Source organism: Cheilinus undulatus, linkage group 4, assembly GCF_018320785.1.
Source record: "Cheilinus undulatus linkage group 4, ASM1832078v1, whole genome shotgun sequence".
NCBI lineage: Eukaryota > Metazoa > Chordata > Actinopteri > Labriformes > Labridae > Cheilinus > Cheilinus undulatus.
Genome location: NC_054868.1, coordinates 39,247,239 through 39,535,596, shown reverse-complemented (window position 1 = coordinate 39,535,596; position 288,358 = coordinate 39,247,239). Strand labels below are relative to the sequence as shown.

At 39.6% G+C, this 288,358-nt stretch overlaps 4 protein-coding genes and 1 long non-coding RNA gene across 10 annotated transcripts; 2 read left to right on the top strand and 3 right to left on the bottom strand.

The window, feature by feature from the left end:
• Positions 1 to 21,723: 21,723 nt before the first annotated feature.
• Positions 21,724 to 25,920, bottom strand: lsm6 (LSM6 homolog, U6 small nuclear RNA and mRNA degradation associated). Its single transcript, XM_041784583.1, has 4 exons — positions 25,774 to 25,920; positions 25,232 to 25,337; positions 25,021 to 25,134; positions 21,724 to 21,908 (listed from the first exon to the last, which is right to left on the bottom strand). The coding sequence occupies exons 2-4, from the start codon at positions 25,323 to 25,325 to the stop codon at positions 21,874 to 21,876; spliced, it is 243 nt and encodes an 80-aa protein (XP_041640517.1). The 5' UTR covers positions 25,326 to 25,337; positions 25,774 to 25,920; the 3' UTR covers positions 21,724 to 21,873.
• A 23,119-nt stretch (positions 25,921 to 49,039) lies between these two features.
• znf827 (zinc finger protein 827) lies at positions 49,040 to 180,607 on the top strand. Its single transcript, XM_041784605.1, has 14 exons — positions 49,040 to 49,335; positions 89,745 to 91,022; positions 95,640 to 95,812; positions 96,107 to 96,590; positions 112,508 to 112,786; positions 133,366 to 133,608; positions 139,744 to 139,798; positions 140,038 to 140,138; positions 155,003 to 155,140; positions 156,278 to 156,449; positions 159,787 to 159,953; positions 168,419 to 168,628; positions 170,371 to 170,548; positions 176,525 to 180,607. Exons 1-14 carry the CDS (start codon positions 49,293 to 49,295, stop codon positions 177,534 to 177,536), a joined length of 4,533 nt encoding a protein of 1,510 aa, XP_041640539.1. The 5' UTR covers positions 49,040 to 49,292; the 3' UTR covers positions 177,537 to 180,607.
• Positions 180,608 to 200,805: 20,198 nt separating this feature from the next.
• On the bottom strand, positions 200,806 to 218,324 carry mmaa (metabolism of cobalamin associated A). Of its 2 annotated transcripts, none has more exons than XM_041786211.1 (7): positions 218,272 to 218,324; positions 217,534 to 217,963; positions 215,531 to 215,653; positions 212,796 to 212,966; positions 211,162 to 211,247; positions 209,303 to 209,452; positions 200,806 to 202,342 (listed from the first exon to the last, which is right to left on the bottom strand). In XM_041786211.1, exons 2-7 carry the CDS (start codon positions 217,961 to 217,963, stop codon positions 202,052 to 202,054), a joined length of 1,251 nt encoding a protein of 416 aa, XP_041642145.1. In that variant the 5' UTR covers positions 218,272 to 218,324; the 3' UTR covers positions 200,806 to 202,051. The 2 variants fall into 2 exon arrangements, with proteins under 2 accessions (XP_041642145.1, XP_041642146.1); XM_041786212.1 differs by having other exon boundaries at positions 218,279 to 218,324.
• A 2,395-nt stretch (positions 218,325 to 220,719) lies between these two features.
• On the bottom strand, positions 220,720 to 260,486 carry smad1 (SMAD family member 1). 5 transcript variants are annotated; one of them, XM_041785075.1, is made up of 8 exons: positions 260,307 to 260,486; positions 255,022 to 255,238; positions 230,408 to 230,984; positions 226,670 to 226,939; positions 226,452 to 226,568; positions 224,267 to 224,488; positions 223,806 to 224,062; positions 220,720 to 222,315 (listed from the first exon to the last, which is right to left on the bottom strand). In XM_041785075.1, the coding sequence occupies exons 3-8, from the start codon at positions 230,805 to 230,807 to the stop codon at positions 222,172 to 222,174; spliced, it is 1,410 nt and encodes a 469-aa protein (XP_041641009.1). In that variant the 5' UTR covers positions 230,808 to 230,984; positions 255,022 to 255,238; positions 260,307 to 260,486; the 3' UTR covers positions 220,720 to 222,171. The 5 variants fall into 5 exon arrangements, with proteins under 5 accessions (XP_041641009.1, XP_041641007.1, XP_041641011.1 ...); XM_041785073.1 differs by having other exon boundaries at positions 255,085 to 255,238; XM_041785077.1 differs by lacking the exons at positions 255,022 to 255,238; positions 260,307 to 260,486 and adding exons at positions 235,808 to 236,025; positions 242,183 to 242,235.
• LOC121508315 lies at positions 259,930 to 263,839 on the top strand. Its single transcript, XR_005991797.1, has 3 exons — positions 259,930 to 260,126; positions 260,838 to 260,971; positions 263,760 to 263,839. It is a non-coding gene; the product is annotated as an uncharacterized LOC121508315 (long non-coding RNA).
• Positions 263,840 to 288,358: the final 24,519 nt, after the last annotated feature.

Here is a 288,358-nt window from a genome sequence, read left to right as displayed (position 1 = left end):
CGCTGTTTAGGAGCACGGAAACCGAAATTTAGCACCAGCTTTTATTTGAGTTGCAGAATAAGTGGGAGCCTCAGCTGCTCGTGAAATCCCACTTCTCTCACCTTCTTTTCACTTAGTCGAGGAGTCGAGCCTCAGATGAGGCCTGATATCAAGCACCAGGCCCAGCAGTGGCAGGTGGGGAGTTTGACTGTTGACATGCTGCTGTCAGCGTGTGCTAGAGGCGGCAAATGAGGGGTCTCATAACACGATGTGACTGTCCAGCACCGGTAAGTTTTGGGCTTAGACTAATTTTGTGTACATTTTGCTTAAAGAATATTTTTCCATAAAGCATTACTTAAAGTTGCGATGAACAGCATTTTTACTCACAATTAATTGTTTACTTTTCTTTCTGTATTTGCTGTCTTTTTTTGCCTTTTTAAATGCTTTATCTGCACATTTATAGCACTGATCAGTGCATTTCAACATTACAACTCTCTTTAAGTTGAGACTGATCATTCATAAGTGTGATCAACGTTTGGCACATTTCCACTTCTACCTGCTGCTAGCAAATTTTCTTTGCATTTCAGTTGGACACTTTGGTATTTATAGACTTCAGTTTTGTAGATTTCAATTATAGTTTTTATTTTTACTTTAAGATTTTATCATTCAAGCTAAATGTTCTTATCTTATAGTTCTTTCTATTCATCAAAGTTTATTTATTTTATATGCATTTTGGTTTTGCTTTGTTTGTTCTAATAACCCTCTCCTGTAACACCACAGTATCCAAGACTGGGATGAGCAAAGTTCATCTATCCATGAGTATTTACCCATTCATTTTCTGCTACTTACGTCTGTGTGGTTGCAGTTCACATCTTCCACCACTAGAGTGCATGAGAGCTAGAAGCCACTGCTGCAGCTCTCGAGGAGCTGCGGCCCTGCCAACCCTCCTGGCCTTGACCGTGCACTTGTGAAGCCATCATTTATTTTTGGAGCCCTGTGCTGGATGGAGGCTGTGAGACTGACGGGGAGGAGGCGGGAGGAGGAGGGTGAGGAAAGGAGAGATGGGTAGCAGGGGCAACCTATGCCAACACTAGTGACACAAAAAGCATTGTCCTGATTTAATGGCTGTGAAGTCTTACCTCCCCCTGGTCCAAGAAGCTGCTGATGCTTAATTAGGAGCCACATTTATCCAAAAACACACAAGCACACAATAAATATAACACACACACCTCAACCAAAGTGCTGCCAAACCCGAGTAAAGATGATTCAATCTGTAAAAGATGAGTTATGGAGACAAAGTTTCCTGTTATAGCAGCTCTTTTTCTAATATGGCAGCTGTAAAATAGTCACTTTGCTTTAATGTGAAGAGTAAAACCTCTGATGAGTGCGGGTTAGTTTTACACCAGATGTCACAGTAAAGTTCAACTCTTGTCCCAGCAGTCCACATAATATTTTCCCAACTGTCTTGGGAATCATTGAGATGTTTTTTTTTTGGGGGGGGGGGTGTTTTCTTTTTTTCTTTTTTTTTCTTTTTTTGGCAAATATGAGATGAGTCTTTGTGTTCTTTTTAGTCAGCAGTAATTTTGGATGCCATTTTTGCCCAGTCTTTTTCTTATTGTTGAATCATGAACTCTGACCTTAACTGAGTCAAGTGAGACCTGCAGTTCTTTAGATGTTGTTCTGGGTTCTTTGTTACCTCCTGGCCAGCCACTCCTGGGAAGGTTCACCACTGTTAACGGTTTTCTCCATTTGTGGATAATGGCTCTCACCATGGTTCGCTTGAGTCCCAAAGCTCAGAAATGGCTTTGTAGCCCTTTCCAGACTGATAGGTCTCTGAGCCAATGTTTCTCATATATTCTTGAATTTATTTAGCTCTTGGCATGCTGCGTTGCTTTTTGAGATCTTTCAGCCTACTTCACTTTGTCAGACAGGTTCTATTTAAGGGATTTCTTCATTCACCAGGTCTGGCAGTAATCATGCCTGGGTATGACTAGTAAAATTAAACTCTTATTTTTAATGTGGTTAATCACAGTTACTTCACAATTTACCACTTTTTCACATAGACCCAGGTAGGTTTGGATGGCTTTTTTCCCTAAATAACTAAAAACATCATTAAAAAACTGCATTTTGTATTAACTGGGGTTATCTTTGTCTGATACTAAAAATTTGTCCCATGATCTAAAATATGTAAGTGTGATAAATATGCACAAAAGTAAGAAATCATTAAGGGGCATATACTTTTCACAGCACTATAGGCCTGTTGTCATCTTTTAGCATCCTCAGTGACATGCTGAATCTCTAGAAATGAAAATGTCATATTTTACAGAAAAAAATGGCCATAATTATGTGTGTGTGCATTTTGTGCTCTATAATGTTTGCTTTTTTAACATCTGTCTTCCTTTTACTTTGTTCAGCTACGTTTTGTTCTTACTTCATCATTTTTCATTGAATACATTTCTTGATTGAAATTTTTCAGAGATTTGGGTCACAGTTTTCTCATTCAGGCCATGGTGATGGTTCATGTGGCTGGATAGCACTGGACTAAACAGTGTAGATTCATGCTTTTTACATCAATGCTTTTTCTTCTTTTAATAAGCGCTTACAGAGAAAACTGTGACTTCACTGTAGTCAGATAGCAAGAATCCAGTCATTAAAAAGGAAGCTCCATTATCATTTTACTGCAGGGATAATAGTTTAATCACACAAATATGCAGAATTCTGTATATTTAAAGAGTCTTTTACAATTTTCTGAAAGGATTCTGTATCTATTAAGCCGCTTTATGATCTATTAATTACAAAGTTTAATTTGAATGTCTTTCTGAAACAAATTTAATCTCTTGTTAATGTTTAATCCAACATATTTTGATTCAGCGTCCTCGTTCATGATGTATAATATTGATCGACTTGTTATTAATAATATGAGAAGCCACAGCAGACAGCATTAATATGTAAAAGTATCAGACTTGCAGCACTGTCTCCCTTCATTTTCTTTTAGTGCAAGACCCCAAAGAGCACATGTCCCATTTGTGCAGGTTTCTGTTTTTTAAAAAGTGCTGCCGCTCATCCTCTGTGTTTATCCTAAAGAGAAACTCAGAGTGAAACAGCTGATGAATATTTCAGCGTCTCTTTACACAGAGAAATAAGGATACAAGATAAAGTCATGTACAAGTCCCACACAAATATGTGCCAAAGTGTTTCTTCTGTGAATTTACATCCACATGTATTAAAATTCCCCTCTCCATTATCTAGAATTGCATATTTCTTAATTATTCATTGCAAGGCATTGAAGCACCCAGGTCTTTTAAATTTTTTATTTCTGCTCAGCTTCAAACAGTGGATCTTGTAAAAGGGACCCAGTTTCGGGGTGTGGGAATTGCTGCAGGGCGAAGCTGACAGGATTTTCGGTCTCGAGGCACCTCACGCTTTTTCATTACAGCAAAGCAAAGGAACAAATCCAGGTCAATTAAAATAAGGAACAAGAGGGCTGAGAGTGGAAGCAGCTCTAGGATCATCCACAAGAGGGTGCAAGGGGCTAAGGTATTTGGCCGAGATATGTAGAGGGGGCAACGTCTGAATCCTCTAAAAACAACATTGAAAACCTCAGAAACACACTTTTTTAAAATACATTTGATGTTTTTTTTTACTTTGTAGTTTATAGATACTGCAAAATATAACAACCTTAGTGCACACAGATCCTAAAAACTCCTGAAATTGCTGTAGTATGCTGTAGTAGGCTGGTAGCTGTGGTGTAACTTTGTAATAAAACAACACATGCATGAACACCTGGGGCGGGCTCAGGATGTTTGAGGGACAGGGATGAAAATGCTAAAAAGGGCATCTGATGTACGTGGTGGGGCACGAGTAGAAAAAGAAGTTGGTTAATATTTAACATGAGATTGTTACAAAACATGGATAAGATTCAACATTTTTCACTACGACTACATCTTACTACTACAGTTGGCAGTATATCTCGATTTGCACATCACATTGCTCCTCCAATTGTCCTTGATACTTCTCAGAAAACTTCTTGGGTGCACTAGTTCAAAACTGGCGCCATTAAAAAAGACATAAATATTTACAGATTTTCCCTAAAATCCAAAATTGTTGCCCCTCTTGCTTCGGTTTGCCCCCCTCCCCATCCCTCAGTACATGTCAATATGCCACTTCCCCTACATAACACATACCCTCACTCCACCATAACGCAGAAAAGGAGACAGCCTTTGCTCTAAAAGATGGAAACTACTGCGGGATCATGACTCTTTCTTTGTAACCGAGAGAGAAAGTTACAGAGCTTGAAAACAAGTGGACTTTGTTGAGATACGTCCACAGGGAAACGTATTTGGCACGCCTGGGTGTGATGACTCTGCTCCATGATCCCTGGTTATAGTCAGCTCTCTTTAAAGCACTTCTCTGTGCTCTTATAAAACAAGATAACACAGGAGATGTGTCACACATCCATGTTAGAAATCAAGGTTTATTCAGTGTTGTTTAACAGTTGTAGCAGGAGGTGCTGCATAAACATGTGTCTGCCTCCGTGCAGCCAAACGGTGTGATGCTTTGTTAAAGCTCCACAATGTGTGTACGCTAAAACTTTGTAAAGAAGTCAACAGGCACAGCTTTAATTCTCTCATTATGTTGTAGATCAACCACTGCAAATGCGCACTAGCACGCAAAGATGCTGAGCCATTATGCAGTTATTTGAGGAAAAACACCGTTTTCCATGCAAATTGGTCTTACTGAAATAAGCACCTAATGGCGAGGAGGGTAACAGCACAGGGTTAATAAAATAAATATTACTGCCTGTGAGAGCTGATGAAAATGCACTACAGTTTTTATTATGCACAAACTTTCCAGAGATCAAGAAACAATTTCACCACTTTAAAATAAATGTGTAAATAAGGTCAGTAAATATGACTTTGACACTGCCATTACTAAACCATAACCATGGGTTAAATCAGTCTGACGCTCTCAGCTGTTTTTTTCTTTTATCCATGTGTGGCACATTTACATTTGCATGTTAGTGTTGTGGTTGTTCTCTTAGACTTTTCCTTCATTCAGGGAGGAAACTTCGTTTGCAACAGCTGCAGCAGTTGGGAAAAATGCAGCTAAAGTTCCCTCTACCCCTAGGATCTATAGTGCTCTTCCAGAGGACAAAACATGATTAAAAAGCCCTTTCCTACCCTGACCAAGCCCCTCAAAATACTGAATTTTCCACATTACCAGTGACAAATGCTTCAGAAGAGTGGCCATTATCTAAACTGAAGCTGAAAATGACCTCTCACTTGTGTATGTTTGCTCAATAGATGGCTAAATTGCCCAGAATTTCTCACCTGTTTTATTACAAAGTGTAGTGGATACACAGCAAACCTGGAGTGTTAAACATTTCTGAGTTGATTTTAACTCCCAAAGTGTAATTTTGACTCGAGTTAAATATTCTTTAGTGTTAGTTATTTGACAGTGTTGATCTATCTGTGTTAGGCCGACACCTTTAGTCAGTTGATCGAGGATCTGCCCACTGCAATTTCAAATCAAGGAGGGAATGTGGACAGGGTTTTTCCATCATGCCCTTGGGCAGAATGTTTAGATGTGTTTAGATGTTGCTTGTTGTTCAATATATTTTTAGTTTTAGAAAAAAAGTCAACTTTATTCATAAACAAGGTCTGGCAGTTACATTCATGAAATAACCACATTGCAAACATTACAGATGAAGCAACATTTCATAGATAAAACAGAGAAAAAGGTCAGAGGTCTAATCTCAGATTAAATTATGTGTAGACCCGTTTAAAAAGTAGAACATGATAATGTTACTAAATGAGCCAGTGAAGCTAAGTTAACTTTAGCAAATGTAGCTAAGCTAATGTAGGTTCAAAGATCATGTATCTGTTTTGTGACCTTAGCTTCAGCCCCATTAGCTGTGTAGCTATGCTATATAAGTTGCATAGCTTTCATAACTGTGTTGCTACATTGTCTATGCAGCTAATGGGGATATGTAAGGACATGGCTTTGTTAGCTATGTAGTCACATTGTCCATATAGCTTATACAGGATGATTTATCACCATTAGCTATGTAAGCTACATGATCTAGAGAAGCTGAATAGCTTTCTTAGCTATGTAGCTACATTGTTTATGCAACTAATGGAGCTACGTAAACTACATAGCTTTGCTAGCTATGTAGCTGCATTGTCTATGTAGCTTACGCTGCTGAGCTACATAAGCTATGCAGCTTTGTTAGCTATGTAGCTTCATTATCTATGTGAGCTACTCTTGCTGTATAGAATGTTTTCATGGAGGATTCTTTTTTTCCTGTAAGACTGTTTCCTAAGCTTTATTAAACATTTTGTAATCAGGTTTAGCAGGGCAGGTTTTTAACTTTTTGCTTTAGTATTCTATCTGTTGCCTTAACCCTTACGCTTCCCCAATGGAAGTTAAATTTGATTTTATTTCAAAGGTTTTAGTGTGTATTTTTGTTCTAAAATAGAGGGCATCTGAGGTAGACAGTCTGTGAGAGTGTCCATTGGTCTGCAGCCAGACGTCTCTCATTCTTTATGCACTAGTGCCCCACTGCATATAGCAGGTACCCTTTTATTAATTTGGCCCCTGCCACTGAAGTACCTGAGTCTGCCACTGGTCAGAAATGTGGCAAAGATTTATAAAAGTGAGTTTAACTTGTATTTCCAGTATGGAAACTGCCATCACATACTATATCTTCGTAACGCCTCTTCAGAAACCAGCAGCTGTCCTCCCTGAGAGTACATCTGTGTTTTACACAGTGTATGTTTTTTTAAATATGTGAAGCATATTGGACTGTGTGTTCATATGCAAGGTACATAAAAACTGAGTTAAACCTTAAAATTATAATGTAAAGCTACATTTTAATAGTTAAAAGCAGTGCCTCTTCATTTTGATACCTTATAAAACTACATTATAAATCTCCATTTTCTTTCTTTTACACGTATTTTCCCTTTAAAAGCTGCTCTTTCAGGCCTACTGACACTATCTGTGTGTAAGAGAGACAGAGAGCTGGTGAGTATCTCCCCTCTCCGCTCTCTGTGCAGGTCGTTAAAAACTCTCAAAGTGACACGCCCACGTAAAAAGCATCAGTGGCTAACCCGGGGAGTGTCACATTGAATTTAATGGCCTCTTGTTCCTCGCGCCGTGCTGTACGGGAAATCATATCGTGATGTGAAAGGTGCTCTCCCTCGTCTGCCTCATAATATGTTGTGACGCAAGCGTCCACATCCTCTCTCTCTCTCAAACAGAGGAGAGACCCAGCTCAGGCCTGAGACTAAAAGGCTGTAATTGTGTTTATGACAGTGACCTGACTCTGAATCTGGCCCCGCTCCAGAATCAAAGTGTGTGTTTGTGATAGATTAGGCAGCTTAGAGTGTGTTCCATGTGTGAGTGTGTGTGTGATTGTGACTGTAGCCTCCTTCTGACCTCCCTGATGGCCGGAGATGGGCTGAAGTCATAACTCTTCTGCCTGGCTTTACCCTTGAGCAATATCACGAGCACTCTGAGTGCAGCGAGTCAAACCGCTGGACTCCTCTCTGTGACTGTGGACACACAAAGTGAAACAAACACACACATGCAGCGGCTTTCCAGAGTGTCAATCCTCCTAACAACCTTCAAAGTAACTCAGAGCAAACATCACAACACTATGAGGAATAAAGTGGCCAATATTAAAAGTCCACTGATAAAGGTGTTGAAGAAATTGAATGACGCCTGGACGCCAGGATCAGGCAGATGACTTGAGCTGCATGCGTCACTATCCAGTCACCTGATAAACATCCTCCACATTGGCGGCCTATTTGAGGATTCCACTCTCTCCAGCTCTGCCCTGAATCCGTACTGCACTCTTGCTTTCAGCCCCGCCACCCCAGCATCCACCTGTAGGCTCTGACAGGGGGTTTAGGTGCCATCCTATCATACCATTCTGCTCTGCTGCTGCAGTTAACATTTGAACCATTACAGAGTTATCTGACTAAAGATTTCTTAAGGGATTATTTCCATTTATTGATTTATTTATCTATTAGACTGTTCAAAAAGGTACCGGACATGTAAGAGTAGTGAGTAGTAAGTAGTAAGTGTGTAGTTATCATAAAGGGTTCTTTTTTCCTTTATCAATTTCATTACATTCACAGCTTAAGTAGCCAAACTATAATATATAAAACAATCATAAAATTGACTGAGTACACCATAATTTAAAAACAATTTTTTTATTTCTACTTGTTTAAAGAAATAGAAAGCAAAAAAAATTCAATAAAATATATAGAGTTTCAAAGTGATTTGTTATGTTACTGCGTTACATATTTATAAAACTTGAAGTACTTTTGCATTACCAAATATTAAAACCCTTTAACCACTTGTTCCACTTATGGGTTGTATAAACTACATAAAACAACAGCCTAATTTAAGGCCCATGATCTGCATCTCTGCAGTAAAAACCTTTACAGCTCAGCAAACTGAGCAGAGGCGTACAGAACCACACAAACGCTGTTAGGTCAGGTGATTCCACGAAAACAAAACAGGAGCTTTTAAACGTACTTTTCCCCATGATGCTGCTCTTGTTCCTTTCATCCAAAAATCCAGTATAATAATGAGGATAATTCCACAGTATAATGCTGTCCTGGCTGCCATCTCACTAACTAAATAAGCTAGCTACGCACACATCAGGAAAGAGGGAAAGGACGAACAGAGCTGTTGCTTGGAGGGGCTTCTTTTGCTTGTTCTCTCTTTTTGTGACCAGGAGGGAAAGGAAATTAAGGATTTTCCTTTTAGAAACGGGTAACTTAATTTGGAAAAAGAATGTGTAATGTTACTAGTTTCGACAAAAAAGTATAGGATTACTTACTCTTAACAAATTACTTTGTAACACGATTTCCCCAACACTGGATAAAATATAACCCTTACAATCATACAGCAAACCTATAGCTAACAGTCGCTTAAACCCAGAGCAACATTAGCAACAAGATGGAGTTTGTCTCTGGCCTGATGAATATTTACAATATATTTACAAAGAAAACAAAACTTGATTAGGTATGCTTTACTTTTGACTGGCTACTTGGTTACCTGTTTTTTACCTGTTGAATGCAATGTTTACAAGCTAGCTGTTAGCACAGTCTGCTGTTTGGAACAAGCAGCTAGCATACACAGCTGCCTAATCATTGATTAGTTCTGACTGTGTTAAAGGCATATTTTGGTATTTTTTTAAAGTTGGGTTGTTTAAGGTAGTAGGGCCATTAGCCTCCAGAGATTTCAGCGAGCATTGTCCCTTCAAACAGGACAGACTTGGAGAAGCTAGGCTATGCAGCGTAGCAGATGGGTATAGTTTCTCTGCATAATTTAATTTAAACTGCATAAGTTTGAGGTAAAAATGGTCCAAATAAGAATACTGGCTAGATTGTACACTGTAGCAACACATTTTTAAGCATTTTATTTTTAACCCAGAAAGCCTCTGTGTTTGGCACTATTTTGCAATGCAAGGTTTGGCATATCTATACAGCTGTTTAGGTCTGTGGGGCCTTGTCAGAGAAAACAAGAGGCTAAGCTGGAACAATGAAACGCTACAAAAAATATATATATTGACAATTGAGTCAGTTTTGTTTTTTGGCTCATTTTACCTAAAACTTTCTAAATTACATGAAGAGGCTATACCTGTTTGCTACACTGTATATCCTAGTTTCTACAAGCATATCCTGTTACAGGGTAATCACTGGAGGCTAATAGTACTAATACCACTACGTACTTTATACAACCTATTTTCAAAAATGCTGAATATCCCTTTAAGAAGGTGATAGTTGACTAGAGTAGTCAAGTTAGGAGTAAAAAAAAAAGGAGAAGATTTTAAAGCGGCTCATATAATCATTTGATTTGACATGTTTTTTTTTTTTTACAATTATTTTTTACAGGGCAAGATGTAAGACCAGGAATGGGAAGTAGCTAACTTATTTTATTCCCATTTTGAATTTTAATAGATAAATCAGGGCCTTTGTTGACCTTCTACTATGCTGTATTTAATTTGATAACTTTATTCAGCACTCACTAATACTGAAAATAATGTTGGTGACAAAGATATTTATAATGATGGCATTGATGTCTTTGTTTATGTCTGATGTTAAAAGAAATACTTTAAAACTACAGACTTGAATAAAATCTTCTTTCACCCTGTGCATTGCCACACAGTGCCCTTGTGTCAGAAGCCCCTTTTTTGGCACTTCTTCAGATTGTTCCTTCCCATTTAGACCCTTGCTCATGTCAGATTACTCTCAGATGTTTGTCATTATGGATAAAAGGGTCCGCTAAATGAATCTGTAACACTGTAATTGTAACATTTAACTAGCCGATGTAGAAAAAATTGAGCTCAAAACCTGAGCAGCCACAGCCTAAAAGCCTGTGCTGTTTGAGGCCAAAGGTCGATGTCTCGACTCCTGACTGCCGTGCAAACATTTCCACTTCCTCAACATTTCATCCAGTGAGACACCAGCCGCCCGTGGCCGTTAGTCTGAGAGGAAACAACAACAAAGGACTCTTGCAATACCATTATTACCATTTTGGGTGCCTGCCAGAAACACTCTGGATTACCTTGCATGGCAGACAAATTGGCAATTGGAACGGCGGTGTAATGGAGGCTAATTGCCTGAGTGCAGGGTTAGTTTGTATTTCATGCAAATCTCATGTGCATAGTAGAGAGACTTGGCTGACAAACAGGACAAGTAATAGCCATTCTGAAGCAAAAAGGCGATTGAAAGTGGCTCTTTGACACGGGCTGTTTACCTCATATGCACTAATTATTGCTCACAAGCACTGATGACCTCATTCTTAAATACCCTATTTTGTGGGAGAAAGTCCCAAGACGACAACTTAATAAGCCTCTACAACCTTACATTTAATGCTTCAATACAAAGTATTTTAATGATGATTTTCTTTAGCTTAAATGGTATATGATTAGTTAGGAGAAAGCTGCAGACATTTATTGATACTATTAAAGAATTTTAGAGGGATTTGACAAAATGATTGAATGTGATTCTTAATGTACATCTGAATCACGGGTATTAATGATTATTTTATATATAAAAAAGGACTAAATCTCTAAAATCTCAACTTGCTACATGCTGCAGAAATGTCCTAAGTTAGTCTGAACTCTAAAAGGCTAAATATTCTAAAGCGCCGGATAGAATAGCTTAGTATTTTCTTTAAATGAGTTGCTGCAGTTACAGTTACTTTAATTATATCATTAGATATACAGACAGTGGTTTTTGCCCATATAAATCAAAGCAGTTCAACAATGTTAGCATCCTGAGCACAAAACCATCTGCTGTGTCAGCTGTTTTTTGTCCCCCATAGCACTCAGATGAAAGTAATTCCATTTTTTTTTTTTTTTTTTTTGGTACACCATTGTGCTCGTCAGTGCCACTTCTCCTTCACCATACAATCAAAACCAAGAATGGACAGGACATATGTGTCATCTGATCTGACTCATCTTTTTCAGGGAGCAATTCTCATGTCTAGAGGTGCTTATACCAGGATACGATTCGTCTGTATTAATCTTGTGATTTCTTGATTATATTTCCTTTAATAAAGGATCCACCAGAGTTATTTAGAACAGACTATATAGGTCACTACTGAGGGAAGCAGAAGTGGACTTTTGTTATCTAGCACCATTAGTAAGAATCATCCTGATATTGACGTTGTCAGTGAGAAAAATGGCAGCATAGATGCTGGCTTTTGGTCAATAATAAAATCTTCTCTTAGTGTGACATATTGTAGATTAATGTGGACAAGGTGTCTCTGTCTCCTTTAACTATATAAAGTGAAGCCAAAATACCCTCATGACATGCACTGGCATTGCACTGGTGAGACAATTTGGACTCCGGGACATGTTCAGGTGTCAATTTTACCAATTTTACTCTATCTTTCTTTGCAAAACTGCTCAAGCTCTATCAGGTTGCATGAGGAGCAGGCGTGAACAGCCCTTTTCAAGTCCATCCATGAAATTCTCTATTTGATTGAGGTCTGGGCTTTGATTCAGCCACTCCAGAACATTCACCTTGTTGTCTTTAAACTATTTCTGTGTCATTTTCTCTGTATGTCTTGCAGAGATTTTCCTCCTGGGTTTTAAAATATTTTGCCATTTTCATTTTATCCTCTACCTTTACAAGCCTTCTAGGACCAGCTGCTGAGAAGCACCCCCACTATATGATGCTGCCACCACCTTGCTTCACAGTGGTGCATTTGCAGGAATGTGCAGTGTTTGCCGTCTTGTCTGATGGCCAAAAAGCACAATTTTGGTCTCAACAGACCAAATTACTTTCTTCCACTTGACCATGGAGCCTCCCACATGCCTTTTGGTGAACTCTAGCAGAGATTTAATCTGAGTTTTCTTCAACAGTGGCTTTCTCTTTACCACTCCCCCATAAAGCTTTGACTGGTGAAGAACCTGGGCAGCAGTTGTTGTTTTCAGAGGCTCTCCCATCTCAGCTGATGAGGCCTCTAACTCCATCAGAGTAGTTGTAGGTGTCTTGGTGGCCTTGGTCTCCTTTTTGAAAGGTCATTCAGTTTGCGAGGACGGCCTGATCTGGGCAGATTTGCACACAAGCCATATTCCTTCCATTTCTTGATGATTGGATTTGACTGAACAGTGGGGGAAGTTCAGTGCCTTGAACTTTTTTTTGTGTCCACCCCCCTGAGTTACCCTTTTAATAAGCTTTCTCTGAATTACTTGGAGTATTCTTTTGTCTTTATGGTGTAATGGTTGCCAGGAATACTGATTAACCATTGACTGGACCTTCCAGACACAGGTGTCTTTACACTACAATCAGTTCAGACACATTCACTGCACTCAAATGATCCTTATTTTACTAATAGTGAGACACCTAGCACCAGTGCTCTGATCTATGTTGAATTAAGTCAGTCACTTTAAAGGGGGTGAATTTTTATGCAGTCACCTATTTTACATTTCATATTTTTATTTAATTTACATTACTTTGCAGAAATCTGTTTTCATTTTGACATTAAAGAGCTTTTTTGTAATGTTTTTCTGTAAAACAGTCAAATTACATTGACCATGATTGATTTATAAAATCAATAAAAGGACAATACATCCTAGGGGTTGAATACTTTTTATAGGCACTGTACAATAGACAAAATAACTTCAGCCACCTGAGGAGAACAGTGATGATGTATTTAGTATTCACATCCGTCCAGCTCATTGTGAGAGGGTCAGGTCATGGTCAATAATAATACAATACGATCATCATCTAGTTTGAAATGTCAAGCAAGTGTGTTTCCAAAATAGACCCTGCTGCTGCTGTGGGACAGCTGGAGAGCCTTTTTGGAGTCGAGGTTCAAGGACTCACATGGACGACGTCACTGTACCCTGCTAGACGTTTCCTGCCTGTTTGTTGTCTGAGAATCTGTAGCGTGTAACACAGAAAAGCAACAGCACTGCTCTCTGGCTTCCTAAAGGGTACCTAGTTACGCTCCCTTTAACCTCACCATCTGCATCACGCTGCTATTTGGAGCCAAGATAAATCACAGAAGCCCCTGTCCACGCTGGGAATAGCTTCTTCCAGATAAGAAGGGCAAGGGTCGCATTTCTGGCCAAGGTTGACTGTCCTCGGGGCTAAAAAAAGAGCCTAGGGGTTGCAGAGCAGCTCAGGCCCTCACACTCAATTAGGATCAAAAGAAGCATCAAACTTGAACTTGGATTTAGGTTACTGAGAGACATGAAGTGGAGCGAGGAGCAGGCTGATCAAAATACAAGAAATAGAGAGACCATTCATGCTGGTGTATTTTTAAAGAAATATCTGCAACTGATCACTGTGCTATTAGACAAAGGAGTTTATTAGAAGCATCTGTTTTCAGCATCAGTCACCATTGTTGTGCTGTTTCTATGGTGTTTGTTTATACTGCTCTAACCTCGAGGCACCTCTGACCCAGCCGGAGGAATGTGAGAGCAGAGACACAGTGTGGGAGGTCACCGCCATCATTTACATCCTAAACACATGACAGGCTGTCACCGCCAGGTTAAGGCTGGTCAAGTTCACACAGGACGCCACAGATCTCGATACACGGACAGGAAGGAGAACTAAACTCATGTAAAAGTGGTCTATTTAATGATATGCAAGACAGATGATCTTTATTTCTATCTTGAGTTATGGAAGTCCAAGTCTTTACTATTGATACTGAAACTTCTTCTGTACTTTTACAACATTATATTATCCATGCACACACAACACAGCACAATAGTTTAACAATGACGAGTTTCAGTGTGCAGTAGACTTAAAAAGCATCATCGTAACCTTTTTTGCCTCAAAAACCTGAGCAAGAGTGGTGGTTATTTTCCTAAATGGGCATATTTTAGGTTATTTTGGGTTTCACTGGAGGCAATCATGTATATACGCCTCACATAGTATGGACACGTATATTATATACTTCTTTTTCTTGGATGAGTTTCACCTTGACTAAGCTGAATATGTCAAAGAAAAGTAGAAAAAAGTAGGGAATGTAACCAATGTGAGGCAGACTCAAGAGGCATGCTCTTTGTTTGACCTTTGGGTGATTCTATTCAACCGGTGGTGGCCATGCACAAGACAGTTTTCAAATCTTAACCGATCATTAAAAGCATCAGAGACTACAAACATAAGGACAAAAAAACCCTTGAACACTCACAGGATGACTCACACCTGCAGATTGTAAGAGCTACTTCACAGTGATGATTTCACGGACATCAGATCTCACAGAAACTCGTGATCAAATGTGGCATTAGATAGAAGAAAAACAAATATGGAGGATGATGGAGTCCTCGGCTGGATGTGCTTGCTTGTGCACTGTTTTACAGCAAAAAAGAAGCATTACTTTGAAAACTATGTTTCGTTCCACATTACTGTGCTGCATACTGAGAAGAGTAATGCATTAGAATACTGTTGCATTATCAAATATGAAAACCACTAAAGAACTCGTTCCACTTGTTGGTTATGAAAACGGAATCCCGATGCCTGGTCATCTCCCTTTGAATGTGTGAACTATACAGCTGAGTTAATGGCTCATAATCCATCACTCTGCAACCATCACTAAAAACATATAATCCTTTAAAGCTTCTAAGATGCTTCTCCCAGTAGGACGTGCCTGGAAGACCTTCACAGGAAGGCACCCTGGAGACATCCTGATCAGATGCCCGAACCACCTCAGCTAGCTCCTTTCAATGTGAATGAGCAGCGGCTCTACTTTGAGATCCCTCCTGATGTCTGAGCTCCTCACCCTATCCCTAAGGCCGAGCCCAGCCACCCTCTAAGGAATCTCATGTCAATTGCTTGTACCCACGATCTCATTCTTTCGGTCATTACCCAGAGTTTATGACCATAGCTGAGGGTTGGGACATAGATCGACTGGTAAATTGAAAGCTTAGCCTTTCAGCTCAGCTCCCTCTTCTTCACAATGGTACAGTGTAGTGCCTGCAAATTGCTGACACTGCACCAGTCTGCCTGTCATTCTCATGGTCCATTCTACCCTCACTTGTGAACAAGACCCTGAGATACTTAAACTTCTTTACTTGGGGCAAAGACTCACTTCCCACCCAGAGGGGGCAACCCACCGTTTTCCAGCAGAGGACCATGGCCTTGGAGGTGCTTATTCTCATACCAGTTGCTTCACACGCCGCCACAAACCGCTCCAGAGCCTGTGGGAGGTCCCCAGCTGAGGAAGCCAGCAGAACAACATCATCTGCAAACAGCAGTGATAAAACTCTGAGCTCCCCAAACTGGAAGCCCTCCTCCCACTGACTGTGCCTTGAGATCCTGCTCATGAAAATCCTATATGTGTCCGACTTTATGTTAAGGATGCAGACACAACTCTCCCTTTGGTTATACAGGGACCTGATGGCTCCCCGCAGCAGCCCTGGCACTCCATATTCCCACAGTACCTCCCACATGACCCCCTAAGGAACATAGTCTTAAGCTTTCCCCATAGTCCACAAAACACATGAAGACTGGATGATCAAACTCCTTTGCACTCTGAGAAAGTCCTGCGAGGGTAAAGAGCTGGTCCACTGTCCCATGGCCAGGATGGAATCTGTATTGTTCCTCCTGAATCTGAGGTTCCACAATCAGATGGAACCTCCTTTCCAGCGCCCTCGAGTAAACTTTTCCAGGGAGACTGAGGATTGTGATACCCCAACAATTTGAGCACACTCTCTGGTCCCCCTTTTTAAAAATGGGGACCACCACCCCGGTCAGCCACTCCACAGGCACTGTCTCAGACCTCCACGTGGCATTGAAAGGCGTGCCAGCCATGACAGCCCAACAACGTTCAAAGCCTCCAGCATAAAAAACAGCAATTAAAATCACAGTGTTTTTCTGTCACTTATCACTCTGATGATTTAAACATGTTTACCTGTGTCCGTGGCTGGTAGGTAGGTTAAGTAAATTCACCCACCACTGCACAAAAATACGGGCATTTGGCTGCTGGTGAGTGCAGTAAAATGTTTGTATTGACACACTTGGGAATAATTTGAAGTATATTCAGTTGCAAGAAGCCTATAATTGGATCACTTCCTCCAATCAATGAGGGGACAAATGGGCCTAAAACAAGTTTAAAAATGTCTGCCGTGATCTCAAAAGTGAAGCCCAGTGGATGGCCCGAAGCTATGGCATAGAGGCCTGACAGGAATAAACAAAAATAATGCATGCCATTTTGAGTTGCCAGCTAAGTATGACAAATTTTGTGAGAGGACCTCTAGGTTGTCATGACTGAGCCACCATGTCAGACACAACTTGTTAGTCGTTGCAATGGAAATGTTGGATGTTACATGAAAGACTACTAGGTAATGCAGTGGTAACTGCTGCTGGAAGCTGCCTTTCTGTTGTTGCATCCCAATCTTGTTCAGTGCTGCTTACTTGCGATGGACTGTGGTTATTGTCTGTCATCTGTTGTGAGTTCAAATTCCAACGCTAACCCTGATAAAACAGCCTTTACAGGCTTCACCTGTACAGCGGTGGGCATCAAAGAGGGAGCCACACTCCTTCCTTTTGCCACATCCTACCTGTGTAAGACAGGTTACATGTTAATGTCTTGATGTGTACAGCAATGGGTCAGGGCCTTGAAAATATTTCAGGGGCAGAAAAAGTTTGGGAACAACCTGTCTGGAGGGTCGCCAGCCTTAGAGAGATTGAAAATCAAGCAAAAGAGAAAGTCATCATCCGAGTTGCTTCTAAGGCCTTTCAGATTTCTCTTTTGATCTGCAAATGATACACTTGTTTTTCTCAGAGGAGATTCACCTTGTAGTGCTGAATACATGCAAGAATGATAACAAGAAAAAGGCAAAGAAAGAACCAATGTGCTTCAAGCTCAAGAGGCATGAACTTTGTTTCCCTTTTTGAGCCTTTTCGACCTGAGCTGAAAATTGTGTAATTGTGTGCATTTAAGAGTTCTTAATTATTGTTTTCTCTTTGTCCTTACATTTGCCACTTATTTTACCCCGTTCAGACAAAAAAAAGGCTTGCTTATTGTGTGGAGTTACAATTTGGTACTGGGTAATTTGTGCAAGAACAAGAACAAGTTAAAGGACTGCAACTGGTGAGCAGTAGACTCAAGCATGACCTCTGTGACTTTTTTGTGGTTCAAGTCTAGAGAAAAGATCTTTGTTTTACATTCTCTGTGGGCCAGTCAGATAAAGTAATATGTTGAGTTTGCAGTCTGCAGTTTGTGGAGATGTTTATGTTGGATTTAAGAGCTTTCTGTTATTTCCTCTTCTTAAACTCATTAAATACATGCATCCCTCATGTGCATGCATGATGGTGCACTTATTTGCTGTAGAGATTCACCTTGATCCAACTGAATATGTGCAACCAAAAAAGGTGAAAAATTAATTGAATGCAGCCAGTTTGTAGCAATCTCAAGAGATATATCAGTCACTTTCTGTGCACTTATTTGAGAGGTTAAATGTCAACTGGGTGTTATTTAAGTCAAGTGCATTTAAAGGCCTGCCTGATTGTTGGTCCCTCTTTATCTCAACATTTCCCTTGATGGGAATTCTGGGTGTGACTTCCGGTAGCTTCTGCCATATCGGTGTTTTCTATGGGAACTGATGCTAATCCCATTTTTTTCTCGTTTTATTTTTGTTCCTTTTTTTTGTAGCTATTTAGAGTTTTTAGATATATTTAGCTAACTATACTAACTGTGTCAGTATTAACAATGCATATCAGAGCAAAAACCAAACCATGAGGTCAAAAGAACTGCCTGCAGAGCTCAGACACAGGAGTGTTGAAAGCACAGATCTGGGGAAGGCTACAAAAAGATCTGCTGCATTGAAGGTTCCCAAGAGCACAGCTGCCTCCATAATTATCAAATGGATAAAAGTTTAGCACAACCAGGACTCTTCTAAGAGCTGGTCACCCAGCCAAACTGAAGTAGGGGGAGAAGGGCCTTAGTAAGAGAGGTGACCAAGAACCCGATGGTCACTCTAGAGATCCTGTGTGGAGATGAGAGAGAGTTCCAGAAAGACAAACATCACTGCAGCGAGGGCTTTATAGCAGAGTGGCTAAATGGAAGCCTCTCAGAGCAAAACACATGAAAACTTGCTTGGAGTTTGCAAAAACTTTAAATGAAAGCCAAGTGGGCTTTCATGCATTCTGCACTGAGCAGAGGCTTCCATCTCTTTTTGTAGCCTTCCTCACATCTGTGCCTTCAACAATCCTGTCTCTGAGCTCAGCTGGTAGTTTCTTTGACCTCATACAGTAGCTTGGTTCTAATTCTGAAATGCATTGTCAGCTGTGAGGCCTTCTATAGAAAGATGTGTGCTTTCCCAAATTACTCTAATCACTTTAATTTCCCACAGGTGGACTCCAACAAGCTAAATTTTAAGTGTGGTTGCAGGTCTGAATACTTATGTTAATGTGATATTTCAGCTTTTTCTTTTTCACAAATTTGCATAGAATTCATTCATTCTGTTTTCACTTTGTCATGACAATGTAGATTAATGAGATAAAAATGTTTTTTTTTCTCTAATGAATGTAAACTATGTGCAGCACAGTAAAGATAATCTCCATGTTAGTTTTAATCTGTTTTAATACTTTTGCAGCCTTGTAGAGAGTTGGAGGTCAAGAAAATGGAATAAAACCCTAAGTTTTTAAACTTAGAGATGCTTTTGTGTTGCATATAAGTCCTTTCTGTATTTCCTTTCCTTCTGCTCTTTCCACCACATTATTCTGTCCATGCACAGACGTACACGATACACTTGTTTATCATGGAGATTCACCTTGGCATAACTGAATACGTGCAGCACGAAGAGGAAAAAAGAAGAAGAAAAAATGGCATGAATGTTCACGACGTGCAGTAGACTCTTTGTCAACCCTGGCAAACCATTCACGTGAAAAAAAAAGATTCACAGTGAATAGATTTGCATAGAGGAAGACAGAATTTTGTCCTTGTCCAAATGAGAACATGGTACAGGCAAACAGGAAAAAAAACTGATTTTCAGGTTGTCCTTGTCATCTTTTGATCCCTTGTGAAAAGGCTAGACAGTCATGCTGCAGTGATCAGTCAGGGTCAAAGTCATACTCCACTTTCCCTCCCTTCTTCTCCCTCCCTCCTCCTGGAACTCTACTGTAGTTTTGTAGCTCCGGCAGCTGGTGGTGCTGTAAGACTTGAGTCTCCCGTGTTGCATTTTTCCCTCCGACATAACAAGGCTGTCACCTATTCTATCCTCCTTTGTCCTCTCCCCTCCATCACTCGGGTCCATACGTCAATGCTGAGCCACTGCAGCATCCTCCACCAGTCCCTGAGCCAGTCTGTTTTAATGGGGAAAAGGGCCCTTGACTAAAAAAAAACATCTTTAAACAAACTATGTTAATAAGAAAGGAGTATTTTTGATTTTTAAATATAAACTAAATTGTGACAAATGAGGGTTTGTGGAGGGTTTTTGAGTCAGAAATCATTATCTTATGCTGACATGGCATGCTGAATAAAAAAGTGCCTGCATCTTTCCTGGTTTTTTTTTTTTTTTTAAGTGCATGTTTCAGAAGCTTGATATCTGCCATTGGGTCATTTGTGTGAAAGGTATTAATTGGGTTCCCTGCAAGGCCACACAGCCAGCGGCTCAGTTATGATTCCAGTAGGTAAATATTTGCCCGTGCTAACCCTCACTAGGTGCCATAATGATTCTTTGTGTGTTGCACTGTGTACAATGCGTTTCTGTGTACACATCACTCACTGCCTATGTCTGCCTCTATGTGTGTGTGCGTCTGTGTTGCAGCTCAATCCCCATCTCCCCCCCCCGCCCCCCCAACATTCCCTCTCCACAGCTGCAGCTCGGCAGAGTTTGATCAATAACGCGTCCTTCATTCTCAAGTCGGGCCTGACCTTGGCAGCCTTTTGTCTCCTTCCAGGGGCCAGAGTGCGCATGTACAGGTTGGAAAACAAGGCTCTCAAAAAAATCCACCCTTGGATGGAAAAAGAATTCCCCTCACTGCTTCCACACCACAGCATTCTCATTAAGAGCCTAATGAATCATATATTTATAGCCTTCTTATCTTAGCGTAATGAGGTGATGCCACTTTTGAACTCATTTGCTAAATCACCACAGGCCACACTGAAATGGAATAAACTTCTAATTCTTTGCATATGTTGCATTCATTTTCACCTGCAAACGTCAATAAACAGACGAGCCATGCCGGACTTATGAACAAAGGGCGTGTTTGCAGTCACACAAGACAGGAGGGAAGCGGTGCAGCCAGACATTTGACTAAAACATGGGAGTCTGCTGCAGAGGGCAGTGGGAGTCGATGTGACAGATCTGTTTACATGTTAATGCAGCCTGACGTAGCCTGCAGGTGGCACCATTTATAGATTAGTCCTGCAGTCACACTCTTTTTGTCTCATTCAGTAATGGATATTTAAATGGCCAGTAAGTGAAGGATTTTCCTGCTCTGAGACGTACTGTATCGTTAAATAATGCTGCATTAAAACAAGGGAAAGGTTAGTTTTGTAAGCAAAGATATTCCATCATGCACATAAAATCATGCCCTATGATTAACTCTCCAAGATACAGGCAAGATTCAAATGCAGGTGCATTACTGAGATGAAGCAAAAACAAGTTATCAAATTTAGTCATCGTTTAGAGCTGCAGGAATACTTTAAGAAGCATTACTCATGCTCAATTTAAGCAAAAAAGCTAAAAGATAAATAGGTGTTTGGAAAAAAAGTTGAAATCCAGCTTCATTTTTAACATGAAACTTTACTTAGACTTTTATTTGGAATTAAACAGCCACTCATTGTATTACTCCTACTTTAAAGTAAATGCAGGCAGATGAGTACTTTGTACACAGGCCATTCAGTAATGGGTTTCTGCAGGCGAGTTGTATCAAGATCAATTACAAAATTAGCATATTAGTGCTGACAAATTACAGACTTATGGTCTAATCCTTTTGAAGCCTTGTGGTAAAACAGTACTACATTTCTTTGCCTTTTGTTTGCTCCAGGGATCAACTTTAAGTGAATGATTTATCGCAAAAAAATGCCCATCTTTACTCTAACCCTACCGGCAGTGTGGTGGAAGCTTGATATATTCAAGAATTAGAGTGTAAGATATTAAAATATGAGCTACAGCTCCGCACAAGAATGACAATTAAGCCTGTTGAAATCCTACTGTTTCTCCAAAACCTATTTTACATAAACATAACCACCGAGAGCAGTTTCCCTAGTGATATTAACACCAAAATATGTAAAGTACAATAAAAAATATTCACCAAATTTAATAGAAACCAGAACTCAGGATTTATTCACAGATTCCACTTTTACAAAACACAAACACTTTGTTGAGGCTTTACAGAACTAAAAAAAGAGGCCGTTGTCCACTGACACATTAAACACTGAAACTTAAAATAAAAACAATATTGGTGATTACACTTTTCTCTTCTGGGTGCTGATGTACAGGACTGTGGAGAGAGAGAGGAGAAAAAACAACTTAGTGAGCAACACATGACTACTGGTAATACATTTTAATTTTGCAACACCGTTTCTTGCTTCTTGTTCCCTTGATAATCTTTTTAGGGATACTTTGAGGCCAATAATTTAATAAATAGCTCAGACTTTAAACACAATTAATTTTTCTATCAAGTGATCAGTATGAAAATAAGCCAGTCCACCTTGAACCAGACAGTTAAAATGAAACGCTCTCTAAATATAAAATGGTAACATTTGACCTCTGTGGTGCATTTAAACTGATAGTTGGTTTATGAATAGCAGGTTCTTTACTAGTCACACTATGATTAAGGCTAGGTATTTTTTGTTTTTTTTTTTTCTAAAACTTGTGCTAAATTGATACTTTTAATATGGTGCCTGTGCCTAAGCGGTGCCTGAATCAATACTTTGAGGGACAAAAGTGTGTTGAAAGTCAGCAGGAGAATAAAAGCTGTCTTTGTATCATAAATGATTTCACAGAAATATCCAGAAGAATCCAGTTGAACTTGGGGTTAAAATGGGGGCTAAATCTATAAACTGGCATTGTGCAGGGGTAAAAATAACTAATTACATCTATTCAAATCACTGTAATTGAGTAGTTTTTTGTGTACCTGTACTTTGAGTAAATTTTGAAATCAGTGCTTTTTCTTCTACTTACACACCACATCCCAAAACAGCCGTTGTTCACGTTAAAAACTGGTGTTGATATTTTAGGGTTAAACAATTCAGAGTTTATTTTAACTCCCAAAGTGTAGTTTTAACTCATTATGAGTGAAATGGTCTTCAGAGTTCCAGTTAAGTCAAAGTGCTGAGGTATTCAAATCTGTAAAGAGTAAACTGATGCTGACTGTTGTACAGTGATCCCTGCTGGGATTCTTCTGATTATGTGGAGTGTTGCTGTTTTTGATGCGAGACACATTTGCGCTATGAGTGAAGTTATTCACTGAGTAAGAGTTCCTGTCTGTGCATTAGTTGTGCCTAAAGGACTCACAGAGCATATTCTTCATCAGTATGAATTATCATGCTATCTGCTTTTGTTCTTGCCAAGGAGAGCCAACTTGCCACAGATTTTCGAGTTACAACTATACACATACAAGTGTTAATTTAACTCCATATGGGTTAATTTTACAGTCAATGCTGTTTATTTACCTCATTATAAAGGTGTGACTTTACCTGAACAGCTTGGTTAGAGATCTACTCTCTTGTTGATCTTGCCAAAAAGGAAATATCATTTTTACGATACAACTCTTCAGTAGCTACTCAGTACTTAAAGTAGACTTTAATTGAATACTTACTTATACTTGAGTATATTTATAGATCAGTTCTTCTACTGAAAGAGACAGTTACTAATTTAAATGTGTCAGTCAATGTGTTTGTTTCCTTGTTAGGAAAATGTAAGCAGATCAGAGACATTACCCAAGACAGCAAAACAATTTGACAACATTTATGCTTAGCTAAAATAAAATAAGTGCACAAAAGTCGCCCAAATTACGGCAGGGGGTTGCATTAGGTAGACGCAAAAGACTACAAACAGTACAGAAGTGGGCAATATGGAGAAAATAACTTTTCATCATTTTTTATGGCAGGATAACAATCAGCACACTATCGTGATTCTTCGGTTTTAAGACTGTTTTGTAAGCTACTGACCAGAACATCCAAACTTATTTCCCAATGTTATTTAATTATTGCACAAATACTTCGTCAATAAGTTCAACAGAGAAATGCTTTTTTTCTGTGTTCAGCCACAATCTGTAAATGACTGCATGAAATTTTTGAATTTTTGCCATTCAATGGTTAAAACCAACAGAGAGGGGGTTCTTGAGGTCTTGCCCAAGATATTTTTAGAACTGAAAATTTCTGCTACTGCATCCTGATCTATTTTATGCACTGCTTTTTGTTTTTCTGCACCTCTTGGTGGTTTAGTTGTTGGTCATATTTTGTGATTCTAAATGATTTCATTTATTCATCAGCACATTTTCACAGTGATTTGAAGACATGTAGACTCTCAAAGTTTTTGTTTCTGCACTCTCTCAGCCCTGCAGCTTTCCTACAGCTGTTGTAGTTTTTCATTAGTCTATCTTAAGATGTTACTTTGTGTAACAGTGCTGGATTTTCTTTAGTTTTTTTTTACAAGCTGGTAAAAATGGCAAAATAAGCTAATTTAAACATCTAAAATGTGATTGCTCTATGACACATGGTCACAAAATGAAGAAGTGCCCTTATTTTGGTTTTACAGTCATTGACAATTTCACATAAAGAGGAGTTAGGACTTTTTGGTATCACACTTACATCTTTCTTTACACACACTGATTGAGGAGAGACTGAGACTGTGATCACTTTGAGCAGTACACACTGAAATCAATGATCGTACTGTTAAAAAAAAAACAAAAAAAAACATTTTTTATTAACAACCAAGGCCAGCTCCACTGACTTCACAGCCTCTCTCCACTGCAAAACAACATAACTACAGTTTTAGAAAGTTTCATTCATGTTATCATACTAGATGGGTCGTATGTAAAGAGACTTCTTCATTTGCAACAATGAGTTCTACCTCTGCTAACTGCAGTTTGTCTGATCTTCTCGCTCTCTGACTCTCAGCACACTGTTTAGGATACACCTCATCCTACAGATTTTTGATCGCTCCAAAGATTTTGTTGAGTTAAATGACTACTTGACAGAGGTGTAAATCAAAATTTGATGTTCAAGTCTCTACTCACAAGAAGCAAACTTCATGATCAATTTGTTTTTAAAGGAACAAGTTTAAAGGTGCACACAGTATTGATTTTATTCATGATGTTGATAAATAATGAGATACTTAGCCAATGCAATACAACAATTTAAAAATAAATGTCAGGAAGGATTTTTGGGTATGGAAATTACAGAATAATGTTTTCAGTATGGGCAATTTCTCTCACTGAAAAGAAAAAAAAATACAAATTTAAAAAACTGCTTTTGGGTATTTGTCTACAAAGTGGTCAAATGGTTTCAAACAAGTCCTTTCTGTTGGTTTATAGAAGACGTCTTTCTGATAATACAAAGTGGAAGTTGAAAGTTGATGGTACCAGGAGGTATCTCTGGGAATCTTACCATTGTTTCCTCTCAGAAACGCGTCCCCGTACTTGTTCTTCAGCTGTCCATTGACATACTCTTCTGTCTGCTCAATAGCAATGTTCATGTAACCATCCAGGCAGGCCAGGACACCTAAAGACAAACACATAAGAAGTTTTGGGGGCTGCAGAAAAAAAAATACATCTCTGTTCAATCAGTCTGTATCAGACTAGCAAGCTAACTGTATTACCTCTGTAATCAACACCTGAGTTCAGTTTGACGACCACGGGTCTCCCGATGATCTGCTTCAGGAAGTCACTGGGGGTTTGCTTTCTCAGACTCATTTTGACTGTGGACTGAAGAAAAACAGATGATGTTGAGGTGCACAGCTTACTTCATAGCTGGTATAACAGCTGCACCAGAGAAGCTAAAGCTAAGCTAACATGTTAATGACGTAAATTGTAACAATTCCACGGTATGGTTTCGTTTACACTAAGTACGGCTCTGTAGCGTGTACATTTATATTTTATTTTAGCGTGGTTCACAAAAACGCTGAATAAATGTTATATTGACAAGTCGCGTAAGTAGCTAGCTTATTAGCATAGCATACGAGCTCACTGTAAACTCTTTGAAGACTTTTCTTGCACTAAATGATGTTAAAGCGACGGTATCCTACTAGCTGCTCGCTACACATCAACAGGTATCGAAACGGACTGTACTGAACATAAATACTTAGATATACATGTTACTTATTATCAGCAATACACAGGCGTTTGATGGTATTTCACTTACCAGATGCACGTCTTCCAAACGACTGGATACGGCATGAACTGCGGATAGACGAATCAGAGGCCAGTACTATACGGCGTCAGAGTGGGGACAAAAATGTCAATAGCGCGTTGTGTATGAATTGTGTTTAACAGGTAATAAGACAGACGACAGATACACTGACGGACACTTTGTTAATCGCGAGGGAAATTCAAGCATCCAGCGGCAGCGTACAGTCACATGACATGAGACATTTAACTCCTTTAACCTCAGCAAACCAGTCGTTGAATTTTTAAACACAAATGTACACAAACTTCTATAAAAGGTGAAACTCTTACCAAATTAAAATTATACTTAAATCTGAAATTTAGTTATAATTATAATGTAACCAACTTGTAATGTAATCAAAAGTTAAATGGAAAAATTAAAAACAGAAAAATTAAAAGCATTTACAACAAAACAAATATATGGAAAAAAAATTAAGTGTACAATCATATTATATAATTTGATTCAAATATGCCAAGTAAGTTTTCACCCAATTAAGTATTGAATTAAATATTAAACTATTGTTACTAAGACCCATTTGCAGAAGGAGTTTAATCCACAGTCAGTCTCTAGGAAGACAGACTTCTTTGATATCTCTTTGTTTACTTCGGACCCTCTACTGACCTGCACCTGACAACCTGGGCTGGGATCTCCGTTTAAAACTTCTTTGATAGTTTGGAAATGTACATTTGATATTTCATAACCAAACATTAAATTTTGACAGCTGTATAGTATTTTGAGTTACAGGTCTGTTGAAGTAATTCTAAGAAAGAAAAATATGTTTCTGTAGATATTTTTCTTTGCAGGTATACCAGAAAATGCAAAGGGCTTGTAAGGAAAACTCAGTTAAAAAAAACACTAAAGCTGAAATAAATTTTAAATATCAATAAAGACAGTTTTTTTAACTGTTACATTTACTATCAAAACTCCATTAGCCATTTACTAGTGCTATCATTTGCTAAAAAATAAAATAAATAAATAATAATAATGATAGGTTTTGCAATCAATTAATTGTATATGTTGATCATTTGAGAAAGATTGCATTACCAGTAGATTTAAAACCTGTAATAAAACAATCAGAAAGGACATGCTTCTGAATGGCTTTAAAACTTTATATTATTTTTTGAAACAGGAGAAGTTGAGACCAAGGGCAGACTGTCCACAGACTAGTCAATTGAGGATGGAGTTAATCTGAAAAATGGATTTTATTCACAAAATTATTTTAAGAATTAAGAATTCTTAAAAAAGTTATGGATGGATTTTGATGAAATTTTCAGGACATGTCAGAAATAGCGCAAGGAAGAACTGATTAGATTTTGGGAGTGATTCGGATCACTGTCTGGATCCAGGAATTTTTAAAAGAATTCTATTGGGAATACTATTGGGAGATAGGGCTAATGGTAGAGGTCTGTGCTCTCTGAGTGCTTTTCTAGTTAGTAAAAATGTAGCCTATTTTCAAGTGTGAACCCACTTTTTCTTAAATAAGTGCACCTTTATTTTTAAAAATAAAAACATTGTGGCCTAGATCATTTACCTTCACTGTTAGGCTGATAAGTTTTGGACTTTGCCAGGATTTTAATGGAGAAGCCAAAAAGGAAAGAAGTAAGGAAGGGCACATTTGACCACAATGGCTCATAACAACCTTGTTTCAGTAAGCTCTAAATTCTACAAAAAGCAAGGCCAAAAAGTCACATTAGCTGAAAGGCTGGCACTAACACTGAAGATATGATGCACATGAGTTAATATAATAAGTCACATGTCGCTAGGGAACCATTAAAAGGACCTTTTGGGGGCCTAGCTATTTCTTTGGACTGACCTGTATGCTACAGTATCTGTACAAGTGTTAACATGTTCTTCCACCATGCATAGTGTCTTATAGAAATTCATCTGCTGACCTGAGCAAACTTTAACATTCTTAATGAAAACTGGCTGCTTTTGGACAGTTGGTTGCCAGGTATACAGCACTGACTGTATGTTTGATTTGCAAACATGAAGGACTGCAATTCTGAGTGTCTCTATGAAGACTAAGTACAATAAAATTTCAGTAATAAGTCTAATAAGTTGGATGATTTATCAGTTCACTAATCTGATTACTGATAAATCAATTTAACAATTCTCAAGGAATTCCATATATTTTGGTATTAGCCTCTTGGATTAGGACTCAGACTGGGAGCCTGAGGTAGCCAGTAGTGTTGTACTCAAGACCACGCTATCCGAGACTTGCCCGTGACCAGAGTGTACTGAGGCCAAGACAAAACCAAGACTTTTGAGGGTGGGGACCAAGTCAAGACCGAAATCGAGACAAGGCGAGAATGAGACAAGACCAAGACCATAAACCCATGACAAGGTTGAACAGTTAAAGAGCATTCTCCCTTTATTTTTAGGTTTCTTTTTAAATAAATTTGACAGATAAAAACAAGATGTCTGCAACTCTGCAACTAATGAAGTTGAAGAATAGCAGATCGGTGCTGGTCTCGAACGGTCTTGGTGGAGAATCCTGAGTCCAGCCAGTCCGAGACCGAGACGAGATGTGTAAAAATGCTCTTGAGTCCAAAACAAGAACAGGACATTCAAAAAGACCAAGACCATTCTTGAGTACTACAATACTAGTAGCCAGTTCAAGTCTCAGAGAGAACAAGTCCAGAAATTGGTCTGGTAGCTGTAGAGGTGCTAGCTCACTTCCTGAGTACTGCAGGGGGTTCCCTGAGCAAGGCACTGAGCCACCAGCTGCTCAAGCAGCTTTCTTTTGTTGGCAGCAACACTCTTAGTTTATGTCCATAGCACGTGTTCGCATATGTGCGTGTAATTCTGCCTATACTGTATGTGTGCAGCATGTTCAGCAATAGCAGCTATCTAGACTTAGATTTCTTCTTGGGGGTTTAATAAAGGATATCCTGGAGCCTGGGAGGGGGGGGTACCTTGGAATAGATGATCCTAATCTAGAAATTTAAGATTGTTTGAAAAACATAAAGCCATTTAATTCACAGGGCTAGAAACATTAAGAGTACACAATTGCATATCAGCTTCTGCTTTCTTCAGGGTATAGTGATACACGCTCTAGTAAAAACCAAGCCAGGCCTTAACATTTACATTATTTGGATGGATATAATTTTTAATGTGTAAACAATACCCAAAAAATCAATTAAGGTGACCTTATTATGCTGTTTAATTTATTTTCTTCTCAGGAATTCCACCAGCTGTTATTTTCTTAACAGGAACCCCTCTTTTTAAACCGATATCATCGTTTTTCAAACACATTATATGGTTTCTATTTCTCTGGGTGTAATTGAAATTAAGCTTCTAGAGGTTTCAGACCTTTTCATCACTTTATTGCACCACGGCCGGGCAAGGTTGTGACGGATAAGAGAAAGTCTACCATCTGATAAAACTCTGGTTGCTGAGAGCATGACCCAAACACCGCACAGCTTGGGAGGTACATGAAAAATGGTGTAGGGGGGAAATAGGGATGAAATGGAGAGGTGAGAGATAGAAGAGGAGAGAGGGGAGGGAGGATGTGCCAGTACGTGTTAACAGAGACAGAGAGGTGGAGAGAAAGAGAGAGCGAGGTAGGGACAGAGGGAGAGAGAGGAGGATTGTGAGGTGGAATCATAAAGTACTTCTTGTGTGTCTAGACAGGTTGCTTGTTAGCAGGGCATGGCTAGCCCTGTGGAGGCTAGAGGTTAATTTGGTATCTGCTGCTGTGTTAAACTAAGGTCAGTACTACAAGTCCTTAAGTCATAAACAAGAGTGGTTAAGAGCCATGTATACACCTAGGCACCGGTTAATGAATATTCAATGAAGATACATTTTTTTCCCCCGTCCCCTGTTCCCTTTGTCGATGCTTCCTTTGAAGGAAATTTTTGGAAAGAAAAAAACCCCACAGTTGATTTCTGTCACCTTCAAAAGTGACCTTTGTGCACTTACATTTACTTGTCCTTTGTTATCATAATGCATGGCCTTCGTCGTAATAGAAAGTGGCTTTTTGCTTTTTGAAATGTGTTGCACTCATTATGCAGATCTGTCCCTGACTGCACCAAATGTGACTATCCATAATTTCATTGCTTCATACAATAGAGGCAATAATGTAATGATAATGTGACCACTTTTTTCCAGGCTGTAAAGTTTTTATATTAAATAAACCATAAAGTTGTAACCAAGGCTATGTCCTTAATGGCATTTAATGCAGATGTTTAATTTGCATGTCAGGCATTGAGAGTGTAAACTGAGCAATCATGAGCAGATCCAAGGTTCCAGGGTCCTTGAGATAAGTGTGTTTGTGCTTGTAACCTGCACAAAATTCACCTGTGATAGCTTAGAAGTGAAATGGGAGTTAATGGGTCTCAAATCATTGTCAACACCACATTACATTTTAGCATGCATTACATGTTAATGGGGGTCCTACATTCTGTAGCCTTTACATGACTGAGAATAGAGGTGCACAGGTGATCACATGCCACATCTCTTGTTTGCATTGCATCACTGCTATTGCTGTAAATCATGAGCAGCTGTGATATGTGGCACATTATGTAATAATTGAAATGGCTGCATAAGATTACTAGTTATACATATATTACTTTTATTTTATTGAATACCAATTAAATTCCTGTTAAAGTCAGTTTACAACATGATAAAAACATCCTTAACCTCAGAGACAGATCACTGTTTTTGATATTGAGAATTTCCCTTTCCAGATGCTTCAGCCATTTTTGCCTAAATTATATTTATATACCATGTCTTTCATTTGTTGTTTTTATTAGTTATTTGCCATGTGTTCTTATCAAGACAGTCTGGCTGCAGACCGTACATCTGTGACGGCCACTCTCACAGACCGTTTCTCTGTGGAATGGTACAACGTATATCCACTTTTAGATTAAAAAAAAACATCAGCTTTATTCATTAACAAAGTCTGGTAGTTAGATTCATGAAATAACCACAAAGCAGACTAAGCAACCTTTCATAAATAAAACAGAATAAAGGTCGGAGGTCTAATCAGGGATTACATTTTGAATCAATCCATTTTAGAGGTAGTTACAAGAAACAGTGACTCAGTTTAGAGTCATTAGCTTTAGCAAAAGCTAACACAGCTACACTAGCTACATAATGTTATCACATAAGCCAGCGTAACCAAGTAAGCTTTAGCAAAGTGAGCTTAGCAAATGTAGCTAAAGTGAATATAGCTACATAGCTACATTATCTATGCAGCTTATGCAATAAACTTAGCTATGTGAGCTATGTTTACTGCGTTACAGTGTTTTCATGGAGGATGAGCTTTTTACTCGGTGTCATTAAAGATTTTTTAATTAGATTTTGCAGGATGGGTTTTTAACTTCTGGTATCCTAACTGTTACCTTGACCCCTACCCTTAACCTTCAGAGAAGTTTAATCTGTTTTTATTTTAGCAATGTGGGCTTTAGCAAACTAAAGCTAACATGATAGCTTACATAGCTAACTTCAGCTTTGTTGGTATAGATATCCATGAGCTTTGTGAGCTTTGTATGGAAGCCCTAAAAAGCCATATATTCGTATATATTATTTACTCAGTTTTCCTGTGATAATGAATAATTTCTGTCCATTTTCTCGTGATCTTGACTTATTTTGTTGTTGTCTCAATATAACACTGGTTTTCTTGTTATAATGACTTAATTTCTGCATTATCATAGGATATTATGGGGAAAAAAAAACGTTTGTTTTCCAGTGATCATGAGTTTATTTATCCTGTTATCATGGGAAAAAAAGAGTAAATAATATATGTGAATACATGGCCCTTTAGAGCTTCTGTACTTTAGCTTTAGCTTATATTTGTTAAAGAATTTTAGAATGAAATCCTGTATTTTCCTTTGGATCAAGAATCCTGGATCATAAATGAATGTCTGACATTTCTGACAAAACAAATGGCTTGTAAATCAGTTCATTTGTCAGTGTGCTACAAGCATATTAATCAAAACCTCTTGCTGTCATTGACTTGCATTTATCCTCAGCCGCAGCTTCACCCCTTGCATGTGGCGCCTGCGTGAAGGAATAACTCTAGTGACCCCTCAAGTGCTTACACTCAAATTTAGCAACAGAGATTTGGGTAAATTACCCCTAGGGGTTGGTAGGAACCAAAACAGAGGTAAAACAGTGAAGTACTAAACTTAATTACATTCAATTAGATCTGCACATACTTATCAAAATCATGATATAGTACTTTTTCCATGTGGGTCAAAGGGTGGATCAGTGTCTCTGGCCTGTTGTGTTTCCCAGGCTTTGCCATAAATGCCTCAGTGTAAAACAAGCACTGTATAACATAACATTTTAACCAAAACACTACTAAACACAAATTTTATTATCAACAATTGTATGAAAAGTTTCTGTTGAGTTTTTTAAACTGAACTTTGAACATACAAAATCAGCAAAATGAACATACAGACCACAAACAGATGGAGAGTTTGAAACTAAATCAAAATATCACACAAAATTAAAAGCATAACTCCAAAATGTGCCTAACTCTTGGTGTTTTCTTTTAGAATCACAATCCGGTTTTTATGATTTTATTTTGAAAGGATAGTAAAAAGAGTTAAGAAGTGCAAAGAGTGTAGAAAGATGTAAGAAGGGGGGGCACTGAAGACCGTCCTCTTCAAGGACTACAGACCCTGTGTGAGGCTTGTAGCAGAGTTAATTTTGGCAGCTACAGTATTTTAAATTTAGTTTTTCTAATATAACCTTTAAAGTAAATACTAATGATCTATCTTATTCATTCATGTAAACCAATGCAACAATTTCAAAATACATTTTCTTAAATATTTCCAAACATGTAGTTTTAATCATCAGTTGTCTCTGCCTTAAGACAAATAAGTACAAATCAGTATAAAAAATGTATCATTATCCAAATATGACTATGCATACAGTGCATCACATACACTATAATAATTTAAGGGCAAATTTAAAGTTGCAAAGGTGCTAATGATATGAGTTATATGCCATTTATTTTATTATTTTTAATTGACTTGATTTAATTTCATATTTTGCTACATTTCTATCAATCTGAACTAGTCCTAGATGTCCACATATTCTATAGTTTGTAAGCAATAAATAATTACTATCATCATTAGGAAACATTTATAACTTCTGGCTTAAGTCTGTCCTTTTAACAACAACAACAAAAAAAAAGATAGACCATATGAAGTCAAAATTTGTTAAACTTAAAACAAATCGACATTGAAAACCATGACATCTTGCATGAGTAACATTTCTTCCTCCGACCATTCAGTGTTGAGGTGGTCAGCCAGAAAGAACAACAGCAGCGTTGTCAATTGAGAGACAAATCCCTCTCCATCTCTAGACCCTTTAACCCCGAGGGGCGGTCCAGCGAAATAGAAAGATTATGGTGACGGGAGATGCTATTGTAGGTGGGAAATAGGGGACTGTACCAACGAGAGGCACAGGCTGGAGGTGAGTGGGAATAAGGAGGTGGTGGTAAGGGGGAGGGGGCACACATCCCTCTTGTGTCCTAAAGCAATATGCAGGATGGAGGGTGGAGGTGGGGGTCAGCCGTAGATGACGAGGAAAAAAGTCTAGACTGCATTGACCCCTGTGAAGCCGGGTTTTTTCTCCAGGTCAAGCTTGATATGGAGAAGATAATGGAAAAGCTTGGGGAGTTTTCAAATAAAAACCAGATTGGTGACAGAGAGTCCCTCTTCTTCTATGTAATCCCTAACTGTATGGAAGTGATAGCTTAGAAATAAAAGGAAAGCTTTCTTCCATCAAAACGAGGCCTGATCTCTACAGTTTGATATTTGGATCAGGGTCACCCATAAGAGGGGTAAAAGGGGGAAGTGATCTGGGGTCCAGCCAAACTCGGGGACCCATGGAGGTCAGGAGACTCATGGTCCATTATAAAGTTAATCTGTGATAACTATATTTTATATTTAACCTGAATAATTATTACTTCTATCAAAACAACAAAAAATGACTTATAATTTATTTATTTATGCTGTTGAAAAATTCAAATTTCCAACCCATTTTCTTGAAACAAAATTACCTTTAAACTGTTGATGCTAACAGTGTGAATGAGCTCACAGACCAAACCATATGGAAAGTAAAGTCAGACTTTAGAACTAAGCCATGATGTGCACAAACATCAGGATACCGGCGAACAAAGTAAAAGGGATTGAAAATACTTTATAAGGAAAAATTAATTACATTTTTGCAACATAAAGGCAAAAATTAGCAAAATGGGTTAAAAAATTTTAAAGATGGAAGAAATATGGGGTGAAAAGTGGTGAAAAAGAAAAAAATAGATAAAAAGTGATAAAGTTGGTGGTAAAACTGGTGAAAAGTAGTTAAAATGGCAAAAATGGGTTATAAGTGACAAAAATTTGCTAAAGTGGCAAAAACAAGCTTAAAGGGACAAAAGGGATAAAGCTGGGCCAAGAAATATGGAAAATATGGGAAAAGAAAGGAAAAAAGTGACAAGAAAGGAAAAATATGGGCAATGATAAAGTGAATAAATAGGGTAAACGTGGAAAAAAATTAGAGAAATATGGGCTGAGAGTGATGACAGAGTGACAAAATGGATTAAAAGTGACCAGAAATTGGGCAAAAGTGGGTTTTAAAAGAAAAAATGAGTTAAAGTGGCCAAAATTTGCAGATAAAAAGAGTGAAAGAGTAAGAGGGTGGTTCAAAATAGCAAAAATAGAGTAAAAGAGACAAAAGGGGATAATGCAGCTAAGAAAGAACAAAGGGACAGCAATGGGTTTTGAAAATGGTGAAAAGAAGCTAAAAAGTGTCAAAAGGGGGGAAATGGGGAAACAATTGGCTACAGGTGGCAAAATGGACAGTAAAACTTGAGAAAAGCAGTTATAACGTGGAAAAAGTGAGTTGAAAGTGCAAATTATTGGGTGAAAATGGTGAAAGAGTGGCAAAAAGTGGCAAAATCGGTTAAAAGTGGGTGTTAAAAGTGGTGAAAAGCAGCTAGTGTCAAAAGGTTTTAAGGGACAAAAATAGGTTAAATTGGCAGAAATAAGTGGTGAAAGGCATAAAAGGATAAGGCAACTAATATGGGTAAAGAAAAGAAGAAGGTGGCAAAAATGGGTGGTGAAAAGCAGTAAAAAAGTGACAAAAATAGGTTAAAATGGCCAAAAAGTTGCTACCATTGGCAAAAATGGACAATAGAATTTGTGAAAAGCAGTTATAAAGTGGAAAAAATGGCTTAAAAGGGGCAAAAATGGACAGCTAAACCAGAAAAATTTGTTTAAAGTAGCAAAAACTGGCTAAAAGTGGCAATCATGTGAAAGCAACTATGGCACAGTGGGGAAAAGATTAAAAAGTGGCACAAATTATTTATTTGAATCAGAAAACGGAAATAGCTTGACACGCTTTTCAGCTTTTAGCCAGCATGCTAGCACCAACACTACTACTTCAACACACATGCATCGATATCAACAAATCAAAACTGGGGAGGGCCAATTTACTGGGTTTTAAAGGGCTCAGCCAAATGTGGACAGGCCTGCTTGGATCTGTTGCCTTTGTAGCAATGTGGGTTGTTTTAAATGGCTGACTTGTTGGAAATCCCTTGTGCCCTCCTCATGCCTGCAGGAATGCTCACTCAAAACAGCTGGTCAAACCTTCACATCCATACAAAATGCATCCCCTATTAGAGTTCTGAATCCCTTGTCATGGTGTGTAACTGCACTGTAAAGAATGAAAAGGTATAAGCAGTCATAAATTAGCCACAAGGTGCAACGAGTGTCTCTGCTCTTTGGGTTTTGCCCCTTATTATTTCTGTGGCAATGACACATCGCTCAACTTCCACTTAATGACTCAGCTGTGAGCGCTGACAGTTGACAGCGGTTGGCTGCCTGGGGGCCCCACGCTGAGAGAAGGGGGTGGCGCGAGGCATTCGAGGTGGGATGTAATCACTCCCTGTAATTTGGAGGAAATCCACTGAGCTGCTCACAGTCAAGATGAAAGCCTTTCCTCTTGTTCAGCCTCTCTCCACAGCCAGTAAGCTCCACTGCTCGCAAAAGCCGAAAAGAGAGAGCTTCAGAGAACCAATTCTCCCTGGTTGGCGTCCCCCAGGGTATAGTCCTGGGCCCGTCTCAAATCAGCTGCAGCCCTGGAGCCATGTTCTTTCCCCAAGAGGCAACACAGCAGACAGACAGTCAGACTGCCCATCCTGTGCTATATGGCCCAGGCGCAGCTCACAACTCTCCTGAGATCCTCCTTAGGGGGAGAGGGAGCTCAGTGGAGCTTATGCTGAGGGCTCTGCTTGTATCTGGCTGGCTGTCTGTCTTTCTGTTTGACACCCTCCCATGTCACCTTATCCTTTCTCACTTCCCTTCAATATCTCAATCTGGGGGAGGGAGGGGGTTGCATTTTAAGTCTAACATCCAGTTCTTTTTTTTTTGATGCATAAAAGGAGGGAAAAAAAGAGCATTCTAGAGACTTTAAAATACACTTTTTTCAACAATGTGTGGAAAAACTTTAGCTGTCATAAAATAATTGTGCCCACACTAACTAATAACTACACTTTTGTTAAACTCAGCATGGCCTATTGTCTTGACTGTCGAAATGACAGTCAATTTCACAAGAAAAATTTGGCTCGAGCCATGAGCAGATCGCCCAGTTTGATCACTTTGTCACACAACACTATCTGAGCAAGTTGTCAGAGAGACACTGTAGTGGTTTGGCTTGATAGATGGTGAATGGTGCTTATACAAGGAGCCACTCCAGTGCGCCCATAAATATGCATCGTGACATTTGGAACAAAGCCGCTCGTCCTCTCTTTCCTGATGAGCTCTGCCTGCATACTATAACATATTGCCATACTGTCACACCTTGTGTTTCATAGCCAATCTCTCTGTTCATCAACTTGGCAGATAACCTCTAGATGCTGACAGATGATATGGGGGATGGCATTAGGCCGCTATTGTATGCAAAACCAGGAAGAGCATTTTCCAACAGCTTATACCAGTAATTAATAATTAATCCTTATTATTTCATGATGTCTATAATGTACAGTGGTATGAATATTTAAAAAGAAGGCTATATGGGGTGTTTGTGTGATCTTTTCCTTTAGATATTTCAAAACCAGACCAGACAAGAGAAGTCAATCAAATTTGTTCACTGATCAACAGGTCAGAGGTGAAGACGTGTCCTCAGATATACAGTGCGATGAAAGCTTCCTGTCCTAACCGTAGCATTAAGAACATAACTGGCTTCTCTCTCCAAACACCTCATTGCTTTAGAAAGGCATAAATATCCAAGACAGCCAGGAGCAGTTCCTTTCAAATCCCACACACACGCATATCTCTCTCTCTCTCCCATGTCTCTCTCCCTTTCTCTCTCTCTGTCATTTGACCAGCAGTGCTTCCTGCCACTGAGGACCTGTGACTCAACAGCCAGAATACAGCACCGCTCTCTTGCCCACCCTCGTGAATATTCATAGAAATGAGAAGCTCAGACCCATCCATCTTGTGTTGGTCCACGTTTATATAAAATAAGGAAGCGTGTGTGATATCTAAACGGGTGCTGTGGGAGAAGGGTGGGGGGGGGGGCGTGGAGGGGGGCTGTTTTACACTAATTTCTTTATCCCTTTCACAGGAGTGCCATGTTACAAGAGAATTCCTGAGGCGAGCCAATGGCCCGATAAATCTGCCGGAGCCTCTCTCTCAATTTGTCTCCGTGGAATGTCAGCTGGCAAGCGCCCAGACACTGAGAACCTCTTTTCACAATGCGCCAATCTAACAGACGAGATCCCATGTTGGAGCTACAGTACAGTACAAGGACTGGCATGGACAAATTGCCACGTGCCTTATCTAGGTCTCTTTATGTCTAACTGTCTGAGGTCTTGCTCCTCACACAGCCTCCGAAGGCCAACTCCCCCCCCCCAGTACTGGTGCTTAACCTGACCGGCTGAGTGGGTGACATTGACAAAATGCAGGTGTCGTGGAAGAGGAACCTGTGATATGACACAGATGCTGTGTCAAGCCGTCTTGCTCCACATGACCCTCGATGTGAACAGAAATCATCCTGTTTGGTGTCGTTCATCACTGTGGCGCAGTCTCCCACATAGCTCGGTCCAGGTGGTGGAATGGCAGAGTGGGAGAACAGACCATGTTTGTGTGAAGATGCAACAACTATCTCTCTCTTTTTCTCTTTTTCCTCCCTCCCCTCCCTCCCTTCCTCTTTCTCTCCCCCTCCCTCTCCTCTTCAGACAGACTGCTGTAGCACTCTTTGTACTCTATTTAAAGGTTGTAGGTTAGAAAACAACAAGATGCCTCCCCACCTGCAACCCAAAACGAGTCATGAGTCATCAATGAATCCATCCATTTGTGTATATACAGTACCTATAGGAAGAATATTTATATCTACAGATGGATTTAACTACGGAGATGTTTTTTCTTCTGAAAAAAAAACAAATCCGTAGCCATGACATATTAAGACATTTCCTTAAAGATTAGTTATATAAATGTATATTTATTGCATTTTTGGCACACATTATAACAAAAATACCTTGCGTTTGTGTAGTCTTGAAAGTAAGAAATACATGCATATAGATCTAAAGATGACTTTAAGTACAAAGGTGATTTTTTTTTTCACTTTGAATATATCTAAAAAAAAAATTATTTATTTATGCAGCAGTACAATATGGACTTTTTTATAGCCTAGACTTCATAGCAAGGCCATAATCTACACAAATGTCAGGATTCCAGGGAAAAAAGCAGAGAAAGCTTTTACAACTTAAATGGAAAACAATTACATGATTGTGAAAATACTCAAAAACAGGTTTAAACTCTCAAAAAGAAGTGGCATGGGCAAAAAGTGGCAAGAATTGACAAAAAGCAGCAAAAATAGGTAAAATTGACAGAATGTGGCAAAAAGCAACAAAATAAGGGAAAATTTGCAAAAAATGGGATAAACGTGCCAAAGTGTAGCGGCAAAAATAGACAAAAAAGTGACAAAAAGCAGCAACAGTGGAAAAAATTGACAGACTTTTTTTTTTTTAAAAAAAGGAAGTGGCAAAAATGGTGAAAATGAGATAATAGTGCCTAAAAAACTGGCAAAAATAGTCAGAGTTGGACAGAAAACGGCAAAAATGGGTAAAAGGTGGCAATAATTGGATTAAAGGGCCAAAAAAGTAGCAAAAAGGGCATACAAAATTGGCAAAATGGGGTTAAAAGTACTCAAAGCTGTGGCAAAAATAGGTGCTGAATGGCAAAGGACAAGTAAGCAGTGTAAATGAGTAAAGAGTGGTAAAAATTGGATAAAAGCGTCAATTTAAAGTGTCAAAAATGGACAAAAAGAACCAAAAACAAAGCAAAAATGGTAGTAAAGTGGCAGAAGAAAAGGGGTCATAAAAAAAGGACAACAGACAGATAAGTGTGTTAAAAGTGGCAGAAAAGTGGTAAAAAGGGGTTTAAAAAGCAGCATGAATAAATGATTCCATCATCAGAACCCAGTTATAGTTTGCATACATTGTTTCAGTCCTCTATTGATGTCTTGTTTGAAAAGACGGTTTGATTTTTTTTTTATCACAAGATATTGTTTTTCATTTGGCTACATTATGTTGTTGAAGGCAGTTTTGAAAGGTTTTTAATGTATTATGGGAGAGACTCTGCATCCAACAACTGTTGCTTAGGTTCTTCACCAGTCAAAGCTTTATGGGAGAGTAGCAATGAGAAAGCCACTGTTGAAGAAAATTCAGATTAAATCTGGACTGGAGTTTACTAAAAGGCGTGTGGGAGCCAGGCAAGTGGAAGAAAGTTCTTTGGTCTGAGCAGACCAAGATTTTGTTTTTTGGCCATCAGACAAGACACTATGTTTGGCAGACATCAAACACTGCACAACACCACAAACTCCATCCCCACTGTGGTGGCAGTATAATGCTGTTGGGATGCTTCTCAGCAGCCCGCTCTGGAAGGCTTTTAAAGGTAGAGGGTAAAATGAATGCAGCAAAATATAGGAAAGATCTTGGAGGACAATCTTATTCAGTCTGCCAGAGAACTAAAGGTTGGGAGGAGATTTATTTTCCAGCAAGACAATGACCTGAAGCATACAGCAAAAGCTGCACAGGAATGGTTTAAAGACAACAAGGTGAATGTTTTGGAGTGGCCAAGTCAAAGCCCAGACCTCAATTCAACAGAGAATTTGTGGCAGTTCAAGCCTGATCTTTGTGCAACTTGACAGAGCTTGAGCAGGTTTACAAAGAACAGAGTAAAACTGCAGTGTTCAGATGTGCAAGCCAGATTAAGACCTATCCACACAGAGTCAGCGCTGTGATTGCAGCCAAAGGTCCATCTACTGGATCTGAAAGGGGGTGAATATGTATGTAGTCACATATTTTACATTACATATTTTTATTTACCTGACGTTACGTTGTAGGAATCTGCTTTCACTTTGACATTTAGGAGGGTCTTTTTTGCATTTTTTTTGGTCAGAAAAGCCAAATTATATTGACCAGGATTGATTTACAAAACCAATAAAATGTTAAAACAACCAAAGGGGTGAATGCTTTTTGTAGGACCTGCATGATTATGTGCTTCATTCTTTCCCTTTTAACACCAATAGACTGACAACAGTACGTACTAGCTTGAATATCAATAAATTGAATTATATCAGTTGAAAAGTAGTTATTAGATATTTTATCTCAGTGAATTTGCCTTAAAAAAACTGTGAATATGTTTGTATTGCATAAAATAATAAAGGATACTTTGATCAATGGCCTTATTCGATGGAGCCACAGTGTAGGAATCTCCTACTAGTAACCAATATTTATTAAATAAAACATGGAATTTATAAAGTCAAATACAAAAAACTAAATGAATATATCCTCTTCAGCTCTGAAATTACAACACAGCCAACCACACAAGCGTATTTAAGGGGCTCATGTTACTGCATGACAGTTGGCATGACTGTAAAAAAACGGCCTGTGCCAAGAGGAGCTGCCAATGCTCAGCATGGCCGGTTTTAATATTTTAATGTGTTTCATTACAACAGTATGGGCCAGATAGCCTTTCTGACGTCCGGACAATTGTCTGCAAATGAACAAGATTACATGACAAGCCCTGAATGACAGAGCTACCCACTGCTGCACACCCCAGCCACTTATCTGATGGTAGCCTAGCAACAGATCCCTGACCTGGCTTTGACCTCCACCCGATAAGGTCAATACCTGAAGGCTCTCCCATTGGACGGCTTGCAGAGGGAGAGGTGGAGCTTGGGGATGAAGGGAGACAAAGGACTCACAGAGCAAGGCCAGCCTTCTCTGCATAGAGTTCCCTGCTCCCTGCTGACAACAAAATGCTGGTACAAAAGCGTGCCAGACCTCGCTTTTTAATACCTGGATGCGTGTGTGTGCGTTTGTGTGTGAGTGTAAGAGGCAAGCCAATCATGAAAGGAAGCATTCGCTGGTTCTCTCCTGAAGCAAATTCAGCGGATTTTTTTTTAACACAGGGTCAAAGATGTTTCCTTCCAAAACACAGCATCAATAAAGGGAAAAACAGCAGCTGTAAGTGTTCATAATGAAAACTATTGTGGTGACAAACATTATGAAGGAGGTGCTGAATGTGAAATTAATCGAGCAGAGCAGCCCACCCTGATAGACATCCTCTCTTCTCTATCAAATTGTGCACGCACACATACAAAACCTCACTTGGTTTAACAGCAGCGATATGGAAGTTAATCCAAATTGTGATCGTGGCAATATCCTATTAGAGCATGGCAATAAAATCAAGCTGAGTCTAGCGACACATTACAGATATCAGAACATGTTCAGCACGCTCCATTACAATATGAAGTGACATTAATCAGCAGGGGTCCTCTTACACACACATGAGGGCATAAAACAAACATGCAAATCATGCACACAGGCGTGCACAAGCCTGAGTACAACTCCAAAAAGAGGACACACGTTTGGATTTTCAAGTGCTCTTTCATTTGATATTATTTTAAACGGTGAAAAGGAGTTATCACAAGCCCTTTTGTGAGATAAATTCAGACATATTGTACAGAAAAAAGATAGTCAAGCAGCCAAGGGCAGAGAGGTGGACAAATGAATGGCTGTTCGTAGCACTTTTTGTAATTATTTTTGCTCACCCAGCCTCAGGAATAAAAAGGTGATTTAGAGGCAGGTGGCAGACATTGTTACTATCCTTTTTGCTTTATGACTCTCGGTGAAAAATGTAAGACAATAAAGACCGAAAACAGCTTGAAAAGATTAAAAACTACATTGTTTTCAAAATGTGTCTGCAAAATGTGTGTCACAAATCAGCCTACTTATTCCTCTCGCTTCTTGACATCTTTTACTTTTACTGGGCTGTGTGATATACCGTTTATCCCTCTTTATTTCTGATGTGCATTGTTTTCACTGCAGGGTTTGATCGTACAGCCCGTCATGTTAGGCACCGCTAAAATAACTCCCGTCCCTGAATTGAAGGACCTTCACTTCCCTCCAGGGCCTTTTTGCAAGACCTCTGCCCCAGTTCACCCAGGGCAACGTAGGCTCCTCCTCTATGTGTATGTATGTGTTGTTTGCACTGTCTCCTTACTGAGGGGAAACTACTGAAGGTCAAAGAGCAGGAAGTTGGCCACCTGCCTCTGTCACACCAGTAAGAGTTGTTAGGCAAAAGTGGTGGCAGCAGAAAAAGGCAGTAGAAAGAAAGTATTTGAGTGTGAGATGTGTTGTATGATGACAAATCTCCCTTTTGTTGTTTTTTTTGACAGTATCAGTCCCTGTTAATCTTTGCTTTGGAAAATGTAAACAAAGCCTGTTTCTGCAGTATGCTGGCACCTACCTGGCCACAGCTTTGACAGACAAACATTAAAATAAATACATAGAGATAATAATCAATCCTGTCTCCAATGGTCTGATGTGTCTTCACAGCTGGTGTAGTTGCATCTGTATTATTTTCAGTGTGTTTCAAAACAATTTCAAAACTTCTCAAAGCACTTGAAGACAGAATATGATGAATTTCCCTTCAGGATGCCCTTAAAGTAAACAAAACATGACAAAGTGGCATCAAAGTGTGCCCTCCAGTGGGCATATGTGATAAAGAGCCCTTTAGGGTACCCTACCAGTGCACACAAAGTGATGAAGTGGCATTTAAAGGTGTTCCTCTAGTGCAAATGATGTGGTAATGTGACCCCAGGGTGACCAACCCATGGACAAAACATGGTAAAGTGCCCTCTAAGCTTCCCTTCCAGTGGCCAAAATATGGAAAAATGCCCTATTGGAGGACCTTCCAGAGGACTTAATTTGAAAAAGTCGCCTTAAGGGGTGCTCTTCAAGAGGAAACAACATGGTTTAGTGCCTTTTCAAGTGAGCCCCAAGTGGCCAAATGTGGTAAAAATTCCCTAAAGGATTCCCTAACATTGGGCACATAGTTATAAAATGGCCTCTAGAGTGCCCTACCAGTGGACAAAAAGTAATCCTACCAGTGGACATAAAGTAATCCTACCAGTGGACATAAAGTAATCCTACCAGTGGACATAAAGTAATCCTACCAGTGGACATAAAGCGATAGAGTGCCTTCCAGGATGCCCCTCTTGTGAACATAACATGATAAAGTGGTGTCAAAGTGTGCCATTCAGGTGGATAAAATATGGTAAAGTGCCCCACTAGGCTTCCCTTGCAGTGGACAAATTTGAAAAAGTGCCCTCTAAGATGAAAAATGTGGTACAGTGCCCTCCAGAGTGCCATTCCATTGGGAATTTGGTGATTAAGTCACCCCTAGGGTTCCCTTAAAGAGTGCCTTTCTGGTGCAAATAATGTGGTAAAGTGCCCCCTAAGATAACTTACCTTTGGACAAAAACTAGAAAAGTGCCCCCAAGATGCCATCCTAAGGACATAAAATGATAAAATGGCATTTAAAGGTGCCTTTCTGGTGCAACAATGTGTTCAAATGTCCTGTTGGTGCCCTTCCAGTATGCAAAAAGTGATAAAGTGCCTTCTAGGATGCCTTACCTTTTGACAAAAGTGATAAAATCTCCTGTAGGGTACCCTTCCACTGTAAAAAAAAAAACAAAAAAAAACAAAAAAAAAAAACAATAGTGGCATTAAAGGGTGCCTTTCTGGTGCAAATAATCCAGTAAAGTGCCATGTGCCCTAACAGTGTACAAAAAGTGATAAAGTGGCTTTTAAAGGTGCCCTTTTGATGCAAATAATGTGGTTAAGTGCTCTCTAGGGCACTGTACCATAGGACAAAAAATGATAAAATGCTCCAGGGTGCCCTCACAGTGGGCACATATGGATAAAATGCCCTCCAGGGTGCCGTTCCAGTGTACAAATAGTTATAAATTTGTATTCAAAGGGGACCTTTTAGCACAAAAAATGCTGCAAAGTTGCCTCCAGAGTGTCCTACCAGTTGACAAAAAAGTGATAAAGTGTCCTTCAGGGTGGTTGGAATTAAGAAAAACATGGCCTCAAAGACTGCCCTTCAAGTGGTTATTATATGGTTAAGTGCCCTCTAGAACTGCCCTTTGCAATTGATGTGGTAAAGAGCCCTCCAGAGTGCCAGATCTAGGACTAAAAGTGATAAAATGCCCTCTGGGTCAACCTTCCAATGGGCATATAGTGATAAAGTGTTCTCTAGGGTGCCCTTCTAAAGGACAAATGTGACAAAGTAGCCTCAAAGTGTGCCCTTACAGTGGAAATTTGTTGATAAAATGCCCTCTACAGGGGCATTAACAGTGGACATAAGAAATGTTAAAGGGGCCTTTAAGGTGCCCTCTCAATGGGCATTTAGTTATAAGGTGCTCTGTATGGTTGCCCTTCCACTTGACAAAAAGTGATAAAGTTGAATTAGAGGCAACACTTGTACTGCAAATAACTTGGTTAAGTCCCCTCAAAGATGACCTGAAAATAGACAAAACAAGGTAGGTGCCCTCTAGGGTGCCTTAACATAGCATAAACAGTGATAAATCGTCCTACAGGTTGACCTTCCCGTTGGCAAAATTTGAAAATCAGCCTCAACAAGTGCCGTTCAAGTGCACATATATGGTGATGTGCCTTCTAGGGTGACCCTCCAGAATAACATGGTCAAGTGTCTTTGGGGTAACCCACCAGTGGAAATGTGGTAAAGTGCCCTCTAGGATGTCTTACCTTTTGACAAAAAGTGATAAAGTCTCCTCTAAATCTACCTCCAGTGCACAAAACTTGGTAAAGTGCACATAGGGTGCCTTATCTGTGGAAAAAAAAAATGATAAAGTGCCCTCTAGGGACCTCTTCCAGTGGGCATATAGTGATAAAGTGCCTAGGGTGCACTTACAATGCAAACAACTTGGTAAAGTGGCCCCAAGGAATTGACAAAATATGGTAAAGTGGCCTCTAGGGTGACCGTTCATGAGACAAAATTTGAAAAACAGCCTCATAGTGTGTTATTCCAATGGATGAAATAAGGTAAAGTGCTGTGAAGGTCACCCTTGCAGTGAATAAACTTTATAAAGTGTGCTTTAAGGTGTCTTATCAGTGGACGTAGAGTAATATAGTGCCCTCTACCATGCCCTCCCAGTACAAAATGTGATAAATTGTCCCTCCCTACCCTAAATTAGCTCCTCAATATTCTGTTTATTTCACATCGCCAGTAACGACCACTTCAGTTGAGCGGACACTCTCTAAACTGAAGCTGACATACTCAGTTATGTATCTTTGTGAAATTAAGGGCTAAATGGCTCATATTTTCTCACCTGTTACTAAACAGAGGTTTAGTATTTATAACCACATAATGAAAATCATTTCATCTTAACCAGGATTTCTCATTATTTTACCATGGTGCCTCACCACATACTGCAGGTGCCCTTTTGTTATTTTGGCCCCTGTGTCCTAAAAACCTCGAGTACGCCACTGCCTGACAAGAGCTTTAAGTCCTCTAAGATTTCTAGCACCTGCTGATGTTTTCTTCAAATCAGTTTGTTGACTTTGTGAAACTTATTTTATCTGCATACTTTATCTGAATACAGGAAATGACTGCTATAGGCTTGTAGTTTTTTAAGACTACCACTGAACCCCCAGAAACAGGGATCTCTCTCTCTGCTGGTATTTGCCAAGGGCGACAACCCTTCTCGCTCCCTACATAAATGTGCCAACCGAGGACGAGAGCATAGAAGGCCAGAGGGCAAAGAGGGAGTGAACCACCTGCTTCTGTCACACTGTCAGGATGAAGGCAGATGAGTGCAAATAGGGTGAAGTGTGTGTATGCGCGTGTGTGAAGGGGTTGGGTTGGGGATATTGTGTAGGAGGGGGGACAGGTGGCGCGCCGGACAGCGCTGGCACAAGCCACCCCAGGATTTATCACTCAGCGACAGTCACGGCTGGGCAGGGGACAGATGTTTCTGTTTACCCCAGGGCAACATCTGACTGGCTGAGCCTAACGTTCGCCCAACCAGCCTTGCCCGCACAGGACAACGCCTGAGAGGATAGAGGGGGAGAGACAGAAAAAAGGAGAAGAAAGTGGAGGATGTTTGGTTTTTGCCCCAAAGGCACATAAGCAAGTTAGCTCTCCAGTCTGCTCCATCCTCCACTGCAGCACCTGAAACTCATTTAGCCCCCTCTAACTGTTGTGCCACTACAGGGAACCGTTTTAATAAGTAGTAATAATGTCGACTGACAATATGAGCTGTTTTCAAAGCAGGGAACCTGCACCAGTTATTGGGGAGAGACACAAAACAATTCTAATTGACCTCCAGTATATTCCACATCTTTGCTTCACAGCAGTCACAAATGCACCGCTCTTATTGTGAAGGTATTTACAGGCTATTCACTGAGAACCTTATTGCATGAGGATGTGTTTACAGTGTAATAGTGTGTGTTCCAGCTGGGAAATCCGAGAGCCGTCGCCGGTAATATAACCAGAGCAATGAGGAACGACCTTTAGGTTCAACCCTGAGTGAGGTCATGTCAGTGTTGCCATGGATACTATCAGCAGACGGACTGTTGCCAGCATTACCTCAGCTGCGTGGCATTGTCGGGGTCAGAGAACAGGCTGTGACCTCCCCATGGTGAACAACCACTCAACTGGGAAGAAAAACACCAGCAAGATAAACATTATTAACCTGGTATTTTTCTGTGAATGGAAATGTTCAGTGATGGCACTGGATGGAGAAGATTTAAATTTCTGCACTGATTTATGTTGGTAATAAGTCAGCCATGGGGAGTTGAGTTTGATGAAACAGGGAGTTTGCTTTCATTAATTACAACTATAATGAGGAATAATAAGAAAAACAATGGATATACAGAGCAAGATCTAACTCTGACTGAGCTTAGCATAAATGATGCAAAAATTAAAGTGACTCAGAATTCTATAAAACCTCATAAGAGACACTTATTTGTAATTTCATAACACTCAATGTGCAGTGCATAGCATTTCACAGACAGAGAAACTCATCTGAACCAGACAGTGTCTACGCTTACAGCTACTTTGCTTTTGTTTACGGCTTATTTTAGAGCTAAAATGCATACAAATGTATGTGGAAATAATTAATTTATAACTCTTTGTCAAAGTTGAATGTTCCAGCAGAGCTACACTTGAGTGTTTAAATGGAGTACTTTTTCCCTGCGGTAGTTTCAGACATCATGTATAGAGGTCTTGGCATATGCATATTTTGTACTGTCCACTAAAATACACACAAAGTACAGAAACACAGAGACAAAACAAAGAATTTAACCTTTTCCTTTCAGCAGCGAATCCTCACTTGGGTCAAAGCAGTTGCAAACACGCTCTCCATCTACAGGTGCAGGTAAAAAACACATTTAAACAAGTCTATTAAAACTATTGTAATGCTTAGTATCACAACCAAACACTGTCCTCTCCACAAATTAAAAACCTAATGGGATGTCTTAATCATTTCATGCAGGATATGCAATAACATAAACTCTTTTCTATTTGTGGAACATGTTTGTCCACTCTCCTCCTGATAGGCCCCATTTAATCATGTTGTTCTGTTTCCTAATTAGCAGAAATGCAAAGTGTCTTTGTCACCTGTGGACAGCCAAGAGGGCTAATTTGGGCTTTTCACTAATTGCCACGGTAACGAGCCTCCTGCGCCTCCGCTGGGGGTGGGTGGAAGGCATGGCAGGAGGAGGACTGGAGGATGGAAGGATGGAGGGATGAAGACACAGCTCTCCTCACACGCGGCCGAGGTGTGAAAGAACGCGGCAGGCCAACAGAACGCAGCCTGGAGGAGTCCAACAGCAGGGAGTGGGGGACAGCCTGCGCTGTGAAAAAGCCCCAACACCCAGCTGAGAGGGAGGAGGATTCAGCTCTGGCCAGTTCTGCTCTCTCAACTTTGATGAGGAGATGAGGGTTGGATAGTTGTTGGACGTTTTTCTGACACTGACACCTGTTAAAGCCCCCACCTGATTTAATGCTAGTTCTCACACAATGTACCTTTTTTTCCCACTGTTCTTTAAATAGACAAATTCTAGGTATAACTCAGCAGGCAGTTTTTAAATTAGTGGCTTGACATGTATGAAGCCTGAGTGTGTGGGAAATAATTGTAGGAGGAAGTGATAACAGAAATAAACCAAATTAAAACATGTTTTAGTAGTTCTTTTTGTAAATGCAGCTTTAATAATGTAATTCATCATGGTGAAATATTCCTTTTTGAGTACTCTATTGTACCATTAAAACTATAATATCACAATTACTAGTGCTGCAATAACATACGTCCATTTTGACAAAATCTGTGATTAAAAAAGTCCTCCACTTATTATTTTATTATTTGTATTAATTTTCCTTATTTATTCAATTTTGAATGCTGAATGTTAACTTATTTTTTAAGTACTTAAAGATTTGGTCGTAGCATTAAGTTGTCAGTCGTGTTAAAGTGAGCTAAATTAATCCTAAACATGTCCTCTCTTTGCCTTTTTAATGGCGACTAAATTGACATGTCCATTCATGTTTGCATCATTCGCATAAACTATCTTTACTCACTCACTACGAGGTTATTTAGGATTTAAAAAATACATTTATTTAATAAACGTAATTTATATCTATCAATATAGTCCGTCTGCATATAGTGTACCCTTTTTCCTTTTCAAATGTATTCTCTTCTCGGCTCTACACCCTCAAAGCTTGGGGGCACCTTGTCCGTACGCTGCTCTCGGGGGCGAGCTCCTCGAATGTGTGCGTGCGCGTGAGAGAGAGCGTGTTTGATTGTGTGCGTGAGTGTGTGTGTGTGCGAGAGAGAGAGAGCGTGTGAATGTGTGCATGTGTGTGAGTGAGCGTGCGTGCGCGCGTGAGGCTGCTCTGCTGTTGCTGCCCTTTGATCCCTGCATTAGTGTTAGTTAGGGGCTCGGAGACACACTTGCACCGAGAGCAGCCATAGTCAAGACACGGCAACAACAACAGCGGCACCTCCTCCGCCTGTGTTCCCATTCCCCAACAATACACTTTAAACCGAGCGAAGCCAGGTGCACGACCAAGTCCCTGCCATCACAGGCGCCTCCAGTCTCAATGGGAAAAACCTTTTTTCTTCTTATCCCTAAACAAGGACGAGAATGTGATTAAAAACGGGGGAAAATGCCAAGGAGGAAGCAGGAGCAACCCAAGCGCCTGCCTTCACGTAAGTCGCTCTCTCGATTCTCTCATTTTTAACGGCTCTCCGTGTGTTTTGCGCAGTAGTTTAGGGTTAAAGAGGTGAAACAGACAAAAGACTCGGCGTAGGTTATTTCTCCCTTTTTAGGTCCGAGCGAGGCAGCCATGTTGTTGGCGATGGGTAACGTTAGCCCAGGCAGTGAGTGGATAAATGATACGTGGCTTTATTAAGAGTATAATCGATAGAGGTCCGATTCCGTTAAAGGTTGCGGTCAGTTGGCATATGTGTCGGTTGTGTGTGAGGAATAACGGCCGAGCGTTTTCCGTAGCGTGCTCGCCTCTCTGCTCGGTCGCTTTTCGGGTAGAAAGGGGAGGATCTGGGAGTCTGGCCGCAATAAAATGAAGGGTCAGTCGGATCAGACAAGCCAGACTCTGGCTCCCCGTACCCTAGTGTTCCTAGTTAGCAATAGCGCTATCTAGCAACGCTCGGTAAACTTCATTTCTTCGGCTTTAAACGTCTAACTTTCAGCCTCACAGTTTGGCTTCTATATCGCGGAACTGAATCTGTTCGCGCGTGTTTGTCGACGACTTTAAAAAGTGTGTTTTTTCGCCCCCCAAGCCTGTGTATTTTCTCTACCCCTCCCAGTCTGCATGCAGGCTGTGACAGAGCCATGGTCGGTCACCTGAAGTTCAGGGTTTTCCCCCCCTTCCCTTTGCAGCCATTCATTGCAGACAGACTACGATCAATAACGCGGTTATAGAAGGGAAACGACAGTTATGCTCCTCTGTGTTGCTTTAAAACAACGCTTTGCCACAGCTGAAAGCCACTGAAATAAGCGTGTAGTTGATTTAGGAAGGAGGCTGGTTTACTTTTGTACATTTGACCCACAGTGTCTTGGATGTTCGTATTGTGCCTTTATCAGTCCAGATAATGAAAAGCTGCGATAACACTCTCCGTCCACTAGAGGATTGCTTTAGATGGTAGTGGGCAGTGACAATAATTATTAGAGGAATGATCCTAAAGTGACATTTTTTCCTGCTCTTGATTATTTCTGCTCAATACACGCGTAAGCAAACAGCTCAATTAGTCATATTGATATGCAAATGCAGTGAATAATGTAGTGATTCATCTTTATATCAACCACAGGCTTGATACATTTATCTTATGACACTATTTTCTTCATTTCTCAAATGTCAGAGCATGCCAACTGTTCAGCAGAGCCAGACATGATCAAAAAGGCACTTTGTGTTGTCTCTTTTTGCTCAGTTTACTGACACACATTTTCATTTCAGAGGGTTTGAGGAATGAATGGACTCCTGCACCTGTCACACTCTCTGACACCTTAAATCAAATGTACAACACAGTCTAATTCCTGTAGCTAACACATCATACACTGTTTTGTATTTTGGTGATAATGTTTACTGATTTACAGCTCAATTTGACCTAAGGTTGAACCTGCTTAAATGCAGCAGTTTACTTGGAGGGTGACAGTAGTGGGTCTTTGTGTGAGTGTGACTGAATGACAGGGATGTTTGGACAGTGAGCCTTTACTGATATGCTGCATAAGGAGTATGTAAACCACATGGTTAGGAGTGCAAAGAACAGGGTCATGATAACTGCACGTAACCCACTGCAGCCTTCAGGCTAAGTTTGCTGTAGGACACATTTGCATTTAATTTGTTTGCTGAAATTGGTCTTATATGGTCTTAGTCTTATCTAATATGAAATATTTAGTATACAGCGTAGTAAGATGCAGTAGTTTGTTTTCAGTTCTGGACACAGGCTGCCTTTTCTCACCTTTTCCTTTATAAGTGAAATTTATGTACTTTATTTGAAAAACTCCAAAAATGTATACAGGAAGTTTGTACAGTTACAGTTATAGTTAAGTAAATAATAAGTAATGGAGTAAAGTACCGCTCATTGATACTTTTAGTATTACTTGTGAGGTCTTTTTTAATCCGAGTGACTAATTATATGAAATGTTATGATGATTTCCCCCTTTAACAGTGCATTTATAGGTCTTGAAATAGTTTGTGATGGGAGTTTGTTGCCCTTGTTGTAGGTATAGAATCGTGGGAAAGCAGTGTTATTTTTTTACATTGATTGCCAACTATTTGATAACCATTTATAACTCTGATATTCTTCTTATATATGTTACAAGTCATCCTTAGTGATAAAGAACCAAATGAGCTTTTTTAAAATTGAGCTTTTTAGAAAAGAAAAGTATATAATTTACACCAGGGCTGTCAAAAGATAGAAATTTTTAATCGCAATTAAGAGCAGAATTTCTGTAGTTAATCACAATAAGTTGCATCATTTTGTTGCAATTTAAGATTCCACTACTTTGTGTTTTAAATTGTTCTTTTGGGGGGGTGTTTTCCTGTCTTAATCTAAGGGTAATTGGCTGTCTGTCTGGATACAGACCTGCTTTAAAAGGTAGATCAGAGATTTTACTTAACCACAGAAAAAGGAACTTGTAATGGATTGAAAATGAAATAAGAGATCATTTGAAAGGAGCAGATGACTTCTAAATTTACAACTCAGCTGTCAGGGAATTTTTAAAAACTGAAATGAGACATCAAGGAGCAGTGGTGGACTTACTTTACATCACTGTGGCTGCAGGGAGATGCTGATGTGGATTAACTAAAGTGTGCTGAAAGGGACAGTAAAGCATGAGAATAAAAAAAAAAAAAAGCGGACACTTATTAATCGTGATTAACTTGTTCAATCTTGTCCGTCCTGATTTACACATTTTCAGATGCAATATAGACTAGTGGTTCCCTAAATGGAGGCACACTGGCGTTGAGGCAAGTCCACATTAGGTTAGTTGGAATTTGTACAACCATTCTTCATTATTTCAATTATATACAGCAATGTACACAAACTGTAATGTGTTAGAGAGGCAATTTTTGCATGGATATGAATATGGTGTGCCTTGAGATCTTTGCTTGATCCTAGGTTAGCCTTGGGCAAAAAGAGTTTGAAAAATACCGATATAGACTGACTAACTTATGCATTATGATAATATAACAAACATTTGTTGCTGCCCTAAAATTGAACATTTCAAACATCCAGGTTTCTTTCTTCAGGAAGGTTTAAAAGTAGCCCTGTTAATATTTTCTAATAATCCAGAATGACATTCTTTTTAAATTTTCATGTAATATAATTTCTAGGATAAACTAGTTTTATTTTGATTTCTCTTTAGAAATCTGCAGTATATTGGAAAATGTACTTGTAATTTTAACATCTGACATCTGAACCCACAAGGCTTCTCTCTCTAAGCCTCCTGATGCCTCAGATGGTAATCACTTAAAGTATAAAAGCTGTTTATCACACAGCATCAGTAAGAGATAGTCTGGAAGTCCATTTCCTCCCTTTTGGGCTGAGAAGAACAAAGTAAGCCCATGTCAACCTTTCAATTAAGCTGCTTTGTAATTGGTCTGCAACAAAAATACTCATCTCCCACGTTTCTGAAACCATGTCCTTCTGTGTAGGCACTGTACTGGAGCACTGCTGTGCCTGAGCTGCCGGGGTTTAAATGAAAGCCTTCTCTGATTTAGGAGTTGTTTCCCTCCTCAGTCAACAAACTGTCACAGAAAAGTATGAATTTGTCAGAAGCTTTTTTGCGCTTTGTTTTGGATCTTCCCACTCTAGGATGGAAGTGTCACCTCATGCCATTCGCTGTCAGTCTGTGTGTTTTCATTATTCAGCCAACAACACCCCGGTGGTGTGCCAGCCAACAAGCACAATATCGAGCTTCAAATCTCTTCATCTGTGGTGAAAAAGGGCAAGCTAATACACTGGCTTTAATGCTGGAGGTGCTTTATCTTAGCGCAGACCCAGATATATGGGCTGTGTAGCCTGGTGTGCACTGTCCTATTGTCTGTGGCACAGCTTGCCAGAGGAGACTATTCTTTAAGTGTGTGCACGGCAATCACATGTGAAAGTGATCACGCAACCTTTGTGTGTGTGTGTCTGTGTGCGTCTGTGGGTACATAAGCCGGCCATGGAGGTCACAGTACAGTATGGCGCCTTCACTCTGACAAGTAAACATGACCTTTGGTGCCACAATGAAAACTGCCATTCTTTATGACCTTGCAGTGTGTTATTGTTGGTGTAATTTTGCAGCCTTAATATTCAAACTTAAAGCCATGCTCAAAATTATCTGAAATATGTAGATTTTGTGCTAAAATTCTTGTTACAGACAATGGTGTCAATAAATCACATCCTGTCAACATGTCTCCACCAGCTGCATCCAAAGCAGATGTGGATGAGTATGTTAAAAATACAGTCAAAGTGAGAGCCTTTATCTTAAAGAGTATTCAAAGGAATACTTGTATTGTGCCCACTTCCTCCCCAGTTTTCTGCATTTGAAAACCAGACAATTTTAACATTTTCAGGCAGATTTCTGCTCCTCTTCGTCAGCCAATTGCAAACTGACTGGGTGGCTCTCTCTACCTTACTGTAATGGCGGGTCACTGGCTCCCTTCCACTTGCTATGATTATAATGACCTTGGTGGGGCTGGGGCCTGAAAACATTGGTTTAAGGGGAAAGGAAAATGAGAGGAGGTTTCCATTTCGCTCTCTTGGCATAAAATTTGTGGGGTATTTCTGCCAATAACCCCCCCCCCCCCCCCCCCCACCACTGCCCCCACCTCTACTGACCATCACCACCATGCCTACCCCTACGTTGATAGGGCTTGGGTGCTCTGATAGTGTCGGGTGTGTGGAGCTCAAGCGAATAATGATACACAGGCTTTAACTTGGAAGTGAATTAAAGGGCAGGGGAAAGGTGCTGGATGCTTCTCTCTCAGCACACTTTCATATAGAGAACAGAAGGCTGCCTTAAGTGAAGATTCACATTTACGGACTGTCTTTTATGTTTTATGTGATAGTAAATGAAAATGCTGACAATAAGTCAGATATGGCATGATTGGCCTGTTTAATGGTGGGACTGAACTTTAAGGTAGAAACAAATCTTGCTCATATAGTTGCAAGTGTAATGACCAGTATGTTTACATGCCATTGGAAGTCTGTGAATGGTGCTAGCACGACTAAAACTGGACTTTTATAGTACATTTGTTTTCGTCTAATTGAAATCATACTAAGGGCCCTAAACTGGTCTAGGCATTGTATGCATGACCCACAGTTTCCACTGTTAGAAACGGCCTGGAAGTCTGCTCGCAAAATTTGAAGCATAACAGAAGTTGCAGCTTCGGCAGAGTGCTGTCAGCATGAGTCTGGTTGGCCCAACATTTCTGCCCTAAAAGCAGTCTAGACCTGCCTTCTTTGTAAAGTGTCTTGAGATAACCTTGGTTATAAGTTGGTGCCATACAAACAAAGAGTTATTGATTGATTAACACCTGCCTTTGAATATAACTGTAAGCTGGAGGGATAACACTTGTCTTATTTGTACCAAAAGTAAGACATAGAGCTTGTACAAAATGTATACAGCTGTAAAGTTTGTCCATGTTTTCACCGCTTGACACACAACCAGTTTATTAACTTGTTAAAGCAAGGTCAATAGGAATAAGATCTAATCATCCAAACGAGCTTAAAGAGGGCATTTGGCCACTTGCTGTAGTGGAGTCAGACATACTTCTTTCTCTTAATGAATTCTCCCCCATTGCTTGCAAAGATCATTGTTTTGTGGGAGGTACCATCTTGCTTTAACTGCAGTAATTAACTGCTGACTGTGACAGCCGCAGAGATAGTTTGATTAAAAGTGTGTCAGCAATACAAAGGTATGATAATCAGCTGATCTTAACTTCAGTTAGATTTAACATATTTGACAATGTTTACCTTTATCTACTATTTCAGTAATAGAGAAAAAAATATCTACCTTATTATATCTACGTTATTCTACTTGTAGTTATCTCAGTAATTTAACAGCTGCATTTATTCATCTCAGACAAGTAGCTTTTGCAAATACAATTTTTACCAAGTTTATTCTGCACATATTTTTGATTCTTTTCTTATTTATCAGGTCTGTAACAGTTACCTTTATTATGCTTGCTAGTTGGTAGAAGAATGCTGTATACAATACAGGATTATTTTATGAATTGCCTCGAGATTAACAATGAAATGGCAATTACATATCACTCAGAGAGTTGGGATGCATGATGTTGGGCTTTTCCGATATCCGCTACACGGTCCAAACTTATTTTAGCCGATACCAATATATGCACACCTTTTGAATTATTTTTAATTATCTTTACTATTGTTGATTATAAAAAATACACAAATTGCAAGAGGCAGCAAATGGTTCACAGCATTCATTACATTAGTCCTGTTATCTGTGCTGATACTCTCTGGATGAGTGTTTGACAATTCCATGACATGAAGCATCTTTCAGACCTTGTGCAAGGAGCTCTTCTGTGCAATCACTGGCAAAAATGCTCATTTGGTGGCACAAACTTTTAAACTCCCAGTTGTCGATGTTATCTACAGTTAGACTGAGATAAGGCTCCCAGGTTCTGCTGGACCACAGATCCATAGTTGTGGAGAAGTGGGTCACATTTTAAGCTGCTGGGCCACCTTTTCTCTTACTGACATGCTTAACTCTGGATGGGAGTTTTCAGCCAAAAATTTGCACCCAGGCAAATCATACTTCGGGCCGAGTGTCTTTTTGAATCCTGGCTTTTCGACAACACTTACTGGGGCCATCTCTTTGTTAATGTGTAGTGGTATTGCCGCTGTAATGTCTTTACATTTTGAACTTTTTGTCGTACATGATCGATTTGTAAACCAGGAAGCCAGGGTCATTTGCTTTGAGGCTTGTTCCTTAGACGTTTTATTTGGTGTAGGTGGAGATATGGACATGTGGAGATTAAGCATTCCCCGTTTTGTAGTGAATGGCATTTCAGGTGGTGAAACAGATCCATGGTACTACTACCTTTTGTAGCAGTCGTCTTGCGGCGTGTTGTTGACTTCTTCCTTCTGAAATCCGAACCACACCCAGGTGACGGATCCAGTACTGTTTTACTTCAGAAACAAATAGTCTGTCTCAATCTAAAAATCCATCTATTGGATGGGTGGGGGAGTGTGCTGTCTGCCGTGAGAGAGGCGTTAGGAGACGGTGGGAGAAGCAAAACTCCAGAAAGAATTGCACGCTGATAGCTTAAAACTTTAATGTAACTTGTACTTGATGGTCATAATACAGTTGTCTTACACATCTCGCATAGCAATAGCTTAGATACATCAAGTATACTCAATAAACGTCCCACCCCTTTACTGACAATATGTATGACTGATGTATCAGCTGTAAATATCGGCAGAAATTTTGATATCTGTTAAGATCCATATTCGTCTTTTTAAGGTAATATCTGCCTAATACCGATATTATGCCAATAATATCATGCGTTCCTGTCACATGCTATTCTTGAGCCACTGCCAAGCTTTTTGTGTTGTCAGTGAATCCGTGTAAAGTTTCGTTCTCATATGCAGGACGACTCATGAAATAAAGGCATATGTACTGTGTAATTACCGTGATTTTCCCGTTCATGTCATGACTGCAGGAACCGCTAAGATTACCATGGCTTCTTTCTTTTGTCAATGTTAAATTCTTCTGTCAGCTTTCAAAAGTGTGAAAGTTACAGTAAGACACTACTGCAGTTTGCCTACTTGTCAACTTCTGTTTTTACTCTGGATTTTTCTATACTGTATTATGGCAAGAAAAGCTGTCTAATTAAATTATCCAATCAAGCTATAATTTTAGCTTGACTTATCTGTGCATGTAAACATACAAAGCGATAAGTTTGAATTTACTTTGTACTTTGTTCCTCAACTACAACTTAAAGCTCCTGCGAGGTCCTCTCAGTTTGGGTAATTTTGGCGACCCCTGTGGACAAAGTAGTATGCTGTTTTTTTTTTTTGTTTTTTTTTTGACAAAAAAAGGAAAAGTCAGCGTTCCATTTTTAACAGTCCCCAAATTTGGGGACGGGATCCCCAGGGAGGACAGCAAGACAGTAAAGGGGGGTCACAGGATGCTTGCCAAAAACCAAAGAAAAATGTTATATGATTTAACATCATGAATTTTATACGGAATTGTAAAAAATGATGTTAAAATAAGTCCAATTTAAAATAATAAAAAAAAAAATAATATAAGTAAAAGTTATAAAAACGACCTAAATGCAAGTTTGTACATGATGCTTTGTGCAACATCTTTTTTTTTTCTCCCTCAAGGGAAGGTGGGAGTCACCAGTCTCTTATGCCGTTATTTTGGGGGTCACGTGCTGAAAAGTATGGGAACCACGGATGTATATCACTCATTAAGAATCGGTTCCTTGGGCTGTTACGATTGCAGCAATTGATCACTTTGTCCGACACCTACCCCATGGCAGTGGTTTTAGATTTCAGCAATAACTCAAGAGAAATACTGTATCTTTATATTGATGCTCACATTTACTTCTGTAGGCCATGAGAAGATATCACTTTCAGTTTAATTCTGTTTTTGATCAGCAAAAAACATACAGGAGCTTTAAAAATACATTTTCCAGAAAGGAAGCTCTGTATGAGTCTGTGTACAAGCCAATGATAATACTTGAAATGGAACTGGGCAAAAAAAAATCCTTTTACAAGGCCATTCATTCAGTCATGCTGTTTTTTTTTTTGTGCCCTTGTATTCCTCATTAGGATCGTGTTACCAATTGAACAGAGCTCATGTGTGAAGTTGTAAGTAATGGTTCAGATCCTTCTACAGCGACAAGCAAGGAGGTATCAGCTACTTTTATAAGTTTTGGGAAAGTTGTCATTTTGTAACCTGATACAGCAGTTTGAAAAGAAAACTTTACTTTAAAACTTAGGGTCAAGTACCTTTTTCATTATCACACTGACAGCAGGTTTTTCAAGGTAATGCCTTGAGTCGAGTGTCAGATTTTTCTCCCCTGTCTATCCAAGTTGTCGCTACCCATTCAGAAATTCAATTCAGCAGCCTTCTAGTATCAAGGTCACTTCACTAGTCCTAAAACTACCACATGGAAGATGGCGAACAAAATACTGTATGTGAAAAACATCTCCTAAAAATGTCACTTTGTTAGAGGCACTCTCTAGTATGTTACTGCCCCATGCTCAAACTTTCAAGCCTTCAGTTTCTCAGGTTAAAAAAAAAAAAATAACAGATTTTTTCAAAGTTACTTTATCAATAAAATCTGCTTCCTGCTTGTGTTGTTGTTGACAGCTATGCTGCTTAATGGTGATGTTTTAGTTGTTTCCAGAGCTTAATTTGGGAATTTAATTGTTCTTGACACAAGCAGACTTATGTCTTGGCAGAAGACGGCATGTTTGATGGTGTGCAAACTTTTGCCTGCTGGCTATGATAGTCAAGGTTGCCCAGCCAATCTATCAAATATGAGCACTGTGACAGAAATCAATGGAAGGCTAGAGCTGGCAGAGCATCTCATGTTATTTAGATCTCCTGCTCACGTATGTGGATTTTTGATACATCTTTGCATAGCTGTGCGAGTTCAGTGTATCACATAACAACTCTGTGACTCTCTCTGTTAAACTCAATTTGTTTTAAGGTCTGTCTCTGAAGAGCTTTGTTAGAAAAATGCTTTCTTGTTCATGGCAAGAACCAGGTATGCTTCATTTACGATGCTCTGAAATGAAGCTACCATGGTTTAAGTCCCTCTCTACAGCTTTCATTTATCAAATGTGCGTTCGCCAGAAAACTGGGTGTAAGGTCACTTCCACACAAAATTTAAGAATTACAGTTGATATATTTAGCAGGGGTGGGAATCACTAGTGGCCCCACGATACAATATTATCGCGATACTTGGGTCACGATTCGATATTATTGCGATTTTAAATATTTTGCAATGTAGTAAATATTGAGATACCATATATTGTGATATATACAATTTTCTTAACTGTTGAACGGATTTGCCCTCATGTTTGTCGTGTTTCTGCTTATTTTATTTCCTTGTAGCACTTCTTGCAAACCCCATATGTGATGTCCGTGTTGTTCGTGCCTTGCTTGGATTCCTAATGTCCTTCCCCTGATGCTGCCATGTTGTACTAATTGTCTCCTGCTTTAGGACCGTCACCTCTGTCGACCCCACTGGACCAACATTTGTCCAAACAATTGATTTTATTTTCTATTTTTATAGATTTCAGGTCATATTAGCAATTACTTTGAAAAAATTGATACTTGGTGGATGAGACGATACGATATATCGCCATACAAATATTGCAATACTATGACCTATCAATTTTTTTTCTCCTCCCCTAATATTTAGTAAAACATCTATTTAGATTAGAAATAAAAATTACAAAAAGCGCTTAATTTGTTTGATAGGCTAACAGACATTTCAGGCTGTCAGCAGTCTCCTTTAAAGTCTCATGAACAGTCAGAAGAGAGCAGTTTATCTCTGCTGTAAACCGGCATATCACTGTGTGGCACTTACAATAAGCCTACTTTAGTACAAATAATAATAATACCTGAAACTCAGGTACAGCTACTCTTCTCTAAGTCTGGGACAGTTTCAGGCTGGCCTCCTTCTGTTTGCATGCTGCCTCTTTGCAAGCTTTTATGTACCCATCTTAAGAGCCGACCACATTTTAAAACCCAAATATAAAGAATATTGATTATATTTTAATCTGAACATGAAGAATTCTGATAACCTCATATACAATTTACATATCATGCATGTATGAAATAAATATTCTAGTGTCAGCTTTTCTGCAACAATGCTGTTAACCGCAGATTCTCTTTAATGCCACTTTCTAGGCTGAAAAACAACAAATAGTAAATTTTTTGTTGCTCCTCTGGCCTTGAAATCGACACATAATAAGGGGAACGGGTTTCTTTTCCATACTACGCACCTCCATGTTGTAAACTCTGGGGGCAAGGCCCGCTGAACTATGAATATATGGGGGCATTTTAAATAAATGAAGAGCATTCTAGCTGCCGCTTATATCAACACTAGATATTTGTACGCTGTGATTGGCCAGATGCACAAGTTTCAGAAATCACACATGGACCTTGTCATAGGAGGATTTCTACACCCAGATCTGGGCTGGTTTCTATGCAGATTTGATAAATGATGGATCAGACTGACTGCTAATGCACATTTAAGCTTGGCCACAACATGCACAGATGTGTTAAAGTGTCAGCATTTGTGTGAATATGGACACAAACTCACTCATTACTCTGTATCAGTGTTCTTCAACATGCGTATTGTATTTGCATGCATATTGTTATTATTATTACTTTAAATTGGATTATATGATGCTCTGACAACATTTTGTCATGATATTGATGCCAATAGATCAACTGATTATATTGTCCATGCATCCATTGTCAGTAGTCAGTGTTTCTCCTAGGTTTGTCTGGTAGGGGTGGTGCCCTAGTAGAAACATCAGAGATGTCACTGTATCACTCAAAGATTGTTGGTTGTGTAGTTCTTTTACCCAGAATCGGGGAGACATCATGCTTTTCTTATGATGAGGTTGATAACAGTCAAAATTCTGTCTTCTATTGGATGCTAAACCATTGTTTACCTTTTCAAATTCTCTGTAGTAAAACAAGAATTGCTAATGAAGTAGTAGCGGAAGAAGAGGTTTGACAGTGCCCAATTCAATTTCAAATATCTAAAGATATGAATATCTGATAATACCTTTACAGTTCTTAAAATAATTGTGCAAGTTAATTTTATTTTCATCAGAAGCTCCTCACCCCTCCTCTGACAGGTAAGAAGTGCTTAGTGTGCAGTAGGCCTGTGCGATGTGGTCTAAATATCTTATCACAGTATTTTCTTTTTTGCCCTTTGTGACAGTATTTCAAAATTGAAATAGATGATGCTTAAAATTCTTATTCACTAGTTACAACCCCCTTATCCCCCCAAACAAACCTGTGATAGTATACTAAAGACATGTCTGAGCATAAGATCACAGAAAAGGTTTTTATAGGTCTGTCTTCCTGATGTAAAAGCACTCACGAAAACTACAACAATGCACCTCTAATGTGAAGGATTTGCCAGCAGAATTGGTTTAGCTTAGCAGCTATACCAGTGAGTTTACACAACTACGGCATCTACAGCTGCTTCTCTGACCTTGTTTGTCATCACAGCCCGCTTCTTTGAATCATCACGGACTTATACCAAGCAAATCCTGAGTTTAAACAGTCCCTTTAACAAATGTTTAAGGCAAAGTTTTATACAAGTGCATTGTGCCTTGCACTGAAACACAACACATACATTTAAACCAATGATGATGGTGTTGCAAAAATCCATACTATGGCAGATATGTTACTGATGACAATATTGAGATTGGTTTACCGCCCACCACTTGTGTGCAGGCTGCTCTACTTTTGACAGCTTCCTTTATGGTAAATTATCATCAGACCTGGCTCCAACTGTGTCCCCCTGCCCAAATAAAAAGAGGCTAACATTATGCAGTGAAATGGTATTGAGGATAGTATCGGCATTTCAGCTTTGTGTATCAATACTTTCCAAATGATTGTGGGTACTTTTGTTCTTTTCCCTGAGAATCAGAGTAAAGCATGTTTTTCTTAGAAGAAGTCTAGCACGCAACCAGAACCATAACCCATATGCCAACATTTCAGACTTGGTTAAGCGGGATACACACATAAAGATAATCAGGCTGTTTTTTTTTTTTTGTTAGTTTGTTTTGTTTTGTTTTGTTTTGTTTTAAGATTTATTTTTGGGCTTTTTCATGCCTTTATTTGACAGAGGAAGGACAGTGGATTGATTCGGAAACAGGGAAGAGAGTGGGGAGAGACATGCGGTAAAGGGCCACAGGCCGGATTCGAACCCGGGCCGCCTGCGTACATGGGTAGCACCTTACACCACTCGACCATCTGCGCTCCAATCAGGCTGTTTTTGTCCCGATTTTCCCCCTTCCCAACCAAGGACGGCAAATGCCCTATTATCTTAGATCTTGTAAGATTATCCTACAAGACTATCCTGTGGTCTGAGACGTGTTAAGACTGAATTTGTCCCGATAATTGGCTCCGAAAACGGGGCTGACAATCATAAATGTTAAACTTGTTCAATATTTACGACCAAAAATCTTCGTATGTGGGGCAAACTGACAACTCCCAAGTCATGACTCCGTGAATTGTGACATGGAACGGAATATAGCCAATCAAGAAGCGAGCTAACTGACAACAACCGTGGACATTATATACGTATATAATGTCTATGACAACAACTCACCTCTAGCTCGCCCAGTAGACTATGAAGTCCGTGTTCGCGCTGTCTCCAGGATTTTCTCCACAGTCTTCTCTTTCTTTTTTTTAAGTTCATGATTTTTCAGTTAAAAGTAGTCCCAAGAACACCATCATTCCCTCGTCTTGTATGTCCTCTTCCATGTTGCGTGCTGTGTTTTCCAGTTGTTGCTATCGGTTGTTGCTATGTTTCTTCTTCGTCATTTTTGTTAGATCACGTGTGATCACGCGAGATTTCTGGCTTGGAGGACGAGATACTAGATCAGTGGTGGGACAGAATCTTGATGTGTGTGGTGTGCTGTGTTGAGATTATCGGAGCACACCACACACAGTACGATCAAAGTTGTTCACTGCCTGATTTTTTTATCTTCATGTGTGGAGTCTCTAACAGATAAAAAAATCTCTTAAGATTTAGAAAATCCTTATGTGTGTACCCTGCTTTAGCTTGTGATAAGTCTACCTTGAATGGTTATGAAATAGTAGCTAATAACTGAATCGGAAAAAGCAACATGGATTGTGCGATGTTGTGGCTACCCTTCCTGCTCTCCATGAAGTTCTAAGGAATTTTTTGAAATCCCAGGGTGGATGCTCCTCAGCCGAAACTCTTATCTCAAAATCTCAAAAGTCCTACATTTTTGATAGGGAAATGAAGGGGATCTCTGAAAGACCTGAGAATTTGTTAGCTCTGGAGAAGTATGATAAGGTGTCTAAGAGGCTTGCATCCTGCAAACATAAAGCAGCTCACTGTAAGTTTTATAGTTTTCATATTTATTGCCAAAACAAGAGGACAGTCCCCAAGAAGTGATGGTATGTTGTGACCTTGTTTGGCATAATGATTCGATCTTTTAATATCAAGTTTCAATGGTGACTTATTGGGATTTAACATTCAAAACATTTTTTAATCTAGTTTTACTTTACCGTGGGTGTTTTTGGGTATTAAAAGTTATTGAAAGTCCTAATTTAGTTGTTTTTAAGAAATAAGACAATAATCTCTTCAGTTTGGAGATTAGTTCACTGCTTGTTCTAAAAGGAAATGTGTGTATAACTAAATTAACTAGAAATAAGTTTGAAAGGGTTGAACTCCAGATAAATCATTTTATTAAGCACCCAGTCATTTCTGACGTATCAGTGTATTCAGTTGATCTAATCTGTGAAAATGAATTATCTTCTGCAGAAGCAGAGAGAATCATCGACAGCTCTTAATCAGATATCACTTTCTGTCCCACAGTACCAGTACCTGCCTGTCTGCCTGGTCTCAATCAGACCCCCTCTGTGTGCAATGGAAGTACCTCAGCCTTGGTAACGATTTTTCCCGTGTTGACAAGTCACAACATGGAGATCTACAGCTCGGAGAGCAGCCCTTTGGCTACGCAGAGCCCTGCTTGCACTGAGTAATAGCAATCTCACAGGAGTAGCAGGCTTTCAGCTGGCAGCAGTTCATACGGAACAGCTCGCCGGTGCAGCTGGGAAAGACAGAGCAGAGAGGAGAGGAGAGGGAGAGAGAGAGGAGCTGCTGGTGGTGGTGTTGGTGTTGGTGCTAGGAGTGGAGATGGAGGGAGGAGGGAGGAAGTGGAGAGAGGAAGAGCTGTTAAGAGCTTTGGGCGGTTTCTCTGTTGTTGTACCACACAAGTGCATCCAGGCCCTGCAGGACAAGCCTTTAACAGGCATGAGGGATGGAGAGCATGAGAGGAGAGGAGGAGGAGGAGGCGGCGGCGATGGAGGAGGAGGTGGTGGTCTGGGGAGCTAAAGCCGGCCAGTCGTGCCAGACGCCTGCTCTAAACAGGGATGTGATTTATTGTTGGACTCGAGTTTCACTGCTAGAAAGGCACTAAAATTACATTGTACAGATATAAAGAACTTCCTGAAATGTCTTAAAAGAAGGATCATCGCCTGTGGGATGTGGAGATATTTTGGAGCATCTGGTGCATCTTTAACTCATGCATGAAATTTTGGAAGTTTTGGGCAAAACTTGGCATAAATGAAGCTGTTTTTGCTTTTGTATCTGTTGTTACTGCTGTAGCACAATGTATAACAACAGGCCTTAAAGCTGCTTTTTAAAAAACAAATTAATTCAGTATAGGCGATTATCGAATGTATATTTTGCTAGGGGGCTTAAAATGACTTTTGGCCACCATGCTGATCTTTGTCCCCTTTTGCTGAATGCACTCTGCACAGCGCAGTGCTGAGAGATGACCTCACTTCCTGTGTGGGTAGAGGAGGGCAGAAGGCGTCTTCTACACACACATGCTAACAGATAGTCTCTCTCTCTCTCTCAAGCACAGCCTGGCTTTAGCTGGCCTTTGGTGCATGAGCCAGGCTCACCCCTCTCTCCTCATGGTGTGGAAGTGTTTCCACATTGCACATTTAGGCAGTCAAGAGCGAGGCACAGGCTAATGTTTCTGCACTAGCAGGGCTAACAGCTGTGGATGTCTGCACCTTTTTGGGATGTGGGATCAGTTTTATGGGGAGATTAAAAGTACAGAGAAGGAGCGGGGGCTGTAACAGACTCAGGATAGTCGGACCATAAGGCAGTGACAGCTCTCTAGGGAAACAATATATCATCCCTGAAGAGGAGAGTGGAAGTGTTTGGCTGCGGGACAAAAATCCTGAGGAGTTAAGATCATTGATGTGATGTCATCTCTGAGAAAGCCATTGTCAGTGCTGTGCGAGGGTTATTTATGATGTTGAAAACGCAGGTGAGCATCTTGACTAATTCAGTGTTGCAGGGGAAGCTTCCCTATTTGCACAATATTATCATAGCGTCTCCTAGAGCATAAAAAGAACAACATGACTTAGGTCTCATCCTTTCATTGTTTACCAAGGGCATTCGGTCAGTTCATTTTGCCCTTGTGATGCTAATGAGATTAGCTAATCGCTGGATATTTCATTCTGAGTGATGAGCCCTGTAGTTTATGGTACCTTTAAGAACCATAACCATAAGTAGAAACAAATGAAGCTGGACAAATTAGCAGGATAAAGTAATGAATGAGTGGATATGGGAAGGGAGCTGCTCTCTAGAATCAGATGGCTCGGCTCATGATTGCCCGTATGCTCCCAGTGCCCACGAGTGTTTTGAATGGGGGCCATGTTGGTTCAGATTGCCGTGTCATTAATCCCTCGTACTCTACAGGGGAGTGGTCAGCGGCAGATGTATTTGCACTTCCTCCAGAAGGTTTTCTAGATTAGCACAAATCCTCCCAGAAAAACCGTTTAAAAACCTCATTTGGCACGCACAGCCAGACTTTGTGCTCATAGCCGGCCAAAGACAGACATCCCTCCCTCTACATCTCATTTTCACTCACTATCCTGGTTTTTTCTTTTTTTTTTAAATTTTATATCTTCTCCCCCTTGTGGTTCTCAGAGCTTAGCCCTGCGTCGATTTGGACAGGCCGGTGTAATTGTTTGGAAACCGGGTTCTGTCATTTGCATGTAGCAAGCAGCCACTTTGCCAGTTTCAGTGGTTTGACCTTGTTGTACCTGCCAGCCAGAAATGAGATCATCAGAGGAGTAGACGAGAAGCTGACATCTCTCCTCCACCTACCCGTGGCTTTAAGTGATGGTTGTCATAGCAATCATTATGCCACAGAACAGACTCAGTGGGTGAAGGATGGCTTTGAATGCGGCAGCCTCAGGTCACAACCTGGTTATGACAAAACAGATAGACCTATGAGGGTTGCAGTACACAGTCTGCACAAAGTAAACAGCCGCATACATTGCACGTCAGGTCCGTATAGATTTCAGGTGCAGATTAGAATTACTGAGGCGATGCCTTCTTTTTATACCTTAGAGAAAGCAAAGCAGGTATTGGTGTAACAGAGAGAGAAAGAGCAGCATGGGGCGAACAATGCCTCTCATTCCCATCAGCTGCCCTGGCCAGCATTTAACATGGAGATTGGAAACGGAATAAGCTCTCCCCCCTTTCTCCCTGGACCTGCATGTAAATGAGGTTAGCGGTTAGCATTTCCTGCTGTGCCACAGCAATTCTTCCCCTTCTTTTTCCCTTTTTTTTAAATAATGGCCTGAAAGTGCTCCCCCTTTTTCCTGGGGTAGGGACCGGGACCAATGCTGATTAGTGTCCCTGTCCTAAGTGACAGGCTAAAATCCAAGCAGGCACTGCCTTGGGCGACTCTGCCAAACAGACGTCAAACCAATACGACCATAAAAAGCCTCCCTTTTCTTCTCTAATTCTCAAGATTCCCTCTTTGGTGTTCCTCGCTCCTCTGCTCATTTCTCCTTGTCTTCCAGTTCGTCGTCTCTAATAGACACTGCAACACACCGCCTCCTTACACACAGACATACATGCACATAGAATTACCTCTCAGTGTACCCCCCACCTCCCCCTCTATCCCTGGGTGGACTGGCTGCTTCAGAGCCGAGTGTCCCTTTTGCCAGTAGGGTGATTTACAAACAATACATGGACGCTGTACACACTCCCACCTTCCACCCTCCTACTCTCTCTCTCACTTCTCTTCCACAGACACACAATCACCTCTGTGAGGAGCGTCAGCATGCCAGAGAACTACACAGCAGGGTGATGGCCTGTTCTTTTTCGCACTTGCTCCAAAGAATGTATCCCCTGTCTGCTTGAGAATGCTAGCACGACATCCACGTCTCTGTTGAATGAGGTTACTTTGTCAACCGGAAGAAAAAATTGATGGGATCTGACTCGTGTGTCAAGTGGCTTATAATTAGTAGTTTTAAAAAACCACATGAAACGATAATCGGAGCTGTATTCATGACAATCTTGCCTGATATTAAAGCAAATACGCGAGGGAGTTAGTGGAGTAGTTGCAGGCATATGCTAATTACTGTTTGAGAAGAGGAAATTTAGGAAAGTTAAAAAAGCGCTAAAAATATGACTGTGTTATGTCTCTGTTGTATCTTTTAAAACTGGCATCCTTAGGCTTTTGTACTGGACTTTTTATGAGTCTATGGAAAACACTGTGTTTGTGATACACTATAAAATGACGATTACAGTAAATTTATGGAAAATGCAGCACTAAAAGTACATTTTAAGTAAGTTAGTTACTCAGTCTGCTTTGGGCATTAATAGAAAAAGAATTCCTGTCATTGTGAGTGCTTTAAGTATGTGTCTGAGGGAAAATATCTTTAGCTCTCCACACATGTATAAAAAAACACATATTTTTTTCGACCATATGCGGTGTTTTAAAGTGTGCTCCATGTGTTTGCCTGTATTCAGTTCCACAAAGAAGGAAGCCACCCACATAAGCCTATTCCTATGAGATACAACAGCTGAAGTCTTGATGACTACGAGCAGCTCTTTCTCACAGAATCAAGAGATTACTCCGTTTCCGTACATCGTTCAGACACTCCACTGGCAATGAGCCCCATTTATCAAGCAACCTATGAATGAATGTTTTTTTTTCTCTTAACATTAACTGTAAATTAACAAAAACATTTCAAACAGCAAATGGCCTCCTAATTCTATAGTGTGAATCAATTTAGGCATACGTAGCACCACCCAGCATGGCTTATTAGTAATATCTTTGATGAAATTGAGGTTGGTTATTCATAATTTGTTTGAGTAAGCTTGCCACCCTTGCTGCGTCCTCTTGAAAAGCCTACTGCTTTTTCAAAAATGAAAGAATTGTGTTTTGGCTGGTTGCAGACAGACTTGGCAGCTGGCTTTTATCCACAATAAATGGAGTGTTATCTTCTGATTCATGAAGGAAATGCTTACAAGTTTTAGAAAGACTGCATTTGAACTGTTTTGAAATTGCAGCTAACTGGTATTCTTTCTTCGGCCAACAGACAGGTCTGAGAGTAAGGCTATTTGTCTGTCTACCGATTAAAGGTAAACTAAAATACTTTACAGCCAGCTCTAGAATAAAACTGCAAAGGATTATTGCATTTTACACCCTGTGACTACTAAATACCTATCAGTCAACTCTAATGGTAAAAAAATGGATTTGGTTTTATACAGCTGTGTTTGTTAAGAGCTTTTATTTCTGTGCAGTGCATTCTAAATATAAATGAGCAGGTATTTTATCTACCTGTGGCAAACCTGCAGCTCACTGTATTGCTGTGGTCGTCAATTTTAAAACGTAACTCTTACCTGTGAAACAGCAGCGTTCTAATGTTATTCTAACTATGCTTCTATTTGCACTTTATTTCCCCATTTTTCAATTTCCTATCACACTTATTGATCGCTTGTTAGCCGGGTATTTTTTCCTGACTTAATTAAGCCATATTAGGATGGATAAAACAAGACTTAATATAGCAACAGGGGCATGTACGGATTGCAAAGTCATTCCTGGATGCCATCAACAGTGTGAAGAGGCATATGAAACAGAAAGGTCAGTAAAAGACTGCAGTAGGGCCCTTTGAAATCCATTTTGTTTTATGCCAAATTCCATTTTTCTGTTTCAATTTTTTTGAATTCTGTTTTAAACCTTTCCACTAGTTTTACCGTAAAAAGAATGTCTTGTTTATGTAAATAAACAAGACACTCACACACAACGTGGAATTCATAGGGCCCTAAGTAATGAGGATTTATAGAGGAGTAGTAAACCACTTCACTTGCTGGCATTGGTGGATGCTAATTTTGGACCCTATGAGTACGAAAGCTTAAGAAGAACTCCTTGATTATGGCCAAAAATTATAATCCCAGTTATTTTGATTGATGTTAAAATCTCGATTATCAAATATGATTACTAACTGATAGGGATGTAGCGGTATCAAAATCTCAGTATAAGAATACTTTGGTAACAAGTCCATGGTACGTAATCACACCTTGTGATCTGTTGAGCCCTTGCGCTGTGGTGGTGAAGTGGGATTGGGAACACTTCCTTAAGAGTCTTTTGGCCTGGCTGGATTCTGCTTCTCGCATCAATGTGAGTCTTTTTGAGGAGATGACTTGCAAAGTGGCTTCTCATTTTACTCGTATTCCCAATCAAGTGTGTCACCGCGGTCTGGTGGTGTCTGCATCATGTTTTTTTTTTTAGTTTGTCGCCCTTTCTCATTTCTCATTTCTTTTTCTTCGAACCAAAATGCTTCCACACATCAGATTTAAAAGTCACCAGAAACTTTGTCACTCCCGCTGCTATTAAGCGGGCGAGTTGAGGGTAAAGGATGACTGGTACATGAGGGCAGATGTAACTTTACTTCCCACTTCCCTACGCTCTGCTAAAAAAAATACACTTTTTGCCCTGAGGACCCATCATTCAAAACCGTCACAAGTCCGCAACGGTATTAAGATGCTTCTGTCACCACAATACCAGGATTATCAATACTGTTATATCTGAACTCGATTATGTTAAATCTGTATCTTTGTGTTAATTTCAAATGATGAGGCCCCCAGTAAATCATTTGTTTCATGGAGCCAGCCATGAACACATAAAGTGTTGAAACTGATCTAAGGATTTCCATTTTTAAATGCTTGAGAAACATATAGGTGCAAAAAAACACCGCATGCACTGCAAGGGTAGGGGGGTAGATCTAAAATGGATAAATATCACTTACAACCTGATGATTTAAACAATTCAAATATAGCCTATACAGCCATAGTGATTTATGAGTGTATTTTATGAAGACAGGTTGACAAAGTGACTTTAATAACAAGATAACGTCCCTGGAAACACATTCAGAAAAAGCAGTGTTTGAAAAGCAAGTCGTCTTATAAATGAAGAAATAGTGGACAGTGCTTTTAATTTGAAGTTCCTTCTAGATGTGTACCGTACCTTACAGTCTCTAGAGGGATGAATTGACTGGCAGGATGCAGACAGTGAATCTGTTTTCAACTCTCTGTTCCTCATGGAGCACAAACACTTTTTCAATGGTTTCAGTAAAGCAAACTGACATTTTTAATTCACTGCTCAGAAAAAAACACAAAGATTTAGCACTAGGTATGCACCATATTATCTGCTTGATATTGGTATCAGCAGATATTACCTAAAAAACGGAATCATCTGTATCAGCATATATGAACATTTCTGCCAATATTTCAAACTGATATTGTGCTATAAAAATCTGATTTTAACAGCTGTAAATATTGGTGGTATAAATGAGTAAGTTAATGGATTGACAGGCTGGACCAACAGATCTATGTCAGCTGAAGTCTTTTCTTTATTCATTATCATTCCTTACACTTTAAAGTGTGTTTTAAGGACTGAAATTTTAAAAAAGTGTTATAACCACTAAAGTTTAAGGTCTGACCTCATTTGAATATTGGTGTTGATTGGTATTGGCTAAAATAAGCTTGTAAATATATCGGATATCGGCAAAAAATCTGACATTTTCATCCCTATGTAGCACATTCACACAAAAGGCTGTGGGCACTTTGTTTACCACACATAACAAAACGAGTGCATCACGTCATGTGGCACAGTAAACACTTGGCTTCGATTATCTTGTTTTTATGATCGTAGGAAGCAAACTGAAATAGATCAATTAATCACCCAGCATAAGAATCAACTACATATGGAAACAGAAATTAAATTGCAGCATTTCATTTTGTGGTGAAACTAGAAGTACCACCTGGGGGTTACATGGATCAGAAAGGTAAACAATCGTCAGACAGTGAAAGTGCAGCGGTGGGTCAAGAAGGAGGGCTGGGGTAGTTTTTGTGGCATTGTGATTGGTAAAAGTCTTATTTCTTCATGTAGGTACGTGTTTGTTATAAACTTTGTATTGCAGAGCTAGTTAAGTGTAAGAGGGTCAAATTGAGGCATGAAATAAAGACTTTTGACATTTATCATCTAATCAGTCTACCCTCAAGTCCAAGTGTACGTTTTTGCAAAATTTGACCAAAATCTCTCATCATATAATCAAAATATTGTGCTGGCTGTAGGTTTTTGTTTTTAGGTCACAGTGACCTTATACCTCAAAAAAGTATTCAGTCTATTGTTGAGCCAGAGTGAACATTTGTGCAAAATTTGAAGAAAATCCCTCAAAGCATTCTTGAGACATTGTGTTCACACACAGGGAATAAACACAAGGCTTGATTACCTTGACCTATGACCTCCAGAATCTAATCTGTCATCCTCAAGTCAGAGTGGACATTTGTGCAAAGTTTGAATAAAATTCCTCACAGTGCTCCCGAGATACTGTGTTCACAAGCAGGGGATGAAATGAGACCTAATCAACTTGACCTTTGACTTATGACCTCAATAATCTGCTCATGCTCGGGTCAGAGTGGACATTTTTGCAACATAATCCCACAAAGCATTCATGAGATGCTGCTTTTGTGAGAATACCTTGAAAATCCATATACAGGGACCCACAACCTGAAAACATAATTTCTTTAGTTCTATTTCCAGATCTGTCCTTATGCTGTTCTTATTAATGTAAGTGAGAGCTGTACAATAAAGATTAGAGAGGGTAAAGAAAACCTTGTAGGACATGAGACCTGCTGAGATGACTTAACAAAAAGAAATGTGACTCATTGCTACTAAAATCACTGCAAACAGTAAATAAGTCACTCATAATGAGATGGCAATTTAGAGAGTTTGACTGTAGTGTCATGTATTGACCCAGGGCTCATGGACGTCCAATTTTTTGTTGCACTCTCCCAGTAAACACTAATTTGCCAGTTAATCCTTGCTGCTCTGCACTGGCACAAACTAGCTCTCATGTTGTCTTTTACCCATGCAGATTATTACCTCAGGGCTGCTTAGGAATCCAGTATCCAGGAGGGGTTTAAATCTTGTCATGTTGCAAATGCATCAGTGTGCTTAGGTCATTTATTTGGCACGGTGGCATTTGTGTCTTCAGTTTAGCTTTTATTTATAAGTTTTGCTACAATTAGGCAAAGGTGAAATATTGTGAATGTACCACTGAAGCACATAAAAATGTCATTTAAGTAAAACAACAACATGACCAAGTCTTGTGACACCAGACCTACATTTTAGTAAAATGCTTAAGTGGTAGTTTTTAAGTTCTCTTCAAAATATTTTACAGCTTGATCTGAGAAATCAGCTTTGCAGCTGGTTATTCATCAGCACAGTTTTCATTATGAAGGCACTTCATAAAAAGAATACAGAAAAAGTGGCCCATGGTCACTTCCTCCTGAGTAAAACTAATTTTACTTTTTATATTTCTACCTCAGGCAAACTGCACAAACAGGATGAAAGAGTAACTTCCAAAAGCCTAATAGTAAAACTCCCTATGTATCGTAACACCTTTACACAGGCTAAGTAACCTTAACTGTGTAGTAGATTCTTGCTGGATTATAAGAGAGTCCACGGATCTCCAGAATCTGTCTGCTAAAGTTGTTTTGGTTTTGCTCAGACAGAACATTCCTGCCAGGTGTCTATATGCCTTCAGGTTTTTTGGCCAACATTTGCACACCTCTGTCTGTGTGGTATATTGGACCGATCATTGATGTCAGTTCTAGACTTATGATTACGAGTTTCTACTTTTTTCCTCTGCTCTGGTGTTTGTCCTCATTTAAAAAAAATGAAAGTGTTTTGGGTTGCATGTAGAGATGTAAAAACAGTAAAATTAATCTCATAGTTATAATCACTAACATTTTGATGGTTGATAGTGTTAGCAATTTCACTAAAATGTGCTGAAAGTGCTCAGAAAGTGCAAAGATGTTGCGAAATCATCAAAAAAAATCAAGAAAATAAGCAGTTATGTGCACTTTTTGTTTGCATAAACACTAAAATAATACCATGTTAGAAGTAAACACATTAAACTATTTTAAATGTGCACTAAGATACTTTATTAATAATGTTGTTAAAATACTGCATATTTTAATACCACCTGCTTTAAATAATACAATATCCCAATATCCCAGTTTTAAAAGAAAAGCAGCTTTACAATCATATGTACATCAAGGGCAAGATTTTTAATCAGGGTAAATCTCAGGATTTCTGTTGTTTATTGTGATTAATCTTCCATTTTGGTGTATTTGAAACTGTTGTGGCATTTTGGATTTATGTACTGCCTTACTCAAGGGGTAATTGATTTCCACTTTGGATACAGAGCTGCTTTTATTTTGAAAGAAAAAGAGAACTTCGGGTTAAATGAATATTAAGATATAAACTTAACCACAGAAAAAGGAACTTGCTGTGGATTAAAAAGGAAAAACGTTTAAAAGTGAAATGTTTATGAGGGGTAAATGACTGCTGGCTTGTCCACTGAACCGTCTGTGAGTTCTTTAAAGTGAAATGAGACATTAAGGAGCAGTGATGGGTAGGAATGGGAAGTATTACGGTAAAACCATATCCTGGGGTATTAAAAAATAGCCATGGTATTGCTTTAATTACCATGATTATGATGGTGCTGTGTGTGTGTGAGAAGATGCTTTAGACGTGATTAAAGAACCCCTGCTAATGATGTCGGGCTAATTTTGCAAACAACATAAGCACGCATACATACCAGCGTGTATATCCCCTGGCAAGGTACGCATGGCACAGGGCTGGCACTGCAGTATGGTCTTCTCTTGTCAAACTGCTAAACGTACACCAGTAGTTGTAATGTGATCCAAGACAATGTAAATTTAAAACACTTTAATTCTTCTTTCCGGGTGTAGATCCGTGATGAGCAGTGTTGGGAGTAACACGCTACTAAGTAACGCATTACAGTAACTCTGTTACTTTTTATGGTAACTAGCAGTGTAACGCATTTCTTTTTAAAATAATTAACGTCGTTACAATTACTGAGAATTTAAATCACACATTACTCGTTACTTTTACAGCCATCAACTCGATGAAGATTAGGAAACATTCATCCTGTGAGAGAACACAAACACACAAAGACAGGCACTGAAGCGCACACACACATCATGGCTGAGCACTCAAGCATGAGCCCTCTGTCTTGGAAACGCCAGCATTACTTTTCCCTCCTTGGGATAAAGGACGCAAAAGAACAGGGAAGTAAACTTTCCCACCGCCAAGAACAGTTATTCCAACCTTAAGAAGTACTGAGTTAAACACATGCTACAGTTAAGCTAGTTTCTAGAGAGCCGGATGCTACAAACACCGCTAACCCAGGTACAGCTCACGTTAGCCCGGCAGACCAAGGAGGAGCTACTCCATGTAAACAACAAAGACTGGATTTTAAATCACCACCAGCTGCACAGTGTGTCACCAAGGCAGCACTAATGGACTGATAGCAAGATATGTTGTTAAAGACACGCTGATATAAGCTGTAGAGTCTGATGCCTGCAGAAAAATAACGAGAAAAAAAAGCTTAATAATGGCTACAGTGTTATAAGAAAATAGTTTTTTCCTCTCACACTGCCACAACAGCACAAATGAATGTGATGTCTACAATAATGAGGATTGAAGTAAAAAAAACAAAAGTAACATCTTAGTTACTTTTCAAAGCAGCTAGTTACTTTTTTAGTGCAGTCACTGGCTCAGTTACTTTTTGCATGCAGTAACTAGTAACTGTAACTAGTTACTATTTTTCAGTAACTTGCCCAACACTGGTGATGACAAATGATAAAGTTTATTAAAAAAGTTTGAACTTATCTTTATTCCTTTATTATGTGAAATGTAGACAAAGTTTATCGGTGCTTGTTGCAGCAGTGGGCGATTGACACTGACGTCGAGAGAGAGAGCAGTAGTAGTTACACACAAAGCGTTGACACAAGGAAGACGGTTTCTGATTGTTTCAGATGTTACACTCTGAAGATTTTGAAAAGATGCAGGACTTGTTTTGTGACTACTGCTGTCCTTCCTCATATGTGTCCCTGCTTCGTCTTCTGTCACACAGCACAGACAGATAGCAGAGGAGAGAGACAGCAATGTCATCTGGTCCCTGAAAGTTTTTCATTATTATTCATTTCATTATAAGCCAGCCTGCTGACTTTTTTTATAACTCGCCTCAATAAAACAACTCACAAATGGCCAGTTTACTGTGGTGTTTAAGTTTGGTAATTAACAGTGTTTTTCTTGATAATTAAAGTTTGAACAGTTTTTGTAACATGTGATAGCTCATCCCTTGTAGCACCTGAATGCATTACATTTTTATACATTATGTAGTTTTTTTTTCACACCTTTGATTTTGCTGAAGTGGAATTCAGAAGTGCAGAATTCGCCTTTTAAGTTAAGAAGTTACAGGTTAAAATCCACCTCCCTCAGTGCTATTTAGAGCGGCTAACTCAGCCACAAGCTGAGCTGCTCTAGGTCATTTTTATTAATGGATACTGTACTGATATTTTTTTTGTCTTTGGTGGACCTATTGCAACATAGGTAATGTGCATTTTTATTTGTATTTTACACTGGTATGTACTTCTATGTGTACATGTTGATTTAGTAGTTTAAATTTTGTTGGTTCTACTGAAGAGGCAAGCAAATGTGGAGCCAAGGACTATTTTAACTAAGGGGAACAAGAAAGAGTGCCGTGCTGTGTCATATTGTATTGTTTAGGTCCTTTGCCATCGAAGTCCTTATCTTAAAAGTTTGAATATAAGGATGACAGCTAGTGTGGGTAGTAAAAATGACACTCGTGGGACTGAACTAACAAAAAGGAAACAAATGTTCCAAGCTTCACATTAAAATAGCCATCTGATTCCACTCAAGAATTACCGCTACTGTGTAACACTTTTCATCGTTCTCATTCATTTGCATTTTTATTGTAGACTTCTATTATGACTTTGAAAGTCTCTGAATAAGGCAGTGACAGCCCTTTGTCCACATAGTTGAAACTAGTAGACAGTGATTGGATTTGACAGGCTTGTGTGAAATAGATGTTTCAAACATTCTGAGGCTGCTTTTGGCACTGATAGCCATTATTGGCTCCGTTTTTCACTCACCAATTACTGACATTAGCTTGTTAATGCAGTTAGCTTCAAGCTGGGACTGTAGATTATAGCTGGAATTATAATTCTAATCATTTAGTGATATCCTCTCTGTGTCCTGAGATAAAAGTCCAACGTTCGCTGTGTCGATGTTTCTCTCTGTGCAATCAGTTGCTCTTGTATTCTTTGCCGTAGTCGTCTCGCACCTTGCATATTCACACATTTGTATCCTGAGCTTGTTGCATATGCAGTAGAAAGCTCCTGTCTTTTCAGGATTGTGGGAACCTTTTCACAGCTCACAGCTTAGTGCTATCACACAAAATGCATAACTTTAATATTTGGCAGCAAAGAAACCTGCATTTTATTATTACATTTTTGGCAAACGGGTTTAAAATCCAAGCTGATGTACTCATTTTTTTGTTCATGTTCATTTTAGATACCAGGAAATAAATTGTATTTTTGTGATACAGCAACTATGATATTCCTCTACTAGAGACACCTGTCAGGAGCATTTTCAAACACACAAGTTGCATCTAACTTTTACTCCAGGTTGCTCAGTAAAGTCACTTAACAGATTCAGTTGTTTTCTTCACTATAATGTGTCAGTGAATGCTGCAAAGATTCGATAGACACACCACTTCTCTCCCTGCAGCAGTTTAGATCCATAGCTTTGATGACACATTTGAGGTTATGAGCAAGTATTTTTTTTTTAAACATGAGACGCTAAAAATGGAAGGGAAAAATAAACCAGGGGGTAAAGTGCACTTCATCTGCAATGAGGAATTTCAGAGGTCTGGGGCTCTCAGTCGTCTCATTCTCTTCCAAGAACACTTCTCCTTCCTGTTTCACCTCTGGCATGCCGCCCAAAGTACCCACAAACCACGGAGGCCAAGGCCGAAAATACACAGATGGTAATTTGCACTACATTTCAATACGACTCAGCCGCCATTATATATAGCCCTGCTGCCTGAACCCTGATCCTCGCCGAGAGTATCGGCTCACCTCAGATTCCAGCTAAAAGATGGGCTCTTTATGTCTTTGTCACAGACTACAGGCTGAACAGGATAAAGGAGACAGTCTGAGTGAAATGGAGGCGCTGATTCTGAGTTTTCATTATGTTTTAATGTTTAACATGAACCTTGATCAATACTCAAGAGGATTTTTTTCCCGTGGATCAAGACATGGTGTCAATGTAATTAATTGCTGGAGGAGTGTTTAATGGTTTAGCGGCATGAAAAGGAAATAGGTGTCAGTTGTTCAAGTTGCTTAAAGTAAAGGCCTTGTCAACTGCTGTTTTATTGTCCACATATTTACTGAAGGTATATTAATGTGAACTAGGATGGCCATGATACCAGAGTTAACACTTTGATATGGTTTCAGTTAGGGATGCACTGGAGATGGAGCTATTGTTTGAATTAGGGCTGATACTGATGTTTGAAATTACAATTTAGCCAACGTAAGCACCATTACGGTGTACCAATAATAAAATTGGTGCAAACATTTTCTTTAGTGTTTGGCCATTAAAACAAATCAAAATGTTTCCAACAGTTAATTTTTTCTGCTCAATAGAGAAAAAAATCTGCTTTTATTCATCAGTTAGGCACTCAGATGCCAGCATGAAATGAATTCAACACAGCAGATCAACACTGACTATGGGCATCTGTTCCTGCTACATTATTAGCTGATTGCCCATGTTTGTTAACTAGGGGAATATATCAATCAATCAAACTTTATTTATATAGCACTCTTCATACAAGACAATGTAGCACAAAGTGCTTTACAAACAGATAAATTAAAAGGAGATTAAAGGAAGTATGACCCGAACCCACCCACCCCGCAATCCATACACAGTATTGGCAAAATGCATCATAAATAAAAGACACCAGTAGAACAGGAAAATTTATTTACCCAGTATGCACAGAGGAAAGACCATCGTAAATGCTTAAAATGAGTTAACACTGGAGGTTAGGTTAAAGTTTGAAATAAAAAATATCAAATAGAATAAAATGTAAATTGAAATGAAGTAATAAATAAATAAATAACAAAAGGGTGTTGTAATGAGAATAAAAATACTAAAAGGTAACATAGGGCAATATGCTCAAACAGGGAAATAAAACACTTTAGAAGAACTCAGGGAAAAATGAGAAACAAGAGGATAAACTACTAAAAGATCATTTTGAAGTTAAAACAGAATAAGATAAAAAACTAAATTACTAAAACAGATTAAGATATTATATTAAATTCAGGTAAAAGCCAGACTAAAAAGGTAGATCCGGAGTTTGCTTTAAAAACATTAATTTTAACAATAATAAGCCAATACCAAGTTAAATTGATGAATTGGTGCACCCCTACCAATCAATATCTGCATCAGCATCAGTTTGATCTTTTTACATGGTCAGTCATTGGAGAATATTTTGTCATTGTGGGAGTGTTAAACCAAAAAAAAACCTTTCTGAAAGAAAGTTGGTAGGGATGCACGATATTATCGGTTTGATAATGGTGTTAGCAGATTTGAACATTTCTGCTGATATTTACGGACAATATTTTGGCTCTAAAGATCTGCCTACATCAGCAGTATGCATCCCTAGCAGTCAGCTAATTTGTTATTTTAAATATCGATATCAGTGTTGATCCTAATTTTCACAATCAGTACCTCTATGGCTTTAGTAAAACTCAATCAACATTAATACCTGGAGGATCCCACAGCAACAAAAATCAATTCCTAATCAAGTTCAATTTCACTCAAAATTTGGCCTCTCATGCTGCATTCACTTGTTTTGTTTTTTTAGGTTTTGCCATGTTTGTCATCTGTGTCAGGAAATTTTGGCCTTAAAAGTACACCATCACTACCTCATAAACATAGCTTTTAAAATATTTTTAAAAATATTTTTATCATATATTTTAATATACCTTTTCCACTTTTGCATTTTCCTTTATGCTTTTTTTCAAAGTGTTTGTGTCAAGTGTGCCCAAGTTCTGTAAATGCATGAGGTGCCAATGTTGAAAGACCAGTTAGTAATCCTTATAAGTAATCTTAATTTAAATATCAGTTAAATTAGGGCAGCTTTAGAACATTAGCCACAAAGCAAATGAGGTCCATATTTAGTGCATTGTTTTTTTTTTTAAACCAAATTTATCTGATGGTTTATTTTCCCTTTCAGCACACTTTGGTTAAGCTACTGCGGCTTCTCCCTGCAGCCACAGTGATGTAAAATAAAATCACTGCACTTAAATGTCTCATTTCATTTGCAAATCAACTACCATTACTGTAAGGTGGTAAAAAAGATCTGAAATGAGGGGTGCTCACATGGCCTCGTGATTAAGGTTGCATCCCATGTAGGTGAGTGGGGCTCAAATCCTGCCTCTAGCCCCCTCTCATATCTTTCCCCCACTCTCCCACCCCTGGTTTTTATTATATCCTCTGTCCTTTTCTTTAAAACAATAAAGGCATTAAAAAAATCCCCAAATTAATCTTAAAAAAATCTTAAATGAAACAAAATGGTTTGAAATGCAAGATAGTGGACTTTCAAAGCACACCCAAAAAATTGGATTGGCTGTTATAAGCTTTAAAAATTCCAGGATTATTCAGGATCAAAAAGTTAAATAATTCAAGAGCCCTAAACAAAATAATCACCATTATGACTTTTGCCTTAGTTGTGCATCCCTACTAGGCACCAAATCAAGTTTTTTTTTTTTTGTTCCAGCCATTAAAAACTTGTGAATCAACTCCTGCACACTGTCTAGTTGTACAAATACTTTGGCAATGTTTTGGTCCTGAAACATTGCCAGTGTATTTGTGCATTTTTTTGTGCGTTTGTAGGAGTTCACTTGTCTTATTTGTTTCCTGCACACTTGTCTTTTTAACCTAATATGCTAAGTATTTTTCTTCTTTTTTCTTTAAAGAAACTTGTAAACAGTGCTTTAAGAGACATACATGAAACTTTTGCATTTCTTGAGACTCTTAAAGGGACTTGTAAAGTGTCAGTGTCTCTCTTTTTACTTTTCTTACTGTTGAACTGTTTTAAAACGCATGATATTGAAAGGTATTAAAAATTTTTGCCAAATGCAATCTAACATTGTAACTAAGTGTACATTTGCTTTAGTGGAATTAAAGTTATTTTGAAAGAGTGTTTTTACTCCCCAGAACAGAGGAGAGATTATTGCATTGTCATCATTTTCATCAGAACTAGATTGTTGACCTGCCTTTTCATAAGACCTTTTTAACATTCACAAACTGTCAAATACTCATTAACCGTCTCGTTTCATCATCTTTGTTATAGAAAAGAAATGATGGATCAACTTTGGAGCAGATATAGCAGTGCTCCTTGGAAAAGAACAACAGCTTTTAACAGATTGATGGCGTAGAATATTTTGTGAAGGGAGAGCAAATATATGTCTGCTAGCTCCCACACATCCAGCTGGATTTATTTAGAGCATCTGTGTTTTATTTCTTTATTTATTTTTAATATTCCTATTCCCAGTTATGGAGGCAGGAGTAAGGCGCAAGAGGATGAAGGGAGGGAAGAAAAAAATGTGGGCGTGAAAGAGATCAAGCGAGTGAGAGATTATAGAAAAGAGTGAAGGGAAGCGATCCTGATCCAGTCCGTCCCAATTAATGGAATTACCTTCCTTCCTCGGGAGGACTGTTAGTCATTTGCAGAGACGTGAGCCCGCCAGTAGAGCATCTCTCCCACCATATTGTCCAGCAGGCGCTAATAAGGCAGCCCTGACCGCCGGGCGTGCTCATTAGCATAGCCCGCGGCCGTGGCAACCCCCGCTAGGGCTCAGCCGGACACTTAATTACCGCTGCGGCTCCTTCCTCACTAAATCCATACTTCTGTCTTTCTTCCTATGTCCTCACCTCCTGCTCTACCTCCTTAACCCAACCCCCCCCCAAAAGACACACCCACACAGCACACACACCACTATTATCCCCTCCCAGCGTAGATGTAAGACTAATCATTTTGGCAATGTAGATACGATGGCTTTATTCTTTAAACGATGTGGCGTTCTTTTATGTTAACCCTCTTTTTATAGCTTTTCCAGTCAGCAATCTTATGATTTTAGCGATTCTTTGACCTGCACTACCTCTCTGCAGCTAACGCTCCCCTCCTTCTTGGCCTCTCTTCCTCTCATTGCTATATTAGCTCATGGGCATGACTCTCATTTTGACATCGGCACAGTATTGATGCACCCCTGTTCAGCCTTAATCGGCTAATGGCTTCCTTCTCTTTCCTGCCTCGCCAAATCAGCCCCTCAGCCCCTCCCTCCTCTTTACCATCCCTCTATCTGTCCCTTCCTTCAGCTTCCCGTCTCCTCCCCCCCAACCCTGCTCAGGCCTGGGGTCAGTGAGGCCAATTTTCATGCCTGGCTAAGTCACAGAATAGCTTTGTGTGTGTGTTGGAGAGGGAGAACATGTTAGTCAGCAGCCTCACACAAGTCATGTGGATAGTGACCTCCTGACCTACCTTTACTCCAGTCCTGTACTCTTCCCTTTACCAGCGATCACTTTGTGTGACAAGGAAACCTGGCTGACTCCTGTACCAGCCTTGTATGTATGTATATGAACCCACACACACACACGTCTACACACATTTACACACACATACTGTACATGCACCCCTCTTTGACCTAGAAAAGCCTCAGCCAAAATAATCCTGCCAAGTTCACAAATGGAGATTGTTGACAGCCCTGCGTGGCCAAACAATGAACACTACCTGTAATGTCCGGCTGCTTACAGGCCGTGAGCTCACCGTCTCTGTTTGTGACAGGTTAAAAAAACACACACAGGTTTCTAAACACTCTAAGTCACACAGGTGCTACATCAAAATATTTTTAGCTGCTCCATGTGTACCTCTGTTCAAGCTCAAGGCACTTTGTTCTGGTCAGTCTTAAAGCCTCACCGTGTTCCCTTTCTGTACACTTAGCTTGCTCTTTGACTTGTGACATCTTCCTCTTTGTTTATAATATGGTGGCGGTATACATCCCTGCAGCCTAAGGAGTAAATCCCCCGCCACTGCACCACTGAATCACCCATGTGTGAGTGATAACAGATCCAGACTGCTGAGCCCCCCGCAGCTGTTTGTCTCAACATGCAAGTCATCCCCGCCATTACACCGCTAAATGGTTCCCTTTCAGTGGCAGACGCTTGCCGCCTCAGTCGTATCTCCGTGCCTCCATCACTTGGGGACGGGGGGGGGGGCTGCAGTCACTGTCGCTGGGCCAGCCACTGTACCAGAGGCTAAGCAGTTGAATGTGTGTCAGACAAAAATGCGTCGGAGTGGGGGGAGGACCTCCGTATTAAATCACATTCTTGGCCGCGTAGCTTTAACATATGTATGCACGTGCTTGTGTTTGTCCCCATGTGTGTGGTGGGCATACAGCAGCACTTGCCAAGTGCAGAGCTCACACCAAGCCCCCTTAGAGCTCAGGCCGGAGACCATGACCTTGGGAAATGTCATTCCGCCTACGGGGGTGGGCTCGCCTGTGACACACAAAGCCACGCTACTGGAGTGCATCAGTGCACTGTAGCTTGGTGTGGTGTAGTGTTTTGTCCGGCTGCACCTAACCCTGAGGTTTAAGAGGCCAAAACTTAGGAAGCAGTAGAGTTCAGCCTCAAAGCTGGGACCTTGGGTCAGCAATCTAGCGATTTCCCCTCTAACCACATTACAGCCATTAGTGGCTTTTGCTGCTTTTTCACATGTCACATGGAAATGGGTCAAGCCCTGCCCTGCATGACTCACTGGCTCTTTCTCCTTCTAGTTCTCTTTTATTCCTGTTAACCCTACTCAGGTGGGAAAGTGGCTTCAAGGAGTATGGAAAATCAGCTTCAAAAATCAGGGCATTATGTTATTTTTATAAACCTCCACTAGGGGATTTTTAACTTAAATCCCACAGAATTCAAATCATATAATATCAATACTTGTTATAATACCAAAGCGACAAAAAAGTAGGCAACTAATATTGGGACTTTTTTTCAAATACCAAAAATGCAAGCAACCCTCTAGTCTTGCAAAGCCAAACTCCATTTCTCTCATCAGGCAGATCAATCTTGTGCTCAGTCTGAGAATGTATGGACCAGGTAGTGCCGTTTAAAGAGACTTAGGCAATAGCAATGGGTGAGGTTTAGTTGTACTGCAAGCTGGTAAACAAAGGTGGGTGGTGATGAGTGATTAGCTCAAATTAAACGGCAAAACAGCAGGTTTTATCCAAACTGAATCACATGTCTTAATTAAAAGAAGAGCAAAGAACCAGCCTCAGCACAGGCTGGTAAACCTTGGCTTTAGGTGACACAGTAAGCTTAGATGCAGCTATAGCAGTAGTTTTATCATAACTGGACAACATTTTTTATTAAGAACTGTACTGAAAGCTTTTGGGAAAGTGAAAAAGATGTTTTAAGCCATTTCCTGACCTGCTTTGGCGTGAGTTTGATTTACCAACTAGCTCCACTGATTGTTAATGGCAACAGCTGCCTGTTAAGCTTACATGCAGTAGTTTACTACCTGAAGCTGTGCATGACTGCTACATCATAGGTGGTGTTGCTCTTATTGACCCATAATAAATGTGATAGACAGAATGCTTGTCCTATCAACCTGACATTTTTACCTGTAAATGTAAATATAATTTATTTATATAGCCCTTTACAACACCCCACAGGTGATCAAAGTGCTTTACAAAACAGCAAATAGCATGAAAAACACACAGCACAGAACAAATTGATGAAAAACACAGAAATTGAAGCATTAAGAAATACAGACTAAAAGGATAGAAGTGTCACGACACTACTCGGTATTAAAAGCCATCCTTAACAAATAAGTTTTAAGTTTTGATTTGAAGAGGCCAAAGTCAGAGATAACAAGTATCTCAGGGAGGAGATTATTCTAGAGCCTCGGTGCAGAAAGTGAAATGGCTCAGCAACCTTAGTGTTTATATTTTGACCTTGGCACTTCCAACAAAAGTTAGTTGGATGACCTCAAAGCCCTGCCATGTTCATGAACAGTTAAAATCTTAGATAAATTGGATGGAGCAAGTTCATTAATAGCTTCAAAAACAAACATTAAAAGTTTAAATTCAATTCTAAAATGGACTGGAAACCAACAAAAGAGAATGGGAGTAATGTGCTCTCCTCTGGTTGTGTTAGTTAAAAGACATACAGCTGCATTTTGCACAAGATGGAGGCGTCTGATTGAAGACTGGGTGATGGCAATATAAAGTGCATTGCAGTATTCCAACCTAGAACTAATTAAGGCGGGGATAGCTTTCTCAAGGTCGTGATGGCTCAAAAACAGTCCTTTGGCTAGAAGATGTAATTGATAAAAGCTTGCCTTTACTACTTCAAAGGTTCTGTCCTTCCCAAACAAAGACAAGGGATTGTTTCCTGGATAGATGTTAAATATGCAGTGCGATGGTTAAGAAAAAGGGGTGAACGATCAGCCAATTTATATCAATACATCCATTGGTTAATTATCAAATCAGGTCGATAGAAAGTCAAAACACTGATCTTTTATTTTTGTCTTTTATTTTGAAATTCATCCTGCATGCCTTTTGATGGTTTCTCCCCCCGCTGCACGTCCTCAACAAGCTAGCAGTAAACGCCACTGACTAGGGGTGCGCGATGAGACGATCTCAGATCGTGAAGACATAGAATGTACTGGCAATCTGCTTAATCTGTTCTTTCCTAGGATCAGCTCTACTACTTTTTGCTCTTTGCCCCCCTCACCCCGCTCCCTGATGCAGTGGAGTGCACAATCTGCACAAAGCGTATCAACATACGTATCAACGTATCAACATGTTTTTTTGATGAGCTCTAAAGACAGTGTCCTCCGGTCTGCCGAGGTTCAAACAGGTGAGAGAGATGAAGCATACCGTGGTTCAGCGGAGTAAAGTGTGTCTGAGGCAGATAGCCTACTGTTGTAACTGTTACAGCCGACATTGTTTTGCTTTCACTTATTATTTTCCGAGTTATTTACAGGCCTTTCCACCTGGCAAGTACATGTCAGGATAACGCAGTCACGGGTGAAACGTTATAACATCAGCGTCTTTTTACGGGGGGGGAGGCGGTGATGACCGCGAGGCCCAGACATGGATCATTATTAGAAAATGTTTTAAACAGTAAAATCATTGATTTACATGCACCGGCGAATTGTACTGCGGAGCACATCGCTCCCTCTCTAGTCTGTTAGAGCATTTCCACAGCCGGCGCCTGGACCGACACTTCGTTCTGCTACGTTCGAGATACGCTGCAGGTCTATTTTCAGCGCCGGCTGCGTCAATACCCGGTGATCAGAAAGCTCCAGAAGAGGAAGTCACAAGCGTAGAATATCCGGTTCTTTCAAAATACAACACAATGTATGGACTCCGGTTGCAATTCATCACTGTATCAACATTACGTCTCATCCTGAAGTGAGAGCAAAGGGTCACAAAGAGGTCAGTGGGTCACAGAACCACTACGGCGCTATTGATGAGGAAAAGTTAACTTCTGGGGATATATAACCTAAGAATTTTACATAAAACCACAGATCCTTTAAGCTAACATTAACCTTTTAACTTCCTAATGTACTCACCCAATGGTTGAAGCTATAATATCATGGACTTTCACCGGAAAGGATGATAAATCGAGCCCCAAAGGTAAAATAGTCCGCTGTTGACATAATATTCCTGCGTGAACTCGCAGTCTCCCGTGATCTCTTCCTGCTGAGCAGGGCTGCACGCTGCAGCTCAGTACTCTAGACTTCATTCCAGTCTGACCAAACCCGCTGTGCTTCGGTGCGCGGCACAGTCGTTCTATGTGGAAATTACAGGTTAGAGGAAATCCTCTCCTCTCTTGGCCATGTGGACAGATTTCAGACAAAGGCTACTACAGGGTGGGCCTCTCTCATTATTTTGTGTCTGCATTTTAAACATATACAACCACTATATGAGATTGATCATAGATAAAAAAAAACACTCTTCCCTCATTATGGCTGAAGTAGCATAGTAGTGGTGTCTGATTCAGGCTTTACAGATAAACGGAGGGAAAAGTCCGCTGTTTCATGCCCCCCTCAATACACTGATTGGGGAACTACAAAATAACTAGTGAAGGTCCAAGGTCCTAGAGTCTGGAGGAAGAGTGGAGAGGCACAGAATCCAAGTTGCTTGAAGTCCAGTGTGAAGTTTCCACAGTCAGTGATGATTTGGGCTGCTATGGCACCTGCTGGTGTTGGTCCGCTGTGTTTTCTGAAGTCCACAGTCAACGCAGCCATCTACCAGGACATTTTGAGCACTTCATGCTTTCTTCTGTTGACAAGCTTTATGGAGATGCTGATTTCATTTTCCAGCAGGACTTGGCACCTGCCCACACTGCCAAAGGTACCAAAAGCTGGTTCAATGACCATGGTGTTACTGTGCTTGACTGGCCAGCAAACTGGCCTGACCTGAACCCCATAGAGAATCTATGGGGTATTGTCAAGAGGAAGATGAGAGACACCAGACCCAACAATGCAGACGACCTGAAGGCCGCTATCAAAGCAACCTGGGCTTCCATTCATTACACATGAGCAGTGCCACAGACTGGTCGCCTCCATGCCACACCGCATTGATGCAGTAATTCATGCAAAAGGAGGCCCAACCAAGTATTGAAAGCATAGAAATGAACATACTTTTCAGAAGCCTGACATTTCTGTTGAAAATATCCTTTTTGTAATTGATCTTATGGAACATTCTAATTTTTTGAGACACTGAATTTTGGGTTTTCTTATCTGTAATCCATAACCATCAACAGTTCAAGAAATAAAGGCTTGAAATACTTCACTTTATGTGTAACAAGTCTATATAATATATGGGTTTCACTTTCAGACACAAGTGACAAAAAATATTGAACTTTTTCATGATATTCTAATTTTTTGAGATGCACTAGTATCTGTGGTGAAGCTAATATGTTAGTGCTTTTACAAGGAGCTTTTCTATGTGACTGGGAATGAAGTTTTGCAGTTCAGGTAAATGCATCATTAGCCCGCGATTGCCCATTTATCTCACAACGCTGAAAGGCTGATTATCAAGAGCTATAAATTCAGTGATTTTCCTGTTCAGCTTCTTACCTTTGGATGGTCACTGCTGTATTTTTCAGCTTTGTCAAATGACCAAAGTATAGGCTGCTGGCGAGTTTTCTCTGGCGCGAAGTTTTTTCATGGTTTCTATGAAAAAGTCCTTGTAGTCATCAGGTTGGTGTTTTTTTTAGAAGCAAAATTAAAGTGGTGGTGTTAAAGGTGTGTTGTCAAGCTCCTCCACTCATCACATGTACTTTGCAAGCAATGTAAACAACAACTTTGCTATCTTGTTCCCACACCTGAAACTTCTCCCACACGGCCAACATGTTGTTTGTTGTTGTTGGCACACGTCCGGCATCATCGCGTGCGCTTAATTATGACGTCACATTATCGGCCGTACACATCGGTGTAAATTTTACTATTGGCCGGTACCGATAATTAAGTTTTTGAGCTATTATTGGCCAATACGATATACTGCCGATAATATCGTGCATCCCTAGTCGAAATCATATTGTGGCAGATTTTGTGATATCCAAAAATATATCATTGTCCAAAATTTAAGTTTTGTATCGTATCGTGATGAAACAGGTGATGTACACTCCTAATATATGACTATCTGCAACATTTTGATACCCAAACATTGCCTCTGTGATTGTGCCATTTAGACTGTTTTACTCTCCCTTCATTTTCTTTATCTGAATTTTAACTGAAGATCTTTATTTTTCAACATGCCAATACTTTTTAATACTTTTAAATCTGTGAAAAATGAAAATAACAGATATTGTATCAGTTTAAAACACTTGTTATTGAAATGAAACAAGCACCGACATTTGAGAACTTTAACATTTTTTGTTGTCTTAAGAAAATAGAGTTTTTGTTCCATAACTCCTTCACAATATCAGTTGCAATGCTGCTATATTAATGAACAGTTGTACCGCTTCAATACAAGTGTGATTAGTAATGTACATAATATAGGTGGATTTTTTTAAACTTATTCAAACTTAGACTCACACACTTGCTATCACCACACTTTTGTTTGTTGTAGTGCTTACCCAGTAATAGCTGAAACAGTTGATTTGTAAGGCCTTATTTTCTGTGATATCAGATTGGCTCATTGACATGCATACTCGCTGATACCAGTAATCCACTCAGATTGTGAAAAAGCTTTTTCCTTTTTTATTCTCAGCTTGTATTTATTGTCTAGGTGAAGTCTGTTACACTGGGTTTGAAAAAGCCCAAGTGCAAATTTTATTATGTTCTCCATTGTGTTTGAGTTTGGCATCTGACTTTTTCTGTCAGCTTTTTGAAAAAGCTAAGATTGAAGTGTTTGTGTGAGTCAGAGATGAGAAGATGTTGGGCCATGTGTAAGCCCTGTTTGATATCTGTTGCAGCAGGAGAGAAGGAGTCATACGAGGTTGTGAATGTGGTCACCTTTGTGGACCACTGTGAGCCACGCTGGCCAGATGTCAGCCAACTCTAATGATCCCTACAGGTTGCTGGGCTGGGTTGCCTGGCAACCATTTTGCCATTGCCTGTAAACAGAGAGCTGAGACCCATCAGGCCTCCGTCAGGGTCGTGAAGGTGAAGACGGCTTTGGTGTGTGTGGATGAATGTATGTTGGTGTGTGAGACATTTCAAGTAATTCTTTCATTGCTTCATGTTCATGCAGATGTGTGAGTGCCCGTTTTTCTCAGTCGGCTCCTTCTTAACTGATTTCGTGTGAGGTTTTGTACAGTAAGCCAAAGAGGTGAAATAAAGTCAGTTTTGACATTTTGTTTTGCCCAGGCTTGGTGCTTCTGACATACTCTTATGGAGGTTTGTTAATATGTATCAGGAATATTCACTTTTCTTTGTTCGCCCTTGTCTGGCAAGCTGTAATGTTTTGCTTATGAATATTGATACATGAAGTGTATATTAATGACCCTTGGTGACCTTAACCCTATCCTTATTGGCTCCCCGGTGGTATCTGCAGGCTCATGAATATTAATCTAGTTCTGTAACCTCCATTACCCTAATCTTTGCTGTCTAGCCTCCCAGAAGGACCCGTTGTCATGGTAACCCCTTTACTAGACTCTTCCAGACCAAGGGTGGGAAAAAAAATATATTTAAAAAAGGACAGAAAAAATCTAAATTACTCAAACATCTTGGATGCGCCTTGAGGAAAACTGACGTTATATAAGACGGAGGTTTGATTTGTGTTGGAAATTATATTTTTGGTGTCCTTTCTGAGCACTCAAGTGTATATTTGCAGTTTTAGAATTGCTATAACACCATAACAAGGTAACTGTTTTATGAATACTCTAAGCTCAGTCTGTGGGGTGCCTGCAAAGAAAGGTTTCTGATTGCTATCCAGCATTAAAAGAGAAAAATCAGAAATAGTAGTAAGGATGATTAGATGCTTTGCTTTAGAACAAGTGGCATTTATCCTTTATCTTACAGTTAATGGCTGTTGTTCATGAAGCAGCGTTTCTGTTTCCTCATTTTGACTTCTCTCCCTTCTCTCCTCTTCTAGATTTGGACAGTAACGAGGACGGAGGGCCTGATGACGGTCCTGTGGAGGAGGAAGGCTGGTTTGGGAATGCTTCTGACACGCGCTCGGAGTCATCGTCCTATGGAGACACCCAGGACGAGCTCCCCCTGCCCAGGGGCTCGTCTCCCGATGATCGACCTGGAGTCAGCTCTGGGTCTGGGGACCACGACACCTGCGGAGGTGAGAGCTCAATGGGTTGCCCCACACCCGTCCATCGTGCCTCTTTGGAACTCCTCGGACTGGATGGAGGTGCATTCTCGGCCCAGGACACCCTCTCGTCCGTTGTATCCTCGCTGTACGGTGAGGCAGCATCTCGTGCCCTTGGGAAACCCCTCAGCAGCAACCTACGGCGCCTCCTAGAGGCTGGGTCACTGAAACTAGACACTGGGGACCTCTTGGGTCGGTCGTCCAGGGGTGTTGCTGGTGGGGAGTCTCCACCAATAGGTCTAGCTCCACCTTTGACCCTCTCCCCGTCATCTCACCACGCTCAGCAGTTAAGTGCTCTTGCCCGAAAACTAGCCAATAACAACAGCAACAGTGGCTCAGCCTCACCGGCCTCCTTGGCACCCTCAGTCACCAACATAAAGCAAGAGCCCCTTGACCCCTTTAACTCTGTCACCCCTAGCAACGGCAGTGGTTTCGTATGGGCAGGTGTAGCAGATAAGTGGCCACCAGCCAGCTGCTCCACCCCCTGCGGCTCCAGCCTGTCCCCGGACTCTGCAATCCAGAAGCTAAAAGCTGCAGCTAATGCTGTACTTCAAGACAAGAATGCCGTGGCCTCCTCTACGACCTCCTCCTCCTCCTCCTCCACCTCTGCCTCTTCTGCAGTGCCCACTCTGGGAGGGGGGAGTCGAGGAGAGGATGTGGTGCGCTTCGATGCCTTCAACTCTCCGTTCAGCCCACAGTCAGCTAGCTCCACCCTCGCCGCACTCTCCAAGAAAGTCAGTGAGCGGAGCCAAGCCTCGTCGACGACCAGCGCTGCTAACGATCACCAAGCCTCGGCGAGCTCCTTCCTCTCACTTGTGTCCATGACCTCCTCTGCTGCCTTGCTCAAAGAGGTGGCAGCCAGGGCAGCGGGTAACCTGCTGGTGGAGAAAAAAGACGGTTCCTCCTTGGCTACAGCAGGGGTCCTCCAAGAGGACGTGAAGCCCCTGCTAGACAAGAACCAGAAGGCTCCTACACCATCTACACCCACGCAGAGCCTGGAGCTGCTGATGCCCTCAACTCCAAAGGGCAGAGGCAAGCCCAACAGCCAAGCAGGTACGTCTGAGTAGATCAGTGTGACATCAGTCACTCTAGGAAGGGCTGCTTGAATATGGCAAAAATGCAGTCACAAACATTGGGATCACCATTATTAAACACGAATACTTTGGTTGTACAACATCTACATGTATCTGAATTTTGAATCACATCAAACCAAAATGCAATAGCCTACCTCACACTTAGCTTGACGAAAAAACCCAAACAAACCCAGACTACAGGAGTAGTATACACTCACTGGCTTTAGCTGTTTCTTCCATGCTCAAAAGGTTAACAAACAGTTCTCACAAACTTTTGAGCAACTCCTGTTAGTCAAATATTTATCCAGAGTTAAAATCTGTGTTGAAAGCGACAGAATTGAAGTACATTAGCCCACTTAAAGAGCTGACTGACTGTTATAATGTGATGCGTTAAAGGACAGTAGGATTACACGATTGCAGCAGAATGTATATAAAATGTTTTGATGTGTTCACATGCGAACGTAAATTTCGTTTTTGACAAGAGAATTAAATAAGACCTGTTGTGAGGATAAGAAATGTGTTTTCTTTTTCTGCAATGAAGAATAGATATTAGTGAAGGAATCATGCCCTTTTTAACTTGAGAACTCAAAATCTACTTGCCTTATACAACTTTAGTTGAAACAGTTGCCTTACCACAAAACATCAGATAAGTATTGATAAGGACTCAGATTGATTAGAAGCTTTGGATTGAAAGTAGGACTTTTATATCTGTTTTTTTTTTTTTTGATAAATTAGGTACTTTCCTGTCCTATCAAACATAAAATTATTAAGTAATATGTTACTTAAAGCCTGTGTTGTCAAAAAAGTTTCACATTTTGACAATGTTTTAAAAAAGTACCAGTACCGACGTTAATGCACATGTGATAAGGTTTTCATGTTTGTTTTTGAAATTTATACACATTAAAAATGTATAGGCTAGTCCCAGTGCTGCTAATTTGATTTATAGTGTTTTCAATATCAAACTTTATTAAATAGTTTGAAATATTGAATCTGTACCTTTAGATAAATAGATAGCTGAACAGATAGATGGATACTTTATTAATCCAGAGGGAAATTCAAGGCGTTTTCAGCATTTTCAGTAAATCACAACAACACTGTTATAATACTGATAAACATGATATTTTAGGGCATGATTATCATGATATGAAATTTTAATATCATTACACCTCTAGTCAGCATCTTCTTTACACTTTTATTGGTTTAAAATTAGAGATGAGTGTCAAAATCCAGTACTGACATTGTACAGGTACCAACACATCTGATACCTACTGGACCAAATTACAACAATTACTTCAGTACTTCATTCTGATACCCCATCCCTCCAATGGGACACAAGCCAATCCCAAATGAACGGCTGAGCATAAATGTTTGTTTTGCTGTCTGGCTGAATGCCTCTGATCTGCTTGCATTTTCCTACCAAGGAAATAATTACATTTACTTAATTGTTTTTCTCTAATGCTACACCAGTAAATGAATTTTGCTCCTTACATAAAGAAGCTACACAGGTTTCCTTTTTTTATCCCATCTTCCACTGGCATCTTGTGAAGATATTTCAAATCATTTATGATATCCAGACAGCTTTTATTCTCTCACCAACTTTCAACACACATTTTTTTCTCTCCAAAGTATTGATTCAGGCACCGTTTAGGCACCGGTGCCATATAAAAAGTGTTGATTTAGCACTGGTATCAGCAAAAAGCTAAATGGTACCCAAACCTGTTTAAAATTTGTGAGCCCAATCACAGATGTAAAGGGTGACCTATAGCATTGATTTTTGAAAAAAAAAAGTAGCTTAGGACTGAGTGTTCTTTGGAAAATAATAATAAGTGCAATTACTTTTTAAGTTCCTCATCTTCTGTATTTCCCAACTGACAAGCAGGAAATGATTCTATATTATAATAAACACAGTATTTGATAGATTAAACTAAGGCTGAACAACAAGGACAGTAGAATTTTTTGCAAATTAATCTAGTGTTTGAATGGTCCTCTACGTATGCATACATGTTCTCTGCCTGAAAAAATGTATTAAACTGGTCATTTGACACATTTCCGGTTAAAGAAATACTGCAATAGGACATAATAGGATTAATCTAAATTTCGATTAATACCCTAGCCCTAATGGAGATGGGAGATTATGGCCTGTCACCAGGGATATGTAAAGTAAGAATATGTGATTACTATGAATAAACAGAAAAATTAGTTTCACGGCCAAGGCTGCTGGATGCTGTTTCAAGGCCAAAATATGACAGCAGACAAACATTTGCCACATAACAAAACCTATAGACAAAAACAGCATAACATGGCATGTGGCATAGTTATTGTTCAGTAATGATTGTATTGTTTCCATGATCATGGGAAGCCAAAACTGTGATTAAAACTGAAACTCAATTAATTCCCCAGCACTAAGTTTTGGCATTTTCAAAGCAGTGGTACATAAAAATGGCTGTGGCACCAAAACAGATAACAAGAAGAGATCAGCGTAGGTTGAGTGCATTTTAGCTGTTTAAAGATGTTCAGGCACAGGTACAGCTCCCAGTTGTTGCCTTTCTTTAAACACAGAAGCAGACTACTTAAGTTCAGACAAGGTTTCTGCAGTAAAATAACACAACCTTGTGCCTGTCTGTATAGAAGAGACAATGAGGGTTCAAGATCAATTCAGCTGCACTTCATATGGAAAATTTTCATCTTTTGTCACTGTGCCACTCTCTTTTAAAAGCTAATCATACAAAATACCCAAAGTTCAAGAGAAATATTTCCCCTGGTATTATACTTGCTTTTATTCAGCGTTTACCAAAGACAACACCACTCAAGCCATGAAAGAAAAATCCCAACTGTTAGCACTGAGAAATTAAAACTAATATTGCAAAGGAAGCTCAGCCTGGTGGCTACGTTTACTTCTCACCAAAATACTTTCAGGAAAAGCACAATTCTGAACTTGCATGACATGTTGTCTCTAGATTTGTAATGGCTGTGTTCTCACCTCACTGGCGCTAAAGCAGCGAGAAGTGTAGCCTCAGCTTAACTGTCAACCGAGCAGAGAGCACAGCCGAGAGAAAACAGCCCTGGCTGGCCTTCTAGTCTGGGAAATGGTCTGTGGGCTCGACGGGGGGTTCTGACTGAGACCTCACTGCCTTCCCAGACCAGCTCGTTTGTGCTCGGATGTGCATGCTGCCAAAAGGGGGCCGTCAGTGTGTGCTCAGCACAGTGGGGAGCCCTGGAGTCCATATCCATCTCGGCAGCCTCCTCCTGGCTTCAACCCCCACTAACCAGAGCCCTTTGCACTGATCAGCACAGCAGACTTAAGGCCAAACACATCATACTTTCCACTGACTGGATACAGATGCATGCGTGCACACACTCAGTCTCTTGCTCCCCCTATTATGCTCTCTCTCTCTCTCTCTATCTCTCTCTGTGTTACTCACAAATGGCCATGCAGTATATTCTGCAAGTGTGTACTCTGAAGTAGACATATAACCCAAACAAAGATCTCAGTCTTTCACATGCAGGGACAGAAAGCTTCAAAGTGCAGGCTCACACTAAGTAGCCTTTAGGGAGAACAGAATGTTTTCAGAGAGATGGATGGGCACTTTTGAGGGATTGTGTCGCAACCCCGCCAAATCTAAAATGGCTGGATCAAATTGACTTCAGACAGATGAGGCAGTCGATGTAATATTCTGTGATCTGCATGCTAAAAAGGGGGTCTGCTCTAACCCGTGAGCCGTCAAGGTCGAGCAGCGCTGTAAAAATGCAGGTAGTTGTTTGGTCGCTAGACTGAAAAATGTGACCTTGATTATTGACTGTCATGTCTTGTTTTATTGTCGTCTCTTGCCAGTTCCACTATAAAACTGGGTATGTTCTGCACTCTGAAGATTTAAGGAGAGCTTTTACCCTTTTTTAAAAACATGATTACATTGGAAACACACATGTAAGGTATGAGGATGAAGGAACTGAACTCGCACACATTTTCCCTCTCCTGCTTTATTTCCGCTTCACTCAGCTCAACTCGGCATAAGCAGAAGTCATTTTTGCATTGTGATCTCTGCCGTGCTCAGAGAGGTTGGGCCGCAGATGGCGGTTTATTGTTGCAAATAGGCAGTCTCGAGGTTTTACACCTCAGGTCAATGAATGGCTGAGCACAGTAATTTCACCAAACACTGATTACCAGATGTTTTTCAAGGAACAGCACTGGAATACTTATGAAGCCATCCTGACAGGCCCTTGTAGAATTTGTAATGCAATCATGCCTCTTTCTAATAAGACCAATTAAACAGTAATGGATGCCGGATATGAAGCCAACAACAATAATCGAGATACTAAAACATGCTTGAGTTTTTACTTCCATTGTTCCATTGCTTGCAGCTGGCATTTCCCTTGATAGTTTTCTTCATTAGGTGTGGAGTCGTCGTCTTTTCCAGATCTGTGTAAACTGCAGTCTACATTTAGAAAGGCATGTTTATGCCTTTGCAGCAACAGAGCTTCATTACAGTTAGTAACAAAGTAGATATTTTCATCTCTTTAAGACAAATGGCAGGCCTTTAGACAGTTTTTTTTTTTTTTTTTGCCTGTGTTAACAGTAGTTTTTGCTGTACTCCTCCAGGTTCTCCCGAGGATGGTGGCAAACCGTTCCAGTGTCCTGTGTGTGGCCTGGTTATCAAACGCAAGAGCTATTGGAAGAGACACATGGTCATCCACACAGGCTTGAAAAGCCACCAGTGTCCATTGTGTCCCTTCCGCTGCGCTCGCAAAGACAATCTCAAGTCCCACATGAAGGTGAGATTATATTGATTTTCTGCATCTTTTGACCCTGCCACCCTCACCTCTATCATCTTTAATTAATGTTATATGAATATAATTAGTAAAAATTAAAGCATGCATGCTTTCATTACTTATCCTTTTGTAATATATCCTTATCATAGCATGATAAAACCATACTTAATGCTTTTGTTGTTCCTCATTGATAACTTCTCCTAAGATGAAGCAAAATAATCCTTCCTGTTGTTGTCCTGTTGTTTCTGTAGTGAGTAAAGTAGTGATTTGACACTTAAACCTGTCCTCCTTTTCCAGGTACATCAGCACCAGGACCGAGGTGAGACGTTTCAGTGCGAACTCTGCCCCTTCACCTCCTCCCGTCACTTCAGCCTGAAGCTTCACATGCGCTGCCACCAGCACTTCCCCCGCACAGACGTCAAGGTGAAAGAGGAGCTCACCACCGACACGGAGGGCGAGGGCTCCCTGATGGGTGACAGCAGCTCAGCAGACCTTCGAGGGGCAGAGGCATCGCCGCTGCACTCGGACTCTCAGCAGACGTCGCCGCCACTGCACGACGCCTCCTCGAATCACGTCCACATCAAGGAGGAGCCACAGGAGAGAGATTTGTCTGTGCTTTCTCCCTTTAGCATGTGCAGGGACCGTCCCAGCAGCAGTGCCAACTCACTCGATCTCCCTGGAGTCGGAGTCAGATCCAGTCCTAGTGGTCCAACCACGGCCTCCCTCTTCAGCCCTGATATCAGTACAAAGACAGCTACTGACCTGCTTATGAAGCTTTCAGGTTAGTATCATGTTTTTAACATGAAAATGTCATTCCTTTAGGGCTGCAACTAATGACTATTTCAATCCATTTCTACGGAAAGCAAAGAAATGCACGTCCAAGTTTACAAGGCAATTAATAAGGTCACAAAAACATTTTGTTTGGTTCAACAAGCTCTCTAATTGGATATATTTAATTTGTTTTTACATTTTAGGCCACCAGGGAAAAAGAAAAAAAAACTTGAATCTAAAAGCTTGATCTAACAATATTTTATGCCTTTGCATTAAAACTGTCTTAAATGCACAATAGGTACATTGTGTTTTGGAACTGAGAATTCAGTTTGTTAAAAACAGCACCCCATAAATTGTTATTATAAGGACAAAAAGCTTTTAAAAGTGCACTTCACATTCACACTGGAGGCTATTAGGGAATGCACATGAGCTCTTCTAGTACAAACATGAAGGTGCACTTTCATAAACTTTTCTCCAGAGCATAGATGGACTTGGCGTAAGATCGCTCTTCATCTACGTGGGCGTTCCGGGTTCAAGTCTGGCCTGTGGCTCTTTTCCAGCATGTTTCTTCCCCAAACTCTCATTCCTATTTCTAACTCTTTTGCTGTCCTCCTCTCTAAAATAACGACATATACAATTGGAGCGATGGTTGGAGATGCAAATCCAGACAGACACACAGACACGCTGCCAATTAAAGTAGTAAGATTTCAATATTTTTTTTTTTAACTTTTGGAAATATTTGAGGTAATGTATGACCTTAACTGAAAATATGTACAACATAGGAATATTCATTTTTAAATAAAGACTATCAGTGCAAAAATTCGACATACTGTATTTTTGAAGCACTTGTGAGGAACGTCATGTTTTGATTCTGGCGCCCCCTGTGGTCAAAGCATTGTCTTATCCTTTGCTTATATGTACTCTGCATGCAAATTGTTTTTGACAAAAATGCATCCTGCTTTCTATTACCATGTATTTGATTTTAAATGTAAAGTAATCCTCTTGTCAGACACCTTCAGATATTAAATATAGCTTGTTTTTGTAGGTTGTATAGAGGCACTGCTTTCAATTTTCATAGCCAGTTAAAAACTCCTCGAGGGGGCTTAAGTATAGATTACTGTAATAGCTGACTACTAAAGCTGGGTTTATCAACTATTCGAGTTAGCCTTAAATAACATGAAAAAATAAGAGCCAAACACCAATGTGAGATAGTTTTCTTAAAGGCCAATATTAGGAGTAAATCTAACAATGTGAGTCTGTGCTGCTCTGAAGTTAGGAATTATTAACATCCAAAAGCAAGACAGATTGAGAGCTGCATGGAAAAACAGCTTGCACAGACACAACACCAGCTTGACTCCTGTAATCCATAATTGTTTTGTTTATTGTGCTATTTTCTCAGTTTGACTTTAGAACTCCAGTCAGACTTTTATCAAAAGTGTTTCACTTCTTTCAGACTTGAACGTGAAGACTCAAATTTCTGATCTGAAGCTAGAAGTTGTCTCCCCTTTGCCTTAAGTTTTGTTTTGATTCTTTGCTGTCACCAGAAATAACACTCCTAAGAAGTGTAAACAGTTTTATGTTTATCATTACAGGTCAAGGCTGCCTCTGTGTCTCTGTGAGCTGTTTTAAATGGATTTTAAAACAAAAGTAGTCCAAAAACTCTCTGGGAGGGAGTTCAAACCTTCAGCAAACAGACAGCTGTAGCTTTTGACAGCAGCAAATACATTAATGTGTTTGGACTATTATGGGATCAACACTGAAAAAAATCCTAGTGGTGATAGTTTTTATGCAGTGAACTGAATAGAAAAGGTTTACACAATATGTGCTTAATCTTTCTGCAAGGGTCTCAGGAAGATTCAGACCCATTCTGCTGATATTTTTCAGTCTTTATTGTGTATATTGAGGGTATCAGGCATGCCTTCACTTGCACACAGGGTTATTCACAACATTAGTTTCTGTGGCTTTCCCATGAGTCTAGAAGGAAAGTAGGCCAATGACTCTTAGCCTTTCAGAAGTACCGCATGCCTTTTTAAACTGGTCTGAGAGATAGCACGAAAATAATTCATAACATGCCCTATGGACCCCTATTTAAGAGAATCTTAACACTGCATGCTATGTAAAGGATTAAAATATTTTGAATGTACTCCACAAAAACCTGTCTCAGCTACAATACAAGGGTAAACACATGAAGGATCCCCTCTATGAGACCTGATTTTGCAATTTTACATTCAAGAGATGATGCTACACATTGATCGAGCCTCAATCAGTGCAACATCTGGTGGCTTCTTTTAAATCTAGGGATGCTTGTGATTAGCGAACAAAATTGCTAAAGTTGGATCCCTGTGTAGTTGAACCAGATTTACAAGGCAGTTTACCTAATCCTTCCATACTTTACTTCCACAATCCCAGTCATAATGTCCTGATTGCACTAGTAGATATCAGTTTAGCCCTTTTTTGTTGTAGAAAATGCTAGGACTGTAGTCAACCAAAGTAAAACTGTCAACTGAGATTACAACCACACACTGACCAATTGATTGATCATTTATCTCTAGCTTAGCCTAATCAGTGACAGTGTTCTCATTACACCCTCCTGATAGTCCAGATGAACTAAAAATAAACATAACAACCTGTTCTCAGCTTGATAAATATTTTTTTTTACCACATTGGGTTACTGAAATAACAACTGACTCAGAGACGACCAGCATGCATCTGCCTATATTCATACACTGTAAAACCGAACGAGTTGAAGAACTTAAGGTTTTTGCTGAAACTGATTCACAGTTTTTAAGCAGTGTAATTCTTGAGTAATTCATGATGAGTTAATAAAACTCATCACATTCGTGGCAACTGATTACACACAAATTTTAAGTAACTGAAAAACAGCACTTAAAAAACAGTATTTGTTAGTAACATGTACTTAGCCATTTTAAGTGATATCAACTCAGTTTTACTTGTACATTTTTGTTGGATTAACGTAACTAAATTACACTGCGGAAACTTTCTTACAGTTGAAAATTCTGTTTAAATCCAACTCAAAACATCATGTTTAAGTACGCTTTGTAAAGCTATCCTCTGAAACTTTACCCGTGCACTTTACCAAGAGTCTTCTTCCTTCATGTTAAGTATACCGTCCATTGTTGTTGTGGTTGCTCCACACAGGTAGGACTTCTCTAACTGAGTCAGTAACTGCACTCATGGTGCAAAACTGTCCAATGGCGAGTACTGTTTATTTTTTATTTTTTTTAAAGATTTATTTTTGGGCATTTTTTGTGCCTTTATTAGATAGAGGAGGACAGTGGATAGAGTCGGAAACAGGGTCAAGAGTGGGGGAGAGACATGCAGTAAAGGATTTGAACCCGGGCCGCCCGCGTACATGGGGAGCGCCATTAACCACTAGGCCACCTGCTCCCCGTGTACTGTTTACTTAAACATCTGTGAAACAATCAGAAAATGACATCTTAATTCACTTCATCTCTGCAGCTAACAGCACTGTCACTTTCTCTCTCCCTACTTAATTGCCAACTGTTCCTCTCTCGCTCGCTGCATCTGTCCGAACAAACAAGATTTTGGTCAGATGAGGGCAACAAACCGACTGAGGATGTCAACCCTAGAAAATGGGAATACAGGTGTATGTAGGCTGTGTCAGCTTACACTCACGTATTCCTGAAACATTCCTGATGACATGCAGTACTGGAGCCTTGACCTTAACTTGCAGGGAGGATGCTAGCACTGCTAATGTTAGCTATACTCTGCAAACCAACTACACACCCTTCCTTAGCTGTTGCCCGTCTTAAAGAAATAATGTGCAATTTTCACTCTTTTTCTAACTTTAGACTAACTGACTAAATGCAGTTATATATCACAATTAATGTGAAATTATCCACCCAGGAACTTCACTGACTAAATCCAACACATCTAACTGATTTAACTTGTGTCATGTCATCTCTGTCTATGATGAAGATGTGTTTGACAGCAAAAGAGAGGAGACATTCTTAGCATTATCACAGCACAGTCCAAGTCTACTTACTCCTGCATGGTATGCATGGAATCTGATATTGAGATTCTTTCTTACTTAATATAAACATTACATTGCTCTGCAAGATGGCTAGTATATATACCTATATACTGTCTGGCATCAATATGTCCCTATATTTTTATGTTTTAATGTCAACACTTTGAAGTGCACCTCATACGGAAACATTATCAGTGTGTATGCCATCATGATTGGCTATGAAAAAGTAGAAAACGCAAATAAAAACCAAGGATGGTGCAACTGTGCATTTTATCTTGGAGACCAATGGTCTGTTTTTAGCTAGATATCATTTGCTTTGAATATAATCACAATACTTAAAATGTGTGACTCTTTTCTTCCACTTTTTAGATATTTTATCCATCTAAGTATTAATTTTTGCTTCTTTTTCCCTTACTTTAAACGGCCACTCAGTCAGACACCCTCATACCTCTGCTGTTGGCCACTGATTAGCTCCACTGAAGCAGTTCAGGACTGAATGATTTGCTCAAGGGCACCTCGACAAAAGCTATTGAGGGATTAATTTTTCTCACCACATATGGCTTGGTGTCAGAAGAGCTAGAGATCTGTAACCTCTTGCACATCTCTTTCCCTGCTGAGAATGATCTGTCTATGTGTCTGTATTATTATTACTGACAAAATGGTGACAGATTTTATTTAAAGATGTTGATGAACATAAGCTACCGTACTTTGTGAAAGGTAGTAGCAGTTTAATTCCCCTCTATGAAATATTCTCACGTTGAAATGTCATTGTTTTTGGTCCTTAGTGATTGCAACGTGACACAATTTTCCTTAGCTTCTAACATAATGATACAGCATTATTTTAACAAACTTGACAAACATGCTGCTCTAAGGTAAACTAGGTCCAGACCGTGTTTGGATGCATTTTACCATGTTGCAAAAATATCAAAGGCTGAGCTTGGAGACAATGGCAAGATTGATGGAAAAAGGTTGACCGAGGTTCAGCGTCGGGGTCGAGGCTACGGCTGCCACTCTTCCACTTAATGCTGTGTAATTAGATTGAGATCTTGAGCGAGGATGGGAGAAAAAACCCTGGGAACATTAGATTAATTAAAAATTTATGCATAATTCATAATTAAAAAGGAATTCATAATTTGAAATGATTAGCGCCCTCAGCGCCATCCTGTGACCCCGCCAGGATGCACGGGGACTGGGCCGGCTTAGTTAACTCCCCCTCGATCTCGCACGCCCCGGCTCCACATGGATGCCCCCTGGGTGCCAGTTTCACTTCGCTCCCAGACTGCACAATCAAGCCCGGGCAACTCCCAGAGGAGCCAAGATGGCTTCTCGCAATGTCAGTCCAGTGTCAAGTGGCGGACATCTTAGTCAGGGCATCATTCAAGGAGAATGAGGGAGGATATAAAAAGAGCGGACGAGGGGATGCTGAACTTGAATGCATGATGATGGTTTTTAATGAATACTGCCTCTTTGATCAGCAACATCTCTCTTTGTCGGGGGGCGGAGTTAAAGATGGAGGGTTATGAAAGTGAGAGGAACTGGACTCAGATCTTTGGGAGACTTACCCGTACCGAGGAGCAGCCAGAGAGGGAGAGGTGAGGAAGTTCCTCCTGGGACCTCCAGACTCTATTTCTTTTGACCTCCCTGCCAACTCAGATTGAATGTGTACACGAGCAGCTCATCCCTCCTGCTTTTACACTGCTGTCTCGGTGCCTCAATCCCACAAGGCCTGGGTAGAGGGAGAGGGGGAGGCAGGGATTGGAGAGCGTGTGGTGTGGGGCTTGAGAGGGGAAGATAAAAAAAAAAAAGAGACAGATAAAGTGACAGCAAGTGAGGGAGACAGAGAACGAGGCAAAGAGGGAGTTGCTTCGAGTTCCCCAGGCATTAAAAAGCCACTGAACTCTTCCTGACCTCTGACATAATAAGCATATCATTTTTTTGGGCTGCCCTGCTTTCCATTGAGTGTTATACTGATACCCTTTGATTTTTATCCTTGCACGCTGACACAACCGTTAGCTATCCAGTGTGATCCACATTTTGATTCAGAGATGAAAGCCGCTGAGCCACTTTGAAATGCACAGCCCCTACCCTGTGCCCAGTGGACCCTGAGTTAATAATGACAGTGGGCACTGCACACCCTCCAAACACCAACCCCCTCCACCCCCCGGCCCACCACCCCCCGCTGTGGTGACACAGGCACAACGAGCTTGACCCTGGCTGGGTGTGAATAATTGGCATGCAGGGGGTTGTGGGAGGTGTTGCATCTGTCATGATGCCTCTGCAGTTGTCTTATTTATCCTTTTCCTCAGAGGGTTACTGCATGCAATGCTGTAACACAAAATAAAGCAGTGAATGAATGTAACTCTGAACATGTGTAAACATTGGGGCTTTTAAGGGTTTTACAGAGACAGGGATTTTTCCCATCCTGTGCTATGATAGGGCATACCTGGGCATCTTTTGGTTGTTATACAGTATTTAGTCCCAAACACGTAATTTGAATGGCTGAGTTACCAGGAGGGCTGATATTGAGTACAGCAGTACTTCAATGTTTAACTCTGTGATTCAGTGCATTTTAGGTGCACTTAGTACTTTTTAGTGATGAAACTCTTTTGTCCCTCTAACAACCAAGCCCTGTTGAATAAAACATACCAATAAAGTCACAGTCAAAATACTCAAATGGGTGTCGATTTGGCTCAGTAGGTAGAGCAGGGGCCCATATACAGAGGCTGTAATCCCAATGTACTGGTCGCCTGGATCGATTCCGGTTCTCTGTGCTGTTTGGTTCATGTCTTTCCCGTCTCTCTCCCCTATTTCCTGTCTCTCTTTTGCTGTCCTATCTTAATACAGGCAAAACCCCCCAAAAAATTATCATTACATAAATGAATAAAATATACATAATACTAATTAACATGCAAACAAACACACAGTAGGCTCAGTCACAGTGCTGTTTCAAGCTGTGATATTTGTGCCCCTGATGTTTCGCCTTTACTGTGTATGATGTGGAGGCGTAATTGGGGGATGAAGTGATTCCCCTTCTGTGCCAGCTTCGGAGGTAGAAACAGAGCTGTTACAAAGGCGAGAATGGGATCATCAGAGCCAGTGGGGTAGCCGGCGCTCTCTCACGCTCCCGCAATGCCAAAATACAATTTGAATTGACAGACGAAGACATATGGGGCTTTTCCATTACATTGAGCATCTTGGCTGTTCCATCACAACAGAGCTACCCATTTAAGGGCACATTATGACGCAGTATTATGAGTTGATGACGATAAACACCTGCGCTCCAGCAAGCATTGTCTTCTTCTGCCAGAAGAAGAAACAGCACAGTTTAGTTTAGTTGTCCTCTCACATCATGCCTGTCCATGCCGTAGTCTCAAGTTTGGTACTGTGGTTGCTATTTAAACATGCTGCAAGGCGTCCCTGAATGATGACGAATTGCTGTGATGTCTCCGTAATGCACTTGGAGGTGAGGCTGGCGTGCTTGGACCCTGCTCCAGAGCAGGACCATTCAGGGCGCAGCCAAACTGGTAATGGAAAAGTGAATCAGCATGGCTTGGTTTGGATCCGCGTGGCCTAAAATCATAGCAGAAAAGCCCCAGTAAAACACAACAAACAAACAACAAAAAAACAGTAGCACTGATCAGACTACTCCTTATCCTTACATTAAGTATTGTGTTAAATTGATCAAAAGACAACTGTCATGTGACTAAAATCACAGCCTGAGAACACTGACTGACAGCTGACAGTGATCACGATATGCTCACTGGCTAATGTGAACAGGCTAATGCCATTTAATTAACACTCATCTGTACTTTGATGATGAAGAATTTCTTGCCCTTTGCTTCGAGCAGCATTATTGACTCAAACAAAAAGAAAATGCATTATACTGTCTATAATTTTATGGACTTTAGTTAGGGCTTGGCAATTAACCAAAAATGAGATTAAATCACATTATGGCCTGCTGCAATATTTCTATAACCTGGAATTCATGTCAAAATACCAGTTTTAAACTTTTTTTGCAGCACAGATGTTATGCATTACACATCATGTAATTATTAAAGTGCATTGTTTTAGGATAGTCTACAAAAACCCTATTTTCTTCATTTTTGTAATTTTTTTTTAGTAAACATAAGAATAGCATAAAATGATCACTCATTTTTAATATAACAGTTCCAATCCACTTTGCAATTTGAGTCAAAATAATCACAATTAGATATCTTTTCAAAATTGTTTGGCCCTTGTTAAATCTCATTGTGTTGATTGTTGGTTAAGTTCTGGCCTAGTTTTTTCAAATAGTGTCTGATGTGCATTGTTAGGGTTGATAAAAACTTACAGTTTACATTAAATTCTGTTTAGACCCAATGTAAAGTTTTTGTTCATTTACCTTCAAGACCTAATGAGATGATGGAGTTGTTCTACCTAATACACTTGTGCAACTCTGCAGTTTCTCAGAAAACCCTCAGGTTTTGGGAGGTTGTTTTCAAACAGTACTTAGGTTTAAGAGGGCTTTTTGTGGGTGGACTGGTCTAAATTGGTTAAACTCCATCTTTTCAAAGCATGCTGTTTTGAAAAGATGGAGAATCAAAAGCTATGGCTTCAGCACTACTTTGGGTTTATTGTTAGCTGCCCAATTCTAAACCATTATCATGTGTTTATCCTCCAGGCTTCTGCAAAACCAGATGACTGAAAGCTGTGACTGGAGAACACTAGTTGCAACTTTTGCAGTATGCATCACTTCACCTCAGCCAGTAGTTCTGAATACAGACAACGTTATAGCAGAAAGATTTGGTCTTTATTTATCCATTAATTCTTTCATTGGTCAATGGATGAATGAATACATCCAAATAAATTAACCGGAAACAAAGGCACTATTCATTGGTAACCATGGACACAAACAGAGTAGTAATAGTGCAGGATTATGTGTGTTGTTTGGCAATAGCAGTTCATTTTCAGTTAAGTTGTGGAACTAACTGAAGAGAAATAATAACCTGGTAGTGATTTTTTTCTTTTACTGTTGTATGTTGATTTTATAATAGTTGCACTAAAGCATATCACACTGGAGGTTGGGATATTTTGTACCAAATATCAGCACTGTTGTGCAGACACAGTGCGGATATTTAGTACAACATCATTTATGTGATCTTGCTTCAATGACCCAATCTTCCTATCGGTGTGTTTATGCAGTACAACAGCTCAACCTCTCATTTAATGTTACTTAATGCTTGTGCATAAGTACTCTGGCTTTGTTGACACAGACAGTTTAAAATTTAGAGATGCCTTGTCTTCAGTTTTGTCCCTGTGTGAACATCAAGATATAATCTGAGCGTCCCCTGCTTTCCAGCTCTGCATGAGCAGACACAGGCAGGCCTTTTGTGTGTGACCTCTGGTACATACATCCCCACTGCAGCCATCAGTATCACTGTCCGGCGTCTAGCACACTGTCAGCTATTGTTGGGTTCTCAACCTGCCCCACGTAGCCCTGTGCTTTTTTTTTCTCTCCCAGAGAAAACAGCAGCCAATTGTCAGAGGGGGAGCAGGCCGGCGTGACAGAGGTGGAAAGCTAATGAAGTTATTTGACGGCAGCCCTGGCCACAGAGCGAGAGGTGAGGCGGAGTGGACAAGCGCCTGGCAGCGAGACGGATGAGGCGCGAGAGAGGAGCGTAGCGAAGGGGAAAGAGAGGAACAGGGAAGGGAACGGCAGTGGAAGTGGCATTGGTGGCAGGTGTCAGAAAGGGTGTGATAACATGGAGACAAACTGATAGCATCGTCAACCCTGAGCTAGGAGCAGCCTTACAGTATCATGCACAGGGAGCTGACATTGGCCTGGGTACGTGCTCACAGAAGAGATGCCCAGTCACCCAGAGATGGCCGTCCCCTCCTCTGATCTGTGCTCACTTCAAGGCTGATCTGCCACAGACTGGATGCTCATGATGCTATTGTGATTGTGAAATCCTGACAGACTAAAGGCCAAAGTGAAAGCTTGGCATTGCAGGAGGAATTGTTCTGTTGGTTGTGTGCTCCGGCTTCCTGTCACTGAGCCATCAGCTAAGAGGAATAAAAAACGTGCCCATTGGATTAGGCTACTAAATAATTCATTTGGCTGTGTAACATAGATTCTTAGTGGAAATACTTTCTATTTATAGCCACTAACCCAAAGGTCACAGGAGTGGCGTGACTTTGTATGTGAGTGAACATCCTGGGGTTGTTTTTCTTCTCATGAGGCCACAAAGGAGAAGAATTTTTTAGTTTGTGTTGAGTCTAGTGGCTTATGTGCAGCCCAGCATGGGCACTGTTGCAAGAAACAACACAGAGCAAGGTTTCTCCTAAGATCTACTTAAGTATGTGTTTGCGTGGTTAAATGGGGTTGTGTATTTTTATGTGTGTTTGTAAGACGGTGACCAAGTGTGCTGTCCCTGTCTGATCCGACATGGCCCAACACGCTTCTAATTAGAGGACGTCCTTCCAGGTGCTGACCAGGTTATACTTAGCCTGCCCGCTGACATCTGACGGTGTGACATTTCCAGCTGGTGCTGCGTGCGACCCTGCGCCACTGCCCCTGAACTTGAAGGTCACACCCCCCCACACACACACACTGCTCAACCTCTCCCTTCTCCCCCCTCTTGATCTGCAGCCCTGGGCCTGCCGTGGTGTGGCACTGTGGCATTGTGGCATCACACGTGTGGTCAAAAAACACCAGCACCTGTCCCCTTTTCTCTGCTCCTGTGTCCCCTGTCCCTGAGCCCTCTATCCCTCTGGCATAGATCATCATTAATCAGAGGGGCCCGAGCCGGCACAGATTGATGATGCGGGCAGGGGGCGGCGGGCCTGTGTCGGGTAGAGATGTTAGGTGAGGCTGGAGGGTGAGGAGCAGAGCAGATCTCTGCTGGGGCCAGAGGAGACTGGACAGCAGTCTGCCCAAGAGTGATAGTCCTGCTTTTATCCGTGCCCTGTGTCTATGTGTTTGTGTATGAGTGTGCTTCTGTGGGTGTGACAGATAGTAATGGTGGGGTATGTTTGAAAACTGTTGGTTTAACCAGGGTCAGCAGGGTTCTAGATCATATGTCTGCCAAATCAAACAGTGGAAGAAAGAACTTCATTATTCCTTTCTTAAACTTTGGTCTGAAATCCAAATTTATTGGTAATCAGTTATTTTGGTAATAGTGTATGCTATTGATTATTCTTGTGAAAATAAAGTAAGCTGATAAGAAATATTGCATCCTCTGCATTTCAAATGAATCAGTTTTGCTTCATTCAAGAGCACTTTTGATGTACTAATTCTTCTTGGTTTGGTATGTTTATATAGGTTCTTCTGCTTAAAAATGTGTTTTTGGTGTTTAGATAGGTTGTTTTGAGTTTTGGTTCTTATGCTTTGCTCTTTCTTTATTCGTTATGTTTGCCAAAGCACTTTGTAAACCCTTGCTTCTTAAAGTACTAAACAAGCAAAGTTATTATTAATAACAAGGGATGCCCAGATGTAGATAGCAGTATGGGGTATCTGTGCCAGTATCGAGCCTAAGTGCTTATACTCATGAGCATATTACATTGCAAATACTGTACTCTGTATCATTTTAAAGCATGTTAGCCTCCTATTATGTGAGTATGTGGTCCAAGTTGGAGCCATGTCTGTAGTTTGGAGAATGAAAAGCATGCACCAATGAATTGTCAAAAGGAGGGACGAAGAACATCTGGTGAAAAAAAAAATCAAATCCTCTAACCCTAACCCTTACTCTAACCCTAGTTTTAAGGTATGGTATTATAAATAGTGCTGTTAATTGATTAAAAAATAAATCAAGTTAATCACATAACTAGGCTGTGGTTAATTGTGATTAATCATAAATTTAAAATACTACCATCTACTTTCTATTTGGATTGAGATAGTATCGTGTTTGAAAAAAGAAATTTTGAACAAAGTGCAGTTTTAAAACTTTAATATCTCAGCTGTTATATTGGTTTTTAAAGTACAATATTTGTATTTGCTGACCAAGCCTTGTGATTGACTGGTGACCAGTCCAGGGTGTACCCCGCCTCTCGCCTACTGACAGCTGGGATAGCCCCCCCCCCCCCGTCCCACAAATGGGACAAGCGGTATAGAAAATGTGTGGAAGGATGGATGGATTTCACTGAGCAATGATATCCATAAACTGCAAACTTGATCACCAAACACGTCAAGTACAAAATAACTCGCCTTCAACAATGTTGATGGTCTGCAGTCTTTGTCGACCCATTTAGTGATTGCATTAGTTAGCTTAGTTTAATTGTCATTTTGTTTACAAATCCAGGTCTGCTGCAGTCCGCCAGTGTAGCTTGACGACCACAGCTTGATCTGTTTTGTAGTTAGCATCTTTGCTAACACACAACTTTGCTTATATCTACACTCATATTCTTCCGACTTTTTCGACCTGAGTCTGTCTCATCACTCATCACTTTCAACTTTTCACCCCTAGGCACTTCAGCATCCTTACTGGAGGACTACAGGAGGAAGTTGTGGCCAAACTTTGTCATGTGATTAATTTGCATTATTATCATTTTTTTAACCCGCTAAGGTTTTGAGATTAATCACGAGCATTAACACATTAACGATAAAAGCCCTAATTATTAAGTACTCATATTTTTACTCAATGTTATTAAGTGTCAAAATGTATGTACTGTAATCAAATAAATAAATAGTAACAATTTATTTCCTGTAGGTAGTTTTTTCTTGAACAAAACTAGGGGCTAATGTAGCATTTTACTGGGGGCACATGGCCGCCACACTTGATGATTTATATTCTGAACCAGCTATTATATATTGCTATAATTAGCTTGTGGTCTTTCCTAGCCTTATACAAAACACTTTCATTTATGTTATGTTATGTAAATGTTACTTCTGAAGTATAATTACATAACCTTGTTGGACCCTGTAAGCCAACCCTTTGTGTCATTTATGTATGGTTATGGAGGCAAGTCACCCACCAGTCATTCATTCTTACAGGAATGTGATGTCCAGTGGGCCTCTGAAACTCCTTGCCGCCATAGAAAAAGAAAATCTTTTGCAATGCTTTTCGAATGGTATGGCAATGTGCTAGCTAGCTAATAAGCTACTAACTAGTTAACAGGCTATGAAGAGTCATGTTTTTATCAGGTTGACGAATGAAGTACTGTCTGATGAATCATTTTAATATGCAACACAGTGTGATTTATCAGATGATACAGGTGGTGAAAGATTGTCATGGCAGTTTGAAATATATTTATACATTAAAGTGAAAATTTAGAAGGCATGACGAAATAAAAGACGAGTAAAAAACAGTTTGGTTTACAAACAAACCTTTGAATGCTTAGCATGTTAGCGTAGCTTAGTTTTTTTGGCTATGGAAGAGGGTTAGGGCCAGAAGTGAAGGAAAATAATGCATTTTACTTTAAGATTAAAGTTGGAACGACAAGGAATACAAGTCCAAATGTTGAGAATAAGGGCAACATTTTGAGAATAAAGTTCAAATACAATTTTGAGGAAAAAAGTCAACATTTTGAGAATAGAGTAGAATCTTATTAGATCATAACAAACAGCCATGTATCGATGAATTCGTGAAACTTTATTTCAGAATAGGATTTACAACAAAGAGGTTCTATATCTTCTAGCTCATAAACACAGTGGTTGTCTAAGATCTGTTTTTAACCGTCTAAAAAAGTTTTACTTTATTATCAATATTTTGACTTTTTTCTTGAAGTTGTATTTCAACTTTATTCTAGAAATGTCAACTTTTTCTCAGCATTTCAACTTAAATATTGAAGTGCCCACCATTATTTTTACTTCAACCTTGGTCCTAATCCGCTCAAGATATTTCTCAAAATATGTCACGTATTTTCTCAACTGTTTTATTTTTCTTATAGAATCTAACCTTAATTGTCCTAGTTTTAAAATACTTGGTTACTGCATTTACAAAGAAGGCATATTACAAACATAATCTGCTTTTGGAGCACAAGAAAATCTATCCTTCCATGGAAACACTGGTGGTGGAGGTGTTGGCTGATTATTCCATCTGAGGCTGATGTGATTAAAACTTTACAATGTTGTGAACATGGGGTTTGACTGGATGATGGCTGAGGATGTCGTCTTAGGTAGAAAGGAGGAAGACTAACTGAAACTGTAAAGACTGTGGCAGTTAAAGGAAGATGGAGGGTTGCGCGCAATGATGGCATGAATGAACAGGTGGAGGAGTCGAGGACTCATATTTAAAAAAGACAGCAAGAATATGATAAGGTAACAATCAGCTGATGATGACAAAAAAAGACAGCATGCATGAAACCAGCATGCAGAATATAGTCCTCCTGCCAGGACTTTTGCTAAAGCTACGTTTAAATTTAGCTTTAGAAGGAAGTTTCTCGTTACTGACGCTTAAGTCATACCAGCACAGTTAGATATTGTTGCTTCCATCTTGGCTAATTTGTACTTTTGGCAAATAAAAATACAGAAAAAAAATCATTGCAGAGAACAAGTCATGCTCACACTTCCTCCATGTGTCATGCTTGTTCAGTTAAACTACTTTTTCTACCCTTTTCTGCAGAAGATAATCCTAATCCACTCATAAATATAATAATAAAGAAGTTATCATTCATTAAAAAAAATCAGTTTGATTATGGTCCAAATGTGTAACTAACACAATAAAATCTCTAGATTTTGCTTGCATTCTTGTCACAGTTATTTAGTTTATCTCTGCTGCCAACTGCCAATCCACTAAGTGTAATACTTAGAATGGTAATTGGTTCTGATAAATGGCACGGTGCATCCAAAGTAAGTCAGGTTACACTAGAAGTCAATAGTATCCTTTAACCATCCCCATTATTCTCATAGTTGCACTCAATGGAATGAAGATATCATGTGCCTCAGCGAACAGAACAGGAGTGTATTTTGTACCATATTTGTGCAGGTTCTTTCTGTGTTTTCTTGTCATTTTAAATTTGAACAATGTTGTCAGCTCTAGCTTGTGTAAACCTTCCTTTAAGCACACAGTGCAATGAAACATGCTGAGAGACACAAAGAGAGGCGCTTGCCCCGCTGTTCTTTTCTTGGCGGCTATCGGAAGTTGCTCCATGTCTAATTATTAATTATTCATCTTAGGCGGATTAGATGTGGCCCAGTTTCTCTTGAAGATGACTTTAGAGCAAAGGGATCCATGTGACAGTTCACTCCCCAACCTAGGCAACACGCTGCAGAGATGGCAGATAAGGCTACAGCCGATTGTTATCCCACTCGACAGAAGTACAGGAATTATTTCATGTCCTAACGTCTGAAGAGACAATCCCGGGTGAGAAGGGATGGCGAAACCAGACTTAAAGTAGAATAGAGCTGAGAATAAAGTGTATGGAAATTAATGGGATGGGGAAAGGGGGCTGTGTGAAGGAGAAAAGAGGAGTGAAATGAATTGGGAATTTGTTGTGGATGCCCTGAAGACCAAGAGAGAAGGACAGTCATAAGGTTGCACCTTCTGTGTTGGCCCACAGCACACCAACTGTGGTGTTTTTTGCAGTGACTAGACTGTGAAAATCCACTGCGGGCCACTTTGTTGTTCTGTTTAATTTTCACTTTCATTTATTATACAGCATGTCTTGTAGAAAGAGCCTTTTTTAATCATAAGAAATGCTCAAAAAACCAAAATAATGTCCTTGTAAGACATACCATCTATCAGGTGTTATTGTTTGCTTTGTTTTCAGTTAGCAAAATCTCAGGAAAATTTGAATGGATACCCATTGCAAGTGAAAATACCCTTGGATGCCTGCAAGTTTTAAGATATTTGCCCTTCTCTCATTGTTGAGACAGAAGCTGTGGTAGAAAGAGAAAACAGAAACTGTCTTACTGTATTAAGCTTTTTTTGCCCTGCTTCAGTCAAATTTCTGTTTCTGTTATCCTCTTATTTCTTTTGTTTATTTTTCTCCATTTGCAGCGGCCAACCAGCGTGAGACACTAAAGTCTCCTTTTCACCTGAAAGAAGAACCCAAAGTGGAGGAAGCCTTGAGTCCTAGACCATCCTCCACGACACAGAGCCAAGTCCAGCCAGGCTTCACTGCGACTTTCTGCCAGGACGGGCCAACAGGGGCTGCGGCAGCCACAGAGCGCCCAGGACCACTGAAGCCAAGGGAAGGAAGTCCCATGTCTAAGAACAGCCTGCTGAGCCAGGACATCAATGTTAAAGTGGCCTCTGAGCTGCTGATGAAGCTCTCAGGTAGGCAAGGTATGTATCATATCTTCAGAACAGCCTTCTTTTTTGCAAAAGAGAAAATGAAGGTGGGATTTACATCAACAATATGCAACTTTTCTACCTCAAAGTAGTTTCAGAGTCAATCTAATGCAATAACATTCAGAACAGTCAGAATGTCCTCTCACTGTCCTGGACATCCAAACAACAAAACAGTACATTAATATACAAAGGCCCACTTATAACAGAGCAGAAGGTGGCTGTATGACTATGCTTAAGACTGACTAGGACTAAAGTGGCCATTGCATAAGGTGTTAAAGTGCATAAGGCAGATGGTTACGTGCTAAAGTGCTGATGTGTTGCACGTGATTTTAAAGGTGCTTGTGGAAATTGCGCATTTGCACATAAAAACTGTGTTCAGCCTCACAGCACTGGTGCATACACCAGACTTCAGCTAAAAAGAAACCAGTTAGCCCTACTTGGTACTGCCAAAAAACAGAGGATGCAGACAGATAAAGCTAAGAAGAGAACAAGAGAGAGTGACCAAGCATGTAGCTGGACTTAAGTAAGTATTTGGCTGGTTTTAAACTGTGAGAGCTTTGCAAATAAACTAGTCTGCAAGTCAGACACTGAGTTTTCTATGTTGCTGTTGGGCAGAGTAATGCATATGCAAACAGAATGCAAGATGCTGGATGCAGAATCATGTAGTGTTATTGCACCTTGTCAGTTGACAAGATAAAGTTGGCTTCTCTATATGTCTTTGCTGACTTCAGCCCCCCTCTGCTTGTCAACAAATGCAGGGTGTCTAAAAGAGGAGGCACAACAGTGCTACATGTGTTAAGTACAGTGCAGTTGCATTCAGAGACCTTTGGTGGGAAGCAAACCCCCCCTGCATAATGCTGGGCATACTGCTTCAAAACATGACACCTATTGTCTTAAATTTGCCTGCAGTTTTTCTAAAAGTGTGCAAACAAATTATGCTTAAACTTAAGAAAACGGAGGTTAAGATCATGCACTTTGTCATTTGATATTTGCAGTTGTTTGAGTCTTACATTAGCCATTAAACCCTACCCTTTGGGGTGACTGTTGCTCAGTAGGTAGAGTTGGTCCTCCTATAATCAGAAGATTGTGGTTCGATCCCCAGCTCCTGCAGTCTCATGTTGATGTGCCCTTAGGCAAGACACTTAACCCCAATGTGTTCCCCCTGCTTTGCTGGTGGTGTGTAAATGGGTGTAGATGTGTATGAATGGGACTGGCTAATATTGATGGCAAAGATTATGAGAAAGATTATGACAGTGATTGCAATTAAAAGGTCTGGGATGAACCTAAAAACACTAAAATAGGATGCATATGTGTAAATTAGATGTTTCTGTTGGGGAAAATGCATAACCTTCATTCACTACGTAGCAGCTCATATGAAGTTGTTCTGAATGAAAAGCAGTGATTTCAGTGTACCCTCTGTTTCATTTAATACAGTAGTTTTATTTTCTAGTGTCCCACTTCAGAACAGTGTCATCACATGTCAGAGGATCTCTCAGCTCGCTATCTTGAACCTAAAACTAAACCTGACTTACCCTTTGTTCCATGAGAGATCGTTACAGAGTAGGATATTTGCACCATGTTTCAGCCTGTGTGGACCCCTCTGACATCACCCAGTGCAGCGTGATTTAGCCTCTACAGCTTGTGGTCTGAGCTCTAAAGGAATGCTTGTTAAATGTCCTCAGGCAGGGACTCAGAGCTAGCTCTTTATTATGTGTTGCTTATGCTTAAAGCTGCTGCTTTTTTTAGCTTACTGATCGCCAGGTCAGATCCAAGTGGGTTATGGACAGGTGTGTGTCCACTGTGGGCTGCTGGAGTGTCTCTTAGGATGTCAAGAATGATCTTCACTGAAGTGTGTATCACTGTGCACCAACACAGAGAGAATCCCCAGCTATATGATAAGCTTTATATGAGACAATAGATCATTTCTGTACTCTTTGCATATTTCTTAAAGTTTGGTTAACCTTCTGCAGAGCAGGTCCTGAACTACCTTTCCTTTAGAAAAACAGCCTTGTTTCAACATTGGAATGATAAGTACACCACAATTAAACAACAGCAAAAATTTACAATGTGACACACTTGTGCAAATATGCCTCCACTGTGTTAAAAACCACATAGAAAATGGCGGTCTGACGGTGGCACAGTGGGGTGTTTCTCAATTCGTGTCTCTTCATCTTGTGCCAGTGCGTGCGTGCTTGACAGACACCTCACACACCGGTTGCCATTGTTCTCTCTGGGTTGACTGGTGTTCACAGTGACTCACGCTGGCTGGGAGCTCTGTGGTACTACACGTGTGCTGCTCCACTGCCTGCCCCCAGGTCACGTTTCCCAGTGTGTGTGCGTGCACTTTTGTGTGAGGGGTTTGAGGGTAGACAAAGCTGACATGATTACTATTTTTTAAACAACAAAGATACTAATTGACGCTATTGGCCTTTCCGCTCAGAGAGATAAATGATCTGGGCTGAGCTGCATCCACCTATCATCTTTGTTTCACTGCTATTATGCCTCTTTGTCTCCTGTCATTTTTTTGCCATTTCCCACCGCTGTGCTCATGTTAGCCTGCCGGTTTATTTGGTCCTCAAGCAGCATGGCCGGCGTTGATCCCCCTCCCATCACTTACACCAGCTCTGCAAGGTTGACCTGGGTTAGGGAAAGATGCTGCAGCGTTCATCCGTCCGCTGGCTCCCTCTGCCCCCTCACACAGTCCTCGGAGCGCAGTGCCGTCCATTGCCATGGCAACAGCGGGGGTGGTAGATGGAGAGGGCTGTCTAGAGTGACAGCCTTGACAAGAGTCTGGACCCTCAAATGACCCTGGAGGGGGGAGGGAAGGAGACAAAGATGGCGAGGAGGGAAAGGAAGGAGCCAGGGAAAGGTCAATGCAGTTACAGTCACGTGTGATTACAGTCATGAGGTTCAAGGGCATCTACACTCTAACCTTCCTCTGTCCCCTGTTAATGGTCAGCCACTGAGCACAATAGGATACTTGAATATGGAAGCTGCACTGAGGGAGCAAAACATCCCTTTTTCCTGTTAAAAAGTGCTTATTTTCTCATTCTAGCATGTCTTACAGCAAATGGTCACAGCCTAATTAGATTTCAGCAGCTCATCCTTCCTCAACCATGGCATCGGACCGTCAGAGCAAGTAGGGTTGTCATCATTACTGCCCATTGTACTGTAACATGAGTTGCATCATCCCTTTAAGTAGGTCACTTCTTCTTCTCCCCCACCCCCCTCCCCCTCTCCTCTCTTCCTTATCAAACATTGGATGGTCATGTTGAGTCGCCTTGCTTGCGCCGCCTCCCCCACATCTGTTTAAAACCAGGCTGCTGGTGTCTGGGGGCTAATTACGCCAGGCTAAATAGTCCCTGGCGCCAGCGGCTAACGTGTCCTAGCAGATGGGCATTGGTGTTGCAGGGCAAGGGGAACATGGCGTCACAGGAAGGGAGGAGGGAGAGGGGAGGAGGGAAAAAGGGGGGGTGCAGGGCCCTAGGTGGTGCCCTGGCAGACTGGCATCGTGTGGGTAACAGCCGTGCCACCCACTCACCATCCAGCCACCCTCACCATAGGTGTGAAATCACACTTTGTGCTCGCTTAACTCATTCCTCAGGAACAGGCCTTCCATCTCAGAGGACATTTAAAAGGCCCTCTCCCCTCTGCAGTCCTTGTTAGCTTGCTAGTTAAAGCTACATTAAGCACTTCTGACCGCTGAGGTGCTGAGAGACTTTGGGATGACAACAGCATGTTTTTAGTGGATGACATTCCTCTTTCTGCTTTAAAAAGAACATAAGCAACATGAGAACTTAATCCTAATTTTGTCTTTTACTTTACAGTGTTTAATGCCATAGTGTAATTTCTGCTTTGTCTAACAGCTCTAGTAAAGGTAAATAAACAACACTGTTTTGTTTTTTACTGTGAGTAACAGCAATTAGCTGAATTCAGCAAGAAACAAGGAGTGAGTGTTGGTTTCCAGAGGACCTGGCAGCGTCCAGAGCTGATTGATTGAGTGATAATTGATGCTGTTTATAATCAAAGGATGCCAGCCCCACCTGGATACCCCTCAAAAGACTTCACATAATTGGCTCATCTGTAGGAGCCAAACCTCACTGACATATCACATGCTGTCAGCGCTGATATTGTCACTGCCAGCTTGATAATCTGACAGTTTTCTGACTCTTTGGGCATTTTTCGTGACTCACTCCTTTTAAATTCAACCAAAAACATGGCTGGTTTTAATTTTGCTTTTACACTTCAGTTTGCTTTTAAAATGCATGAATTAAAATGCAGCATATAAAGCAGAAGCAGATGCTGTAACAGACCAGTTGGTGCAATGTGGTATTTTTTGCAGGACCCTGGTAAGTTGTACACTTTTTCCTCGAGGTAACCACAGTGGATCATGTTGCATAATGGCCGTGCTCTTTGGCTCGGCAGCACTTGCTACAGATAAAAACACACTGTACATCTCCTTCTACCTTCGGGTAGCTGTAGGGATTCACTTACTGATGTGGAAAGCTTCTCTACTGTCTAAAAGCAGTTTAGGTGTGTAGATGCAAACAGACTCATTGCTTCTTTGCGACAATTGCTTTAAATACATTGTGTGTCTTTTTGTGTATATTTGGAGAACTGATTGGTTTATTGGCAGTGAATTGTACAGAAGATTATACTGTGCAGGGGGAATTCACCAGATTAGGCTAGAGGGAGAACTTGGAGAGAAAGGAGAGTTTAGGCTAGAAAAATATAAATCAGCTATATTAATATTGTTTGTAACTATAAGGCTTGAATAGATATTTTCATAGATGGTTTCAATCACTGCAAACTAGAACAACATGGTGCACAGGACACTTTCCTTAATCCCAATCCTGCTGGATTTCTGACTGTTACCGCCCACTTATGGTACTGTCCACTCCTGCCTTCAACATTTCTGCCCAGTCTCGTCCACATCGCACATAGATTCTGACAATCCATGTTTAATATTAAGATTAACAGACAAATAATAACGTCAAATAAACTGTGATTTCTAACACCAACGTGTGACACATCTCCTGTATTGTCTTGTATAATAAGAGCATAGAAAGTGCTTTAAAAGAGCTGACTTTAATCAGGGGTCGTGATGCAGGTGTATCATCACATCCAGGCCAGTTGTTTTCCAGCTGTGTCACTGTCGCTATCAGTTAGGAAGAAAAATCAGTCATGTGGTCTACGATAATTTCCATCTTTTGGTGAGTTTGAGAGCGATAGCTGTCTCCTCTTCGGCATTGTGTTGGCGTGAATGTGTTACACAGGCTAAGTGACGTAGTGGAGGATGAGGACAGGGAGGAGATGCAAACTGAATTGAAAGGTGTAACAGTTTTGGATTTTATTGAAAATCTGTATGTATTTAGGATTTTTTTATGGCACCAGTTTCAAACCAGTACACCTAAGACGTCTTCTAAGAGGAATCAAGGACAATTGGAGCAACGATGTGGCATGCAAATCCAGACAGACACATAGACACAAACAATTATAGTAGTAAGATAAAAGTTTGTGTGTTTATTTTATGCTGATCTTTCAACTAAAAATTACCTGCACCAAAAGACATACTAGATGTAAGAAATGGACAAGAGACAGTTGTTTTTGTAACTGTTGATTTTTTTGCTGACAGAAAAGATAAGACTGTTAAAAAGGACACTTAATGAAAGTGATAGCATTATTAATTGCTAATAAGCTATAAAGATTCATATCAAGTGACATGTTTATTGTTCAAGATATTTAAGACATTTTCTCAGAGTGGGGTCTCTGCAAGAGGCTTTTGCAATATGAGGGTACTTGGAAGGCAAAGCTTGGGAACCCCTGACTTGAAAAAAAGATAAGTTTTATGAAGCAGTCGGTGAACCACTGCTGCTCTCGCTTTCTCACCCAGCAGATTTTGATTAAAAAAATATCACTTAAGATCTGTAGCTGTGATTCTTTAAAAATTATGATAATAATCATTAAATAATAGAGAAGGTTGTTTTTTTTCACAGTTTGACAACCTTCTTATTTAACTGTGTACTTGGACAAATAATGTGGATTGCAATTAATAACAGTGTAGCACTCAACCAACACTCAGCATTTTTCAAGTTGCATCAAACACTCAAGGGGTTCTTTTAAGGAAAACAAGAGTCAGGAGTATTTGAGAATGAAAAATCGTCAGTTGTGAATGAATGAAAATAATGATATCACTAGAAGATGTCAGAAACATAGAGCATTCCACTTTTAATTTCACACCTCTCTCCAGAACGTATGTGCACGTAGTGTGTCAGGTTAGGTAAATTAATTACAACAAAACAAAGATTTGATTTCATTCTTTAGTGATTCACAAAAACCAAGAGCATTAATTTATCAAACAAAGCATTATAGTCTGTGTCTGATCTTTTAAGTCTTTTAAAGTCCTAATATTAGACTGTCATTGAAGAAAAAAACATATTTCCTTGTGACAAAAAAAATACAAAAAAGTCTTAATGGAAAAACCTGCTATCAATCACTATACTACTGGTTTACCAGGAAAAACAGCGAAAAAGTGGCGATCTCTCCTAGATCCGTGAGAAGCATAATCCTTTGGAAAGTTTTCCTTTGTTAGCTCCCCGCCACACGCCCCAACATCTGGATGATGTCATAAATTTGCGTGAATCAAAAATTTAAATTTTTGAGATGGAAAAGTCAAAAATCCAACCACTGTTTTTAGTTTGGTTTCTTGTAATTTTTTACTCTTGTTGTAAATTTACAAAAAAAGGAGATATTTTTCAGATTTTTATGCCAAAATTTAGACTTTTGAAATACAATATTTGAGATTTTTTGTCCTGTAAATGTAGGACCTGTTTAACTCTGAAATACTGACTTTGTTTTACTGTAAACATAAACTTTATTATCTCAAACATATTTTCCCCTAAAAATGTCAACTTATTTTGCCCAGAATTTAATGGCTCTTTTAGTTTTCTAATCATTTAAGGTGGCTCTAATACACTCTTGTACTTTATTTTTCTAATCATGATTCTGAAAAAATGTATGTACATCTAATTTTGACATCATCAGAGCAGACAGGGCACAGATTTCATGCTTCCCCTGAAATCTCAGGCACCCCGAGGGGCGCCTGAACTGTATAACCACCCCACTCCTGGTTAAAAATTGTTTTTTGTCTTTTCCCCAAAATATTTTCTTCCGTCTTGTTTTTTTTTCCTGTTTTTGTCTTTGACCCTCAATCTCATTTCATACTATGAACTGTTAAATAGAGTGGGACTTTTTAGAATATGGTGGATTAATGTTGGTAATTAAAACTTCAAAATAATACATTTATCTTAATAAAGAAAAGGACAAAGATTGTAATCTCACTTCTTTGCTTTCAAGGAGAAACTACCAACAGGTAGACGATGACTGATCCAAAAATAAAGATATGCTGGAATAAACTCATTGATACAGTCAAGTGAGCTACCCAGTTTACATTGTATTATAAGGTGAATGCTCCATATTTGTCTTTCGCCTCACATTGAAGGATTCACTATTTACTTCATATAGCTTAACGCAGTGGATTGTGTAAGCAGTTCACCATTCCTCTTCGCAACACAGGCATTACGACGCTGCACTAGTTTATGTTAAGCTCCACACTGCTCTGACAGTGTCCTCATCATGCCCCCTCAGTGTGGCCGCTCGCTGACCTCTCTATCTCCCACCCCACCCCCCCACCCTCTACCTCCACATCTTTCTCTCTGTCTCACTCATCACTGTCTGTCATTCTATTTACAGGAATGCAGAGATAATTACCTCTGCTCTTTTCTAAATGTAGGTAGTTTTATATGCAGGGGTGAGTGACACGACGACTGTGGATAAATAATTCTTTTGTCTCATCCTTTTTTATATGATAAAAGCTGCACTAGCCTTGAATTAGCTCTGTCGTGTGCCAAATGTTTTGTTTAGGACCACTTTATCGGGGCCATATTTGGCTCCTGATGGGCTGTTTATCAAGCACACTGCTCCAGAGTCAGATGTAGCCGCAGTTTTGGACAGTTGGAAGGCTGAACTACTGAGAGCTAGCTGGTCGAGGATCAATTGTAGCAGCAGCTGTCTGTGAAGTCTGCAGGCAAGGCTGCTGTGGCTCCCACATGACATGCAGTCTCCACACTGCAGCCTTTGAAGCGCCTGAACTCTTCACCCCTGTCTGAGCAGGTCGGCTAGAGAGCAGGAGAATAGAGAGATTGAGAGAGAGAGGGATGGGGGCAGGGAGCGAGGGATGTGGAATAGCAGAGCAGGGAGAAGGAGAGAAGGAGGGGGGAGAGGTGGAGAGGTTGTCATTTAGGCTCTAGCTGTTCCTCATCCCTCTGTCCTCCCCCAGCTCTTCTCTCTCATCCTGCTTTCTTCTTTCCTCTCTAACCCTCGGGTGCTCTTTTTCTGGCACTCTTTGACAATTTTTTCCCCTTCCTCTCTGCCTCCCCCTTGCTGTCTGTCTGTCCAAGTTTTTGTTTCTTTCTAAGCATCACAGTGGTGCATTAATTTGACTCGCAAGCATTAAATCACTAATAGTTTGTGACTTTTTTTGTCAAACTCATCCAGGGTCTGAACCCTCCTGTGGTGTATTCTCAGCTGAACGCGCTGTCACGTCTGTGCAGATTCAAGCAGACACCTGAGGTCAAAGTTGATCACTAAAAACAGAACAACGCACAAACCTCAGTCACTTTCATTCTGGCTCAATACTTGAGTAGTGCTGCGTCACAGTGAACAAAGTATGTATAGTACATTTATAGCAACTTGGCATGGAGATTGCTTTCACACATTGTAAAACTGTGCCACACTGCTGCCATTACACTCCATGTAGAGTTGAATGGAGCTTTCATTTACAGACTTTTACTTGAACAAGGGTCACATTTGGTTTTAAACCTCCTAATCCAGACAGACTTCAATTAAACAGTTTATCACAAGTTTCTAATGCACATAAAGTGCTGCTGTAGATCCCTGAACAAGAATTTTATCACAAAACATTTAGGCTGATCTCCAACTAAAACCAAAAGCGTGCTTCTTATTTATCATGCAAACAGATTGAGGATAGATGTGCACTAGTATGTTTAACCTTGCACTTTTGCTCTTCAGCGAAAAATTATCTAAAGCTTTGTGAAGACTTACCAGAAACAAAATCAGCTATGTTGTTCAGGTAATGTGTGCACATGCAAGAAATCTGACCCCAGTTAAACAAAATATTTACCTATTTAAATAATGTATACTCCCTCATAATGATGCATTCCCTCTGTGCCAGAGGTCATCAGCTACATTTGTACAAGGCTGCCTGCTTTTTTCTTGACAGGCACTTTGGGGGCCTAACTATCAAATAAATGAAGATAAAAATGAACATCTAGTCCAATTTACATATTTTCTTTTGAATGTATGTCCTTTAGCTTTTAGCTGTGACATCAGTCCCTATTTCAATTACCAGCCACAAGGGGGGGATTGAGATAGTTTAGCTGAATACTTCTGGGGGTCTTGTTGTCCATCACTGGGTTGGATGCTAATATGCTGTGAAATGATTGGTGAAAAAATGTCCGAAGCCACGAGTTGACACAGAAGCAGCAGCTTTAATCAAGAATGATCTGATATGTACGTGTGTAACAAGCATCATATCTGCTAGTGCAGGCTGATGAATGGATTTCTGAAAAACAGATGAAATGTTGTTATTCCCTTTCAAATATCTTTATTGTGAAGCATCTGTACAATAGCATACAGTTTCACACAAAACCGGCATATTGCTTCATTTTCACCATAAAGCCATAGAAAATAACACTCAGTGGTCAAAGAGTACCGTCATTAGGAGCATCACGAGTGGGATGTCCAACACAGGAATCAGACCCCTTTTGCCATCAGCTTTGTACTGCTGTATAATTTCCCAAACTCTCCTATACTTTTCAATAGTATTTTGTTTCACTGCTTACAACCATCTCTGGAACAAAACTTTTTATCTTTGCCATTGCAAAAAACCCCAGACTAAGAACCAGGTAGCAGGCACTGTCAAAGTATATACTGTAATTAAAATGAAGTATCAGAACCAAGTGGAGTTGAGCTGATGTACCACAGGAAAAGCTTTGTGGTGCAATATCAACCTGGTTAGGAGTCTAAAAGATACTGTAATTAAAAGAATAAGAAAATCCATTGGATCAGGTTATTAGGAAACCTGAGTAAATTTTGATGTGGAGGATGTAGAGGTAGATGTTTTAAAGAAGAGAGTCTAACAAAAGAATACACCCCAAATATGATGATTTGATCTTTTATATTTTTGTACCCCTGTTTAAAGGTTAATGCTATGACATTTATATGTTTTTCGCAGTTTCGCTGGACTATTTTAAAACTTCTTGATAAGACCAGAGACCAACCATTCAAACACTACTGTAAAATGAACATTAGTTGAGTGTTGGGGTGTTTGTGAATGTGAAAATTTAGTGAAGTACTGTACAATATTGAAACAATTTTTGATGGCAATTTTTCAACCTTTTTTATATTTCTAATTTTTAACCCTAGATGTCTTTCATGTATGGAAGCATTATTAGAAAAGAATCAATACATTTTATTTGGCTGTGTTTTCCCATTATAGAACAGGGCATTCAGGAAGTATTCAGACCCCTTCAGTTTTTAAATGTTGTTATATTGCAGCCTGATGGTACAGTTAAAAAAAAAAAATCATTTTTATTCTAACTGATTTACAATCAGTGCCCCATCATTAAAAAGTGAAAACAGAATTGTAGACAATGTAGCTAATTTGTTGAAAATGAAGGCTTTCATGTGTTTTGCACTGAGAAGAGGCTTCTGTCTAGCCACTCTACCATAACGCCCGGATCAGTGAAGAGCTACAGTGATAGTTGTTCTTCTCAAACATCTCCACACAGGATCTCTGGAGCTCAGTCAGAGTGACCAACGGGTTCTTGGTCACCTTTCTTACTAAGGCCAGTTTCCCCCAGTTGCTCAGTTTTTATGAGAAGATGGAGGTCACTGTGCATCAGAACTTTTTTTGGAACCCTTCTCCAGATCTGTGCCTTGCAACAATCCTGTCTCTGAGCTCTGCAGGCAGTTCCTCTGACCTCAGTTACTATATGCTAAAATAATGCAGACTGCAAGCCCTGTGGTTATTAAGCCTGATAACATCAGGTAACCGCCAGTCTCTAACTGATATCTACAGGTATATTGTGTGTACTCCACATATCTGCAGATGACAGTACAATTCATCAAATGTATTTGCTGGAATCCTAATATACGAATTTGCATTTCCTCATTCACATCTTTCAGGGTCATATCAGTTCAGAATTTCCCCCATTTCTCTGCCTCAGCAGATTATGGGGCCTGCTTTCTATCCACATTGATGTCTCTCTTTTCAGCCATAACTGTAGTTTTATGAGCTCCAACTTTAACATAAATTCTTGGTTTGAGCTTCCATGGTTTTCAGTACACAAACAAGCAGGAAATGTGGCAATGGGACCGGAAATTGCTGTAAAAATCACACTGCTGCAGTCACTATAGTGTAGGAAAGCATAGATTTAATGCAGAAGTATACACAAGGCTTTAGGAGTGATATTGGGAAGAGTTAGAGCAGCTCTGACTCCAAAATTAGGCAATGCTTTTTTCTTTGGTTAAGGCACAGCAATATAGAACAAAAACACACAGACCTGATTTTGTGGCCTAATGGCAGCTGATGTATCGCAGAAGAGGCTTCTGCACCAGAGGGGATGACACGGAGACGCATAGAAACGCAGGTCACACACACTAAAACACACTAATTTACAGACACACTCATTTATAGGCACACACTGGCTGGATTGTAGCAGACTGAGGGCTGCTTTTTATGGCTTCAGAACATTAGGTCATGACCCCGACCAAAAAGCTACAGCTATTATCAGCGTGGGAGTGAGGGCACATTTTTATTTTTATTTTTTGTTTGACAGGTAGACTCCTGACTGGCTTCTTGTAATGTGATGCTTTTCATTTCTGCCTTTTTTTATTATCAGATGTTTTTTTCTGCATTTTGTGTGATCTCTGTCTAATGGCTCTTTGGGTTAAGAGCATGTTTGTCCCAGCACTGAGAGCTCAAGTGCGGAAAGTGTCCTCCTGCACATTGGTGTGTTTTTGCGTATAAGTGTGTGTGTTTTTGCAGCACAGCAGTCCACTCAGCCTCTGTCGTTAGGGTGGTGATCCAATGATGGAAGCTCGCGTGTCCCTTGGTTGACCCTTGCGGAGCAGTGCCCCCTACCCCTCCACCCGCCCGCCTGCCCGTCTCTCTCCTCCTCTGCTCTGCTCTGCCCCTCCATCAACCTCTCCTAGGTTACTCTTGGCCAACTCTGACCACCTGATTAAGGGATTAGTGAGGCTGATGGTTGTCAGTGTCCCCCCACATGCTGGCTCCACTAAACCAGACACCTGGACCTCTTCGAGGGAGTAGTTTACCCTTTAATTCATCCTCATAAACAAAGCGCACACTGATTCGAAGACAACGTCCTATATACTAAGTCTAGTCTTGAAGCCTCACACTGGCCTCGTTCAGCAGAGGAGCAGAGAATGCAAAGGGAAGGGAGGGGGAGATAGCAGGGTTAGCACAGGGTTAGTGTCTTGTATCTCCCTCCCTCCCCACCCTCTCCCCAGCTCTTCTGACCTCCCCTTGCCCCTCCCTCTGCTCCCGATGCCCTGCCAAATTCATATATCCCATAATCGTGCTGAGTCGCCATGTCAGCAGCACTGTATCAACCCTGCTGCTTTGTCTTGCTCCTGCTTGTCACCGCACTGAGACTCTGCCTCCTGCCGTCACTGCAGTCAAAAGATCAGATACAGAGGCTCTACAGATGCTAAAGGGTGTCCTTATCATTTATTATTTAGCTGCACAGTGCATACTTACTCTGGCTTTAAGTAGGCCTGTGTTTAATCTGGTAAAAGTAGCCATTGTTACCATCAGAGAAACAGTTTGTGCATTTTTTGTGCAGTTTCTTCAACATAGTTTGCCATATTTTTTTCATGAATGTCCACAGGTTTTTTATTTATTATCCGTCTAGGAGAAGAGACTTTATTTGATTCAACGGATCAGCTCGGGACATTCCTAACAGATGCCATGGACACTATATTTAGCACGCTGCTTTTGCTTCACCTTTTGAACTTGTGTGAAGTGAGTCACCAGCTGTTTTTCACCCTCTTTTCACCGTTGTTTGTGCGTCGGATAAATCCCTTCAATCTGAGACTTCGAAGTCAAACACCTCTAGTTATCATATTCAAGGATTAATTGCTTCTTAGTTAACATTTTAAGTGGTTTAGTGTGCTTTCTGTTTGACTCAGTGAACCTACATGGAGCTGCTGGAGTCCCCCCCCAGGGAGAGAGTGACCTCTCGGTGCCCTCCTGCCCTAATAATTACAGAGCAACATGCTAACCGGCTCAGCTTGGCTTAAGCTGCAATTCTCATGTTTTTGATGTTATTTTTAGCTTTGATTGAACTTATACAGCATCGTTAAACATTCATGATCAGGGCTTTGTTTACTTGAACATTAGGTTGGTAGTCAAAGTTTTATTTATGTGTGTTGTTTTTTTGGGGGGGTGGCTGCGTCAGTGAAATGGATTGGACTTGTTGAAGATGAGAGCATCTGACAGGTACTTTTACCAACAAAACCACATGGAATTAAGCCTTTATTCATAATGCAGGTACATTCCTGTTCAAACTTTTCTGCTCTCAGGGTGATATGGAGGTCACACAGTAGGCTCGCACATTTCACAAATATTTCAAATGCATTTCTCTGCAGCTAATGAGGTCTGGATAGGTTTATCCTTGATGCATCTGAATGCTCTGGGATTGTAGTGTTTTGCCTTTAATTTGTTCTAAAGCAGTTTGATTTTCATTCAGTTTAAGGGTGTAGTTAATAATATACATTATAAAAAAGATTAGATTTTAATGCAATCTCTTTAAAGATAGTTATATTTCTTCCTATAGATGTTAAAGGTGAGAATGCAAAAAGAGGAGAACAGCCTTGAAGTAAGGTTGGGGGTCATTGATTTGTATCCATATTGATACTGTTATCAATACTCTTGATTGTATGAGCTGAGTAGTGCTTGAGTTAAAAGATAAAAAGATAGCTTCTGTTTTATCCATTTTTTATATTGCTAAACAGTCATATTTCTCATTCTCACAGCTGTATTTAAAAAAAACTGAAGTTTCTTTCACTCAATGCTGTGTTTGAATACATCATCACATTTTATTTACACTCATCTAGTTGTCATTTCCCTGAGCTGACCTTGAACACATCATAATATAACCAGCTGTCTGTTGACTAAATGTCTGTTTTGCCAATTTCAACATCACTTCCAACACAGAACTCACATTTTTAAGTAACTTCTACAAAGTTTTGGGACGCTTTCCATGGCTGGTCTGAGGAGATTAGAGAGGTAACTGTCCTTCAGCAGCTAAAGCCAGTGATAATGGAGCATGCTACTCCCAGCAGCAGTCGGAGGATTTCACACAAGTTACTATGTGACAACGCTATTTAGCAGATGCTTTTGTCCAAAGCGATATACATCTGAGAGTAAGAACAACACAAGCAAAGATCTAGACATTAGAAACAATATGAGTAAGTGCCAGGAAGTGCACTCCAATCAGACAAAGGTACTGCCATGCAGTGTTTGAGGCTATGCACATGGTGTTTAGAATTTTTCTTTCTTTCATGTTTAAATTTTAAAACAATAAACAGGGTCCGACATTAACGGTTGCCCGAATGCCCAGGGCAACTTCAAAAAGCCGATGGGCAAGCAAAACTTGTAAGGACATACCCAGTCGGGCAAGCACGAGTGAGCTTGTCTATTCATTAATTTTATTATTTTCCTCTCTCGTTTCTGTTACCATGGAACAGGGATGGGGATCAAAACCCGGGTCCATAAGGACCCAGTTCTGTGTTTTTGAAATACCCGAGAATCAATAACATTTAACCTTATCAATACTGCTATCGAGTTGGATTAACAGGCTCTCATATTCCCTCTTCCCCCTCTACCCCCTCTCTTTGTAGCTGCTTCAGGACAGTTTTCTTCTTCAGCTGCTCAGATAAATGCTGAACAGTGCTCAGAAACTTTGTAGCAATTCCTGTTTGTTCAAAGTATTAATCCAGTGTGGAAATCTGTGGTGGAATCGACACATTTGAAGTTAATTAGCAAACTTAACAAGCTGAAAGAGGGAAAATGTGATGCGTTTAGGTAACCTCAGTAAATTAGACGACTGTATACTATATGTTATGATGTGTTCAAATGCCACCTAAAAATGGGAATCTGTAGTTTTTGACGTGAAACCTTGCTAAATACAGTTGTGAATATGTAGAATGTGTTTATATTTGAGGGTTATACAATAGATGTTATAGACTGAATCACAGCTTTTTAACTCAAGCTCTAGCTTTTTTTTATAACTTAAATTTGTATTAATTTTTGTCACACCATATTAGACAGTGTTATGTAGGAAAAGATCTTACTATTTTACAAGTCAGTAAAGAAGAAAAAGAAAAGGTTGCAAGCTGACAAACAGGTCAGAAGAAAAGGGTTGAACAGCCATTGCTGCATGAGTCCATTATCTTTAAGGGGAGCATACATATCCAGTATCTTCAAGTTGATGTCAGTTCATGAGTTCCTCACAGTGATTCATAAATTGTCCATTTCCTCCATTTGCTTTCAAAGACAGATTCTTTCACTCGTAAATGATAAGTCATTTTTTTTACATCGTATATACTTCTCTTACAATCTCTAACCAATGTTGTACAGTAGGTGGTTCAGATTTGTACCAATTTCTTGTTATTGCCTTATTACTTGTTACCAATAAAATCTTAGTTAAATATTTATCATTATCAGTCACATAAGGGCTTATATCTCCAAGGTACATTACTTTACATTCATTCAGTATCACATACCCCAGAACATTTTTTAGTGATGTTATGTACATCCTCCCAATATGAACATAATTTCTGACAGGTCCAAAAGTTGTGTGTATGATTTGCCTCTTTATCTCCACATGACTGCCAGCATGTTAGTTGTCAACCAGTTTGTTTACTTTTAATTTTGGGTGTAATGAAGTAGTGTGTTAAATTTTTACACCCAAACTCTCTCCATATCCTTGAAGTTGTAGTGGTGTGTTGTGTTTCACACATGTTAAACCATTCTTCTGTTGCAATTTCAATATGAAGCTCTCTCACCCATTTTTCTTTTATGTACACAGTTAAAGAGACAACCTACTAATGTGTGATAGAGTACAGAAATTACCTTGAATCTTTTCCCATTGTACATCTACACTATTAAATTCAACAATCCATTTATGTTCTTGAAGTTTTGTATTTCTTTTAAGAAATAATCTCTCAGCTGGAGATATCTAAAAAATCTCAATTCTCTAGTCCATATGTCTCTTAAACATCTTCAAAACTCATATTTCTGTTCTTCATTAATGTACACATTGCTGTGATTCCCTTTCTCTCCCAATTTTTAAAGTTTTGGTCATTTAAACTTGGCTTAAATCTGTTGTCATAGGCAAACCAGCTCAACAGTCTCACCTCATTTTCTAACTTGTAATGTTTAATTACATCAAACCAAATATTCAGTGTGTGGAGTCGCGTAGGGTCCATTTTATCTTGTGATGGTTTCACTTGTTTAGCATTTCGTAAAAGGGACTGGACCGGGATGTCTGCTAAGGTCATCTCAATATCCTTCCACTTAGCTTTATGTTCTTTATCACACCATTTGATAACTGCTCCAAATTGTGCTGCATGATAGTAGTCTCTTAAATTTGGCAATGACATGCCACCCTTATCCTTGTTTATTTGAAGTGTACAATATTTAATTTGTGGTTTTTCACCATTCCATATAAATCTAGAGATCATTTAATCCCACACTTTAAACTTTTCCTGTGGAATCGTGATTGGAAGAGATTGGAAAAAATACAACAGTCTGAGTAAGATGTTCATTTTTATCACTTCAATTCTCGAGCTAAAATCTAATGCCAAGGTTGACCACCTTTCACCGTCTCTTCTAATCTGAATATGAATTTGATTATAATTTGTTTTATAGAGATGAGAGTATTGCTTTGTCACCCAGTTACACCCAGGTATTTCATCGCAGATGAGTCCCATTTTAATGGAAAATTTCTCCTTATTTCTAAAGAGGGGCTGTAGTTAAAGAGGGGCTGTAGGCCAAAATCTGTGTTTTATTCACATTTACTTTATAACCAGAGTTATTACTATTTAGGTTGTTAAGATCAATTCGGTGGTCAAAGCAGGCATCAGGATTCTGTAAATACATTATGATGTCATCTGGGAATAGACTAGAAATAAGGAGAGATTTTCCGCTAAAATGGGACTCAACTGCGATGAAATACTAATTCCTTTCAGTTCCTTACTCTGCCGTATTGCTTGTGCTAGAGGCTCAATATGTAAGGCGAACAAGAGATGGGATGAACAACATCCTTGACGCGTGCCCCTGTTCAGCTTTATTCTCTTTGTTAGGCTACCATTAATCTTTATTCTAGCTGTAGGGTTCTGATAGATTGTTTTGATGCATTTAACTGAGTCTTTGTTGAAACCAAATAACTCAAGCTCTAGCTTAGATGTAAGTCAGGCTCAGTGTCATCAGTTTCATGATGAATAAACCAAATAAAAACAGAAGAAAAGCACCAGTTTATAATTGGTGCATATGTAGCAGATCCTGCCACCTCTCTAGTATCAGTGTTTTGCTGATCTCATTTTCCTCTGAGAATAGTTGGTTTCATCAGTGACGAAAAAATATTTCTGAATTTGTTTTATTGCCTTATTAGTATTGTAAATATGAAATCCCTGAGTTTGAATTTCTTCGGAAAACAACCTGGTGCAGCTTTCACATTACACTGATCTGTACAAAGTTAGATATAATTTTCAGTGTGCTAACACAGAGCTAATAAATACAGTTTTCTTAGGAAAGAGGTGATGTGTATTGCTTTCCAGAGTCGACAGGCAATGGGTTTTAGTTCTTAGTATGTTGTGAGCAAAATGCATGCACTTGACAGCCAGAAAAATACTTCCTAGACAGGGCAAGTAGGAATTTAAATGGGGCAGGTAGATTTGGGAAGCACTTGCCCTGAAGGACAAGTAGGCAAAAACCTTAATGTCAGACCCTGAATAAAAGCAGCAGCAAAACAACTAATCATTAACATGAGACCTCTCATTGCCATCAATTAAATTGTCTTAACCAACAAATAATGACCAAAGTACCAAGTGATGGGCCACTCATAAAGAGGTGGCTGCAAAAACCCCAGACGTAGAGCAGGACAGTGTGGGTCGCCTGTATTTGGGAGACTCATTCTACCGCTGGAACAATGTCGGCAAAGAATCTAGCTAAATGCATATGGTGTCCTCTAAAGAGCTGGGTCTGTAGCATTCTCTCGAAAGTAGAAGAGGACTATGCATATCGAATGGAGCCCAGGTTGGAACTTCCTTCATTCTTCGTTGCATAGTTTCAACAAGGTGTCAGAGATTTTGGTCCATGTTGAGGTGATAGCATCACACAGTTGCTGTAGATATGTCAGCTGCACATCCATGATGCGAATCTCCCGTTCCACCGCATCCATCCTAAAGGTGCTCTAGTGAGCTCATTGTCATGTTCAAGAAACCAGTTTGAGATGATTTGAGCTTCGTGACATGGTACATTATCCTGCTGGAAGTAGCCATCAGATGATAGGTAATTGTGGTTATAAAAGGATGGGCATGGTCAGCAACAATACTCAGGTGGGCTGTGGCGTTTAAACGATGCTCAGTCGGTACTAAGGGGCCAAAAGCGTGCCAGGAAAATATCCTCCACACCATAACACCACCAGCAGACTAAACCAGTGATACAAGGCAGGATGGATTTATGCTTTCATGATGTTTACGCCAAATTCTGACCCTGTAGTCTAAATGTCGCAGCTGAAATCTGGACTCATCAGGCCAGGCGACACTTTTCCGATCTTCTGTTGTCAAGTTATGGTGAGCCCGTTTGAATTCTAGCCTCAGTTTCCTGTTCTTAGCATCTGCTTCAAGGTTCGATATGATGTGTATTAATTGCTTAATGAATTTCCCTTCGGGGATGAATAAAGTTATTATTATTATTATCATTATTATTATTATTCAGAGATGGTATTCTGCATACCTTGGTTGTAACAAGTGTTTTTTTTAAATCCTTTCACACCAGTCTGTCCATTCTCCTTTGATCTCTGACAGCAACAAGGCATTTCCATCCACCTGACTGCCGATCACTGGATAATTTTCCATGTTTCAGACCATTCTTTATAAACCCCCATGATGGCTGTACTCGAAAATCCTAGCAGATCAGCAGTTTCTGAAATACTCAAACCAGTCCGTCTGGCACCAACAACCATGCCATATTCAAAGTCACTTAAATCCCCATTCTGAAGCTTGGTGGGAACTTCAGCAAGTCCTCTCAACCACCTAGATGCATTGAGTTGCTGTCATGTGATTGGCTGATAAGATATTTGTGTCAAGCAACAATTCATCTTCAGTGAGCTCTTCGCGTTTTACCATTTTGAGCAGGAATGAGGAATTTCAAACTGAATTCACCTTTTTATACCCAAATTTGAGCCGGCTCACTGGACTTCTCTGAGAAGTCAGAAATTATTCAAACATAACATTCAACCACTAAAACTATTTTTTCTGTTCAGGAATGCAAGTACATAATTATAATTGAACATATTAACCAAGAAATAATAATTTGCTTTACTATTTTTTCAGGGTTTTTTTGTAAATCAGTTAATTTGAAAATTCATGAATAACAATAATAATTATATTTTAGCATTAAAATATCATTTGGGTTAAAGAGCTTCTACATATTGGTGTATTAACCATTACCACATAAAAAATGAATTTGGTCATTACCAATGCTGTTGATTTTGGCCAGCTGTGGCATAAACCTTATCTTGGGTGGTGGTCTAATAAATTTGTTAAGTACTATATATATATATATATATATATATATATATATATATATATATATATACATACATATATATATAGAGAGAGAGAGGGCGAAAGAGAGAGCGAGAGAGAGCGATATATATATAAAGAGAGAGAGAGAGATTTTCTTACCATGACCCTCTAATAAATGAAGGGAATAATGTGTATAAGACAACTCGAGGCAAGGTAAGGTGGGTCTTATCTTCATCATCCTGGAAAAAAGCAGCATTCCTCTGAATGATGAGCATCAGAGTGAATTTAGAAGTGGTCACACTCTGCATCAGCACTGCTTGTAGAGGTGAACAAGAAAACATCAGATCTTCCTTTGAAGTGGACTTTAGTAAAAGCATCATATAACATCAGTACAAGTACATCAAAACTGAACTTTAGCTTAATACTAGGGAAAATGTGTTCAACTTATTTTACACTGTGCTATGATTCGCATAACATCGCCTTGATTTTGAATCTTTTTTTCTGTTTATCGTAGTGTTTATTCCCCAATGCTGTTTTGTATGAGTAAAACAGATTGTTCACTCTTAAATGATATACCAATCATGTCTACAATGTAGATTGTCTCACCAGAAGTGTTCTTCTTGTTCATTCATGTGTTGCAGAGAACAACAAAGAGACCCAGTACCAGAAGGTGAAAGTAAAGGCAGAGCCCATGGAGGTGGACCCGCCCCCTGCAGAGCTCACCCCTCCTGCCTCTCACCTGCTGGCCTTCAGCACTTTAGGAGCGAGCGAGAAGAGTGAGCCGATGAGTAACCTCCCAGAGACGTTGGCCCGCCCCCAGAAAGACCTCTTCTCGCAGGACATATCGGTCAAAATGGCCTCCGAACTACTGTTCAAACTGTCAGGTATGTTCTTTTGGCACACGCTGTTCTCACAGCACACACAGATGCACAAAAAGCTCAACAACACATTTTTTCCTGCTCTACTTCGAGTAAACCTTGAACACTTTTTGATACTCAACCATAAAACTTATGTTTCCATTTCCATCCTCTGGTGACTCTGTTGTAAAGTCAAGGATATACGACATGTAATGACATCTTGCTCTCCACCTGTACGGCCATGAAAGTGACATTGAAGCAGCAGACAGCTGTTTGTATTGCTAGATTAAGACAGAGCTTTGAGGTGAAGGTGTGTGGGACGTCAAGCTTTAAAGTCCCGCCTGTGACCTCACATCCATCCTACCTTTCTTACACGCTGCACAGAGGAACAAGCCTGTGTAAAATCTTTTTCCTCATCTTGCTCTCGCACATATTCACAAATTCACACATTGACAGTCTTTCTTTCCCACACAGTCTTGCATGCACACCTTTACACACTCACACAAGGCCCCGTGGGGAGTGGTGTCTGCACAAATGCCCCCCTCCCTCCTCCTCCCGTCTTTTCTCTCATTCTCTCTCTCTCTCTCCCTCCCTCGACTCGTTTTCAGACATGCCGGCTCAAGCACACTTGGCTGCACACGCCCCCCTCCCTCCCCCCCTGCACTTCCCCTCCCTCCCTCCCTTTACATTTCTCCCGTGCGGCATCTCCATGGCAACGTCGAAAGAGACCTCTGTCCTTGGCGAGCAGTGTGACGGAGTGGGGTGTTTAGGGGGTGCAGTGTGGGGGGGGGTTATAGTGAGGGGCAGGGGATAAGGAGGGTAGAGAGGGCAGCGGGGGTACACTGTATGCCCACCCAGGGAGGCCGGGGCATCACTAGCCTGGCAACAGCGACGACCCCCCCCCCCCCGTTAGAACCGGGTCTGAATGTGAGGGGGACTGGAACAGAGTGGGCTGCTGTCACACAATGAGCAATCAATATGAATTACCCAGAGCAGTAGGACCTCAGAGACACATCAGTAGCAAGGTCGCTCTGAACACTGAGATGGTTGCAGCTTTGAAATTCACTTCAGTACATCGCATTGAAACTCACACATATGGCTCCGTTCTCAGACGTTTTGTATAGAGCTCTTTACCACTGAATACCAGAAAACCACAGCTCTGTGCTCTCAGTGGTAGTGGCTTTACCTGGTTTTACAAATGTTGCTTAAGGTTGCACTTCATCACTTCAAATCATTTTGAGTTAGGACTTTATGCATATTTCTTTCATACCATTAAGGCCTACTAGGAACTATTCATTCTCTTGCATTCTAGCGAACAGAAAGATTATACAGTGTCTGTAAAAAGTATTCACCCCTTTGGATGTCTTACAATTTTATTGAATTTATAAATGAATCATGGTCAACGTAATTTGGCTTTTTTGACCAAAAAAAAAAACTCTCTAGTGTAAAAGTGAAAACAGATTTCTACAAAGTAATGTCAATCAAAGAAAAACATGTAATGTAAAATAAGTGACAGCATAAATATTCGCCTCCTTTAAAGTGACTGACCTAATTTAGCGGAGATCCAGCCAAATGTGCGAGTAGTCTCACAATTAGTGAAATGGGGATCACCTGGATGCAGTGAATGTGTCTGTAATGATTGTAATAGAAAGATAGCTGTGTCTGGAAGGTCCTGTCACTGGTTAATCAGTATTCCTGGCTACCACTACACCATGAAGACAAAAGAACACTCCATGTTGGATACTCCATGGGCAAGTGGAAGAAAGTTTTTGGTCCGATGAGACAAAAATAGTGCTCTCTGGCCATCAGACAAGACTCTTGTTGGACACCAAACACTGCACAATACCAGAAATGCAATCCCCACTGTGGTGGCAGCATCATGCTGTGGGGATGCTTCTCCGCAGCCGGCTCTTGAAGGCTTGTAAAGGTAAAGGGTAAAATGAATGTGGCAAAAGAGATTTATTTTCCAGCAAGACAATGGCCCAAAACATACAATGAAAGCTAAACCAAAATGGTTTAAAGGAAACAAGGGAAATGTTCTGGAGAGGCCAAGTCAAAGCCCAGACCTCGATGCCATAGAGTATTTGTGGCTGGACTACAAAAGGGCTGTCTGATGTCCATGACAGAGCTTGAGCAATGTTGCAATGAAGAAAGGAGTCAAATTGAGAGATGTGTAAGCCTGAGACCTATCCACACAGACTTAGTGCTGTGATTGCAGCCAAAGGTGCATCTACTAAATACTGACTTGAAGGGGGTGGATACTTATGCAGTAGCTTATTTTACATTATATACTGTTATTTAATTCATGACTTTGTTGAAATCTTTTTTCACTTTGACATTCAAGAGGTTTTTTTGTCTAAAAAGGCTAATTATATTGACCATGATTGATTTATGAAAACAATTAAAGGGTAAAACTTTCAAAAGGATGAGTACTTTTTAGACACTGTATAAAGACAGTAAGTGACAGTCTAGATGTTGTTCAGCCATTTCTTTATGTTTTACTAGGGGTGTTAGAAAATATCGATACACTGATATATCACAATATTTCGCGGCGCAATACTGCATTGATATTTTAAAATGCAGTATCAATGTTTTTTTAATTAATAATTTGTTTTGTTGGTGGGGTAGTTTGTGGTGTAATCTCACCCCCTGACCCCTAGTTGGCGACAGGCACCGCCAGCTGGCAGCAAGCAGTTGACTCTTCCCTCTTCTCCTCTGCTTAGACAACGAGATCACGCAAGACTTCTGGTCTGAGCGAGTCGGTTGTTCGTGCCTACACAGCAGTGCAGCTTCTAATGCATTCGTAGTGGATATGTGGACTTGTTTTGGCTTCCAAAACATTAAAGACAGTACAGACTTATACAGGAGTCAAGTCATTTGTAAGATATGCCACGCCAGAATAAAATACTTGAAGACACGACAAACCTGACGCTAGGCATCTTAGAGATTTTGTGTAAGGACCTGTGCCATTGTAGTTTCATTAAGAATGATGGCTTCCGTAATACGATAAAAAGAAAGAAAACTCTGGCCCGTCATGTCATGCCCTCCTCACAGCACAGTTCATCAGTCCTTAAAGCTGGACATGAGGATCAGTATTCCTCCACAAGCACCTTGTCATTACATTAAGACATACAAGCTGATGTACCGTGAAATATATAAGATTTTAGTACATTTACTCTATATCGATTTATTTTTCCACTTTTCTTCTAGAAATCCTGGAAGCATTTTAATTCATTACAACAAATAAGAAAAATCCTCATCTTTCCATTTGCACACAAAGAGTTAAAACTCCAGATGATGCTGGACCATGTATTTTATAATACACTATATATTTTTTATTTGTGTACTATACAGATAATTTTAATACATTTTTATTAATAGCTTAATTCTGTTCTGTTATATTCCATATTAACTTAAAATTACAGTTATTTATTTCTATAAATAAACATATACATACAGAGAGAGAGAGAGAGATTTAGCTACAAAAATATCACAATATATTACCTTGCTCATAGTATCGCAATATATCGCAATTTATCGATATCGGCACACCTGTATCGTGATACATATCGTATCATGTATGTATCATAAAGATTCTTGCCAATACACACCCCTATGTTTTCCAGAGTAGCTGTGTTTGCAACATGCTTCTCCTGTATCCAAGGGAAATTTGTTTTTTTCTACCATTAAATTGGCATCAATTAATCTGAGAGTACCCAATGGCTAATTTAGCTTTATCAGACTGCATCAGAATGGTTTGAAAGCATGGCCATTATGCTCAGGCCTCTATCCAACAGGTGAAATGTATGCACACTGAGTGAGGAAGGTATTCCTTGTTTACATCAAATTATTTTTCTCATTAAATCTGATAAACTGAGACCATTACTGTGTGTTTATTGCAAATGCTCATATCCCAATAACAATGAAACTGCAATTAACTTGGCAGCTCTAGCCACTATGTTTTACCAGCCTATTACTAAACGATTGTCTGAAACTTTTTAGGGGTATCCAGGTCATCTCAAATCAAGGTTTCATTCAAAGGCAACTGGATTTGGTTAGGTTCTCTCCTCTGAAGGCTTCTTCAGCTTTAAACTGACTGGTGATTGGAGCTAGAAGTATAAGACTGAGGCCTCTAAATGAATGTGGCTTTTAATGTATTCAAGATCTTTAACTAAGTCTGGTTTAAGTTTGTCAAAATGTTGGATACTTTGATGCTTTCTGATGCCTAACCCTAACCCTTGTCACTTTATGTTTAAATGATTGATGGTTTTGAAAAGTATTTAACATTTTGAAAAATCTACTTCTTTTTCTTAAGAAATATGCCATGGTGAAAGAGGACGTATCCGGAATTGCAGGAAAACTCCTGTGGTACTAGACTTGCCAACTTATTTGTGCAATTTGACAATAACTGATATTAAAAATAATCAGTATTTTGGACCTAGGGCTTCTATTTTTGATAGCATGGTAGTATTAAGCCTAAGGGTTAAATGCCAGGCCTTCAGCTCCCCAAACCTTTCTCTTCTCTGAAAGTTGTAAAGCAAAAATCCCAGCTAGTTTGAAATAAATTCCAGTCCACTAGTTTCTATATTTTACATTCTATACTGTATTTATTATTTCTCATATTTTTTCTACAACCACCATGAATAATCTGAATATTTTTCTCTGTCTTAAGCAGATGTTTCCTGTTTACTCAAAAGCTTTTAATGTGTTGGTCTGGCTAGATCTTTGCAATCAAATGAAATCAAATAAAACATTATTGAATAAAGTTTTCAAGTGTATACTCTCAACATAATATTAGCTGTTGATTTTACTCTTGGGCAGTTTTTTAAGGCCAGAGTTGTTTGGACTCAATAATCTCAAAAGGTGTTTGTAATATTTTGTTTGCTCCCTCATTTACATATAAGAGAACAACCATACAAACACACACACAAACACACACGTGCCATCTGGGCAGTCTAATGCAGATCTGACCAGCCATGCACATTGTTATTTTTTTGAAATCTTTTTCACACTGGAGTTGCTGGGCTTACTTTCGGCCCTCAGGTCGGCAGGCCCACCAGAGACTCCCACTACTCCAGATGGCCAGAACACCCCTGCTGGCATGGTGAACCTGTGCAGAGTTAAACTTTGAGGAATCAGGATCATATAGTTTTTTGTTTCTCTGCTCTATAGTGATCATTTGTAGGAGAGATTTAGATTGTTTTTGGGAATGATTTATTAACAAACAGAATAAAGTGGCAGCTTTCTACATGTTAACATCTGCTCTCCACAGAGGCTTCATTTGGGTGTAGAAATTTGGGCCTGTGTTCACAGCTACGGATTTTTACACTGGCAGCACTTATTTTCAATACAAAACCAAAGTGTGTTTTCAGCCCTAAGCATCCTAGATGCAGAAAGGTCCTTTTGAAAGAGCTCTGCAAATGCCAATGCCACTAATACCTCATTTACCAACCGAAATCAAGAAGGGGTAGGACTTCTGTTTCTGTCACTGTCAACAACAATGGTGTTGTAAAAACTACAGGCTACAGTTGCTGCTACATTCTTATCATATTTTCTTGGCAAAAGTCTCTTCAATTAAGTAAAAATAAAGCGCACAGAGCTATGTAAAACTGAACTTTGGTTACTACCAAGAGAAACGGAGGTTACCTAGCAACAGAAAACGCTAGGGTGCCAGAGTCAAGCTCAACACGTCAACACACGTGTGTCACTTGGCAGCTAAGGTTAAGCTCGACGGCATTTCAGCTGTTTGGACATTTTCACTGCTCGTGCTACGCCCAGAGAGCGCTGGCAGTTTTTTGGGCCATCCACAGCACGATCAGGGGTCTGTGGCAACCCTACTACCCGCTCAGACCGTACTCTAGGCCGTGCTTACTCACCACATCAATCCCTTACTCCACTCTAAAGGTGTAGAATTTGTTATTTTATTTGTCAGATTATTTCCCCATGCCCTTGGTAACATACAAGGACATCCAGAGCATGTTGGGGGTTGTGTCAATCCTTCCTCCCTTCTGATAGTGCCCTCAGGCAGCTTATTCACCACATCTGTGCTTCAATTCAGCATCGGTTTTCATCCCAAACATGCCTCAAAGTTCTGCTCACAGTTTTGTATATGTGCTATCTAATGACTGGACTGATGGGTGTTTTTGTTGTTGTTGTTTTCAGAAAAAGTCAGCAAATCCAACAACCATAAAGACAGCAACATGGTGGGAATAAACAGGTGAGTCATTAATAATGTACATGTAAAAGCTGTTTAGTTGCATAATGTTTTCCTCTGAAATGTTCTCCTGAGTTTTACATAATGTTTTTTGAACACACTAACATTATTTGTATGGATTATATTAGGGATTGTTACATAATATTGTTATTTCCAGTATTAGCATAGGCAATAAACAGGATTTCTGAATATAGTTAAAATTAGCAGGCGTGTAACTGACAGTATTATGTATCATGTTTCAGTCCGTTCCTGGACGAGTGCTTCAGACAATCACCCTTTAACTCGCGCTCCAAGAGCTCTTCCCCCGCAGAGGCCAGCTCTTCTACCAGGGCAGCATTTCACGGTAAGACACACACACCAACACACACGCTCACACAGGCGCACAAGAACATGACTAGAGGTGTAGCAGAGGCACAGACGTACCAGAAGTGGTTTGTTGCAGGCAGGAGATGGATGGGCACATTTTTGGTGGTTTACAGCCACAATGATTAGTCAGTCTACATGATATTTTATTTTTTTCTGCAAACATTCCAATTTTATCTAGTTCCAGCTAAAATGCTTGAATAAATTTCTGTTATGTTTTGTCATATATTCATATGTGTTTGCCATATATTCAATATCTGACACTTATGTTTGACAAAAGAAGCCAATCAAAGATGTCCTGCTGGGATAATCAGGTTGGAATTGACCCTTTTTAAGTGAAACAAGGCCAAAAAAGGTTATCTGCAGAGTCTTCAAAGGTATTAAAAGTTGTTAATCAATTTGGACTGAACAAATTGGGAAAATAATCTAATTGCAATGCCTTATTCCAACATTGCAATTGCAATTTGATATGCCATTATTTCAATCAATACAATCAATACATCACTAGATTAAAACCAACACAGAAGTAGATTGATTAAACTAGGGCTGAAAGATAAAATAAATGTATCTAATTGCAATTTTTTTGACTTGTTTTGGAAATTTGATGTGAATTGTTGTATTGAAAGCAATGATCATTTATATGTCGTTCTCATTTTGTAAAAAGAAAATGTAAAAAATAAGGCAAAGTAGGATTTTTTTGCTAACTACTTCAGAAAAAGTGACAGTTCAAGGTTTTCATGACATGTAGAGCATAAAATCTTTACTGCTGCTGCTGCAAAAAGTGGAATTAAACTGGTATTTTGACACATATGACAGGTTAAAGAAATATTGCACCCTCTGGGATTTAAAAACTGCAAAAGGACATACTGCAATTTAAAACACATTTTGATGAATTGCCCTGCCTTATAATCAATTTAGCCAAAATTAAGGCTTTGTGAAAATATTAAAAAATCTGAAGACCACAAGGTCTTAAATTTTGTTGCTGTTTTCACTTTATATATTTGTCAAAAGAGGTTGGAGGCTGCTTTTTCTGCTTTTATATTTACACTTAGTTTTAATCACTAGTGAGACTCTGATGGAGCTCCACCAGATCTGATGTCAGTCTGCATGCTTGTTTATGTTCTTGCCTGTTGAGCTATGCTGCAGCCTTAAAGCCCTGCTGTGTCTCTAGCTAGCAAGATAACTGTGATCCAGTGATGTGTGCATGTAAATGATAGGTAAAGGCAAGTTTTCAGAGAAGTGGTTGGAGGATAAGGTTTTGGAGCAGAGGCTAGGGCTGATGCTTGTCAACATTTCACAGGCTTTTGCAAATAAAAAGCAGCTTTTCAGAGTGTAATACTAGCTAAAAGTCTGTTGATTTTAGCGCTACTAGAATCTCAAAGAAAGCTTCATTTACATACTACAATAAAAAAACACTCTCTGCATTTTCTCAACTATATTGTCACATTTTTGTTTTGCAACATGTACAAAACATGCACATAACAGTGTCACTAAAATTGCTGGATAGAAATAAGAGCTGCAATTGGGTCTCAAAATATAACAGGAGTGTCTTGAAAAAGGTCTTAAAAAGTATAAAGTTTAATGTCAGATTTTCTGTATATACCCTGCAGTAGTGGCCAGCTGCACAAAAGTCAGTACTGCTGCAGCTTTACAGCAAAATTTGTCTGAGCAGTTGTTTTGTTTTTATCCATTGTTACTTTGAGAATACGGTTTCTTTTAGATGCTCATGAAAGATATCCCATTACAAAAATACTTTCTGTTGTTAAAGGGATACTTCAACATTTTGGCAAATTCGCCCATTGCCATAATTCCTATAGTCTTAGTAATAGGTTCGTTACCTTCAGTTGTCGGTGCAAGTTGTTTTGAGATCGCCGCTGCCGAGTTCGGACCTGCTGTGCCAACTCAATGTAAGCAGACGGTATTCCGGCTTTCCCTCATCAAACTCATCAAATACACAATCCAACAACTCCAAAACGCTCTCGTGGACAAGCAGTGACCTGTACATTCACCACGCTATGAAAAAATCATGGAACATTACGAGACGGAGATGTTTTAAAGCTAAATGCAAAGCCGGAACTACACTCCAGACATGGCTGCTGCACTGTGTCACTCCGCCCAGTGGTTTACTCAAGAAATAGTTCTGAGTATTTGCTTCATGTGTCATAATAGTACATAATTATACGTTATTATTTCTTACTAAGACTATAGGGATTATGGCAATGGGCAAATTTGCCAAAATGTTCAAGTATCCCTTTAACTAATATGGCATTTAGCATATGGCTTCAGAGGCTCTTTTACAACATAGCATTAATTCCAAATTATTCAATAATAAATAACTTAATACCAACAGTGCAGACAATAACAAACATTGTTCCAGTGGCATCAGACCATTAGGAATTTTTACTAATTTCAGCGTATACAGATTTTTGGTCACTACATGAGCTTTCTAGTATCTTCCAGATGACACTTTAATGGGCTGCTTAAAAGCTGGTGGACAGGATCTGAAATAATTTACTTGACTTTTTCTATTTCACTTGTGTTTTGTTTTCACATCCTTGTTTTTGCAGTTTAAGTATAAGCCTAAAAGCCAAGTTTGTAATAGTAGGCATTTTATTTTCATTTATACTATAAACACAAAACTTGCAGGGAACAAGTTAAACATGATAAAATAAAAACCCAGCTTTGCTGTTTTAATCCTCTGTTGTTTTGTTCAGCTAAATAAACATAAACCCTGTAAACAAAAAGTAATAATATTCCAAAATTCAGATCCACAGCCACTTGTAGATATAATTGGCTCCATACTTTAAATACACAGACTAAAGTTTTTTTTACATGGTGATTACTAACTTCAAACATTAGGCACTGGTAAGTTAATGTAGCAAAGAGTTTAAAGGATATTTATTGCCTGGCCTGTGCATAATCCGGGTTGCCAAGTCTTATGAAGTTTGTCAATGGAGCCTTGTAGAGGGGCTTTCTCCAAGTATGAGGTGTTGCATAACATCAAGGTAGTGTAAGTGGCAGGTTGGGCCTGTTGAGGTTCAAAAGAGTCATTATGTGTACTTAAAGGTTTATAAATGTCGACACAGTTGAACCTCAAATGCAGGCTGTTTTGCTTTTTAAAGAGTTTGGTGTAACACTTTAAAATGTAAAAAGAGCCCTTTACATGTAAAATCCTCATTCATGTAGACATACAGTATGTGCAACAGACCTCAGGGGCGTTTCCCACAAGGAATGATTGATTCATAACATGCAGGAGGGCAATTGCTCTACTCTTGTCAACCCAGCAGTCTGCTTTCACATCAGCAACATCGTTCTGTGCCTGAACACACTTTCATATGTACTCTGATACAGTAGGTGGTGGTATGAGTGAAATGAAGAGACAACAATGGCAACCACTCCTTCAGGCTGCTATGGATGCTTATATTATTTTTAAGACACAAGCAATGATCCTCTTCCTTCTTCCACATATCAAATATATAGCGTTAGTTCAGGAAGGACAAAGTCAAGCGCTGCCATAATTAAGATCTCACGCAAGCCCCCATCAGCCGACAGCCAGTTGATTTGCTCTAAGCATGCTATTTGCTAATCGCTCTCATGCCTTATTTAAACTGCTCTTGCCTGGCTACACTCTACTTCTCTCTCTGCAAGCTGCTCTCGCTTCCCTCCTCCACCCCAGCTCCTCCTTCATTCTACTTCTGACTTAATCCGTGTTATTTTGTTGTTATTGATGCCTGTTCTGCGCTGAGTTTTTTGCTGCTTCTCTCCCTGCCTTTAGACTTTCCTAATCATCATAAGAAAAGCAGGAACATGTGCTTTTCCTGCTTGATACTTTCCCTGTAGGTTTGTGGAAAGGGCAGGGAGACCCCAGAACAGCCACACATCCAAATATGAATAACAGCATTAGTGCTAATTAATAACTGTTGATAAAGACATATTTATACCTGCAAATCGTGTGTTTCTTGACAAAGTCATCCTGACTGAACTGTTGTACAGCTCACAGGATGTTTTTTTGAAGAAACAGTTGACATTTACAATTGCCTTTATGACTCTATTTGCTGATGAGTACACTGTACTAGGGCACAGTTGCATTTGCATCTTTTACGTACCATACCCGAGTCTGGTACAGTTGTTTTTTAAGTGAAGCTGGACTTTGGGGTACTTAGATCCAAGCCCTCAGCATCACACAAAGAAGCTTTATCTCCCAGAAAAATATCAAACATCCATCTATAAATTAAGATTTCAAGCTTTTAATCTGAAAGTACAGCCACAAGGAAACATCACAATTAACCACCTCCAACTTTACATGTTCCAATCCACCTTGTAAACCTCTCCACGTTTCATATTTAGAGCTCCGTCCGGCCTTTCTGCACTCTCACTCATTTCCCCAACCTGCAGGCCTCTGCCCGAGGGCATCCCCCTCCGTCTCCCTCTCCTCCCCTCTTTCCTGGCATCCCACAACTTCCCTCCATGTTCCTTTGGCAGTGAGAGATCCAGAGGTTAATTAGCTTGTGCCAGCTTCGCCTGTCCCTCTGCCAGTTAATGAAAATCTGATTGGCTTCTGGGTGTCAAGAGTGTCCTGAAAGTTAATTCGCCCAGTCCACCTCCCCTTTCCCTTGTGTGTTTAAAGCTTCAGATCCAGCCTCTGCTGCTCACTCTCTTACTGTTGTCTTGCTGCTTTTTACTCTTTTTCCCTGCTTCATATTTGTTCATTTCTTTTTTGCTCGTATTATTAGTGATCTTATAGTCCCAGCAGGGATGTAATCTGAGATCATCTTCAGAAATATGTTTTAGACAATTAAAGAATACTTATTGTACTTGCTGTAATGGCTGCAGTTCTTATGCAGATGTTAAAAAAATTAGCCCTATGTGTAAGGAATGATGAAAAAAAATAAGAGTCTCACTTTACTCAATTTCAGTAGAAACCTTAATTTTTTGTTTTTGAGCCTCTCTATATCAGGCTGTGATTGCAATAATTAAAACAAAACAAAATCATGCAGAGATGCAATAATTGTTTGATAAAACCTTTTTACCAGGTAGAAGTTTAATGAAGTAATTAGAAAATTTATTGACTGTTTCTTAAATTTTCAAGGAGAAACATCAATATTTGCTGGTTCTTATGAGGGTTTGCTGCTTTTGTTTCAAATCTTAAACAGTAAAGGGGATTTGGGGGGGCTTTTGGAGTGGTTGTAGGGTGTGCTTTTTCCCCATTTTTGACTTAAATAAACTAAAAATGTAACAATTTATTGTGGAAGTAAGTAGGCAGAAGTAAGCAGATTTATTGCTGAAAACAATCATCAGATGCTTCTGTAACTTAAAGAAAGATTGATAGGTAAGTGTACTTTTGGGTTGTCTTGATACAAGATTTTTAAACTTTGAAAAGATTATAAAATCAAACTATATCAATGCCTTTTTTCAATATAGCTCCAACAAATATGAGTCCTAGATGTACTGTACTGGGTTACTGTGTAATTACCAAAAATTACATTTTTCACATTTTGAATATGTCTTGGCACTATTTCAGTACCAAAAAGTTGCCAGATCACAGACCTCTAGTCCTTTAAAACCTTGGGGCTTTTTGATAAATATTGGGCCATTATTTAGACATAGTATGGATAGGTCTCAAAGAATAAAATGTTGACACCCTTGTGTGCTAAACCAAAACCTGGGAATTATGAAAACTATAAAGAATTCAAACCAGAGGCTAAATCAAAGCTTTCATATTCTCCTGTATGTCTGCTAGTTTGCGGTCTCTAGCCCTTGTTGTCCAGCTTCCACTTGACATGTATGACCTGGTCAGTCTCACATTTAAGTCAGTTAATGCTTTTATGAGCTAAGCTTCTACTTCAGTTAAAAGCTCTGTAAGAACATCTCGGATTTTCAGAATAAGCTTCAAAAGACAATGAGATTGGAGAAAAGCAGCATGAAAACTCAGTCATGGTACGAGGCAGATTCCAGTTAATGCCAGAGGTCAGGAAGTCCGTGACCTGCAGGTTGAGCCCAGGCTGCAGATGTCATGACATACTGTATGACAGTGGTGGCGTCATCACCCAGTTAAATTACTCACTCTTATGTCATTGTTATTTAGATTTTTTATTTTTGTAAAGATATGAACCCTTGTCATTGTTGGCTTTCAATACCAAATAAAAACAAAAACTTAGAAAATATAAAGCCAACAATGACGACAATGATTGACAGTACAATTAAGCTGTGAGTATCTGCTATTTACACAAACAGTCACAAAACAAAATGACTAGGGTCAGGCTTCATTAATAACATGGTAAGCAGCTCTTATTTACTTGTTGTGATTTTTAGATCAATCAAATGATAAATCAAACTTCTGAACATTTGTTTTTTTTCTAAGAGAACACATTAAAATCTAGTGCTTTAGATCAGTGGTTCAGTGGAGTGAGATGCTTTCCAAAAACAGCTAAATTTGAAATGATGTATAGTGGTTTATTTTGACCATGATTGTAAAAAAATCCTTAAAATGCATTCAATAGGGAGCCAGTTTAGCCTCAGTAGGTGGACCAGAGGCTATAGTCCTTGACGCACTGGTCACAGGATCTATTCCCAGTCTTGCTCCGTGTTTGGTGCATTTCTTTCTTCACCTTCTCCCCCCACATTGCCTGTCTCTCTTCAGCTATCTAATCAATTAAAGGCAAAAAAAAAATAGTTATAACAAGAGTTCAATTCAAAACAATAGTTATTGAGTGAGATGTGTGCTTAAATTACAGTAATTTGCTCAAAAACTCCTTAAAATGTACATTTCCTCATAATGCTTTGTGCATCATCTTTTGCTTTATCTACCTCCAGGGACGGTGGGGGTCCCCAGCCTCTGGCACTGTTATTTTGGGGGTCAAGTTTGGGAACACCCTGCTCTAGGTTATTGTTAGCATGGCACAGATATTGAGCTTCAAAGACATGACAGATTGTTTCATTTGTAAAATTTGGGTTTGTTTGTATGAGCTTATATGTTTTTGATTTTAATTTACAAAAAAATGCAGGTAAGCTCCCACACACAGTCTTCATTGCACAGATATCTTGGCATTGTATTAGTGCAAACAAGACTAGGGCTGGGAAATTCATCGAAATTTAGATTAAATTGTAATATGGCCTCCTGAAGGTGGAATATTTCTTCAGCCTTATATGTGTCAAAATACTAATTTAAAACATTTTTTCAGCAGAGATGTCTTACCTGACACCTAATGTGATGATTCTAGTGTCATTGCAATTAGATTAATGCAAGTAGATTCATTTCCCAAATCATCCAGCCCTAATTTAGACAGTACTCCCTCTCATTTGCTCATGGTATCTAAAACATGACTGAAGGGTTGTTGTGTCTTTTGACAAACATTTGCCATTGGTAAACGAGGGTATAAACTGATATCAGTAGCCTTTGTTTATCAGCTGTGAATCAATTTAATGCTGACGTTAAGCACACCTAATGGTTGATTCAGAGAAGAGATTCACCAAATACACCAAAAGAAGAAATGGATAAAAAAGATGCGGTAATGGCCTTCTCCTAAATTGTTATCTTATCCCTTTAAAAATCTGAGGGCCCACCAGCAGATGTTTTTTTTCCAGACTATTCAGTAATTTACAAAATGACTGTTTTTAAGTATTCCACATGTTATGCAGCACCAGAAAGCTCTTATTCTCAGGATTCTGACCATGTTCACCATTCCAGGATTAAACAACCACAGCAGCCACAATAAATGCATTTGTCAGGCTACAAACAAACAAACAATAATAAGAGTGACACAGCTTATCATTAGAAGCGCTCCTGTACTCTCCTGATTGTAATATTAAAGCAAAAACAGTCCTGCTACATCAGAAAGAGTCTTTGAAATCTAAATCCAGTCAAAACACAATTACATCCATAAAAGTGTGTGGACTGGTTTATGCACAGTTTCAAATTTGCTGTTGTTGTTCTCAATATTTCACCTTGTTGCTGCAATATTACCCTGTTTTCAATTTTTAGCAATGCTGTATAGAAAAATGTCTGCCAACCTCAGTACTTTTTGAAATCTGCACTTTGAAAATTCCTGGACTTTTCCTACGAAGAAGCAGGTGTTACATACTAATTTTCTGTTCTGTTGTTATGTTCTAGCCTAGGCTTCATGCTTTAGTTCAGTTGAGTTTTCCAGCTAATCCCTCTCAGCGTCAGTCAACTACAGGCCTCTATTCAGACAGGAAAAATGTGTTTTTGTAGTATTACTAAATACCAAAAGCAGCTACAGTGAGTCTGACAATTCGGTAAGAAACTTAAGAGTATTACCTTTCTAAAGAGACCTTGTTTTTGCTTATACTCCAAGTGGTTCAAACACATTATTCAACTGTATTTGGGTTTTCCTTTTTGACAAATTTTACCCTTAATTCTAAGTGGTTAAACACCGGCAACGTCATGGATTCGGATTTTTCCAATCAGTGCATCTCTAATCACAAAGTTTCAAATGTTTTGAAAATTTCCACAACACCAATGAGGATCCAGAAACACACATGTAGTTTGCTGATTATTCAACTACATTTTCAACTATTTTCAATTATTTACTTAAGAGCTGAGTCACAGACAATTGCTACAAAGGAGATAAACGTTTTAACTTAAATTATATAGCAAAAAAAGCAGCAGCTTTTCGCATGAGCCAAACTGTGTCCATTTAAATTTCTGCCTTTCTGCTTAAATGTAGTTTAAGAGAAGAGAAATAAGTGCTATAAAACTGCAGTGCAGTAGTTCCTCTTGATTTACAAGACACTCGTTTTATTAGAAAAACGGTAAGATGCTTAAAGTAAACTCCTCGTTTTATAGCCCCCTTTATCTTCCAACTTTTTATTTAAATAAGATAATAATATATTTTTGTATGCTTGAGCCAAAGCCAGTGCCCTGTGTTTGTTTTGACAGTTCAAAAAAGATATGTGAAGGATGTTGTGACACAAATAAAAGCGCATCAACAAAGGCACAAAACATGGACTCAGTGGTTTGCATGTAAAGGGCAAAGAGGGGATTCAATGTGGTAGACGGATACCAACAAAATGCTTCAGGGTTTGTGAGTCAGTGCAAAAACAGAAAAATGTCCTTTCACACCTCTTTTCAAAGCCAATGCATCTGTTCTTTTACACCCAGTACACTTAAACAACCCACTGACAAATATCAGCAAGGATTCTTTGCTTTTCCTCATTGTGGCAGCCTTAAAACCTCTCCAATGGGCCTTATCGTGTTTGAAAAAGATACATTTCACGTATATATTTGACTTTAAAAGGGCTGTTAGAAAACATTGTGCTGTTTTGATGAAGGATTTGATTTTTCTATTTAATGTTTTGTTGAAGTCAAATTTCCATCTGCAAAGAATCAAAACGTTTAGTTAGAGAAACTGAGTGGCAGAATTTTTCCAGTCTTTAAGAATGCTGAAAATTAAACTCAAGTGGAACTTGAGTTTAAGTGTCTTTTTCTTTCTTTTTTTTTTTTTTTTTTTTTATGCCTTGCAAATATAAAGTTTTGTCCAAGGTCAGTCCGTGTAGCAAGTTGTCTGAACTATATAGACTATAAGTTAGAAATCTAGCCTCTATCTTCGGAAGTTGTATAGTTCTATGAGTGCTTGAATTGCTACATGTTTTTACCCTTGGGAATAACTATGCCACATTCATATGGCAAGGCTTAAATCACTGCAGCAACTTCAATTCTTTATATTCTATCAAAGCGTCTGAAAATAGCCGCTCTCATTCTTTCTGTTTCTTTGATTAAAGGGTGGAGGAGGAGGGAAGACGAGGTGACACACGGTAAGGAGAGCTACAGGGGCGACTATGTCTGTGTGTGGATGCTGCAGGCTTCAGAGCAAAGGACTGGTACTTACTGTTGACATTAAGAACGCGTTTTGTACCGCATCCGACCCTCCGGCTAGAGAAGGAGCATCTGTCAAATGGTAGCAGACAGGTTTCAGTCTTATGGGTTAGCAAATTAGCCCACAGTGTATCAGTTGTTCTGTTGTGTCTCTGACACTGAAGGCAAAGAGACTTTTCCAGAGTGCAGATTACATTTTACCTTCTAGTTTCAGGGTACGTGATACTAATACAGTGTCTGAAATAGAGCAAGATAACATGAGTTCAAGCAGCTGAAGTTAATTTCAGGTTGTGTTATTCTTTGTTAGACAAGAACTGTTAGTTTATAATAGATCCAGTAATCTTTGTTTTTTAATAACTAATGTAATCTATATTTCCTTTGAATATAATTCCCTGTAATTTCTCCCTTCATCAGCCTCTGCATCCTGTCCAGGTAGCAGGTAGTGTGTAGCCTACAAATAATCAGCATGGACTACTAAAAATAGTCTTCATATGGTCTCAGTATAGAGTCCATAGGAGTAAGTGGGATTGATTTGATTGATTTAAGGTTATTCAAGCATTTTAAAAGTTATTACATAGACTTTTTAAAAATCCAAGTGTTTTCTACTGATTTAAAGGAAAAATCTTCATCAACAGATATTGGTACATAGTGCCTATTAAAAGTGTTCACCCCCTAGGACAGTTTACTCTTTTATTGATTTTATAAATCAATCGTGGTCAATATAATTTGGCCTTTTTGACCAAAAAACCTCTTTAATGCTAGTGTGAAAACGGATTTCTACGAAATAATGTAAATTAAATAAAAATCTATAATGTAAAATAAGTGACTGCATAAATATTCACTCCATTTAAAGTGACTAACCTAATTCAACAGAAGTTCAGCCAAGTGGTGCTAGTAGTCTCACAGTTAGTGAAATGGGGATCACCTGAGAGCAGTGATTCTGTCTCAAGTGATTGTAGCATAAAGGCGCCAGTGTCTGGAAGGTCCAGTCACTGGTTCATCAGTATTCCTGGCTACCATTACACCATGTAGACAAAAGAACACTCCAAGCAACTCAGAGAAAAGTTGAGAAAAGTATAAGTTAGGGAGGATTCAAACTAAATTCCAAATCACTGAACATCCCTGAGTTCGATTAAATCCGTCATCAAGATATGGAAGGAATATGACATATGTAGATCAGGCCGTCCTCGCAAACTGAGTGACCGTGCAAGAAGGAGACTAGTAAGAGACGCTACCAGACATCTACAACTTTGCAGAAAGGGAAAAAGCTTTTATATAGTGCTTAACAAATTTATTAGACCACCACCCAAAGTAAGGTTTATGCCACAGCTTCCCAAAATTAACAGCATTGGTAATTACCAAAATCATATTTTATGTTTCTGCAATGGTTAATACACCAATATGTTGAAGCTCTTTAACCCAAATAATATTTTTAATGCTAAAATATAATTATTATTGTTTTCCATGAATTTTCAAATTAACTGATTTACAAAAAAAACTGAAAAAATAGTAAAGCACATTATTATTTCTTGATTAATATGTCAAATTAAAGTTATTTACTTGCATTCCTCAACAGAAAAATTACTTGTAGTGGTTGAATGTTATGCTTGATTAATTTCTGACTTCTCAGAGAAGCCCAGTGAGCCGGCTCAAATTTGGGTATAAAAAGGTGAATTCAGTTTGAAATTCCTTATTCCTGTTCAAAATGGTAAAACGTGGAGAGCTCACTGAAAATGAAAGAGTCTGCATTAAAGCACTTAATGATGCTGGATGGTCTCTGAGACAAATATGACAGGTGGGCTAATAAATTTGTTAAGCACTGTAAGTTAAACTAGTTTAAAGGCAGGGAGAAACGCCCAGCAAGCTCCAAAAATACTCTTACACACGTCTTCTTTGTTGTCTTTTCGGCATGTTCAGCCAACTGCCTGCTGGATGTAGCCTGACACTAAATACATTTATGCATCTTGAAAGCTCTCATGGTAACAAATTCAGCAACCAGAATGTTAAAACAGTAAGATCTCTGTTTTATTAGGGTTAAGAAGTATTTCAAACCAAACACTGTTGGTGCCCACTTGTGGTTTCCCCTTGTTTCTAGTCTTTGTGCTAACTGCCAGCTGGTTGTGTCTAAATATTTAGAGAAGATACAAGCCAGTGGTGCCAGTCTGTTATTTTGATTTCCACTTACAATATTATAAGTATATTTTCCAAGACTTTTTAAAAGATGCTAAAAATAAGGGTGAACAACGTTAATATTTGATAGCATTTTTTAAATCAAAAACGGTAGACTATACAGGGGCAGCCAATATACTAGTATAACCTGCTGTTATTAGTGCATTAGTAACACAATGCATTCGTGCAGCTGCCAACATCAGTCACTACACACAACCTAACAACCTAACATGACTGAACGCTGGCTCACATAATTGAAAGTGGCCGCTTTACAGCTGACAACATGTATGATGCACAAAGACACAGACCAGACCATTTGGAGTGGGCACTCACTTTTAAGTTTCATTAAGTTATAATCATGTGTCTGAAGAAAACTGACGGTTTTACTGTTAAGTAAATAAACCTTGTGGAGGGGTATTTCAATAGAAAAGACTCCTGATTTAGCTTGTCACAACAAGTGACAAGCAGGGTGGGTAGCATAACTTTCAGACTGTGAGTTTTACAAACAATCATCAAAGGCTGAACCGTCCTAAAGTATTATCCAGGGGTTGACCTATTATCAGCCTGGCCAGTTATTGATGCTGATATTTACGTCTGTTTTGTCATTTCTCTTCTTTCCATAGGTTGTTTTCCATTTTAGTCAAAATTACAAAATTTTTCTTTGAATAAATTTTAAGTGGTTGGACATTTTTCAAAAATGTAAAAAGAAATTGGGTCATGATTTCCCTTAAGGAGGTGGTGGTGGTGGGTCCTGATCCCTGACCAGTTGAGAACCACTGCCCTAGGCTGTGCTTACTCACCACATCCACCTCTTACTCCACCTTGAAGGTGTGGACTTTATTTTTGTTGGACATCAAGAGCACCACCGGGGTCATGTCAATCCTCCTTCCCACCTGCTGGTGCCCTCAGGCAGCTAACTTGCCACATCCACACCTTACTTCAGCCTCATTTTTTGGCCCAAACGTGCCTATAAGTTCTGCACAGTACTGAATTTTCTGATACTATTTGTGGAAACAAACCTGTTTATTGTTGCTATTGATCAAGATATTTTACTGGCAAAAATATTAATTACTAGTGGATGTATTCGGAATTTGCAGTGGATAAGATAATCAATCAATCAATCTGTATTTGTATGGCCCTGATTCATACCCAAAGTAATCTCAAGACACTCTACTAAGAGGGCCAGTCTAGAATGTCTATTGTGATATGTTATTTATGTATATACAAATTTAATCCACCCTGAAAACATTTAGCAAAATTACAGTGGCAGGCAAAATCCATCAATCACCAGGTAAGAACCTAAAGCTAAACTAGATGTGTTGGGGTTTTAAAGGAATAAAGGGAGAGGCAGAACAAGAGAAGAGGAAGGTGCAGAACAAGAGAAGAAGAAGAAGATGCTATAAGAGTGAAGAAGATAAAAGCAGAAAGGGGATAGAGGAAGATACAGAAAGAGAGGATGATGATGGAGAAAGGGAGAAGAGGAAGATACAGAAAGAGAGATGCAAGAGATGCCGAAAATGACGAGAGGCAGATGCATAAAGAAGAGAAAGAAGCAGAAAGATAGAAGATGAAGATGCAGAAAGAGAGAGAAGACAAATACAGAAAGAGAGAGGAGGAAGATGCAGACAGAGAGAGGGGAAGAAGGTGCAGAATGAGGGAAGCAAAAGATGCAGAACAAGAGGAGGAAGAAGATGCAGAATGAGAGAGAAGGGAGATGCAGAATGAGGAGGAAGATGCAGTATGAGAGAGGAGGAAGATGCAGAATGAACGATGAGGAAGGTGCAGAATGAGAGGACAGAGATGCAGAATGAGAGGAAGAAGGTGCAGAATGACAGGAGAAAGATGCAGTATGAGAGAGGAGGAAGATGCAGTATGAGAGGAGGAAGGTGCAGAATGAGAGGACAGAGATGCAGAATGAGAGGAAGAAGGTGCAGAATGACAGGAGAAAGATGCAGAAAGAGAGAAGAGGAAGATGCAGAAAGAGAGAGGAGGAAGATGCAGAAAGAGAGAGAAGAGAAAGATGAAGAACAAGAGGAGGAAGATGCTGAAAGAGAGAGGAGGGAGATGTAGAAAGAGAGAGGAGGAGGATGCAGAATGAAAGGAGGATGATGCAGAAAGAGTGAGGGGGACGATGCAGGACGAGAGATGAGGAAGATGCAGAAAGAGAGAGGAGGAAGGTGCAGAACGAGAGAGGAGGAAGGTGCAGAAAGAGAGGAGAGAGATGCAGAAAGGTAGAAAGGTAAGATGCAGAAACAGATAATAGAGAAGAGGGAAAGAGACTGACCATAAGTTATTAGTGTGATTAGGGATGGGAATCACAACTCAACATAGGATATTATATGGGATATATATGGCCTGAGATGAAGATAATGTGACAACACAGTGACACTGTGATGACTGATGTTTTACAAGGCAATCATCCAGTGAAATATCATGATATCTGTTTGACTAAAGAATACAGAATTCTTCAAAAGAGTTGAAGTGCAGATTAATGTGTTCATTCACTGTCATTTAGTTTCTTTCTTTCTACCCTGCCCCTCTGTATCCTCCCATATCTTGCATATTCAGAGTTGAATAAAAGCAAAAGACACAAATAATTCATGAAAGAGGAGCGGAATTGTATTAAGATCAGGCGATAAATTTAAGAACAACAGGTTAAGTATCACAGTGGCTTCTTTGGTTTGGCAGTTATGGTTTCCATATTGATACATATTGATTTTCACTTTATCTAATTTATAGCAGCGTGACTTTACAGCCCTTCCTCCACCTGCTAGTGCTTTTGTGGCTGATTGTGTCAGCAGTGAATGATGAGTATTGCCCTGTGTCCGTGTGTGTTTTAGACTCAGAGAAGGATGACGGGGAGCCGGGAAACGGGATCGCCCAGTGGAGACTGAATGAGCAGCTCTTCCCCTGCCCGGTCTGTGGAAAGGTGTTCGGTCGCCAGCAGACTCTTTCTAGACATCTGTCTCTACACACAGGTAAATACACAAACAAACAAACACGATGACATTGTTAACATACATGCATACCTTAGCTGCCATGCGCTTGTATTAGTGCTGCCCTCAGTAAGTAAATAAGGTTTACTAGACTAGATTACCCTTCCTTTAAAGAGATTACTACCATGATTAGTCTCACTGGGAAAACTGCCCGTCTAATTACCCAGCAAGAGGGATCTCTCTCACACACAGACACCAGTAATTCTGATGCAGCCACATTTGGTCTCTCTTTCACTTTCTCTCTCTCACTCTCTCACTAACACGCTCACACAGGAGACTTTCAGGATGAAGCTGTGCTCTCCCTTGTGTCCTGATTACTCTGTGTTTTCAAACTTGGCCCTTCTTTGTTCCCAATTGATCCATTCTCCACCATCACTGTCCTCTGAAATCTCTCTGTCAGCTCTCATTAGGAAACAAAATTAATAAATACACTCCTTCAGTGTTTTTTTAAAAAGAAAATTCATGCTTGATTAGAAATTAATGAATCCTTCTCGGGACTGCAGACTAACTCATCGAGCGCACAAATGGAGACTCATGTACAAAATGCCCCCACACAATTGGACATGCTCTCACATTTCTTGTGCACACGCTACACAGCACACACACACACCATCTGAGAGTGTTGGCTGTGAACAGCTTGGCCACACCACAGAGAGCAGAAGCAGGGGCATATGTCAGTGTGATGGTCTTTTTGGTTTCCCCGGCGACATAAAGGTTGCCTGGCTTCATGTCCTTGGGGCAAATGGTGTGCTTATGATTGTGTATGTGTGCTATTTTGGGGTAGAATATTTGCTGTTATGTCGATTTAATTATGTGTACTTTAACAGATTTATAGCAAATATGCCTCATATTTTTATCGTCTTAAAGCACTCACAGGATTATCCAGGTTGTTCCCTGAAAGTTTGAGTTCCTCCGACTTCACAAGGTGCTTTTTTTCCTCCTCTCTCGGATCAGAGTTACAGTTGGGGTCAGGCAAAGGTGAGGCAGGGTTAGGCTTTGAGTAATTAGGTTTAAGCTTTCTTTAAAGGCTGAGAGGCTGAGCGCAACTTAATGAAATATCACCTGAGGTAACGTATACAGTAACCCGAGGTCTTGTGTCTGTGTGTGTTTCTGCTGCAGAGGAGAGGAAGTACAAGTGTCACCTGTGTCCTTATGCAGCCAAGTGCAGGGCTAACCTCAATCAGCACCTGACCATCCACTCTGTCAAGCTGGTCAACACAGACGCTGAGCAGATCGTCAGCGCTGTTACAGCCGACTCTGCTGAGCGAAAGAACTGCCCCTACTACTACAGGTACTGAAAACTGACACAAAATCACGACCCCTGACTCTGTTAATAATGATGATAATAACTTTATTTGTACAGCACTTTCAAAAACAAGGGTTTACAGAATGCTTGGGCACGTACAGAGGCAAGCAGAAGAACAAAGCAACAAACCAAACAAAAGACAACAGCCCACATGGCACCTAACAACTTTAGCAGAACCCAACCTAGGCAAAAACTTGATTGAGATAATAATCCAACAGCATAAGGCATCAAGAACCCAGACCACATGAGATACCGTGCAAACAAGATATCATTAGAGCGTAGACATCATAAGGATACCACACAACTAAGACATCATAGACATCATCAGAAAGCAAATATCACACTGACATCATAGATACCATAAGAAAAGATAGGAACCCAGCTACACAATTTGAGACCAAGAGGACAACAATTTAAGATGTGAAATATTGGAAGAGAAATAAGGAGAAAAACAAAATGATTATAAAAAAATAAAAGGCAATAAAGTGTGACAAGAGGAGCCAGTAAAACAGTAAAATATAAATAAAGGTGAAAAATCAAGATAATGCAGGTCTTTAAATATGAAAGCAAAAAAAATGATATGTATAATAACAAAAGTCGAGTGAAGAAAACTAATAAAACAGATACAGGCATTAAAGAGAGGATGGCAGTAACAATCAAAAAATGAAAAAAAGAAAAGAAATAAGTTGAGGTTAACAAGGCAAATAGTAACTAAAATATTATTATGAACTGAAATATACTCAAAAATTAAAAATTTGTGAGAGGATAAAAGCTTAGTGAGAGGACAACATTACTGGGAAGGACTTTTACCTTTACTTTAGTATGTTTTAACCAGAGTAACTGTAATTTTACTTGAGTTTAATAGTCTTGTACTTTCTCCACATCTGGTGATAAGTTCAACCTTTTTAGTTTTTTTACTTTTTAGAGAAAATGAAAGGAAAAATAGATCATAAATGTCCACACCATTATTCTAGGACACTGATAAAAATAGAAAATAAGTTCTGCACATATTCAGGTGTATTTGAGTTGTTTTATAATCAATTAAACACCACTTTTAAATATCCAAGCGTTTACATAGACCTCTCATCTTTTAGAGACTTACACAAAAAACGCATTGGTGTTTGGGGCCAATGTGTTCCCATCATACTGGATAAATTGCAAGTGAAAATTCCTGGAAAATCTAGACCAGAGAAGGAACCTTAAGTGGGTATTGTTATCTTAAGATAATAATAAAAACCAATATAGGGCCCTACGAAATCCGTTTTCTGTTTTTTCTGTTGTTGTTTTTTTTTTTTTTGGAATTCCATTTTTTAACCTTTCCATTAATTTTACCATAAAAAAGAGTGTCCTGTTTATGTTAATGAATCAAATGTTCACTAATTAAATAGAAATAACCTTAATTTTATTGAAAAGGGGCCACAGTTGGTCCAGGAGCATTTGTTTGCATAACCCTGATATAAAATGATTATAACCAGTCAGATATTTCCAACATTATAAGACACATTCACGAGTGTGATCACATCCTAACTGATGTTTAATGTAAATGAAGAAATCTTTCTGTTCTCTCAAAAACAGAGTGATAGTAACTTAATAATAAGTTCACATCAAAGTTAAATAGTTAAAAGTAAACCTCGTACCTAAACTTTTCTTTACTCTCTTGATATGTAACCGTGCATGCAGTCTGATGCTGCATTGTGTTTTACTCCTGACTGTAACGGTTCTCTCCTCATCTCTCTCCATCCTCGCTGTCTGTCCGTCTGCCTCTTATCAGAGCGCTACGTTAATACTGTGTTGGCTCGTTAAGCAACCACAGGGAACTACAGTATCTACGGGATGAATTATTAAGCTAATTGATACTGGAATTTAACATCATTTAGACTACGGGACTTCATAAAATCTCGAGTCCGTCTGACTTGATTTTTAGCCTCTGAGGGTTGAGCGGTGTGCCTCGTGTGAGGTGAGGCACACCGCTCAGGTGGTGTGGTGAGGTAAAACAACTTAAAGCACGGATGAGTTTTCTTCAAGGTAACATTATGTCCCACGTTACTGCCCCGTATGGGGCTACATGATGTTCGCCGGTGTTTCGTGCAGTCGCTTTGACATGCTGTTATTGTTTAGGAGGGGTTGGGGTGAGTGTTGTGAGTGAGGGACAAGTTGTGCCCCGCTTTAGTTTTCCCCCGGGAACATATTCCTCATATATATGTTCCTCTTTCTTTAAAAAAACACAGAATTTCAGTCAAATTCATTCAATTTCCACGTTTTCCCCGTTAAATTGTAAATTCCGTTTTTATTGGCCAATTCTGTCCGCGATTCCGTTAACACGAAAGTCATAGGGCCCTACCAATATCTGAAGAAAAGAACCTGAAATCACTGGTTATCAAGGCTGTCCAAAAGGTGGCAAAACGGAGAACTTTCTGGGGCCAGACTTCATTGAGGTCAGCAAAAATGTGGTCCATTGTAAAGTCAAGACTACCATAATTTATTTCTTACCTAAAGAGTTGCGATTTTTAAACAACTAATTAGGCAGGCCGATTTAACTAAGCCGTTTGACTGGGAATGTAAGAGCTCATAGCCAAGCCATATCCTGAGGAAAAAGAGAAGAAACTGAGGAAAACTTCGGGGTTAACGTTTAACCCAAAAACATCTCCCCTATATATTTTTCAGCTGCAAAATTGAGGTGAATGTTTGCCAAGATCACAACTGATTCTACATGCATGCTTTGATATTAATAAATCACATCTATGGAGAACGTGTTCACTGGCCTGTTAGGGGCCCACCATTTCTGTGGGCAGACCTTTAATTACAGCAGGGTCTGCTAAGGGCTTTGCTATGTATTTAAATGAAATGGTACCTTAATCCATACAAAAACTAATTGATAGGTCAACTTTTTCAAGGAGTCATCTGCATAGAGACAAAACTCTTTTGTGAGTTTTAGACCAGTTGGTTTAGATAGTATTGAACTAAAGCTAGATCCACATCTTTATGCTATGCAAGGCTAAAAGTCTTGTTGCTTTAGCTTTAGTTTTATGATACAGACAGAAAAGTGTTCAAAATTTTCAGTTCCAACTTTTAGCGAATGAACAATCGGTATTTCCTAATATGTCGTACTCTTGCTTTAATCATTTAAATGTGGCTCACGATGTGAAAAGAGTGAAATAGCACCAAGTCTGCAGCGTGTCATTTTCAATCATCTTAATCAAATTACAATATCCACACTGTGCCACTTACCAATTTATGCAGACATAATCTAACACTAAAGCTGCCTGCCCCTCCCCCTGTTATTCTCACCATCTTCCCTCCTTCCTCTCTGTTCTCTGTCCAGCTGCCATGTGTGCGATTTCCAGACGGAGCTGAATGCCCAGTTTGTCAGCCACATGTCGCTCCATGTGGACAAGGAGCAGTGGATGTTCTCGCTCTGCTGCAGCGTCTGCGACTACGTCTGCATGGAGGAGAACGACATGAAGAACCACATAAGTACCGGGCATGCAGGTACGGCTATCGGGGTAGCACAGCTGCTTAGTCACACATTGATACGATACGCAATTTTGTTATGAGGTGTGTAAACATCATCTTTAATTCTCTGTTTCTCTTTTGTAAATGTAATCATTCCTTTCCTTAAAAAAATATATCAGAATCGAGGGTAAAACTTAGGAAATCCTCCACAGATATCCATCCATATGTTTTATTTAACCTGTGTTGCTACAATAATTTTCTCAGGATCTTAACTTATTAATCTGTAATCCCCCGAGCTGCAAAATCATTAAACAAACTCTAAATTGGCCCGACATACCTTACTAGTTTGGCCAAAGGCAGCATGACATGCCTGGCCTATCAAAGTAACCAGCCAGAAAACGATCCAGTTACTATGAGAAAACAAGCTTTGTTACCTCCACATATTTATAGTAGATAAATTAATCCTCCATTATGAGAAAACCAGTTTTATTATTCCATTAAAATCAGAAAAATAGGCCAGGATCTCTAGAAAACAACTAACATCATCCTGTTATCACAGGAAAACCAGGACTGTTATCTTGAAGTAATGAAATAAGTCAAAATTTTGAGTCATCAAACAAATATTACTCATTATCACAGGGAAGCCAGCTTTTTATATCCTGCAATAACAAAATAAATGTGTCAAGATCGAAAGAAAATAAGTGTAAATGACTCAGTATCACAGGGGAAGCAAATGTATGGATCCATGTTCATGCAATGCTTCCTTGAGAAGATGCCCCACTAGGGGTGCTGATGGCTCAGAGGTCATGCTCCATGTACTGGTTCCAGGTTCCTGGCCTGTTGCACCACTCCCCCATTATTCCCCACTCTTGCGCAATTTCTTACTCTATCTACTATTCTATTTCTGTAGAAACAAAAGTCCCAAATATATCTAAAGAAAACAAAAGACACCTTACCAGGTTGTTCTTCATATTGCCCACTAGCCCTAATAAACAGCCCAAACCCAGTCAGAAATTATCTGGCACTATGATTAAAATGGGATCAAAAAGCTGCTTATTTGAACTGTTGATCTACTGAAAACTAATCATTAATAGAGGGTGTACAAGTGACGTCACAGAAGGCAGGATTCACTGCAGATCTGACACTGAGAGATAGAAAGCTGGTGTGAGTAATCAGGGGAAAGAAAGAGGAAAATGACTTCGGTTCAGCGTAAAAGTGACTTTTTTTCAGTGATTTTCTTTAAAGATATATTTTCGGACTTTTAATGCCTTTATTTTAGAGAGGAGGATGGTGCATAGAGTCAGACTTGGGGATGAGAGAGTGGAGGTTAGACATAGGGGAAAGAGACTTAAACCCAGGCTGCCTGTGTACATGGGGCTTGACCTCACCTCCAGACCATCTGTATCCACTTTTTAGTGATTATTTCTTGACAACGTGCATTGCAGACCTTTTACATCCTCAGCTAATGTAACACACTCTATTGCACTCTATTCTCCCTCCTTTTGTTTAAATTAGTGCTGAAGAATGTGATTAAAAAATGAAAGCTGATTAATCATATTCTGATGCCATCACACAAACATCTAAAGTGGCTTTGTAACTTTGTTTGAAACATATGCATACATACTGTGCTCTTAATTTTTATAATTTTATGGATAAAATCCATATTCCACAGATTAACATCATCCTAGGCTAACTAGTAAGTGGACAATCTGTCCTTGGTCTCAACTGCTACTGTCTCAAAAGCTAGTAGAAAGTCCGTCAATATGTAGTTATTAATTAATCACAAAGCCTATAATCAATAAGACTAATTTTTTTTAATCGGCTGACGGCACCATTTTAAATATGTTTGTTTCAGGAAAAATTAAGACATTAAATTTCAGCAGATCTTTTATAAAATTGAGCAACGATGACACAGGAAGTCCAAGGAATATAGATTATGTTTTTTTTTTTTTGCTTTGACATAAAAACTGCAAAGTCTGATTTACATGGCTGATTTCACATAAAAGTAACAAAATAGTTAAAGTCCATAGAATAATAAATTTATTTTTCATAATGTATTTAATAATCATATTCACTTTACTTCTTTTTGTCCAAATACTAAAGTTTTTTTACACATATTTTTCATAAAGTGAAAGTACCTGATTTAATTACAGTGGCTGTGTTTATAACTGAAATTATATTAAAGTTTAAAGTTGCTTTGTTTGTAGCTGTCACATCAGATACAAACAGGAGGTACGACAGTGTAATGGATGTAAAAATCACCCTAACTTACTGGATGAATGCCTGATGAGTACATTGCATTGAACTGCCTCCATCAGTTGTACCAATGACCTTGTAGATTGAATAAACAAAAAGGAATCTTTTTACAGACCACTGAAAGCTAAGGTAGAAAGAAGCAAATGGATCACTGAAATACAGTAACATCTCACATCCTGCCTGCAAAGTTTAATCAGCTTCACATTCATCTCTGATCCTGATTACATGGCCTGATTCTGATAGCATGTCAAAGTCCATGTGCCACTGTGAATTCAGTTAATAGAAGGCATCCCTGTTGAGCTCAAACAGCTTTAATTTAAGTATTCAATCTATAGTATTTCTGTTTTCATTTCATCCCCTCCTGTAAGCCTCCACGTTTGAGTTTTTTCCCTCTGAGTGGGACTTGGGGGCGTGGTCTGGTGGAAATGTTACGTTAGTGCATGCCCTCTATAGAGAAATGTTCTGATTTCTTCTGTTCATGCTGAGTTCTCAAACATGCACTTTGTAGTAGAGAAGAACATGAGCATCCTCTAGAAAGACAAAAAAAAAGATTTATGGAGTTATTTTGAAAAATGACTCTCACATGTTAAGAGTGGGTGGTAGCTTACACATTGTGGCTCTTGTTCACAGCCCAGAATAGAAAAACAGTGCAGTGCATGGACAGTGACACATTTTCTATTGTTTTGGCTCCACACTCCAACACATGGGGTTCAAATTTAAACAATGGCGAAGGTTAAAGAGATGCCTTTCTGCTTTTAGGCCTTAAGGCAAGGTAGTCTTTCTCTACACTTCAACAGTTTGGTCATAAGTCCTATTTTTCTGTTATGCCCAAATCATTCAGAGAATTCGACCCAAAACAGCAGGGCGTGCCCACCCCAGTGCCCTGCAAAAAAAAAATGCAATGTTATGCACATTGCACTCTGCAGATGACGTTTCCTGCATGTGTCCTATACATACTGTAAAGCAGAGTTTCCAGTAGACATGTGCTCAAGTGTTTTCCCTTTATATATATAGACATTTTTTAGATCTGTAGCAAGCTGTCCATGACTAATAAACTAGTGATATATCTCTAACTCTGCCATTATGCACCAAGATCACGCAAGTCACCTGTGCATATCTGTAGCTGATCAGACAGAGGAAAAGAGAGAAAGTTGAGCATCCCTCTTATAAATGTATAAACTACTCCAGTTACTTTTAACAGTTTTTATACTGTTGATGTAATTCTGCACTCTATAAATTTGGCATCATTACACATCCACAACAACCCTCCTTGCACAGATAAGCTGTTGTAGCCCAACTGCTGTTGAGTGACAGCAGTTGTAAACCAATTTACCAATTGTAAATTGTGTTATGCATGAAATGTACGGGCTAAATAATACTGTTATAAGATCAGGCACTTGCAACACTTGCAAAGAGAAACTGTAGGAAGCAGAGCAGAACCACTGTGCGTATGAAGAGAGCAGTGGTGTGCGCACACATGTGTTGACAACAGAGTTTAAATAAATTGGTTTCAGTCAGGAACACTCTCGTCGTACATACTATTTTAATGCAAAATGGATTTACAGTTTTTGGAGAAGGCTCTGCTCAAAAGATAGTCCCTGGATGAGTTAAGCAGTATGCTTTGACTTTCCAGGGAGCCCATAGCTAGAGCTACAGAGATGCCAGTTCCCAAGGGTTTAATATTACCTGTGGACCTCTGTGTGTGGTGAAATATGGTAGGTAATTTGCCCTGGGATTTTTACTCAGAAAATTGCAGACATGGTCAATGAATGCACGGGATAAAACACAGACGTCCCGTGCAATTATTACAAATTACTGGAGGTCCCTAGGTAATACTAATCCTGTGCGAATAGAGCATAGATCAGAACCCGGCAACAGAGCTATAAGTGTGATTACCAACCTTTAACTGTATCTTTATGTAGAGCTCAACAGTGTGGTTCTAGGAGTAAAAATCTCAGCCATTTTCTCTTAAGTGGATTTGATTATTAGCTATAATGTCAGAAATATCCAACTTAGACTTGCCACGAGATTACCTGAGGTTGAATCAAAAGTATGTGCTCCTGTAGAAGAGGAAAGTTTGTAAGACACCAGCCACTTTTAAAATAAACAGAGTTTATCTGCAATCTCAGCCAAAAATACTACAGTACCCTCAGTCTTAGAGTGTCACAGCATCATCTCTGGTTGGTGGAGTCTGCTGACATCATGGAAATGTCTACTTTGACCAATCACTGAGGGCTGCCAATATATTCAGCTGTAGTATGAAACAATATATACACAAACTATGATATATCACAACATTATCCTTTAATTTCTAAACACTACAATAAAGTCCAGAAAGACGGATAACATAGAAAGAAGGTACATGTACAGTTGGAAAGTTTGAATAACGATCATTAACAATGAATGGAGGAATCTCAATGGATTGTGGGATTTGTAGTTCCTTCATCCTTGTTAAAAAAAAAAAAAAAAAACATGTTTAGCCTGGCCTTTTTCTCAATTTGTAAATGCCATTTTTGCACATAATCAAGTGTCAGGGTGGCTGGTTGGCTTGGTGAAGTCTCGGGCATCCTCTTTAAGATTTCAGTTCAATTCTGTACATTATATTTTACAACATTTACTGAAAAATACAGTAAACAGTATTATAAAATATTAAATTTTATTTGACTGTTAGTGAGAGAAAAGCACTAAAATCAATTTCTGGTAAAACATCATAATGTAACAGTTGCTTCCACTTCCTAAACTTACAGTTGTGAAAGTGTTTAGAGGCCACAGGGATAGATGAGCAGCAGAATCGGGTTTCACATACCCGCCTCCTCCAGTCGACCTTCTCTGGACTTTTAAAGCTGCTGGAGTGAACCCCCGGTGGTCGATATGAGTGTTTTTGTCTAAAACAGCTTTGTCCAGTTTATTGCTGACGTTTTGCTCCTCCACTGGTTCTCAATACATGTGTGTATGTTTGTGTGTGTAGTTGTGGGTTATGTGTGGGTGGGTGGGATTGTCCAGCCTAGAGGGGTCTTTCAGAGGCCACAGTGGCCTTGTTTATCTGAGAAGGTTGGCCCTTATCGTGCCTGAGGGGAAAAAATCAATAGGCCTTGGGTCCTTTAGAGACGTACTGGGTTTACGACACCGCCGTGGCCATCTTTTAAGTCTCTCAGCCCAGCTTGGCATTTATCTCAGTCTCAGACAAGATGGACACCACAAGCAAACACAAAAATATAGTAGAAACGCTTAAAGTCACCTGAGTCATTCTCTTTCTGTAAGAGAAGGTTTTAATACTTGTTGAGGTCTGAGCCTGCGTAAGTGTTCTACTCATAGACTGTTAAAAGGATGGACAGTGCGCCTCAACCTCCTCTCATTGTACAAAGATGAAGCCATTGACAATCACTGTATGGAGCTCGAGCCTGCGCAGGAATCAAAGTTCAAAATACGCTTTAATGGCATGAATGGTTAAAACCTTTGTTGCCAAAGCAGAGTACATAGACAAAACAGCCTTATATGCCAGTTATGCTTATGCAACAAGGAATCTGACTTTGGTTAGCTTTGCTCTTAATGTACAGGAGTTAAACATTAAATATAAGAAGTAGTTTTTTTACGAGTGTATTCAAGTCTGTGTGTGTTGATGGTATGGTGGTAAGGGTACAAGAATGGTGAATTGAAAGAAACTTTTAGCTTGGTTATTGGTAATCCCAACAGAACTCTGGTTCGAGAAAAATGTATTTAGTCTTTTGATTTTAAAGTTTGTCCCATCTGTTAACATGGAGGATGCTAGTTTATGGCCTATATTGCAGTCAGTCAGTAGAGGGAGTGCTAGATATTTTGGGTTCACTTTAGGCAAGGAGTGGCCCTGTCCAGACTTTATACAGTCTATGGTTTTACTCCAGAGGGAAAGGTTGACAGAGCTCAACTGGGAGTAAATTTTGCAAACTGTTAAAGGTGAGTTTCCTGGTCAATCATGCGGACCCGCCCCGGCATGAGATGTCCAAGCTCAGCAGGTGTCAGAGCTCAAGCTGACCCCCTGTGAAGACTGGACTCCTTGTGGAGGGAAAAGGTGTGTTGGGTGCCCTTCTCTGTAGGGAGGGAAGGTGGTGAATTATGTGATAGTATTCCTCTGATAGTTGGAGCGATTTAGCCTCTTTACTCATGTTCCTATACTGTGAAGAAATCGCAGACAAGAGCTGTTTGAGAAACTGTAATATTTTTCACTTAAAGGTGTGTTCAAGGTTGAGGTCCACTGGCTTACAACATCATCTTTCTTTACTTCTTTTTTTTCTTGTATTCTGTGTCATTAGCCTTTTGGATATTGTAATAGAAGGCAAGTGTACGTTAAATACTACAGACAGGAGCTGCACAAAAGCTCCCTTAATACTGCATTCAGCACGCTGCTGCAGCTGTGCTGTGAGTGACCCTGGCTTATTTACATTTGATTGAAGGCAATTAATCTCATCATCTATCTTTGAGTATATTTTTGTGTTTGCAATGCATGCGCACATTCCTGTATGTATAAGAATCTGTTTTTGCTTCGTGTATATTAAAGTAGGAAAAGATAGGTCAACCATTTGAGGATCCGTGCAGCCTTTTCTCCCTCCTTTTCACTCCCTCCTGAGTGAATGCCCTTTGTTGAGCTGTGCCCTGAGATGCTCCCGCCATCTTAGCTCCTTCGGCCATGACCCACGCTCCACAGCCCTCCCTCTCACCCCCCTCCCCTTCTTAATTCCCTCTCTCTTCCCAGTGAATTGCCGACTTAGAGAAGGGGATCAATAAAAGCACACTGCGTCTTGATTTGACTGGCAGCAGGGCCTCAGCCAAAGCACTGGGCTGCTTCTGTTCTCTTTGTGTGTATGTCTGTGTGCGTGTATGTGCGTACATACACTATATTGCCAAAAGTATTCACTCACCTGCCTTGACTCGCATATGAACTTAAGGGACATCCCATTCTTAATCCATAGGGTTTAATATTACGTCGGCCCACCCCTTGCAGCTATAACAGCTTCAGCTCTTCTGGGAAGGCTTTCCACAAGGTTTAGGAGTGTTTTTATGGGAATTTTTGACCATTCTTCCAGAAGCACATTTTTGAGGTCACACATTGATGTTGGAGGAGAAGGCCTGGCTCTCAGTCTCCGCTCTAATTCATCCCAAAGTTGTTCTATCGGGTTGAGGTCAGGACTCTGTGTAGGCCAGTCAAGTCCATCCACACCAAACTCTCTCATCCATGTCTTTATGGACCTTGCTTTGTGCACTGGTGCAAAGTCATGTCGGAACAGGAAGGGGCCATCCCCAAACTGTTCCCACAAAGTTTGGAGCATGGAATTGTTCAAAATCTCTTGGTATGCTGAAGCATTCAGAGTTCCTTTCACTGGAACTAAGGGACCAAGCCTAGCTCCTGAAAAACAACCCCACACCATAATCCCCCCTCCACCAAACTTTACACTTGGCACAGTGCAGTCAGACAAATACCGTTCTCCTGGCAACCACCAAACCCAGATTCGTCCGTCAGATTGCCAGATGGGAGAAGTGCGATTCGCCACTCCAGAGAATGCATCTCCACTGCTCTAGAGTCCAGTGGCGCCATGCTTTACACCACTGGATCCGACGATTTGCATTGCACTTGGTGATGTATGGCTTGGATGCAGCTGGTCGGCCATGGAAACCCATTCCATGAAGCTCTCTACGCACTATTTTTGAGCTAATCTGAAGGCCACATGAAGTTTGGAGGTCTGTAGCGATTGATTCTGCACAAAGTTGGCGACCTCTGCACACTATGCGCCTCAGCATCTGCTGACCCCGCTCCATCATTTTACGTGGCCTACCACCTCGTGGCTGAGTCACTGTCATTCCCAATCACTTCCACTTTGTGATAATACCACTGACAGTTGACTGTGGAATATTTAGGAGCGAGGGAATTTCACCACTGGACTTGTTGCACAGGTGGCATCCTATCACAGTATGATGCTGGAATTCACTGAGCTCCTGAGAGTGACCCATTCTTTCACAGATGTTTGTAGAAACAGTCTGCATGCCTAGGTGCTTGATTTTATACACCTGTGGCCATGGAAGTGATTGGTACAGCTGATTTCAATTATTTGGATGAGAGAGTGAATACTTTTGGCAATATAGTGTATAAGGGAGGGGTCCTTAAAAGCTGGTTATTTCTCATGCAGGTTTTCTATTAATGTTCTAAGCTGGTGCATATTTTCCACAATCTCTATATTATTCACTAAAATAAAGATTTTCTCGCTGTCTTTCAGGTCTGAACTCAAGGAGTCCTCTCAGCGAGACCAAGAGCACCTCTTCGTCCCTCTCGGCCCTCAGTGACTCACTCAACAGCTCGGAAGGCGGAGACCTCCCCCACGGTAACGAAGAACTCAGGGGTCTGCTCGCCCCGCCCTCCTCCGCAGGCAGCCAGTCCAGCTCTGGGAGCCACTCGGGATCAGGAACTGAGGACAAGTCAGACAAAGGCAAGGAACTCTGGGAAATCATGGCAACCAAATAAACTTTGTCATTTAAAAGGCCTTAGAACTTGATAAGTATTTCTCTTATCAAGTTCTGCTGCTCCATATCTGTGTAGCTTTTGCTGTATGCATCAGGTCATTTCTCGCTGGGATTTACTTAAATTTTGCCACATTCAGTTTACCCTCTACCTTTCTAAGCCTTCAAAGGCAGGCTGCTGAGAAGCATCCCCACAGCATGATGCTGCCACCACCTTGCTTCACAGTGAGGATGGTGTGTTTGTGTCGATGTGCAATGTTGGCTACTTGTCTGATGGACAAAAAGGACCATTTTGGTCTCCTCAGACCAAAGAACGTTCCCCCACTTGACCATGGAGTCCCACATACCTTTCGGTGAACTCTAGTCAAGATTTGGTGAGTTTTCTTCAACAAGGGCTTTCTCTTTGCCACTCTCCCTTATCAAGAGAAAAGAAATAGCTGTCAAAATTAACAATGGTTGCTTAATAGTAATTAAAAGTTGGTCTTTAATATGTTAAGACACAATCTAACATAAGTGGCAGCACTGTAACAAACACTGCATAAAAACCTCAACTAATATGTCAAATGAGGTAAAAACATCCTATCTGCAACAATATTTTGGTTAGTTTTGATGTCACCAGTGATGTAATAAGTTCTGCAGAACTCTTGTGCTTCATGTTTTTAGTGACCATCCATCAAAGGATGAAGAGCCTGTGTTATAGATATTTGAATATTTAGCTCACCTAAAAATAGACCTTGGTATTTGCATACTGACACTCAACTTCTGCTCTCTGACTGTAAGTAGTAAGCATCAATATGAAATTATGATAACAAAAGCAAGCTGATATTTACTAATACTCAATGTTTTTAAGTTCAGTGTAATGCAAAATGTTGTCTTTTGAATGGCTGCAGCATGAGCGAGAAGCCCAAGATGAGTTTCGCTCTTTGTAAAACAATAAAGTTAATCTTCAATAGAAAACAGTGCCACCAGCTCTGTTCGCATTACTAGATATCCTAGAGAACCATAAAGTATGACCCAACCAACTCTGCCTCTGATTGGCCCATATTCTTACTCAACCAAGTATAAAGGCAACAAGTTGAAGCCAATTGGCAGCAAAGAAAGGCCAGACTAAGTCATGCCTTTACTATCCTGTGTAGTGTACGACTGAATAACATGCATCAGAGGGGACTAAGAAGCGGGTAGACTATCTCTAGACCATCTCTGTGGTGCAACATAGACACAGGTTATGTTGCAACTAAACTAGTTTCAATGTGTGGATATCATACCATAACTTAAGACATGATTTGTTCATAGTTGATGAAACACTTAGCAGTCTTCCTGCTATTCTTAATCAGTGCTACTTACCCTGTGAATTTCGAGAATGTAAAGAAGTATGGACAAAATCAACACAGAGCCATCCAAATCAGTATGTGTATCGAATTTAGAACATAAATGATTCTTTGGTGTCACTTTCTTATCATTTTGTATTTGTATATGACTCATGTTTGCCCCAACGTAATGGTAGTATAGAACTAAGTAACTTGATAAAATTCATTTGTGTGTGGGCAAAATTACAACCGATTTTTTTTTTTATGACCTCCTGTTTTTGGTTTCTGGTATTACTTTTGAACTTTATTCCAAGGAGTAATGTCAGACTGTGCAGCTGATTAATCAAAGTTAAAATCCTAAATACAGATTCAGTGGTAACCTCTCCCCCTCTCCTTTTCTACAGGCTTCGAGTGTGTCTTCTGCAATTTCGTGTGTAAGACGCGTAGCATGTATGAGCGGCACCTCCAGATCCACCTCATCACCCGAATGTTTGAATGCGACGTCTGCCACAAGTTCCTGAAGACGCCCGAGCAGCTGCTGGAGCACAAGAAGTGCCACACCGTCCCCTCCGGAGGGCTCAAGTAAGGAAAGCAAGTACAGACAGAGGTTCCTAACTCCGCCCGTCCTCCCCCTCCCTCACCCCTCAACCTCTCAATCCATAACACTCATAAACACATATACAGTTAGTGTATACAGTATAAACAGATTAATTCTAGGAGTGTGCAATCTTTACCGTGTTTCAATTCGGATTACAGCTGGTGCAATCTAACAAAGAAGTTTCCAGCTAGAGACGAGCTGTATAATGCCTACATCAAGTTTGAGTTATTTTACATGCTTAAATGTGCAGTATGTGAAGTCCACTGCCAGAACAACAGAAGGTTACAAGGAGAAATGTGAGGGCCAGCGCCATTAAACTTCATTATTCACCTTTGCATTGTATTAAGGAACATGTTTTATCAAAAAAATAAAAATAATTGGGTGAAAAAAAATTCCCCATACTACACGTGTCAGATTAGGTGTATGTTTGCAGCATGACCACTGCGGCAAGTTTATGGCTTTCATGTGTTTGCTGCTTGTTGGCTGTGTCTCTGTGCAATCACAAATTAGTCTGTCTTCATAAGTCTTACTCTGAATCTCCCTACAATTGACTTGATTGTTGTATAACTTAGGGGTTTTACTTTGAAATGCATGAACCAAACGTCAAATTAGGTTGTCTTTATCTTCCCTTTGACATGCTTTACCCATGTAAAATGGAGAGCTCCAGCAACAGCTGAAATTTAAATAACTTTATTAGATCAGTGTATTTCAGCATGTGGCTTTCATTGAAGTAATCAAAAACACATTGCAAGCATATTCTACTGATGTAGCATAGATATCTGCTAAAACAGGTTAAACTGGGCTCATTTTCTTGTCTGTTTTGACCAAAAAAGGGCTCACAGGAAAAGTTCTCTAGATTCTGAGCATGTGCGACATGGTACTCATACGACAGTCTGAAAGCCCTGACTTTTAACATGCACACCAACATGAGAATGAAGCCATGAGGCAGCTCAGACACTCCACACACCCAGTCTGAAATGGTTGTAAAGTGTATACACTATATGGTAAATCACTGTTCTTGTTTCATGGATGAATTTCACATAATGAGGGAGAAAAGCTTTTCAGAATCAGAGTCAGGTTTTATTGCCAAGTACATTTTACACAGATAAAATTGAAGAAAAATAAAAAATAAGAAGCTAATAAAAATATTAAGGGCCTAGACTTTGATTGACTGTTTAAGAAAAATTATAGTAGCTAAATTTTAAAAAAATCTAATACAATGCAAACATCACAAAAGTTTGTATAAAGGTACAAAAGGAGAAACTGTAAAGATGTGCAGGTATATTGGTGATTAGGTGAAAGTGCACATTTTTTCTCTTAAGGAGATCAAATCTGGTGTGCATTAATATAATGCATAAAAACATGCCATTTTTCTCTACTGATTCTGGGGTTCAATAAGAGTCCGTAGAGAGGGCTGGATACTGTTCATGATGCCAGTAGCAGAGGGGAAGAAGCTGTTCTTGTGGCAGGAGATTTTGGTCCTGATGGCCAGAGGAGAGGGCCTCAAAGTCCATGTCTGTGGTGAGAGGGGTTGGCCACAATTTAACATTGGCCTTCCTGGTTAGTGCTGCAAGGGATCCCAGAATGCTTTGCGTGTAACAAAGCTGGAAGGTGTCACCACTTTTTCCCTCATTTGAAATCCATCCATGAAACAAAAACAGTGGTTTACTGTTTGGTAGAGTGTAGTTTTTATCAAAAAGACCCCTCAATTAAAAAAGCAAGTTGACAACATAGCTGGGTGGAGCTGATAATCTGTGATTACGTGGCTTGGATGGATTTCAGTTAGTCAGTGGGCATGTGCTGTAACAGGTTGGGGGATTTGGGGGTTGGATGTTATATTACAGGGAGCACTTAGGCAATAGATGCGCAGCCAGTAGCAGAGGATAATCGTGGTCCATCAAGAGCAAGCTGCACAAAACTTAAATGAAATACAGCAAGAGAACAGTAGTTTCCTGCAACAGTTCTCACTTTCTTATATGGCAGCTCTGTCACTGGGCTGCTGTGACAAGACACGTCCCCTTATAGCTATAAGATTTAGGAGTTCTCTGGCTTTGAAGGCTGTTGGAAATATGTGAGGTTATGTTAGTACACAGCTAAGAAGGATCTACTACATTGGAGTGGAATAGACCTGGATTAATGTAGACATCTCAGTGTAAATTTTTACATATTGTTCTTTTAACTTGTTTAAAATAAGATGAATCATTCAAACTTAACTCAAAAGACACATTTGATTGGAACATTTAATCATGGTTCTTTTTTGTATGATCTGGTTCTATCAGACATAAAGATAACTTTCATTAAAAAGACAGAAACACAAACACGTGATCATTTGAAGATGATTTTAGCCGTGTGTCCCTAATCAGTTAACCTCACTTTAATGTCCATTATCTGCAGCCAGCAAATGAGACGATACAAGCTGCAGTTTTGCTCGACAGCCTCTCTTGGCAGCTTTAACTTATTAGACAGTGGTCTGTGGGGCTGCAGTGGCTGCTATGAACAGAAGGGAGAGTGTAAGGGAGATGGAAATGGGCTTCCCCTCAGGGTCTGTTGTTCCACTGCCCACAGCTAACAGCCATGCCAAAGAAAAAATATCTGATGGAACCTGCATCCCAGAAAGCTGCTTTTATTTTTCCCCCCACATGCACACACACTGGGCTGAGTATTATATAAAATCTGTTGGCACACTCCTAGAAGATAATCATTTAGAAGTAAGTGCACACACGCAGTAAATGTCAGATGACTTGCATTTGAAACAGCATGGACAGGACATTGACACAAGTCTACTCAGATTAATAGATACCTTAACTAAAGAGTGCTTTTATGTGCGCATGCTGATCTATAACACGGCATGCATTCTGTGGAGGAGATGAAAGCTTTCCAAACATAACACACTTTAAACACTGCATGTAAAAATACTCAAACAAGCACTTAAGAACATGCACATTCAATATAGTTACTTTATTTAAAGGTATCTTTATAAGGCAAACATGTTTTTCTAATATGACTATTGATTTACAGTGCCTATATAAAGTATTCAACCCCTTGGATGTTTTACCCTTTTATTGTTTTTCTAAATCCATCATGGCTACTAAAAATGTTATGCTTTTTTTTTTTTTTTGGACAAAAAATTACAATCTCTTTAATGTCAGAGTGAAAACAGATTACTTCAAAGTAATGCCAATCAAAAGTAAATAATGTAAAATAAGTGGCTGCATAAATATTCACTCCCTTCAAGTCAATATTTAGTAGATGGACCTTTGGCTGCAACCACAGCACTGAGTCTGTGTGGATAGGTCTCAATCAGGCTTGCACATCTGGACACTGTAACTTTATTCTTCTTTGCAAACCTGCTAAAGCACTGTAAGGTTTCACGGGGATCGGGTGTGAACAGTCCTTCTCAAGTCAAGCCACAAATTCTCTATTGGATTTAGGTCTGGGCTTTGACTCGACAACTCCAGAACATTCACCTTGTCTTCAGTCCATTTCTGTGTAGCTTTTGCTGTATGTATCAGGTCATTTCTCGCTGGGATTTACTTAAATTTTGCCACATTCAGTTTACCCTCTACCTTTTTAAGCCTTCAAAGGTAGGCTGCTGAGAAGCATCCCCACAGCATGATGCTACCACCACCTTGCTTCACAGTGAGGATGGTGTGTTTGTGTTGATGTGCAATGTTGTCTTGTCTGATGGACAAAAAGCACCATTTTGGTCTCATCAGACCAAAGAACGTTCCCCCACTTGACCATGGAGTCTCCCACATACCTTTTGGTGAACTCTAGTCAAGATTTGGTGTTTTCTTCAACTGTGGCTTTCTCTTTGCCACTCTCCCATAACACTTTGAGTGGTGAAAAACCTTGGCAAAACAGTTGTTATGTGCAGAGTCTCTCCCATCTCAGCTGCTGAAGCTTGTAACTCAAAGTAGTCATAGGTGTCTTGGTGGCCTCTTTCACTGGTTTCCTTCTTGCACGGTCACTCAGTTTGTGAGGACGACCTGATCTTGGCAGACTTACATACGTGCTATTCAATTTTTGATGATGGATTAAACTGAACTCTGGGTGATGTTCAGTGTCTTGAAATTGTGCTGTGTCCATCCCTGACTTATACTTTTCTCAACTTTTCTCTGAATTGCTTGGAGTGGGGTTTTTTTTGTCTTCATGGTGTAATTGTAGCCAGGGATACTGATGAACCAAAGACTGGACCTTCCAGACACAGGTCGCTGTATACTACAATCACTTGAGACACTTTCACTGCACTCAGGAGATCCCCATTGAACTACTAGCACTATTTGGCTGGATCTCTGTTGAATTAGTCACTTCAAAGGGGGTGAATATTTGTGCAATAACATATTTTACATTACATTACAAATCTGTTTTCATTTTGGCATGAAAGGGTTTTTTTCTTTGTCAAAGAAGCCAAATATATTGACAATGATTGATTTATAAAATCATTAAAAGGGTAAAACACCCAAGGCGGTAAATACTTTATATAGGCACTGTATCTCCAGTCTCCTCTCATGTTTCCCTCTCCATCTCCATCCTCCAGTCCCTCAGGAGCCTTTGTTGTACTGTGACACGTTTATGTCTCATTTCAGGCCTGTCAGGCTGACATAAAGCCCATCTGTTGATCTCTGCATTCTCCACACACATCAGTAATGCTAGTGTCTAAGTTTAGGCTGCTTATGATTATCTATGTTTGCATAAATTAAGCTTAGAGTGACAGAAGACAGAATTTGGATTTTAAAAAAGTTTTAAGGTATGAAATTTGCCTAAACATTTAAGGAGGAAAATGTTTTTTAAGTAACATTTTGATTCATTTCAAGCAACACAATTCATAACTTGTTTTTGAGTTGTTCTCATAATTCCAGCCTATGCATGTGCAGAACCATTGAGTGTCATTATTATCGATTATCGCCCTCATCTCGTCATTAACAAAGATCTGTACTCTGCATCTTATTTCTGTGCAGCCATCAGTGAAGATAGGATGTCCTAGAATATGACTAATGTCTTAGAATAGTAGCATCACACTGAATCCAAGTATTATACTGCTAACAAACACACAACAAGCCTCTTTAATGCTTTACACAGCATAACAGGAGGTTTGCAGTCAGCTGTGTCATGTATTTTTAAAGCTTCTTTAGCATTTAAGTCATTTAGGAGCAAAAGCTCCTTTGGTATTTTTCCAGTAAAGTCTGCATTTAATGAACTTCCTCTGTTGTAATGTTTATGTCTGCACATGTGGGTCTTGTTTCAGTTCTTCAAGGTTTACACAGGCCTTAAATTAATGTAAACCAATTCTATTTTTGATTGAAAAAGCAGGCTGACAGGGAAGAATGAGTTAATAGATGTAAAGAATAAACAGTGTTTAGATAAACTCCTCTATTTCCTATATTTTCTGACCCCCAAGGTCCACATAAAGGATTTTTTTTTCCTCGACCAGCAAGCACACGTGTATACACTTGAGCAATGTGAAGTGTATTTCTATATATGTAGGAGTGTGTAGAAAGGCAGAGAGGGCCTTGACCATTTCGAGGTTTTTCTGAGGTGATTCTGTTCTGCAGGGTTTGTGAAGCGCTTTGGGGCCCAGAGCAGATGAAAGGTGCTATTTAAATGTAAGTGCCACTCCATTCCTTCATTTCCCTTCATGTCCTACTGCTCCGATCTTTTCTTCAGCCTGTCACCCACCTCCTCCCCCTCCTCCTCCTCTGCCTCCCCCACATACACATATCACATATACCTGATCACCTCGATTCTCCCACCATTAAACTGCCACACATACCACCATGAGCACACACACCTGTCCATCATACACACTTTTCCTTTACCTGCCCTTCTCCTCTTCATCATTTTGTGTTTCTGAATTTCAAGGTGTGTTATGTTTGTTTTTAAGGCACACTTCCTTTTCAACTGCTTCTTTGTGTGTCACGTCCTCCCTCCCTGCATCCCTTTTGTGTTGCATTACCCAGGTGCCCTTTCTGCATCTACTCCACCAATCGTCCAGCGGCCATGGAGTGCCACCTTAAGACGCACTGTAAGATGGAGTACCGCTGCCGCATCTGCCAGGGACTGTGGCCCGACCAGGCCTCATTGGAGGCCCACATGCGGGGGCACCGCCTGGGCAACCACTACAAGTGTGAGCAGTGTGGCTACTTGTCCAAGACGGCCAACAAGCTGATCGAGCACGTGCGCGTGCACACAGGCGAGCGGCCCTTCCACTGCGACCGCTGCTCTTATAGCTGCAAGCGCAAGGACAACCTCAACCTGCACAAGAAGCTGAAGCACGCGCCGCGCCAGACTTTCAGCTGCCAAGAGTGCCCTTTCACCACCACACACCCCTTCGTCTTCAGCCGCCACCTCAAGAAACACCAGAGCGGAGGAGCGGGGGCGCTGGATGGAGGAGGAGAAGAGGAGGAGGAAGAGGAGGCGGGAGAGGAGGAGCTGCCACTCCAGGGAGCGTCACCTGGGGGGTCGACAGCGCAAAAGAGCCAGGAGAACTTCCTGTTCGGCGGAGGAGGGGGAAGCAGCGGAGGGAGTGGGAGTAACAGCCCCCTCATGAGTCTGACAGCGTCTCAGGCGCTGCAGTCCGTCGCTCTGTCACTTACTCTGGGTAAGTCCGCCCAGCTGGACGCCAGCAGCCCTCTGCGCCGTCTCATCAGCACCAACGGAAACGACTCCAGCAGAAACCCCGGCGCCCCGAGCAGTGGCAGCCCCTCCCTCTTCCTCCCCTCCTCCCGGCACGTCTTCGAGCAGTACAGGAACTGCGAGCGGGCGCACCTGATCCCCCTCACCACCCTGTTCACCCACAACAGCCGCTTCACATTCCACTCGCACCTCCACTCCAGATGGCGGCCCGCCACATCTCCTCTCCTCGTCTCCTCCAATCCAGCGTCCCCCTCCCGCTCACCCTCCTCACCCACCTCCCACAAACACTCCTTCCTGGCCTACCTGGGACTGATGGAGAGGGCCAAGACTGTTTGACCTCCTCCTCCTCAGCTCGCTGTTTCCCTCACTCCTCAGACAGCGGTGCGAATGACACTTGACCACTGCAGAGGGAGCGACGTCTTTTCCAATCAGACCAGCAGAATAAGCTGGAGCAGACAAACATATTAGAAAAAAATAAAAAAAAACATTTATAAGAGAAAAAGGCTGTACATGCTAAAAATGCATTTATATCAAAAGCTGCTTTTCTTATCAGTTCTATCAATTGAATTATTACTACTTCAACTACTACTCTGTATTACCTTTCATTTCTGTTTTTAAATGTCTGAATGACCTGGACCCAGTTGCATTATCTGAGGAAACTAACGTATCTCAGTTTTATAGATATTTTTCTTTAGTCGTTTGACGAGATATAAAGTTGAAAAAGACGAAACTAAACTTGCAAGTGCTATATTTTAGTGCATTTTTGTCTATCGCTATTATGCATCGAGATAGCATGCCCGTTTCTGTGTTTTCGACTAGCTTCGACGTCATTAGAAAGCTAAAAACCCGAGATATCCTAAAGTGTTAGCGGTGCGACAAGGACAGAACCAATGAAACGGAGCGCTTTTCATTGAAAACAGCACGTTTCCAAAGCAACGCCTCAAACCACGCACTTACTTATTTATCAGTCTTGTACATAGTTTTGTAGCCCTTCCCCTTCCCATCTTTTTTTGGTTTCTGTTGTTTTTTGTATAATGGTGGAACCATATTATGCATAGCAGCTGCCTGATATCACCTCTGCCTCAGAATAAGTGTCATTCATAGCTAATTTTATTTTATTTTTTTCAGGAGATAAGCTGTGTCCGTGTAAATTAAAGGGGAAGAAAATCAGACCAATCATGACAAGGAACACTTATTTTGATTTTAAGTCAAATCATAATGATGAATTTGCACTCACAGGTGAATAAGCAGAGAATAAAGAGAGTATTTCTGAGACCAAGTGGATATCAGTGCAGCCTCATGTGCAGAACTATGTATGACGCACCTATACTTAGAAGAGATATATGAGATAACTGTTTTGTGGAGGTGACTTGCTCCGGAGTTAGCTAGTGAGCTATCCGCCGCCGGGTCACCACAGGCCGATTCAATGGTGCTTTTTGGAGCTTTTTGTAATTTTTGTGTACAAAAAAAGAAAAAAAACTGTTCCAAAATGACTTGAATGAATGTATTTTTGTTTATGTAAATGAAGCGATACAGAAGTGTGAACAGGGGCGTCTTCTGTGCTGGAAAAGACGGGAAAGTTAGCGTGTTTGGTGGCCTTCTGTGTCTTTTTTGCTTTTTGTTTGTTTCTTTTTTTTTACTTTTTTACTGAGCCTTTTACATCATAATAAAACATTTTCTACTAACATTCATAAAGAACCCATAGTGAGGAAAAAAAAGCTCCTGTAGGTGCAATGATGAAGCAAAGCCATTCACTTGTACAGCGTTGTGTTCGATGGTGGAGGCTTCTGTTAGGCCGGCAGACATGGTACTGCTTTTTGCCCCCACTCCTCTCACTCTCCCCCTCCCTTCTGTCAACCTTTTGAGTTTTAATTGCACTTAATGTAGTTACACTTCAAGCCAAAAGCACTTAAACCTTTAATTTTCTTGTATTTTTTTTTTTTAAGTGCAAACTTAGATCCACCGAGTTACCGTGATGTGAAGTGGACAGCAGTTGTTGGAAATGACTCAATCAACACCCCTCATTTTCACGTGTTGGCAATTCTGGCAACGCAGAAAGGTCTGCCTCTGTGAAATCAGAGAAAGTAAATGAATACAAATTGCATGAATTAGACAGTAGAGGTCAAGCTCTCCCTGGGAACTAAAGGTCCCAGGCTAAATTGCGATGAGCCAATTTTGCACAGTGCTGCACTTTTTGATTAAGAGAATATGTATTTATCCGTAAAATCGCTCAAAAAAGAAGTATATTTGCGAGATAGGGCAGCATTCTGCAAGCGTTTCATTTTGAAAAAAAGCTTTACCCATGACTTGTTTTTGTAAGCCAAAATCCCTTATTTGTAAAGGGATTCTTTTTTTATTTTCCTTGTTTTTATTTGTCTATTTTTCTCATGCATTATCTTACAAAGAATCATTGTTTTGTTTTTTATTTTTCTACTTAAATCATGTTAGAAAAAAAAATGTGGATTGGAAAGAAATTCTGAATTGTCAAGACCAAAATGTAACTGCAGGATGTGATGTTAGGATTGAATCCGTCACGTCATGCTCTGGAGCGATTTATCCCCTTCTCACTGCTGTTTTTGTTTTTTCTTTTGCTTTGTCCATGTCTGGCATGCTGTCTCTGGAGTGAAACGAGCATCCCTCCAACACACTCACTCACTCGTACTATCTACATTATCTTTTATACTCTAGTGCCACTTGGTGGAAGGAAACCACCTGAGACTTCTGGGAATGAGTCAAACTTAATTGTCAGGGTCATAAAAAAAGATAAAGAGATAAAAAAAGAAGAAGAAAAGAGTGCGTCCACTCTTGACACCTTTTTAAAAATGTCTGCCTTTTATTAATCATAAATGGCTGCACTTCTTTATGTCCCCTCTTACTTTGAGTGTAATGTTTTAAAAGGTAACAGGGCTCTCTCCTTTGGAAAACCAATATTCTTAAAGCACTTATTCTGTTTATTTTTGCCCATTTATATGCAGCACAGTGACCTTTTGTTTTTTTCTAAAGCTTGACTACCTTCAGCACTTCAAAGTATGCATGACATGGCCCTCCCTCTCTTGAGCACTTATTGTGTTTCAGACTAACTCCCTCTGTTGCGTTTAGTTAGCATCACACTGCACTGTCTACAATCAGTTAGCTTTATGTTCGGCTGTGTTTTATGATTAGATTGAAAAAAGGCTCAACTATCTTCTGTTTTGGCACTCAGTAAAGATTGGTATGTGCTGTACAAAGCTTTTTTTTATTACTCCATTGTTAAGGCTGTACAGGGTTGTGACGATAACTGGTAAATAGATCATTTGTACTTTTTTTTTTTTTTTTTTTTTTTTTGGTTTTGTATTTGTTTTTCTTTATTTGGCATTATTTTATGTTCAAACTTGCCAGATCTAAATGTAACAGGATTTGAAAGTAAAGCTTACATCAGATATTACATACCTTGTTTTGTCTTTTCTCTGATTATGCACTCATTCACTCACCAACCACTTTATTAGGTACACCGGTTCAACTGCAAATTTCTAATCAGCACGAACCAATGCATTTAGGTACAGTTTATGGTTCCTGTGCCCCAGGATGAGGAAGAAAGGTTGGTTATTGAATTTGCGATGGTTGTTGGTGCCAGACTGGCTGGTCTGAATATTTTGCAAACTGCTGATCCACTGGGATTTTTACACACAGCCATCTCTAGAGTTTACAGAGAATGGTCCAAATAAGATAGTCAGTGAGCGGCAGTCCCTGGGCCAAAATGGCTCATTGATGGCAGAGGTCACAGGTGAAAAAACAGACTGGTTTGAGCTGATAGACAGGCAACAATAACTCAAATAACCACAGTACTGTGCATCTCTTTCAGGCATGTTTGAGCCAAAATTGCTACTGCATAGTAATAATTTAAAATTTAGAGATAACTGTCCAGAACATCTATTGAAGTTCAAGTAATTTGCTTAAAATATTGGGAGAATTTTCTTTGAAATTTTCAAGTTTTTACATTGAAATTGTAGAGATTTGTTTATTGATTTTGAAAATTCAGGGGATTTTTTTTCATTTATTTATTTGGCATTTTAATGGGATATGGGAAATTCTGTTTGGACATCTGGGTGAATTAGTTTGAAAATATTTGCATGAAAATTTGGGAAAAGTATTCCTAATTTTGGGGGATTTGATTTGAATTTTTAAGGGGGATTTGCTTTGAAAGTTTTAGATATTATCACGGAATTTTGGTAACAGTAGATTTTTGCTGATTTGTTTGGGAATTTTCAAGCATTTCATGGAAATCTGGGGAAAGTATTTCTAATTTTGGAAAATTTGATTTTAATTTTTGAGGAGGAATTTGCTGTGAAACTTATATATTTCATCAAAATTAATCATACATTTTTGGGAATTTGGGTGGGGATGTCCTCAGAAAATTTTTATGAAAATTTCAGAGAAATTGTTGGGATGTTTGGAGGAATTTTCCATCATTTTCATGGAATTTGGGGAATGTATTTCTAAATTTTGAAAAATTTGATAAAAAATTTTGGGGGAGTTTATTTAAAAGTTTTTAAGGAGTTTGCATGGAATTTTTGGGACTCTATTGGAATGTTGAGACTTTATCATAAAGTTTTACTGAAACATTGGTACAAAATGTTCAGGATTTTTTTCAAGGAAATTAGAAGGAATTTGCTGAGGTTGACATTTGCATTGTTAATGGGAATCTGTGAAATCTGTTTGACTTTCGGGGATGTTTTAAATTTTCAGGCATTTTTACCGAAACTTTGAAAATGTAATTATAATTTTGGGGGAATTCAAGCTACGAGGTGTCCTTTGAAATTTTCATGAAAATTTCAGGGAATTTTCCATCATTTTCATTGTATTTGGAAATGTTATAACAAATTTGCTTGACATTTTTTTCTGGAATTTATGTAGCATTTCTGGGAATTTTGTTATTGGAATGTTAAGGCTTTATGATAAAGCTTCATTTAAATATTTGGGGAACATTTTAATAAATTGTGGGGTACTTTTTACGGGATACTTTAGAAATATGTTCAAGACATTTTCAGTGAAATTTTAAGGACGTTTCTTTGAGATTTAGTCGAGGATTTTTGTGAATTTTTGTAAAGTAAAATTTCTAATTTATTCAGAAGTTTTTGGTATATGGACAATCATTTTTGGACGAAACCCATTCCTGCTTAAAGACAAGGCTGAGCTCTAAAATTATCAGGTCCTTCAAATCCAAAATGAGTGGAAGAAACTAAAAATGCATTCAGAACAAAAGCTCAAGTCTCGAGAGGTTAAGGGGTAGATGTGGTGCATAAGCTGCCTGAAGGACCATCATGGGTAAGAACTGAAAGACACAACCCTGGATGTCCCTGCATATTACCAGGGGCATGGGAAAATAATCTGTTGAAAATGAACCAAGTCCACATCTTTAGGGAGGCATACTGGTCAGATGTAGTGAGTAGGCACGACCTGGGGTACTATCTGGGTGGGTAGTAGGATTGCCATGAGAACCTGGTGGTGCTGTGGATGTTCCTGGAGCCCAAAAAAAACAGTGGTCTCTGGGCGTATCACCAGTGGTGAAAAAGCCTGGACAAAAGAGATGCTGTTGAACTTGACCTTGGCTGCTGAGCAACAGACGTGTGTGTCGACCTGTCAAGCTTGACTCAGGTTGCCCTCCCCCTTCTCTCCAGCACTGGGTTGTGGCACATCGGCCCTGTGATGACACCTTAGCACCCAACATGCCTCAAATGTATGCACATGACTGTATGCTCACCAAAATTGGACAATGGAAGATTAAAAAAAAAAAAAAAAACAACCTTGCCAGGTCTGATGAGTATTGATTTCTGCTTTGACATTTCAGGGTTAGAGCCAGAATTTTTTATAAGAGACATGAAAGCCTGCCAGACAACCAAACTGTTTGGCAAACTCAAAGTCCCTAAAATCACATTCCCTCTCTATTCTGATGCTCCTCATTGTCTTGACCATATCTACATGCCAAGCTGCACTGGTTGTTGTCATGTGATTGGCTGATTAGATATTGTTTTACTTAGCAGTTGAATGTGTATACCTAATAAAGTGATCACTTAGCACACTAAACAGCATCTCACTGGTACTTGGGTATAATATAACAACAGTTTCCTTATCTTTCTATCAGGTTGTTTCAACTCTTGAACAGAAATAGAGTAACTACTTAATGTAAGTACCAATTCATCTGTTGGTATGAATAGTGAGTGAGATATGCAGGGTCTCTAATCCTTTAATTAACACCCACAACCCCCTGCAACCTCTAATACTGTAGGATCAAGATTAGACTAATTTGTATTTATGTTATATAAAACTTAGTGATGCACTGATAGCTCTTTTCCAGACCAAGTACAAGTACTTACATTTGGAAACTCACCAATGTCATGTTCTCAGGCCTGCCCACAGAACTGACTGGGCCCCTGAAAAACCCAGTGGCTGGGCCCTCCCCAGCTGTGTTTTATCGATGATATCAATGCATGTGTGCCAGATCAGTAGCATTGGAGCTAGTGCTCTGGCTAACAGTTTCTTCATTTACAAGCTGAAAAGTGTGTGAAGCTATTATTGGCTTCTGATGTGTAAATTATTTATTTGTGCCACTTTTTAACCCCTTTTCACTGTTTCTGCCCATCATGCCATGTATTCATATTAAATCTATTTTTGCCACTTTTAGCTTCTTTTAAACCTCTTTTCAATACTTTAGCTAACCATTTTTGTCCCCTTTTTATAACCAATTTTTGCAACCTACAACCAATTTTTGCCACTTTTTAACCGCTTTTCACCATTTTACCACCTATTTTGCCACCCTTTTCCTTCCCTAAGTCATATTTGCTGCTTTATCCCATTTTTGTCTCTTTTAACCTATTTTTGCCAATTTAACCCATTTTTGCCACTCTTCAGCCACTTTTTACCACTTATTCCCATCAATTCTGCTATTTTTAAGCCATTTTTGCCCATTTTCATCTTTGGAACAATTACATTATTTTTCCCTTTAAGTTATTTAATTTCCTTCTACTTCCTTCTCTAGTATCCTGTCGTTTGTACACATCATGGCTTAGCTATGAAGTCTGAAATTACTTTCAAAATGGCTCTAGTCAATGTGTCCATCCACACAGTTTACATTACCAATAAAAAGGTAATTCTCTTTTAAGAAAAGGGTTTACATTTTGAAAAAGGTTTATTGTACCTTAAGATAAATAAATAAAATGTCTTTTTTTGTTGCTTTGATAAGAGTGGATATTATTCTGGTTAAATACACAATAAGGTTATCACAGCTTAATTTTACAATAGACCATGGTTTTCCTGACCTCCATGGGCCCCAGAAAGCTTTCCCCTTTATGAGTGGCCTTGAATGCAAATATAAATAAGTTACAATACATCACAGTTCATAAAATTATCCTGAAAGTTTGTTTTATTTTTATCAGATGTCTTCTTGACAATTTGGTAATTCATAATGTGTAGTGTGCTGTACTTTTGTCATCCTTATACTGCAGACCAAGTTTTCCAACTTTTCCCTCATGTTTAAATAATGAGAGGCTGTGAAATGAAATGAAATGAAATGAATTAAGAACAAATACCTAGACTCAGTACCATCACTTCTACTGGTATAATATTGAGCTGGTTTGTAAACTGGACTATATAAAATATTTATTAATGTATCTTATATTCTTACCATTATCTGGTAAATCCCCCTTTAACAGTTTCTTAGACTTAACATCATCTTACATTATGTGATGCTGGTGACACAGGTTTGCAGAGTTAACTAAGCATTAAAACATTAAATGTCCACATTAAGTTTGTGAATCCATACAATGACAATTGACAATCAGAACTTATTTGTCAGCTTCTTAGTCAAAGAACAGCATTTACAGCATTTCTGTCTCGGGCTTGTTGTGGTTTATTTTCCAAATGTCAATAATAATAAGAAGAAGCCAATTAGGCATGAGCCAAGAGGCTAGCTGCTACTCTTTAACAGCTTTTCTCCATTTGATCGTGAGCATGCATTTAAAGGGGAAACTGTGATATGCTACTGGGCAAATTAATCAGAGAGACCATCGGGTTCTTGGTCACCTCTCTTACAAAGTTTCTCCCAAATTGCTCAGTTTGGCCGGGCGACGAGCTCTTAAAAGAGTCCTGGTTGGGCCTGTTAATGTGTGGTGTAAACAGGGTCTTTAACTCAACTAAGCAAATATCTTCAACAACTTAACTGTATTTTTTTTTTTTTATCTTCACAACTAAAATGTGAAAAAGATACAATGAAATATAGATTATGGTTAAGAAAAATACAATCACAGCAAGATATAAATGTACTGAAAGGGAGTGAGTATTAATGATTATTAATAATAACAGGCCTTATTAGCAGCTTTAAATTTACAACTACCTTTGTTTATCTGCCATGGGGATCAGTTTTAAGAAACTGAAATCATGTTCAAGTCCTCAAGTTGCCCATTTAAAACTGTTCTAAGACAAAATGGACTGAAAATCTTAAAATTAGATGGTGAAAGAGCTGTTTCAGATCACTGAGAGCGGATACTGAATCATTCAGTGAAGAGATAGACAGGCGTTAAGGAAGCGTGCTGATCATCTTTGAGGGACATAGCATTCTCTAATTTATAACTGTGGCATGTCGTGGTAATAATAAGGAATAGGATCTGTCATGGTGTCTGTGCTGCTGTTTTTATTAGAACGATGGGAGGTCTTTCTCGCTCTCCTCTCCGTGTCGTCGTAATGAAAGTTACAGCACGTTCTCGGCCAGCCAAAGGTTGGCCCTGCCTAATGAAAACAGATGAAGCAGAGATAAAGTGTTTGCCGACATTAAGGGACTCATTTATCACCGTTAGCCCCCGAGCTATAGAACACCTTGGTCTGGAGCTCTCCTTTAACGGGCCCTGCCTCACAGCACCCTGGTGGCACCCTGCTTTCAGCCTCCCAGGCACATGAACACCTCCAGCTTCACCTCTTTCTCTTTCAGATTCTGCCTTTTTTGAACAGATTATATCACCCTAATGTGCATATTTTCTCATCTGCAGGGTTCCACATGCATCGGGGTGAGGCACTAGCTGTAAAAAGCAAACATTTTCAGAGGAATCTTTATCAAAACTAAAGGATTAGGCAGTCCTCCATCACCGCGCCCTCCATGTTGACCCCATGTGGGTTCAACAGCCACCAGAAGCCGGATCTCTCCCGTTGAAGGGCCGTGTTCTCATCTCGCTGCTCATCTCTGCCTGTGTAATAATGAATCTTTTCGGCTGTGTTTAAAGCTGCTTAATTAAGTTCAAAGCAGTGCTCGGGGCACTGTGCGCCTGCTCGTCTGACCTCCCTATGAGTGGAAGTGTTGATTAGGAAGTGAAGAGACACGCAGGCACTGCAGGGGATGGCTATTGATTGAAAGGATAGAAAAACCTCATTTGGATTTGGTGATTGGAATATCACACTGTACACGGGGGCTGTTTTTCTTCATTTGGCGAGCAATCATAACTCCACTCCTGCCTGGTGAAAATTGTCAACTAAGTGAGGAATTTTGTCTGTGATAAGACTAAAATGCTGGAGTTTTCCCTCATCCCAATAATAGCCCTTCACCCCGGCCCGAGCTGTCTGCACAATGTCGACCTTTCGACACCACCTCGCCAAAGTTGGCCGCTGTCGATCGATAGCGTGTTAGCTTTTTTGTTTGAAGGTTCAGGCTGCCTTGGCTTTATTACAGCTGCTGAGAGTCATGGGGGAGTCGTGCTCAGCTTTGTGAGAGAGGAGCTCCCTCTTGTTTGCCAAAAGTGTAATCCCGCCGTGACCCGCCGTGACCCTGCCCTGAGAGGAAAGCTGCTTAGACAGAAGTGCGTGTCTGTGGGAGCTCCCAGCTGCCTGGCCTCCCTCTCTCTTTTTCTCTCTGTTTTGCTCACAACATCTACCTCACCCCTTCTTTTAGAGCTCCGTGTACATCTAAAGATCACACAGAATCTCCCCTTTTGCCCCTCGCTCTCCACTCTGCTTCCCTTCTTTCCTGTTTACCTCCTCATTTTTCTACCCTCTTCCTTTCTTTTACAGTAAACTCTATCAATATTTCCAACACCCCCCCTCCTCCTTCTTCAACCACCACCAAGGTTTCTACCCTGTGAAGGAGTGAAGGCTTTGCTAAGTGGAGACAGACCCCTAAACTCCCCCTTTTTTTGCTCCAACAGAGAAAATAAACACACAAAGTCCTGCCATACACAGCCGTCAGTGCAGGGCTACAGAGCAGGACCACTGACACGAGAAAAAGAAGAGAAAATGAAGGAAGAAAATGACCTCTGGAATCGATTTGGCATGGGTTGAAGCCAGGGCCAAAACTGCGCAGAACAAGGCTCCTCTGAGGCTTGGTGTTGATTCATAAATCTATTCATCTTTGAGAACATTAGGAACCAAAATGAATTGGTGAATGTGAAATTTCATGTTTATTCCTGTCCTAAGTGAGTGTAGAAGTTTGGAGCAGCAGAAACAAAGATGTCTGACAGAGAAACAGGCCGTGCACACCTGAGTTGCAGAGATTTGTCACCCACTAGTTTTTCTTCTGGAGTTTGCTTTGGACACGCATGGTGGGACGTGTGTTTACATGCATGTTTGGTGCCCGGCCCAGGGGGCATAGCATCAGTGGCTGCCCGACCTCCTGCTGCGCCCGCTCCCTGATTCTCCGGGGTGAGACGTCACTCTGCGGGGGTCAACGGCAATCTGATTCAGGAAACGCCGCAGGGGGTGCTTGGATTTTTTTTGGGGATGGGGAGAGAATAACTACCCACAAGTCTGTAGGGTTGGCATATCCAGACTCTGGGGTAGCCTGAATCAGCAGGGGAGGAGGGGGCAGATCATACCCCCCTGCTGGGTGCTGCCTCAAATATAAAGCTGCAGCATGATGGCCACTCCAATGAGATGACAAACATGTTATAGAGAAGAGGAAGGAGGAGGGTAATAGGAAGGGGAGAGCAGCTCTACTTAAGTTTGACACAAGGCGGCCCACTCCCCTCATGTTATAGGCTCTGCTGTTACCATGGCATTCTGTCACAGCCATAGGCGACTTGGTTTCTATGGGTTACAGTATCATTCACATCTCCTGTGACACTTTCTTCACAAATCTCTTCAATCAAAGACAAGATGTTCACTTAAAGTTCTTGTTTTTTGAGGTGTGATGATTTCAATGATTTAGGTCTGCTGAGATCTAAAGTGAGGAGATTTAGTTAGAGAGAGCTTAACGGAAAAGTCTGAGGTCAGGCCCAAACTAATCAGGCTCCTCATTCCTCTGAATGGAGTAATGAAGTAGAACGCTGACCCTCGGCTGACCCTGGGAATCTGCAGCAGGGAAAACCGGCCTGGAGACCAATTAGAGCAAAGTTAACGGAAATATTAAAACAGAGCAGACATTTATTAATAAATAGGACCTCAGTCATGGGCGGTTTTAGACCCTTTTATAAATTTCAAATCAGCACCCCTGTAATAAAAACAGGGGCATTACCCAATCAGAATTTCTAAAATCTAACAGGTGTTTAGTAAACATGTTTTTCCAACTAGCTATCATTTTAAATAAGCATCCTGGGAGTCAGAGCCTTTGTTGAACTTGGCTGCCATATAACCTTTAACATACCTGGAAAGGATGACCCCCCTCCTCTCCTTACTGATGCTTTAATCCAAAGGCCACGATTGGAGCAGCAGGTAAACCGACACCAACACTGAAATGACAGGGAGCAGTGAGTTGCTGAGGTTGTTGTAAAACTATAAACTCATAAAAAAGTGTAAACATGAATAGTTATTAGTTTAATATTAAGCATTAGTCAAAGATATTAGCTGGCTGTCCTCTTATAAGATCGTCAAGTGCTCTGACTTGTTAGCTAATGGTGGTTAGCTTTTCATGTCATAGCATCCAGGTTTAAGAGCTCATAGCTGAACACATTTTAAAATAATAGGCTGATAAACTGTCAACACTTCATGTTACATAACACACTTAATTCCAAATACTTTGCCATGTCAGGGTTAAGAGGGTATTATTCCCTAATGGAAGCTGATATCTGCAACTTTAGAATAATAAATAAAAGAAAGTTCATGAATTAAAACATTTAAAATTTAACTGGATTTTCATCTGATGGAAGTGCTGGACGACAAGCTGATCATTTGAATCAGCAGGTGGGCATCTGAATCATGCAGAGTGGGGTGTCTCTGGGACCAGAACTGAGAAACACTGCTTCAGCAGGACTGTCCTAACAAAAGTTACCTAAATGCATAAACAAGCAACAACAGAAGCAACAAACAAAAAAAAAATACCTCCATTTTGGTGACTAAAAAATATCAAAATACATTTTTAAACACCAAAGGATTGTTCTTCACATATTCACACACTTAGACATATTTTTATTTATGAAGTTATTTCACTTTGATCATGTGAAATGACAGTAGCATGCCGTGTCCTATGTGGTTACCGGCTGCAAAAAGGCATTGCTCTCTGGCACCTTTATTTTGATGGTTGTGAACTACAAAATTGGAGAACCCCTACCATAGAGGGCTGGATTTTTTTTGTTGCAAAACTCATGTGGCTTATTTTTATTGTTGTTAATTTAATAAATGATATCTGACAGAAAGTATCTCTTGTTCAGTGGGGTTGATGTTTTGGTGGATGTGTTGAACGGTTACAAAGATGTCGACATGTCACAATACCTTTAAGGAGCTGAGCCCCTCTTAAGTTCTGATGCTATAATCTCTCCTGATCTAAGTCATCCTAAAAAAGCAGCTTCAGATCTGAAAGAAAGCTTCAGTGTCAAAAATCCTTCCGTGTGCAGGATAACAGTCTGTTTTTAGTCCATCTCCTGAAGATGATTTGTACCCAGGGTTGATTACAACCTGGTTAGCTCTCCTAATTATCTCCTGCACTTGAGCTTTTAATGATTTCCATGATTCAATTATCCCTAACCGAATTCCTGTCTTCAATCAATTAAAGCCAAAGCTGCACACTCATCCATCTTCCAATCAGGACGTCGGGAATCCCTCCATCCATTCTAATTTGAGGAGAGAGTGGGTCAAACAAATTAACAGAGATCGCATCCATCCATGTCTTTCCATCCTTGTTTTTTTATTATAATCTAACCTTTTCTTCAACTTTACTCTTATAAATGAGTGGATTTGTTGGGAATGAGGGCAGAAATGGTTGATTCATGTCTTTGAGAAGAAGACGACTGAAGTGGTGGCTAAATATTTTTAACTTTATTAAAAATAGGAACAATATGGCTCCCCTCCTACCCAGATCCCTTTCATCTGTGCAAACGTCTGCTGTGCTTGTGATCGTAAAGTGCTCTTATGAATCCTCAAGTAAATACAGAGCTGTCTTTTTATCTCGAACCTCTTTTTCCTGCTCTTCTTTAATGGTTATGTGATATTAAGGTGAGTGACAGCGGCCGTCTTTATCTCTCTGGAATGTGTTTGCTCAGAGAAACACAGTAGAAATGAGCACACTAACAAACATTCACTTTTGAACAGATGCACACAGTTTGGCACCATCTGCTGGAACCTTAAGCTACATGTAGAGGAAGCATGAGGGGCATTTGTGATCAAATAAACAATAAAAGACTTAAGAAAGTGGAATAAAGCATGGAATGAAAATCCCAATTTGTTTGCATAGGCATGCGTGGAGATTTCAACACTTCTAAAAGGGGTTATTTTAGCGATAAACAATAGGGGTGTTTGACTTATGAATGCAGCCTGTTCAGCCACTTTACCAGTAAATTAGAGGCAAAGAAGAAGAAGCACAGAAATGGTTGCCAAGGTGCCCAGATAGTCATTTAACCCTCATTGGTGGAGAGGGAAGCTGAGGGCAGGGCAGCCTTTTCACATGCAGCTCTTTCCATCCCCATTATCTCCCCCCCGTCTCATCCCTGCAAACCAGCACTATGGCTTCCTTGAAAGGCTCTAGCATTCTTTTAAATGTAAATACCAAAAATTGTGCTCCTTCTGCGCAGACGCGCAGGATGCAGCCAAAGATTAGGTTTGATGTTTTTATCACTGCAAGTGGCAAAATCGTTTAACAGCAGCACAAAAAGCGGAGCGGAGCACTGGGGGCGTTTTGGTCACATTAAACACCAGGGAAGATAAAACACAAAGACAGGGCCGGCTCCTCTGCAGCGGCCTTGCTCCAACATCCCACCATGATGGACCGTGAGGCGAAAAAAAGCATCTCCAACTTCAATCTCATCACTCTCAGCGGTGTTCATCATGTTACTGAGCAGCTTCAGATGTCTTTATTCAGAGAGCACATATCTCTTCTCTGAGGCCGTGCATGTTTTTGGACGGTGGCGAGTGTGCATTCCCTGGCACAATTTTCAATAGAGCTCCCCTTGGAGTGGCTGGGGAACAGCTATCACAACAATTACACTGACAGCTCTTTTCTAAAGTGCACTTGATTTATTTGATTTAGCTAAGATTAATGGCTCTCCCTTCAAGCAGGCCCGGCTGTGATGAGCAGAGAAACAGAGGCTTTCTCCTGCAGGAGCTCAGGTGTGTGCGTATGCTAACACCGATAATGAAAATGGGAACATTCATCTAAACATGTGTATGCTTACACTAACAAATCATCCTTAAGCCGTGTTTTTATTTGGTTTTTCTAGCTAAGCGTCTGAACTGACAGATATATACCCTCCGTTTCACATTAACCTTATAGACGATATCAGAGGACGCACGCTGGAAAAGAAGAGACAATTCTAAGGAATGGCCAGTGTTGTGACATTAATTTTTTTCCTCTTTTCTTTACATCCTTCCTTGAAAATGCACAATCCTTACCCAAAGGAGAGGTAAAATGATAAAAACTCAACGAGAAAATTTCTGAAAAAGACGGGGGTACTTGACAATTAAGAATTTTTATAGTACAATATGTAACTTTTTCATTGTAAAAAAGTAATTTTGAAGATGAGCAAATAGGTTCTTTGCAGATGACTTCATGCAGATGCGGAGAACTCCCCTTGGGGGGCAGGTAGGGATTTCTGCGTTAAGAAATGCCACCAAAAGGCCTTGTTTAAAACCATTCACAACCATGTCAAGTGTTCAAAGTGCAACAATAAAAAAAAACAAAAAAAACAATCTTTAGTCTTAAGTTACTTTTGTGTCCTGAAAGTAGTGAAATATTAAGGCAAAAGTGAAAAATAAAAAAAACTCATCACTTCAACAAAGCGGTCCACTTTGGTTCAGTCCAGATTTTTCGTGGCTTACAACAATAAGCCGTGATCTTGCTCATGTCTGTCTAGTCTCACTCGTTGTGACGGATATGAGCAATATCATTTGGCTCCGCTCAGTAGAGCTGGTTGTTTGGTTCCCAAACAGCTCTTCATTTGGTACCAGTTTGGCTTTTTAAATGTGGATTAAATTACAACAAAGGATGGAGGAAAGGAAACTGGCACTCAAATAGGAGCTCTACCGTGGCTCTCATTAAAGAGTGGTTTCAGAGAATGGGCTCATTCACGAACGGCACACCGTCACTTGCCCCACAAGGTTTATTACTTGAAAGTATGTCACTATTCCAATCAAAGCATGCTTTTGACAAAATTAGGTAGCCTCTTAACTCAGTACAAGACTCTTGCTTCCCTTCATCTGGCTAGATGACACTAAACCCCAGGACAGTGGTTCCCAACCTTTTTTTCCATTGAGACCCCCTTCACATACCTTAGAACAGTGGTTCTCAACTGGTGGGTCAGACACAAAAGTGGGTCACGGAGCAGTTTTCAGTGGGTCATGACTAGGTGTCTGGGAAAATCAACTGGGCAAAAGTCCTGAAGTCCTTATTGGACATGCATTGAAACCATTGGGTACATTTAAATGTTTGACCAACATTTCAACTAATTTATCTCGTGTCTTATCTTGTCTGTTCCCATGACAATGAAGTAATTTTAAAAGTTCTCTGGAAAATTGGCAACAGTTGACACATAATGATGGGGAAAGAGGGTATAAAATTTATCAGTTTTGTCCCTTTTCTTTTTTATATCAGGTGTTTTGGTCCAATCATGCTCCAAACTACAACATATTCAATTGGTGAAATTTGTTTGGAAACTAGGGTTGCGAGGGTGGGTCCTGAGGCTGCACAAGTTGAAAACCACTGCCTTAGAAGAACTGCAGCCCCCCAGGACCCACACAAAATTAAGTGCCATGTTGCTGTCAAAAATACACATCAACTTATATTGTTTTTATTGTTTAAAGCTAAACAGAATAGCATGCACAAGTGTTATTACCAAAAACCCTTCTATGAAGCATTCATATGTGTTCAAGCAGACTGACCCTCGCGTCCTGAAATCTGATACATTTTTCAACTTTATGCAGAAAAATATAATCCCAAAAGCATCGAGCTATGGTGGTAATTTGTTTATTTCTTAATGTATTGAACAACAACATCAACACAAGCTTATGGGGCTTTGTGGAGAGTTACCAAACAGAAAATGTAAATAGAGTGGACGGATTTCCATTTGGGCTGTTACCAGCCCATCCTGTCTGTGCATTATCTTGTTGGTTTTGATGATTAATCTAAATGTCTTATATAATCCTAAGTGTTATTTTTTTAATTTGCTGTCTTAAGCACAGGCATATAAGCTGTATATTATAAAGCTGTACACAGACCTACATGTCCTCAGATCAGGCTGCTGCATGGAGACACCTGCCCCTCCATCATGTGCCAGGAAGTGCTACGTCTGGCTGACCAGCCAGCAGTGGCCAGGCCAGCGGTCCGGTACGGTCCAGTGCGGTTGGCACCAGCACCTGCCCATCTGCCCGCGCTGACACGTTTGCTCCCATACCACTTGTCCAGGAGGACAAAATGTGCTGTGGTGCCCTGGCAAAGTTCCCTGAAATGTCAACCTGGCGTGACAAACCCATGCCGGCCCCGCTGTCCCTCACAGGCCTGGTAGTGAAGGGCCCTGCCCTGGATCAGACTAGGAGCCAGGAACATGCCACGGTAACAACAACCGCTGATTGACTACTGGGGTGCTACCATCTTGTCCGGAGTGGGTGGAGCTTGTTGGGTCGGATGGAGGATGACTGTTGTCATTACTGGGCCTGAACCTTATAAACCACAGCTACTCAAAGTTGATAGAGGGCAGCTGGACAGAAATGAGACATCATGAGCAGAAAATGCATTCAGAGGACATGTTGGGGCATCTGCTGAAGCAATCGTAATCCATTCACAATGCTACAAATGAAACATAGCATAACTTGTCTGTTCTTATGAACCTGAACCAAAGGAAGCAGAAGATAAATAACAAGCTGAACATATTTTGTGCTGTTTGAGCAGATGGTCTAAGAGGTGCAGTGAGGGTCTGATGTTGGCTGACTGTGTCCTGCGGGCCCCTCAGGGCAGCAACTGTGAGTGGTCATTAACACAGGGAGCAGGCCATGCCAGGAGAGAGAGGAGTCGAGCGGTAGTTAACAGCCACTATCCAGTTAAAATCCTCCTCCTTGGAGCTAAACAGGAGCAGCTATAGCATTCCCCGCCGCCTGTTAAAGCTGTAGAAGCAACACATCGTGAGAAGACCTTTAAAATAGACATTGTTGTACAGCACAAAGGGGCAGAGTGGAGTAAGGTGGATTTCTTCTCCAGCGCACCTCATCACTCACTTTTTGCTGAATCTGAGGTTACGGCCAGGGCTGTCTTCTAGTTATCCATACACACTGAATCATGTGAGTGTGTGCACAGTGTAGCTGTGGACAGGTATGACAGGCTGACCTCCACGTGTTACCACAGAGAGTGTGTGGCCCAGTGTTACCTGTCATAACACGGGCTGCCTCCAGCCCCCGAGAACCAGCCCCGACCAGGCCACTGGGCAGCCAGAAATAATAGAGACTGGCAAGAGGGCAACGAGGGGTCACATGGAGGGAGAGAGGAGGAGGAGGGAGGAGGAGGAGGAGGGGGACAGGGACAAATGACAAGAGGAGTGGTGCAGGGATGAAGGCAGGAGAGTGAGAGGGAGAAGAACAGAGGGAAGAGAAATTTACTGTAGTGACGGGAGCTGTGAGGATAATGATGTGGGAGCGAGTGGGTCAATCAGGGAGCAAAGGGAGGAAGATAAAAGAGAAAGGAAGGTAAGGAAGGAGGCTGATGTTCTCCCTGCATATTAGAGGAGAGCTGAAAATCATGCGTTGAGGCAGCGAGGGAGGAGAAAAGAACATCTGACTAGTGCTTTCTGAGCTCTCAGTCTCTCTTTGACACCATCAAACCAGAAAAATAAGCCTCAGCTTTGAAAGGACGGACCACCTCGCATCACTTCCCGTTTCCTTTTTGAAGCCAAGTTTATCTTTTGCGAGCGAGACTTTGGAGCGCTCTCGAGGTGCGGCCGCTTGCCTGCAGAGCTGGAACAGCTGAATTCACTTACGCAGACTTGGCCAGCAATTAAAGTGCAGGATTAAGAGTGATTGCATTTTGTGTCCTGAGGAGGCGCTGCCTGCCATCTTGAGAGGTCTCATTAACATGGTTGCCGCAGGCTGTGCTGAGCAGTGCCACAGGCAGTTAAAAAATAATGGAGACATTATCAGCCTTAATGTCCTGTACCTGGAGTGGAGAAGATTTTATAATCACTATTGTGATGGGCCACAGGGCTGCCAGTTGTGCGAAAGGGAAAGGTTGGATGAAGATAACCCTTTTCTCTGACCAGACCCCTGTGTGTTTTTTTGATCAGCCACCACACGTGGGGGAGTCTGAGCAGCTGGATTTCATTAATTGAGTGCTGGCAGCGCTCTGCTCTGGCAGCAGGGGTGAGTCACACTGGTGGGATTGGCCTCCTTCTCCCTGATATCATCTTCCAACCATAACTACAAATAATTATTCACTCAAATCCATTACCGGGGGTCAATCAAGTTCCCCAATCAGTTCTAAAGTCCAATTACTGGCGCCGAGGCTCTGTTCGCGCCTTCCTGCAGATGAAGGCCTGGGCCCACAGGCTGCTCCCTAAAATTTACACACAGCAAACAGATCGGCATGTGCATGTGTGGGAGAGAGACGCAGCCTCCTCAGGTGGGTAATAAAGCGGAGGTACAGAGTGGAGTCCCTGGGGCATTGTGACCGTACCATCCTGCAGACTTCACCAGGTTAAATAGAATTAGCCCATGCAATGAGACGCATTCCGAATACCAACCAAGCACGTCTCATCACTCTGCAGGCTAGAGAGCACACAGCATGCACACGCAGCCTGGTATTAACATCCATCTCAGCAGTTGATATAATAAGACATGTCGCCATAAGGGTCTTCTTATAAAGAGGCAGCACAGTGACCCATCAGAGTGGCATAATGAGTGGGGTGTTACATCTACAAGCACACATACACTGAGGGCTTTCGCTGCAGCTCTCCAACCCCATTAGCGTGCAGCTTCTTGTATCGTTTTGCAGCAGTCTTGAGAAGTGAGCCTCGAGCCTGGGAGGAAATGCTCCTCACACACTCATCTGTCACTACAGAGAGACAGCAGCGCGGCCAGCCGAGTCGGGTGGGCAACAAGGCAAGGAGAGAGTGTGGGGTGCATGTATGTTTGAAGGAGGATGGATGGGCTTGCATGTAAGAAGAAGATGTGAAGAAGGAGAGCAGCATGTGTGTGGTGGCATGTAAGGAGCAGAACATGGCAGGGACGGAGGGGGTGAGGCTCTGTGGCTCAGCAGCCCATGACCAACTGTCGCACACACATAAACAGATCCCAAATCAGCCTGGTAGGAGGGCCAGCGTGACATTTCCCTCCGTGTGCGGCTCTGATCTGACCAGAAAACAACCAAAGTACAGCGGCGGAACATTCAGCAAGAGCAGAAACAAAGACATCTGACCGTGCTCGACTTGTTTACTGACATTTGTAGCAGCCTCATTGTTCATCTCTCCTTCCAGACTTTGAGGTTTCGGAGGGGAAAAGTTGAGTTTTTGGAACCACAATTGCAACAGTATGAGGGCATCGATTTTGTTTTGTCCTGAGCCAGGAAAGCATTCTGTCTTCAGACTGCTGACACAAAGAAAGGCTGTCAATGTAAGCCCCTCCATTAAACATGAAAAACCCTCATCAAAGAGCCCGTCTCCGTCTTCTGCTTACATTCGGAGAAAATGCTAAACACATGTGGACGATGGTGCCTGTGTTTGGGCTAAAATGGCCGAACACAATCCGGCAGCATTTGAGTTAATCTTCCTTAGTGGAACCGCATGGCGTTGTTTACACTGGAGACGACTGAGTGTGTATGTATATGCATGCATGTGTGTGTCCAGAGCTGCAGGACTCGCTGTTCCCTTTTGCAAAGCCAGAGTAGTTACAGTGTGTATGTGTTTGTGTCAGCATGATGGAGGAGAAGGGTGTTACTCAGACCTAATGAATCCATCTGCATTCAAGGGGCATTCTTCCTCTCTTATGCAGGCAGGAGCAAACGAGCAGCGACCTGGGAGCACGTCCAGCGGTTTGGGAGGCTTGAGAGCTCTATTTCCATGAGCAAAAACCAGCACAGAAAAGCATGGATTAGGATTGAATTCACCTCATTTTTTTTCCTTGAAATAAAGTCTGATTTCTAAAGAAAAGGTTGAGGTTTAAAGCCGTACACTCAAACACTCAGCCCCCTTGTTTCTAGAATTACTACCTTAGGGTTTTTTAGCAAGGATTGAGAATGGCAGAGGAGGGTTTGGCACCGTGGGCGAGGACTACAGTACAGCCTGTGCTCCAGGAGAGTGGCAGCTGCTGATGTCCTCACCTCCCAGTGACCTGGCACCCTAGGCAACCTCAATGAAGAATGGATAGAGGGCAGGAGGCGGGGGCGTTATGAAGAGGAGGTTGGCTGGCACCGAAGGCCCAGTCATTAGGATAATGAATCCAGAGCAGAGTGGAAGTTGAGAGACCTCTAGTGGCTGAAGAAAGCAGAAACTCAACCCAACAGGGGTTATTACTCTACATATGCAGTATATTCATCACCAAATAACAAGAATTCTACTTTAAGGTGATAAATCTAGTCACTGTGCCTCATTTGCACCAATGGCATAAATGAGTGAATAACATATTTGGTGTCAGCTTCTCTTTAAGATGTGCTACAGTATATATGGGCAATATTTGATTTGATAAATCAAGTATAAATGATAAAAAATGAAATAATATATGAAATATATGTTATGGAAAGTTTGTCATTTACCCTCAAAGTCCAAAATAAAAAAAATAGCTCTGGATCAAGTAGACTGATTATATAAAAGCTATAAGGCCAGGTTTATCTGACTTTAAAGAGTAAATGTATGAAAGGGCAATATAATATCTTTACAAACTAGGGTTGCACGACAGACCTTAGATTTTCAGTCCTTAAAACACAAATTAAAGTGTCAAGAATGATGATAAATAATAAAAAAGACTTCAGCTGATGTAGGTCTGGTGGTCCAGCCCGAAACACCACTAACTTATTTGTTTGTACAGCCAATATTTACAGTTGGTATGGGCAGACTTTAAGAGCCATATTGGTTATAAATGGTGGATGAAGTTTTCATATCTGCTGGTACCAGTTACTAAAATTTAAAGCTAATATTTGCCAATACCAATATCATACTAATCATAATATCATCCTTAGTACAAACCAAGAAAATCTGGAAATAGCACTGCCGTAAGGGGCAAGGCTGAAAACCAACACACAGCACTGCATTAAAAATCAGCATCTTTCTGTGATCCTGTGATTTAACAACATGAGTTTGGGAACACTTCATAAAACCATTGTCAGTCAACACAGTATATTGCTCCATCCACAAATGTAACTGAACCATGGTAAGTGAAAGCCGTCTATCAACAACAAGAAGCGCTGCCAATTTCTCTGGGCCTGAGCTCATCTGAGATGGCCTCACCTAAAGAGGATAAGTGTGATGTGTCCTCATAAGTCCACATTTGTTTTTGGAGGTGATGGCCTAAAGGGGAAAAGGACCATCTAGGCTCTTATCAATGCAAAGCTTAGAAGCTAGCATCTTTTATGGTGTGGGAGTGTATTAGTGCTGATTACATGGGTAACTTGCACATCTGTAAAGGAGCCATTAAAACTGAGATGTACATACAGGTTTTGGAGTAACATTTGCTTCCATCCAGATGTCTTTTTCAGGAATGTTACAACAGTATGGCTTCACAGTAAAAGAGTGCCATTACTAGATGACACTGGAATTGCATGGCGCTTTATGAAGTACAAAATTCAACACCGAAAACCCTGCACTGTTGTGCAACTTAAGATGTACGTGAAGCAAGAATGGAAACTAATTCCTTTCACAGTACTTCAACAGTAAGCTCTTCAGTCCCCAGATGCTTGCAGTATCGTTAGAAGAAAAGGTGATGTCCCATTTTTTTTTAGAACATGTTACCAGTATTAAATTTAGAATGTGTGTATATTTCTATAGACCACCTACTGTTACAATGTGGTACAGAGAGATCTTTTCTGTACTTCCTCATGAGAGGATAGGTGCTTTTCTTAAGGGTAATGAACAGCTGTTTTTCATCACGTGGAAACCCCTCTTGGACTATCTCCCTAGTGAGACTCCGGATCTGCTGTCAAAAGGATCTTTTGAAAAGCATCTGAACTGAAAACACCCCTTACAGTCAGACTAAGTCCACTTAAAAATTAAATGCTACTGGCAGAGGGATGAACTGATACCAACATACTAAGGAGATGGGGAAGGGCTGTGTTGTGTTGTTGCTGTTGTTCTTATTTTGTTTGTTTTTTCCGTTGTTTTTTTAAGTTATCACTTTTTTAACTGCTTGTTTTATATTGGCCGCTTGCTAAATGTCAGTGGGTATGTGTAATTGCTTGATACTTTGCTTTGTAATAAAAACACGTATATAAAAAAAAATGTGTCTATATTTCCAAAATAAGCAAGTTCATCAATTTGAACATCTTATATCTTGTCTTTGTGCTTTATTAAAAAGGATTTGCAAATCACTGTATTCTGTTTTGTTATAAAACTACATCCCAGTTTTTCTGGAATTGTACCTTTAATTTTCTTGCATTTTTTCAAACTTTGTTCTGTATTCTTTTTCTCCTTTTTTCTCTTTCTTCTAAGTGAAGCGTTGGTGTTTATTTGTAAGTAATTTGAGCTGTTACTTGCAGAGAAATAGTCTTCAGAAGAGCCAAATTAAAAAAGGCTACTTCATTATGACAGAGAAACATAAAAAATCCATAAAAAGAACGATAAATCTTCATTGCTGCCCTGGTTTGCACTGATATTTTGGGATAATATCACAGTGACTTCAGTGAAATGCCTTTTGTATAGAGGCACATGTCCCTGACAGCGATGTCCGCCTTACCCTGAATAAAGCAGCGTATCTGTTCAATTTAATAAAGCGGCCAGGTTATGAGTGTGGCTTCACTTTGTCTTTAGTTCTCTGGTGGCATCCAGGAGCACAGTGCATTATGAAGGTAATTCAGAAAATATTAAAGTGCGCTCTACCTGAATATGAAGCAACTGTACAGCTGACTCATTCAGGGGATGCCTAACAGTGACAGTTCTGGCTCCTGAAATTTCATTACATTTTGACAAATCTCAGGACTAATAACGGTAGAGGTTACATAAATCATCCCTCTTTTCATATCAGGAGTAAACGTGACACGAGGGGAAGGATTATCCAACAGTAGTGATGTTATTCATTAACAAACTTTAGATCCACATCATTCCTTTATTATAATTTTCCACTTAGAAAGAAAAATAGTGAACATGTTTTTACATCCAGTTGCTTTTTAAGGAGACATAAAAAATCTTACCACTTCAACAGAGCAACAAGTGATTATAAAAACAACTTTGAGGTTGATCTTTTAATTAACACTTTTAATAGCTTTTTGTAGAGTGAAATACCAATCAAACAGTACAAATAGTCTTTCTCTGACCACCTTTTACACTGCTTTTGTCAGCATTGAAGCCATGAAAAATAATCATGTGACAAATTAAGCGATGATCACTGTCATGCCTGCCTACAGAAATGGCTAAGGCCCTTAACAGCCTGTTGTTCAGGGATGTGGTTTATTAATGTCAATGCATGAGTTGGGTAACTAATGTTGGTGCTAGCCTCTTGGCAAAAAATCTGCCTCCTTCTGGTGCTGAAAAAATATCTTAGGATGTTATTTTGGGTTCAAAAGTTCCCTAAAAATGGGCCTTAGTGCCTAAGATCATGGCTAGGCAATGAAATCTGACATTACCAGCCAAATGGTTTAGTTCATTTGACCTGCCCACATTGCAACACTGCCACACAATAGAAGAAAATAAAGGAGGATTTACACTTTTATAGGCTAAATTTTTAATAAAGCAAAAATATATAAAATGTCTATTTTTGTTGCTTTGATAAAAATACTGAGAATTTGGGGTTAAAAATAAAATATGGTCAGCTTCATTTTACAGTGGAGCACATTTTTGCCAACTGAAGGGCTCCATATTTTTCCCTTTTATGGGCAGTCTAGGTATTGTGCAAACTATTCTCCAGTAACAAGAGGGCCATTACTGTACTCTGTTTAATAACAACCGTGTTAAAATTTTGGTGAAATTCTGTAGTGTTTGTGTCCACGACAATTCTAGCATCAATTACAGCAAATCATTTGATTTTACTAGTGTTTTATCAAATTTTGGAGTCATGACAACCCTTATTCTCTTGTAGATGTCTCCTAAATCAGCAGCAGACAAGTGTGGACTCTCACTCTTTATCTTCTGATGGATTTTATGCAGAGACTGTAGCTTCTGTAAAGGAGTGACTTCAACTTAAGTCTCATCATGGTCTCTTTTGTGTGAGTAAAGCTCCATCTGACGTTGTCCTGGCTTACTTCAGCACTGTGTGGCCCTGATCAGTCATGCTGCATCCACCCTTGCTCAAAATTCAAGTCCCATTGATCACTATCTTGATTACTTTGATGTTAATGTCTATGGTGATGACTGCTATGATGGTGATGAAGAAAAGGCTTTGAGAAGCAGGTCAGCAGCCAGTCCTGGAGAGATGGCTCCTTTGGTGACTCGCTCCTCCAGGTGTGGCAGAGCGTCTCTGACACTGGGGTGATTCTGGAAATGCTGAAGGACGTTCTCTTGGATCAAACTCCACATCCAAACTTTCTGCTGGGCTCTCCGCCGGCCCTGAAGCTCACCGCTGGCTAACATGGCGTCCCGGTATGACTCCATCTTAGCCCAGACCTCTGGGATCCCCTCGAAGGTGTGTGAAGAGGCACGCACCACCTGAGGAGGGAGTTAGGGGAGGGGTGTGGGATGCAAGTTTGAGTTAAGAGCTTTTTTTCTCTCCCTTTCCTAGCAACAAGGTCGTAGTTCAGCCAGAGGATGTTAAAAAGACACAAAGAACACTGCCTTCCATCTGTTATTCATGATGGGACTTTTTAAAGACTACATGGACCCATGTCTCATATGAAAGATTATGTATGAATTTAAACAGCCTTGTATAAAAAAAATTTACCCTTTGAAATAAATATTGGCAAAAAACATTATAATTGTTCTGATAAATTACATTTGTTGGGACAAGTGTAGATACATTCACGTTCTTACCGTTTTGTGTTATTCGTAAAGTTATTAGTAAAGCCCCATGCAGTTGGACACACATCCATTATTAGGTGTTAAGTTTTCCCTTTTCTGAATGAATTCTTAACATGAATATTCAGCTGAATATTCAACCACATCTTCTGTTAAATCTAGTTTCTTCTTACTTCATATACAAAGCAAAAGCATATGGCTTGCATAATTTTGGGAGTTTATTGAATAAACAAGACCTTCACTAGAGTAATGATAAAAGCTTCTATTATTTGTAGATTTGAGGCCATCAGTGGATCTTAAAGATTGGATCTTAAATGCTGCAGGGCTGTTTTGTTGAAATATTATGATCAGGACAGTACAGTACATCTCCAAATGTAAACATGACTCTACAACTCCCTTTTTGTCAGTGGTCCGAGTAGATTGTGGCTGCTTTTTTGACAGGATCTTGAAATGATCTGAATCACAAGAATTGTAACCTTCTGGCAATGTAGTAAGGCATTAGACTTATACAAAGCTGTTTTGTAAATCATGATAATAAAACACACCGACAGTCAAGGAGTGGACTATAAGACTTTCACAAGGTTTAAATGTAAACCTTACAGTTAACTTCTGTTAAATCTAAGCAGGATTATAATCTCATTTTTGTCAATCTTCAGTGTGGGAAAGTGAGCCTCCCCTGAAAGAAAATAATTCATTTGTTTACCCCGTTCCCATAAAAAATATGATTTAAACAACTATATTTTCAAACATTTATGTTTCATCTTTAGGCATTTTTATTTTAACATAACTGTTATTTTGATATTTTGGTCTGCATGCATTTTTAAACATCCAGCTTTCCCAGATGATGCTCAGTTATTTTGTTTCATTAATGAACTTATTTCCAGTACTACCTCTTCATTAGGCTCTACGCTCTGCAAACTATGAACTATGCTGGATCGCATAACAGCGGACCATCCTCCAACTTCAGCTTTGTCTGGTACTCACTTTTGATCATTGTCAGTGCCAAACGGCACTAAATTTCTCAGTTACCTTAAGTGACTAAAATTCCTTTTACTTTCTTTTACTGTCCTTCTTGTCCCCTGGCTTTGGTCACTAGACCTTAAACCACTGAGCATTATCAGGACCAATTCAAGAAAATCCTAACTTTGAGAGCCAACTATAGTATAGTCTCTACATTAGCTATAAATCTGTCCAATTTCCCCCATGCACAGCAGAAATTAGCAAAGCAAATCACCTTATTCTGGTTTATGGTTCCCCGCCTCCCCTGAAGTCCTGTGTCCCCCATGAGAGGCTCACCTCACACTTTGAAAACCACTGATTTACAGAATAATATTTAATGGAGCTATCTTTTGATTAACAATCCCCACCTATGTGTTTTGAAACCAATTTCAAAGGTGACATAACAAATTTTTCCACCTTTTAACACAGTCTCCTACGGTATAAAGCCATGGTTCTCAACTGGTTGAGCCGCACCATCGACTCTTCGATGAGAAAGTACGACCCAAATTTCTGATAATTATATCAGCCAGCTTTATTTAAAGAAAAATAGTACAGATTGGACCTCAACCAGGACAAAATGTGATAAATCAAAGAAGCAGGACAAAATAAGCATGTTGTTAAAAGACTTTGATAGACTTTGTGGTGCAATTATGTTTCCAGGAACACATTTATAACCCACTGAAAGGGGCTCTGTGACCACTTTTGGGTCCAGGCCCACCAGCTGAAAACCAGTGGTGTGGAGGTAACGCCTGTGCAATGTTTTAGTAAAAATATAAGATGGACCAGCACCAGAGGAGGTGTTTGACCCTGTATAAACCAGCTCCAAACAGACTTTCTCAGTCCGTTTTTGTGTATCTTTAAATACAAGAGAAGTCTTTCTCGCCCTCCCTCCCATGAGGTGTAAAGGCATGACTACGGCTGTGTGCTTTCATGGCTCAGGGTGTATATCTGTAGGTTGAGACACCTTGTGCATGTATTGTAATGGCCCACTGTGATTTCCCAGTAAGCACAGATTTTAAACAGACAATCAGATTTCATGTTTTTAGACATAGACAAACTAACAAAGAACTGGGCTGGCTGATTTCATATTTTGTGGGTCAGTAGATACTCTAGATACCTAAATGTATTTGCAAAAGCACTGACATTGTGATTTTTTTAATGAAATGTTGCCATCAAGCTATTGCTGCCTACAAGTGTAAAAAAACAGAGAACATAACTCTGACAACTTCATTATTAGCATTTATTGTGGTGCATTTTATAAACATATACTGAAAAAACCATCTGACACTGCAAGAGAGAAAGGCATGCTTTTAACAGAGATATAATTCTCAAAGGGTGTTAGCATTTTTTAAACCAATGAAAAAAGCAGCGTTTTAAAGTCTGAGGAGATGCTGTTTATTTCTCTATTCTATGGGTTTTCTGTTGTATGAAAACTTTATTCTACAAACACCTCAGTCCTGTTAGAAGCTGTCATGTCACTTTACAAACAGCAAGTTTTGTCCTCACATAACACCTTGTTCACACAAGTACACCTGGGGATAAATGTCACTTATGTGTTTAGTGAGAGCGGCTGCGTGTCTCTTGTCAGAGTTTGCTACAGAATCAGAAACAAATGATGAAACTCAGGGTAACATTCAAACCAAACACAGACAGGAGAGTGAAAGTGGCTCTGATTTAGAAAACAAAAGAACATTCATTCATGCACACGTTCAGGAGCCGTGAAAACGCTTGTATAAAAGTTAACAGTCTGTTTTTATCACTTCATCACACACTTGTGAATAAAACTGTTAAAAGAGTGTTTGGAGGAGGATAGGGACAACAGAAGACCTCAGTGTTGATGTCAAATAAACCCCACAACAATTTCAATAAACAATCCCCCCTCGACTAAACTGCAATGAAATTACAAGCGTCATTTGGAGATAATTTGACATCAGCTGGCAATCGGCAAAGTGGAATATGAAGGTCTGAAAAATACTGGGGGCCTGTGCTAACAGCTTATTATGAATCCTCTAATTACATGATTAAGTTTATCATTTTACATGAGCTTGATTTGAGTCTAATGCAAAAACAGGAAATCAAACTTTATGAGACTAAATGTTTTGCACATTTACATGTTATTTTTTAAACGGACCACTGGTCACAAGCTCTATTGCCACAACTTGCCCTACTGATGTGTAGCCGTGCTTCTATTTACTTCTATTTGTACCAATTTATAATTTTTTTTTTTTATAATTTGCCTAAATTTGCCTTTTATATAAACTGCTAAGAAGAACACTTGTTTTTCTACATTCAAAGCTGATCCTATAAAGTAGGGGTTCTCAAGTTTTTCAGCACAGGACCCCCAAAATAAAGGTGCCAGAGACCAGGGACCCCTACTGTACCTGAAGGTGGCTGAAGTACAGTTGAACACAGCTGTGAAAATGTAAGAATAGTCATGTGCAGACTTACGTTAAAGGATTTTTTAAAATATTATGTTGATTTCAGCATAAATCTCACCAAATGACAATGTTTTTATTTAACCAATTTCATGCATATATTTTTTATCAAAATGTGTAAAATATACAATTTTGAATCATTTTAAAATATTTGTTTTCTGGAAGGAATCTGGCGACCTCCAAACGGGTCCCAACCCTGGAGTTGAGAACCACAAAATTGCAAAATGCTGTACCTTCGACCATTGGCTTGAGGAGAAAAAAAACCCTAAGACTTTAGAATTAGCATGCATTCACCGGCTGTAGCTACTCCTCATCTGCTCAAAGGCCATGAAAAGCACTCTTAAACTTTGGAGCAAGTACCACTAGTTAAAAACACTAAATTTGTGTTGAAATCTATGTTGAAATTGCTAGAACATAAGTTAATTAGTTTAATTAAGAGCTTACTATTGGTTATTTTATGGTGCATTTAACATTCAATTTTAACTCAAGATCTGCACATCTTACACCACTTCTGCTAAAAGAGATAGTCGTTTTGTCCTTCCACCAAACAGAAGAAAAGTATTGACAGTGACTAGGATCTATCGATTGGAGCTTTGGATTGAAAATATGACTTGTGTATCTGTTTTTCTCTGTTAACTAAAATACTTTTTAAAATAAAGGACAATGTGTTATTTAAAGCATATGTTAAGTATCAAAAACTTTAATAACCAGATTTAAGAAGAACAGTTATTAATGCACACTAGACAAAGTTTGCATGTTTACTTTTAGGACTGCACAATATTATCTGCATTTTATCAGTATCGGCAGATATTAGCTTAGAAAGTGAATAATTGGTATTGGCAGATATGATCATTTCTGCAGATATTTACAAGTGATATTTTGGATAAAAAACCTGCCTATATCAGTTGTAAATATGGGACGTACAAAGAAAAAGTGACCATCAGACCTACATCAGCTAAGGTCTTTTTCTTTATTCATCATCATTCCTGACACTTTAAATTGTGTATTTTTTAATTTCTCTTTATAATTGAATTTTGGCACTCAGTTAACAAAGGTTTCTCCATCTGTTCCATCAAAGTGTTTTCTCCCAAGCCATGTAAATTTAAAGTAACAATGGCAGTGGTTTAAATTGTGTTTTAAGGACTGAAATCTGTGGGGTGCAGATGACCTTGTGGTTGGGTTGCTCCCCATGTACATGGGCAGCCTGGGTTCAAGTCCTACCTGCTGTTCCTTTCCCACTCTTTCATCCCCGTTTCCTACTCTATCTACTGTCCTCCACGATCAATGAGATAAAAAACCCATATATATATATATATTTTAAAAAAGGATTGAAATTTGTTAATTTGTCCATCTTGAAACTTTAAATTATGTATTTTAGGGACTGAAGTTAAAGGTCTAATCTACATTTAAATATCAGTATTGGTATCAGCTAAAACTAATCTGTAAATATTGGTATATCAGATATCAGCAAAAAATCTGATATCATGCATCACTATTTACTTCTAATGTTCATACAAATAAAGTGTACAGTCCCTGTTCTTCTAATTTGATATATAGTGTTTCTGACATCAAAATTGATAAATGATTTCAAATTATGAATTTGTTTTTATTAAGATTTTCAGCAAATTAAAACAATACTGTGGTAATACTGATAACCGTCATATTTTAGGTCATGATAGTTGTGATTTTAACTTTGTTACATCTCTAGTCGAGGACTTAAAAACCAGAGCAGCATTTATGAAAGCTGCATAGATTGAAAAAGATGTTTAAAACATAATCCAGCTGTTTTAAGACCCCGGTGTTTTTCAATTCTTAGCTGTGATTTTTATGCTTCTGCACAAGGAATAGCCGAGGCCAGAGACATTATGATTTTGGGTTGACCCTCCATCTGGGCCATTCTTGTGAACACAATATCTTTAAAATGCTAATTAAAAAATTTCTCTCAACTTTGCATAAATGTCCACTCTGACTCAAGGATAAACTCACTAGAATGTGGAGATCAAAGGCCAGGGTCAATGGGCCTTGTGTTCATCCCTTACAACATTTCTATGAATCAACATTGAACACCTGAGCCCTTTTCTTTACCCACCAATCTACTGTCAATTGTCCTGCAGTGTGTCACATTCAGAGGCAGTAGTTCTAGTTATGTCTGTTTTTTTAGAGTTCCAAAATTAAAAGCATTTAAACTTCAAATCATAGTCCCTGCTCTTGAAATATCACTGGAACATGTCGTATAAACTGCATGTCACAGATGTTTCTCAGAGATGCTTTAAGGCTCCCACACTGCTGATATTTCTTTCAAATTTGAAGATAAAAAATAAACCTGACTTTTTCAACAGGTGACTTCTTTGTCCAAACAAAGACTCTTCCCTAAATAAGCAGCTAGACTGACTAGCTTGTCAGCACTAAACTGGTACAACACAACCAATATAAATCAGTACTGATATCAGTGCATGCCACATTATTAGCCATAAGCCTATGTTTGTCCAAAGGGCCATCACTGGCTGATTTTGTTGTTCAGCTGATGTATTGGTGCATCCCTTGCATTTCTGTCAACCATGTCTGTCTTTTGTTTTAAGGTGAAGTGAGGATGTTAAAAGGCAGAATAATGATGAGATTAAAAAAACAAACAAAAAAAAAACCAGATTAAATGGTGCAGGTCAAACAGACACAAAAAGAAGGTAAGAGGGTGAAGGTAAGAAAGCATTCAGAGAAAAGCAGCCTTTTAGCTTTTATGTCGAGTGTGCAGGCTTCTTATCAGAGAAATGCATGACACAGCAGCTGAATATTCAGAGCAGCAGGAGCAGGGAGTGGGGATCGTAGAGGGGTGGGGACTGGATGAGTGAGGTGGTGGGGGGTGTTTCCTGGCAGCTTGCCCAGTGGGCAGATGCTGCATTGGGCTGGGAAAACAAAGGGACAAGGCCAGGCATGCAGGCGGGTGAGCTGGGACATGCAGGGAGGGCTGAGACACTGCAGTACTGAAACCATGATGCTATGACATCATCACCATCATCATCACCATTGCCATCCTCCCTCTGTCTGGGTCAGCTGACCTCTCAGTGGGAATGCTTGTTGGGTCAACGCAGCAGTACTACTTCTGCTGCGGCTGCCCAGTAGGTCAGATGTTTAACACTTGTCAATTAAACAGTTTTTAATGCTTAAACACGCTGGTGTTGGATCCCTGACACTACACTGCCCACACAAACACACACACACCCACCTTAGGGTTCCAGGACTTGGACTGTCTCCTGAGCAGCTTGAGAGCGCTGGTGTATTCGGCCTGGATCCTCCTGGCCGGCACCACCAGGTCTCCATCCGACTTTGTAACCACCACCAAGTCGGCCCTCTCGATGATGCCCCTCTTGATACCCTGGACAGAGATTTTAGCATTAAAGTAGGGGGTCATTAACTTCTCTAAAAGCTGTAAATAAATCTGATGTCTAGACTGCTAATCTGCTGAGAGATCTGTGGGCAGAGATTGATGGATGGAGTGTGTATGGTGGGCAGCCAGTTTCCTTGACAAGACACATAAAATTTGACGTGGTGCTTATAATCTATTTCTCACTGATGCCAACTTTTAAAAGCAGTGTTTCCCACAGAAATAGACTATACTTAGGCAGTGGGGGTGGCAGAAGGGGTCATCCCACCCTCCTCATTTTGAAGGTTTATATTTTGTGTATTTATGCTCTTTTGACAGTTTTCATCAGCAGTAAATTGTATAAAGATGCTCAAAAATTCATCTCCGGAATGGTGGATTTTTTTTCTGAAAAAAGGCCAGTAAATATACTTGGGTGGTTTTTAAATATATCTGGGTGACCCACCAAAGTATCATCTATCTATGGGAAATGCTAAAACAACCCAAAACAAAGGAAACGGATCAGTTTATGTGGGATATTTTCACTTAAAAGTGTCTCCTCTTCAGCTTCAGCTAAGGTGTCTGTACAATTTATTCTATTAAATGTAAAAAGTCACTGCCTCTCTTCCTGGCTTTCATTATGCTGTCCTTGCAGAAAAGAACAGCTACTGAGCATCATCCTTTTCTATGGGGTCATCAGCATTCTTTAATTAACCAAAGTGCAGTTTTAGGGAAGAGGACAATAATGGACAGTAATTTCCACATACACCAGCCGCGCCACGCTCTGCATTGTCACAGTTTTGCTCCAACCAAAGGCAAGTGACCTCGCAACAGGGCAAAGACCAAGAGGAAACTACAAGTTCACATAGGAATAGTGTGTTAACAGTGGATTAGTTTGCCTTTTTGGGGTTGATCATTTCTACATGATTCCATGATTTTATTGCTTCTGCAATGGGTGAGTACATTATGAAGTTGAAAGGTTTATGTTTGTTACAAGGAGTTCAAGTATCTCGGGGTCCTGTTCATGAGTGAGGGTAGAATGGACTGTGAGACTGACAGGCAGATCGGTGAAGCATCAGCTGTTTTGCAGGCGCTGTATCGTACCGTTGTGGTGAAGAGGGAGCTGAGCCAGAAGGTAAAAGCTTTCCATTTACTGCTCAAGCTATGTTCCAACCCTCACCCATGGTCATGAGCTATGGGTAATGACCGAAAGAATAAGACTGTGGGTTCAAACGGTTGAACTGAGATTCCTTTAGGAGGGTGGCTGAGCTCAGCCTTAGGGACAAGGAAATAAAAACAGAGACAAAATATCCTTAGTTTTAGTCTTTGACACACCCATACAGACTGGAACCTCCACCCAAGCCTGGGGTCTGTAAAATTGCCTGACTTGATTGGTTAAGACTTCACACAGTGGTATGAAGGGTTCTAAAACCAAAATATGGTTTCAATCCATAAAATCCTTCACCCAAATCTTACAAAGTTACCTTAGGTTTTTATTATGTAAAGTTCAAATGTTGCAGACTTACAAGCCACACGTTAGACAACATTCACTGAGGAAAAAAAAAATCATATTCTGTTTTAACTATCAAAAAAAATTTAACAACCAGGCAGCTTACACTGGAGCACTATCTAACTTGGCACATCTGGCCTGTGCAGCTCTTTACACTGGGCACATCCTCTGACACTGTGAGGAGTGTTTTTTTCAGCTTGTGCTTTCCACTAACCTGAAGTTCATCGCCCCCTGCTGGTGGGATCAACAGCACAAACATGTCAACCATGTCAGCCACTGCAAACTCCGACTGGCCCACACCTGTGAATTAAAAGACAGATTTAACTGTCACCACTGGCCAGCAATATGATGGAATATAATTCCAGCTCTTACGGCAACCTAGTAAATTGATCAGTTTCTCGAATTTAAGACTAAAGGGAAGTTAAATAAACTCAAAGCTACTTATAAAAACAACAGAAATCAAAGCTTGAGTAAAAATGAAAAACAGGTCAAGAAGTGCTCAGAACTTCTGAATAATCATGAGCTTCCAGGAACTTCAGATTCGTCACAGTGAATAAATTCTAGCAAGAGAGGTGCAAAGAAGGTGTCTGATGACTAAGGCCAGCTAGCAAACCTCAACACTTTATCAAATGGTGTCATTAGCACTACGCATAAATTCTGAGTTATAAGAAATACAGTACAACAATTTTGTATTTTGGTAATATGTTCTTCCTGTACAATAAAAATGCTTTTTTTCACTTCTGCAGTTTGTCATTTGGTACAGTTAGAGCAAGTCTAGAAAAATTAATGATTGTATAGTGTCATATGGATGAGGGAACTAAATAAGCGATTATTAATTCATGTGTTAGGAGTGATAGGCAACATCCGGTTCATCTTCTTTTTCGTAAACTGTTCAGGACTGGTTTTCATGCTGGAAATAAACAATGAGTTTAACTAGTGTTGAAACCTCACTTGGTTGTCAAATAGTCTTGAATGCACCATGCCTGAGGTGCAGGTGAAGCGGTTGCCATGCCATATGTCAAATGACATAAGACACAGGTAGATGGCTGCCTCTGAGATGATGACAGAAGGCCAACACACAAGTGACTAGACTTGACAGCTGACCAAAACCACAAACTTGAATGAACCTTGTCATTACTTTTATGTTAGACCTGACAAAGCAAAGCGGAGATCCAGTGAGGCCTGGGCTCCTGAATCACAACAATGCCTTGCAGAAACAAGGCCTAAGGTTCAGCTGACCAGCATCCAGGTGAACTTGCCAAGCTTGTGATTCTGTTCATTAAAACCAGTCCTTTCTTTCTTTCTAGTGTCAATCTCTTTTCTTTGATTTACACAACATGTTATGGCTAGTAGGTTGCTTCTTTATTTATTTATGTATCCATTTATGTGCCTGGGCTTACCTCATAAAATATGGGTGGCAAATCATTTAGCATCATTTAGTGTTCTTATCTGTTGCTGTATTTTTTTGGTATATGTACTTTCTACGACCATTTATGGTTGGTTGCTTTTTACATGTTCAAAATAAACATTTCAACTCAATTAAAAGTTCAGAAACACTTGTGAAGATTGACAATGTTGTGAGGTTGAGCATAACTTTACACAAACGAAGCATATTGAACATTCTTAACAATATGCAAAACCCTTGTGATGAACACCTACACTGAGGCTCAAAAGACGTAAATCACAGGAAGAAAATGGCATGTTTATGAGTAACAAATGAAGGAGTCTGCTCACAGGATGAAACCAAGAGTGCATGACTTTAAAATAAGTCTGTGGAAAAAAACTACAATACTTCTCTGGAATTTTAAATAATTTATGGATTCAAAACTGAAAATCTCAATGTCTTACCTACTGTCTCTACAAGGACAATATTATATCCTGCACCCTCACAGAGAACAATGGCCTCGTTAGTGGTCCTGGTGACTCCACCAAGTGTTCCTGAGGTAGGCGATGGTCTGATAAAAGCATTCATGTCCCTGGAGAGCTCAGTCATTCGCGTTTTATCACCCATCAGAGACCCTGTAACAGGAGGAATGAATCTATTTGGAGCAATAACATTCATCAGTGAAGCAGTGCTGCTGTTAAGGTACAAATGTTAGAGCTGTATCCAAATTAATGCAACCAGTACACAAGCAGAATTTATTTACTATTTTTCAAAATAGCTAAAACACAACATCCCATTCTCTGAACCACATGGTCAGTTGACTAAACCAATTTATTGAACTAATTACCATTTCAGCAAAACCTTAAGCAGTTATACTTGGTTCAACACAATTTGTAGTTCCCAATTTCTTTTTTTCAAAAATTGTTAAATAAATTCTCTCACTGCAACACATTTAGCATTGTGATGCACTAATGACGCTAAATGGTCACTATAGATAGCAGAGGTTAAAGCTTGCGTATGTAACATTCGATGAGAGCCGTGTAGAATCAACTCTACTCCCCCTCCCTTTCTGTTCTTCTCCCTGTTTGAGCTCTGTAGCTCCGCCCCTCTTCTCACATACCTCCTTGCGGATGTGCATGTCCACTGAATTGAATACTGATGGTGGCAAAGCTCTCTTGGAGTGATTTTGCTCCGCTTTTCCACTGAAATCAATGGCCGGATTACAGGCAAGAAAACACTTTGTCTCAGCATGAACAAATTCTACATAGGACCGAACACAGCTGGTAACTCCACCATTGAATCAACTTCTCACTGAGCTGAGAGGCAGAAGCGCACCTACTACAGCGGCCAAAAGGAACGCTCCATCTGGCTGAGCCGTGATTGGCTGCGAGTGCTAGCCTCCTCATTGGCTGGAGCATCGTCCCTTGCTGGTTTTCTTCAAGTGAGAGTGCGACGCGAGGAGGCGTTGCAGAAGTGTGTTATTCTGTTAGATGGCTTTAATAACAAGACCCTGACGGGTTGTGCTGTTTTTGTGGGCATACGATACTAAAAGTAAATTGCTTACTACAGCTTTAAACAGTCTCGTCCCAGGACTCTTTCTGAGAGTCTCAGGAAGAGGAGTTTGTGAGCAGTGGCAGACTACGAGGACGTGGAAAACCAAGACTAGGAACAAATTTCAGATTACTTTTAAGTCACAGTGATAGACCAAGTTCTTACTCATGGAATGACAAGGAGAGAAGTCACATGGAAAATAATAACAATCATGCTATGCAATATGTAAACTATTACTGGGTTCTGATTATTTCTGTTTTGGGAAAAAAAAATGAGAAGGAAGACTCTCGGACACTTTCATCCACTCTTGCAATTCTAATTGCTTCACAGGATTTTTAAAACCAAGGCCTTCATAATGTTGATTCAGAAAAAGAATCAACATGGGGAAGGTCTGAGTAACGCAGCATTGTGAAGTATTACAGTAAATCTTTGAACTGCAGGAGCAGACATAAGCGTGTGGGAGTCCTTTTGTGCATTGATTGTTGACAAGTCTCCAATGCACTTGTCCAGTTATGCAGTCAAGTTTTTCTTTCTTTTAATATTTCTTTTGGAACAATTCACTGCATTTTCAGTAAATATATCATTTATTGTAATGAGCTTCACTTACTTATTGACTTGCTACTGTCACGGAAAAAAAACAAAGATTTCTTGTAGTGATCCTTGACCTCTTTGTTTTCTATTTTGTGATGAAGTGTGTAATGACTGCTCAGCAGTGTTTTAATTTTCACTATTGTGTGGAAAAAAGTGTTTGATTCCAAGCACAGATATGATAGTTTGGATGTGACTGTTTGATTTTGCTAGCATAATCAGAGGTTTCATGAATGTAGTTTAAAAACAGAGTTTTGTGTTCACAATTTAGAGAAAAGGGAGGAGGGTTTCAAAGGTCACATATTTTACCCCTTTAAGACAAGTTTATATTGGTCTTAGAGGTCCACAAAACATGCCTGTGATGTTCCTTTCTGAAAAAACACTCCAGTATTGGATTTTTTTTTAACTGTCAAAATCAACACTGCTCACAACAGTCCTTGCAGACTGAGAGCTCAGCTACTGTACTGTAAGCAAGAAGGTGCACAAACTCCATATGACGAAAACAGATGATGCCAAACAAGCTACCCAGCTGTAGAAACTGCACACTGTGGACTTTTTTTCTAAAAAAATCCTCTGTTTCAGCCTAGCTTAGAATGAGCTGTTTCTGTGTCTGTGGCTTTAAATATTAATGAGCTGTCTGACTCCACCACTGACTTCACCCCTTCAGGAAATAGATGTGCTTAATGGATGTGGCTCTCCTGATCCTCCTTTTAGCTGCAAGCTGAGAGGAGTATCAGGAGAGGATGGCGGAAGCTGGGGGCGGTGCTAACTACCCACATGACATCATGAGGGGAAAATCTGAGAATGGCTCATTTCAGCACACATTTTCTGAAAGGTGGGGGATTGTAGACAGGCTGGGGTCACATTTTTGCTAGAGCAGCCTGAAAAAGTGTATTTTGCATTATATGTGACCTTTAAGACATATCTCTTAGCAGTTGTGAAAAACTGTAAATAAAAAAAAAAAAGATCTTTAAACAACATATTCAATATAACATAAATCAATTTAACACCATAAGTAATGAATAACTATCAGTAGTTTATGATGATGATCTGATGCTACCTCCTGTTGTGCAGGAAGACGGGTCAACAGCAAGCACTGAAACTTTATGTCCACGTCCTGTCAACATTTTCCCCACCACCTCAATAAAGGAGGACTTCCCTGCTCCTGGGGGACCTGACAGTCCTGCAAAACCATCAAAGTGATCACATTAGAAACAAATTAAACTTAACAAACAGGCTTTAACAGAGAACAAGACAGTCAGAACAACAGTCTGATTTACTACAACGTCAACTCTATCAATAAATCTTGATTTGAACAGTGCCAATTCAGAGCAAAATATTTATATATATATACTAACAATAAGAGAAGTTGTAGACCATGCTTTTTATCAGGTTATTAACAGATACCCAATATTAAGCCACTGGGCAAAATTTAGCAAGTTACAAAGTAAAGTAACAGTTGTGAGGGAAAATCGTGAGACTGTTTTACAAGATTGGAAATGAACTATTTCATCTACCTGCCACTTTGGCTGACAGATTAAAAAATCTACCAGCCACTGACATTTTTACCTGCCACCTTATTTTAACAAGCAGTATAATGAGATGAGGCGGAGTACAAAAATCAAAAACTTAAGCATTCAAGATTGGGTTTTTAATAAAGGGAAATGCTACAACTATTTAAGAAAATATTGGCATGCACTTTGAGTTGTAAATGTTATTTTGAGGCTAGTTTGAGTCTCCATCGCAGCCAGGTCATAAAAATTCAGACTTAACTGCAATTAAGCCTCAACTGAGATGCAAGTTAATCAGTTTGTTGTTATAAGCTCATAGTAGAAGAGTTATTACAATTATTAACTTTATGCAGGAAAGTGTGTGCACTGAGTGTTGTCTTCTTTTAAACCATGTTTGTCCTATACTCAACTGTGCATATGTCCATGTGACCTACGGGGCCGCTGGAAATTTATGTAGCATTTTCATGCATTATGAGTGTCAGAGTTGCAATATGTTGCGCACAATTCCTGCAATCTCACGCAAAAATTCAGGCCTTTTTTAATTCTCTTGGACTACTGTTGAGTGAGACAAGACCTTTAGCAGGTAGACCAGGTGCAGCACTACTTATTTTATACTGAGTCAAATCATCCCAGCACACAGCTGACTGTAAACATTTGACAGCGGTTCCTGCACAGGGACGAGGAGGCGGGGATCTTTATTCAGTTAGTTATAAGATCTGCTCAGATCTGATCATAAAGTCGGTTAAAACAACCAGAAAACTGGAACTCAAGTTATGGCATTTACTGTTACAGAATCAGTCTATTATGTTACTTTAATTTACCTGTCCTGATGGCAGCTGAAGCTGAGCAAATTCACCAGATACTGCTTTAAAATACCCGCATTTGGCTGGTGCTAGTTTACCACCCTGCTGTTTTACATTTGCAGTATTCTAGACAGATTTGATTGTATAGGTGTACATAACAAAGCAACCAAGGAGTGTATAGTTAATGCACAGCAAGGTTGTCAAAATTGCTCAACATTTTTGCTGCTTTGTGTTTAAGTGACACACTCTCTGTAAGCTTATTTTTTCAAAAGGCACCAAATCAATGCTAACACTTTAAAAATCCTAATTTCATTATACAGGTTCTTTGGAGAGGAATGAATCCATCCAAAACTGCAGGCCACCTTTGGCACACTGGCTAAATTACAAACAAATACAAAAATAACAAATACATTAGCAGCTTTTCAGTAATAAAATGCCACCAATGTATCTACAATTGACATAATATTTATTCTTCTTCATTGCCATTTTTCTTTCTCAACATATAAAGTATAATATAGGTGCTTTATGGTTTTCTGTTGCTGTGTTATCAAAACAAGTATCAGTATTGTAGGATTTTTATGACACTGTATCAAAGTTTACAGTTTTGCTGATGTAACAACCCTAGAGTAGTCTCCTTCCCCTAAAGGTTATCATGTTGAGACACTAACATATATACTCTTGGAGTTGTCCTCAGAAATGTCCAGCAAAATACAAAAAAATCAGCAACTAAAACTCAAACTCAAACGTACCTACTCTGAAGGCCACCGGCTTCCCTCCATTCCGACTCTCCTGCTCCCTCCTGTAGGCCAGCACCCTCTGCAGCAGCACCTGAGCCAGCTCCTTCTTCCTTGGGTGCTGGGTCTCAACCAAAGTAATGGACTCAGCCAGAGACGCCCGCTGTTCTCCAATCAGCCCTTCATACAGTTTATTCAACAGTCTCTGTTCGGGCCCACTCAGGTCCTGTATGTGCTGCCTGAGGGCTGTGCTCATACCACTCCTGTGTTGGTAGCTGTGACCCGGGAGACAGCCCTGGTAGCAAGGGTGCAACCCACTGAGGACCACTCTGTGGAGACAGCATGTCCTGGTGACTGAAGGGACAGAAAATGAGGGGGGAAGGGAAGAGCTGCGGTGGAGGAGAGAGAAGCCCAATCTTCGCATTTTATGGCAAATTTGGGGCATCTATGAGAGGCAGAAAGAACAGTAAGTGGTGTTTTTGAACGATATTAAATTATGGCGTTCAGCTCGGGTTCTGCATCTTGGCGTTTAATGTGCTTAAAAAGTATTGATAGCTAACTGAGACACGACTTCATAACTTCAGCAACGAAGCTAACAGTAACCAACAGTTCGCTTTCTTAACGGTTATCAGTCAATGGATATTGACGTTACGTCACTTGCCCGTATTCTCATCCTAAATACAATTTCAAAAATGACAGATAAACACTTGATTTGAATTGTCTATATAAATGAAAATGTCAATTGACGCTGACCTCGTACCCGGTGCTTGGAGATGTGACAGGTTACATATCAACGGTTGGTCGAGTTATACTCTTCCTGTTTCCGGTGACGTACATACGGTAACGCCCATAGCCTGGGCCGCATGGGTTTCCTTGTAGATGTTGCGTCACGCGGGCGCCATATGCAAGAGGTAGAGGTGAACGGTGAAATGCTCATAACTCACTGAATTTCATACTTTTACTGTTATCCTTTAGGGCAGATGAGATGGACAAGGACATAATGTATCCAATACAACTATTATTTTTGGAAAATTCAATATTTATAGGACAAAATTGACTGACTCAAAACTATAATATAACGAGCAAAAAAGCCATTAAGACATGTGAATTTCAATGACTTTAAAAATGCTTTAATGAATGTAATTTTCGTTGTTTGTCTCTGTCCTTGTCCTCATTCTGTTTTTATGTGACTGTTTATATATAATGTTGTGAATAATGTTGAATAAATTTTGATTAAAAAAATCGATTCCCACTAACACGAAATATCCTAAAACTTTGATAAAAATGTGTGTGTGTGTGTTTTTAAGAAAGTAATTGTAATCAGGGAACAAAGTTTAAAATGTGCTTTTTTGCTGCAAGACAGCAATATTATGACATTAACTGACAGAATCCAACTACCAGCAGATGGCGGCAGAGGTTAATGTTCACCCCTACCCGGCTCCCCATCTATGATTCCTCTAAACAACAGCTGTGAATTTAATATGAAACACTGTTAAGAGGATATCAATTTGTCACTGAAAGAAAGATTACTGCTGATTTAAAGCTACTACTTCTTTTTGGTATTGGAGTTATAGATAGGTCTAGTTGAGCTTCTCTCAACTTGCTAAGTTTTAAAACTTTTTTTTTTAAAGGTTTTGCACTGAAAAACTAAAATTCTTTTCAGACAGTTGCAAAGTTTATCTACATTGGGTTGTTAGCCTTATTTGGAATGTCAGTACCATTATAGGGATGACATTGTCAATGAGAAAACCAAGAATCACATACTAATAGCTGCAACCTCTACAGTGTGTTTTATGGTTTTATTCAGGGGTGGAAAAAGTTCAAGACTATTGTACTCCAGTAAAAGTACAGCTACTATGGTTAAATTGACTTAAACTGAAGTAAAATAACTGGTCTATAAATCCACCAAAGTTAAAGGTCTTTTATTTAAAGTTTATTTTCAGTACTAAGTATGAGTACTTACTAGGGCTGAAAATTTGGGAAATACACAAATATTTTGGTATATGGCTTCATTCAGTTCTCACATTAATGAACCCTTAGGGTGACTCTGGCAAGAAAAGGTGATTCCTTCTGTAGGAGGAGGGCTGTTGAGGCTGTTTTTATGTCAGTCTTGGGTTATGGTGACATTATCTGTAGAAATACACCCTCAACAACCCTGAAATTATTTGACTCAGTTTACCACTCTGTACTAAGACTTATCACTGGTGATTCTAAAGACATACATCGTTGTACTTTATATGAAAAAGTTGGTCTTCACTCCAGATGAGATGTGATTTTCCCTGATAGCTTCGTATTTATAAAGCCATTTCAGAAACATCATCATCTAATGTTATGATCTTCAATTCTCAGTTAACATTTATCACACACGCTCCTCTAACCAGCTGCTTTTACATCTTCCATATGTAAGGTCAGAATTTTTCAGGTGAAATCACACCTCAATAATTAAGTAAAATACAACAGATGTTTATTGATGTGATGTGAAATCATTCTCTCACTATTTACTTCTGGACAGTCCACAGAGGTGGAACAAGTACATGAGCGTACTCAAAAAAGTACAAGTACCCTAAAAATATCCAGTTACAGTAATTTGAGTAAATGTAGCGAGTTACCTTTGGTTTTGTTAACCATCACTTACTTTACATTTTATCATTTTATAGTGCTGTAAAACAAGTTTGTGCAGTTTCTAGAAAGTGTAATTAACATATTGTGATCAAGCTGCACCATGGCTGTGCCATAAAATATGATTTCAGAGTTGGGAAGAACAGGCAAGCATTTGACCAGCAAGTCTGAAAATAAAACAGGAATACACTGCAAGGTACAGCTGCATTTTCAAACAAAATCAATCAGCATAGGAGGATTAATTCATGTTTCTTGAAGCTATAACCACACTGGGTTTCTGAAGGTACACTTGGGGGAAACAAATCAGCCATTGACAAAGTTCCTAGTCCACCTGACGTGCTTGTCTGTGGAATTTGGTTAAAGCATGCAAAGTCTTAGAAAGCAACAGAACTAACCACTGTGAAAGTGTACCACCCACGTCATGAAGTCATATGAAACTCTTGCACGCAGAATCACACACAGACACGCACATTTAAGTCAGTGATTTCTAGGAGAGCTGGCTATTGCATCGATCCATCAGACAGTCCTTTGAGACACAATTTACCTGGCACAGTGTTCATAAAAGAGGCAGAGTCATGCAAGTAATGAAACAAATTTATTGAATCTTCCAGTAGAGGCTTGATATTCATGGAATAAAACTGCTTTCTGGGAGTTTTACTGAGCACAAACATAAGGAGAGGAAAAAAAACTAAACAAAGGCAATGTGTGAAAGTGCAGACAAACGAAACAGAAACATGTTCAAAAATACAAAAGAATGTAAAGAGTAATACAGTTTCATAGCAAAGAAGATTGCTCAAAGCATTAAAGAATCGAATGGCAAATTCTGTATTTTATATAAAAAAAAATAATACAGGGCCATCAGTAACTGATACCCTCTTCTCAGTCAACAATTAAAATTTGAATGCTCAACATTTTCCCACAACAGTCATTTTACAAGATTTGCTCAGTTGGTGTAATAAGAGAATGAAGCATGGAAACAGAAATATTAATGTCCTCAATGTGAATCTGTATTTGACACAATTGATTGCTGCAGAGAATACAGCAAGAAACAAACTAAACTGCACTTATATTTACCTCTGCTTCATTGTGTGTTCAGCTACCAGTCTTTAAATGTGTAACACTACGCTAACCAAACTATGCTTTGCAAACCAGACTGCACAGCACATATTCTAATAGTGAATATATCTAAACACTATCCTTTTTCTTTAAATTTATTTGAAACACGAGTGTAACACAAGATGAGCAACATTTAAACATTAGTCTTTTTTCTGAATTGTCTGAAATGCCCTTTTAGTGCCATGCCCCCACACAAAACCCCACTCCAAACCCTCAAACTCCCTCTGATTTTCTCCCTTCCTATTATTTTACAACCTGTAATATGGGATCATACTTTAGAATGTTTTTATTTATCATCCAAAACATGATTTCAGATATGACGTGATTGTTTAAGTATCTGGAGATGGTTTAACAATTTTTGATTTCATTGGTCAAACTCCCTGCTAACTTTTTTCTTTTTTTTTACGTCATAAGCACATTTCATGCCAGCCTCAGTACAGTGACAGCAGCCAACTGCAATTTTGGTGACCTGGAATGTCCCATAATTATTGGAACTACACAGAGGGAACTTCAGATGCAAACTAGCAATGAGTCAGAATAATAGAACAATGAATATAGAGATGGTGTGGGAGCAAGAGCAGGGAGGATATTTGCGTCATAATGAGTGTGATGGTCGAATTATTACAGTTGGTCACAAAGATCAAGTATCTTCCAGTTGCATCACGCTCACTTTGCTTACTCCTCTCCCAGACTGTAAATGTGCCCAATTCAGACATCCTTCAAGTAGAGAACAAACCAACCCATCTAACAACCCGCCCAGCCCTACTAATCCCAGATCAGCATGCGGTTCATTCAAACCACTTTCAGTTATTGACAAAAGTGAATTGGCTGAACCACAGGCTGATATGTGACCCTTGTCTTGCTACTTTGACCAAAATGCTGGGGTGTGGACAGCCGCAGGGCTGAGGACAGTGGAGCCTAGGAGACGGAGGATATAGGGTTGTGGGGGGAGCCCATCTGGGTTAGCACTTTATCCAACCACTGCAGAGGACCATGCAGGTGGATCTCAATCCAGCAGGGTGTGCTGGTAACATCCTGGCGGTGGTACTCTGCTCCCCAGCCCTGCAACACAGAGAAACACACTTTGAATATCAGAACAAGATGCTAATTCTGCTGGTTGTGCTTGCTTTTATTTACATTTTTGTATGTTTTTCAGAGCGTCATTTGAGGTGCTCAGCTTAAGTCAAAGAAAATAACTAACTTTAGAGCCAAAGTAAGATTTTGACCTGAGACCTAAAAGATAAATGTATTCTTAACTCAATTATATCTGTCAAACGATTAAAAATGTAATCTTATTAACCATAGGAATTGTTATATCTCAATCGTGATTAATTGCACATATAACAGTAAAATGAGAAAGACTGCATTACAGGTAGATTTGACAATATTGTTAATGAAACAATCTGAAATAATGTGCTTCAGAATGTCTTGTGAACCTATAACAAGATTCTGAAAAGGCAAAATTCATGTTAAAAAGAAGAGACTGAACATGTGTGTATCTTGGTAGACACAGATTGGCACAGAAGGAGAGACTGTGGGTAGATAAGGCCACTTATGAATCAATTTCAGATTGTCTTGATCTTTGGGATGGAAAAAAACAACAAAAATAATGAGCCAAAAAGAACTTTTGGCATGTCTTCTCATTAAATTTAAATAGCTACCACAGTTGTGTGATGAGGTTAGAGTGTGATTAATCAGTATGCATTTTAATCCTATTCTTTCCTTCTGATCAATTTATCAAAAATTATTTTTGACAGTACTAGTTTTAACATCTTGATGTCATCAATATTTAAAAGACTGAAGGTATCTTAAAAGAACAATCACTGCAATTTGCAGAGTGAAAAACTAGCACAAACAAGACGTATGTGACATATATGAACAAATAGAAATATGTGATATAATACAAAGAATCAAGCAATAAGAAATAGCGGAAATGAGAGCACTAAAAAATAAAAACTAATAAAAAATGAGATAAAAGATAAAATAAAATAAAATTAAATAATAAAATAAATTAATAAAATGAAAATATTGAAAAAAGGAAAAGAAATAAAAAACAAATGGGGAAATGATAAAAACATTTTGATTGCAGTGACTTAAGAAGTGAAAAATGGGATTTTTTTTGTTTTTGTTTAAGATTTGCTAAAGAATTCTAAAACTTTAATTAAAAATACCTTTCCACTGTTTAAAAACATAACTTCTAGGGCTTTTTATTTACAGAGGAGAGAAAAGTGGCAACCCTGAAAAACTGTGATGAAATAGTAGGGGATGACATATGGTAAAGTGCCACACATAACATTCGAACCTTTAGATTTCCTGCATTGAGGACTATGGCGCCTGTATATGGAGCATGCAGCATAACCACTAGGCATTGTGGTGCCTGGTTATCGCCATTAAAAATAAATGCATAAATACAAGAAGTGTATAATGCACTCTAAAGGGACATGCTGATTCTATGAATTAACCCAGACTTAACTGGGCTTTCAGCATCTGTGGCTGAATATTAAGCTTGCTATAGTTATACTTCTTTTTTTTTTTTAATCTAATCAGCTTACCTTAACAAAGCTCATGCGGATGGTACACATCTTGGTGAGCTCATAAACGGCCTCAAAGCCATGGTTGACAGACTGGGCCAGCAGCTCTGCAAACTCCTGGTTGTTGAAAATCTTCAGGCTGCAGCCGCTGGGAATCTTGCACACAGTTGTGGGATGGAAGCCATGATGGTAGTTACAGTTGCGACTCTGGACGAAAATACTGCTGTCACTCAGACACTCTGCATACACCTCCCCTCCAACGTAATACAGATGGACACCTGAGGGGAAACAAGAGAGAAGAAAGCTTTAGTTACCTGGAGAGGTCGAGCTTATTCTCATCACCAAAACAAAGGTCCAAAAACATCAGTGTGGTCTAATAAAAATCAATTCATGTTCTCTCTCTGTGTTGTTATTGTTCTGTTAAAACAAATATCGACATCATGAATTGATTTAGTCTCATTGACAGGCTTTCTACACTGCACCTTTGCCGATGTGCCGCCGAGTGTTCTCGATGGTGGAGTTGCGGTTGACGTTGGAGAGCAGACCGAGGCAAAATCGGTTGCGGTTATTGGAGGGATCTGTGAAGCCATCGACGAGCACGCTGGTGGAGGATGCCTGGAACGCCTCTCCAACACGATTGTTGAGCTCATAGTAAACAATAGAGCACCAGTGCTTGGGTTCCTCGTAGGCCACAGGCTGCACATCTGCACAGGAAACACATTAAGAGGTCAAAGAAGGGAGCTGAGCACAATGTAGAGATAGACGCAGACACTTTTAATACACATTAAAGACTCCTCTGAGCAGATTCATGTAGAGATAAGATGCCAGAAGTGAATGATGCTTTGTAAATCTTACTTATCAGCACAATCACTTCTTCCTATTTGTCCACTGTATCCCATAACAGAGATCAAGGTTAACATATAGGACCCACTGGCTTCATTTGTGTACATTAATAGTGACTGAAATCAATGCAGACGCATCCTAAAGCATGCCTGTCTGTGGTCTGTGTTCCAGCTTTTATTGAACAGTCATTCAGTCAATAGAGGCTGCCTGGCCGTGCTCTCTGTGCCCCAATCTGAAAGCAAGCCAGTGCCAGCTGGCCTCACCCTCTCTGAGAGAGGAATAAATCATGTTTATCTAAGCACATACTTCTCCCAAACTTCCTCTGTAGCGTGGCACTGGCTAGCAGGTGTGTTTTGTCTGTCCCCCTCCCAGCGCTGGCCTACAATAGAAACCCGCTCTTCTGTACAGGATGCAGCTTGTGGAAAAGAAAAAACTCCCTACACTCCCACTTCCAGCAAACATTTCAACAGCTCTTCCCGCCATTGCTGTCACCATGTGTGGGCAGGATTTTTTGGCCTTGAGAGCAGGATCCTTGAAAATATTTTGTAGGTCAAGTGTGGAAAAACTAAAGCTTAGACCAAAGTGCATTTTTTCGTTTAATTGGAGGCCAGAATAATCTAACTGCAAACACCCTAAGTGTCTGTGCAAAAATTAAAATTGTAACCATTTCAGAAAAAGTGGTTTATTGTGACATGGGTCCAATTTCTAAGTGGTTTGGCTATTGTAGTAAGTATAGTTAGTAACTTGTGATTTGCGAATAAGGTGGGATTCATATGAGCGTGAAAGAGCAAAAAACAAAAAACAAAAAACAAAAAACAAAAAAAAGAGGAGTATGTATGATCAAGGCATGAGATAAGGCTGCAGCCTGTCAAAGATGAATTTAGCAAAGTCACTTTTTTGAAAACCTCTTATAATGTACTCTTTAAATCTTTCAAGTAAAACTGCACTGCATGCAACTCTTAGACAAGCCTGTTGTAATGACACTGCCTTAGTTGACTTTTCACTTAAGGTCAAGGAAAGTTGGGAGTACTGATCTAAATCCCTTTGTTTACACACCATGTGTTCCTAATCATCCTTTCTGTGCTTAAAATTTAGCAATAAGCATAGTATGATACGCTCATCATCTAAGAGCTTCTCCAGGAAGTCTGTACGTAAACTGTGATGGATGAGTAGTGTTTAGTTTGTGTTATAATTATATAGTATCAATTCTTTTGTTTTCTCTTTTTTTATAATCAATTCTTCTAAATCTTGCAAGCACTATTTCTATCATCACCAAAAAATGTAAAATTTCCTTTTACAGTGGATGGTTCTTTAGTTTAATACTTGTCCACTGTACAGTCTGCTACATGAAGCTGAGTTTAGATGTGTCCCTCTTGCACAACATTTAGAACTACAAAGTAGAGATAGCACCAATTATTGCACCACATCTCGGATCTAAAGTTGGAGGTAATTAGTGAATCCTAACTTTAACAAGTTTGTAGCCATTACCTCCTGCAGAGATGACATAAGCTCCAGCTTTTATAGACCCCATAAACTACTGAGGCCTGCCTTAATTTGAGCTTCCAATGGGCTGGCACCCACAGACACAGCCTCAGTGTCCTTTCCACACAGTTCAAGTTTTATCTGATAGCATATGGCTTGTAAACTCAGCTGGGGTTTTCTTCCTTTTAGTTAGTATTCAGAGTTTGACCACATGAAAATAATGAAAGTGTTTGCACCTGCAGATCAAGTCAAGCAGGTGCAGACAGATTTTTGTTAATATCACCGTGAACACAATGTGAACATTTGTTTCTGTGTGTCGAAGTGAGTTATTATCATGGTTACCTGGCCGGTTGTTGCTCTCAAGAGGCAAAGGTGGAGCCAAGAGGTTGGTGTCCATAGGCTGGGGGCAATCCTGAGAGATAGGCTCCTCTGGGGGCATGTAGGCAGGAGGGGGAGTCTCTGTATTAGGAAGGAGGCAGAACAAAGAGCACAAGTATGAGCTATTGCTTGTTATTAAGTAAAGCAGGCAAAGTAGGGGATAAATCATACTAGGATCTCACCTGGCATCTGGAATGGACTGCCGGGGTCTGAGCTGGATGGTGAATGAGGGAAAGTGGCACTGCTGCCACTTCCTGGGGAGTTTGGATAGCTGTTTCCTGGCGAATGTGGGAAATTGGGAGGCATCGTGTTGGCCTGAGCAAAGGACTCTGGGAAGGTGGCATTCTGGGGCATGTGCGGCTCATTCTGTTGTAGAGGGTTGCGGAAGCGAGGCAACATTGTATGCTTGGCATTGAACTCGCTGTTCCTCGGTACCAATACAGGAGGCAGCACTGCGGAGAAGAAATGTTTAAAAAGTTTGAATGGGGGGTTCTCCTTTGAATCAACCAAAACAGTATTTTACCTACGGTGAGAAAGGCTCAGATGTTGCAGACCTTACACTGTAACTCCTGAGCATCAGGGTTTGAGAATTTATAAGTGTAGCATGTAACTAAGAAAGTAATTTAAAGTAATAGAACTTAAACACAGATCTAATCCAGCACAATAAAAAAATGAACTAGAATGGCCGTCTGAGGTGGCAGACCCACGCCTAAGCAGCGCCACCGAGGAACTCACACTCCCATTGATTACTATGGTGTTCAAAATTTCGAAGTCTGAGAAAAACCAAACAGGTGCACGGATCATCACCAAAATCCAATTGATTCTTCCCTGTCACTATCCCAATAGTCCCTGAAAGTTTGGTGAAGATCTGGCTTTCCATTCTCGAGTTATCTTGTACACATACAAACAAAGAAAGATGCTGAGCCCTTTACCGATTTCATCGGCGTGGGTAAAAATGTGCACTACAGGTTAACTTAAAAGCTCTAGTATTAGTTTTTTTAATTTTTATAAGATGACTTGTAGTTACGTCAATTTTTAACTATGGCCTTACCATTATACAATGTAATGTAAGACATAGTAGAGTAAATAGATTTAAGTCTTAAATGGGTTGCGTATTGCCATATTTAATCTGAGAGTAGCATTAGATTTAATTGTACATAGTGGATGATTATCTAACATCTTTTGTGTGATTTGTAATACTGATTTAAAGTCTGAAAACAATGTATTCAATCTCAGTCTTAAATTGATTAAATAATTATTTGTTAATGACTGTAAAGCTTACCAAAACAAACTTGATAAGACTTGAGTTATTTGATTCTGTCATGATAAAGGAAATCTTTTTCCAGCAATCTCCTGATTCCATGTTCTCAACCCAGATGTCTCTGCACTTTTCTAAAGTCAGCTTCCAGGCCGTTGATCTGAGCCAGCAGTATTTGGAGCAGACTCTCAGGTTTCTGCTCTGAAAAGACATTCTGAGCTGAGCCATTCTTGAGGAATTCATCATTTGGGGTAAATATCCTGGCTGATGTGAGGGCTATTCAGACGCAGTGCACACAAAACCACACAGATACGCTCCACTTGTGTCTATAAATACCTATGCAGATAAATAAAGCGGGTGCTGAAATTTTAGACGGGCCTGCACTGCTCTTAATGTTCCTGCAGGTAGATACTGTGTGCTGCAGTGGGCTGATGTGTCAATGGAGTAATTTATTTTAAAGGTTAAATGTGGAGCAGGTGTTTGGTCGAATAGTGAGGGAGATTGACAGGATGTGTGTTTGTAGGTGGGTGGTGTTAGGGGAGAATGGGAGGGGTAGTGTGGACAGACAGGTGCTGTGGGGTTTAATCACCTTAGCCCTCTGTCCTCCACCCGCTGCTAAAACAAAAAGTGTGCGGGGCAGGCAACAACTCTTTCCTTCCATTGTGTGTGGGTGACTGGTTTCCTGCCCAGGCATCCTCAGAGAAACTGTGTGCAGATATAAGTGTGTGTGTAGTCTAGTAGTTGTAACACGTCTATGAGTTTAAAAGTGTGTCTACATGTGTGCAGAGATGCAAAAAAAAAAAAAAAAAAGGCAGCAGCACAGAGCATGCCCAAAACAAAGCCCTCTTTCTCCCCCAGCTGGAATTTCCTGCTACACACATGGACACACACACATGCTCGCACACACTTGGCCCTTTACACACTTAACACCCTCCGCACAGCTGTTTCTATCTTGTCAGCTGACCCTCATTTTCTGTTCACTAAGAGGCCAAATACTGTTTGATTTGTCTTCCTTCAGCAATGCCTTTTCAGTGAGGGCCTTGAGGCGCTTCTATTTCTGTCCAAACATAAGCTTTTATTTGATTTTAATCAAATAATCTTGTTACATCTTTAAAATGTCATATTTTTAATATGCTTGTAATTAGATTGTTCCAATTTGCTGCCTTTTGTGTTACACTTTAACAATACAGTAATATCTGGTTCTAAATTTAATCATGTGAAGTTCCTCCATCATTCTCCTTAATAAAAGATATACCGTTCTTTTTTCCTTTTTGAGATTATTAAAATTTTCAGAAACAGATATGAGATGTATGACTTCAAGAATTTAATTCTTCATGTACTTGGGAGCTTCTTTAAATTAAATTTACTTCAGTTATAAAAAGTTTTCCTTCTGTAGGGAAGATAAAATGATGACTGTAAATGACATGTATTTAGACCAGTGGTTCTCAAATGGTGTGCTGCGGCACACTGGTGTGCCTTGAGGCAAGTTTAGGTGTGCCGTGAGATTTTTTGCTACTCTAAATCATATTTACAACTATCCAGCAACACGATTGATTTTTTAAAAATTTACATTATCAGTGTTTTATAAACATTTATTTCCATGTTCGACTGCAAATTCTATTTGCCTAATTTAAAAATCCCTAAAACACCTTAAAAGGAACGCTGTCTTTGCAGTTTGTTAAATCAGTGGGTAGGGGGTTTGTTAGAACGACACACATCAAAGGGCTTGATTGACAGTTTTGTGACAGAGAGAAATCAAGGGGAAATGGATTGTTTCCTTGAGCGTATTAAACCCCAACGAGCTGTTAATGAGGAAGACCCGCCAAAAAAAGGAAAAAAACAGCCAGTAGACAATATCATAATAATTATCTGTCATTTGGCTTATATTAGATATTAGATGACATTGTAATAAACAGATTAGGTCAATACTAGGAAATGATTTTTTAACGCATGTTATAGATAGGTTGTTTTGCATGGAAATAAATATGGTGTGCCTTGAAAACTTGGCTGGATGTTAGGTGTGCCTTGGGCAAGAAAAGTTTGAGAACCACTGATTTAGACCACAAAGCCACAAAGCATATTCATGAAATTCAACTGTATGTCAGGTAAAGTAATCTGTCCTTTGAGTTTAAATTTATGCTGCTTCAGTGCCTGTACTGTTAAATCTAGTACGGTTAAATCTAGGGATGCACAAATACGTGCTGGGCAATTAATCACGTTCCAATTTACACCACAATCATGGCATTAAAGGTAATCAGGATTAAACAATAACTGTGCCACATGCTGTTGAGCTTGGTTTGTCATAGGTTTTGCAATGTGGTAAATGTTTCAGTGTTTGTTGTGATATTTTAGCCATGAAAGCGATTCTCTTTGTTTACTCATTTTTATTTCAAATGATGTTTTGTATTTTCTCACAAATTAATTTCTTATTTTCAAAAGTGTTAAGAGTATTTAAGAGCATGTGTGATGCAGATGCTGTAAAATTATTGAGTATTAATCTATTAATCTGATCTCAATATCATTATTATGATTCTTGCCATAATAAAGCAGCCCTGGCAAAAAATTTCTCTCAAAATACTGATCCTGATACCTTCGCTAACATACCAGTCTGATAGCAGTGCTATGATTCCAAATAATTTCAGTATCATAGAGTTTCACTCACCTGGACTGTCCACTCGTTTGTAGTGGTAGGGGTTGATGCACACGTCCTTCTGCTTGGAGCCAAAGGGGTACTCGCAGCACTCCAAGGCCTTCAACTCGTGGTGGGACTGCAGATCAGGCCATCGCCACACCCTGCAGTAAATGACATGAGGCAGACCTTTCCGGTGGGACACCTGCAGCCGTCCGTCCAGGGAGCGAGGGATTGTCACACAGTTACTGGGCTGACCAGGACAGCTGAGAGCTCTCTCCAGCTCCTCCATGGCTCCCTTCTTCTTTTTCAGTTTCTTTACCAGAGCATCTACAGCCTTTTCTGCCCATTTCTCTTCCTCGTCTCCCTGCTTCCAACCCAGCAGCCGTTTAACAGCTGGGCTGGTGAAGGAGAAGAGTGAGGTGACGTTCATGTTGGACGAGACGCCCTCCTCCTCTCTCCAGTCTGTCCAAATTAAGTGTGAGTAGTGGAGATGGAAAGTCCAGTCTTAGAAAACAAAGGGGACAAAACTAAGAGTGTTTGTCCTTTGGGAAATCAGATGCGTCTCAGTTTACAGGATTTAAGATCAGGTCTTCTCAGCAGTCAATAACTAGAAGGAAAGGAGAGATAGGTTAGAATCTCACAAGTTAAAAGTTAACTGATTTCATACATAGATCACTCCTGCTCATGTCCTCTCTCTAACAGATAGAAGTAGCAGCAGTTATAACAAATATCAAGATCTGTAACCCCTTGTCCTCTATGCATCACTGGCGAAACTGATAGTTCACCAGTAAATCACTTCAGCAACGCATGTTATGGCGATGATGTCATCAATATAGCTGTTAAAGCTGTTTCAGTCATGACTTCGGGGAAACTGGCAGAGGAGTCACAACTCACGCCCTCCAATGAGGATCCACCCCAATCAGACATTCTCCAGATAGCTTTCTATCCATATGGCTTGTCACATTACTGTGGCTCTGTAATGCCACACAGCAATAAACTTCCCATAAAGTGTACAGACAACATCAACCAGAGAAATTTTAAACAAATGTTTAACACTTTTTAGAAATCTTAATTTTATCAAGCTCAAAACAACAAACAGCTTGAAATTTGGGCAGAGCTGAAACTGACACAGATTGTTATCTTCTGATATTTTTTTCTCAATGCATTAATTGAGTTTTTTCCTACATTAGTTAAAAAAAAAAACGTTGTGGTTATTTTCCTGGAGGATAAAGTCTCTCCAAATCCCCCCTCTCTTTTGAGTCTTGATTTTTTACATACCTGATCATTAGAACATTAGCAAAATTTCAATAAAGCAAAAATAACAAATCTTTAGATTTTTAAAGGTAAAGCAACATTTTGCCTGTTTCCTGATTAAAACCCGAAACAATGACTGAGACAATGACAATAGACTTTTAATCTAATCAAATGTTTTTCATGTAAGTGGGAACCCTCAAATTAGTCCAAGGTTTTAAAGGAATTATGAGTATTATGAGGCATTATGAGAAATGTCAGAAACCTAAACACAATCACAAAGTACAAGATGTAGGATGAGGGGGAATCTTAGGTTGCATAGATATAATTTGTTAACAATCTAAACTCTGAGTTGAAATTAAATATTTCATGTAAAGGGATAGAGAATTACTTCCATTGCTGCCTGAACTGTAAATTGATAAGACCCAAAAGTCTCTAACTGATTTTCTTCTCGTCCACAAATAAATCTTGATAGCAACCATCACAAAAATGAAATGCTTTTTTGCCCAGTCACTTGTGTACAAAAAGAAACTTTTTTTTTAAAGGTCTTTCAGATTTCATTGGAAGAAGACCTTTAATGAACTGCCTCCTGAGACAAATGTTTAATAAAGCTTGAACACGATCAACCAACAAACAGGTTTTGGGCAAGAATCTGGCAGTGCAGGACAATCAAAAGGAAGTACATGTGGACCCCAGGATAAATGTGCCCATTCACTCAGGTCCCATGGGAGCAATTCAGATGCCAGGAGGTACACACATTTGAGCGTTTAAAGGGGGAAACAAGAGCACATTGAGCTCTCCTGGTTCCACCTTGTTTTTAAGCTTTTTCTGAACATAATTAAGGAGATAAAAATGGAGTTATGGTTGAGGTTTGGCTTGGCATAAAAGTTAAGAAGAGATGACAGAATCACATAAACAGCTTGTCAGAACCCCACCACCTTTTATCCACACTGACTCACGGGTAAGGATGCATCACTCTAACTGTAAAGCCTGCAGTATATTGGATTTCCTACGAGCAGGAACAAATACATCATTACGGCTGCTCTGCAGTTATTCTTGGCCCTTCAGATTATGGGATGAATAGTGATTTCTATCTTTGTCAGCTACTGCATATGTAGGCTGCATCATACTGCCAAACAGGCAGAGAGTGTGATGAGAACAGGTGCTGTTTACAACATGTGTGTGTTTATGTGTAGTGTGTGTTGTGGGGGCTTGGGACACTTACTACTGCCAACCTAACTGAGAGGGAAGCTTCAGAGTACACCTATACTTAGCACAGCCAACAGAATCACATTGGCTGATCAAAAGTGACGCGAAAATACTACCACACGAAGGAGGGGACATATGGGTTGTATTTGTGTGTGCTTTTGCGTGTGTGTGTGTGTGTGTGTGGGTGTGTGTGTGTGAGAGAGAGAGAGAGATAAAGGGAAAATGTATCTCAACACTGATACCTTTTTGTACCCTAAGACCCCACTATGATTTCACACCCTGCTAGCATCCTAAGAGAACAGCTATCCACCATCAAAGAGACAGGAAACAGGTTGTGTGGTTACATCTTAGTATCTGTCATCGGCAACGCAGAAGAAACATCACTTCCTCCTGCTAAGACCTGCAGGTTTTTCCCCAGGTGCAGGATGGGAGAAAAAAGGACAGTTTCCCGAAAGGGGCCACCCATGACTTTTAAAGTCCTTTTTGTTTTATCTCCAACCAACAACACAATCCGTCCTTGTACTGAAAGTGTGAAAGAGTAGAGAAGACTGAATGCTGAAAATGTTCAATACAGAAATTCATCTTAACAAGAGGCATTAACCTGGCATGCCAGATAGATCTGTTTCACACATCCATCAGGAAAATCTATGATACACATCGTTTGGGAAAAGGCAGAGCGTTTGAAAAAGAAAAAAAAAAAACACTCAGAGGGTGATTGGATGAATGTTCTGTCTGTCACATCTTTGCGGGCCAATCAGAGCAACAAAACAGGTGACGTATCCGTTACCGAGGAGTAAAATCCATGCAGAATTGCGTAACGCGAACCATTGCAACTGTAGACATGTCAGTACATGACTTTTGTCTTTTTAAAAACAGAAAACAACTCAGTGCTTTTCTTTGTTCTTACTTTAACGAAGAAATGTTGTCAATTTCTGATAAAACAGCACTTTAGCAGCATCCACGCTAATGTCTTCCGCCATATGTGCACCGGCCACTTGTCGCTGCTTGCTTACATCGCACCCAAAAGTACTGCCCCTCATCGTTGATTGGTCCTGTCACTTTCTAACCGGGCCCAAACAGTTCAGATGGGAGCTTTGCAAGATGGATGCGCCAGTGAGAAACACAGAAACAGGCATATCAATCTGCTTTGCACGGTTAATAAGGCATTAATCTAAGCATTAAAAGGGCAAATTAGAGAGAACATTTCATGAAGTAGTTCTTCAAGTTTATGACAATGATTTGAAAAATTATTTTAAATAGTTTCAAACTGATGAACCAATGGTGAGTCTTTGGGGCTAACAAGTGTGATGTGGACTTGAGTTGTTGAGTTGTCACTCAACCCTAGTCTGAAATATCAAACACAAGCCTCTGATCATCCTTGCAATTGTTTCCAAAATACAATTTACAATGCACTCAACAAAGTTTGTATTAAGATAGTCTGCTGCAGAACTGACCATCTTCAAAGCACTTAATGCTGAGTGTGGAGCCAAACATCACAATACAAAGTTCAAAAAGCCAAAAGTGCAAAATCATCTCTGTGCCATGGTCACCAGCCAGACATTCAGAGTCTTTTTGATCCACTTCCAGCCAAAAAAGCTGCTTTGATGGCCTCTTAGTTACAGTCAGCACTATCAGCACAAGTTCAAGGCTAGCTGCAGAGAGACAACCTTTAATCCATTTCAGATGGAAGATTCCAGAAGGTTTAGTTCTGTAACATCTGGAGCAGGCTTCACAATCATCTAATGTCATTCTACTGCAGCTGCAGAGCATATCTCTTGGTTATTTGCAATCCTGACAGCTAGAAATATGCGCCTGCTGGCCTAACCTTATGCTCATGAGAAGGGTTTTATATGGCTGTGTATTGGCTCTTTGGACAATACAAGTTTAGAGTAGTCTGTCAGGCAGTCAAAATATGAAGGCGCCATTGTGCCTCCCTGTTCCTAAACCTATGTATAGACTAGGATGTTTGCATGACATAAACAGGCTTTTTGCAATAGCTTTCTTAGCAATTCTCTTAAAATTTCCTTGTTAATAGGCTTGATGATCACATTCATTTGTAGCTCAACTGTCAAACTTTCAATATAATGAATTAATTTGCTTTAAGAGACAAATCAAGATTACTTGGAGTTGACTTTTTTCTTATACAACTTATCAAGTAAGCAGGAAAGCTGCTGGAGGAAGTAGATGATAATCTAAGTACCTTCCACAGTACATTTAGCAGAACCTCACCAGGGCAAAAACAGCTAACACATAACACTTTGTAAAGAAGGTATCATAGTGTTATCAACTCTTTAATTATGTTACTTGATTACGAAAGCAATTTACTGAAGATTCTTTCAAAGTAATTTTAATGCCAAATTCAATTAATTCCAGCTCACAAATATGCAGTCATGTTAGAATTATATCTACTAACTATAACTGGCACACGTATTCATTTTTGGGAAATGACAAATCAGTTTTAAAAATTCCTAACCAGCCAGACACTGACCTATGATAAAACTTACAAAGAAAGTTGCAATATTTATGAGTTATATTGTTCAAAACATTTACTGATTTGCATCACTTTTCAACTCTTTTTTTCAGCTTGACTCACATTTTAGTACTCCTTCTCCTTCCTGATAGTACAAGTCAGCTTAATGAAGATGTATTCTTTACATCAAGCATCTTTATGTAGCCATCAACCTTTGAGCCCCATCACTCTTGTCTCACAGAGCCAATGAGGAGATGCCTGCAGCAGCCTTGGCCGTTGCTCTCCTCCCTATAAAAGCCGAAACACACACCATCATTTACACAACAGCTCCATAAAAACCACTCTGACATTCCCTACAGCTGAGTCTAGGCAATGCTCTCTCGCTATTGTGTTAGCGGTAGCTTGTTATGGCCATCAGTTAGCCCACCGGACACAAACTGAGGCTAATGGGAGCACCGAGTGGGATCATGCAACACTGACAGGCGGAGGCTTTGACCCACCTGGTGCGCGCTGTTAGCCACTACACTAGCCCCATGGATCATTTTGCACTGCTCCAGTGTCTGTTAATCAATTTAGGCCTGGGCTGTGTAGGATGAGGAGGCAGTAATGATGCTCTCTGGACCCTCCCTCGGGACGGAGCATTATAAAGAAGCTACATTATTTATCAGCAGGGTCTTGGATGGGGCCTCCATTAGCCCATGCTCAATGGAGTCACTGGCTATAAACAGAGGAGTGCAGGAAGAGAGGGAGTGATAGATAAAGAGAAAGACAGAGGCAAAGTGGAGGGAATGATGAAGAAGGAGAAAGAGACAAAGATAGTGAGAGAGAGAACAAAGAGAGTAAGATGGAGCGTTTTTTGGTGACACAGAGATGAAATATACTTGTGTATCTGGTGTCTTCACAAGCTTTAGGTGCACGTGAGGTAGAGCTGCTTAATAAGGGCAAACATTATAATCACAGCCATTGATGGTATGATCATTAAAGATGATTACTCACTTATTTTAACACATACATCCAATGCATTTATCAAACTTGTATTCTTTGACCAATACATAAATATAAACAAATACAGAAATAACTAAGTTTTTCAGATTTTTTTTCAATTCAAAAATCTTTTTTCATGATCGTGGAAAGCCATAAGCACACTTGAAAGTAAAACTTGATTAACTGCCCAGCACTGATTCAAGAGTGACAATACAGGAATGGAATATATTCTCCAAATAAAAATCATAGCAATGCAGCAGTTGTGTATAAAAGCATCTAAGGAGCAGTAGCTGTCAAACAAGTGAGAATAAAACATAAGCTATTACAACAAGACACCAGTAGGAGCTCGTTGGTATGAAATGTCAAAACTTAAAAAGGTAATGTCTACTAGTGGCAAAATTTCTACTTTAATCCAGGAACTACCAGATGAATTTATAGACATCTGTCATACTCAAATGGAGGTGGGGGAATCAGTCATCCCTTACTCATATGCTGAACCCATGAGTCAGTGCGGACTGATCATTGATATACTGTTGCAACACTTCACTATAATCAGAGAAACTGGCTACGACTGGTATTAAAGCAGTATATGACGTGGAGTGTATTTCTTAATACAAAAGCAAACTGAAAATGAAAGTGTGCCAACTAAGCACTTTGCTACAGTTGCCAGCTAGTAATAATCGGTCACATTTTGTGTTCAGCACAAAAATAAATAAATAAACAATAACTGGGACTTCATCCTTAATTATCACCGCAAACTATTACGCATCTAGGTCAGCCTAAACTGTGATATTGAAAAATTGAGACTAAATTATACTGTCAGTGCCCTCTAGCTCATTAACTTGAAATATTTATGAGTTGGAAGATGCACTATCGAAACTTCTAATATTCTGTTTAATTTGTGAGGTGGGTGGCTATGGTGGTGCTTGTAAGAGATGCAGAAGGAGGATTCTCCCACAGTTGTGATTGTTAGTAGGTAAATATTCTGCAACATGTATAACCAAACACCCAAACTGCAAATGCAACGAAGGGATGTAACATATTCCTCCGTAACCTAGATCACAATTTGGTGTATATGGTCACTTGACGGATAAGTCTGAACCATTTTTAAGTGTCTGGATATGAAGAAGAGGGGGTTGAAGCCATTACTGATGCTAATACATTTTCACGAATATGTCAGACATGTAAAAGTAGAAAACACAGACTATGAGTATTTATTAAAGTGCTCTGCTCAGGCTCTGTTACAATGTCCTGTCCTGTGTTTACATGCGCTAGTCAAGGTTCCTCTACTGACCTGCACGAGTGGAGACTTTGCACGACTAACCACTGCTCCATTCATTTACTAACAACTATGAACTTTGTGATGGTGTTTTGGCACACTTCTTAAATAATAAATACCAGACATTGCTCTATAATGCACAAATTTTCAATTGCATTTTAAATATCCTTATATAAGCAGTTCAAAAAAGACATTAGGCTTAGGGGTGGGCGATATGGAAAAAAAATCTTTAAAAAGAATTCCTGCAGCTGAAGCTTTAAACAGTAGCCTGTTCATACAGTATGCAATTTAACATCAGTCTTGTTTACAAACTGCCAAATAAAGGAAATATAAATATGACACACATTTGATGAATTTTTGAGACATGTGGTTATGCAGTTAAGTAGTGACTGTATGTTGTTTTAATACAATTTTGATTTTTTTTTAAAAAGGTTGTGTATACGTTGATTTACTGCTCTGAATAAGGCTGTGATGAGCAGTGACATAAACGTGACACACTGGCACCTGTCTGCTGCTTACAATGAAGGAGAGAAGAGGAGGAAAGGCAGGATTACGTGCTGCAGCAGTATGAACGTAGGCCAAAGAATTGCATGTAAATCAATGATTTAACTGTATAAAACATTTTCCAACAATGATCCATGTCTGGACCTCGCGCACATCACTGCCTCCTTCCATAAAAAGATGCTGATGCTTTAACGTTTCAGCCGCGACCGCGTTATCCTTACGTTTACTTGCCAGGTGGAAAGGCATGTAAATAACTCGGAAAATAAAAATTGAAAGCAAAACAATGTCGGCTGTAACAGTTACAACAGTAGGCTTTCTGCCTCAGACACACTTAACTCCGCTGACCACGGTATTCATCTCTCTTCCTCTGTTTGAACCTCGGCAGACCGGAGGACGCTGTCTTTAGAGCTCATCAAAAAAACACGTTGATAAGCTTTGTGCAGATTGTGCAAATAAATATTTTTTTGCACATTGATGGTTCAGAAAACCAAGACGAAGCTTCGTATAAGAGTTAGAAATCGTCATGACAACTAAATCTTCAGTTTCACTTTCATTTTTAACGTGAGGCTCCACTGCATCGGGGAGAAGAAAGGGAGGGGGGAGGGAGCAAGAAGTAGTAGAGCCGACCCTACAACAAAATAGATTAAGCAGATCGCCAATACATTCTATTTCTTCACGTTCTGAGATTGTCTTATTGCACACCCCTAGTTAGGCTATTCACTTTTTTATATTTTTCCTCTTTTTTTGTTTAATGTTTAATACACCCCAAGCAGTACCAACTATCACGGCTCATTCTAATTAATACCAGATGTGATAAACTGTAAGCTGCTCTTCTGTCAGGTTAAAATGATAAATTAGGGAAATTCTGGATTTGACTTTCTGTGTTTTTTTTACTGATAAACTGAACCTGTGCCAAACTGCGACCCAAAACAGAAGTAAAGCAGTGCAACTTTGTCCAGCACAAGCGCTATCACCCAGCACACTTATTTGTTATTCAAGACAATTATCTGCTGTTTGAAGCCTATCAACTTATATTTTGTAGACTTTTTACTAGGGCACTAAAATGTGTGAAAAGGCCAACCCACAGTGCCATTTTAAAGTGTGATATTTACGCTTCTGTGGCATTACACCCTTACAATGAATGAAGCAGAGGCATAATCGAAGGATTAAGTTATCTACCTCTCTGACATCCTTGGAGGTGGCAAAAGAGGCATAACAGAGGCGAAAACAGGATCAGTGGAGCCAGCACATTAACACACCTACTGTACCAAATTCCCACAGAAAATTTGGTGCATCACTTCAGTACCCAACCAACCCAACACCTGCGCATTTTTAAAGATATTTCCCTGAATCTTGTAATATACTGAGACAACTTTTCTTCATCTACTGACTTTCAACACATTTTCTGTTGTCTTAAAACTTCATTCAGGCACCATTTAGGCACCAGCATTGCTCAGAAATGATCAATTTAGCACTAGTATCACAAAAAAAAACAAAAAACAACAATACCCAACCCTACAGGATTAAATATGACTCCTTCATGGCATCAAATAGCATTCTAACAATGTAGCTTTGCTAAGACACTGTGAAAACACCCAAAGTCTGGCTCAATAACACAATATGGGTCGTTACTGAATAAGTATTGAAATTCAGCGGTCAACATTGATAGCTAGCTTTTGCAGATATTTACAACAGTCATGCCCATTGTATACAATAGTCATACAGTAAAAGTATAAATGAATGAATGAGCCATAAGATGCTGTCTTCACTGACTAGAATTGGCACTTACCCCGGAGGCTCCTTTAACCAACTGGAGTCACCTTTAGTTGCAAACATACAAAGTTCAAACTTCTGACCAACACAAGATCCAACTGGCATACATGAAACTACTTCCATCATGACATGGAAAAACACTAGAAAACCTCCTGTCACTGAACTTGTGGTTAGCATTGTCGTTACTCTGCAGGGCTGAAATGGGATCAGCTTTTTATGTCCCAGACACACCAGTCAACCCACTGCCTGCAGACATAACTTGCAAACACATGGGGTTTCAAGCAGCAATCTCAACCATGCTTGGCACTCAGTGTTGGGTTAGTGTTGTGTTAGGGTGGACACCTCACCCCAACACATGGCTGGCTATGTTGTCCCGGCCATGCAGACACACGGGAGGGTTTTGACGTTGTTCACTACTGTTGTGACTGACTCTCTGGAGACAGGAATGCTGCTAACCTATATTTACACCCTGTAGTTGAGTATTGTCTTGCTGTCCTCTTCATCATAGACAGACACATTGATAGAATGATGAATTTCAAAGTTTATATCTAGAGAAGCTGAAGTAATTTGATGTTTAGTTTGTTTTCATAGCAGGAAATTAGGCAGTCACATGCATCACATTTACCATTTATTCATTGAGATTCACTCTAAAGTAAAACTCACCCTGCCACATGAAATCCGTATTTGTTTAAATTTCTAACAGAATTTAAAACCACATACTGAGAGAACGCAGGACGATAAAACAATTTAAAGTAAATCACAGACAAGGACAAATTCCTGTCCTTTGGGTAATCTGATATGCCATCTTCAATAATGTCAGGAGATCTAGCCTTAGCTGCTGTAGGTCTCTCTCTCCAACACTCTGTTTTTCTCCCTTTCATTCTCTCACATACACACTTGCACAAATTCATAAACACATTGACATAACCAAAACCACACACATGGGACACATGTCCTCTGCGAAGAACAATACTGGGCCAGTCTAAAAAGCCTGAGTGTCTGCATTAGCAAAAAGACAAGGAAATGGCAACTTGTAAGTGGATGGCATGGGAATTTCAATCAAGAGAAGTGACATATTTTCTGTCTTTTTACAATTTGCCATTAAATGCTTCAGTGGCACCAAAATATGATCAGTGAACAGGTAAATAATACAAAAGGATGGCCTATCAGGTAATATCCTGTGGGGAAATCAACATAAAAGCCTACACTGACAACTTTTATCAATTTAAATCATACAGTTGAAAGGATTAGTGGATATGCCGATCATCAGAGACCTAATCAGTGTCAATACTGATAACATTTCAAGACATCTAAGAGGGAATAATGCAACAAATTGAGCCTTTAGCTCTATAAAAAGCTACATTTGTTACCTTTATCATTATAGTATTTAATGTTTTAGCCATTTAAAACATTATTCAATAATTAATGCATCATATTCAGTCTCCGAGCCCTGAAAAGTGAGATATGCTACCTTAATCATTATATTATCTTATGTATTAGCCATTTTAAGACATTTTTCAATGATTAATGCATGATATTCAGCCTGTACCTTCCTTAAAAGTGACATTTGCTACCTACATCATTATAGAATTTGATCTTCTAGCCAGTTTGAGACATATTTTCAGGACTGATGCATAATATCCACTCCCTATCGCCTTTAAAAGTTAGATTTGTTCCCTATAGCATTGTATAATTTGATGTTTAAGCCATTTGAAGACATCTTCCTTAGACTTCAGGAACATTTGAAGAGCTTTTAAACTAAATTTTCTGCCCTTACATCTCATTGTGTAAGAAACATCCAGTAGCTAATGAATCCAAATAGCCCCTAACCAGTAGGCTATCACTAATTCTACAGATTACTCATTGCATTGTATAACCGCTGTGTACAGCAGTATGCCTTTAAATGTTATTGCTTCTGCTAATACCGGTTTTAACTCAAATATTTGGTGTTTTTAGCGTCCAAAAGCAGCCCAGCCACATTATCCTTGGAAGAACTCACCCTTACTGTAACATGCAGCATGTTAGCCTATTTTCAAACAAGAATAAGTTAGTTCTTTAACATTACACAGTTGTTTGAAGCACTCGTCTTAACACCTGGATGACCTCTTCGTTAAATTGCGGCTAAATTTACAACTAAAAGTCGTATGCTTTGCTTTAAATCACGAAAAAAAGTTTGAAACTGCCAAATGATTGATTCACTCTTTGGGAGTTGATAACCGTTGGGCTCTACTTTCCGTAGCTTACAGACATAGTCATGCACAACGTAACAAGTGAAAATAAAGCCAAAAAACTTTTCATTTCGTATGTTGGGAAAGAAAAAAAAGTTTAACAATACCTTTTTCTTTTAGAACCTCTGTTCCCTCCCTCTCTCTTCCTCTGTGTCTCCTCCTGTGTGCTCCCTCTGCCCGTCTTGGGTCTGCTCGGCCTGGCGTCAGTGAGTCGCGGAGCCGCCTCACCCTCCGCTGAGCGCCAGTATCACGCCGCGGGATGCAGCCCCCGACAATAACAAGACCTACTTTTCACACATCTAACATCTTCATTCACTGTGTGGAAATGGATTATGTAACAGTGAAACAATGCGGTTTTCTCGCTAGTTCAGAAGAGTTTCTTTTCAGATGCCAGGGTTTCCCTTTTGAAGGTTGTTTTTTTCGCAGGACTTAGCAGAAAAGTTGTCTCTTCATTTAGACACTTGCAGAAAATCCGTTCAAAAATAGGAAGGTTTTCCTATTTTCTGCATGTTTAAACAGCAGTTGCACAATGGAGGCTTTTGAGGATATTTTCTGATGTGATTTGTCACTTCCCCCTGCTCACTTGCCTCCTCAAAGTACCAATTTTAACTTTATTTTGGTGTTTAAAGTTAAACATTTCTGGGACACTGTCCAACACTTAACATGCTGAAATTGTAGAGTACAACTTATCCACGTAGAAATTAACTTTCTCCACTAATTTCATACCAAAAATTAGCTTTTTCTAATTTGGCCAGTGATCCCTTGTGGTGGTTTTAACCTGCAGGAAGGCAACTCTGTGATTTATCTGTATGAACTCCTGAACTGCACGGTGTTAAGCCTGCCTCTAAGTTACTCTCTTGCTTTGATTGTGCTATGATAAGCACTATCTATGTTGTCAAGAGAACAAAAGTGTCCAAGAGTAGTGGTAAAGCACAGAGCCATGCTTACACATGCCATCATCTCTGTTTCTCACCTTAAGACAACAATGGTGCATGCAGAAGTGAGTATACTCTTTATTTATATACTTCTTTTTAGGGTCTACTGTTCATTTACAAATGGGTACACACAATAGAGACTCAAAAACAAGTGGTTATACTCCATATACCTGCCTACATATGGCACACGACTATATCAGCCTAAATTACCCTAGTGATTCCTGTATAAAAGGCATTATATCCCAAAGTCAAGAGTGAAACTTCCAACAGTTTCTTCTAACCATCTCATTAAAATTGCATGATAATGCATGAAAATAGCCTTCAGGCCTGGAAACAGCAGCAGCAGCAGAGGACATGAAGTGTCATTTCCTCAAAGGGAACTAAATCAGTCAATGCATGTGCATCAGAAGTAAAGTGACTCATACTCCAGAAGAACAAGAATCAACTGAGAATAACCCATGATTCGTCTGGAAATTGTGAAATGTCACATCATGCAAAAAACAGAGTTGAAGAGGTGAGGAGATAGTAATCCTGAAGAAGAGAACAGTGCAATAACATGCAGATGTAACAGTGAAAATGTCCTTAAGAAATTTAAAGTGTAATAAATTACACAAAACATATTAAATTACTCATAAAATTACAAAAGGTGCATTCTTATGAATGTTCAAGCAACACTACAGTGCTTATTAACCCAGGAATACTGATATAAGTGAGAAATAACAGGCCAAATTATATACATCTTGAATGAAACGCTTCATTAGTGTACAACTAATTAACTGCATCTGCTTTTTAGCTTTTTGTGAGTTCACAGAACAAGTTCAGGGTTGCCGCTGAGAGAGGGACTAGATTGTCTCCAAGTTAGGCGGAGGGAAACGTTCAGAGCGGAGGAGGCTCCTGGCGTAGGTGACGTCACGGCTCTGGCGACAGAATGTCTGAGTGAGGCGGGAGCGAGCTGCACGTGAATAAATCTGGGAAAACAGTGCTAGAAGGGGGGTTGGGTGAAGGAGGGGCGAGTATGATGATGATGATGGTGATGATGATTATTAGTACGAATAGAGAGAAGACTCCGCAGACTTTTTTAGTCGTAGATTTCCTTGAAATGCACACAAACACGATAGTCAACTGCACAAGCACACAAACGTTTACAGCCCCATGGCTTCAAAGGAACAGGCGACCGAGTTTAAAAGATCCTATCAGGTTTTATGGCATTTGATTGCATTATAGCGGTGCAAAAATAGTATCAGGATATCCCAAACAGATCATTTTACTTTGATATTGTACAGCGCGTTTCTTGGTTCATCTAATAGTGGTTAAAAAGCCTACTCAAACTTGAATATGTCTTAATTGTATCACGTGGGAATTACTTCAAATCGTCTGGGCCACATTTTGAAATCATTTAGCCCCCGTTTAATCCGTAAATTATCTGAAAACTCAAAGTAATTTTGCAGTTTTAAGATTATTTTACAACACTGAGACAAATCAGCTTGTAAAAATAAAATTGTAGCCAATCATGTGCTTTCTGATCACAGGATAATGGGATTGGAATAACTTCCATTACAACAAGCTGCAAGGCAAATAAAGTTGCAAACCCAATATGCATACTAATTCTCTATATCCACTGGATGTTTTATTGTGATTTTGCCATCTGCGCAAGTTAACTATCTGAGTAGCTCTTCTGACACTGTCTTCTCTAATGTATGAGTTGTTCGAGACTCCACAGCTGAGAAATGGAAAAAAAAAGTGTTTAAAAAAGGAAATATGTCTCAAATACACTGTTAAAGTGAACCAAGTTGCAGCATCTTTCAAGGCCAGTTTGGCAAAGGAATTCACTTAACATGCTTTAAGTACACATCATCTTGGACATTGGTATGTCTTCATTTATACAGACATTGTGGGTAAAACTCAGGACTATCTTTCCTGTCTTCTGACCTTGAAGGATGGATTTTACAACCTGCATTAGTATGATTTTGTGCAATTTGTTGTTCCCAAAGTCCAAACCGAGTTCGGAAAGAAGGCTTTTAGGTTCTCTGTACTTTTTGCTTGGAAGAGTCTGCAGACTGATTTTCAACTGCAAAATTTTGGGACTTGGAATTTTTTCAAATGCCTAGTGAAAACTCTCGAAACCTAACTTTCTGGCTATCTAGTCACCTTCTTTATCGTTATGCAGGTCTTTATGTAAAATTTCATTACGTACATGCTTGATGTACACTTTCATATGTATAGCATCAACCTGATGGGGACTACAGATGGAAATTATAGCATATGGCTACAATCTAGCACTTTTACATGTCCATGTTCATTACTGTGCACTGGCCCCTATAATCAATGAATAAATAAATAAATGCCACTGTTTTAGCTAATGAGGTCTCCCTTGGAAAGAAGATCTTTGATCTTAGTGGGACTAACCTGGTTAAATAAAGGTTTAATAATCTAAATAAGAAAATATGTAAACAGACACAAGGGACTACTGTCACACTGGATTTGCACTTGATGGTAAATAAACAACAATAAGGATTATTGATGACAGACCACACATAGTATTTTACTTTACATTCATATAGCAAATGTTGTATTATTGTGTTTGCCTGACTAAAACAAGACATTTAAAATTCATATCAACATTGAAGTCCAACTGAAATAATACTAAACCAACCCTTTCAGAGTGCGACAAACACACTTAAATAATGTGGTTGGAGATTGATTCACTCTTGCATGTATACACTTAAATCAGACTAGCCTAGACTATGGCTCTATGCCAATTGCCAATTTGGTTTCCTTCCATCCTTCACTCCAAAATTTCCTTGCATCTTAGCTCCACCCAGTGAATAATTGAAAGACAGATGCACGGATGAGACACGAGGACAGAGGAGGGTAATTTACCAAATGAAAAATCCTTCACAGTTTCATCAAGTTCTGATGACAAACTGAACAGCTGATTCAACTAAAAGCCCACAATGCAAATAAAGGAACCCCTAGTTTAAAAAAAAGTTTTCAAAACTTTCAGATTATTTCACATAAATATGGTTTGGAATTCTAGTCATAAAATGTCTTAATCAAAAAACAATCAATATTGATATCCGACATTAGGTTGAGCCAAGTGAAGGTGAGAGGTGTGGCAGGAAGTAGACAGTCTCACAGTTGTTTTATGTTTTAAAAGTACTTACGGGTGGCTCCCTTGAGTGTTTGGCACCCTAAGCAAACAATTTCTATAATATCTACAGACACTGATATCATGTCAATAATATTAACAATCCCTTAGAAACAGAGGTTGTGATTGCGCCAGCAGAGAAAAAATACTGTGGCTATGGACACATGTCCTTATCCCAGCTTTGCTTTCTAACATGTAACTTGTCCCTAGATGTAACTGTCGCTGAAAGAGTTACAGCATCCTGTGGATCTTAACATTGCGGAGCCTGGGTATATGCAAACACATTACAAGAATGTGGCAGACATCAGCCTGTCTTAAGATAAAGAAAACCAAGTGGTGTTAAGCTGAAGTACGATCCCACTGCAACTGGCAGACATGAGGCTCTGCCAATCTTGTGTAAGTTGCTGCCTTTGGATTAGCTAGACCATTCGACATCCACATGTGGCAATGTTCCTGAGGATCATAGCTTGTGAAAGTAGTCAATGGTCTTTGCAGTACAGCGAGAGTTAAAAAAAAAAAAAAACTCCCAGCCTTGGAGCACCAAAGGTCTCGTTTACACATGTAGTTTGATGATAAAAAAACATTTACTTTCAATTCTTACCCTGCTCCTGTTGATTCTTGTATTTAAAAGGGTTGTATCTGTAAACATGAAATATGCATGCATCCTCACTTTGGTACATGTGTTGCTGATGGTGCCTATTGTGTATGTGTGAAAACTTCATGATAGGCTGTTCATGCATCCCCATCTTGACTCGTTTATGCTGTGTGGTAAAACACATTAAAACTCTCCACTGTAATGAAACCTTTAAGTATATATGACACTTTGTTTGCAGCACAAAAACTAAAAAGCTAAACACTGAGAAGAAATGTACACACTTAGTCTAAACACACTGAGGGAGTGGAGCCAAGGATCCAGGCCACAAAGGGGTTAAATCTAGTCAGCCATGACTAGATTTTAATTAATCCAATAAAGCTATCAAGATGTTTTGTAACGACAGATTTGTGCATCACTAATTAGCTACAAATGTCCCACCCTTTGCCTCATTATCAAATCATGATGCTGATTTTCCCCCTCTTAAATCAAACATTTGCATTACTTAGTTATTATCTGTCACACAATATTCTTTGTCCTTTGGCCTCTAATTCAGATCGGGATAACTTCAAACATGTATGAATCTTTATCAAATAAAGTGCCAAAGGTGCAGTACTGAATGATACAGAAAGTCCTTTCTTTAAAGGTTCATGTAGAATTTTTGCTATGAAATGCCCCCAGCTTACTTACAGCTTCCACAGCTTACTTGTTAGTTTGTATTGAGGTGTCTAAAAACTGTAATCAACAAGGTGTATTCATTTAACAGTACTCGTGTTTTTATATCATGGATGGACTTGAGCTTGTAAAGTGCTTTTCTAGCTCTCTGACAATCAAGTTGCCTTTCACCACAAGTCACACAAACCCATTCACTCCACATTCACACACTGATGGCAAAGGCTGCTTTGCAAACTGGCCATTAGTATGAACTAGTCCCATTCATATGCATCCATACACATTGACATGCCACTAACGCAGCAGTGGAAGCAATTTGAGGTTAAAAACACATTTACTTGCAACTGCAGGAGCTCAGGATCAACCCCCCACCTTTCAGCAGAGAGATGACCAACTCTATCTCTAATGATAAAGAAAAGCTGTCAAAAATGGCCTTCCTTGTCAACACTGTGAGCAATCCCAGAATGCCTTATAAGTAGCTTAAGACACAAGCAAGGAAGGGTACTTTTTTAACAGCTTTTCTCCCTCATTATGTGAAATCCTTCCATGAAACCAAAACAGGGGTTTATAGAGAGCAGTTTTCTTTAATTCAGAACAAAATAAAAACTATCAATAAGAGCTAAGGAACATGGCTCAACTCTGGATCTTTTGTGTTAGTTTTGATGGAGAGTCCCCTGCAGACAGACTTTACAAATTGTGCACTTAACTGCCATCAGTTTGTTTAATGAGCATGGATGAAGAATAAAAAAAAACATTTACTGAGTTGCACATGCAGAAGTAAACATCTGCATGTAATTATGCACTATATGTATCTTTTTTATTGAGATTTTTAATATTTCTGAACATTACAAGCCTCTTTTGCAAATTGAAAGTTTGTTTAATATTTTGGTCATAGGTGGGTATGTTTTTAAAACCAAGGGTTTTTGTGTGCATTTTGTCCTTTTGTTCACAAGCAGGTTTAAGTAGCCATCTTTTAAAAAAACTTGCATTTTTATTGATATGTGCGACTCTGTGGATTATTGTTGCTACTGTTCTAATTTACTGCTTATATGTTAGTATCAGCTTAATGTGAGCAGCACTTGCAGTCCAAGATAAATTTCCCTCAGGGGACAATAAAGCATGTCATATCGTATACTGGTTTCTCCTCTTTGTGATGTCACTGTTGTGCAACATTATTACTTTCATAACAGTGGGCACTAATCTTGCGCTGGAGTTGATTGTTGCTAATTGGACGTTACTCTCCCACTATGTTGATGACCAGCGATGCCTGAACGACCTACAGAGGTCACTGCTGCATCATAGAACACTCCTGAGACACAAACCCCCTACCGATGTCAGCAGTTTTGGACCAGATCCGATTCGGCTTGTTTGAAAATGAAACAGTCATTGAAGAGGATTTTTGGTATGCAGGGGACATTGTTGCAGTCTCTGAATGAGGCGCATAATTCTTATAGAGATGAATAAATCAGCATAAGAATAAGAGACAAATGTAAACATCGCATGCTCCTTACAGTACACAACAGTGTGTTTTTGCTTTTCCTAAGGACAAAGATGTTTTTGAGAAAGTTGAGTGGCTTATTTTTGAAGACAGAGAAGAAAAAATCTAAGTTTTCAAAAATACCCATCCATACGTGTGGACTTCAATATCCACACTGTCTGATATGAGAGTTTTATTCTATTTGAGGAATTCATTTTCAGCATTTTTATGTGTTTTTCTTATTTGGGATGCACAATATTATTAGTATGATATTCGTATCGACAGATATGGGCTTAAAAAGTGAATTATTGCATTGGTAGATATAAACGTTTCTGCCGACAATTAAAACTGATATTTTTGTTGTAAATATCTGCCTATCAGCTGTAAATACTGGCCATACTAACAAATAAGATACTGGAGTTTACAGGGTTGCAGCATACTATTAAAAGACAAATTTAAGACTATATGAGACTTTTTAAGACCTGAACTAAGAGAAATCAATACCACTTTGTGCACAGCAAAAGATCAAAAATGAATGGAGAGTGAGATTTCTCATTACACAGGACAGAGCTGGAGCTCTGGTTTAATGCATTGTTTATGAAATGCCAAATGGTACTGGACAAATACATTTTTGGGCCAGAAACACCTTATTTTGATGATTTCTGGCACATCTGTCGCATCGTCTCTGTCTTAATAAAATAATGATCTTTGACATAGCATATGCAACAAGCATATATGCTATAAAGAATGATTTAAATCTAAAGAATTTGGCAAGTAAACGAAGATCAGATAAAGAGATGTCTTAGCAAAAGTGTCTTCTAAAATTCAAGACTGCTCACGAATAAAAATAAGACGTTTGAAGACTTTTTATGGCCTTAAATATCAAAAGTCCAGTTTAAGACTTTTTAAGGATCCACTGAGTTTAAGTCCAGACCAATAGCTGAAGTCTTTTTCTTTATTCCTCATCATTTCTCACAGTTCAAACTCTATTTAAGGACTGGAATTTGCTATTTTTTTCCATCCTCAAACTTTAAATTTTGCATTTCAAGGACTGAAATTTTAGGTCTGAACTACATTTGAAAATCAATATCTGTATCATATCAACTAAAGTTAATTTGTAAATATCTGCAAAACTCTAATATTGTGCATCCCTAGTTCTATGTGGTAGGATGTTGTTATTTGCAACATCAGATGTGGTGTTGATTCCCCTACTTCTCTAAAAGAAGTTTGACTTTAGGTACAAAACCATGCTGAAGAATAATACTCTAGGTCGAGAAACATACGTATGAGCATAAATATTAGGTGTGAAATATGTAAATGTGTCAACTTCTTAACTTGTGATTGTTTACATACTCATACAAACATGCATTCAGCTGAACAAAATCATACTCAGTGCTTTCTATTCTTTTTCATTTTCACCGAAAGCTCCAAAAATCCAGAATACTTTTGAAAGGAATGGTATTATTCTGTAACCCATAAATGTCTTTAAGTTTAGGAATATATTTGTGGCTTTAGTTTCATTTTCAGGATGTCAGAGTTTTAAAGGTACTGCAGTCCTATTCATCTACTATTCATCTACTTTTCAATGCAGGAGCCATTCACAATGACACTAGAGTGCAGGAAAGGCTGCTTTTTCACCTCCAAAAGGAGCTGAAGCTTTTGAAATAGTCAAATACTCTTCTGCTTCCTCGGTCTAAAACAGGACGGGACCTATGAGGCCGACATGTTGCCTGTAAAATGTGTGGACAGGACATTAACATTTGAAGCACTTAGTAGTAGGCTCTATTAGGTCAGGGTTCATGAAGAGCAATTTAGAAACTTTGGAGCACTGCCTGTCTCTAACCAGACGGAGGAAGAGTGGACTCGTGGGTTAGGATTGATTACAACATTAACTCCACAGACTTCCATGAATTAGCATGGGTTGAAACGCTTAACGATGACTGACACACGTGTTTAGATGACACTCCTTCACACATGCGATTCATTTCGCCGTACGAGGGCTCTTGGCTCGTCTCCATCAATTTTTTTCTGCAGCAATGTGAGGCATGGCAGCAGTGCATCAGGCCGGCTCGCATTTCAAACGGGTGGCTCATTTGGCGCGGCTTTTTGCAAGTCCTTCTAGAAATAATGTCTGGGGTGGTAATATTTGAATGCTGTCTCCGGGGGATCTCAGTTTTCCTCCTCTACCAATGTCGCACAGAGACAGAGGATGCACCAATCAGATTTTGACACAACTTTGCATCCCTATCACTCATATGATTTGCATTTTATGACCAAGAAATCTCCTTTGATATCCACTGGATTCATTTTGATTGGTAAAAATACACCTGATTCTCTGGTTCTGGTTCTCACAAAGACACAATTGGTTGTCTTTTAGACGTTTGATGACTGCTTTTCTCACTACACAATGCTCTATTTCTAATCCAAACTCACTGTGTAAAATGACCCTCCCTTGAGGACTCTGTCTGCAACCCCCCAGCCTCAAACATACACAGACATGCAGCTCAGTACCCCCTGAGCAGAGAGATTCCCTGGGATCAGTAATAGAGGGTGGTCCGAATTGGTTTTATTGAGTAGAAGTGTCGGGGTCTCAGAGAGGGGGATGCATCCAAAAGCAGCTGTCACAGTCACTTGTTAGATGGGACAGTTAGCTCTAGATAGCACAGCTGTCAGTCAAAGCAGCCATGGCGCTTTCAAAGAGGGGGTGGTGACAAGTTGAACTTCAAGCAACTGCCGACGCTTGTTCGGGTTGGACACATGGGGATGCACCTGTATCTCTGCCAGCTGTCCTTCACTGTACAGGTGCACTCTAAGAAGGCTTTTCTACACAAAGGAAACCTCTTTTTCTTCTTATATTACATCTTTGACTTGATTACTTTACCTGTGCTTGAATTTTCTTTCATTCTGCAAAGACGTGCAAGTCAGGTGAATTTCGAGACTCTAACTTGCCCAGGGCTATATTATTCTTTAACAGTTTTGGCGTCCAGTCTCAGGCATTTCCCCTTTGATTAATGAATTTGTGCTTGACATGCTATACCTTTGAAGATCCCTTTGAGTTCAGCTGCTGAGCAAAAGACTTGTTGGGACCTGTAGGGTGTTGTAACTTATTCAAAAAGACAACATTTTGTCAGTTTTGCCTTTACAGGGACTTTACAGGACAGGAGAAGAGACTGAACCAGCATTGTTTAAAACTGATAATGCTGGCTGCTATTTGGCTTTCATTGAGGGAGGTTGGTCACACACATCAAATAGGTGCAAGGCATAAACACAGCATAGAAAAACAAGAAAAAATGGCACATGCCCCTGACAGCAAAATCATGAAAATGTTTCAAAGTGAGAGGTTTTACCCAGTGAAGCTTTTTGAAATATGGGCGTTGTACCCATATTCATAGGTTTTGGTCCTGGAGGGCAAAATGAGCTCACAGCAGTGGCAGCTACCATTGACCACTATGTGGAGCTGCAGTCAGGAAGGCTTGCAGGGGAGGGAGGTTCTCCTGAACTGCTTCAGCATGGGTTTGCGAAAGGGATGTTCAGATACCATTTTTTCCTTCCCGATACGATTCCGATACCGAGTGCTGATCTGGTACCAGTGTGAACTTTCTGGACTGACTGTGCAGACTAGCAAATTATTTTAGTCCTATATTTATCTCAGAACATGGCTCAACAAATAGAATTGTTAATGTAGTTAACAGCATCTCTGTGACCCTAAAGTTGTTATCCTGCTGATTATTGAGTTTTACTGCTAAATATTAAAATAACAATAATACATGGGGCTGAATCAAAGGCTCTCTCCATCTCTCTCTCCATTATGCTCTATTTCGGCAGAATGATGTGATTACGGAACAGCCTGCAACTGGCTTACGGACCCTCACAAAGGGAAAACAATATGGCGGTTAGCATTTAAGCAAGTGGTAATAAACGATTGTAATTTGATTAAAATGGATAAAAAAGATGTCAAATATCGGGTTTAATGGTGTGGATTAAATCATTTAAGTCCCCTAAAGTCACACAAGTTCCAGCCTCGCTGAAAATGCTGCCACAAGGGATTCAAAGGCATCAATAGTGTCAACGGTAAGGCACAATGGCTAGCTTCAAGAGGAAAAACAAGTAAGAGGAAATGATTTAGAGTTCAAATGTTATTTAGCTTTTGTTTTTAAGATTTATTTTTGGGCCTTTTCATGCCTTTATTAGATAGCGGAGGACAGTGGATAGACTCGGGAACAGGGATGAGAGAGGGGAGAGACATGCGGCAAAGGGCCACAGGCCAGATTCTAACCTGAGCTGCCCACGTACATGGTGCGCGCCTTGAACCACCCGATCAGCTGTGCGCCCCAAGTTATTTAGCTTTTGATAAACTATGCCACTTCTTGTCATGTACGACAGCGCTGGTCTGGAAGGCTGTTTAAAGATCACATTCAGAGAAAAACAGCTACACAGCCACCATTCTTTGCTGCTGCAATGGGTCCTTTGGTTCTTCTTCAGTGCTCTAAAACGGTAGCCCATGTATGCAGTGTTTTACGGCAGAGTAGAAGAATTGATTACCAGTATTTAGCATGGCTAAACAAAGCAAAATATAAAGCTAAACCAAACAGTATCAAACCGGTGCATAAACTTGTGTACTCGTCGATATTAATATCTGCATTTTAAGCAGTATCGTATGTATTTCTGATACTGGTATCGGAATCGGAACAACCCTAGTTTGCAATTATTGCAGGAGGGGTTAAGTTGTACTGTAAGCAGGGTATACAATGGCTGCTACTGCTGAAGCAATTAGCTTGAATGTAGCTGCAGAAAGCGGCAGTTTTATCAGAATTGTGACATTTCCTTATTAAAACAAGAGAAAAGAGCCACACTGAAAGCTTCCCTTTGCGGAGCAGATGTTTTTGCTCTTCTCCTGACCGGCCTCAGCAAAAGTTTTACCCACACCAAGCCCCACTGTTCATAAGCGACAGCAGCTTTTGCCTGTGAAGCACAGGTTTGTAATTGAGGTGTGCATTTGTACAACCTCATTTTGTCTTGTTGCTTGAGTTGGCGGTGATGAATGTGACAGACAGAACATTTGTTCAATCACCTTCTGAGAATTTATTGAAAAGTCCTGCCCTTCCCAAACACTCTATGGGAGCTTTCTCAGATGAATGTGAAATATATCCATGCAATGGATGTATAAAATAGTCCATCTGGCATGCCAGGTTACAATAAATAAGATTATTATTTGTACATTAAGATTATTGTTATTGTATATTATCATTTTGTCTCCAATAAATCTACCTGTTTTTACATTACAGCTCTTGTAACTACCTTGATGTGTAAGTGATTTGGACGCCCCCTGTGAGCAGAGAAGGACGGTGCATGTCCTTTCTCTTTAACTGTCTTTTTGCCTTTTAAGCTAATTTTATTTCTTCATATTAATGTAACAGTTTTGTTCCCCGGTATCTTCAGTTTCTTCTATTTCTCTTTTTACTTTTATTCGTTTACTGCCATTTTCTGCTTAAATGTTTTGTTTGATTTTATAGTTTGTTTTCTTTTCTTTTTATTTCTCTTATCTCATTTTATAACAACTATGCCAGTTTTATTGGTTTACCTCTTCTTATTGTGTGTTTCTTAAGTTTATGTTATGATTGGGTTTTAGTGTGGGATCTTTACTGTTGTATATTTGTTTTTTTTGTATTTTTGGTGTTGTGCTGGGCTTCTTATGCTTTAATCTTATAAACCTGCAATATAAATAAAGTTATTCTATCCTCATTGCTTTATGATCTTGTCTTGTACATGTGTAAAGCTAATCGCTACATCTGACTCCTACTCCACAGCATTGGTGAAAGATAAAATAATTTATGAAAATAATCAGTTTTTGTATGACATGAAGAAGCAACAGTAATAATTTCAGTCTGTGTGATAAACAGCTTAAAATACCTCACAGGGGATTTATATTCTACTGTTAAACTTTAACTTTATATTCTAACCATGACTGTATGATTCACATTGGACTGGACACCTGTGATTGAACATCAATGGAGTGAGCTGGCATGATGAGTTATCTGGAGATTATCTACATCAGTTTCATGTTGGGAACACAAAATATCTTTAAGACACGGATCATAGCCACTACATGACCAGTTACTTACATTTCCAGAAATACCCCCTCACTGTGATTGTCTTCTGTCAAATCAAACCTGCATCCTGCTCACCAGATCATCGAGCAGATGTTCCCTCTGTTCATCATGGCTGAGGTCATACCACAGGAGAGAAGGGGGGGGTCTGTACATCTGGAGCTGGCTGGGGTATTGTAAGTGATAGCCATCATGACATCACCTCTTCCTGGTTTGGCCTCCAAAGACAGATCTGCAGGGCAAAAATAGACCACTCCTCAAACAAAGCTGATGACTGATTGTTTGCAGCAAAAATGATTATGCTAGTGGGTAAACCACAAGGACATCTGAGGTCAAATGTTACTCAGACAAAAGAGCAGCTGTAAATGCCTAATGAGATCCTGCATCTCTTAGATGTATGTCAACAGTCACACAGAGGGAAACATTATTTAATTGTTTGAGGGACTGACCAGTTGTTAAAGCTCTCTGTATGGTGATTCAGATGATATTCTGTGTAGCATGTGAGATTATCTGTAAGTCTGATTGCAGGTGTATGATATGAAAAATGTGGTGGAAAATTTCTTTGTTTTAAATGCCTCAAAACAAACATGTTCATCAATCAGCTCAAGAGCTTCCAGACACAATATATAAAGCTACTCAAGAAGGGTTGACCAAGCACAAAAGTAGTTCTTTTTCCTTTTATAAAGGAACAATAAGTTGATTTTTGGTACTAAAATGTCTATATTAACTGAAAACTCCTAATCCTATGTTGTACATATTTTAAGTGGAGTACTAACATTACTTACAGTATTTTCAACAGCTTTCAAAGCCAGAGAAATTCTCCATTTTTATAGATGTCACGGCAGCAGCCAAGTCAAAGCTACTGTGATAGATACATTTTTAGTGTGAAAACACTGGATATAAAAATGTAAGAAGGTCACAAAAATTAGATGATGTTATCTGAATAATGAAGTTATAAAAATGCATTTGAATTAAAAATGAGTGATAAATTGTGAATTTATTAGAGGATGGTTTTATGAAAATTGTTGCAATTTGGTGGTAAGAGTGACAAATTTACTAAGCTTTCTTTGGGTAAGCAGACTCAACAGATTTATGCTCCAGTTAGAGATATCAAGTGCCACAAAGCTTAACTTTGTTTTGGCTTTCTGTTTAAAGCTGTGTACACTCACTCACACACAGCAGCCATCTATAAGTTTAGTGCGTCATTTAGTGCTTCTTCTGCAGAAAGAGGAACGATCACTTCCTGTCTGATTCCAGAAGATTAAAGTAATGATGAATGCATAAACATTTTTGCAGTTTCAAATATACGACACTGCTGTAGAGAATGAGACTGCAGAATATTGATGTTGAAAGTTGTATTGATAAATTAATAAGGTGATTTTGCCATCTGACAAAGACAAACTTTTTATGCATATTGTTTATTTCCAAAGTAAAAAAAAAAAATCACTTAGTAAAACTCTATTACTTTAACAATACATCTACACGTATATCTGGTTTAAACAGAGTTATCAGGGAAATGTAACGAGGTCTGGCAGCTTTTGTGCAATCCAAGTGGGGAAATTTGTTTTATATTTAGCTAAATCAAGGTCAGATTCATTTATTTTGCTGATTTAATAGGCTGCATGATGGTACAGCATAGGCAACAGCTCTCAGGTGATACCCCAAGAAATGTTTATCATGCGTTTTGTTGCAAAGTCTGCCATGTTTAATGGATTTTTCAGAATGTTATGTCCAAACATTAAAATTACAGTTTCCGAAGATGCTGTGCCCTCATTGTTCTCTTAATGTTGGGATGATCTACAGAGATTTATCCACTTTCCTCTCTTGAAAATTGAACCATGATGGCAGCAGATGCTGTTTTTGGATTCTCTTATCAAGCAGAGTTTTGGAGTTGCATTCTTTGGCTGCGTCCATACATGTCATGACACAGTTCTTTCAAGGACAATGAGCAGTGGTGAAGCTTAAACGTTATCAAGTGAAAACATTTCTGCTGCTTAGTCATGACGTAAGTTATGTTAGATTTAGCTCACATTCTGTGTAAAGGGCAAACAAGTGGCCTAGAAATGAAGCAACACAATAGTAGAATATTCAGGGTTTTTGGAAACAGAAAGTAAACTGTCCTTGGCCCGGAAGCTTACTGAAAGCAGCATGAACCCTGAGCCTGCTATTAAGTGTATCAAGATTAAAATACAAGGCATACAGTAGGTACCCATACATGTCTGTGATCCACATGATTTGCTCTGTGATAACCTCCAGAAGAAAACTACTATTGCAGGTACTTAAAATGCAACATTTATGAACAGATATGTTGCATTTACATGTGCTAATGTTTGTGTCAAGGCTGCTGGTTAGTGTCCCTGTAGAATTGTTTGCTAATATTTTAGCAATCCTGAACGTGCTTTCTTCTCCAAATCTATTACCTAAAAGCACAAACTTTAACACTTTTGTCAAGGTATATGAACCCTCCTCTTAAAGTTCAATTGCAGGCTACCACATTTATCTAGATATAAAACTGAATAGTACAAACCTCTTGCACCAAAAGCCAAGGGAGTAGAACACTTAGAAATAATCAATGCAATGTGGGCTGTCCTTTCAGGAATTCAAAAAGCTTGTTCGTTGTACTAGTCATGCCACAACATTGTACACATCTCCTGGTTTTAGAATTTGAAACAAAAGAGCATGCATTCAGACTTTAGTTGAGATGTGTACCAATAATGGTTTTCTTCTAGTCTTGCAAATATATGCTCTTTAACAGAAAAAATATGTAGAAATCAAAAATATCTAGAAATCAAAATACATACCTTTGAAGTTATCTAAATAGTACATTAGATATTTCTTTAAATATAAGAGTAGATTTATGAGATCACAATTTGAATAATTTTCACAAAGAGCGTTGTAGATTTTTTTTCTCAGCACTTAAAATGCCCTCTTTAAAATTTCCACTTTAAATTAAGAGACATTTCAAACATTTTGAACTCTTATTTTGTTTCTGCCTCCAAACTATTTCAATCTCGTCGGCTGTCTTTGGAAAATGCTTTTCTTAAACATACAGTAAATGTATATGCAGAGGTGGAATAAGTACCACACTATTGTGCTCAAGGAAATGCAGTTACTTTAGTTAAATGTACTTTATTAGAAGTTGTAATTTATAAATCTACTCAAGTAAAAGTTTAAAGTAAGTCATTTAAAGTTTGCCCAAAGTACTGAGCAGCTACTTCAAATACCCAAGGGGATTTCTTGGTGAAATATGATCTTCCCTTAATGAGCAATAACAGCAAGAGAACATGAATCGCCAACCAGGTTGGTTATTATAGTGCGACTTCCCCTTAAGTACAATGAAAGAGCTGTTTTTGGATGAATGTGGGATCATTTTTCTGCTTCCGACTGTCATGTGTTTTGAAAATCAAACTACTGGCCATTTTCTTGTTAACAGAAAGCATGGGCATCCTCATTTTTGCCTTTAGTTTTTGTTTTCCTACCCATATTTTGGAAGAAGTGTTGTACTTCATGATATTTCAGACAGCATTAAGTAAAAGTAGTGATTTTAAAAAGTACTCATAAAAGTACATAAAAAGGCTACTAACTTACAGAAAGTAATGCAATTAGTTAGTTTCCACCCCTGTATATGTTATGTAATTCCATTTTGAATACAGTTAGATGAAGAGGCAAAGTTGTGCCACATTGGCTGTGTCAAACAGTGTATCCAGGACCATCCACGTGGAGAGCGAAATAGGTAGAATGCATCGTATTAGTGGCAACCATACCCAAAAGCTATCTCTTCTTCAACTGAAATTTTGTTATCATTGTCTTTGAGTTACAGCTCAAACTACACTAAAATTAACTAAACTAACAACACTTCACTCTAAGACATTGTCCCTTAAAGATGTAGTGTGTAAAATTGAGGCTACATTTTGAAATCAGTGCTTTTACTTCTACTTAGGTATCTTTTAATCAGGGTAACCGAACTTATACACGAGTACAATACCATTGTACTTTATTCCACCTTTGTTGACAATAGAGTAGCACAGAGACAGAATGATTCTACGTCACATCCCAAAACAGCTGTTATAAACAACAAAAACTGGAGTGTTGATACCTGAGTGTTTAACAAATTGTGTTAACTCCCAGAGTCTAATCTTAACAGATTATCAGATCATCAGATCAGTCAACTGTTCTGAGTTCTGCCAACTGAGATTTCAAATCTGGTGGGTGGAGTTTCCCCATCATGCCCTTGGGTCGTGTTGTTTTTGTATGAGTTCAATTAACATTGTCAGTTTTGCTTTAACTTAACTATAAAGGTGTGACTTTACCTGAACCAAATGGTTGGAGATTTATTCTTTTGTTGTTATTGCCAATAAAGAAAGTTTATATTTTACTGTACAACTCCTTAGAAGCTACTATACTGAAAAAAACAAACAAACAAAAAAAAACAAAACAAAAAAAAAAATAAACAGAAAAACCTTTAGGAAATTAAACACTTTTTACTTTTGCCCAAGTAGATTTTTAGGTCAGTACTTTTACTTTTAATTAACATTAACCAGAGCAAAACTTTTACTTTAGTACAATAGCTGTGTACATTTTCCATCTCTGGTTATTTGGTCTGTTCTGTGGAACCGTAGAAATATGCAAGATACATAAATCCAAGATGGCAGAGTCCATGAAGGCTACCCTCCCTATGTCTTATTCTAAGGTATTCAGAATAAAGCAATTTTATACAACTTTCATTTTATATACTCAAGTTATTAAATACTAATTTATATAGACATTACAAATACATCTTGCTCCGTTTCACCATTTTTGTTCCACTAAATGCTACTAGGTTAAATACTACACACTGCACCTTGAACTGCAATTCTTTGACCCTACTGAAGTTTCTAGTCGGACAGTAAACAATGGCAACGCGGTTAAGGTCAAGACGTTACCACTGCTAGCCGCTAGCTAAACCGACAGCCTCAAAATTTTCCATAGTTCAAAGGTCGTTCATTGACAATATTTTTGCTAAAACATAAACACCGGCATGAAGGCTTTTACTGAGTGGAGTTCCGAGTGGAGCCGACGCTAAGACCGAACAACAAGACACAGAGGAAGGCCACTAATGGACGCCAAATTAACTTAAAACAGTAGGAATACGGTTTCGTTTTTCTACTTTATCTAGTTTTTCAACGTTTACTGCAGCTGAAATGTGTTAAGTCGCGTTTACAACACGCTGTTGCTGTAGCTAAATGTTGCTAAATGATGAATCACTTGCCTAACATCGGCCTTTAGCTAACATTTTCAGGACAGTCTTCTCAAAGCGTTACCTCTGAGCTCGTGGTCTCCAACGGCCGTCTCTTGTGGTCCGCTGCTTAGCTCGTTAAAGCTGGTAATGTGTAGCCCAGGTTTATTCTGCTGGGAAAAATAATTGGATATTTCCCAAAGCTGCTAATCTCTTAGTTGACTAGGAGGTTGGATGCTTAAGGGGAAACAATTATCACGGCATACATTACCCATCATACCACCGCCTTAAAGTAACAGGCTCAGGCCGACAGGCCGGTGTTTCGGTTACGCAGGTGTCTGACCATTTCACCTGAACAGGTCTGTAGTCGCTGTAGTAAAGGCAGATAGTGCAGACCCCGAGTTTTCACATTCTTTCAAGGCGTATTTGTTTAGTTTTTCGTTAGAATGGAAAGGTAGCCAATGAGCGAAAAAAAGTTGATGTTAGCTAGCATGTGACAACCACGACGCATTATGGTCAGAGAGTAAACCGTTATAGAAACAAACCGTTACCGACTGGCTGAGGTTTTTAATGCATGTTGGTTAGTTTTTAAAAGACTTTTATGGTTTTTACATAGATGACGCTTCGATTGACGACCAGACACTCATAATATAGGATGACATATCAGTCAGCCTTGTGAATATGGAAAACAGTTTCGGTATTGGCATTTACAGAATGCTGCCATTATTCTCTACTCATCATTGCATCAAGGTAGGCTTTAAAATAAAGAATAACATATAACATAAGAAATATTATGGATAAATTAAATGTAAACATGTATGCATAGTCAAATTGTGTCAAATATTAAATGGAAAAGAGTTATGTGAGGGTGTTTTGGACTATAGCACCCGTAAATACAACAGGAGGCTACGTTTATCTATCTCAGTGGTTGCTGTATCACTGTGTATGGTGCTGTATGAAATAAAATACAGCTGTGTTTCAATTGTAGCGGCAAATCACATGCAACAATGTTATATTATTTTGACTGGTCACTGAGACATGCTTCCTTGGGACTCTAAAAACAGCTCACAAAGCTGTAAATGAAGGACATGGTCATCCTGGGAATTCCCCCTTAAAATGCACTTGGAAAAGGAAACCATAGACCCAGACACTAGGATGATGTCACCAATCTATAACTGATCCCTGTGGTCACAGCTGTCATGTGACCAGGACAGATGTGTGTGTGTGTGTGTGTGTGTGTTAAGTGGGGGCAGGAGGGAAGATGGTGTCTTTTATAGGGATCAGTAATTCACAGGACAAGCCTCAGTAACTGCTCAAGATAATTCTCTATGTAAAGTCCAATTTAATTAAATACTGCGTTAAACTTCACAGAGGGTTTGCTCACATGAGGATGTAATGAGGGTCGCAAGACAAAGTGAAATATTTCTTCAGTTACTGGTGAAATCTTGAACAGCACAGAAAAGGTTATGAAAAATCTGAATTTTAATTTCATTTTAATTTATTTGTTTATTTGATTAGGACAGTGCACATTAATTAGCAGGATGTGCCAAAACCCTCATAAGTGGGCATCAGAGGATGACAGAGTAATTATGAATGATGTAATATTTATGGGATTATTTTACCAAATCCTGGTAGCCATTGAAATAATAAGGACAAAACCTTTATTTGTAAACTCTGTTGTATTTGTTAGCCTGGCATTGTATTCAGAAAGAAAAAAAAAGATGTTACCCAAGGTACAAGGGCGACTTATCCTATAGTAGATTGTGAGCACCACCAAGTGGTGGAAAGTAGTCAGGTAAACCATGAGTTGAAGACTTGAGTGTCTAGTTCAGGGATGTCAAACTCAATCACAGCAGGGGCCGAGTTCTGAATTTGGGTCCAACCTGAGGGCCGAACAAGGCCAACATTTAACCATAAACTGTCAACAATATTTTCACCAGCAATATGCAATATTGCACCTTTTGCGATTTGAAAATTGCAGCAGGTTATATTGCAATTTAATCTAATTTTCCATTATTTGCCCAGCCCAATTTAAAGGCTCAAAATCTGAGATGAAAATTCAAACTTACCAACTCAAAAGGCATTTAGAGTCAAAAACATGCTTTTAAAAGGCAAATGTATATAAAAAAAACATTTCATCATAATCATAATTATTAATGGTCAAATCATGAGATAAAAATTTGAAATCATGAGTTTTAAAGGTCAGAGTATGAGATAAATTTAAAAATCATCAGTTAAAAATGTCAGAGCCTGAAAAAAAATAAAATGTTTAGTTTTTACAGGTCAAAGTATTACTTAAAATTTTAGACTGAGGATAAAAAAAAGACCAAATTATGAGCTAAAAGTCAGTAAGGTGTCAAAAAGGTCAAAATGTGAGAAAAATAAATCAAAATCGTGAGTTTAAAGGTCAAAATATTACTTAAAAAAATTTAAATTGAGGATCTTCTAGGTGAAAAATAAGATAACAAGTCAGAAATGTGGATTGAAAAGGTCAAATAAATAAATAAAAAGTCAAAACCATAATTTTGCGTGATAACTGCGAGATGCAAAAAATCAAAAGTATGAAATTAAAACAGAAATTATTCTCCCACATTCCTAACTTTTATCTAATTATTTTACCTTTTTCTAATTTTTATGACAAAGCAAAGATACTTTAAATCATCACGGTTAAATTTATATTTTTAAACTGGAGGAAGTCTGCAGACCTTGAACCTGTGGGCCAGTTATAATAAAAATATATGATCTGGCGGGCCAAGTAAAACTGTACCACGGGCCGGATTTGGTCCCCGGGCCCCGGGCCACCCCTGGTCTAGTTATATGTCAGGATTGTACATATTTCTTATGTTGCCATCTGCTTGTTCTAGCACTTTCAGTAAACTTTATTTATAACATTAATTTAAAACAATAAAATGTCCCTAAATATTCACACCATTTAGGTTTTTTCTCAATACTCACTGAATATTCACTGAATATGTTAACATTTTTTAAGTTTTTCATTTTTATTAGCCTTTTTGACCATTGAACTTGTCTTATAGTCACTGTTTCATCTTCCTTTGTCTGATAAAGTAACTATTTCTGTAATTAGGGGAATTGTATGAATTTCTATGATGTTTGATGCTACGTTCCCCCTACAGTACCTGTACTTCTTATTGACACAAGAACTTTTGAATATTAATTTAACAGCCACAGATAATGCCACATATGTGCACTTTAAAGGCTTTGTTCTCAGGGAAATACAAAATACATCATCCTACTGTTAGCATGAGATCCCTGTAATATCTGGTGACACTGGTTTCAAAACTGTTGTAAAGATGAAGGAAATTACACAAAATTCAGGGTCCCTACATTTGGGTCTATTTGATGGGGCCCTCTCCTCAACAACTACTCTTTTCGTGCCTTTATGGACCCTTCTGATATGATGCCCTGTATCCTCAGCCCCTTTTTACTCCCTACTCCACAGCTACTGGCCCCAGTTACAGTATCTCAGTAGTTGGAAAACTCTCTTTAACATAATGTTGATGTGGTTTTTGTTTTCCAGGAAAGACCTTCTTGGTTGGATTTCCAAATTTCAAACATCTCTCAAAGTTGAAGGATGGCAGCCTGGACCTTTACACCGGGGAGATAAGTACGTAAAGAGCCTCATAGCGATAATACAATACTGCCAAATGCTTTGTTCATGTGTCCAACAGTGGTCACTTGGTCACTGTTTTCTTTCCAGCTTGCTGGTGACGTTTTAACATTCAATTCTTGTAATTCAACTTAACATACTCTTGATCATAAAAATGTTCATTAAGCTCAGCAGAATGGTGAACTTTAATAGTTAATGGATAGTCGGGGTTCTTCAAATCTGATTGCCATTCCTGTATTAACTATATGCTGTGGGGATAGATTGATTTATCACCGCTGCCTGGTCGATATAATACAAAAAAATCCATTCCAAATAGCTAGTTTTGATATTTTCATACTTACCTTTTTTGTTTCAAGACTTTGAGTTTTTTTAAAGCCCTAAAACACTTTGAAATGCTCTCCTGCTAAGGATTTATATGGGTACTTAAAATCCTTGATAATACTTGAATTGTAATGTTGTGTTTTCAAAGGTTGAAAAGTAATTGGATTTTGCATGAAGTGCTCGAGTAAAAAGTGCTTGAAATTGTATTTGTGTGCCTCTTGAGATGAAAATCTAACAATCTGACTGAACAGTTCACTTATTAGAGATAGAGATTAAAGACATTAAAGATGGAGAAACAAAATAAGTTGCGGGCTCTTTCACATTAAACTATGTATTTGCTGATTAAATAATTAGAGTAAAAAATATAGTTTCTCTTTAGAAGAATAACAGGCAGTAACAAGTCAACTCAGGATATCAGTTGTCATTTTTATAGGACATTACATTTGCAGTTTCATAAAGAATTGATTGAGAATGAAATTATGGGACGCAAATATTTGTAACTTTTTTTTTTGTAACTGTTGAGGCCATAATCAGCTGTAAATAAAATAAAATTGGAAAAAAATCTCTCAGATATGACAAAGACTTCAGGTGTGGCCACATCAACTATTTGGTACATTCTAAAAGAGGGAGAATCCACTGGAAGACCACAAAGACAACTCAAGTGGGTGGTATCAGAATCCTTTATTTGGTAAAGAAAAACGTCCTTACAACATCTAAAAAAACGTCCAGAATGCTTTGGAGGTAGTTAGTGTATCATTGACAAAGTCTACAATCAAGAGATGCCTTCATGAAACACAGATGCTTTACGAGAAGAGAGAAACCGTTGTAACATTAAAAACAAGGGGCTCAGATTAAACTTTACCAGAACACATCTAAAACAACCCTCTGAGGTCTGGAATCAGATCCTTGGACAGATGAAACCAAGACAAATTTGAACCAGAATGATGGAAAAGGAAAAGTAGGAAGAACGAAAGGAGCAGCTCATGATCTAAAGCATCCCACATCATCTGTCAAACATGGGGGAGTCAGTGGGCATGTATGGCTGCCAATGGAACGGCTCACTTATTGTTTACTGATGATGTGTCTGCTGACAGAATTGGTAAGATGAATTCTGAAGTGGGCCAAACTCTGCTCACATTCAGCCAAATGCTAATAAACTTACAGGGTGATGCTTTACAGTGTAGATAGATAGAAAGCAACCAAAGAGTTTATTAAGGCAAGGAAATGGAATATTGTTACAGTTTCTCACAATTGCTAAGACACATTTCTCAAACTCTCCCTCCTTTTTCTCTTAACATTGAACACAAATCCCAGTTTTAAATAACCTGGCACGCCAGATAGATTTGTTTCACACATCCATCTGGAAAACCTCTCATACACAGCATTTGGTAAAGGGCAGAGCCTTTGAAAAAAACTCAGAGGGTGACTGGATGAACGTTCTGTCTGTCACATCTTTACGGGCCAGTCAGAGCAACAAAATACGTGATGTAGCCACTATCGAGCTGCGCCCCTACCAAGGAGTAAACTCCACAGGGAACTGCATAACACGAACCATGGCGACTATAGACATGTCAGTACAAGACTTTTGTCGTTTTTGAAAAGAAAACAACTCACTGCTGTTCTTTGTTCTTCTTTTAATGAAGAAATGTCATCAAGTTTGATAAAACTGGTGCTTCAGCAGTATCCACACTAATGTCTTCTGCCATAATTGGTGCTTGCTTATGTCACGACTCCGCTGTGCCAGAAAGTACTGCCCCTCATCGCTGATTGGTCCTGTCACTTTCTAACCAGGCCAAAACAGTTCAGATGGGAGCTTTGCAAGATGGATTCGCCAGTGAGGAACACGGAAACGGGCGTATCCATCGGCTATACAAGGTTAACTTTTCAAGCTATTTTCACAAAAACTCAGATTCTGAAACAATCACACCTAAACAGTTTTAACTGTTTCAAAATCAAACTGAAATGCTACAAACAGTTGAGTTTGCACATGTTTTATATGAGGTTTCCAGCAAATGTTGTTGTCTATCATCACTCCCAGAAATGTATTTCCATACACCCATTCAGTGTTTACACCCTGTGTTTGTACCTGTACTTGATTATTTGCTTACGCTTTTCAATCATCATGATTTTTGTTTTGTTTAGATTTAAAGATCTTTTATTTTTGTCAAACCATTTTTTTATTTTAATGAAGTCTGAAGCGATAAGATCAAAAAGTTGCTGTAAACTCTCACCAGTACCCAAAATATTTGTATTATCAGTAAATAAAATATATTTTTAATAAAATAGACACTTTACAAATATCATTAGTATATAAGATCAATATTTCAGGTCCCAACACTGACCCCTGTGGGACACTATGGAAAATATCTGAACATTTTGAGGAATAGTCTCCCATCTTCACATTGCTGCCTGTTTCTCAAATAACTCGTCACCCAACTCAAAACTAACCCCCTTATCCCATACAGTTCCAATTTATGAATCAATAGTGTCAAATACTTTATTTAGGCCAATAAATACCCCTGCTGCATATCGCTTTTATCCATGGAATTTGTGATTGTTTCGATGAGTTCAGAAAACCCCTTAAAGCGTATTGTCTCGTACTTGATACAGACTTTTATGGGACCTCTTTCTAATCAATATGATGAATAATTTACCTAAAACATTTTGAAAACAATCTGATAAATGATAAGAATGTATAGAGTGTAATAAAAAAGTGAAAATGTAAAGAAATTTGTCCTTTTGGATTTCAGTAGGAGGTTAGATAAACATTTCAGTTCCAAAAAAAAAGTTTTTTTTTTTCTGGCTGTTATTTGTGTTTTCAGGCTTTAAGGGGTTAAAGCAAGTGAAGCTGAGTGAAAGAAAAAGACTTCAGCTGATGTCAGTCTGTTAGCCTGGCCTTTAACTGCACCAACTTATTTGTTCATATTGCCAATATTAACAGCTGATATAGGCTGATTTTATAGCCAAAATATCAGTTGTATATATCAGCAGAATTTTTTTTTTATCCGTTTAAAACATCAGTAGAGACCAGCTGTGCTTAAAGAGTGACAGTTGTGCAGTTGTGTTCTAAGTGCGAGTGCATTACAATGAAAAATGTTTTTTAGAGAATGTGGTTGTGTTTTTTTTAAAGAGTAAATAAGTTTTGCAAATTGTGTCTAACCAGAAAAAGTGTTGGATCCTGTGATCCTTGCAGAGACTGAAGATGGCCTTGTGTGGGCTCTTAACTTGCTGAGTGTGGAGGCTGAAGCATTGGGAATGCACGCCACCTGAACTAAAACAAAGATCCAGACATTCGGGGATACCTTGGATGCTGGATCAAATCTGTGTCTGTGAATGGTGAGAGCATGGAAGTTCACTTACCTTGGCAACGTAATCTATTCCCCCCTAAGATCTTTGGTGCCCCTCTGTACCCCAGGTTGGGAACCAATGCTTTAGAGCCTCTGATAATGGAGGTACTCTTAATAAAATGGATGTAATTTCTTAACGGTAAAGCCATAATTTTGTGAAACCCCTCGTATCAAAACTGAAAGCCTACACCTCAGTCACATTGATTGTTTTATTTCATATCCATTGTTGCTGAATAGAAGCAAATGATAAAAATCGTCCCCTTTCAAACACCATTGCACCCCTGCAACCACAGCATGCACTGAGAGCAAGCTTTTTATTTTGTTTGCACATCTTCTGGTTCCCCATCAGATGTCAGTGTTGCCCTGTAAAAAGGAGCACCACCTCCAATGAAGTGGAGTCAAAGAAGCCTTTGACAGCCTCTTGGCAGCATCTGACTCACTGAAACACAGGCACATTTGGATGGAAAATTAGAGTCTCTGTCAGGCTTCAAGAAAAATTCCATGTCAAATCATTTCAACTTTTTTGTCAAAATATACTTTATTCCTTTTTTGAAGACCTTTTGAAAACTGAAATCATGTGCCAGTAAGTCACAGAGCCCATAAGGAGGCCTGTATTGATTTATATGCTGCCAAAATAGACATAATAAAGTCTAAAGTAGAACAATATCTCAACCAAGGCTCAGAACATCATGGTGAAAGGGATGGATGATGCCAGCAGCGGTTGGAGTGCGGTCAGGTTGAGGTGAGGTTTGGGGGTTGTCAGTTCTTCCCCAAGTTTAGTTTTAAGTGGAACTTGAGGTTCGGTTTGGCTTGGGTTTAGAAAAGGATCCAGGGAACAGGGAAGCTTCTCGAGTAAGACTGTTCCTTTGAGTTGTTCAGCGACAGAAAGCTTTAGAATATGTTTGGGTCCAAACAGTGTAGACAACATCTTGTTTCATGCTGTGTTTCTGCACTGTCACAACAGCTAAGATGGACAATAAATCAAGCATATGAACCAGCAATTTAAGCACTACAGCCATAAAACAATTTCCACCCATTGAAGTTGTAAGCGGAACAAACTGTTTTCATTTTGCAGTTCCACTCTGAAAATTTTGAGTGTGTCCCCGTAGGCAGGGTGCGGTGGCGGCGGCTCAGCACAGTGAATGGGAAGGTATTACAGTCCGTCTCTGTGTCTAGGTCTGTGTTCCCTGACTCCGGCCCTCGTGAGCTCACCGGCCACTGACAGGGATTTGGCTGCGGTCTTCTCTCACTGAGTGATTCCCCAGCGGGACAACCTGCCAAGCTGCTAGCCCTGCCAGCAAACCCTCTCATACATTCCTCAACAGAGTGGACACTGCCAGCTTGGCCAGTCTGGGTGGGTGCCACCCAGCGCTTCCGTAGCTGCCCCAGACACCTGAACTAGCACAAGAGAGAGAGACACAGGGATGGCTGGACGGGTGCATGGCTGGAGTGAAAGCCGTGTTAAATAGCCAGCAAACAGCCTGAACAGCTGTCGGGGACTTTTCCACAAAGATTCCACTGTTCAAGCCTCCAGAACAGCACAAATTAAAACTGTGCCCATCCCTCTCCTTGCCAGAACTTTCCTTAAACATACACATAAATGCACACATGCATTTAGACACACGCTCTCCCAGAGTTACATACACATCCATGTCCATAACTCCAATGTTGCCTTCTGTGGCTCATTTGAACTGAGATTCTGAAAAGCCTTTGTGGTTTGATAATTTTATCCATTTCAATCATTCATCTGAAGCTTGGGTAAAGAAATATTCCACTTGGGGTCAGAAGAGCAAGCTATAAAATACAGACTGATATATTGCAAACAATTTTGTGTAAACTGTTCCCATGAACTTTAAAAGAATTAGCCGTCTTTGTCCTTTTCCACTGTAGATTTGGAGATGGACCAACATTTTTGGCCACTTGGAGCCTGGAAGAGGTTGTAGAAAAACACTAATCCAATACCAAAAACTTCTGGGCTAGCTATTCCACTGAATGTCAATCCCCCCAATTCGTGCAATTAAAGCCCCTGTTAGCAGATTTAAGTTTGCACCCATTTTGCTGCTCCTTGTGCACAAAGTGGTTCTTTTTTTTATCTAACTTCTGACATGCCTCATAGATGTCTAAGTATCTACTGCAAGTGCTGTTTTTTTTTTTTCGTGTTCTTTCACAAAAAATCTCATCCTGTATCACTCACCAAGATTCTTTGTTTTGATTCTTTGGCCACTTGGGGGCAGCAGAGCAAGTTGAAAACGTGAAACTGGCATAGTAACAACAATTCTGGGTCAACTCACATGAAGGGGGGATTTTTGAAATCTTGGGTGTTCCCTATTATTTCCAAAATAATCCCGTCTACATAGACTACATTCTCAAAGTATCTTCATCCACATGAAAACTTTAAAACACCCTGTTACATGGCGTAAAGAGCACACCATTTCAGCAGTAGTCTGAGAGTCCTTCAGGTGCTTTTTTGTCTGTCTTTCAAAGATGGCAATGATGTTCCTCACATGATTTTTCATGCCGTTCCTCTGCAGTGACTGTATTCGTGTAATTCAGACCAAAACTTGTCCCCAAGCCACTCCTGTGTTGCCTTGACTGTGTGGTTAGGGTTACTTTCATGTTGGAAGGTGAACCTTCGTCCCAGTCTGAGGTACCGGAGCTGCGAAACAGGTTTTTATTAAGGATATCTCTGTACTTTGCTCTAGTCAGCTTTCCCTCAACTCTGACCGGTCCCCCAGTTGCTGCTGCTGCAAAAAACCCATAGCATGATGCTGCCACCACCATGCTTCACTATTGGGACAAGAGAGAGACAGGAATGGCTGGATGGGTGCATGGCTCGAGTGAAAGCTATGATAAATAGCCAGCAAACAGCCTCCATGACTGTTGGGGAGTTTTCCACAACAATTCCACTGTTCAAGCCTCCAGAACAGCACAGAACTTTTCTTAAAAATACACATAAATGCATGCACGCATTTAGAACCGGTTTTCATTTAGGAAATCTCTCCACTTCATTCAGCTTTTCCTCAACCCTGAGCAGTTTCCCAGAACCTGCTTCTGAAATACAGCCCCACAGCATGATGCTGCCACCACCATGCTATACAGTTGGGATATTATTGGGCAGGTTATGAGAGGTGCTGCCAGGTTTCTTCCAGACAAAAAATTAAGAATTAAGCCAACAAGTTCAGTCTTGGTTTAATCAGACCAGAGAGTCTTGTTTCTCACAGTTTGAGAGTCCTTCAGGTACTTTTTTGGCTGTCTTTTAGTGTGCGATCAAAGCAACTCACTCAAAAAAAGCAATGTTGTCCCTGATGTCTGTAGTTCAGACCTAAAACATCAGTCCTTAAAACACACTTTAAAGAGTAAGGAATAATGATGAATAAAGAAAAAAAAATCAGCTAAAGTAGGTGTGTGGGTACAGTCTAAAACTCCTCTAACTTCACTTAAACACTTTCACTCCACTTCTTGTAAATGTAACCAGTAGTTACAGCTGATATAGGCAGATTTTTACAGCCAAAATATCAGTTGTATTAAGGGCAGAAATGTTGTATCTGCTAATACCAATATCATGCAGATATTATTGTGTATCCCTAGTTTGCAGCATGACCTCGCAGTTCATTCAGGGACTATGTTGATCAAAATAATGGGAGAACAACTGTGTGTATGTATAAGTGCAAAAAAACAACAACAACAACAAAAATCAAATTAGCTCTGTTGACACAAGCACAGTTTTAGCATCAGCTGTTGACATGAAAATAAAAGTAACAACGTTGCACCCCATGTACACATAAACACTGTAAATAGAGTTTCTCAAAGTCTTTTAGGAGTTTTCTAAAGGTGGGTTTCAGTGGCTTAAAACACTGTTTGCATGTGCACGCATGAAAGGGCTCATTTGCCTAGGTGAGGACCAGGACTAAGCTTTTGTTATGTAGCCAATGATTCTATATGGTTTGCTGTAAGCCAACAAAATGCCCAGCTGCAGTCTTTGAGGTAAGATAGGTACATTTGTAAACAAACAAAAACCATCATATGTTTTGGTTTTGAGTTTGAAATTACTTGAATTAAAAAAAACAATCTGATTAGAGTTAAGTGCAGTTTATAAAAATGGAAAACAGTCCTAAAAAGACCCTTCAAGCTTCAATGAAGAACTTTTGGTTCAGTCGGGGCCTCCCTGTGGAAAAAGCAGTATGTCTCATCCCTTTGCTGATCTTGTCCTATGCATGTGTTGGGTTTTCTGATAGAAACATCTAATCCTTCCTGTTTTTACAATTCAGTCATATCAACTCTTTGTTGATATTCCTGGTTCAAAATGTAATAAAAAGGTTTTTATTCCACCAACCCCTCAGTAGCAGCTACAGTAATTAAAAATGATTTTATAGATTTTATAATAAGTCTTCGCTCTGATGGCCTCATTGGCTTCATAACTTGACAGCAGTGCTCATTTCAGAATATTTCATTACTGCTATGAAAGTCTTCACAGGGACTCATTTTAAAGTCCAATGCACAACCACAAATCCCAGGATTTTTTTTACAACTTTTGAGCTAATAAACAAATCCTCAAATTTATAAAAAAAAATTGAACATGTAAATTTTTTCAGTTGCTTGTAGAATATTCTATATATGTTGTTTGTGGTTTCCATTGTTGTGCACTTTTTTATTTACATGTGGATTATTATTTATTTCTATTTAGTTTTTTTTTTTATTAAGTCTACTGAAGAGGCTGCTAAATGGGTGCAGCAGTAGAAGACCAATTTCCATTAGGGAAAAATGAAGTGTTGCATGGCATTGCATGGTGTCTTATTATTCCGTCATATCTCATCACAGTCCATAGCGCAGCATTGGACAGCATTGTATCTCATTGTATCATATCAGATTGCATTGCACAGTACTGCATTGTATGGTACCAAATCAAATGTTGTCTTAACATATAATATATTATCGAATCATATCGCATTATAAAGAATCATGGTATTTTATCCAATCATATACAACTGTATCCTGTTTATCACATCATAACTACTCAGCTCATATTGTATCATATGGCATTGTGTCATAGGTATCATATAAAATCAATTTGTATCTCAGCTTATCTCACTGCATATATCCCATGGTATCACCATTTCATATTGCATCACATCTCATCATGTAGCATTTTGTGCCATTTCATTTTTTTGTATTATATAACATTGAATCTGGATTTATTGTTACTTACCATATCATGTTGTATCATACTGTATCTTATCACACCTTACCTCACAGTATGGCATTGTAATGTGCATTATTATATTGTGTCGTATCCCATTGAACTGCATCATATAGTTTTAGATTAGATCATGGCATTGCCTCTTGTATTATTTCTTCCTTTAATGGAATCTTTCCTAACATCTGGCCAGGGACTGCAGATGGAAACTAGCCTTTTGCTAACTCTGGTATAACTAATTATGTTGATTAATGAATGAATGAATGAATAGAAAATAAATCAGTATCATTTTGTATCACATCACAGCATGTCCTATTGTATCGCATTGCACATTTCATAACCTCTCACATGGCATGCCATGGCATCCTACTGCGTGGAATAGTGCTGTACTGTGATGTATTGTATCATATTGTATCACATGGCATAGCTTATGTCCCATGGTATGGCACCACATCATATCACATCACATGGCGTGTTTCATCATATTGTAATGTACTACATCTCATTGTAGCAAAATGTTTAATATCATATCACATTGTACCAAATCGTGTAGTATCATGTCGTATCAAATTTGATCATATTGTAACTTATCCTATGTCAGTGTACACAGTTGAAATGCATCATATCAAATGGCACTATATCCCACCCTATTGTATTGTTTCTTATCGTTTATTATATCAAATGGGTGCATTGCATTTTATCCTTTTGTATGGCATCATATTGTACCACATTGTGCTGCTTGGTATCATATTGAATATCTTTGTATCTCATTTTAGCTTATCATGTAAATTTGCAAAACCTGGACTTATCAGGACCTCAATTTTTGCTCTAAGCATAAACTCCTTTCTCCATACCAGGGAAGAGCACACATGAAAAGGAACATAAATACATTTTATTGCTTTTTCCAGAGGTAGGGCCAAAATTGCTACACAGAAGAGTAATAATGTGTATTGGCTTCCAGGAGAAACCTTTGGTCCCAGTCACTTCCCTTCACCTTCTCTGGAGTGGGCATTCCTATATAGATTAGCAGGAAATCTTTCCTGTTCTATGGAGGATAATCCCCTGAACAAGGCCGCCCGGCTCTCATATTAAGAATGATTTAGGCACAGTGAATTCCGGTCAGGTCAAGTCTCCACTTTCATGTTATGATGTGGGCTGTTCCACTTGTTATACGTACCTTGTGGAGAGAATAGGAGCAGACAGAAGAAAGGAGAGAAAGGAGGGCGGCTTGCTTTTTTCTTTTAACTGTTCAAACAGAGTTCAAAGTCATCATGTGGATTTGAAACATGAATTAAGGTCACTGATACACGACGGCAAAGGAAAGAGTGTGTGAGCATGTGTGTGGCAAGGAGTAAACTTTATAAGAGGTCTTTATGGATATTTCCACATCATGTTTTCCTTCACACATAGAGCAGTCATCAGGAGTGTATTAGCATGAATGAGAAGCGCGGGGTCACACACAAGAGAGTGACTCACATGTATTTACTCCATATAATGTGATTTAAAAGTGACACAGAGGACAGCACTGCCTTCAAGATAACAGGAAGCTTTAATTATCACCATGGCAAAATTGGCTATAGTGGGTTAGTTAAGCTGCAGTGATGTGGGTCTATTTTAATTTTTGCCCTTAAACAAATGATTCGAGTTCATTGCTGTTTCTCTTTTTTTTGGCACAGATTTACAAATGATTTGGCAACAGAAGCAACAAGCTTGGCTTTATTTAGTTCAGCTCATTTTAGTGAAATTCAATAAAAGAAATCTGGGAAGACTGCTGCAGGCAGCGAGCTGTCACACTCTCTACTCCACTACAGATTTTGTAGGAAAAGGCAAGCAAGAAAAAAAAAATGGCTCCCTAACAAGATTTATAATTTTACGCCAAGGGTTCAAGCTTTGGCTCATTCCCCTAGAGTGGGATTGGTCAGCATTTATAATTTTAATTCATTCATGGAAAACACGGCACCGGTTTCCTCCGTAAAGTGACTGTGTGTCGGAGGAGATGTGGAACATAATACCAGAATTAGCCGTGGAAAAGCCTCCTCTGATGGAGCACATGGAGAAAAGGCTGGCTTATTTCAGGCTAAAGTGAAAAGGACAGTATGGGCAACACAGGGGTTTTAGTGGTTTTACAGTTCAACGGTGGTGTTTGAAAGCACGGGCTTTCAGCTACGTGGGTGGCACGGTTGTTCCTAGCATCTCTGCAATTGTATTGTCATTGGCTCTATTGCACTTGTCAGCATCATTGCTCACTTTCTCAGGATAAATGTTGATTCTGCTTTATATAAGGAAAGCCGAGGTAGCAGCGCTTTGATTCGTGAAATTGCCATGGCCTCGGTGTGAGAGCTCATGTCACTGCAGATGTCCAAATTCCTCTGACATGTTTATTGTTTTCTTTTATTTTTTGTGTGCAGCTCCACCGCCACTGTTCCTAAAATCTTGTGTGCCGTGTAAACAGAGAACCAGAAAATAACAAGCACAAGAAAAGAGAAAATTTCCACCCCGGCTTCATTCTTCTTTTTTTCTCCCTTGCCCCCCTTCTGAGCACCCACCACTTGTTGTCCTTTATTTGTGGCCTAAGTGCCTTGGCATTAAATCTTATTATTTTTTGGTAAATAAACCAGTTTCTGGTAGGAATTACACACAACTTGGTGTGAGGTCCTTTTCAGAGAGGGGGCCTGGATCCTTTTATCTAAAATGTTTTCTATTTCTGCTTTTGTAAGACACTTTTGACTGCTTTGAAAGAGAGAAACAAGGTTTTTCTTGCGTTTCTGGGGGTGAGGTTGGGGATTTTTTCTCGGCATTGTGGTGAGATTTATTCGAAGAGGCTGCATTTTTTCCTGATTTCCTTCTTTGTTCTCTGTAAGTAGTTCCAGGTCCCCCCTCAGTCACACACTCTCATCTTTGTATGTGTGTAAACGTGCACGAGGCTCCGCAATTTGGCACACGGGTGTGTGGAGCACATGAGTGAATGCGGGTGCATGAGGGTGGCTGAGGCGGGGACTTGGTGTGACACCTGCTGCTGGGATGAATAGGGTCAGTGGCAGGGCCCTTCAGCAGGCAGCAGCTGCTTGTTCTCACTGCAGAGACCCACTCTCTCAGCACCCCAAAGCCTCCAGGACTACAACTGAGGCCCTGACACCACCACACATAGTGCCCCCTACCACCGTCTCCTCATCATTACAGTTATTATCTCAAAGTATTGCAGTTCCCCGTCTCCCAGGGTCACAAACTTAATCGTTCGGAAGGAAACCTGAAATTGACCCGAGGAAAACATCAAAAAACAAACTTCAATTTCCACTCCTCTGCTCTCTGAACTCAGGAAGAGGTTTCCAGACAGCTGCTGACAGACAAAGATTCTTGGTATTTGGTTGGTCTGACCTGTCTATGCTCTCTTGCTGTGTGGTAGTCTGCCCCACGTGTGACTTAGTAGGTCTGAAAACATTCCCTGTGGCATAACAGAGGAAGAGGGTAGGAGATATAACATTAGTCTGTGTTTTAGCAAAGGTTTAAAAGCTTGGAGACTGACTACATGTGTTCTCAACTTTGATGGACTTAATTTTTTTTTAAATAATCATATTAACTAAACTTAGCACAATAAGAGAGGAAATTTGTCTTTGGTAGAGTATTTGTCATAACAACATTTCTTGGAAATGAATCTCATACCACTGGAAAGCCTGTTTATTTCCCATCTAAATGGTGCCACATTTATAAGGAGCATGCATTTGTAGGATGAACAGCAGAGCTGAGTACCCCCAGGTGTTGACAATCAGCTGCATGATTGGCCCCTGATTGTCGGCACCTGTGATCATGGGCCCTGCTGTGTGGTCAGCAGGTGTCTGCTCCAAGATTCGGCATGCCAGATTTGACTGGTCTTGATAGGGCCCATGCAATAGAGCAATTTCAAGCTGGTGTTACGGAAAACAAAGTTGCAGCATTATTTGGAGTGAGCCTTAGTACCACCTCGAAACTGAAGTCCAAGGTCCATATAACAGGGGATGTCTGAGACAGGCCGTGAAGTGGGCGTCCCAAAAAGACAACAGCCTGAAGAGACAGTTTCCTGACCCTGTAAGTACGTAGGGTACCACTGGCTGTCTTCTACAGATTTGCAGTCAAGGTTTGCAGGACAAATTTCAAAACTTTCAGACCAATAAAACGCACATCTAAAGTTATTGCTTGAATTGTAAGAAAAGCAGGCCAACGGCTCTCTGCCCAGACAATCCAGAACAGGCAGCACACATCCAATCTCAGATCTCAAGGAGGCCTGCTATGACTGCCCTTCACCATCAGGACTTTTTGTGTTGGTGTCGGCAACACGTGCACTGGAACCTGAGCTGAGGACTGTTATGTTCAGCGATGAGTCCAGATTCTGCCTACAGCAGTTTGGCCATACGGTCAAAGTGTGGAGAAGTGTGGAGAACGCTATGCTGATTGCTGCACCGATAGAGTAACATCTTTTGGTGGAGGCAGTGTGATGGTGTGGGACGGCATCTCCCTCACTGGAAAAAATATACTTCTCATCCTTGGAGGCAATCTCAATGCAGAGCAATATCAGAATGAGATTCTGCAACCAGTGGCAATACCATATCTCTACAGTCCTGACTGAACTCTATATCCTCTGAGATGACAATGCTCACCCCCACAAAGTGGAGTTTGTTAGAGTCTACCTTCAGAATTTTGGGGAGATTGGAATGGCCTGCCAGCAGTCCTGACCTCAACATCATTGAATACCTGTGGGATCAGCTTGGGCGTGTTGTTTATTGCTATGTATGGTTCTTCTACAGGCTACTGAGACTCCTGTTTGTTAAATGAATAAATTGTTAAATTGCCAATATGTCTTGTTTTTTCAGACTTCAATTCTCCAATCTACCAAACAACACCAAACAAGCGTCAATGGCAGAATAAGCTGTTTGACATTGGCAGGGAAGACTTGGCATATTTTTCATAGACACAACCCACATACTCAGCTCTGCTGCTCATCCCACAAATGCATGTTCCTTACAAATGTGGCACTATTAAAAACATATTTGTGACAAAATGAGGATTTTTTTTTAAATGTAGGGGCTCAGCTAGCCTCTTGGCTCAGTGGAAGACTTCTCAAGACTCTTGTCTCCTTCATCTAAAAGTCGCTCGTTGTCATAAAAACTCAGGCGGAACTTAAGTGTCCTTTCTGTTACGATACAAGACTGGATGTTCATGTAATCCATGATATTTGCCTCACTTTGTGTTCCAAATGTCAGCTAAAACTTTAACAGGAGAGAGGAAGGAAAAGCGTGGGCTGCAGTCACGGGGCGAGAGGATCAATTGGGTGTGTGTGTCTGTGTATGTGTGACAGAGAGGAGAGATAGTTTGTGTGTCCGTTTGTGAGTGGGGGTCAGTCTTAACCTGGCACACCAGATGGATGTATTTCACACATCCATCTGGAAAACCGCTCATAGACAGTGATTGCTTACGTCACAACTCCGCCACGCCCAAAAGTAATGCCCCTCGTCGCTGATTGGTCCTCTCGCTGTCTAACTGGGCCCAAACAGTTCAGACAGGAGCTTTGCAAGATGGATTTGCCAGTGAGAAACACGGAAAAAGATGTATCCATCTGCTAAGCAAGGTTAGGTCAGTCTAACAACAAGCATGAACGAACCAGCGTTAGCTTGCTGAATACGTGAGTGATAAATGTTTATAAGTTATCATTATATCAATAACTTTAACAGGCTGACGTTTAACTGTGGTTCCTCTAAGATAAAATTATTGCAAGAGGACGTAATAAAAGCAGTATCCAGTTATAGGAGTCTTTCATTCAAATCGTATCCTCAGGCTTTTGGTCATTAGTATGATCTTAAAGTTTTTATGTATGTTTGTAAAACGGGAGGCAAGGTAAAAACATTAAAAATTACAAATATAAATAAATAATTTTCATTTTTTGAAATCGTTTATTACTGTTTATTTATTTTGTGGCGTGTTCAAGTTCTTTAACTTAACAGAACTCAAAAATATATCCATGTTTAATTACTAAGCAAGCATTTGATTCATCGATGAATCTAGAAAAAAATCATCCGATGAATCGATGATCATCGTTTGTTGCAGCCCTAATGGATGTCATAAGCTGAAGCGGTAGCACTCATCAATATCACCATGTTTTTAAAGGAAAATATGCATTGTTTTATAAGGAACTGTACAATCTCAAAATGAAAAAGATTAAAGGAAAGAATAATCTGGATTTTTTTATCAGAGAAATTATGTAAATCAATCATGTTCTCATAAATTGGCATCAATTGCATCTTTTTTGTGAAATTGGAAGACTGCAAAGTATCAAGATAAGATGGTCTTATGATATGTAACCTATTGTGAGTTTAGTATATTACAGTACCCCTATTTATTGTTGAAAAGTCTTACTTACTATGAGCCTGATAAATGATTCCCATGCATATCCTTACACTGATAAATATAAGTTATTCTTTTAAAACTTGTACCAGATCTGTACCTGAGAGTAGTAGTACACTAAGCCCAGATATAGGATTAGCCCTTTTCAGTTAAGAGTTGATGCTTAAATCTGCATAAATATCCTCCCTTTTTTGATAAAGCATCTTCCCTTATCTTTCCACCAGAGGTCAGCCTTTTATTAACAAATTTAGATGAAGTCTCACCCAAAAAAATCAGCTTTTTTCATTAAGAAAACTTACACTTAATGGCAATTTAAAAATGGAGTGAGTCATTCTCAGTATTTCCCATTTTAAGCCACAATTTGTTAGACATACAATAACAGAGCTGGTGTTTGTGGGACAGAGAGGATGCCAATGTAAAAGAAAACTCTCCTGTCATCACAGTCCATTTAGGCTGGAGCATGAGCAAAGTACAGAGTGTGGACCTGCAGCACTGTGTTTGTTAAATGAAGGGTTCCTTCAACAGACATCAAACAAGAGGCTAAGGGTCCAGGGGGGTATTCCAGGTTTGTGTCTTGAGGAGACATCCCTGCCTTAAACAGAGGAAAGGCAACAAGGTGTACTTGACATTTCTGTATGAGAACTTCATCGCCCTTGTTAAACATTTTAATAACCTGAACACGCCTTAATAACCTTGTACCGTTCATGTCCCTGTTCGTTTTGAGCTGCATGGGCTGGAGGAAGCAACCTTAAGATGGACGTTTGATTGGCTTGGTTCTTTTGGAGAGTTTGTAGTTGAAGTACATGACAGCCTTGGACTGCGGGGCTCTCTTGGGCCAGCAGGTGCGTCCGTTGCCGAAGTAGTCCTCCAAACACTGACAGGTGTAGGAACCATCTGTGTTGACACACTGAGCGTGACGGCTGCACTGATGAGACCCGGTCAAACATTCGTCCTTATCTGAGGAGGAGATTTGAAATGTTTAGAAATGACGACACATATTGAATCATTTTTTATGAGAGCAAGGCTGCTTCGTAGCTCAGTGCAGAGAGAGAGAGAGAGAGCAGAGGGTTTTGAGGACTCTGTGTTTGAAACCTGCTCGGGAGAGATATTTGCAATGCTCATCGCATGGATGAAAACAAAAACAGCTCGTGGGTGAGCCCACAGCTGAGTGGGTGAGCTATGAGTGCTCATCAAATAAACATGGTCTCTGGATCCTCTGCTGCCAAAGCACATCTTCACATGATCCCTCTCTCTGCCAATTAGCACAGATGAGGAGAACATGTGGAGCTGTGCTGTGATCCATTTTTTCATTTACAGGATTGGACATGGAACAGATCTGAGAGTGGTTTCAGAAATGCCATACATGTGCGTCCCTGAGGCCCTGGTGGTCTAAGACGCACATGACGGCGTCTGAACATCTTTGGCTTGATTTTGGTGGGGGACTTCTGTTGCACAACATTCCCTTTACTCTCTCTCCTCATGTTTTCAATTTACTGCCAAATTAAGTGAAAACTAAAGCGGATGACAAGGACTAATATGCTCCAACAGCACAAATGATTTTCATTAGTAGAAAGGGCTAAAGTTCATAAATGATTTACAGTCAAAATGATCACAAGCAAGTTGTCAAAATTCATAATACACCTATAATTTTTCTCCACTGAGTTTTAAAACAACAAATCTGTTAGTTTAATGACTGATGGAATCCTAAAGAACTAGAGATCTAGATACCAATCTATGATATGATGTTTAAAATAACAATTTGCAAATACTGATACTGGTGGGGTTTTTCCTAGTACCTCTTGTGGCGTAAGACTTTCACAATGCAGAGTTTTACTCATGCTTGAGGTTAAAAACAGATCAAAATTTGTCCAACGGGTGACTTCTTCTGCGCAATAAAGTCAGAAGTTGGGTGTGCTAGATGCTTGGATTAAATTGATTTGACAAATCAGATTGACAAACCAGGCCTGGCTTTGGACCTTACCTCTCTGACAGCCACTTTCACACCATTCATCTGAGAAGCTGGCTGTGTCAAAATAGAAAAAACACAAAAACTTTCCAATAAAATAGATAAAACTTCCATTTAGGGTAAAGACTAGGACACCAAAAGTTAAAAACCTGACCTACAAACGTTTAATAAAGCTGAGTAAACAGAAGCTTACAGAAAAAGCTTGCCCTACTCTAAAACACAGCAGGCATAGCTTAGGTAGCTCTGTTAGCTACCTAAGCTATGTAGGTAACCTAGTTACGTAGCTAAACTTAAGTTCACAAAGCAGCTACGAATGCAACAGATATGTTATCTACGTAGCTAAGTTTGCTTTAGGTATGCAGCCAATGTTGCTACATAGCTGTGTTGCTTGGTAGCTAACGTAGCTAAAGCTATGCTCACCAAGCAGCTACATAAGCTAACTTATCTTTGTTATCTACAAAGGTAAGTTAGTTCGAGCTATGTGGCTAAAGCTAAGATAACAAAGCAGTTGTGTAAGTTACTTATCTACATTATCTATGTAGCTAAGTAAGCTTAAGCAATGTAGTTGACCTGGCTAAAGCTACACTCACAAAGCAGCTACGTATGCTGGATGGCTGCTTAGCGTGCATAGCTTTAGATTTGTAGCTACATTAGCTTTAGCTACATTTGGCATCATTCATTGAGCTACACTGGCTAATGCATTAAAGATGATTAAGAAAGTAGCTAGCATAGCTGTATGAGCTTTAGCTTAAGCTAACAAAGCTGAAGTGAGCCAGCGTTTGTGTAACTGCTTCTAGAACATGTCTGTACATAATATAATCCCTGATTAGACCTCTGACCTTTGACTCTGTGTCATCTATGAAATGCTTCTTAGTCTGTAATGTTTGCAACATAGTTATTTTATGAATGTAACTGCCAGACTGTTTGTAAATAAAGTAGAATTGAAAAAAAAAGAAAACTGGAAATACTTTGTACAGGCAAAAGACGGCATTTCTGTTCTGACAGAGACGGCATTTCATATTAACGGTCTATGAGAGTGGCTGTCAGAGATGTACGGTCTACTGCCAGACTGTGTTGAGATAAGCATCAGCTGCTAACATTATTTCATTCCACAATATTTGTCAATGCTTCATGTTTGCAAACAGGATCAATATCATTCGATACTGATGCTAAACCAATGCATTTGTGCATCCCTAAGAAGTACAGAAGTTTTAAAGAGTTAATACATTTCATGAGGTAGTTGAGTAAGGCTGTTCACACTGTAAGGCTGTTATGTGATTTGAGGCTAGATTCGCCCCCTCTGACAACAGGGGGACATGTCCCAAGGGGGGTCGTTGCAATCAATTGTTTATCCACATAATCCACAGGCATGTGGCATCCACATGATTATTTTATTGTTCCCTACTGCATTAGAGCCTCCCCAACGCCGAACTGTGCATATCAATCATGTTTGATATTTAGGTTTCTGGATTGGACTTCCTGCATTACCCCAACAACCAGTGAAAACATGATTATACCTTCATCTCAGCCGGGATTTCATCCTCAGTCTTTTCCTCGTTTTATGAGGTTTGCTGCAACTCTAATGCACGTCTAGACAGCCAAGTAAGGATTTCACTCTTCCTCCATGTTTGTTCATCTTCTGAAATAATGTTTGATCACAGAAGTTTCTACAAGGTCTTGTGTGCGGGGAATTTTCTCTGTGAAATTGATACAGACGGCAGGTGTGTGGTCTCCCAGTCTGGTCTGAATGTGTAGTGTGCACTAAAGATTATAAGATGAAAAACTGCCCAAACTATACTTATGTCTGTGGTCTCTTACATCTTTAAAATCATCTAAAATTATCAAAATAAACATCTAGTCTTTAAGTAATTTCTGCCTGGTTGCTGTTTATGAATTTGCTTTGCCTTTTTAAGCATACTTTTTTATCTTATTAATGAAAACCTTTTGGACTGTTGCAGGGCATTTGGCCTTGCCACAGTATCAGAAAAACTTCAAATATGGTTTACTTTCAAATGGATGTTTTTACATTTTCCAGAATTAAATTAGATTTAATGAGCAGCATTGACAGTCTGGTTAACATCACTGTGGAGTCACAGCATCATAAGTGTTGTGTTGTGTCTGTTGGATAGGAAAAAGAGACCACACCTCGACACTGCAGTGAGCCTTTGAGTGTCCCGAGCACTAGGCCGTCCTTGCAGACGCACACAAAGCTGCCGAAAGTGTTCTTGCACGTCTGCCGGGTCAGACATAAATCTCCATCACCCTGGCACTCGTCTACATCTGCAAAAAAACACAATGCATTTGTTAAACCCCAGCAATACATCTGGCTGATTTTAGTGCAGCACACTCCAGCCCACTGCCTCACACATACACACAATCTTTGACTCCAAAGGACAAGGTGCTTAGATGTTTCTTGTCCCTGCTCAAAACAATAATTACCTTCAAAACGTGGCACAAATGAGTACTTTGACCTTTAACCACATCTTTAAAGAGGCTTTGAAAGGCATTCTGCTGTTCAACAACAAGAAGTGACCCCAACACACAAATCTTTGGCTTCAGGTTTGCAAAATGATGTCCTTTATGGCGTCTTCTTGACTACATTTTCAAAGAAGTTTACTCAGATAGGCGGCTCTTTGGATAGATTTTGTCATTTGTGACTAATCGTGAATGCAAAACTATTATTGGCAAATCCAGCTGTAACCTTCTCTGTGTTTTTAGTCTCTTGCTTATTTTTGTCCACAAATTACATCCATTAAATACTTCAAACTTCCACCACGTCATCCTTCTTGGGGAAAAAAACAGTAGCTTGTCTGACTATAGATGAATGAACTTGGTATATGCAAGGTGATAAATTTCCCTGTTAAATAATAAGACTAGCCAATTAGTCTAGAGATAAGAAAACACTGAGTAAACCATCAAAAATAAGCACTATTTAATCATAATGGTTAAACACTGAACAAAACAGTCTTGTGTGTAGTCTATTGTATTTTTATCCAGAAAAAAATAGTTCTGAAAGCTATTTTAAATGCAGCTGAATTGTTTGTAACTTTGTGATTTGCATTACTTTTAGCTAATGATGGCATATTGGTCTGCTGAGTGTGGCTAATGTTAGCAGTGCTAGCACAGCCAGTGTTTGGTCCTTCTACAGACTGCACAGACGTAGTCTCAGTAACATCACACATCGGTTACTGAAGTGGAATTTTGAAGCCCATTGATGGCTGTTGCCATATTGAAATGCTGTCTCAACTTTTGGTCTGCCTAGTAACAGACAATGTGATGGAAGTTGAGGTGATGTAAGTTTTGGAAAAATCAAACTAAAGAATATGTCCTGTGCAGTGTGTTTAACCTCCGGCCTCAAGGCAATATTCAAAGACCCTTTAAGGAAGACCCAAGTGGTAATTTCTGTTGTTTCCTTTTGGTCCTCCCTGCAGGTAATTGTCAGTGCCTGTGCTGGCAAGTTTACCTTTGCTGGTGTTAATATCTACCATTTAACCACTGAGCTGGTTTATATTTAGGTAGTGAAACAGGACAGAAGGCCCATTAACCTAAGACAGTCTGACTGCAGACCACAGATCTCAGACGTCCCCCCTTGTAGGCCACTATGTTGAGATGCCTTATCAGTCAGAACTGAAATACACACTAAAACTTAAAAAATAAAATCAGATACACTTCTGGTTAGGGTTAGGGTTGAGGTGAGGGGTAGAATACAAAAAGTTAAGAATCAAAGACCTGACCTGCAAAACTTAATTACTAAATGTTTAATGAAGTCGAGTAAACAGTGTGCTTACAGAAAAAAAGATGTCCTCCTTAAAAGACTCTAACGTAGCTAATGTAGCTAAGGCTAAAGCTAATGAAGCTACACAGCTTAATCTAAAGCTAACAATGCTACGTAGCTAAATCTAAAGATAACAATAGCTATGTTAGCTATGCTAGCTAGGTAAGCTACATAGGTAAAGCAGCTACATAACTAATGTAGCTAAAGATTAAGCAAACAAAGTGATGTTAGCTATGTTAGGTTATGCTACATTTGCCAAGGTTAGACCCATTTTAAGGGGTAGTTAAGTGAAAGCTAGCCTGTTTTTGTTTTGTTAGCTTTAGCTGAAGTATTGTAGCTGCACTGACTTACTGTACAGTATGTGGTAACATTAACCCTGGAGCTTGTCATGATATGTTAGCTTTAGCTAAAGCTAGCAAAGCTAAAGCAAGCCACTGCTAGTGTAATAACTTCTAAAATGGGTCTATACATTATGTGATCCCATTTATGAAATGTTGCTCAGTCTGTAATGTTTTACAATGTGATTATTTCATAAATGTAACTGCTAGACTTTTATGAATGAAGTCGAATTTAAAAAAAAAGAACAAAAACGCATAAAACGTACCAACAAGTTACGTCCCTTCAGTTCTGACAGATGGCGTCTTACAGTAGAGGTCTGTAAGAGGGGGTGTCTGAAATCAGCAGTCTACAGCCTCAGACAGTGGTGAGTGACCACAATACAGTTTGGTACATTATTTTTTTACCACAAGTCCACATGGTAAAAAAAATACTGATGATTTGTCTGACTGCAAAGTTAATGCCTTCTGTCCAGTAACTTATATGACTGTTTACAACCCACTGTATCATAGTTTTACATCAGTGAGGAAAAAGCATTTTTCCTCACACAACATTGACCCTTTCTCACCAAAAGCTTTCCCACTGTGTGAAAATGTCCAAACAGTTGTGAGAGAAGCTGTTGAAAGCTTGTTCATTACAGGACAGGAGGTGTCTCTTACCCAGTTATCGAGGGGGACTAAAGTCATAAAGCTGTGGGACACTGAGGAGAGAGTCTAGGGTATTTCTCTCGTTACCTTAGGTAATTAAAGGCTTTTCCCCACTGGGTGGCCAGACTGAGAGGAAAGGTGCTACTGGTGAGTTCACTGCATGGATTTAACTTTATGTGCATGGGAAGCTGTGTGCATCACCTGTGCCTGTTGCCCAGATTTTTACTTTTCTGGCTTAAAAAAAAAATTCAGGTTACTGCCAAAAAGGTAGACTTAAAGCTGGTAGTCCACAACCCAGTGGAGGACATAAAATGACTTTTAACTTGTTTAGTACAATTGTACATTGGATCTACGATTTTTGTTTGCATTATTATTCACTCTGACAAATATTACATTTGGACAGGCCAATAAAAGCATTGACTCTACCATTTCTGTGGAAATTCACTGTAGTAATGAGCTGTTAGGCGTCCCTAAGGCAGCATTTACCTTCACAGGTTTTGTTGTCAGCAGCCAGGTGGAGGCCTGGGGGACAGAGACAGCGCACTTCTCCCCCTCTCTCCATCTGGCAACCAAACTGGCAACGTAGGGAGACACATGTGGCCTCTCCTGGAAGACAGAGAGGGAAACACTGACTGAGGATTGGTCAGAGAAATGGGCCACTGGATCGCAGCTAAGAGCACACAAATACATAAATAAATACTTTTTTTTCTGTTTGGGACGTTTCTCATTAAGAAAAAACAATCAGATAAAGATGAAGATCTTACTCTAATCTGTACAAAACTCAGATCTAAACGCATATCCAGTTTCAATTTGAAAGGGGGAAAATTCTCCTTACTTGAGTCAATTTTTTTTTTATTATTTCTGTTTCTAAAATGACCTCTTTACATTTTTTTTAAATATAAACATCCAATCCCCATAACAATTTGTAGTGAAGACACTTTTGATATAAAATTTGGAATTTATTCAATATGAATTGATCTTTGATTCATTAGTGTTCATGATAGTTTATTTCAAATATGCAAAAAAAAAAGAGAAGTAAAAAATAATATTCATAAAAGGAAAAAAATATATATTAATAAGGGGGGAAAATAATAATAACCCGTTATGAAATTAGACCTGGTTGTCAAAAATTTTTTACTTGTGTAAGATTGAGCCAGATTTAAAATCAACTCACTTTTCTATCGAGGTCAAACAGTTTTTTGTTTTTTTAGCTGCAGTTACAAAAAAAGTAACTTTAGAACTATCATCTGTTATTTCACAGGTTTTTGAATAGTGGACGTGCTTTTATTTTTAGTGGTTTTTGTTTAACTCACTGGTGCAGGTGCTTCCATCTGCATTGAGCGTGTGTCCAGGTTCACAGTAACAGCGATAGCTACCGTGTGTGTTCATGCAGCGCTGGGTACATGGCCTCTCCAGGAAACCACACTCATTCACATCTGGAGTCAATATAAAACATAATTCAAGAGACAGATACAAATCATTACTGCAAATGATGCAGGAGAACGCAGGGCAGGCAATGGTTCAGAAATTTAAACCATAAGACACATTATGAATTTGGGAACTATACTTCACCTTCATCACACTGAAGTCCTTTATACCCCGCGGAGCATAAACACTTGTCTGGTCCCACACATTGGCCATGTACACACGACTTACTGCACACCGCTGTGGAGAATATAGACACAACATTAACCAAACCATGCTAATATCATTAGGTTCTTTACACTTAAACATGGTAATGAGTATAAAGTTAGTATCAGCTGACTGAAACATATAAATCTGCGACTACAACAGGGATGAGTTGTTATATCATGTTGATATTCTGAAGTTTTTCAAAATGTTCCTTAGAATGATGAAATCTATTTCTTTAATGAGTGATATTACTGAGAAGTACTGAAGCTTTAAAAACGGCATATATAGTAAAATTGGAACAAGAAATTTCCCGATATTTGGTGCTTTCTACTTCTTGCCATGTATCAAAACAAGTGTTGACATCATTTGAATTTTACTGGTATCATATTGAAGTTTCAGATTCAGGTATGACAGTCCTTATTGTGACTGCACTGGCAAAAAGTGGCATGATTATTTATCCAGCAGATAACATTCATTTGGAATTGTGTTTCTTAGCTCTTGTTGAATGTTAATTCAGAATTCACTTTTCTCTTACCTCCATTTTGGTCCTCACCAACCTCTGAATTAAATATTTGATTCCCTAGCTTCTAAATGCTATTATGTATTTAGGTGCATACTGTATAAGTTGCAAGACAGTCTGGCGGCAGACTGTTGATCTCAGACATTCCCTCAGGCAGACCATTGCTGTGAGAACAAAAGTGGAGTTTTTTGGGGGAAATTGATCCTTTTTCTTAAAAGAAGTCTGGCAGTTACATTCATGAAATAACCACATTGCAAATATTAAAGACTAAGCAACATATCATAATTAAAACAAAAAAGGTCAGAACTCTAGCCTGAAGGTAAATTATATACAGACCCCTTTTAGAAGTAGGTCGGCTTTAGCTATTGCTTTAGCTAAAGCTAACATAGCTCAAGCTAA

Excerpts from the sequence above, each read along its gene's own strand:
- lsm6 (XM_041784583.1), bottom strand. The coding sequence starts at position 25,325 with ATGAGTCTGAGAAAGCAAACCCCCAGTGACTTCCTGAAGCAGATCATC. Across the intron at positions 25,135-25,231 it reads CTCAGGTGTTGATTACAGAG|GTGTCCTGGCCTGCCTGGAT; the intron begins GTAATACAGTTA and ends GTTTGTCTTTAG. Across the intron at positions 21,909-25,020 it reads GTTTCTGAGAGGAAACAATG|TCCTGTACATCAGCACCCAG; the intron begins GTAAGATTCCCA and ends CTCTCTCCACAG.
- znf827 (XM_041784605.1), top strand. The coding sequence starts at position 49,293 with ATGCCAAGGAGGAAGCAGGAGCAACCCAAGCGCCTGCCTTCAC. Across the intron at positions 95,813-96,106 it reads ATCTCAAGTCCCACATGAAG|GTACATCAGCACCAGGACCG; the intron begins GTGAGATTATAT and ends CTCCTTTTCCAG. Across the intron at positions 170,549-176,524 it reads GTCCCCTCCGGAGGGCTCAA|GTGCCCTTTCTGCATCTACT; the intron begins GTAAGGAAAGCA and ends TGCATTACCCAG.
- mmaa (XM_041786211.1), bottom strand. The coding sequence starts at position 217,963 with ATGCCCCAAATTTGCCATAAAATGCGAAGATTGGGCTTCTCTCTCCTC. Across the intron at positions 215,654-217,533 it reads GCCGGTGGCCTTCAGAGTAG|GACTGTCAGGTCCCCCAGGA; the intron begins GTACGTTTGAGT and ends ATGGTTTTGCAG. Across the intron at positions 211,248-212,795 it reads TGTCCTTGTAGAGACAGTAG|GTGTGGGCCAGTCGGAGTTT; the intron begins GTAAGACATTGA and ends TTTAATTCACAG.
- smad1 (XM_041785075.1), bottom strand. The coding sequence starts at position 230,807 with ATGAACGTCACCTCACTCTTCTCCTTCACCAGCCCAGCTGTTAAACGG. Across the intron at positions 226,940-230,407 it reads CAAACGAGTGGACAGTCCAG|TGCTGCCTCCTGTATTGGTA; the intron begins GTGAGTGAAACT and ends TCTTCTCCGCAG. Across the intron at positions 222,316-223,805 it reads TCCGCATGAGCTTTGTTAAG|GGCTGGGGAGCAGAGTACCA; the intron begins GTAAGCTGATTA and ends TCTGTGTTGCAG.